This window comes from Ranitomeya variabilis, chromosome 7, assembly GCF_051348905.1.
Source record: "Ranitomeya variabilis isolate aRanVar5 chromosome 7, aRanVar5.hap1, whole genome shotgun sequence".
Lineage (NCBI taxonomy): Eukaryota > Metazoa > Chordata > Amphibia > Anura > Dendrobatidae > Ranitomeya > Ranitomeya variabilis.
The window spans coordinates 19,723,859-20,012,216 of NC_135238.1; the positions used below are offsets into that span (position 1 = coordinate 19,723,859).

General features: G+C 46.6%; 2 protein-coding genes and 1 long non-coding RNA gene across 8 annotated transcripts in view; 1 reads left to right on the top strand and 2 right to left on the bottom strand.

The window, feature by feature from the left end:
- CACNA1H (calcium voltage-gated channel subunit alpha1 H) overlaps positions 1-32,674 on the bottom strand; it is a 417,575-nt gene extending 384,901 nt beyond the window's left edge. For 4 of the 5 annotated variants that reach the window (XM_077274377.1, XM_077274373.1, XM_077274378.1 and 1 more), the window contains exon 1: positions 2,852-3,251. The gene's annotated coding sequence lies outside the window, so the exon portion shown is untranslated. Of the gene's footprint in view, positions 1-2,851; positions 3,252-32,465 lie in introns of those variants that run through there. The other variant, XM_077274375.1, reaches the window with a different exon arrangement.
- A 29,308-nt stretch (positions 32,675-61,982) lies between these two features.
- Positions 61,983-186,935, bottom strand: LOC143784544 (uncharacterized). The gene is made up of 3 exons (XR_013217811.1): positions 186,856-186,935; positions 136,197-136,269; positions 61,983-62,875 (listed from the first exon to the last, which is right to left on the bottom strand). It is a non-coding gene; the product is annotated as an uncharacterized LOC143784544 (long non-coding RNA).
- Positions 186,936-193,345: 6,410 nt separating this feature from the next.
- On the top strand, positions 193,346-284,540 carry LOC143785495 (tektin-4-like). 2 transcript variants are annotated; one of them, XM_077274393.1, is made up of 6 exons: positions 193,346-193,971; positions 196,198-196,268; positions 272,917-273,060; positions 277,410-277,632; positions 279,278-279,432; positions 284,273-284,540. In XM_077274393.1, the coding sequence occupies exons 1-6, from the start codon at positions 193,438-193,440 to the stop codon at positions 284,487-284,489; spliced, it is 1,344 nt and encodes a 447-aa protein (XP_077130508.1). In that variant the 5' UTR covers positions 193,346-193,437; the 3' UTR covers positions 284,490-284,540. The 2 variants fall into 2 exon arrangements, with proteins under 2 accessions (XP_077130508.1, XP_077130509.1); XM_077274394.1 differs by having other exon boundaries at positions 193,423-193,452.
- Positions 284,541-288,358: the final 3,818 nt, after the last annotated feature.

Consider the following 288,358-nt stretch of genomic DNA (forward strand, 5'->3'; position numbering starts at 1 on the left):
GGAAGGTGAAGACCATTTGAGGTCCTGTAAGAAGTCCATTTCTAAAGGTAGAGTTGCCCTTCAGGAGTAGACTACATACAGGACCTGTAAAGGCCTTCACCCAAGCTGATTTTAGGAAGGTGAAGACCATTTGAGATCCTGTAATAAGTCCATGACTAAAGGTAGATTTGCCCTTCAGGAGTAGACTACATATAGGACCTGTAAAGGCCTTCACCCAAGCTGATGATAGGAAGGTGAAGACCATTAGAGGTTCTGTAAGAAGTATATGACTAAAGGTAGGTTTGCTCTTCGGGAGCAGATTAGTTAGAGGACCTATAATGGTGTCTATGTTGATCTTCACTTAAGCTGATTTTGAGAAGGAAGAGGGTGAAAGCAAAGAAGAATTGAGGATTCCTTATTTTTATTGTATGATAAGAATTTCTTTAAGGTTCCTCATCAAGGTAGATTTGCCCTTCAGGAGTGGACTATGTACAGAACCTGTAATGGTCTTCACCCAAGCTGATGCTAGGAAGGTGAAGACCATTACAGTTCCTGCAAGTAGTTCATGACTAATGGTGGATTTGCCCTTCAGGAATGGACTACTTAGGGAGTCTAAACTAATCTTTATAATCAATAAGATGAAACGGCTGAAAGGAAAGAAGACTTAAGTATTCCATCTTTTTATTCTAGAGTAAGGTTCCTCATCTTTGGTTGAGGGACATCTTTGGTTGATGGACATTATGGCTGATGCATATTATGAGTGGAGAAAAGAGTAACTGACACCTTAAATCACGAGCCAAGCCAAGGTTTCTGAAAATTCTTGGTCCACCCTTCCCCATTGAGAAGGCTTCACCGTTCTACCAAGAAGAACCTGCAATTTCCTAAACTGTGTCCAAAATCAGCATTGACCAAGCATTAAAATCCAGTGAGAAGAATAAAGGAAGTAGAAAATGTCAAGAAAATATATATCAGTAATAAACAGATGGTACAAAGAAGAAAGAGGTGGTAGGGAGGACCATACATTTCAAGGAACATATCAAGACAAGGGCAGAAAGAAGACAATGGGAGAGATTATTGAGGGATCCCACAGATGAGACAGTACAATTGGGAGAAGTGCATGGAAGCCTGTAATGTAATAATCCATAAGGGTGGTATAATGGGGCTCCCTCCATAGGAGACATGTGCCATGCCCATCATGCTGTCCCCAAATTACTATTAATTCAAAGGGATTTTCTGCATCTGATCAATGAAAATGATTTCTGCATGGCAAAAAGAAAAGTATCTGAGGCTCTTTGTCTGGCAGCGGGCACTCCCTGATAGTCATGCCAATTCCTGCCTGGCAGGAACACCTTCCACTTTGGGAGGCTTAATTTCTATAGAAATGTAATCATTCCCTCTAACAAGCCTTGAGCATATGGTGCCCATCACAAGTGGTCCTTAAAGGGTACAGACATGTGGCCAATATACCGACCCCGTACCCTACTTAGAGGTTTCTAGGCTCAGAATATCTCATTGGCCACAGTATACAGCACCAAGGGATGTATATACAATCCCTCCCATATATTATCCAGTATCTTTGCCCAGACAGAGACAATGTGTAATGTATACAAAGAATATCGCTATGAAATATGAATATACAGCGCAGCATATACAATGTACACATGATGTATGGGCAGATGCGATGCAGAGTGTATACCTGTGTACATATTACGGTCATATATTTATAATGACCCTATAGATCATATAGCACATGCTGTCTGAACAGCGCTGAGTATGCACAGGCGAGCTATGTAATGTATACAGTTTACAGACGGCCAATGTACAGTAGACACATACTATACATACAATATATCCCAAGCTGCTTTTGGCCATTGCCCTGTTAGATGAAGGCTTATAATGATTGCCTGTGCCCAAATTAGGAAGAGATGTGTTTGTGAAAAGTGAAAAACAGGCTGAAGACTTGAGCAGGGCTGGGGAGAGGGAATTGGTTCCTGATGTGCCTTTGCTGGGGTACAACATATGTGCATGCTAAATAAGTTAACTTAAGGCTTACATAAAATCCCAGACCCTTTACTGGCAATGATGACGCTCTATTAACCAATTAATGACCTCCCTTCCCAATAACAGGATACAATGTATCATCTTCAACAAACCAACATTCTATCTCCTTCCACATTAGTATCGATTGCCATCTCCCCTGGTCATGCCATGGATCGAAAGGGTTAATGATCCATATCCAACCCTGAAACTTCAGGGTTCTTTCTGTAAAGGGTTAAAAAAAAGATACCCCCCAAAACTAGAGTTGCCCACCCAGGAGCACCTGTTAGGGACTTGAGACACCTTTTATGACCAGGTGCCATCAAGAGAACTTTACCCACCCTACCAGATCCACAGCTTTCCATGATGGTGGCAACCCAAAAACAAAGGTGCAACTCAGCACCCCTAGTGTTAAAAGACCTTACCCACCCTAGCTGATTGCCAGCTTTTGATAATGGTACCCCAAAAACACAAATCACATATACTACTACTATGGTCCCATAGTATTGGGTGATGGTAACTCAAACACAAGGGTTAAACGCTCGCACTCACCCAATCGTCCAATAGCACTTGATGATGATCCACTTAGGTGTCACACAGCAGTATAAGGGTTAAAAGTCCTAATCCACCCCAAAAGCTTGGTGCAAAATGGAACAGGTGCCACCTGGCACCATTGGAGTTAAAGGTACCCAGCCCTCCCTCTTAGTTCTATGGCTGATGGTAGCCCAAACACTGGGTGCCTGATCACCAAAAGAGAGTGGAACCTATGATAAAACCTCCAGGGAGTGACCCTACAGTGTGATGGGCACCCATCTAGTGCCAATGGTGTCCTTACCTTAATTTAACGGAATCCTGGCTTCCCAAAAGCATCGCTCACTTCCACTTTTACATGAAATCCCAAAGTAATAATAAGGGGGTGGAGGAAGGGGTAAGAAGTCCCCCCTCTGAGAGCCAATAAAGGTGTATATCCAAAGATGGTAGGGGGCTCCAGGTGGGATGTAAGTGGGCAGGGTGTGTGCCCTGATGAGTACAATCCAAGGGTTGGTAAATCCAGAACAATCCAAAAAAAGGTTCTTCTTCTTGATCCAGTGAGTTCAGGTGATGTTAGAGGTGGTGGTACTGGGGGGTCTTGGATCAGGATGGGGGGATGTGGGTAACTTGGAGTTTAAGCTCTTTGCAGTAGGGAAAGCATTCACTCCTCATCCCAGCAAAGCCTTAACAGAACTGAGCAGGAAACTTGTACTCATGTACCAGGAGGGAGGAGAGAAAGCACAACTAGGGATGAGGGAGGGAGGAGAGGAGGAGAGCTAGGGGAGGTGGGCACAGAGGAGGAGGAGGAGGAGGGGGATGCTGCTGCTGCTGGAGAGGTGCAGCTTTAAGAGCAGGACACCTCTGCATGGAGGGTAGAGTATTGGGGCACTAACCCCTCTCCAACCTCACCCTAAATCAGTCTGCCCTCCTCTCCCGCCCCCAGGGGGGCTCAGGTGAGAACATGTGTTCTCACATTGTCTCATCCCCTAAAGGTGAGGGCAGCTGGGGACTGTCACCATGCAGACACATGTGCCAGCCAGGAGTGCCATCCTCAGCCTATAGGATCCTGCATCGTCAGTGTTACTTTATTACTATTGTTCCCGTGTTTTCTGCTTTCTCATTATTTACCAGCATTTCCTATCATTTGCATTAGTTTTCATTATTCTTTTTCAATCGTTTATGTTTAGGCTTATGAATTATTTTCAATATTTATTATATATTTTTTATGTAATATTTTATTCTTGTTTGTATTTTTTTCTATAATGATGTAACTTTATTATTTATCTAATTGTATTTATTGTTATATATTTATTATTTAGTATTATTTATATTTAATATGTTGTCATTGTTTATCAAATATAAAATGACATTATTACTATTCTTATAAACATCGTCATGGACTAAAATGACAAAGTAAGCTGAAAAAAATTGGGGAATGATATAAGTGGCGTATTTTTCTGCTGCAGATTTGGCCGTAGTAGATTCTATGCAAAGGGTGAAACCCGCAGACCATATTTTGCCAAATCTGCCATGGAAAAATACCCTGGATGTTAATCTACTCATGGCCTGACCATATTTTATTATGTGGTGCCCATAGAATTAAATTCATGGCACACCCAGTCTTCCACGTACGATCTTTTGCAGAACCCCCATCACCCATCTAGTAAGTGGGGGTCTCACCTTTCCCCCTCTATCACATCCATATGCCGTAAAATTAAATATGGAGAGGTGTCACCCCGAGTGGCCAGCCCCACATTATTGTGGGGTCCCAATAAAATCTGATGTCCCTCAGTCATGGAGCTGATGTATAAGGTAGGGAGGATGTTGATGGACAGGTGAGGTTCTGCTGCAGCTGCAGCTCCGCTGACCTTAGTGATGAAGAAGTGACAGCGAGCCCACCCTCCCCACCTTCGGGGCAGCCTCATATTCTCCGAGGATAAACAAGGCAGGCTGGAATAATGACAGATCTCCCTGTGCACAAGGTCGGAAAGTCGCACAATTAGCCTGGCTCAGCACATGGCGGGGGAATTACACAACAACTGCTCATGTACAATGCAAAAGACCCCCTTAATCTATTAGACGGCCCTGCCCCCTCGTAGTCATCAGTCTCACTGATATCTGCTTCTGGGAAAACTGGGTGACAATCAATACGGCTTTTGTAGGAGATGTCAAAGAGGTGGCACCTCCATGGGGACAGTATGGTGACATGAGAACCCAAAAGGCCACTTTGTCCCATGAGACTAATGCTATAGCTGACATCACACTGGGGGTCTTCTATAGGGACTGCAGCTCCTAATTTATAATTTTAGCAATATGACTGATTGGCCTGCAGCCCCCACAGTCATCAGTCTGATTGATATATGTTTTTTTGGGAAAGCTGAGTGACAATCAATATGGCTTCTGGAAGAGATGTCAGAGAGGTGGCATCTCCATGGGGACAATACCGGGACCTGAAAACTCCAAAGGGCCACTTTGTCTCATATTGTCAATGCAGGTTCTGTAAGAGACAACAAAGAGGTGGCCCCTTCATGAGGACAATACCATGACCTGAGAACCCCAAAAGACTACATTGTCCCATATAATCAATACATGCTCTGTAGGACACGTCAAAGAGGTGGCACCTCCATGGTAACAATGCCAGGACCTGAGAACCTCAAAACATCACTTTGTTGCATATAATCAATACACGTTCTGTGGGACACATCAAAAAGGTGGCACCTCCATGGAGACAAAACCAGGACCTTGGAACCACAAAAGGCCACTTTTACCCATATAATCAACATAACTTCTGTAGGACACGTCAAAGAGGTGGCACCTCCATGGGGACAATACTAGGACCTGAGAACCCCAAAAGGCCACTTTGTCCCATATAATCAACATAGCTTCTGTAGGACACGTCAAAGAGGTGGCACCTCCATGGGCACAATACCAGGACCTGAGAACCCCAAAAGGCCACTTTGTCCCATATAATCAACATAGCTTCTGTAGGACACGTCAAAGAGGTGGCACCTCCATGGGCACAATACCAGGACCTGAGAACCCCAAAGGGCCACTTTGTCCAAAATAATCAATACATGTTCTGTAGGACACATCAAAGAGGTGGCACCTCCATGGAGACAATACCAAGACCTGAGAACCTCAAAAGGCCACTTTGTCCTTTATATTCAATACAGGTTCTGTAGGACACGTCAAAGAGGTGGCACCTCCATGGGGACAATACCTGGGCCTCAGAACCCCAAAGACCACTTTGTCCCACATGAGGAGACTTCTGCTATAATTGACATCATAGTTGGATCCTGCATCCCATGGTTCTTGCACCGTGGCTCATTGGCCGGCAGCCTGCAGGATAGTCCAGGATGAGGTTAATTCCTCATCCAGCAGCTGCAGCGCTCATTACCAGATCTCACATCTCCGCAGACTGAGGACAGCAGTGTGAAAGCAGCGGCAGCAGCATCCCGCTAAGCTCCTTACATTAACCCCTGCACTGCTCATCAGTGACATCTGGATGGGATTCGCTGAATGCACCTAATCCGCTAGCGAAGGGTTATTACACTGCTATCGGATGATGGGAGTCATCGAACGGAGGCTTAGACCGGAAAAGCTGGAAATTAGATTTTTAATGTACATTACAGACATAGTCTTGTGAAACTTCATGGACGGCGTAAATGAATTTTACAGGATATGCATGACTTAACCCTTTACCGCACCACTATAGCCAATAGCCATCAGCTCCTACTTAATCTTGGATTCGGGCATTTTCCACACTTTAAAATGTCTCAGTGAAATACGGTGGATTTGACAATTTTTTGTCCACTAGGTGGCTTCAATGCTGTCTGGGACTTGCTCGCTTTGTTAATATGCAGATTTTTTCCCATGGAGCATTGCCTGTAAGATTCCATCCAGTAACTTGCCCCCAGAACTCCAGTAAATGACTAATCAAAGTGTTAATGGGGGCATGATGATAGTGGGGGTTGAGATGTCCGTTACTGAAAGTCCAAAGTTAAAGGGGATCGAAAAGTTGAAAAAAAAGGCTATTAATATAAGTAGTTTTTTTCAGTGTTATTCTAACAGAATCAGTCTCCTTCCCCCTCTGGAAGCTAACACTATGGTTCTTTCTTATTTCCCCTACAGAAGGAGTCTTTTCAGCTATTCTACTATTATACTGCAGAGGCTCTCTCTGCTCCGGTCCTGACAAGCGGGCAGAAAACTATTCCTATTGACTGTCCTGCAGTAAATGAAAGATCACTGTGCAGAGAGCTGGCAGGAAGGAGAGTGACTGAGCATGTGTGACCACCAGCATTCACCTCTTCAGAGTTGTACACCAGGTGGCGCCTCAGTATGTAAGTAAATGGCATCATTCTTTCCGGTAGGCTTCTGCTCATTAGGCAGCAGCCAATCTAACCAGGCAGAGCTGCAGTGTAAAGCATGGATGTGGGACAGTGCAGCGGCTGATGAGACAAGCGGTAAGCATGAACTATAGATAAAAGGAATAAGCAGATCATGTCTGAATGAACAGAGCGTTCCGAGTCGCTCTATATTACAGTGGCACCGAGGCAACTACCACGTGGTCTCTATGTCAGGCACTAGCGGGTCTTGTGCACAGACACCATTGTACATACTGTACTGGCGTTCCTATATGCAGGTAATGGAGAAGTAGTTGGTACTATTATATGAGCACTGTGGTCGGTACTATTATATGGGCAATGTAGTTGGCACTATTATATGGGCACTATAGCTGGCACTGTTATATGGGCACTATAGCTGGCACTATTATATGTGCACTGTAGTCGCCACTATTATATGAGCACTGTAGTTGGCACTATTATATGGGCACTATAACTGGCACTGTTATATGGGTACTATAGCTGGCACTATTATATGTGCACTGTGGTCGGCACTATTATATGTGCACTGTAGTCGTCACTTATATGAGCACTGTAATTGGAACTGTTATATGGGCACTATAGCTGGCATTGTTATATGTGCACTATAGCTGGCACTGTTATATGGGCACTATAGCTGGCACTGTTATATGTGCACTGTAGTCGTCACTATTATATGAGCACTGTAGTTGGAACTATTATATGGGCACTATAGCTGGCACTGTTATATGGGCACTATAGCTGGCACTATTATATGTGCACTGTAGTCGTCACTATTATATGGGCACTGTAGTTGGAACTATTACGGTATATGGTCAATGTGGTCGGCACTACTATATGGGCACTATAGCTGGCACTATTATATAGGCACCGCGGTTGGCACTATTATATGGGCACTATAGTTGGCACTATTATATGGGCACTGTGGTTGGCACTATTATATGGGCAGTATAGTTGGCACTATTATATGGACACTGTGATCGGCACTATTATATGGGCAGTATAGTTGGCACTATTATATGGGCACTGTGGTCGGCACTATTATATGATCGCTATATCAGACATTATTTTAGGGGTCCCTATTGCTGGCAGTATCATACAGGACTGTCACTGGCATTATTATATGTTTGTCTTTCTAAACACTATGATAATTCCAGCCACAGTCCTATATACCGTGGCTTGTGAAAGTGTTCACCCCCTTTGCATTTTTCATGTATTGCTACATCACAAACTGGAATTTCACTTTTTTTTTAGGGTTTGCATCAGTCCATGTACAGAACATTCCTACAACTGTGAACATTTGGTTTTCTTTTTATTGTGAAGCAAACAATGAGTAGGACAAAAAACTGAAAACTTTAATGCGCATAAGTATTCACCCCCTCGCCCCCCCCCTAAAGTCAGTACTTTGTACTTTGTAGAGCCTCCTTTTGCAGCAATTACAGCTGCAAGACGCTTTGGCAAAAGTCTCTATGAGCTTTCCACATCTTGTCACTGGGATTTTTGCTAAAGGCTTTGAATCGGCCACTCCCAAATATTTACATGTTTCCCCTTACACCACTCAAGTGTTGCTTTGGGTCATTGTCTTGTTGGAAGGTGAACCTCCGTCCCAGTCTCAAATCATTGACAGTCTAGAAAAGGTTTTGCTCAAGCATATCCCTGAATTTCACACCAGCCATCTTCCCCTCAGCTCGAACCATTTTCCCTGCACCTGCTGCCAAAAAACATCCCCACAGCATGATGCTGCCCTCACCATGTTTCACTGTGGGGATGGTGTTCTTGGGGTGATGAGCTGTGTTGGTTTGGCACCAGACATAGCATTTACATTGACGGCCACAAAGTTCAATTTTGGTCTTATCTAACCACAGCACCTTCCGCCATACATTTGGGGAGTCTCCCACATTTTGGCAAACTCAAAACGAGCCTTACACCCAAAAATTGTAAGTAAATGTTTTTTTCTGCCCACTTGTGCACACGAGTAATGATGGCCCCTGGTCAGCGAGGTGTTTTCTGTGATCAGCTGAAGGGAAATAGAATTTGTATTTTATATCACAGTCACAAAGAGCGCTGCTCCGGAGGAGACGGATCATTGACAATTAGATTACTCTAGAGTATTACTAGAAAGTGAAGACTAAAATCACCCCAATGTATTATCGTATATGTGCCTCATCCTCTCCTGAACAAATCTGTTGTAACAAGAAAATACCTACAAAAATGCTGCCCCTATGTACAAGAATATAACTACTATAGTACTGCCCCATGTACAGGAATATAACTACTATAATACTGCCCCTATGTACAAGAATATAACTGCTATAATACTGCTCCTATGTACAAGAATATAACTACTATAATACTGCACCCTATGCACAAGAATATAACTACTATAATGCTGCCCCTATGTACAAGAATATAACTACTATAGTACTGCCCCATGTACAAGAATATAACTACTATAATACTGCTTGTTGTGAATTAGACTTTTTGGCTCCCTCTTGTGGTTACTAGTGATATGACTCTGGGATTGTCTTTCCTCAGTTTGGCACCCACCTGGGTCGTTAGTCCAGGGGAGTTGCTATATAAGCTTCCTGGATCCTTAGTCCAGTGCCTGGCATCGTTGTAATCAGATCCTTTCTGTTTGCTCCTGTCTGCTGGTCCGGGTTCGTGCAAAATTAAGCTAAGTCCTGCTTCTTTGTTTTTTGGTTATTTGCTTGCTCTCATTTTTGTCCAGCTTGTACTAAATGTGATTCCTGACCTTGCTGGAAGCTCTAGGGGGCTGGTGTTCTCCCCCCGGGCCGTTAGACGGTTCGGGGGTTCTTGAATATCCAGCGTGGATATTTTGATAGGGTTTTTGCTGACCATATAAGTCATCTTACTATATTCTGCTATTAGCTAGTGGGCCTCTCTTTGCTAAATACCTAGCTCATTCTTACGTTTGTCTTTTCCTCTTACCTCACCGTTATTATTTGTTGGGGGCTTGTATCCAACTTTTGGGGTCTTTTCTCTGGAGGCAAGAAAGGTCTTTCTTTTCCCTTCTAGGGTTAGTTAGTTCTCCGGCTGGCGCGAGACGTCTAGAACCAACGTAGGCACGTTCCCCGGCTGCTGCTATTTGTGGTGCTAGGATTAGATATATGGTCAGCTCAGTTACCACTGCCCTATGAGCTGTTTTTTTTGTGTTTGCAGACTTAGTAATTATTTCTGAGACCCTCTGCCATTGGGGTCATAACAGTATGCCAGGCCAACATTGAATGTTTATGCATTGCTGAAGTGGGATTATAAGAAAGGAAATTCTGAGTTGTTTTTTTTTTTTTTCCTCTCTTCCTCCCCTTTACCTCTGAGTGGCTTGTGCTTGCTGCAGACATGAATGTCAAGACCTTGATTACAAGTGTAGACCAGCTTGCTGCTCGTGTGCAGGGCATACAAGATTTTGTTACCAGTAGTCCTATGTCTGAACCTAAAATACCTATTCCTGAACTGTTTTCTGGAGACCGATTTAAGTTTAGGAATTTCAGGAATAATTGTAAATTGTTTCTATCTCTGAGACCCCGTTCATCTGGAGATTCAGCTCAGCAAGTTAAAATTGTTATCTCTTTTTTACGGGGCGACCCTCAGGATTGGGCTTTCTCGCTAGCGCCAGGAGATCCGGCATTGGCAAATATTGATGCGTTTTTTCTGGCGCTCGGATTGCTTTACGAGGAACCCAATATTGAAGTTCAGGCAGAAAAAGCCTTGCTGGCTATTTCTCAGGGCCAGGATGAAGCTGAAGTGTATTGCCAAAAATTTCGGAAATGGTCCGTGCTTACTCAGTGGAATGAGTGTGCTCTGGCCGCAAATTTCAGAAATGGCCTTTCTGAAGCCATTAAGAATGTGATGGTGGGTTTCCCCATTCCTACAAGTCTGAATGATTCCATGGCGCTGGCTATTCAAATTGACCGGCGTTTGCGGGAGCGCAAAACCGCTAATCCTCTGGTGGTGTTGTCTGAACAAACACCTGATTTAATGCAATGTGATAGAATTCAGACTAGAAATGAGCGGAAAAATCATAGACGTCTAGATGTGATGTATAGATGTGATTCTACACATGTTATATCAGCATGCTCTAAACGCCTTACAAGGGTTGTTAGTCCTGTCACCATTGGTAATTTGCAACCTAAATTTATTTTGTCTGTGACTTTAATTTGCTCATTGTCTTCTTACCCTGTTATGGCGTTTGTGGATTCAGGTGCTGCCCTGAGTCTTATGGATCTGTCATTTGCCAAGCGCTGTGGTTTTGTTCTTGAACCGTTGGTAAATCCTATTCCTCTTAGAGGTATTGATGCTACGCCATTGGCGGAAAATAAACCGCAGTTTTGGACGCAGGTAACCATGTGCATGACTCCTGAACTTCGGGAGGTGATTCGTTTTCTTGTTCTGCATAAAATGCATGATTTGGTCGTTTTGGGTCTGCCATGGTTACAGACCCACAATCCAGTCTTGGATTGGAAGGCAATGTCTGTGTCAAGTTGGGGCTGTCAGGGAATTCATGCTGATTCCCCGCCGGTGTCTATTGCTTCCTCTACTCCTTCGGAAGTTCCTGAGTATTTGTCTGATTATCAGGATGTATTCAGCGAGTCCAGGTCCAGTGCTCTGCCTCCTCATAGGGACTGTGACTGCGCCATAAATTTGATTCCAGGTAGTAAATTTCCTAAGGGAAGACTATTTAATCTGTCTGTACCTGAGCATGCCGCAATGCGTTCGTATATCAAGGAGTCTCTGGAGAAGGGGCATATCCGTCCATCCTCTTCCCCTCTTGGTGCGGGATTCTTTTTTGTGGCCAAGAAGGATGGATCTTTGAGACCTTGTATTGACTATCAGCTTCTGAATAAAATCACTGTTAAATTTCAGTATCCTTTGCCTCTGTTGTCGGACTTGTTTGCCCGGATTAAAGGTGCCAAGTGGTTCACCAAGATAGATCTTCGTGGTGCGTACAACCTTGTGCGCATTAAGCAAGGAGATGAATGGAAGACAGCATTTAATACGCCCGAAGGTCATTTTGAGTACTTGGTGATGCCTTTTGGGCTCTCTAATGCTCCCTCAGTGTTTCAGTCCTTTATGCATGATATTTTCCGGAAGTATCTGGATAAATTTATGATTGTTTATCTGGATGATATTCTGGTTTTCTCTGAAGATTGGGACTCACATGTGGAGCAGGTCAGGATGGTGTTTCAGGTTTTGTGTGAGAATGCTTTGTTTGTTAAGGGCTCAAAGTGTCTCTTTGGAGTACAGAAGGTTCCCTTTTTGGGGTTTATTTTTTCCCCTTCTGCTGTGGAGATGGACCCAGTCAAGGTCCGAGCTATTCATGATTGGACTCAACCCACGTCAGTTAAGAGTCTTCAGAAGTTCTTGGGTTTTGCTAACTTCTACCATCGTTTTATCGCTAATTTTTCTAGCGTTGTTAAACCTTTGACGGATATGACCAAGAAAGGTTCTGATGTTGCTAACTGGGCTCCTGCAGCCGTGGAGGCGTTCCAAGAGTTGAAGCGCAGGTTTACTTCGGCGCCTGTTTTGTGCCAGCCTGATGTCTCACTTCCCTTTCAGGTCGAAATGGATGCTTCTGAGATTGGGGCAGGGGCCGTTTTGTCGCAGAGAGGCCCTGGTTGCTCGGTAATGAGACCATGTGCTTTCTTCTCTAGGAAGTTTTCGCCTGCTGAGCGGAATTATGATGTTGGCAATCGGGAGTTGCTGGCCATGAAGTGGGCATTTGAGGAGTGGCGTCATTGGCTCGAGGGTGCTAAGCATCGTGTGGTGGTCTTGACTGATCACAAAAATTTGATGTATCTCGAGTCTGCTAAACGCCTGAATCCTAGACAGGCCCGCTGGTCATTGTTTTTCTCCCGTTTTGACTTTGTGGTCTCGTATTTACCAGGTTCAAAGAATGTGAAGGCTGATGCTCTTTCAAGGAGCTTTGTGCCTGACTCTCCTGGAGTCGCAGAACCAGTTGGTATTCTTAAAGAGGGAGTTATCTTGTCGGCCATTTCTCCCGATTTGCGACGTGTGTTGCAGAGATTTCAGGCTGGTAGACCTGACTCTTGTCCACCTGACAGACTGTTTGTTCCTGATAAGTGGACCAGCAGAGTCATTTCCGAGGTTCATTCCTCGGTGTTGGCAGGGCATCCGGGAATTTTTGGCACCAGAGATCTGGTGGCTAGGTCCTTTTGGTGGCCTTCCTTGTCACGGGATGTGCGGTCATTTGTGCAGTCCTGTGGGACTTGTGCTCGAGCTAAGCCTTGCTGTTCTCGTGCCAGCGGGTTGCTCTTGCCCTTGCCTGTCCCGAAGAGGCCTTGGACACACATTTCCATGGATTTCATTTCAGATCTCCCGGTGTCTCAGGGCATGTTTGTCATCTGGGTGGTGTGTGATCGCTTTTCTAAAATGGTCCATTTGGTGCCTTTCCCTAAGCTGCCTTCCTCTTCCGATCTGGTTCCTGTGTTCTTTCAGAATGTGGTTCGTTTACATGGCATTCCTGAGAATATTGTGTCTGACAGAGGATCCCAGTTTGTTTCCAGGTTCTGGCGATCCTTTTGTGCTAGGATGGGCATTGATTTGTCGTTTTCGTCTGCCTTTCATCCTCAGACTAATGGACAAACGGAGCGAACTAATCAGACTCTGGAGGCTTATTTGAGGTGTTTTGTTTCGGCAGATCAGGATGATTGGGTGACCTTCTTGCCATTGGCTGAGTTTGCCCTTAATAATCGGGCTAGTTCCGCTACTTTGGTTTCGCCATTTTTCTGCAACTCTGGTTTCCACCCTCGTTTTTCCTCGGGACATGTGGAGCCTTCTGACTGTCCTGGGGTAGATTCTGTGGTGGATAGGTTGCAGCAGATCTGGAATCATGTGGTGGACAACTTAAAGTTGTCACAGGAGAAGGCTCAGCGTTTTGCCAACCGCCGCCGCGGTGTGGGTCCCCGACTTCGTGTTGGGGATTTGGTATGGCTGTCTTCTCGATTTGTTCCGATGAAGGTCTCCTCTCCTAAATTTAAGCCTCGCTTCATCGGTCCTTACAAGATATTGGAAATCCTTAATCCTGTGTCCTTTCGCTTGGATCTTCCGGTGTCGTTTGCCATTCACAACGTGTTCCATAGGTCTTTGTTGCGGCGGTACGTTGTACCTGTGGTTCCTTCTGTTGAGCCTCCTGCTCCGGTGTTGGTTGAGGGCGAGTTGGAGTACGTGGTGGAGAAGATCTTGGATTCTCGTCTCTCCAGACGGAGGCTTCAGTATCTGGTCAAGTGGAAGGGCTATGGTCAGGAGGATAATTCCTGGGTGGTTGCCTCTGATGTGCATGCGGCCGATTTAGTTCGTGCCTTTCACGCTGCTCATCCTGATCGCCCTGGTGGTCTTGGTGAGGGTTCGGTGACCCCTCCTTAAGGGGAGGGGTACTGTTGTGAATTAGACTTTTTGGCTCCCTCTTGTGGTTACTAGTGATATGACTCTGGGATTGTCTTTCCTCAGTTTGGCACCCACCTGGGTCGTTAGTCCAGGGGAGTTGCTATATAAGCTTCCTGGATCCTTAGTCCAGTGCCTGGCATCGTTGTAATCAGATCCTTTCTGTTTGCTCCTGTCTGCTGGTCCGGGTTCGTGCAAAATTAAGCTAAGTCCTGCTTCTTTGTTTTTTGGTTATTTGCTTGCTCTCATTTTTGTCCAGCTTGTACTAAATGTGATTCCTGACCTTGCTGGAAGCTCTAGGGGGCTGGTGTTCTCCCCCCGGGCCGTTAGACGGTTCAGGGGGTTCTTGAATATCCAGCGTGGATATTTTGATAGGGTTTTTGCTGACCATATAAGTCATCTTACTATATTCTGCTATTAGCTAGTGGGCCTCTCTTTGCTAAATACCTAGCTCATTCTTACGTTTGTCTTTTCCTCTTACCTCACCGTTATTATTTGTTGGGGGCTTGTATCCAACTTTTGGGGTCTTTTCTCTGGAGGCAAGAAAGGTCTTTCTTTTCCCTTCTAGGGTTAGTTAGTTCTCCGGCTGGCGCGAGACGTCTAGAACCAACGTAGGCACGTTCCCCGGCTGCTGCTATTTGTGGTGCTAGGATTAGATATATGGTCAGCTCAGTTACCACTGCCCTATGAGCTGGTTTTTTGTGTTTGCAGACTTAGTAATTATTTCTGAGACCCTCTGCCATTGGGGTCATAACAACTGCCCCTATGTACAATATAACTACTATCATACTGTCCCTATGTACAAGAATATAACTACTATAATACTTCCCTCTATGTACAAGAATACAACTGCTATAATACTGCCCCTATGTACAAGAATATAACTACTATAATACTGCTCCTATGTACAAGAATATAACTACTATAATACTGCTCCTATGTACAAGAATATAACTACTATAATACTGCCCCTATGTACAAGAATTTAACTACTATAATACTGCTCCTATGTACAAGAATATAACTACTATAACACTGCCCTCTATGTACAAGAATATATCTACTATAATACTGCTCCTATATACAAGAATGTAACTACTATAATACTGCCCCTATGTACAAGACTTTAACTACTATAATACTGCTCCTATGTACAAGAATATAACTACTATAATACTGCCCCTATGTACAAGAATATAACTACTATAGTACTGCTCCTATGTCGAGAATATAACTACTATAATACTGCCCCCTATGTACAAGAATATAACTACTATAATACTGCTCCTATGTACAAAAATATAACTACTATAATACTGCCCCTATGTACAAGAATATAACTACTATAATACTGCTCCTATGCACAAAAATATAACTACTATAATATTGCTCCTATGTACAAGAATATAACTACTATAATACTGCCCCTATGTACAAGAATATAATTTCTATAATACTGCCCCCTATGTACAAGAATATAACTACTATAATGCTGCCCCTATGTACAAGAATATAACTACTATAGTACTGCCCCATGTACAAGAATATAACTACTATAATACTGCTCCTATGTACAAGAATATAACTACTATAATACTGCCCCCTATGTACAAGAATATAACTACTATAATGCTGCCCCTATGTACAAGAATATAACTACTATAGTACTGCCCCATGTACAAGAATATAACTACTATAATACTGCCCCTATGTACAAGAATATAACTACTATAATACTGCTCCTATGTACAAGAATATAACTACTATAATACTGCTCCTATGTACAAGAATATAACTACTATAACACTGCCCTCTATGTACAAGAATATAACTACTATAATACTGCTCCTATGTACAAGAATATAACTACTATAATACTGCCCCTATGTACAAGAATATAACTACTATAATACTGCTCCTATGTCAAGAATACAACTACTATAATACTGCCCCCTATGTACAAGAATATAACTACTATAATACTGCTCCTATGTACAAAAATATAACTACTATAATACTGCCCCTATGTACAAGAATATAACTACTATAATACTGCTCCAATGCACAAAAATATAACTACCATAATATTGCTCCTATGTACAAGAATATAACTACAATAATACTGCTCCTATGTACAAGAATATAACTACTATAATACTGCCCCTATGTACAAGAATATAACTACTATAATACTGCTCCTATGTGCAAGAATATAACTACTATAATACTGCTCCTATGTACAAGAATATAACTACTATAATACTGCCCCTATGTACAAGAATATAACTACTATAATACTGCTCCTATGTCAAGAATACAACTACTATAATACTGCCCCCTATGTACAAGAATATAACTACTATAATACTGCTCCTATGTACAAAAATATAACTAATATAATACTGCCCCTATGTACAAGAATATAACTACTATAATACTGCTGCAATGCACAAAAATATAACTACCATAATATTGCTCCTATGTACAAGAATATAACTACAATAATACTGCTCCTATGTACAAGAATATAACTACTATAATACTGCCCCTATGTACAAGAATATAACTACTATAATACTGCTCCTATGTGCAAGAATATAACTACTATAATACTGCTCCTATGCACAAAAATATAACTACTATAATATTGCTCCTATGTACAAGAATATAACTACTATAATACTGCCCCTATGTACAAGAATATAACTGCTATAATACTGCCCCCTATGTACAAGAATATAACTACTATAATACTGCTCATATGTACAAGAATATAACTACTATAATACAGCCCCTATGTACAAGAATATAACTACTATAATACTGCCCCTATGTACAAGAATATAACTACTATAATACTGCTCCTATGTACAAGAATATAACTACTATAATACTTCCCCTATGTACAAGAATATAACTGCTATAATACTGCCCCCTATGTACAAGAATATAACTACTATAATACTGCTCCTATGTACAAGAATATAACTACTATAATACTGCCCCTATGTACAAGAATATAACTACTATAATACTGCTCCTATGCACAAAAATATAACTACTATAATATTGCTCCTATGTACAAGAATATAACTACTATAATACTGCCCCTATGTACAAGAATATAACTGCTATAATACTGCCCCCTATGTACAAGAATATAACTACTATAATACTGCTCATATGTACAAGAATATAACTACTATAATACAGCCCCTATGTACAAGAATATAACTACTATAATACTGCCCCTATGTACAAGAATATAACTACTATAATACTGCTCCTATGTACAAGAATATAACTACTATAATACTTCCCCTATGTACAAGAATATAACTGCTATAATACTGCCCCCTATGTACAAGAATATAACTACTATAATACTGCCCCTATGTACAGGAATATAACTACTATAATGCTGCCCCTATGTACAGGAATATATCTACTATAATACTGCCTCCTATGTACAAGAATATAACTACTATAAAACTGCTCCTATGTACAAGAAAATAACTACTATAATACTGCTCCTATGTACAAGAATATAACTACTATAATACTGCTCCTATATACAAGAATATAACTAATATAATACTGCTCCTATATACAAGAATATAACTACTATAATACTGCCCCTATGTACAAGAATATAACTACTATAATACTGCCCCTATGTACAAGAATATAACTACTATAATACTTCTATGGACAAGAATATAACTACTATAATACTGCCCCTATATACAAGAATATAACTACTATAATACTGCCCCTATGTACAAGAATATAACTACTATAATACTGCCCCTATGTACAAGAATATAACTACTTTAATACTTCTATGGACAAGAATATAACTACTATAATACTGCCCCTATATACAAGAATATAACTACTATAATACTGCTCCTATGTACAAGAATATAACTACTATAATACTGCCCCTATGTACAAGAATATAACTACTATAATACTGCTCCTATGTCAAGAATACAACTACTATAATACTGCCCCCTATGTACAAGAATATAACTACTATAATACTGCTCCTATGTACAAAAATATAACTACTATAATACTGCCCCTATGTACAAGAATATAACTACTATAATACTGCTCCAATGCACAAAAATATAACTACCATAATATTGCTCCTATGTACAAGAATATAACTACAATAATACTGCTCCTATGTACAAGAATATAACTACTATAATACTGCCCCTATGTACAAGAATATAACTACTATAATACTGCTCCTATGTGCAAGAATATAACTACTATAATACTGCTCCTATGTACAAGAATATAACTACTATAATACTGCCCCTATGTACAAGAATATAACTACTATAATACTGCTCCTATGTCAAGAATACAACTACTATAATACTGCCCCCTATGTACAAGAATATAACTACTATAATACTGCTCCTATGTACAAAAATATAACTAATATAATACTGCCCCTATGTACAAGAATATAACTACTATAATACTGCTGCAATGCACAAAAATATAACTACCATAATATTGCTCCTATGTACAAGAATATAACTACAATAATACTGCTCCTATGTACAAGAATATAACTACTATAATACTGCCCCTATGTACAAGAATATAACTACTATAATACTGCTCCTATGTGCAAGAATATAACTACTATAATACTGCTCCTATGCACAAAAATATAACTACTATAATATTGCTCCTATGTACAAGAATATAACTACTATAATACTGCCCCTATGTACAAGAATATAACTGCTATAATACTGCCCCCTATGTACAAGAATATAACTACTATAATACTGCTCATATGTACAAGAATATAACTACTATAATACAGCCCCTATGTACAAGAATATAACTACTATAATACTGCCCCTATGTACAAGAATATAACTACTATAATACTGCTCCTATGTACAAGAATATAACTACTATAATACTTCCCCTATGTACAAGAATATAACTGCTATAATACTGCCCCCTATGTACAAGAATATAACTACTATAATACTGCTCCTATGTACAAGAATATAACTACTATAATACTGCCCCTATGTACAAGAATATAACTACTATAATACTGCTCCTATGCACAAAAATATAACTACTATAATATTGCTCCTATGTACAAGAATATAACTACTATAATACTGCCCCTATGTACAAGAATATAACTGCTATAATACTGCCCCCTATGTACAAGAATATAACTACTATAATACTGCTCATATGTACAAGAATATAACTACTATAATACAGCCCCTATGTACAAGAATATAACTACTATAATACTGCCCCTATGTACAAGAATATAACTACTATAATACTGCTCCTATGTACAAGAATATAACTACTATAATACTTCCCCTATGTACAAGAATATAACTGCTATAATACTGCCCCCTATGTACAAGAATATAACTACTATAATACTGCCCCTATGTACAGGAATATAACTACTATAATGCTGCCCCTATGTACAGGAATATATCTACTATAATACTGCCTCCTATGTACAAGAATATAACTACTATAAAACTGCTCCTATGTACAAGAAAATAACTACTATAATACTGCTCCTATGTACAAGAATATAACTACTATAATACTGCTCCTATATACAAGAATATAACTAATATAATACTGCTCCTATATACAAGAATATAACTACTATAATACTGCCCCTATGTACAAGAATATAACTACTATAATACTGCCCCTATGTACAAGAATATAACTACTATAATACTTCTATGGACAAGAATATAACTACTATAATACTGCCCCTATATACAAGAATATAACTACTATAATACTGCCCCTATGTACAAGAATATAACTACTATAATACTGCCCCTATGTACAAGAATATAACTACTTTAATACTTCTATGGACAAGAATATAACTACTATAATACTGCCCCTATATACAAGAATATAACTACTATAATACTGCTCCTATGTACAAGAATATAACTACTATAATACTGCCCCTATGTACAAGAATATAACTACTATAATACTGCTCCTATGTAGAAGAATATAACTACTATAATACTGCTCCTATGTACAAGCATATAACTACTATAATACTGCTCCTATGTACAAGAATATAACTACTATAATACTGCTCCTATATACAAGAATATAACTACTATAATACTGCTCCTATATACAAGAATATAACTACTATAATACTGCTCCTATGTACAAGCATATAACTACTATAATACTGCTCCTATGTACAAAGAATATAACTACTATAATACTGCTCCTATATACAAGAATATAACTACTATAATACTGCTCCTATATACAAGAATATAACTACTATAATACTGCTCCTATGTACAAGAATATAACTACTATGATACTGCTCCAATGTATGAGAATTGTTATTAAGATTATATTTGGTTACTCATGTTGCCGCATTTCCACAGTTGTATTAATAGCCTCATTCTCTATTGTGATTGTAGCATTGAGTTGTGTTTGCTCCGGCCCCTCGCTCTCAGTGGTGCAGTCTTGCTTCTCCTTTATTACATCTGCCATTTGATTTGGAGAATATGGACGAAATGTTTAAGAATTGGACAATACCAATTATCCTGATCACAGGAGATGCATCCGGAGCAGCGGGGACACTTTCTCTTTGTGATTAATTAGCCAGAAATCGATGAGGGACATTACACAGAAGACCCCTGCAGCTGAGACATTTCCCTTTAGCTCCCCCATTGTGTCCTGTCGTTATGTGTTATTTTTATTATTTATTTTATATGCCTATTATATTGCTTTATGCTAATTTTATTTTTAGATAATACATATAGATAGAAATTTTAAAATCAATCTATAGTATCTATTATCTATCTATCATCTATTATTATTTTTTATTATTATAGCGCCATTTATTCCATGGTGCTTTACATGTGAGGAAGGGTATACATAATAAAAACAAGTACAATAATCTTAAACAATACAAGTCATAACTGGTACAGGAGGAGAGAGGACCCTGCCCGCGAGGGCTCACAATCTACAAGGGATGGGTGAGAATACAGTAGGTGAGGGTAGAGCTGGTCGTGCAGTGGTTTGGTTGATCGGTGGTTACTGCAGGTTGTAGGCTTGTCGGAAGAGGTGGGTCTTCAGATTCTTTTTGAAGGTTTCGATGGTAGGCGAGAGTCTGATGTGTTGTGGTAGAGAGTCCCAGAGTAGGGAGGGATGCGCGAGAGAAATCTTGTATGCGATTGTGGGAAGAGGAGATAAGAGGGGAGTAGAGAAGGAGATCTTGTGAGGATCGGAGGTTGCGTGTAGGTAAGTCCCGGGAGACGAGGTCACAGATGTATGGAGGAGACAGGTTGTGGATGGCTTTGTATGTCATGGTTAGGGTTTTGTACTGGAGTCTCTGGGCAATGGGGAGCCAGTGAAGGGATTGACAGAGGGGAGAGGCCGGAGAATAGCGGGAGGACAGGTGGATTAGTCGGGCAGCAGAGTTTAGAATAGATTGGAGGGGTGCGAGAGTGTTCGAGGGGAGGCCACAGAGCAGGAGGTTACAGTAGTCGAGGCGGGAGATGATGAGGGCATGGACTAGGGTTTTTGCAGATTCTTGGTTTAGGAATGTATGGATCTGTGAAATATTTTTGAGTTGAAGGTGGCAGGAAGGGGAAAGGGCTTGGATATGTGGTTTGAAAGAGAGATCAGCGTCAAGGATTACCCCGAGGCAGCGAGCTTGTGGGACTGGGGAGAGTGGGCAGCCATTTACTGTAATGGATAGGTTCGTTGGGGGGGTCGCGTGAGATGTGGGAAAGACAATAAATTCTGTTTTGTCCATGTTAAGTTTCAGAAATCTAGCGGAGAAGAAGGATGAAATAGCGGACAGACATTGAGGGATTCTGGTTAGTAGGGAGGTGATATCTGGTCCAGAGATGTAGATCTGTGTGTCGTCAGCATAGAGGTGATACTGGAAGCCATGAGATTCTATGAGCTGTCCCAGGCCAAAGGTGTAAATGGAGAAGAGCAGGGGCCCAAGGACTGAACCTTGTGGGACTCCGACAGATAGGGGGCGAGGTGAGGAGGTGGTGTGTGAGTGGGAGACGCTGAATGTCCGGTCTGTTAGGTATGATGAGATCCAGGATAGGGCCAAGTCTGTGATGCCAAGGGATGAGAGGGTCTGTAATAATAGGGAATGGTCCACTGTGTCAAAGGCAGCCGACAGGTCGAGGAGGAGGATAGAGTAGTGTCGCTTGGTCTTGGCGGTTAATAGGTCATTGGTGACCTTAGTTTGGGCAGTTTCAGTGGAATAGTGTGAGCGGAAGCCAGATTGTAAGCGGTCGAAGAGGGAGCAAGAAGAGAGATGGGAGGACAGTTCAAGGTAGACGTGTTGTTCCAGTAGTTTGGAGGCATAAGGGAGAAGTGATATAGGGCGATAGCTAGATACAGAGGATGGATCAAGAGAGGGCTTTTTGAGGACAGGTGTGATGGTGGCATGTTTAAAGCTTGAGGGTAGAACACCAGTTGTTAGTGATAGGTTGAAGAAATGGGTTAGGGTTGGGATGAAGATTGTGGTGAGGTTTGGGATGAGGTGGGATGGGAGCGGGTCAAGTGCACAGGTGGTGAGATGTGATCTTGAGAGTAGAGTGGAGAGTCGATCTTCTGTAATGGTGGAGAAGTTGGTTTTGGAGGTGGAGGGCTGGGTAGTTGGGAGGAAGGGCTCTTGGGGTTGTTGACCAAAACTGTCTCTGATGTTAGCAATCTTCTGCTTGAAAAATGAGGCAAAGTCTTCAGCTGAGATGAGTGGGGAGGGAGGAGGTGCTGGGGGATGGAGGAGAGAATTGAAGGTGTTGAATAACTGTTTAGGGTTGTGAGACAGGGAGGATATGAGAGATGAGAAGTAGGTTTGTTTTGCTGTTGTGAGTGTGGTCTTGAAAGTAGTGAGGGACTGTTTGAATGCTATGAAGTGCTCGTTGGAGTGGGATCTTTTCCATCTGCGCTCAGCAGCCCTGGAAGCTCGCCTCAGTTCCTTGGTCAGGCTGGTGTGCCAGGGCTGTCTGTTGATTTTACGGCAGCAGATTCCAAAGCTACAGCTATTGTGGTGTTATATAGAGCATCAGCGGCATCCGCATTGTGTAAGGAACTTATGTCTGTAATCTATCTATTATCTATCTATCATCTATCTATTATCTATCATATATCTATCATCTATCGATTATGTTCTATCTATCATCTATCTATTATCTATCCATCTATCTATTATCTATCTATTTATCTACCTATTATCTATCTATTATCTATCTATCATATATCTATCATCTATCTATCTATCTATCTATTATCTATCTTCTATGTATTATCTATCTATTATCTATCTATTATCCATCTATCTATTATCTATCTATCATCTATGTATTATCTATCTATTATCTATTATTTACCTATTATCCATCTATCTATTATCTATCTATCTATCTATTTATCTATCTATCTATTATCTACCTATTATCCATCTATCTATTATCTATCTATCATCTATCTATTATCTATCTATTATCCATCTATCTATTATCTATCTATTATCCATCTATCTATTATCTATCTATCATCTATCTATTATCTATCTATTATCCATCTATCTATTATCTATTATCTATCTATTATCCATCTATCTATTATCTATCTATCATCTATCTATTATCTATCTACTATCTATCTATTATCCATCTATCTATTTATTATCTATCTATTGTCTCTCTGTCTATCACCTGCTGCCATGCTGTATAGTTATGTGCACCTGCGCTCCGGTGAGAACCCTCCTCTGTTACACAATGGGTATACAGCGCCTGTTAGAATATACTGTAAGTTAAATACACTGAATTACTGTAGACTGATTGTATTTATTATTTTTAACCATTTGGCCTCATAGTAAAAAAAGTCTGAATATTCCTCACTTTACTGTAAAGATAAAAGATAAATCTCTGCTTACCTGCAGCCACCACTAGATGGAGCTCATTGCCTATTGGTGTAGACATCTAATAGGCGCTATATAAACTTGCATGCAATGAGCTCCCCCTAGTGTAATTAAAGTAGCATTACCATTTCTGTCCCCTCTTTCTCTGATAATGGGTAAGTTGATGGTAATTTCAGAGTTGGGGTTTACTGAACTTGTGCTATGCTCTTGTGCGCTTACAGTGTCGCCCTCTAGTGCTGAGAAGTGCGCACTGTCAGTGTTTGCACCCAATGCTCCATGTTATGTAACCGTGAGGCGGCAGACGCTCTGGAGGACCCTGACTCTCCCGGAGGAATGTTTTCCTAGACCTGGCCGAGCGCAGTGTTTAGAGAAAACCGTACGGCTACAAATCAGATGTGAAAGGGGCCGTCTGTTCTTGTGTAAATAAAGCTTGATCATTGTGTAATGAAACGTCCCGCGGATTACTCATTTACATTGGATTGAGATTTCTCAGAACTTACAAGATCTCTGCTTCGTGTCAGTGAGTGAAACCATTCCTGCCAACATTCACAGACGATAACGCTTTGCGCCTTCTCCATCTTTCACGGCTGATGTTTGTTACAATGTGTCAGTTGCCAACTTCATTTTTTAACGTTTTTTCCAGACATTGCGGATTCGCTGGCAGCCAATATTTTTGACGGAATCATTGGAAAACCATAATAAACCATTACGAGTTTGAGTGATAGATGACGATGGCCCAAAATTCAGATACGACGACATCGGCAGCATTCACTGACAACTAGAACGGACGACGATTACTGGCGGGAGCGATCGTCTGCAGCCGGCGTCTGCATAATGTATGATAACGGTTATTACCGGCGGCAGCAGACGAGGAGCCGCAGATATGGCGGCTCATACCCCGGGTATGATACCCGGAGGATAGGATCGGAGTCAGATACCACAGATAGTTCAGCTGCCGGCCTGTAGGTGGCAGTATGGGAGTACAGAGGATTCCCTGCGTGTATGAAGTCAGTGTATTCACATAGTATCAGCAGCGTTACAGTGTGTCAGGACGGCAGCAGGAAAAGAAGCTAATACAGATATGCACAGGAAAGAAAATGTGTGTATGTACTGTATACATATATATGTGTGTATGTACTGCATGTATATATATATATATCTGTGTATGTACTGTATGTATATATATATATCTGTGTATGTACTGTATGTATATGTGTATGTACTGTATACATATATATGTATGTACTGTATATATATATATATATATATATATATATCTGTGTATGTACTGTATGTATATATATATATATATGTGTGTATGTACTGTATGTATATATATATATATATCTCTGTGTATGTACTGTATGTATATATATCTCTGTGTATGTACTGTATGTATATATATATATATCTGTGAATGTACTGTATGTACTGTATACATATATATGTGTGTATGTACTGCATGTATATATATATATATATATATATATCTGTGTATGTACTGTATGTATATATATATCTGTGTATGTACTGTATGTATATGTGTATGTACTGTATACATATATATGTGTGTATGTACTGTATATATATATATATATATATATCTGTGTATGTACTGTATGTATATATATATATGTGTGTATGTACTGTATGTATATATATATATATCTGTGTATGTAATCTGTGTATGTACTGTATGTATATATATATATATCTGTGTATGTACTGTATGTATATATATATCTGTGTATGTACTGTATGTATATATATATCTGTGTATGTACTGTATGTATATGTGTATGTACTGTATACATATATATGTGTGTATGTACTGTATATATATATATATATATATCTGTGTATGTACTGTATGTATATATATATATATATGTGTGTATGTACTGTATGTATATATATATATATCTGTGTATGTAATCTGTGTATGTACTGTATGTATATATATATATATATATATATCTGTGTATGTACTGTATGTATATATATATATATCTGTGTATGTAATCTGTGTATGTACTGTATGTATATATATATATCTGTGTATGTACTGTATGTACTGTATATATATATCTGTGTATGTACTGTATGTATATATATATATATATATATATATATATATATATATATATATCTGTGTATGTAATCTGTGTATGTACTGAATGTATATATATATATATATATATATATATATATATATATCTGTGTATGTAATCTGTGTATGTACTGTATGTATATATATATATATATATATCTGTGTATGTACTATATGTATATATGTGTATGTACTGTATATATATATATATATCTGTGTATGTACTGTATGTATACATATATATGTATGTACTGTATGCATATATGTGTGTATGTACTGTATATATATATATATATATATATATATATCTGTGTATGTACTGTATGTATATATGTCTCTATAGGTACTGTATGTATATATGTCTCTATAGGTACTGTATGTATATATGTGTATGTATGTACTGTGTGTATATATATATATCTGTGTATGTACTGTATGTATATGTGTATGTACTGTATACATATATATGTGTGTATGTACTGTATATATATATATATATATATATCTGTGTATGTACTGTATGTATATATATATATGTGTGTATGTACTGTATGTATATATATATATATATATCTGTGTATGTAATCTGTGTATGTACTGTATGTATATATATATATATATATATATATCTGTGTATGTACTGTATGTATATATATATATATCTGTGTATGTAATCTGTGTATGTACTGTATGTATATATATATATATATATATCTGTGTATGTACTGTATGTATATATATATATATATCTGTGTATGTAATCTGTGTATGTACTGTATGTATATATATATATCTGTGTATGTACTGTATGTACTGTATATATATATCTGTGTATGTACTGTATGTATATATATATATATATATATATATATATCTGTGTATGTACTGTATGTATATATATATATATATATATCTGTGTATGTAATCTGTGTATGTACTGAATGTATATATATATATATATATATATATATATATATCTGTGTATGTAATCTGTGTATGTACTGTATGTATATATATATATATATATATATATATATATATATATCTGTGTATGTACTATATGTATATATGTGTATGTACTGTATATATATATATATATATCTGTGTATGTACTGTATGTATACATATATATGTATGTACTGTATGCATATATGTGTGTATGTACTGTATATATATATATATATATATATATATATATATATATCTGTGTATGTACTGTATGTATATATGTCTCTATAGGTACTGTATGTATATATGTCTCTATAGGTACTGTATGTATATCTGTGTATGTACTGTATGTATATACGTGTGTATAGATACTCTTGACCTGCGGACTCTTTTCTTATTGGTTTTTGCATTGGTGTTTTTATGAAAAACTAAGTGGCATTTTTATACCCAGATCTGAACCAAGCATACAGGGGCTTCTCACAAAATTAGAATATCATCAAAAAGTTAATTTATTTCAGTTCTTCAATACAAAAAGTGAATCTAATATATTACATAGAGTCATTACACACAGAGTGATCTATTTAACGTGTCTATTTCTGTTAATGTTGGTGATTATGGCTTACAGCCAATGAAAACCCAAAAGTCATTATCTCAGTAAATTAAAATAATTAACAAAAAACACCTGCAAAGGCTCCTAAGTGTTTATAAGGGCTCCTTAGTCTGTTTCAGTAGCTCCACAATCATGGGGAAGACTGCTGACCTGACAGATGTCCAGAAGGCGTCACTGACACACTCCACAAGGAGGGGAAGCCACAAAAGGTCATTGCTAAAGAAGCCGGCTGTTCACACAGTGCTGTATCCAAGCATATTAATGGGAAGTGGAGTGGAAGGAAAAAGTGCGGTAGAAAAGGTGCACAAGCAACCAGGATAACCGCAGCCTTGAAAGGATTGTTAAGAAAAGGCCATTCAAGAATGTGGGGGAGATTTACAAGGAGCGGACTGCTGCTGGAGTCATTGCTTCACCACACACAGACGTATCCAGGACATGGACTACAAGTGTCACATTCCTTGTGTCAGCCACTCATGACCAACAGACAACGCCAGAAGCGTCTTACCTGGGCCAAGGAGAAAAGAACCGGACTGTTGTCAGTGGTCTAAGGTGTTTTCAGACGAAAGTAAATTTTGCATTTCATTTGGAAATCAAGGTCCCAGAGTCTGGAGGAAGAGTGGAGAAACCACAATCCAAGCTGCTGGAGGTCTAGTGTGAAGTCTCCACCATCAGTGATGGTTTGGGGAGCCATGTCATCTGCTGGTGTAGGTCCACTGTGTTTTATCAAGACCAAAGTCAGCGCAGCCGTCTACCAGGACATGTTAGAGCACTTCATGCTTCCCTCTGCCGACAAGCTTTTTGGAGATGGAAATGTCATTCTCCAGCAGGACTTGGCCCCTGTCCACACTGCAGAAAGTACCAATACCTGGTGTACAAACAACAGTATCACTGGGCTTGATTGGCAGCAAACTCGCCCGACCTTAACCCCATAGAGAATCTATGAAGGAAGATGAGAGACACCAGACCCAACAATGCAGACGAGCTGAAGGCTGCTATCAAAGCAACCTGGGCCTCCATAACCCCTCAGCAGCGCCTCAGGCTGATTGCCTCCATGCCACACCGCATTGATGCAGTAATTGATGCAAAAGGAGCCGCGACCAAGTATTGAGTGCATTTACTGAACATACATTTCAGTAGGACAACATTTCGGATTTTTAAATAATTTTTCAAGCTGGTGTTATAAAGTATTCTAATTTACTGAGATAATGACTTTTGGGTTTTCATTGGCTGTAAGCCATAATCATCAACATTAACAGAAATAAACACTTGGAATAGATCACTCTGTGTAATGACTCTATAGAATATATGAGATTCACTTTTTGTATTGAAGAACTGAAATAAATTCACTTTTTGATGATATTCTAATTTAGTGAGAGGCACCTGTATGTTTGTATAGGTATGTGTGTGCACTATGTATGTGTGTGTATGTATGTGTATGTGTGCGCACTATGTATGTGTGTATACAGTATATGTGTATGTGTGTGCACTATGTATGTGTGAGTATACAGTATATGTGTATATGTGTATGTGTGTGCACTATGTATGTGTACAGTATATGTGTATATGTGTGCACTATGTATGTGTGTATACAGTATATGTGTATGTGTGTGCACTATGTATGTGTGTGTATACAGTATATGTGTATATGTGTGCACTATGTTTGTGTACAGTATATGTGTATATGTGTGCACTATGTATGTGTGTGTATATGTGTATGTGTATGTGTGTGCACTATGTATGTGTGTGCACTATGTATGTGTGTGTACAGTATATGTGTATGTGTGCACTATGTATCTGTGTGTATATGTGTATGTGTGTGCACTATGTATGTGTGTGTACAGTATATGTGTATGTGTGTGCACTATGTATGTGTGTGTACAGTATATGTGTATATGTGTGCACTATGTATGTGTGTGTATATGTGTATATGTGTGCACTATGTATCTGTGTGTATATGTGTATGTGTGTGCACTATGTATGTGTGTGTACAGTATATGTGTATATGTGTGCACTATGTATGTGTGTGTATATGTGTATGTGTGTGCACTATGTATGTGTGTGCACTATGTATGTGTGTGTACAGTATATGTGTATGTGTGCACTATGTATCTGTGTGTATATGTGTATGTGTGTGCACTATGTATGTGTGTATACAGTATATGTGTATGTGTGCACTATGTATGTGTACAGTATATGTGTATATGTGTGCACTATGTATGTGCGTATACAGTATATGTGTATGTGTGTGCACTATGTATGTGTGTATACAATATGTGTGTGCACTATGTATGTGTGTGTACAGTATATGTGTATGTGTGCACTATGTATCTGTGTGTATGTGTATGTGTGTGCACTGTGTATGTGTGTATACAGTATATGTGTATGTGTGCACTATGTATGTGTACAGTATATGTGTATATGTGTGCACTATGTATGTGTGTATACAGTATATGTGTATGTGTGCACTATGTATGTGTACAGTATATGTGTATATGTGTGCACTATGTATGTGCGTATACAGTATATGTGTATGTGTGCACTATGTATCTGTGTGTATATGTGTATGTGTGTGCACTATGTATGTGTGTGTACAGTATATGTGTATATGTGTGCACTATGTATGTGTGTGTATATGTGTATGTGTGTGCACTATGTATGTGTGTGTACAGTATATGTGTATATGTGTGCACTATGTATGTGTGTGTATATGTGTATGTGTGTGCACTATGTATGTGTGTGCACTATGTATGTGTGTGTACAGTATATGTGTATGTGTGCACTATGTATCTGTGTGTATATGTGTATGTGTGTGCACTATGTATGTGTGTATACAGTATATGTGTATGTGTGCACTATGTATGTGTACAGTATATGTGTATATGTGTGCACTATGTATGTGTGTATACAGTATATGTGTATGTGTGCACTATGTATGTGTACAGTATATGTGTATATGTGTGCACTATGTATGTGCGTATACAGTATATGTGTATGTGTGCACTATGTATCTGTGTGTATATGTGTATGTGTGTGCACTATGTATGTGTGTGTACAGTATATGTGTATATGTGTGCACTATGTATGTGTGTATATGTGTATGTGTGTGCACTATGTATGTGTGTGTACAGTATATGTGTATATGTGTGCACTATGTATGTGTGTGTATATGTGTATGTGTGTGCACTATGTATGTGTGTGCACTATGTATGTGTGTGTACAGTATATGTGTATGTGTGCACTATGTATCTGTGTGTATATGTGTATGTGTGTGCACTATGTATGTGTGTATACAGTATATGTGTATGTGTGCACTATGTATGTGTACAGTATATGTGTATATGTGTGCACTATGTATGTGCGTATACAGTATATGTGTATATGTGTGCACTATGTATGTGTACAGTATATGTGTATATGTGTGCACAGTATATGTGTATGTGTGTGCACTATGTATGTGTGTATACAGTATGTGTGTGCACTATGTATGTGTGTGTACAGTATATGTGTATGTTTGTGCACTATATAACTGTGTGTCTGCTTGTGTACAGTGTGCGTGTGAATGTTATATGTATGATGTGTGAGTTGTGTGCGTGCTTGCATGTGTGTATACTGTATGTATGTGTGAATATATTGTGTCTGTATGATTGTATGTCACCTGCTGATTCTTTATGGCCGACTGACAAAATGGTGAAGCTATTCCGGCTGCCCCCACCCCCTCAGCTATGTTGCTCGCCCCACACCGTTACACCCCCATCCTCCCTATTCCTCTAGGTCATATTAATGAACATCCAGCACTCTATGGATTTATGGATTTTAGAGTTCGATGTATTTTCTGCTGTCTTGTCCTCACACACCACTCTCCTGATTAGACAGTCCCAGAAATCAGTCCTCATGGCTTCCCTATAGATCGTGTACACTCTATGTCATTCATCAGGGAGCCTGTTCTACGCATTGTTTGGATGCGACGTCTCATAACACAAGTGCTAAATATTGATCACATAATTTTTATTTTTCCAGTTCACAACATTTCTGGTGCCTTTTCCTGCAGATCTGACCTTAACATTGACTAACTGGAAAAAAAAAGGTCTTATTCCAGTAACCTCCTGTAAACTAGTAAATATCAGATTTCCTGACACAAGGCTCCAAATCTCCAGGTAAATTATAGAGTTCATACTTCCTGCAGCCACCACTAGAGGGAGCTCACTGCCTACTGTTTATACATAGGGATTAATCAGAAAGTATGCAGTGTGCTCCCTCTAGTGGTGGCTATGGGAAGTATGAATTTTATAATTAATGTCTATGCAGGAGGATTTGGAGCTGTGTACCAGAACAATTGAGCTCCGATTGCTATAAAGATATATTGTTAAATGAATTAGTAGATAATGCTGTACCTGGACATGACATGGTGTTTGAAGCGCACCTGTCATTTTAGGTGAATTTTCAGAATAAGCTGTTGTAAGTGTGTAAATGATGACTTACCGTACACTATTTTCAGACCATTATATGATTTGTATCCAGCATTTTTCACCAGTTGTCCCCTCTGAAGTCTCTGCTTCTAATTTTCAGTTGTCTCTGAGTTGGTGAGTGGAGAAAAGTTTCTATGATGCCTCCCATAACCAGCACACACAGACATGAGGAATTCCTGCTCTCTATGTAGCATATGTTGAAAAGCAGCAACAGCATGGAGGATATTACTCAGCAGTACTCAGCAGTGTAGCTGTGAATTTCAGCACTAAGATGAGATAAAACACTTATTAGAAAGCAGCAGCAGCATGGAGGACATTATACAGCAGTACTGAACAGTGTAGCTTTGGATTCAAATATAGGTTGAGATAAAACACTAGAAAGCAGCAACGGGATGCAGGATATTATACAGCAGTACTGAGTAGTGTATCTGTGGATCTAGCTCTAGAGGAAGATAAACTTACTAGAAAGCAGCAACAACATAGACGACATTATGTAGCAGTAATGAGTAGTATAGCTGTGAATCTAGCACTAAATTGAGCTATAACACTTACTATAAAAAAGGCATGGATGACATCATATAGCAACATTGAGTAGTGTAGCTGTGAATCTAGCACTAAGTTGTGCTAAAATACTGACCAGAAAGCAACAGTAAAGAGGACAGTATACAGCATGATTAAACATTATAGCTGTAATATCAGCTCTGGGATGAGATAAAACACTTATTAGTTATATCATTATACAGCAGTACTGAGCAGTTTATGTGAATCTAGCACTAAGTAAAGCTAAAACACTTACTAGAAAGCAGCAACAGCATGGAGGACATTATAAAGCAGGAATGAGCAGTGCAAATGTGATACCCGTTCTGGTGTGAGATAGAACACTTAATAGAAAGCAGCAGTGGCATAGAAGACAATATACAACAGTACTGAGTTGTGTATCTATGGATCTAGCTTTAGTAATGAGCATTGTAGATGTGAATCTAGCACTAAATTGAGCTAAACCACTTACTTACTAGAAAGCCACAGTATGAAGGATGTCTGTCATGATTCTCAATGGCGAGAGAACATAGCCCAGCATATATAAGAACTAGCTCTTGGAAGATGGAATCTAAACTGACCATGAACTAAACCTGCCGCACAATTAACAGTGGCCGGGTAGCGTGCCTACGTTTTATCCCTAGACGCCCAGCGCCAGCCGGAGGACTAACTAATCCTAGCAGAGGAAAATACAGTCCTGGCTCACCTCTAGAGAAATTTCCCCAAAAGGCAGACAGAGGCCCCCACATATATTGGCGGTGATTTTAGATGAAATGACAAACGTAGTATGAAAATAGGTTTAGCAAAATCGAGGTCCGCTTACTAGATAGCAGGAAGACAGAAAGGGCACTTTCATGGTCAGCTGAAAACCCTATCAAAACACCATCCAGAAATTACTTTAAGACTCTAGTATTAACTCATAACACCAGAGTGGCAATTTCAGATCACAAGAGCTTTCCAGACACAGTAACGAAACAGCAGCTGTGAACTGGAACAAAATGCAAAAACAAACTAGGACGAAAGTCCAACTTAGCTGGGAGTTGTCTAGTAGCAGGAACATGCAAAGAAAGGCTTCTGATTACATTGTTGACCGGCATGAAACTGACAGAGGAGCAAGGTTATATAGAGACTCCCACATCCTGATGGGAACAGGTGAACAGAGAGGATGATGCACACAAGTTCAATTCCACCAGTGGCCACCGGGGGAGCCCAGAATCCAATTTCACAACAGTACCCCCCCCTCAAGGAGGGGGCACCGAACCCTCACCAGAACCACCAGGGCGATCAGGATGAGCCCTATGAAAGGCACGGACAAGATCGGAGGCATGAACATCAGAGGCAGTCACCCAAGAATTATCCTCCTGACCGTATCCCTTCCATTTGACCAGATACTGGAGTTTCCGTCTGGAAACACGGGAGTCTAAGATCTTTTCCACAACGTACTCCAACTCACCCTCAACCAACACCGGAGCAGGAGGCTCAACGGAAGGCACAACCGGTACCTCATACCTGCGCAATAATAACCGATGAAAAACATTATGAATAGAAAAAGATGCAGGGAGGTCCAAACGGAAGGACACAGGGTTAAGAATCTCCAATATCTTGTACGGGCCGATGAACCGAGGCTTAAACTTAGGAGAAGAAACCCTCATAGGGACAAAACGAGAAGACAACCACACCAAGTCCCCAACACAAAGCCGAGGACCAACACGACGACGGCGGTTGGCAAAAAGCTGAGTCTTCTCCTGGGACAACTTCAAATTGTCCACTACCTGCCCCCAAATCTGATGCAACCTCTCCACCACAGCATCCACTCCAGGACAATCCGAAGATTCCACCTGACCGGAGGAAAATCGAGGATGAAACCCCGAATTACAGAAAAACGGGGACACCAAGGTGGCAGAGCTGGCCCAATTATTGAGGGCGAACTCCGCCAATGGCAAAAAAGCAACCCAATCATCCTGATCCGCAGACACAAAACACCTCAAATATGTCTCCAAGGTCTGATTAGTCCGCTCGGTCTGGCCATTAGTCTGAGGATGGAAAGCAGACGAAAAAGACAAATCTATGCCCATCCTAGCACAGAATGCCCGCCAAAATCTAGACACGAATTGGGTCCCTCTGTCAGAAACGATATTCTCCGGAATACCATGCAAACGAACAACATTTTGAAAAAACAGAGGAACCAACTCGGAAGAAGAAGGCAACTTAGGCAAGGGAACCAAATGGACCATCTTAGAGAAACGGTCACACACCACCCAGATGACAGACATCTTCTGAGAAACAGGCAGATCCGAAATAAAATCCATCGAGATGTGCGTCCAAGGCCTCTTCGGAATAGGCAAGGGCAACAACAATCCACTAGCCCGAGAACAACAAGGCTTGGCCCGAGCACAAACGTCACAAGACTGCACAAAGCCTCGCACATCTCGTGACAGGGAAGGCCACCAAAAGGACCTTGCCACCAAATCCCTGGTACCAAAGATTCCAGGATGACCTGCCAACGCAGAAGAATGAACCTCAGAGATGACTCTACTGGTCCAATCATCAGGAACAAACAGTCTACCAGGTGGGCAACGATCCGGTCTATCCGCCTGAAACTCCTGCAAGGCCCGCCGCAGGTCTGGAGAAACGGCAGACAATATCACTCCATCCTTAAGGATACCTGTGGGCTCAGAATTACCAGGGGAGTCAGGCTCAAAACTCCTAGAAAGGGCATCCGCCTTAACATTCTTAGAACCCGGTAGGTATGACACCACAAAATTAAACCGAGAGAAAAACAACGACCAGCGCGCCTGTCTAGGATTCAGGCGCCTGGCAGACTCAAGGTAAATTAAATTTTTGTGGTCAGTCAATACCACCACCTGATGTCTGGCCCCCTCAAGCCAGTGACGCCACTCCTCAAAAGCCCACTTCATGGCCAAAAGCTCCCGATTCCCAATATCATAATTCCGCTCGGCGGGCGAAAATTTACGGGAAAAAAAAGCACAAGGTCTCATCACGGGGCAGTCGGAACTTCTCTGCGACAACACCGCCCCAGCTCCGATTTCAGAAGCGTCGACCTCAACCTGAAAAGGAAGAGCAACATCAGGCTGACGCAACACAGGGGCGGAAGAAAAGCGGCGCTTAAGCTCCCGAAAGGCCTCCACAGCATCAGGGGACCAATCAGCAACATCAGCACCCTTCTTAGTCAAATCACTCAATGGTTTAACAACATCAGAAAAACCAGCAATAAATCGACGATAAAAGTTAGCAAAGCCCAAAAATTTCTGAAGACTCTTAAGAGAAGAGGGTTGCGTCCAATCACAAATAGCCTGAACCTTGACAGGATCCATTTTGATGGAAGAGGGGGAAAAAATGTATCCCAAGAAGGAAATCTTTTGAACCCCAAAAACGAACTTAGAACCCTTCACACACAAGGAATTAGACCGCAAAACCTGAAAAACCCTCCTGACCTGCTGGACATGAGAGTCCCAGTCATCCGAAAAAATCAGAATATCATCCAGATACACAATCATAAATTTATCCAAATAATCGCGGAAAATGTCATGCATAAAGGACTGGAAGACTGAAGGGGCATTTGAAAGACCAAAAGGCATCACCAAATACTCAAAGTGGCCCTTGGGCGTATTAAATGCGGTTTTCCACTCATCCCCCTGCTTGATTCGCACCAAATTATACGCCCCACGGAGATCAATCTTAGAGAACCACTTGGCCCCCTTTATACGAGCAAACAAATCAGTCAGCAGTGGTAACGGAAATTGATATTTAACCGTGATTTTATTCAAAAGCCGATAATCAATACACGGCCTCAAAGAGCCATCTTTCTTAGACACAAAGAAAAAACCGGCTCCTAAGGGAGATGACGAAGGACGAATATGTCCCTTTTCCAAGGACTCCTTTATATATTCTCGCATAGCAGCGTGTTCAGGCACAGACAGATTAAATAAACGACCCTTAGGGTATTTACTACCCGGGATCAAATCTATGGCACAATCGCACTCCCGGTGCGGAGGTAGTGAACCAAGCTTGGGTTCTTCAAAAACGTCACGATAGTCAGACAAGAATTCAGGAATCTCAGAGGGAATAGATGATGAAATGGAAACCAAAGGTACGTCCCCATGAGTCCCTTTACATCCCCAGCTTAACACAGACATAGCTCTCCAGTCGAGGACTGGGTTATGAGATTGCAGCCATGGCAATCCTAGCACCAAAACATCATGTAGATTATACAGCACCAGAAAGCGAATAATCTCCTGGTGATCCGGATTAATACGCATAGTTACTTGTGTCCAGTATTGTGGTTTATTACTAGCCAATGGGGTGGAGTCAATCCCCTTCAGAGGTATAGGAGCTTCCAAAGGCTCCAAATCATACCCACAGCGTTTGGCAAAGGACCAATCCATAAGACTCAAAGCGGCGCCAGAGTCGACATAGGCGTCCGCGGTAATAGATGATAAAGAACAAATCAGGGTCACAGATAGAATAAACTTAGACTGTAAAGTGCTAATTGAAACAGACTTGTCAAGCTTCTTAGTACGCTTAGAGCATGCTGATATAACATGAGTTGAATCACCACAATAGAAGCACAACCCATTTTTTCGTCTAAAATTCTGCCGCTCGCTTCTGGACAGAATTCTATCACATTGCATATTTTCTGGCGTCTTCTCAGTAGACACCGCCAAATGGTGCACAGGTTTGCGCTCCCGCAGACGCCTATCGATCTGAATAGCCATTGTCATGGACTCATTCAGACCCGCAGGCACAGGGAACCCCACCATAACATCCTTAATGGCATCAGAGAGACCTTCTCTGAAAATCGCCGCCAGGGCGCACTCATTCCACTGAGTAAGCACAGACCATTTACGGAATTTTTGGCAGTATATTTCAGCTTCATCTTGCCCCTGAGATAGGGACATCAAAGCTTTTTCCGCCTGAAGCTCTAAATGAGGTTCCTCATAAAGCAACCCCAAGGCCAGAAAAAACGCATCCACATTGAGCAACGCAGGATCCCCTGGTGTCAATGCAAAAGCCCAATCTTGAGGGTCGCCCCGGAGCAAGGAAATTACAATCCTGACCTGCTGTGCAGGATCTCCGGCAGAGCGAGACTTCAGGGACAAAAACAATTTGCAATTATTTTTAAAATTTTGAAAGCAAGATCTATTCCCTGAAAAAAATTCAGGCAAAGGAATTCTAGGTTCAGACATAGGTGCATGAACAACAAAATCTTGCAAATTTTGTACCTTCGTGGCGAGATTATTCAAACCTGTAGCTACACTCTGAAGATCCATTTCAAACAGGTGAACACAGAGCCATTCAAGGATTAGAAGGAGAGGAAGGCTGCAGTATAGGCAGACTAGCAAGTGATTCAATTATGAGCACACTCAGAACTAGAGAAAAAAAAAAAAAAATTTCAGCAGACTTCTTTTTTCTCTCCTTTCTCAGCCAATAATTTAACCCTTTTGGGCCGGTCAAACTGTCATGATTCTCAATGGCGAGAGAACATAGCCCAGCATATATAAGAACTAGCTCTTGGAAGATGGAATCTAAACTGACCATGAACTAAACCTGCCGCACAATTAACAGTGGCCGGGTAGCGTGCCTACGTTTTATCCCTAGACGCCCAGCGCCAGCCGGAGGACTAACTAATCCTAGCAGAGGAAAATACAGTCCTGGCTCACCTCTAGAGAAATTTCCCCAAAAGGCAGACAGAGGCCCCCACATATATTGGCGGTGATTTTAGATGAAATGACAAACGTAGTATGAAAATAGGTTTAGCAAAATCGAGGTCCGCTTACTAGATAGCAGGAAGACAGAAAGGGCACTTTCATGGTCAGCTGAAAACCCTATCAAAACACCATCCAGAAATTACTTTAAGACTCTAGTATTAACTCATAACACCAGAGTGGCAATTTCAGATCACAAGAGCTTTCCAGACACAGTAACGAAACAGCAGCTGTGAACTGGAACAAAATGCAAAAACAAACTAGGACGAAAGTCCAACTTAGCTGGGAGTTGTCTAGTAGCAGGAACATGCAAAGAAAGGCTTCTGATTACATTGTTGACCGGCATGAAACTGACAGAGGAGCAAGGTTATATAGAGACTCCCACATCCTGATGGGAACAGGTGAACAGAGAGGATGATGCACACAAGTTCAATTCCACCAGTGGCCACCGGGGGAGCCCAGAATCCAATTTCACAACAGATGTCACATAGCAGGATGTAATCAAGATACCAGCTGTTGGGAAATATAAAACACTTACTAGAAAGCAGCAATATAGAGGACATTATATAGCAGAACTGAGCAGTGTAGCTATGATATCAGATCTTGGGTGAGATAAAACACTTACTAGAAAGTAGCAGCAGCATGGAAGACGTTATAGAGTAGGATTCAGCAATGTAACTATGATACCAGCAGAATCATCGCAGACAATATAAAGCAGTACTGAGTAATGAATCTGGATCTAGCTTTAGTAATGAACAGTGTAGCTGTGAATCTAGCACTAAGTTGAGCCAAAACACTTACTAGAAAGTAACACTATGAAGCACATTACATAACAGGATTGACCAGTGTAGTTGAGATACCAGCTTTGGGGTGATATAAAACACTAGAAAGCAGAAATAGCATAAAGGACCTAATATATCAGGATTGAGCAGTGTAGCTGCGATATCAGCTCTCGGGTAAGATAAAATACTTACTAGAAAAGAGCAACAACATGGAGGACATTATATATTGAGCAGTGTACCTGAGATAGCAGCTCTGGGGTGACATAAAACACTTACTATAAAGTAGAGGCATGGTCTCTGCTTCTTTCTGCTCCTCCTTCCTCCTGGTCCCATTTCCATAACCTTGAATAGGCAGCTGTAATCTGATCCCTCAGCATATTTTTCCAATACATTACAAAGTCTCTTACATTCGCGCCTCCATGCCTGTCCATAGGGTGTATCTGATGTTACATCTCAGCTCCATAGAAGTGACTAGGACTGAGCTTCAATATCACACGCAACCTGTGGACAGGTGTGGCGCTGTTTTTTTTGGGAAAAAAAGAAAAAAGCTGTCCTAATCCTACAAGTGCAGGATTCAATAATAGAGAGAGTGTCCCCATTCACTGACAGCAAGCAGCATAGATCTTATAAATAGTGAAAACGAGAAATATAAAGTATATTAGAAAGTTGCTGCGCTTTTCTTTATAATCCGCTTTATCCGTAAAAAAAAAAACCCTGGAACATCCCTTTAAATATCGCCTGGGGTCCTGGCTGCTGACAGTCGTGGTGATGAGCTTACTAGATTACCAGAGCTCTGACAATGGGAAGAATGGAAGCGCTGCCCCCCGTGGGATCACGTATGAAGAGTGTAAAGCGTGAGTGTCACGGTGTGCGCGGCGCGAACCATTGTGTTATGGAGACGGCGCAGCAGAAATGGATTTTATTAAGACGTTTTACATATTGTTGAAATCTGAACAGGATGGGGGGGGTCTTACTTAGCGGAAAGTGGAACATCGCCCCGGGGGGCTCATGTGTTCCTCATTCATCCCCAGTGTTATATCTCACACACACCCTATCTCACATCGGCCATGAGAAGCGTCACACACGGGGTCGGGCGTGCGACATATGGGGGGATGGCGTACACTGCGGAATGGTTTCTGTAATATAGGGGGCCGTGTCCTTTAATCTGGCGCCCAACAGTCCAGAAAACTTGTGAATTTGGAGATAAAACAAAGAATGCTGTAATATATGGTGTTTATGGTCTGGGGTCTGAAATGCGGGTGGTGGTCTGGGGTGTATTTATTAGGGGGACTGGTCAGGGGTCTATGCTATTTTCAGGAGTTGGGGGTTCTGTTCTGGTCTAAGGTCTGTATACAAAGGAGGAAGGTCTGGTCTGTATACAGGGGCTTCTAGTCATGCCACTACTGTATACAGACCCCTGACCTGGGGTCTTTATACAGGTCGGCATTGTCTGGGGACTATTTACAGGGTTGTGTGGTCTGGGGTCTCTGTAGGGGGGATCTGGCTATGGTATTGTGCAGCGGTATTATTTGGCATTGTGTGACGGTATTATTAGCTGAGGTCCTAAAGTATCTCTCAGCATGGTCTGGAGGTATTATTTGGACAATGCATTAAAGTATTATTTGCATTGTGTGGCGGCATTATTTACCTAATTTACTGAAGTATTATTATTTGTCGTTGTGTGGTTCTATTTGATCATGTAATCTATTAACGTCATTTGGCATTATTTTGCAGCATAATTTGGCGAGTGTATTGAAGTATTACTTGGTATTATATGGTGGTATTATTTGGGCAATGTATTAAAGCATTTTTGGGCGTTGTATAATTTTGCAAGTCATTATATGGTTTTATTTTTGGCATTTGCATTGAAGTATTATTTGGCATTATGGGACTGTATACTGTGGCTTATGCATTATATATTAATCAGCATTATATGAAGGTATTATTTTGCTAAAATATTGAAATATTTTGGCAACGTATTAAATAATTATTTGGCATTATACAGTGGTGTTATTTGGTCAATATATAGAAATATAATTTTATAATTTGGCATTGTGTGGTGTTATTATTTGGGATGTATATTGAAGTAATATTGACATTGTTAAATGGTATTATTTTGGCTACTACGGTATATTATGGTGATCTTTAGCACTGGAGAGCAGTGGCTTTCTACTTGCAATCCTGCCATGTACACCTGTTGTGAATTCGGTTTGTGGGCTCCCCCGGTGGTCTGTTATGGTAGTGGCTCTTATGTGCCTTCCTCCATCTCTTATTACCTGTCGCCACCCTCTAGGGGAGTTTCCTATTTAAGGCTGCTTGGCTGTTAGTCACATGCCGGCCAACAATGTGCTAGTAGCATTCTGTTGCATTCACCTGCCTCAAGTTCCAGTTCAGCTAAGTTGAATTTAGTTTCTTGTTTTGCTATTTTTGTCCAGCTATCTGCAATGTGACTCTTCAGTGCTGGAAGCTCTTGTGGACAGAAAATTACTACTCCAGTGGCATGAGTTGTCACTGGAGTTTAAAGTAATTTCTGGATGGTGTTTTTGAATAGTGATTTTTAGGTCGACCGTGAAGTAACTCTTTCCTGTCCTTCTGCTATCTAGTAAGCGGACCTCACTGTGCTAAATCTGCTGTTCATCCTACGTATGTCATTTCCTCTGAACTCACCGTCAATATCTGTGGGGGCCTACTATCATCTTTTGGGGTTCCTCACTGGAGGTAAGGCAGGCCTGTATATTCCTCTTATAGGGGTAGTTAGATCTCCGGCTGGCGCGTGGTGTCTAGGGCATCGTAGGTACATCCCCCGGCTACTGTAAGTGTTGGGTCAGGTTCAGGTCACGGTCGACCTTAGTTTCCATCACCCGAGAGCTAGTCCGTTTTGTATTTTTGTTTCCCATGGTCATTGGGGTAACCATAACAGTTTGGCCGGCCAGTAAAAAATCTATGTGTTAAAATATGCACTAAAGTAGGAAGGAGAAGAAAAGGTTTTTTTTCTGTGTTTGAAAGTGCACTTTAGTTTGATCATTTGTATTTCTTGCTTAAACTGCAGTCTTCAGCCTTTTTTTTTTCTCCTCTCCTCTTAACCTCTGAATGCTTGGGTTACACCCATTTGAAACATGGATCCACAGAGTTTAGTTGCGGGTTTGAATAACCTTGCGACAAAAGTACAGAACCTACAAGATTTTGTTATACGTGCTCCAATGTCTGAACCTAAGATTCCTCTGCCTGAATACTTTACCGGAGACAGATCCCGGTTTTTGAGTTTCAGAGAAAATTGCAAATTGTTTTTGTCTCTGAGATCTCACTCTGCTGGTGATCATACTCAACAAGTTAAAATTGTTATCTCTCTACTGCGCGGCGACCCACAAAGTTGGGCATTTGCATTATCGCCAGGGGATCCTGCGTTGTTAAATGTAGATGCGTTTTTTCAGGCTTTGGGGTTGCTTTATGAAGAACCTAATTTGGAGATTTTGGCTGAGAAAGCCTTGATAGCTCTTTCCCAAGGGCAAGATGAAGCTGAGATATACTGCCAGAAATTCCGTAAATGGTCGGTGCTTACTAAATGGAATGAGTGCGCTTTAGCAGCTAATTTCAGAGAAGGTCTCTCTGATGCCGTGAAGGATGTCATGGTGGGGTTCCCTGTGCCTACAGGTCTGAATGATGCCATGAAATTGGCTATCCAGATTGATCGGCGTTTGCGGGAGCGCAAATCTGTGCACCATATGGCGGGGTCTTCTGAGGAAAAATCTGTGCACCATATGGCGGTATCTTCTGAGCAAAAACCTGTGCACCATATGGCGGTGTCTTCTGAGCAAAGACCTGTGCACCATTTGGCGGTGACCTCTGAAAAGGCATTAGAGCATATGCAATGCGATCGTGTTTTGTCTAGAGGCGAACGTCAAAATTACAGGCGCAAAAATGGATTGTGCTTCTACTGTGGAGATCCAGCTCATGTTATATCAGCATGCTCTAAACGTATAAATAAGGTTGATAAAAAGGTTGATAAATCTTTTTCTACAGGTACCTTGCAGTCAAAATTTCTTTTGTCCGTGACATTGATTTGTACCTTATCATCTGTGACTGTGAATGCTTATGTGGATTCTGGCGCCGCTCTGAGTCTCATGGATTGGTCCTTTGCCAAGCGTTGTGGGTTTGATTTGGAGCCGTTGGAAGTTTCTATTCCCCTGAAGGGTATTGATTCTACACCTTTGGCTAGCAATAAACCACAATATTGGACACAAGTGACTATGCGTCTTACCCCAGACCATCAGGAGATTATTCGTTTCCTTGTATTATATAACCTACATGATGTCTTAGTGCTTGGATTACCATGGTTACAGATTCATAATCCCGTCTTGGACTGGAAATCTATGTCTGTGTTGAGCTGGGGATGTCGGGGTATTCATGGGGATGCACCTTTGGTTCCTATTTCTTCATCTACTCCCTCTGAGATCCCAGCATTTCTGTCAGATGTTTATGATGTCTTTCAAGAGCCTAAAGTTGATTCTCTCCCTCCCCACAGAGAGTGTGACTGCGCTATTGAATTGATCCCCGGTAGTAAGTTTCCTAAGGGTCGCTTGTTTAATTTGTCTGTACCTGAACATACTGCTATGCGGGAGTATATCAGAGAATCCTTGGAAAAGGGTCATATTCGCCCCTCGTTGTCTCCACTAGGGGCAGGATTTTTCTTTGTAGGTAAAAAGGATGGTTCATTGAGACCTTGTATCGACTATCGACTTTTGAATAAGATTACAGTTAAATACCAGTACCCGTTACCTTTACTGACTGATCTGTTTGCTCGTATAAAGGGGGCTAAGTGGTTCACTAAGATCGATCTACGTGGTGCGTATAATTTGGTGCGGATTAAGCAGGGGGATGAGTGGAAGACCGCATTTAATACGCCTGAAGGCCATTTTGAGTATTTGGTAATGCCTTTCGGTCTTGCAAATGCCCCTTCCGTTTTTCAATCCTTTATGCACGATATTTTCCGTGAATATCTGGATAAGTTTATGATTGTGTATTTGGATGATATTCTTGTTTTTTCGGAGGACTGGGAATCTCACGTTCAACAGGTCAGGAGAGTTTTTCAGGTTTTGCGAGCTAATTCTCTTTTTGTAAAGGGCTCAAAGTGTAGTTTTGGAGTTCAGAGAATTTCCTTTTTGGGATATATTTTTTCCCCTTCATCTATGGAGATGGACCCTGTCAAGGTCCAGGCTATTTGTGATTGGATGCAACCTACTTCTTTGAAGAGTCTGCAAAAGTTCTTGGGTTTTGCTAATTTCTATCGCCGATTTATAGCGGGTTTTTCTGCCATTGCTAAACCTTTGACTGATTTGACCAAAAAGGGTGCTGATGTTGCTAATTGGTCCTCTGCGGCTGTGGAGGCCTTTCAAGAGCTTAAGCGCCGCTTTTCTTCCGCTCCTGTGTTGCGCCAACCTGATGTGTTACTTCCGTTCCAGGTTGAGGTGGATGCTTCGGAGATCGGAGCAGGTGCAGTTTTGTCGCAGAAAGATCCTGACTGCTCAGTAATGAGACCATGTGCGTTTTTCTCCCGAAAATTTTCGCCCGCTGAGCGAAATTATGATGTGGGAAATCGGGAACTTCTGGCCATGAAGTGGGCGTTTGAGGAGTGGCGTCATTGGCTTGAGGGTGCTAGACACCAGGTGGTGGTCCTCACTGACCACAAGAATCTAATTTATCTTGAGTCGGCCAGGCGTCTGAATCCTAGACAGGCGCGCTGGTCGTTGTTTTTCTCCCGATTTAACTTTGTGGTATCATATCTGCCTGGGTCCAAGAATGTGAAGGCGGATGCCCTCTCTAGGAGTTTTGAGCCTGACTCGCCTGGTGATTCCGAACCTACCGGCATCCTGAAGGATGGGGTGATATTGTCAGCTGTCTCCCCAGACCTGCGGCGTTCTTTGCAGGACTTTCAGGTGGATAGGCCTGATCGCTGTCCGCCTGGTAGACTGTTTGTCCCTGATGATTGGACCAGTAGAGTTATCTCGGAGGTTCATTCTTCCGCGTTGACAGGTCATCCTGGAATTTTTGGCACCAGGGATTTGGTGTCTAGGTCCTTCTGGTGGCCTTCTTTGTCTCGAGATGTGCGCATGTTTGTGCAGTCTTGTGATGTTTGTGCTCGGGCCAAGCCCTGCTGTTCTAGGGCCAGTGGGTTGTTGTTGCCCTTGCCTATTCCTAAGAGGCCTTGGACGCACATCTCTATGGACTTTATTTCTGACCTTCCGGTTTCTCGTAGGATGTCTGTCATCTGGGTGATTTGTGACCGTTTTTCCAAGATGGTTCATTTGGTACCTTTACCCAAATTGCCCTCTTCCTCTGAGTTGGTTCCTCTATTTTTTCAGAATGTGGTGCGTTTGCATGGTATTCCTGAGAATATAGTGTCTGACAGGGGTACTCAGTTTGTGTCTAGATTTTGGCGGACGTTCTGTGCCAGGATGGGTATCGATTTGTCTTTTTCGTCTGCATTCCATCCTCAGACTAATGGCCAGACTGAGCGTACTAATCAGACCTTGGAGACTTACTTGAGGTGTTTTGTGTCCGCTGATCAGGATGATTGGCTTGACTTTTTGCCATTGGCAGAGTTTGCCCTTAACAATCGGGCTAGTTCTGCCACTTTGGTTTCTCCATTTTTTTGTAATTCAGGGTTTCACCCTCGGTTTTCGTCCGGTCAATTGGAGTCTTCGGATTGTCCTGGAGTGGATGCTGTGGTTGATAGGATGCATCAGATTTGGGGACAGGTTGTGGACAATCTGAAGTTGTCCCAGGAGAAGACTCAACAGTTCACTAATCGTCATCGGCGTATTGGTCCTCGTCTTTGTGTTGGGGACCTGGTGTGGCTGTCTTCTCGATTTGTTCCTATGAAGGTCTCGTCTCCTAAGTTTAAGCCTCGGTTTATCGGCCCTTATAGGATTCTGGAGGTTCTTAATCCTGTGTCCTTTCGTTTGGACCTCCCAGCATCTTTTAATATCCATAATGTTTTCCATCGGTCATTATTGCGGAGGTATGAGGTACCGGTTGTTCCTTCTGCTGATCCACCTGCTCCTGTGTTGGTTGAGGGTGAATTGGAGTATGTGGTGGAAAAGATCTTGGACTCCCGTGTTTCCAGACGGAAACTTCAGTATCTGGTTAAGTGGAAAGGTTATGGCCAGGAGGATAATTCTTGGGTGACAGCATCCGATGTTCATGCTCCCGATTTGGTTCGTGCATTTCATAGTGCTCATCCAGGTCGCCCTGGTGGTTCTGGTGAGGGTTCGGTGCCCCCTCCTTAAGGGGGGGGTACTGTTGTGAATTCGGTTTGTGGGCTCCCCCGGTGGTCTGTTATGGTAGTGGCTCTTATGTGCCTTCCTCCATCTCTTATTACCTGTCGCCACCCTCTAGGGGAGTTTCCTATTTAAGGCTGCTTGGCTGTTAGTCACATGCCGGCCAACAATGTGCTAGTAGCATTCTGTTGCATTCACCTGCCTCAAGTTCCAGTTCAGCTAAGTTGAATTTAGTTTCTTGTTTTGCTATTTTTGTCCAGCTATCTGCAATGTGACTCTTCAGTGCTGGAAGCTCTTGTGGACAGAAAATTACTACTCCAGTGGCATGAGTTGTCACTGGAGTTTAAAGTAATTTCTGGATGGTGTTTTTGAATAGTGATTTTTAGGTCGACCGTGAAGTAACTCTTTCCTGTCCTTCTGCTATCTAGTAAGCGGACCTCACTGTGCTAAATCTGCTGTTCATCCTACGTATGTCATTTCCTCTGAACTCACCGTCAATATCTGTGGGGGCCTACTATCATCTTTTGGGGTTCCTCACTGGAGGTAAGGCAGGCCTGTATATTCCTCTTATAGGGGTAGTTAGATCTCCGGCTGGCGCGTGGTGTCTAGGGCATCGTAGGTACATCCCCCGGCTACTGTAAGTGTTGGGTCAGGTTCAGGTCACGGTCGACCTTAGTTTCCATCACCCGAGAGCTAGTCCGTTTTGTATTTTTGTTTCCCATGGTCATTGGGGTAACCATAACATACACCATTGTGCTGCAATATCCTTCTGATGGTGAAATCATGAACATTAGCTAATGTGATAAAAGGCCTTTAGTTGCTTAGATGTGACCTTGGGTTCCTTTGTGATCTCGTAGACTATTATACCTCTTGCTCTTGATGTATTGGTATATTAAAATTTGTATCTGTCTTCTTCTATATAGATTGCCATGCTTATCCTCCACCAGCTAAGAATAGAAAATGAGTGCATGTAATATGTCATAATATTTATAGGGGCCAGTGACAGGGACTCCATGTCCTCAGACAATCTCCTTCAAAGCAATTATTGAAAGTTCTGTTCTTTTTCCAGAGTTTTGTTTTATGGCACAATTGCAATCCGGACCCCATGGGAAGAAAGTTGTCAAGTGTCAGAGTGTGACAGACTTTGATTGGCAGTGTGACATCATGGCACATCTGGAGATAAATCAGAACTCGGATAAATCCAATATCCTACAATGTCCGGCATCAATCTGAAATGAAAAGCCTCAGAATCACTCCAGATATGAAAAACCGACACAGTAAAATCAACGTGACTTGTGGCAGATGGCGGATTATCAGATATAATGGATTATTGGAATCATATCATTATCAGGTTGTTTATAATATCAGATACAGTGATGCTTGAAAGGTTGTAAGTTCTTTAAAATTTTCCATACTTCTGCATAAAAGTGACCTAAACAAGTCCTGCCCATCGGATGGAGGAATTTTAGCCCATTTCTCCCTATAAAACAGCTTCACCTCTGTTATGTCAGTGGGTTTCTCCCATCAACTGCTCGCGAAAGCTCCTTCAACAATATTTCTATAGGATTAAGGTCAGGACATGACTTGACCATTCCAAAACTTTACTTTTCTTCTTTGCCAATTCATTTGTACAACAACTCGTGCCCTTTGGATAGTTATCTTGCTCCATGACCCACGTTCTCCTGAGATTCAGCTCATGGACAGATGTTCTGATATTTTCCTTTAGAATTTGTTGATACAATTCAGAATTCATTGCTCCATCAATGATGGCCTAGCTGCATCAGAACTGGCCCAAACCGAGATACTTCCACCATCGTGTGTCACAGATTGTATGAGTTTTAATACAACAATACAGTGTTTTTATTTCTCAAAATATAATGCTTCTTATTTCAACCACATCCATCCACAAAACATTGTTCTAGTAGCCTTCTGGATCATCAATGTGATCTTTAGCAAACTACAGATGGGCAGCAATTTTATTTTTGGAGAGCAGTGTCTTTCTCCTTGCAATCCTGCCATGCACACCATTGTTGTTTACTCTTGATGTGAACTCAAGAACATTAATATTAGCTAATGTGAGATAGGCCTTTAGTTGCTTAGTGATGACCTTGGGTTCCTTTGTGACCTCGCTGACTATTATACGCATTGATATTGGAGTACTCTTTGTTTAGCAATCACTCCTAGGGAGAGTAATAATGGTCTAGAATTTCCTCCATTTGTACTCAATCTGTCTGACATTGGGGAAGTGTAAACTCTTTACATATGGTTTTGTAACCTGATGAGCATCAACAAATCTTCCAAAGCCGTCATAAATTTCTTTTGTTCACAACATGTTTATGCAAGTATTTCATAGCTTGAGGATCAGACTTTGACAGATTCCTGTTCTTTACATAAAACAGTTTCCCCACTTACACCGGATTGTTATCTCATGGATTGAAAACACTAGACCGTAATTTCCCTAAAATTTCACATTATTTTGCAACTCACAGACATGTGTGTTGGATCATTTTCCTCAATACAAAAATGACAAAGTCTAATTGTTTTGACTCATTTGTTTGATTTGTTTCTTTATCAATCTTTCGGACTTGTACGAAAGCCTGATGTAGTTTTAGGACCGTTTTCTGCACAAATATGGAAACGTCTGAGGAGTTCACAAACGTTCACTACCACTGTCGTTATTATAATGGATAGAACACATCATATTCTTTTTTTTTTTTTTTCAATTTCACCCAGCTTTCCCAGGCACCTGAATGGTAAACCAGTCTAGTTATACAATGATACATCCTCGGCTCTTATATGAATGTTGTTTGGCATGCTAGAGTATGTGAGTGACACCTACTCTGCTACATCTTCTGGGACATCTAGGAAGTTTGCTACGTGTCCTCCTTCGGATTCCAGGACGTTTCCTGTCTGCCTGTGGCTTCCAAGACTTCTGCTATTTGTTCCTGGTCTTCTAGAACCTCTGCTATGTTTCCGCCTGCGGATTTCAGAACGTCTCCTGCTTGCGGATTCCAAGACCCCTGCTACCTGTTTCGACTCTTCCAGGACCACTGCTACATTTCTGACTGCAGCTTCCAGGATGTCTCCTGTCCGCCTGTGGTCTCCATGACCTGAATGGTAATGAACAGTTCCTGTATAACTGCCTTTCTAAAAGGTGGACTATTAGGATTTGCCCCACTTGAATCCTAAATCGGGAGAATGGAATTGCAGGTAAAAAATATTTTTTGGGAAAAACATCAGGGACGATCTGTAAGTGGTTCTGATGCAGGATTTGGTTAGGCGCGGCCATATTTCATTAGACGTGTTTGTTTTTTTCGTAATAACATTTCTCTGTCAGACTCTGATGATTTGTGATGCTATAAAAATCCGGATAATTACATTATATTATCTAAAGCGAGCCGTCCTGCATGGATCAATTGTACCATCAATGCCAGCACTGGTTATCAGGCCCCACGTGGTTGTTAGGTCGTGTTTAACCCATGTCCTGCCGCAGTGCACCCATAGCATGGTAGTACCTTATTGAAATTCTGATATTCTGGCATGTTCTGAACTACTGAGGTGTCTGATGGTCTAAAATACCTGTTTTTACAGTGAAATCCCTTTAACCTTGCAGGGACGTTAGAACACATGATAATCCAACCCAAATCTGCTAGATAACATTGCACCAGCAGACTGAGCAGATGACGGAATTATGAGCAGATGATGGCAAACATTTAGAGACCTGGTACATAGACTATAGCGCCATTTTGTATTAAATGACACTTTTGGGGGGTAGGTCCTGGGTAGCCCTCTATTTTTACAAATTATCTTGGGTAAGCTGTAGAATATTGCACCAATATGTGTCTGAAGGAAAAACTGGCGGCATAATACAACAGTTACAAGAAATGGCACAATTTTTGGTCAGTCATAAGACACGGCACCATTCTTGATCATTTGAAGGACACGTCACTGTTTTTTGTCAGATGCATGACACAATATCATTTATTGTCAGATGTAGGAGTTGGCACCATTTGTACTAAATTGTAGAACTTGGCACCATGGTTGTTCACTTTTGGAACTGGCGCTGTTATTGATTAGGTACCTTTGTTGATCAGTCATAGGACGTGGTCAGTCAAAGCACAGAGAACCATTTTTGGTCAGCTGTGAGACTTGACACCTTTGTTGATCATAGTACATGGCACTACAGTACTGTTGGTCAAAGAATATGGTGGTATTTTTGATCAGTTATAGGTCCGAGCACTAATTTTGGTCACTTTTAGGACTTGTTGATGAGTCATAGGAAATGGCACAGTTACTGGATAGTCATAGTACATGGTTCTATTTTTGCTCAGTTGTAAAACCTAGCACCATTTATGGTCAGTAGTTGGAACTGGTACTATTGTTGGTCAATCACAGAATATGGCATCATTTTTGATCAGTTGTAGAATGTGACACCATTATTGATAAGACATAGGACATTGCACTATGTTTGGTCAGCTGTAGGACCTGGAACCATTTTTAACCCTTTGGAACTGTTGTTGGCTAGTACCAATTTTGGGCACTTTTGGGACTTGCATCATAGTTGGTAATTTGTTAAAACTGGCGCTATTATTGGTCAGGTCCCCTTGTTGGTCAGTCATAGGACATGGTCGGTCAGGGTACATAGCGCAATTTTTGCTCAGTTGTAGGACTTAGCATTATTGTTGATCAGACAAAGTACATGTATTTTTGCTCAGTTGTAAGACCTAGCACCATTTTTGGTCAGTAGTTGGAACTGGTACTATGGTTGGTCAATCATAGAATATGGCATAATTTTTGATCAGCTGTAGAATGTGACACCATTGTTGATCAAACTTAGGACATGGCACTATTTTTGGTAGTTGACCAACCTACCAACCTTAGGACCTGGAACCATGGTTGGTCAGTTGTTGGAACTGGCGCTATCATTGGTCAGGCATCTCTGATGGTCAATCATAGGACATGACACTATTTTTGGTCAGCTGTAGGACCTGGAACCATGGTTGGTCAGTTGTTGGAACTGGCGGTATCATTGGTCAGGTATCTCTGATGGTCAATCACAGGACATTACACTATTTTTGGTCAGCTGTAGGACCTGGAACCATGGTTGGTCAGTTGTTGGAACTGGTGGTATCATTGGTCAGGTATCTCTGATGGTCAATCACAGGACATGACACTATTTTTGGTCAGCTGTAGGACCTGGAACCATGGTTGGTCAGTTATTGGAACTGGCGCTATAACTGGTAAGGTATCTCTGATGGTTAATCATAGGATATGGCACTATTATTGGTCAGCAGTACCACATAGCACCATTTTTTCACTTTTAGGACTTGGAACCATTGTTATTTAGTCTTAGGACATGGCACTTTGTTGGTCAGTCATAGGACATAGCACCATTTTTGTCCATTTTTGGCAGTTTTCTGGTAATCATGTAATCGGTTTGTTTTCCTGTCCCAGTAACAATCTGCAACTGATTCACAGTATTTCCAGAGAGTGATCCCCCCCATATAAATGCAGAGGGTCCTTGGACATCAAATGGAAACCAGTGTTATAAGCAAAGAGAAAGGTTAATAAAGGGTCAGAAAATAAGACCCCCTCTCTCAATGTCACAGACACCCACACAGCAGGGTTACGTTACTAAACGAGCCTTCCCTCCTAATGTCCTGATCTATCACCATCTACATCAATGTGCACGTATATTCACCTATATCCTTCCAAGTCAGGATGTAGACATTGATGTAGATGATGATTCACCTCAGTATACATTCTCCATGACAACACTGAGTGTAACACAGGGAGGACAACCAAGGAGGCCTCATTTATCAAAACTGTCCAACAACCATCTTTGTTGCCCCTAGAAACTTTGGCTTCCATTTCTTAAATTGCTCTAGAGAAATTAAAGCTGAGCTGGGTTGGTTGCTAGGGGCAACAAAGACAGGCCAGATTGTCTTGTGCAGCCTCGGGCTTCGGTCCTGCAATTTAAAAAACTTTAAGAGACATGTTTTCCATACATTTTTCCTCGAAATTCTCATTACACTTGATAGCCTCCTCAGTTTTAGTGTCATGGCAGCACCTTATCTTTTCTTGTTAGTCAGAAATGTGAACTTTCACTTAAAAATGAGGTAGGGGTACAAAAAAAGACCAAAAAAATCAGCTCTATACTGGCCAACTCTCCCAAAATGACCGTGAGGCTCACAGGAAAAAAAGTGTCTCCTTCTTGACTCCCAGGATTGTCGGTAAATCTGTCAGGTCCCAACAAAAACTTACGAAAATCAGAAATTCAAGAATATTTCCAGCAATTATCCAGTTTTCCTGTTCATCATTGCTGCCTGCAGTTGACCGTCTGTCTGCTGATAGCATAGAGCTCTGCCATTATCCATTTGCCTGCTGCAAGTCCTGAACTGACTTTACGTTTGCAATTCCTATGTACAGTATAACCACACTCCTCAATATATTCACATTTTCTGGTGCTCTGGTCCTCCCTTATCCACAGGCCACCCAGCAACTTCTTTCAATTGTGCCATCGCCTTCGATCCGTGTTACTACTCCTGACATATGGCTTAGAAAATCCATCTCGTTATATAAGCCTGTAAAACACAGGCAAAAACTGGGGGTGTTATCACGGAAGAACATTTATTCCAAAATTTTAAAACTTTTCATAGACAAATTTAGACAATGGCTATAAATCTAGCACTGCTTAAAGGAAGTGTCCTGTTTTATTAGCAGCGTCTTCAAATAATGGATTGATTGCTGCTGTGACCTTAAGTGATAAGTCAGAATCCATCAGAGGAACCTGCTCGAAGGTGTTCACTTTTTCTGCAATGCCCCCGCAGGTGAAATGAAGAATTACGCATTGAAATTAGTGAGTAGTCTGTGCGCTCCTGTTAGTCCTCGCTCATAAACCCTATAAAAAAAACTTCAGATGTATGAATCTAATATTAACTTCAAGTTTATGGAAAAGCTATGTGACGCCACTACGTTATGCAGTATATGCTGCTACATAAGTAGCCAACACCATTTTTCCCTAATTTTTGATACTTTTTTTTACAGATAAATCTACAAAAAGACCGAGGACGTGAATATTATCTCTCCAGCGACCTGGGGTGACTTGACGTCCTTGAGTCCGCTCCACGCCACCAACTCTGGTTAACCTGCCAACATAAGCTGCTGTGACCGTAGAGCTGAGCTTATTACGGCTCTATGTATGTTCCCAAAGCTAAAAATAGGCTTATTTAGAATGAAAGTCGCTCCAGCGGCCGTGTGACATCCAACATAATTACCAGACACACTTTTACATAAATTGCTGTGCAGGTAATGGCGGCACAGTCTACTTTTCGGATCATTTTTGGAATGCATTTTTCCAGACAATCAAATAAAACTCTTTCCAGGTCAATATCTCAAGGAGGAGAAGTTAGCTACTTCCTCCTACTGGAGAACCAACAAGATTTGCTCCAGTCCTATCAAAAATGAAGGAAACTAATTGTCATGTCAGCACGAGTTGTGTCAAATACCGACTCAGCTCTGCTACATATGAATCCCAGGACTTAATGCTCAAAGGACGGAACCCGGAGAGTAACATTCCATGTTATAGTCACCTATAAAGGAGCAAAAATGAAGAAGAGCGATGGGCGTTATCAATTCATATAACCACCCGTCCTCTCTGTATTCATGTGAGCGACAGCAAACAACACAGGAGTCACTGACAACAGCTGTCATCTCTGATGTTTACCCACAACGTCACATATCAACAAGTGAGCAATAAAGTGCAGGCGACAACCAACTACTGAGGCTCTGTAGCTACAGACCAAACAAGAGGTAGTTATATTCCTGCACATAGGAGCAGTATTATAGTAGTTATATTCTTGTACATAGGAGCAGTATTATAGTAGTTATATTCTTGAACATAGGGGCAGTATTATAGTAGTTATATTCTTGTACATAGGGGCAGTATTATAGTAGTTATATTCTTGTATATAGGGGCAGTATTATAGTAGTTATATTCTTGTACATAGGGGACAGTATTATAGTAGTTATATTCTTGTACATAGGAGCAGTATTATAGTAGTTATATTCTTGTACATAGGGGCAGTATTATAGTAGTTATATTCTTGTATATAGGGGCAGTATTATAGTAGTTATATTCTTGTATATAGGGGCAGTATTATAGTAATTATATTCTTGTACATAGGAGGCAGTATTATAGTAGTTATATTCTTGCACATAGGGGCAGTATTATAGTAGTTATATTCTTGTACATAGGAGCAGTATTATAGTAGTTATATTCTTGTACATAGGGGCAGTATTATAGTAGTTATATTCTTGTACATAGGGACAGTATTATAGTAGTTATATTCTTGTACATAGGGGCAGTATTATAGTTGTTATATTCTTGTACATAGGAGCAGTATTATAGTACTTATATTCTTGTACATAGGAACAGTATTATAGTAGTTATATTCTTGTACATAGGGGCAGTATTATAGTAGTTATATTCTTGTACATAGGAGCAGTATTATAGTACTTATATTCTTGTACATAGGGGCAGTATTATAGTAGTTATATTCTTGTACACAGGGGCAGTATTATAGTAGTTATATTCTTGTACATAGGAGGCAGTATTATAGTAGTTATATTCTTGTACATAGGAACAGTATTATAGTAGTTATATTCTTGTACATAGGAGCAGTATTATAGTAGTTATATTCTTGTACATAGGGGCAGTATTATAGTAGTTATATTCTTGTACACAGGGGCAGTATTATAGTAGTTATATTCTTGTACATAGGGGCAGTATTATAGTAGTTATATTCTTGTACATAGGGGCAGTATTATAGTAGTTATATTCTTGTACATAAGGGACAGTATTATAGTAGTTATATTCTTGTACATATGGGACAGTATTATATTAGTTATATTCTTGTACATAGGGGCAGTATTATAGTAGTTATATTCTTGTACATAGTGGCAGTATTATAGCAGGTGTACTGCACAGCTATCTTCTTCACTCATAATCTTCCATTCTCCATGTACTGGGTGTATTCGATACAGTTAGGAAATGTTAGTCCTTGTCATACAAGAAATAGAGAAAATCCTGATTTTGCATTACGCAGCAGGTGTTGGCAATTCTGTGGTGTCAGGATCTCAGCCAAAATAATATTCCTGCTCATTCCTTTCTTCCAATCACAGGGGTGACAGGCTGACTGTATAGCAGGTGTTTGGAATACCAGGTTCAGCAGTAGGAGAAAAAAAGATTTTATTCTATAAAGTGCTTAAGTCAGCAAGATTTGTGAAGAGCTGAGCATGTCTAATATGACATCTCCTGAGCTTCTCCTGGCTGAGGAACCTTGGAGATAGGGAGAATCCGAATCTAAAGGTTACATCCATTACATTTACTGATTATGCTTTGAGTGTAATTCAGTTTTCGACAGGCGCGGATCCCATTATATGGCAGGAATTCCTTTCTGTGCGATTGTAGAGTTTCAGCTTGTTTGTTGTATAGATTTCATTGTGTTGCAGATGTGAATGACTAAAACATACATTACAATGATGGGAACAGACGACGGATGAATATAACACAATAAAATCTCTTCAAAACAGTCCTAGCATTGTGTTGTCTGCAGACCCGGGGAGGAATTTCATAAGCTAATGTGTCCTGCAAATGACCTGAGAGGTCAGATCTTGATCGCCCTCAAACAATCCTCCAAAAAATGGCCACCATCAGCTTCAACAAAAACTAAGGAGAAGGTCCTCCTGAACTGGATGGAGAAGATCTGAATGTCAAGATACCAGGGCCACGTTGTAAAGTTAAAGTCTTCAAGCTTTCAAACATGATCATAATCTGATTGGTAGTTTGTGGCCGAGAGTTGAGAATTTTTCCCCCTCAAAATTGATATCTTTTGTTCTCAAGGAATCCTCCAAAAATGTCCACCATCAGCATCAATAAGAGTAAAGGAAAAGGTTCTCCTGAACTAGAAGGAGGAGATCGGGATCTCACCACACATGGATCTGTTCCAAAGTGCTAGTGCTCAACCATTTCGATATGGCCATAATCTGGAAGTTGGTGGCCAAGACTTGAGAATTCGTCCCACTCAAAACTGATGTTCTTCTGATGACCATGCCTGCTAAGAATTATAGGAGATCCAGCAAATTATTTAATAAGGGTAAAGCTCATTGGAAAAATATGTTTAGTCTGGATCTGGATTATTGGCCTGGATCATCTCTATGCTCCTTGACTAATTGGTCAACAACTTTCCCATTTCAAAAGATGAGGAGCGATATATGGGAGACATGGCAGTATTGATACCTACTTATCAGCGTCCTGAAGTGGTAGTTAGGGGACTGGAAATAGTTTGCCTTATATGCTACACCCCTACGTGAGGCATAGGCCAAGGCTCATATGGTCTCACTACAGTTCTGACTCTAAAGAGTCCTACTCATTAAGAGCCAATTGGCCAGAGCTTATGTCTACAGACCGAATGATTGGTATTACAGCGGCTATTTTCTGGGGTCAAAAATTCTGATCTGGTGCCAAGTGACTCTTAAGGTACCTTCACACTGAACAACTTAACAACGATAACGATAGTGATCCGTGACGTTGCAGCGTCCTGGATAGCGATATCGTGTTTGACACGCAGCAGCGATCAGGATCCTGCTGTGACATCGTTGGTCGGAGCTAGAAGGCCAGCACCTTATTTCGTCGCTGGATCACCCGCTGACATCGCTGAGTCGGCGTGTGTGACGCTGATTCTGACGCTTAGTAACCCGATATTTACCCTGGTTACCATTGCAAATGTAAAAAAAAACAAACACTACAAACTCACATTCCGGTATCTGTCGCGTCCCCCGGCGTCCGCTTCCCTGCACTGTGTCAGCGCCGGCCGGCCGTAAAGCAGAGCACAGCGGTGACGTCACCGCTCTGCTTTACGGCCGGCGCTTACACAGTGCAGGGAAGCGGACGCCGGGGAACACGACAGACACCGGAACGTGAGTATGTAGTGTTTGTTTTTTTTCCATTTACACTGGTAACCAGGGTAAACATCGGTTTACTAAGCGCGGCCCTGCGCTTAGTAACCGATGTTTACCCTGGTTACCCGGGGACTTCGGCATCGTTGGTCGCTGGAGAGCTGTCTATGTGACAGCTCTCCAGCGACCACACAACGATGAAACAGCGACGCTGCAGTGATCGGCATCGTTGTCTATATCGCTGTAGCGTTGCTTAATGTGACGGTACCTAAGGGTACCGTCTCACAGTGGCACTTTGGTCGCTACGACGGCACGATCTGTGACGTTCCAGCGATATACTTACGATCTCGCTGTGTCTGACACGCTACTGCGATCAGGGACCCCGCTGAGAATCCTACATCGTAGCAGATCGTTTGAAACTTTATTTCGTCGTCAGATCACCCGCTGTTATCACTGGATCGTCGTGTGTGATGCCGATCCAGCGATGTGTTCAGTTGTAACCAGGGTAAATATCGGGTTACTAAGCGCAGGGCCGCGCTTAGTAACCCGAGATTTACCCTGGTTACCATTGTAAAAGTAAAAAAAAAACCACTACATACTCACCTTCTGATGTCTGTCACGTCCCCCGGCGTCCACAGGGTTACGCGCTGCTGCCGAGAACTTCCTGCACTGACTGTGTCAGCACCGGCCGTAAAGCAGAGCACAGCGGTGACGTCAGAAGGTGAGTATGTAGTGGTTTTTTTTTTTAACTTTTACAATGGTAGCCAGGGTAAATATCGGGTTACTAAGCACGGCCCTGCACTTAGTAACCCGATGTTTACCCTGGTTACCCGGGTGCTGCAGGGGGACTTTGGCATCATTGAAGACAGTTTCAACGATGCCGAAGTCGTTCCCCTGATCGTTGGTCGCTGGAGAGAGCTGTCTGTGTGACAGCTCCGCAGAGACCACACAACGACTTACCAACGATCACGGCCAAGTCGTATCGCTGGTCGTGATCGATGGTAAGTCTTTTAGTGTAACGGTACCCTTATGTTCATTAATACTCAGTGGGACCCCAATATCAGGTTGCTGTAGGTGCGACTTGGACTAGCTCCAATAGTAGCCACTGGTAAACGATGGTTGATCATGGCGATTCTACGGATTACTCTTACAGGGTCCAAAGCTGTTGAAATTGAACTCAAGAAGAAAAAAAATTAAATAAATTAGTTAAAAAAAAGTCTCCATAATCCTAACTTTCTATACGCAAGGTCTTTTGGAGCCCATGGTGATCTAGGATCAGTAAGCTGGGACTGTCAGCATGTTTTGAAGTACAGAGTTACTTCTTCTTCAGGAAAGACCACATTTTATACATGTGGTCTTTCCTGAAGAAGTAACTCTGCACTTCGATTGCGTTGAAATAAGCTACCACCATACTTTACTATACTGGGATATACAGGACGTCTCAATCCTGTTTGCAGCGTGGAAATTGTCCACTAACTAATTTTTACCTTCTGATGTCTGATGGTCGCTTGCTGACCTGTGGATCCGCTGGAGCTGATTTTCTACATTATATGCTGTTTCTACAGATTAAACAGGTACGTTTAATCTGAGCGAAAAGCTCATTGTATATCTCAGATAAGACCCTATTTGCGCTGATCTCTCCTACAGCTTCTTGGTTGTGCCAATCTGTACATCAGCCGGATCAGTACGCACCTGCTAGTGACTATCTGTGTATCAGCTGTACCCATCTGCATCTGTGATACCTGTGATCCTGCCTGCATCTACTGTTCTTTCCTACAGGGCTGTTCCAGCTACCAGTTCCTTGGGGGTCAGCTGTCGTATGTTTGAGGTCTGTCCTGGAGTAGCATCTGGTGTTCATCAGGAGCCAAGCTGGTGATGTGATCAGGCCAAGCTGGTGATGTCATCGGGCCAAGCTTGTGAGGTCATCGGGTCAAGCTTGTGATGTCATCAGCCCTAGCTGGTGATGTCATGAGGCCAAATTGGTGATATCATTGGGCCAAACTGGTTTTGTCATCTGGCCAAGTTGGTGATGTTATCAGGCAAAGTCAGTGATATCATCGGGCCAAGTTGGTGATGTAATGGGGTCAAGCTGGTGATGTCATGGGGCCAAGCTGGTGATGTAATCGGGCCAAACTGGTGATGTCATGGGGCCAAGCTGGTGATGTCATCGGGCCAAACTGGTGATGTCATGGGGCCAAGCTGGTGATGTCATCGGGCCAAGCTGGTGTTGTCAAGAGGCCAAGCTGGTAATGTCATCGGGCCAAGTTGGTGATATCATCAGGCCAAGCTGGTGATGTCACGGGGCCAAGCTGGTGATGTCGTGGGGCCACGCTGGTGATGTCATGGGGCAACACTTGTTGACAATAGAACCAAATGTAGACAATGGTCGAAATAAGAGAGATACCATAGGGGAGCAAATAGGAGTACACTGGACCACAGCAAGGGGACTAACAGGCCCATGTAACCTGGCGCCAGCCCTTTTAAGAGCAGTATATTGCGGTTCGTATCGCAGTCTAAATATAGTAATGTGCACAATAGAAAACATAAAAGAATGATGACATGATTTCATCTATATTTACAGTAACCGTAACAAGCCTTTCTAAGCGGATGGTCCCAGCCGGAGGCTTTTTATAGATGGTCTACGAGTTGTGATCGGCCTCTGGACGTCTGTACAGGAACATTAGTGCATTTCAGGAACCAGGCCGGCATTCAGTTTCCATGTCCCACCAGTAATCTGCGGAGCCTGATGGCGGTACAGACCTATAAAGAGCAGTATATCACATAGTGAAATGCGCTGGGCAGAACTGAGTGACTCCTGGAGATATGAGGTGCGTTTAGCAATGAAAGGATAGGATCTTGTGTGGAGTTCTAATGGGGATGTTGTTTTTAAGGAGCCAAACTTACCCCCGTGTAATTCACCTTGATGACTTATACATAGGGCTGTGAAATAGCGCCACCACAGGGGACACCCAGCATTACATGATGCCTCTTCAGATCATTGGGCTGTGCGTACAATTTATATATGTGCTGGGTCCTTCAGAGAGAAACTGAAAATAGGAGAAATATACTCCATATTTTAGCCAACAATAGTCAGAGGAGGAGTTCCCCTTTAAATCATCATTGATAGTCAGAGGAGGAGTTCCCCTTTAAATCCTATACCTGTCACTAAGGGAAGCAAGACACAACAGTCTCTGTATCTCATCACAAATGAATATTTTTTGTTGCCGATCATGGGGGTTAATCTGAATTTCGCCTCTTCGGGAGGGCCGTGTAAACCATTCTGTAAAGGGGAAGCCTGTGCCAATCATCGCTCCGCGCGGCCCCCCGCTTTGCTTTATAGAAAGATCAAAATGCAAATGTGGGATTTACAGTGTAACTGTGCAGATAGGACGTCGTCTGTGAGGGGGCCGCCGCGCGAAAATAATTTTACATAAATACATAAAATTTAAAGGATCATTTATTGTGAGAGGCAGCAAGGCGGAATAAACAGGAGAGCGACGCGGGGGGAATTCTCGGCCACGTCGCCGGCAATTTGTCCTGTCTGCTTTAGTTAAAAGGAAACTGATTAACCCCTTAGTCTTCTGCCATATACCATCAGGGCTGGAAAGCGCTGCGCCATTGGCAAACCTGTGAATGGGCCCCATATATGATGACAGTAAGGGCGAGGGCACACTTGTGCAAAATAATAGATGGCGGCGATTGAGTCATCACATGCACTAAATTAATTCACATCTCAGATCAAATCCCAAGCTTTATTCAGAATCCTAAATTAAAGGGGCTGTCCATGAGTAAATTGAGCTCAGGGCCCTCCATACTCAGTACTGTGTCCTCCGGCACTTACCTAGCATCAACATCAGGCAGCTATGTCACATGACACTGTTTCTTCTGTTTAGACCAATGTAATGGCTGCAACTGCTGATTGGCTGCAGCGGTCACTTGACACCCCCAACAGATGCTGATGCTAGGGGACTAGCGGAGGACTCAGTGCTGTGTATGTAGGGGACTAGCGGAGGACTCAGTGCTGTGTATGTAGGGGACTAGCGGAGGACTCAGTGCTGAGTATGTAGGGGACTAGCGGAGGACTCAGTGGAGAGTATGTAGGGGACTAGCGGAGGACTCAGTGCAGAGTATGTAGGAGACTAGCGGAGGACTCAGTGCAGAGTATGTAGGAGACTAGCAGATGACTCAGTGCAGAGTATGTAAGAGACTAGCAGAGGACTCAGTGGAGAGTATGTAGGGGACTAACGGAGGACTAAGTGCTGAGTGTGTAGGGGACTAGCGGAGGACTAAGTGCTGAGTATGTAGAGGACTAGCGGAGGACTCAGTGCAGAGTATGTAGGGGACTAGCGGAGGACTAAGTGCTGAGTATGTAGGGGACTAGCCAAGGACTAAGTGTTGAGTATGTAGGGAACTAGCAGAGGACTCAGTGCTGAGTATGCCGAAGCTGCACTTGCCTGGAAAGTATATCATTTTTATACCACAGTAGGGCCATTAAGATGGGGTCATTAAATAGTGGACAATTCCTTTAATGAAGACCCCAGACCTGACCCTCATATAATTCAAATCCAGATCAGACTATTAAATAAATTCAGATCTCAGATGACACTTCTCCATTTTTCCTCCTGGCTTGTCTTGACTTTGGAGCCCCTTGTCTGGTTTGGCCAAACCTAGAACCTTCGAAGAGCTGCACTATAGGATCTATGTTCCTGTATGTTTGCACCTGTGGAGAGCTGAGGGGCTGGTTACATTTCTGCAGGCTTCAGAGCTGGAATCCGACATCCTTCCATACTTTTATCTGCAGAGAGCTTGGTAGCCTCATCTATACTTTTTTCACTGTACATGTAGAAGCCTAGCTGTAGACTTGCTGACTGTTTCCAGTAACCATTGTGACAGCAGCGACACCTCCAGTCCCCTGTGCAATGTCTGTTTCATGGCCAGAATGCAGGACAGAGGTGACAGTTCTGGGGGGGTGAACTATAAAGTCTCCTTCCTCAGCAATAGTAATAAAACCATAATATATAACGCTGGTTCAGATCCTGAAGCCTGGTGGAGGCGGCTGCTGAATATTTCATGCCATTCTCTTGCTTTTGAAGTTGATTTCACAGACCTCCGGAGCTACGCTCTTCTTTCTTCTCTTTGTATCTGTAAGTTTATTTTATATTGTTAGTTACTTTCCCCTAAAGCAAGGTCAGAGGGAAACTTGTCACTGGGGTAAACCCTTTAAATATAAAAGAATCTATTTAAAGGGTGTGGTCTTATGTAATCCATATACCCTAATAGGTATCTTCCATTGCACAGCCCCTTTCATCCAGTTTTAAAGGGTCTCTATTAAATTTTTGACATGTGGCAACCAGAGGGATCTGTGAGCTTCAACCCCAATCAATGGCGACAATGGTGAAGCACAAGCGATCAGTAAGCTCCGCCCCCGAGGAGCTGTTTCTCTTTCAGCTTTGATTGGTTAATCCCCTGAAAGCCAAGTGTACAGTGTATGGGCTCGCATACTTTCTATTGACCTGTACAATGCACACTTCGCTCTCCAAGGAATAGTTTAGGGACATAGCAATCTGTTGATCGCCTCTGCCTCTTCTCGTATTAAATAGTGGGAATCTCCATTTATTGATTTAATCAATCTTGTAAAGGGCCTTTGATGCAAAAATAATCAAATTATTAGTTACGGAATAGCATGGTGAAAAAAAAATCCCAAAAATATTATGTAGTCACAAAGTATAAAAACAAGTCCATAAAACGTAAAATATTATAAAGTGCATTTTAATGAGGAAGGACGTAGCTCACTACTCCCCCTACTGTTCACTATGGGTCATAGATCCTAACTAGTGATAATTCTAATCTCTCGAAAAACATTTTGGCTTCGGCAGGAGAAATTACAGATGCGCCATTTATAATACCCGTTGTACCTGCGCCTCGCACCTCCGCCAACCAATTTGCGTTCACATCCTAAATGACTAAATATCACTACATTTGCAGGAAAGTCCCAGCCCGATCACGGCCATGAATATAAATCTAATATTCGGGCTTCCATATTTTACTAATGCGCCTTTTAACCTATGACCTTTCCTCGGCTGAGGTTAGCCAGAGAGAGGAAGATCATTTTATTTTTGAGATTGCAAAGCAATTTGAAATTCATGAACCTTGCATTGATGGAAAGTGAAGCAAGGGCGGAGGAGCCGGGCCGGGCAGCCCAAATGGGATCGGGGACATTTCTATTTGATCGATAAGAGATAAAAGCTTCGGGGGGAGGATGGGAGTTTTGATCTTAATCCACATTTAATCCATCTCAAGAAAACATTTAAGGTTTTTCTAATTATTTGGTGTCGGATCAGTGGGGGTCCATCTCCCTGTTCCCCCTCGATCATCTGATTGAAGCTGCCAAAAGTGAGGAGAGAAAGTTGCAGTTCCATCCATGGCCACTACACAATGAATGGCACTGTGCAATTTTTTGTGAGCCACAGATCCTTCAATTAGGCTACTTTCACACTAGCGTCGTGCACTGCACGTCGCTATGCGTCGTTTTGTAGAAAAAACGCATCCTGCAAAAGTGCTTGCAGGATGCGTTTTTTCTCCATTGACTTGCATTAGCGACGCAGTGCGATGCATTGCCACACGTCGCAACCGTCATGCGACGGTTGCGTCGTGTTGTGTCGGACCGTGGCCACCAAAAAACTTTGCTTGTAACGTTTTTTGGTGCTTCGTGCCCGTCCCCGCCTCCCCGCACATCACAATGGGTCAGCGGATGTGTGGAAAAACAACATCCGCTGCCCCCGTTGTGCGGCGCTTCCACAGAATGCGTCGGTGCGCCGCAACGTCGCATTGCGACGTGCAGTGCACGACGCTAATGTGAAAGTAGCCTTAGTTGATCATGGTTGTGCCACCAATCTTATATTGACGACCTATTCTCCAGCCTTGTTTCATATTGTAGGCAGTGATGATCGAGTATACTCGTTGCTCGGGTTTTCCCGAGCACGCTCGGGTGATCTCCGAGTATTTGTAAGTGCTCCGAGATTTCGTTTTCGTCACCTCAGCTGAATGATTTACAGCTGCTACACAGCTTGAATACATGTAGGAATTCCCTAGCAACCAGGCATTCCTCACATGTATTCAGCCTGCCTAGAAGCTGTAAATCATGCAGCTACGTCAACAAAAACGAAATCTCCGAGCACTTACAAATACTCGGAGATCACCCGAGCGTGCTCGGGAAAACCCGAGCAACGAGTATACTTGCTCATCACTAATTGTAGGCTCACTGGGTCAGGTGGATCCTCTAAGTCCAAGGTCCAGGTGGGAACACATGCCGCAGGCAGTTGTGTCCTGAAAGACGCAGGCAGACACATAGACACGGCAAAATAAAAATCTTATTAAACTCCTGGAAGCTGCAAGCGGACAGGAGACGTCCTGGAAGCTGCAGGCGGACATGAATCAGGGTTACTGGAAGTCAAAGAGAAACAGGTGAATTCTTGAAGAACGCTGACAGGTAGCAGCAGGGTTACTGGAAGCCGCAACCGCAAACAAACAGGTGAAGTCCTGGAGATTACTGTTACTGGGGTTACTGGAAACCGCAGGCAGGCAGGAGACGTCTAGGAGACAGCAGACAGCCAGCAGAGCAGGTCAATGTGTGCCTACAAACTCAGAGTCTTAGGTGCACTGAAGTCTTAATACTAAGACCCAGGTGTGTGTCTTGGGGGCCTTATATAGGCCTGGGAAATACAATGCATGGTAGCTTGCCGGGCTACTTGCACAGCCCAAGGTGGGACACAAGGAAATTTAGCAGACCGGGGTGAGGGAAGCAGAGAACGGATCTGGGGCAGGTGTGTAACAAGACCATATTAAATTAAAAAGAAAACTTTAAGGACCTTCCATAGAATTTGTTTGTGGAATGCCTACATACAGGAAAAAGGGATACTGGCCCATCAGATTAAAAATACACTATTTTGGGGTGCCTGTGGATATGCCAGACCTGAGGTAGCAAAATTATGCAAATATAACCCTAGTTTGACATAGACAGGAGAGACATAAACATAGAGATGACAAAACCATCGCATACAGAATAGGGTGGTGGCACTGGTTATGCAGGCGCATTGCTGCTCCTTTGGACAAATAGAACTGAATGGAGTCATGGTCATACGAGAGCACTACTTCTATTTACACAAGTCTCGGATCCGGACTTTGCTTCTCTCACCCTGGTCTGCTGAACTCTATTGGGCTCTCCACTATGTGTCCGCCTTTGGCTTCCACGTCTCGTGTCTGCCTGCAGCTTCCAGTACTTCTGCTACCTGTTCCCAAACTTCTAGGACCTCTGCTACATGACCGCCTGTGGATTCCAGGATGTTTCCTCTCTGTCTGCAGCTTCCAAGATCTCTGCTACCTGTTCCTGGTCTTCTAGGACCTCTACCTTTCCGCCTGCAGATTCCAGGACCTCTCCTGTCTGCCTGCGTCTTCCAAGACCTCTGCTACCTGTTCCCGGTCTTCCAGGACCTATGCTACCTGTTCCTGGTCTTCCAGGACCACTGCTATCTGTCTGCGGTCTCCAGGACCTCTGCTACCTGTTTCGCTACTCTTGTCTGTCTACGGTTCCTGTCTTGTACTCCTGCCTGCCTACCTCTGCTACCTGTCTGTGGTCTCTAGGCTCTGTCCTACCTTTTCCCGGACTCCAGTCCGTGGTCTTATGTATCTAATTTCCATGTGCCTCAACTGCCTGCTGTACCGATGCCTGTGGTCCTTGTACCAACACCTGTGGCCCGTGTGCCCACATGAGAACTTGGGCTTTGAGGATCCACCTCACCTTGTGAGCCTAATACAGAGGACATTGGAAGCCCATTCTCCGGATAGGTGGGAAGATCAAATTGCTGGGACCCAAGATGATCCTGAAGGGTCCTGTGCTCCCTGTGTGAAGGGAGCATTAGTGCACAAGCATGCCCATGACTCCTTTCACATCTCTGGGTCCAATAGAGCCGCAGAAGACACCAATAAACCGTGAGTGCAATGGGTGCAATACCAGCACATGCACACAGTGGACACTGTATCACTGTTATTAGGATTGGAAGGTGTCCGATCACTCGGAGCCCTAATGGTCCTAAGAATGTGGGGTTTGGTGCCCCCTGTACGAATCGAACATGACCATGATTGTGATCATGACTCCATTCACTTCTATGGGTCTTAGAGATCAGCAGTGCGTATTGATGACTACGGATCCCATAGACTACAGTAGTTCTCAGTCATAATCAATAGGGGTACAATTGTTGGGACACCCACTGATCTTGAGAACTCTGGTCAAGTGCCTCACCCATGAATGTTGCGGCAGTGCGCATGTGTGATCACCACTACCTTGCATGCGCATTATCCCTCCATGTAAGTGGGAGATCCTAAATTGATATTTTTGAGATCCAGCAGCCTGACCCCCTACTATTGTGATATAGCCAGTGCCTTAATTTGATCAAAACTAGAGGAGGCACCAGACACTGGCGGTATGTTCCTGTAATGTTGTCACTGTGATATGCTGCCTAACCGTGAGAGCCTTCTGTATGTGAAGAGGCACGGTGTCATCGGGAAAGTCCAGCTTTCTCAGCCACAGCTCCTAATCTGCACTTACACTTCTATTTAGCCATTTAAAGTATCGCATTATCATATTCCGCCATATACTTTTCACTATTATATCGCCGCCGCTGAGTGTTTGTGCATGATAAAAAACCCAATGGACAGATGGGATCATAAAATTTTCTAGGTGAGTAATTCTTGTCCTTTATGCTGCTGTTACCTCCTGGAGTCAGCGCAGATGTTATCGTGCAATATTACAAAAAGCAATAGATGTAAGAAATAGAACACGTATAAGGTCCGCAGAGCGGTATTATATACATAGCAATAGGAAAAGGAGCCGATAACCCCAGACTATTAGCCACACAGTCACAGTCCCTATTGCATGGGCTGTAACATCAATGCCTTTGGCATAGTGCTATTAATTTTTTCTGTAGCACATGGAAATAGTATGTGTACATAGTATGGCACTATTAACTGTGCACCATATAGAAGTATTGTTTGAGGGTTGAATGTACAGCGGGTGAAATAAGTATTGAACACGTCACTAGTGTTGAGCATTCCAATACCGCAAGTATCGGGTATCGGCCGATACTTGCGGGTATCGGAATTCCGATACCGAGATCCGATACTTTTGTGATATCGGGAATCGGTATCGGGATTAATATCAAAGTGTAAAAGAAAGAATTAAAATAAAAAATAGGGATATACTCACCTCTCCGACGCAGCCTGGACTTTACCGCCGTAACCGGGAGCCGTTGTACCGAAGAATGCGCGCTTGAAGGGCCTTAGATGAGGTCACTGCGCTCTGATTGGTCCGAAGCGGTCGCGTGACCGCTACGCGACCAATCACAAAGCCGTGACGTCACCTAAGGTCTTTCAAGCGCTTGAAATACCTTAGAAGACGTCCGCAGCATCTGATTGGTCGCGTAGCGGTCGCGTGACCGCTACGCGACCAATCACAAAGCCGTGACGTCACCTAAGGTATTTCAAGCGCTTGAAAGACCTTAGGTGACATCACGGCTTTGTGATTGGTCGCGTAGCGGCCGATACTTTCCGATACCGATACTTTCAAGTATCGGACGGTATCGCTCTACACTACACGTCACCAATCTTAGGCCGGGGTCACACATGCGTGTTTTACGGACGTAAGAGCGCAGAAACTACGTCCGTAAAACTCGCATAACATACGGCACAATTATTCTCAATGGGGCTGCTCCTATCAGCCGTATATTACGGATCCGTAATATACGGCTTTCTACGGGCGTACAAAATCGCAGCATGCTGCGTTTGTCAGCGTATTGCGCAAAAAAATCGCCAATGAAAGTCTATGGGGGCGAGAAAAATATGGATTCCACACGGACCAGCAGTGTGACTTGCGAGAAATACGCAGCGGTGTTAGTGAAAAGTCGGTAATTCAATTGCCGGCTTTTCATTTCTCCTGCACAAACCCGACAGGATATGAGACATGGTTACATACAGTAAACCATCTCATATCCCCATTTTTTTGCATATTCCACACTACTAATGTTAGTAGTGTGTATGTGCAAAATTTCAGCGCTGTAGCTGCTGAAATAAAGGGTTAAATGGCGGAAAAAATTGGCGTGGGCTCCCGCGTAATTTTCTCCGCCAGAATGGTAAAGCCAGTGACTGAGGGCAGATATTAATAGCCAGGAGAGGGTCCATGGTTATTGGCCCCCCGTGGCTAAAAACATCTGCCCCCAGCCACCCCAGAAAAGGCACATTTGGAAGATGCTCCTATTCTGGCACTTGGCCACTCTCTTCCCACTCCCTGTAGCGGTGGGATATGGGGTAATGAAGGGTTAATGCCACCTTGCTATTGTAAGGTGACATTAAGCCAGATTAATAATGGAGAGGCGTCAATTATGACACCTATCCATTATTAATCCAATTGTTTGAAAGGGTTAAAAAACACACACACACATGATTAAAAAGGATTTTAATGAAATAAACACAGCGGTTGTTGTAATAATTTATTGCTCGCTCAATCCATTTCCAGGCCCTCGCTTGGCAAAACAATAAACACACAAGATACATACCTTCTGGTGAACCATCTCGTCCCACGAAGTAATCCATCTGAAGGGGTTAACTAATATTACAGGCACGAGCTGCGATAAACCACTCGCTCGTGCCTGTAATCCCCGGGTGCTGAAAGGAAAGCAGAGTGATCTATATTTACATTGAGTCGCGGTGATGCGCCCCTGCTGGATGTTCTCATGAACTGCAGCCTGGGAACTTTTTCCCACGCTCCAGGTCATATGAGGACATCCACCAGGAGGCGCATCACCGCGACTGAAGGAAATGTAGGTCAATGACCTACATTTCATTCATTCGCCGGGGAATTACAAGCACGAGCACAGCTGCATTAGCAGGGCTCCTGCCTGTAATATTAGTTAACCCCTTCAGATGGATTACTTCGTGGGACGAGACGGTTCACCAGAGGGTATGTATATTGTTGGTTTATTATTTTGCCAAGCGAGGGCCTGGAAATGGATTGAGCGAGCAATAAAATATTAAAACAACTGCTGTGTTTATTTCATTAAAATACTTTTAAATCATGTGTGTGTTTTTTAACCCTTTCAAACAATTGGATTAATAATGGATAGGTGTCATAATTGACGCCTCTCCATTATTAATCTGGCTTAATGTCACCTTACAATAGCAAGGTGGCATTAACCCTTCATTACCCCATATCCCACCGCTACAGGGAGTGGGAAGAGAGTGGCCAAGTGCCAGAATAGGCGCATCTTCCAGATGTGCCTTTTCTGGGGTGGCTGGGGGCAGATGTTTTTAGCCACGGGGGGCCAATAACCATGGACCCTCTCCTGGCTATTAATATCTGCCCTCAGTCACTGGCTTTACCACTCTGGCGGAGAAAATTGCGCGGGAGCCCACGCCAATTTTTTCCGCCATTTAACCCTTTATTTCAGCAGATACAGCGCTGAAATTTTGCACATACACACTACTAACATTAGTAGTGTGGAATATGCAAAAAAAAGGGGGATATGAGATAGTTTACTGTATGAAAACCATGTGTCATATCATGTCGGGTTTGTGCAGGAGAAATGAAAAGCCGGCAATTGAATTACCGGCTTTTCACAGATATCGCGCAGAATGAAATATAAATACAGAATATATACATATATATATATATATATATATATATATATATATACTGTATATATGTTTTCCCGAACATTTGAGCACATAAATCCATTAGATGTCGGTTTTGCAAGCCTGCGCAAAAATCTCGCAGTACGGATGCCATACGGATTACATATGGAGGATGCCATGTGCAAAATACGCTGACACACCGACTACGGATCAATATTTTGGGAACATTTCTCCGTATTACGGCCGTAGTACGGACGTATAATACGTGGCGTATTGTCTTACGCCAAGTGTGACTCCAGCCTTATAAGTAAAATTTCAACAGATGTCTATAACAGCCCATCCAATCCACACAGGCAAAGAAATCAAACCATAGATGTCCATTAATTATGTGTAATACTGAGAAATGACACAGGGGAAAAACTGTTGAACACATGAAGAAAGAGAGGTGCAAAAAGCCTTGGAATATCCTGACACCAGCTCAAATTATTAGTAATTAGAAAGCAATCCTGACACTTAGTGAAAAATAATGTCAGCGGCTTCAATTGATGGTCTATAAAAAGGATTCTTATGATGGATAAAACCAGTGAGCTTTCTCAAGACCTTTGCGACCTTATTGTTGTAAAATAAATTAATGGCATTGGTTACAGAAGAATTTCTATACTACTGAAGGGTCCAGTGAGCACTGTTGGAGTCATAATCTGGAAGTGGAAAGAACATCATTTCACCATAAACCGGCCACGATCAGGCACTCCCAGCAAGATTTCTGACAGAGGAGTGAAAAGAACTATCAGAAGAGTTGTCCAAGAGCCAAGGACCACCTGTGGAGAGCCACATGAAGACGTGGAATCAGCAGGTACAATTGTTTAAAAGAAAATAATAAGTAATGCATGCAACCTCCATGGCCTGTATGCACGCTCACCACACAACCTCCATGGCCTGTATGCATACTCAACACGCAAGACTCCATTGCTGAACAAAAAGCATGCTCAAGTGCGTTTACAGTTTGCTTAACAACATTTAGACAAGCGTGTGAAATACTGAGAGAATATAGTCTGGTCAGAGGAGACCAAAATTGAACTCATTGGATGCCATAATACCCACCATGTTTGGAGGCCAAAAGGCACTGCATATCACCCCAAAAACACCATACCAACAGGGAAGTTTGGAGGTGGGAACATCATGGTGTGGAGCTGTTTTTCAGCATACGGCACTGGAAAACCTCATATGGTTGAAGGAAGGGTGAATGGACAAATGTACCGAGACATTCTTGATAAAAATCTGCTGCATCTATCAGGATGATGAAGATGAAATGAGGGTGGACATTGCAGCAAGACATTGATCCCAAACACACAGCCAAGGAATCTCTCAACTGGTTTCAGAGAAAGAAGATAAAACTGTTAGAATGGATGAACCGATCACTGGACCTGAGCCCCAGAGAAAACGTGTGGATGGAACTAAAGCCCAGATATCATAGCAGGAGCCCACAGAAGCTTCAGGATGTGAACAGCGTTTTTGTGGAAGAATGGTCCAAAATCACACCTGAGCAATGCCTGCTACTAGTTTCTCCATACAAGAGACGTCCTGAAGCTTCATCACCAACAAAAGCCTTTGTAGCCCTGTGTCATTTCTCATTATTACACATAATTTCTGGACATCTATGCTGATTTCTTTGCCTATGTCAATTGGATGGGTCATTACCGACATCTGGTGAGAATTTCATGTCAAAAGCACTTTTAGAAATATATTTACTCACAAAATTTCACCGACTGTATGTATTGTTAAGCAGTATAGAGCACTATTATAACTGGCACAGTTACTTTTGTACAATGCATAGTGGTATTTGAGCACTATATGGTAGCCTTATTTGTAAACAATATCGAACAGTTATTTAGATAAGATACAGCTTCATCATTTTCTCACTGTATAACGGTAATATCCAGGAACTGTATTGAACTGTTGTTTGAATACAATGTGGTGGATTTGTTTGCACACCGTATAGCAGTATTATTTTTGGCATTGCTTCATGATCTATATAATCGTCTAAGGGTTACTTCCGTCTGTTTGTCTGTCTGTCTTTCTGTCTGTAATGGAAATCCCGCAACTTAGTCTGGCCGCGAATTGGCCCCTCCCTACTCTCCCCCAGTCAGTGCCAGTGTGTTGCCCCATCCCGGACCAACTTTTTACTATTGATGCTGCCTATGCAGCATCATTAGTAAAAAGATATAATGTTAAAAATAATAAAAAAAATAAAAAATGGTGCTATTCTCACCTTCCGTCGTCCACCGATGCACGCGATGCTGCCGCCATCTTCTGTTCCCAGTAATGCATTGCGAAATTACCCAGATGACTTAGCGGTCTTGCGAATGGGAGTGGACAACCCCTTTAAGCCAATATTCTCAGTCCGTCTCTACAGCAGATGGCTCTGCTCTCACACCGCTTCTCTCTAATTATCTATTCTGCCCGTACGCGGAGGCACCGCACGACCATAACTCATTCATCACTCCAGGTACATGACAAGTTATATTGAGGCCAGCGAAGATTAATGCCGGATCAAACCTGAGGACTCAACACGCGGCCGAGACCTAATAACAGGGAAATATCGAATTAATGTCACCGGGAATATGTCAGAACGCCCTTATACTTACCAGGGTGAGCCGCTTATCTCCACGGAAGTCTCCAGAAAAGATAACAACGTATTTATAGGTACAGAAAATATCATCAAATATAGAGCATCCAACTAACACGGAGAAAGGAATGACTGCACCAGCAGAATGGTGAGCGCAGCTCTGGAGTATAATACAGGATGTAACTCAGGATCGGTAATGTAATGTATGTACACAGTGACTGCACCAGCAGAATAGTGAGTGCAGCTCTGGAGTATCATACAGGATGTAACTCAGGATCAGTAATGTAATGTATGTACACAGTGACTGCACCAGCAGAATAGTGAGCGCAGCTCTGGAGTATAATACAGGAGGTAACTCAGGATCAGTAATGTAATGTATGTACACAGTGACTGCACCAGCAGAATAATGAGTGCAGCTCTGGGGTATAATACAGGATGTAACTCAGGATCAGTAATGTAATGTATGTACACAGTGACTGCACCAGCAGAATAGTGAGTGCAGCTCTGGGGTATAATACAGGATGTAACTCAGGATCAGTAATGTAATGTATGTACACAGTGACTGCACCAGCAGAATAGTGAGTGCAGCTCTGGGGTATAATACAGGATGTAACTCAGGATCAGTAATGTAATGTATGTACACAGTGACTGCACCAGCAGAATAGTGAGTGCAGCTCTGGAGTATAATACAGGATGTAACTCAGGATCAGTAATGTAATGTATGTACACAGTGACTGCACCAGCAGAATAGTGAGTGCAGCTCTGGGGTATAATACAGGAGGTAACTCAGGATCAGTAATGTAATGTATGTACACAGTGACTGCACCAGCAGAATAGTGAGTGCAGCTCTGGGGTATAATACAGGATGCAACTCAGAATCAGTACAGGATCAGTAACCCTGGTTAGCTGGGTGAGAACCAATATAGGCATCACTCCAGTTTCCTTAGATGTTAATCATCCAGCTTTCCTAGACTCCTGACTGGCAGTATATAGCTGTAGTAATGTATCGCTGCTTCCACACTAATGTGTGACGAGGTAGATTTCCTTTTCAGGGGTTAGGAAAGCTGGGTGTCTTCTCCTTTTGGAGCTATGATGCACACGTATTGGTTATCACCCAGCTTTTCTCTCCATGGATCCTACATATTATAATAAAAGGTGGAGGAGGATTTTCCTTTTTTTCCGCAGAACGAGATGACTAAAACAGGAGAAACGTGCAAAGAGAAGATAAGGAACAAAGAAAAGAGCAAAATTAGAGCAGGAAGAAGCGTCAGTAAAGAGAGAGCGAGAGCAGAGAACGGAGAGAAGAGAAGATAAAAATGAGGGAAGCTTGAAAAGAATGTCGGCGGCGAGAGGAGCGGCCGGCTTCCTGTCATGGAGACACATAATTAGCCTTGGAGGAAATCACTGCCTTTATCAGTGCATTAATACGAGATGCCGGGGCCAAGTTATTACATCATGGAGCCAAATTTCCCGTCTTCCTCCTGGTGACTCCGCAGACCCTCACCAGAGGCAGAAGGCCGAACATCGGTTTTATATTTTATGGTCTACCTACATTTGTGGAAAATACTCCTGTCTTGTATGTATAAGGGGCCCTGCAACCTGAGATTGGCCCCAGGGCCCCTCTACTGGACATGAAGACTCCGGTAGTATACTTGCACATGGCCAAGAGGGGGGGCACAGGGATAGATTGGGCATCAGACCTTCAAAGTCTGCCACCAGATTTCACAATAACAAATGCATATGTTGTTTAACAGATACTAGACCTGGCAAGGCTGGTGTACTTACTTTGAAAATTCATGTCAGAATGGTTGAATAATCCTTTTTGAGCGTTTAATCTCCCTCTGCATAGCCTGATTGACTTTCCTCAGTGTCCCTCCTCCCTGCTGCTGAATCTCTACACACCAAGCCTGACTGTCAGCTCCTCCTTGCTGTTAAATCTAAACACACCACTCCTAGTCGACAGATCATCAGTCCTTCTCCCTGTTACTGAATCTCTACACACCAAGCCTGATTGACTTTTCTCAGTGTCCTCCTCCCTGTTGCTGTTGAATCTCTACATAACAAGCCTGATTGACTTTCCTCAGTGTCCCTCCTCCCTGCTGCTGATTCTCTACACACAAAGTTTGATCGACTTTCCTCAGTGTCCTTCCTCCCTGCTGCTGAATCTCTACATAATAAGCCTGATTGACTTTCCTCAGTGGCCCTCCTCCCTGTTGCTGCTGAATCTCTACACACCAAGCCTGATTGACTTTCCTCAGTGTCCCTCCTCCCTGCTGCTGATTTTCTACACACCAAGCCTGACTGTCAGCTCCTCAGTATCCCTCCTCCTTGCTGCTAAATCTACATGCACCTAGCCTGACTGACAGCTCCTCAGTGTCACTCTTCCCTGCTGCTAAGTCTCCACACACCAAGCCTGATTTTCAGTTCCTCAATGTCCCTCCTCCCTGCTGCTAAATCTGCACACACATAGCCTGATTGTCAGCTCTGCAGTGTGTTCCCTCCTTGCTGTTAAATCCACTGTCCACTAAAATAATTGTCAGGTCCTCAGTGTCCCTCCTCCTTGTTGCTGTTGAATTTCTGTGCACATAGCCTGGATGTCAGCTTCTTACTGTCTCTCCTCCCTGCTGCTGAATCTCCAGATTCACCGGTCCTCAGTCTCACTCCTACTTGTTGAATCTCCACCCATAGAGCCTGATTGATAGTTCCTTAGTGTCTCCTATCTGCTGCTGCTCAATCTCCACCCATCGAGCCTGATTGACAGCTCCTTAGTGTATCATATCTGCTGCTGAATCTCCACCCATCAAGCCTGACTGACAGCTCCTTAGTGTCTCCTATCTGCTGCTGCTGAATCTCCACCCATCGAGCCTGACTGACAGCTCCTTAGTGTATCCTATCTGCTGCTGCTGAATCTCCACCCATCGAGCCTGATTGATAGCTCCTTAGTGTATCCTATCTGCTGCTGCTGAATCTCCACCCATCATGCCTGATTGACAGCTCCTTAGTGTATCCTATCTGCTGCTGAATCTCCACCCATCGAGCCTGATTGATAGCTCTTTAGTGTATCATATCTGCTGCTGAATCTCCACCCATCATGCCTGATTGACAGCTCCTTAGTGTCTCCTATCTGCTGCTGCTGAATCTGCGCTAACCAGGGCTGACTGGTAGTGTCACAGGGTCTTACTCCGGTACCACACAATCAACAGAGCAAGAGAATAGTGAAAAGATCCGAGAACCTTTATTTAGGCAAAGACACAAAAGGTCCATATATACGATCCACCACACTGAGGATACAATAGTCCAGACACGAATGCAGTTCAGTAACAGGATAAAAGTCCAACAATCCAGCAGAAAGGATAGCATAGTCCATATACTCTTCTTTCTCTCTGATATCCTCTTCACATCATTCCACACCAGACTGATCTGTGTCTCACCTCCCTGATATTTACAAGTCTCCCTCCTCATTCACAGGTCAGGAGGGGGAAGGTCTCAGGGGCTCATGGTTTCAACAATCTAGGTCAACATGTAATTAGCATATTAGCAAACAACATTATTCACTGACCCTGTGGAGAGATAACAATACAGAACTGTGGGGAGAATATCAGATGGCAAATAACAACTCATCCTACAAGAGAACACCATGATAATCAGTAAAATATAAATATACACAAAAATGATACCCACATAGCATATCACACCATCACAACCTCTCCCCCCTCATAATAAGTGAGCACGCCATTAGGTCTACACAGACCTCTGACCTGCTCACTTTAGTCCACTTTGCTCCACTGTTTATAGTTCCTTGTACAGTGGCAGGGGTTGCAATAATCATGAGCACTTGTCCATAAATTCCCGGGTCCTGGCTTTATGGTCATACCAGGCTTTTTGACTGGACTGGGCCATTCGCTGATGTTCATTAGCCAAGGTAGCTAGCTGGGTGAGACAGTCTCTGAACTCTAGAACGTAGGGAATGATGGGCGTTCCAGTATCTGCGATATCTCCCTCCAATTGTTCTTTCAGAAGAGTGAGAGGCCCACGGACCTTCTGCTCCCACAAAATGACTTTGTAACTCCCCAATGTCATTTCCAAGGAGGATATCTGCAGGAAGTCCTCCCATAATGCCAATCCAACACAGTTTTTCTCCAAAACCATAATCCAAACATACCAAAGCTCTCTGTATATATTTGCGGACACCCACCGCCAGGACAATGGGAATTTCCGGGCCCTGGTGAATTGCCTTGGGTCGAACCACACGGGGGTCAGCGATAGTCAGGAATGCCCCCGTGTCTCTAAATCCCAACACTTTGTATCCATCAATTAAGACATCCTGCAGGTGGCAATGCCGCTGCTCTGTATTTCTGATGGACAAAGGCCGGAGTCCGTACACTCCAGCAGGGGTATCTATGGTGCCGTGGTTGGTGGTCCACTCTGGTGGGGGGGGGTAGCTCTTCCTCAGGCGGGATGTAGTGCACAAGATGTACTGGATGAGGTGGGGCTCCCTCCGAATACTTGAGGGATAGCCAGACTGCAAATGTCCAGGTTGCCCATACCCATAACATCTCCTCTCTGTGATACCCCCAGGTCATGGTCGGAACTGTTGGGGCCCCGGATTGTGAGCTGTGATTGTCATCGGCCTGTGGCTAGGTGGAAGGGCAGATATAATCAGAGGGGGACGGGGGCGCGGGAGAAGGCCGTGGTTCATTGTCCAGAACCTCCTCCATTGTGGCCGGGTAGTAAGGGCTTCATCGGCCAGGGCTGCAGCTATATCCATGGTGCACGGCGTGCTCTCCCGGACCCATTCCCGTACCTCTGCGGGGCACTTGGCAAGAAATTGTACTATAAGGAACGACTGTATAACATCTTCCACAGCAAAGGCGTTTTCTGCTTCCAGCCATCTCCGACATGCCTGGGACATCTTATGTGCATACATCCTAAACGATCCTCCCGTAGTGCATGGGAGGTCTCGGAACTTGGCCCTATATGAGTCTGGGGTGATAGCATGGTAATCCAGGATAGTCTGCTTTACAACATTATAATCCCGATTCCGCTGTGAGTCAATGGTTCGGTAAGCCTCCGCCAGGCTACCGTTCAGGAGTCCCAATAACAAACACATCCAGCCAGAGTGGGGCACCTCCATCACAGCACACTGCTGCTCAAAGTCCTTGAGGAACCCCTCCACATCTCCGGAAACCTCATCAAATGGCTTAAACTCTGTCCGGGTGATCCGTACAGGCTCCCGGATCGTTGGGTTTACATTCCACATTGCGTTACTCTCTCTTTCAAGCTCCATTGCTTCTTGTCTCCGCTGTGCCCGGCAGGCAGCCTCCTCCTTGTACTCCTGAGAGACGCCTGGGCCCAGAACTGCCATCTCTTCTTCGTACCACACCACCCACTGGCTTTTTGGGGTGGGGGTCCTCGTCTCCAGTGCTCGTCCTTCAGACATATGGGGGGAGGTGGTCGGGCTGGCACCCACCAGTAGGTCAATTAAGGCCTCTTTAGTCAGTCCCTGGTAGTTCAGGCCCAAGTCTCTGGCTCTCTCCTGTAAACTGGATACAGTCCAATTTCTGTACTCACTCTGTGTGTGGTTCTCCATTAGGTTACGCTCTTTTGATCCCGCTGCTTGCCACCAGTTGACACAGGGTCCTACTCCGGTACCACACAATCAACAGAGCAAAAGAATAGTGAAAAGATCCAAGAACCTTTATTTAGGCAAAAACACAAAAGGTCCATATATACGATCCACCACACTGAGGATACAATAGTCCAGAAAACGAATGCAGTTCAGTAACAGGATAAAAGTCCAACAATCCAGCAGACAGAGGATAGCATAGTCCATATACTCTTCTTTCTCTCTGATATCCTCTTCACATCATTCCACACCAGACTGATCTGTGTCTCACCTCCCTGATATTTACAAGTCTCCCTCCTCATTCACAGGTCAGGAGGGGGAAGGTCTCAGGGGCTCATTGTTTCAACAAGCTAGGTCAACATGTCATTAGCATATTAGCAAACATCATTATTCACTGACCCTGTGGAGAGATAATAATACAGAACTGTGGGGAGAATATCAGATGGCAAATAACAACTCATCCTACAAGAGAACACCATGATAATCAGTAAAATATAAATATACACAAAAATGATACCCACATAGCATATCACACCATCACAACCAGCTCCTCATTAATGCTCTTTCTTGCTGGGCCTGCTCAGTCTGTACCCACCAAGCTTGACTGGCATCTTCTCAGTGAACCTCCTAACTGCTGCTGTTAAATGTCTGTCCTCTGGTTACCTGAGTATCTTTTAACACTGCAGCCCATCAGCAACCGCTGATGGGCTGCAGCTGTCACATGACACACCGGGGCCAAAGTCATTGGATTGCATTGGCTTCGATCCAGCAGTTGAGTATATGTTTTTATTTAATTTAGACACTTTATTGTTTAAGTAGCAGTTGTCCTGTAGTGGAAAAACCCCTTTAAGAAAATTATGTTCTCCTTCTGACAATAGCAAAACCAAATACGTGTACGTTATGTGTGACATCTACATTTTGGTGGGTGAATTTTTTTATTTAGATTTTTTTAAATTTATTTTTTTAGACTGGTTTCTTGCCATCAGAGTTGTAACTTGAAGCTCATGGGGCTCATCACAGCATTGTAGCCTGGGAAAGCATCACTAATAATATTTTTTAATTGCAAATTAATGTCTTTAGTAGCAAAATTATGTATTTAGTCAATTCCGTATGTATATTTATAGCAGTTGTAGCCCCATATTTCGGATTCGGAACTCCAATGCCCTGCATAGACGAATAAATAAAGGACACAATTGTAACTACCTGCAGCCACCACTAGAGGGAGTATTGCTCAATAATAATAAGGCCACGTAGTATGCAGTTAGCTCCAGAGCCTCATCTAGTGGTGACTGCAGAGAGTAAGAATTCTATTGCTTATTTTTACATTTCTGCAGAGGATTTGGACCTGTGTTTCAGAAAACTGGAGCAGATTGCAAAAAAAGATACAGCGAGAAAAAAATCAGCACAATATTTTGAACCTACTTATAGTACTTTTAAATATGATAATCTGTACTTTAATTGTAAACATTAACATTTGATGAGCGCATTTCATATAAAATGCAAAAACCGACTTCTCCAGCTACAAAGGGAAGACTTCACCGAGGGAAGATTATGGGGAATTCTAACTATGTGCCAATTGATTGAGGGAATTAAACTTGCTGTACAGATAAGAGAAAGCAATCATCCAGAAATAAGCCCTGATTACTGCGAGCGATAGAAGGAGACACAAGATCCAAACTCCAGCGCTGACTACGGAGGAACCAAAACCACAGGAAACGTAGCAATGGCATTAGAATATTCTGGAGCGTAATCTGCTACAATCTGATATACATCCCAACAATATCACGTATACAGCACTGCAGGTGACAGAACATGCAACCTGTATATGACGGTGCATTATATTCTTATACAAAGGGGCAGTATAATCTACATATATAATTGTCTAGTCTAAGGGGTACTTCCGTCTGTCCTTCTGTCTGTCTGTCTGTCACGGATATTCATTGGTCGCGGCCTCTGTCTGTCATGGAATCCAAGTCGCTGATTGGTCTCGCCATCTGCCTGTCATGGCTGCCGCGACCAATCAGCAATGGCCACAGTCCGATAAGTCCCTCCCTACTCCCCTGCAGTCAGTGCCCGGCGCCCGCTCCATACTCCCCGCAGTCACCGCTCACACAGGGTTAATGCCAGCGGTAACGGACCGCATTATGCCGCGGGTAACTCACTCCGTTACCGCCGCTATTAACCCTGTGTGACCAAGTTTTTACTATTGATGCTGTCTATGCAGCGTCAACAGTAAAAACATCTAATGTTAAAAAAAATAAATAAATAAATCATTATATACTCACCTACCGCCGCCTTTCCCGCTCCTTGCGACGTTCCGGTGCCAAGGATGGTATGCGAGAAGGACCTTCCATGACGTCACGGTCATGTGACCGCGACGTCATCACAGGCCCTGCGCGAGAAGGAGCTGCCATGACGTCACGGTCATGTGACTGCGACGTCATCACACCCTGGGACCGGAAACTGCCGCCTGCACTGCACACAGGCGACAGAACTACAAGGGTACCCTCGGAAGGTGAGTATATGTTTATTTTTTAACCTGTGACATACGTGGCTGGGCAATATACTATGTGACTGGCCAATATACTACGTGGCTGAGCAATATACTACATCACTGGGTAATATACTACGTGGCTCTGTGCTGTATACTACGTCACTGGGCAATATACTACGTCACTGGGCAATATACTACGTAACTGGGCAATATACTATGTGGCTGGGCAATATACTATGTGGCTGGGCAATATACTATGTCACTGGGCAATATACTACGTCACTGGGCAATATGCCACGTCACTGGGCAATATACTACGTAACTGGGCAATATACTACGTAACTGGGCAATATACTACGTGGCTGGGCAATATACTACGTAACTGGGCAATATACTACGTAACTGGGCAATATACTACGTAACTGGGCAATATACTACGTGGCTGGGCAATATACTACGTAACTGGGCAATATACTACGTCACTGGGCAATATACTACGTCACTGGGCAATATACTACGTAACTGGGCAATATACTATGGGGCTGGGCAATATACTACGTGGACATGCATATTCTAGAATACCTGATGCGTTAGAATCGGGCCACCATCTAGTAGTAGTTATATTCTTGTACATAGGGGCAGTATTATAGTAGTTATATTCCTGTACATAGGGGCAGTATTATAGTAGTTATATTCTTGTACATAGGAGCAGTATTATAGCAGTTATATTCCTGTACATAGGAGCAGTACTATAGTAGTTATATTCTTGTATATAGGAGCAGTATTATAGTAGTTATATTCCTGTACATAGGGGCAGTATTATAGTAGTTATATTCTTGTACATAGGAGCAGTATTATAGTAGTTATATTCCTGTACATAGGGGCAGTACTATAGTAGTTATATTCTTGTATATAGGAGCAGTATTATAGTAGTTATATTCCTGTACATAGGGGCAGTATTATAGTAGTTATATTCTTGTACATAGGGGCAGTATTATAGTAGTTATATTCCTGTACATAGGGGCAGTACTATAGTAGTTATATTCTTGTACATAGGGGCAGTATTATAGTAGTTATATTCCTGTACATAGGGGCAGTATTATAGTAGTTATATTCTTGTATATAGGAGCAGTATTATAGTAGTCATATTCTTGTACATAGGGGCAGTATTATAGTAGTTATATTCCTGTACATAGGGGCAGTACTATAGTAGTTATATTCTTGTATATAGGAGCAGTATTATAGTAGTTATATTCCTGTACATAGGGGCAGTATTATAGTAGTTATATTCTTGTACATAGGAGCAGTATTATAGTAGTTATTTCTTGTACATAGGGGCAGTATTATAGTAGTTATATTCTTGTACATAGGGGCAGTATTATAGTAGTTATATTCTTGTACATAGGGGCAGTATTATGGTAGTTATATTCTTGTAAATAGGGGCAGTATTATAGTAGTTATATTCTTGTACATAGGAGCAGTATTATAGTAGTTATATTCTTGTAAATAGGGGCAGTATTATAGTAGTTATATTCTTGTAAATAGGAGCAGCATTATAGTAGTTATATTCCTGTACATAGGGGCAGTATTATAGTAGTTATATTCTTGTATATAGGGGGCAGTATAATAGTAGTTATATTCTTGCACATAGGAGCAGTATTATAGTAGTTATATTCGTGTACATAGCAGCAGTATTATAGTAGTTATATTCTTGTACATAGGGGCAGTATTATAGTAGTTATATTCTTGTAAATAGGGGCAGTATTATAGTAGTTATATTCTTGTACATAGGGGGCAGTATTATAGTAGCTATATTCCTGTACATAGGGGCAGTATTATAGTAGTTATATTCTTGTATATAGGGGGCAGTATATTAGTAGTTATATTCTTGCACATAGGAGCAGTATTATAGTAGTTATATTCTTGTACATAGCAGCAGTATTATAGTAGTTATATTCTTGTACATAGGGGCAGTATTATAGTAGTTATATTCTTGTAAATAGGGGCAGTATTATAGTAGTTATATTCTTGTACATAGGGGGCAGTATTATAGTAGCTATATTCCTGTACATAGGGGCAGTATTATAGTAGTTATATTCTTGTATATAGGAGCAGTATTATATTAGTTACAACATATTTTTGTACATAGGAGCAGTATTATAGTAGTTATATTCTTGTACATAGGAGCAGTATTATAGTAGTTATATTCTTGCACATAGGGGAGAGTATTATAGTAGTTATATTCTTGTACATAGGGAGCAGTATTATAGTAGTTATATTCTTGTACATAGGAGCAGTATTATAGTAGTTATATTCTTGTACGTAGGAGCAGTATTATAGTAGTTATATTCTTGTGTATAGGGGCAGTATTATAGTAGTTATATTCTTGTACATAAGGGCAGTATTATAGTAGTTATATTCTTGTTCATAGGGGCAGTATTATAGTAGTTATATTCTTGTACATAGGGGGCAGTATTATAGTAGTTATATTCCTGTACATAGGGGCAGTATTATAGTAGTTATATTCTTGTACATAGGAGCAGTATTATAGTAGTTATTTCTTGTACATAGGGGCAGTATTATAGTAGTTATATTCTTGTACATAGGGGCAGTATTATAGTAGTTATATTCTTGTTCATAGGGGCAGTATTATAGTAGTTATATTCTTGTACATAGGGGCAGTATTATGGTAGTTATATTCTTGTACATAGGAGCAGTATTATAGTAGTTATATTCTTGTACATAGGAGCAGTATTATAGTAGTTATATTCTTGTAAATAGGGGCAGTATTATAGTAGTTACATTCTTGTACATAGGAGCAGCATTATAGTAGTTATATTCCTGTACATAGGGGCAGTATTATAGTAGTTATATTCTTGTATATAGGGGGCAGTATAATAGTAGTTATATTCTTGCACATAGGAGCAGTATTATAGTAGTTATATTCTTGTACATAGCAGCAGTATTATAGTAGTTATATTCTTGTACATAGGGGCAGTATTATAGTAGTTATATTCTTGTAAATAGGGGCAGTATTATAGTAGTTATATTCTTGTACATAGGGGGCAGTATTATAGTAGCTATATTCCTGTACATAGGGGCAGTATTATAGTAGTTATATTCTTGTATATAGGGGGCAGTATAATAGTAGTTATATTCTTGCACATAGGAGCAGTATTATAGTAGTTATATTCTTGTACATAGCAGCAGTATTATAGTAGTTATATTCTTGTACATAGGGGCAGTATTATAGTAGTTATATTCTTGTAAATAGGGGCAGTATTATAGTAGTTATATTCTTGTACATAGGGGGCAGTATTATAGTAGCTATATTCCTGTACATAGGGGCAGTATTATAGTAGTTATATTCTTGTATATAGGAGCAGTATTATAGTAGTTACAACATATTTTTGTACATAGGAGCAGTATTATAGTAGTTATATTCTTGTACATAGGAGCAGTATTATAGTAGTTATATTCTTGCACATAGGGGAGAGTATTATAGTAGTTATATTCTTGTACATAGGGAGCAGTATTATAGTAGTTATATTCTTGTACATAGGGGCAGTATTATAGTAGATATATTCCTGTACATACGGGCAGTATTATAGTAGTTATATTCTTGTACATAGGGGCAGTATTATAGTAGATATATTCCTGTACATAGGGGCAGTATTATAGTAGTTATATTCTTGCACATAGGAGCAGTATTATAGTAGTTATATTCTTGCACATAGGAGCAGTATTATAGTAGTTATATTCTTGTACATAGGAGCAGTATTATAGTAGTTATATTCTTGTACGTAGGAGCAGTATTATAGTAGTTATATTCCTGTACATAGGGGCAGTATTATAGTAGTTATATTCTTGTACATAGGAGCAGTATTATAGTAGTTATTTCTTGTACATAGGGGCAGTATTATAGTAGTTATATTCTTGTACATAGGGGCAGTATTATAGTAGTTATATTCTTGTTCATAGGGGCAGTATTATAGTAGTTATATTCTTGTACATAGGGGCAGTATTATGGTAGTTATATTCTTGTACATAGGAGCAGTATTATAGTAGTTATATTCTTGTACATAGGAGCAGTATTATAGTAGTTATATTCTTGTAAATAGGGGCAGTATTATAGTAGTTATATTCTTGTACATAGGAGCAGCATTATAGTAGTTATATTCCTGTACATAGGGGCAGTATTATAGTAGTTATATTCTTGTATATAGGGGGCAGTATAATAGTAGTTATATTCTTGCACATAGGAGCAGTATTATAGTAGTTATATTCTTGTACATAGCAGCAGTATTATAGTAGTTATATTCTTGTACATAGGGGCAGTATTATAGTAGTTATATTCTTGTAAATAGGGGCAGTATTATAGTAGTTATATTCTTGTACATAGGGGGCAGTATTATAGTAGCTATATTCCTGTACATAGGGGCAGTATTATAGTAGTTATATTCTTGTATATAGGGGGCAGTATATTAGTAGTTATATTCTTGCACATAGGAGCAGTATTATAGTAGTTATATTCTTGTACATAGCAGCAGTATTATAGTAGTTATATTCTTGTACATAGGGGCAGTATTATAGTAGTTATATTCTTGTAAATAGGGGCAGTATTATAGTAGTTATATTCTTGTACATAGGGGGCAGTATTATAGTAGCTATATTCCTGTACATAGGGGCAGTATTATAGTAGTTATATTCTTGTATATAGGAGCAGTATTATAGTAGTTACAACATATTTTTGTACATAGGAGCAGTATTATAGTAGTTATATTCTTGTACATAGGAGCAGTATTATAGTAGTTATATTCTTGCACATAGGGGAGAGTATTATAGTAGTTATATTCTTGTACATAGGGAGCAGTATTATAGTAGTTATATTCTTGTACATAGGAGCAGTATTATAGTAGTTATATTCTTGTACGTAGGAGCAGTATTATAGTAGTTATATTCTTGTGTATAGGGGCAGTATTATAGTAGTTATATTCTTGTACATAAGGGCAGTATTATAGTAGTTATATTCTTGTTCATAGGGGCAGTATTATAGTAGTTATATTCTTGTACATAGGGGGCAGTATTATAGTAGTTATATTCCTGTACATAGGGGCAGTATTATAGTAGTTATATTCTTGTACATAGGGGCAGTATTATAGTAGTTATATTCTTGTACATAGGAGCAGTATTATAGTAGTTATATTCTTGTACGTAGGAGCAGTATTATAGTAGTTATATTCCTGTACATAGGGGCAGTATTATAGTAGTTATATTCTTGTACATAGGAGCAGTATTATAGTAGTTATTTCTTGTACATAGGGGCAGTATTATAGTAGTTATATTCTTGTACATAGGGGCAGTATTATAGTAGTTATATTCTTGTTCATAGGGGCAGTATTATAGTAGTTATATTCTTGTACATAGGGGCAGTATTATGGTAGTTATATTCTTGTACATAGGAGCAGTATTATAGTAGTTATATTCTTGTACATAGGAGCAGTATTATAGTAGTTATATTCTTGTAAATAGGGGCAGTATTATAGTAGTTATATTCTTGTATATAGGGGGCAGTATAATAGTAGTTATATTCTTGCACATAGGAGCAGTATTATAGTAGTTATATTCTTGTACATAGCAGCAGTATTATAGTAGTTATATTCTTGTACATAGGGGCAGTATTATAGTAGTTATATTCTTGTAAATAGGGGCAGTATTATAGTAGTTATATTCTTGTACATAGGGGGCAGTATTATAGTAGCTATATTCCTGTACATAGGGGCAGTATTATAGTAGTTATATTCTTGTATATAGGGGGCAGTATAATAGTAGTTATATTCTTGCACATAGGAGCAGTATTATAGTAGTTATATTCTTGTACATAGCAGCAGTATTATAGTAGTTATATTCTTGTACATAGGGGCAGTATTATAGTAGTTATATTCTTGTAAATAGGGGCAGTATTATAGTAGTTATATTCTTGTACATAGGGGGCAGTATTATAGTAGCTATATTCCTGTACATAGGGGCAGTATTATAGTAGTTATATTCTTGTATATAGGAGCAGTATTATAGTAGTTACAACATATTTTTGTACATAGGAGCAGTATTATAGTAGTTATATTCTTGTACATAGGAGCAGTATTATAGTAGTTATATTCTTGCACATAGGGGAGAGTATTATAGTAGTTATATTCTTGTACATAGGGAGCAGTATTATAGTAGTTATATTCTTGTACATAGGGGCAGTATTATAGTAGATATATTCCTGTACATACGGGCAGTATTATAGTAGTTATATTCTTGTACATAGGGGCAGTATTATAGTAGATATATTCCTGTACATAGGGGCAGTATTATAGTAGTTATATTCTTGCACATAGGAGCAGTATTATAGTAGTTATATTCTTGCACATAGGAGCAGTATTATAGTAGTTATATTCCTGTACATAGGGGCAGTATTATAGTAGTTATATTCTTGTACATAGGAGCAGTATTATAGTAGTTATATTCTTGTACATAGGGGCAGTATTATAGTAGATATATTCCTGTACATAGGGGCAGTATTATAGTAGTTATATTCTTGTACATAGGGGCAGTATTATAGTAGATATATTCCTGTACATAGGGGCAGTATTATAGTAGTTATATTCTTGTACATAGGGGCAGTATTATAGTAGTTATATTCTTGTACATAGGGGCAGTATTATAGTAGCTATATTCCTGTACATAGGGGCAGTATTATAGTAGTTATATTCTTGTATATAGGAGCAGTATTATAGTAGTTACAACATATTTTTGTACATAGGAGCAGTATTATATTAGTTATATTCTTGTACATAGGGGCAGTATTATAGTAGTTATATTCTTGCACATAGGGGAGAGTATTATAGTAGTTATATTCTTGTACATAGGGAGCAGTATTATAGTAGTTATATTCTTGTACATAGGAGCAGTATTATAGTAGTTATATTCTTGTACGTAGCAGCAGTATTATAGTAGTTATATTCTTGTGTATAGGGGCAGTATTATAGTAGTTATATTCTTGTACATAGAGACAGTTTTATAGTAGTTATATTCTTGTACATAGGGGCAGTATTATAGCAGTTATATTCTTGTCTTGTACATAGGGGCAGTATTAGAGTAGTTATATTCTTGCACATAGGAGCAGTATTATAGTAGTTATATTCTTGTACATAGGGGCAGTATTATAGTAGATATATTCCTGTACATAGGGGCAGTATTATAGTAGTTATATTCTTGTACATAGGGGCAGTATTATAGTAGATATATTCCTGTACATACGGGCAGTATTATAGTAGTAATATTCTTGTACATAGGGGCAGTATTATAGTAGATATATTCCTGTACATAGGGGCAGTATTATAGTAGTTATATTCTTGCACATAGGAGCGGTATTATAGTAGTTATATTCTTGCACATAGGAGCAGTATTATAGTAGTTATATTCCTGTACATAGGGGCAGTATTATAGTAGTTATATTCTTGTACATAGGAGCAGTATTATAGTAGTTATATTCTTGTACATTGGAGCAGTATTATAGTAGTTATATTCTTTTACATAGGGGCAGTATTATAGTAGTTATATTCTTGTACATGGGGCAGTATTATAGTAGTTATATTCTTGTACATAGGGGCAGTATTATAGTAGATATATTCCTGTACATAGGGGCAGTATTATAGTAGTTATATTCTTGCACATAGGAGCAGTATTATAGTAGTTATATTCTTGCACATAGGAGCAGTATTATAGTAGTTATATTCCTGTACATGTTGTGGAGTGAGCAGACAAAGCTTCTATATAATTAATCTTCTGTATTATTCAGGCTATTGGTAATGAGGCTCTCGGCTGACTTCCCGCATGGCTTTAGGATGTGACATCTTGGACTCTACATTAGGATTTTAAATGTCACTTTGTTCATTAATTAATGTTGTCCAGGAGGCGCCTGTGAGGAGTCTCCACATCCTACGCATTCAGTAATAGTTCATTTGTGGCTTAAAGGTGTAAGGGAAGCAGCGTTGCTGGCAGTGAGATGGTTAATTATGCCGGTTGTCTGTGGTCTCTGTGTATCTGGAGGACCCTCTATTGTGATGCCATGGTAATGAGTGCACAGCGTTATCAGAGGGGTCCCTATGACAGTCCCTCCTGGGTGGTCCTATGACCCCATAATGTGACCAGTAAATACACCGGTCACAGGCCGCAGGTCGCCGTGTTAACACCAAGTCTCCAGATAGCGCTGTGCGAGTAACATAATAGAACTATAACCTGGAAGGACAGTTGCCTAGCAACCAGCGCTGCGCTGCCATTGATGGCACCTGACCTGATTTCCCAGAAGGCCGAGGGAAGTCGCCGTGGTCTAGAAGTCCTCGACTACAGATAAGTGTTGTTATGGCTGAGAGGAAGGACGGCCGGGCGAGAAAGAAAGTAAAAGTCCATCATACGGTGTCTACGATCTATGTATCAGATATTAATCCATCCATCTATCTATCTATCTATTATCTATCTATCTATCTATCATCTATCTATTATCTGTCTATCCATTATTATCTATCTATCTATCTATCTATCTATCTATCTATCTATCTATCTATCTATCTATCTATCTATCTATCTATCCGAGTGCCCAGAAATTGAAGGAGATAAAAAGGGAACAAAGGAATCTCAGGAATCTCTGCGCAGTTGCCGCCATCCTCGTGTCTCGCGGCCCGGTCTCTTCTCCTACTTTCGCCCGGTTTGAGGCCTGGGACCGCGCAGAGTCTGATCAGATAAGACTTTTTCTGCATGTGCCACCATCCTCGCTAGTTCCCGGTGTTTTCATTATTATTATGTCGGCCGCCCCTCCCCCGACACCTTTTGTTTTTCACGCTTACGACTTCTTTTTTCCGTGACTTTTTCCCATTACTGTCTGGCATTCGGCGGTTTGGCCGCTTCTCTCTGTCTGCGCCGGTGGATACAAGGAGATGCTTGCAGGAGGTCAGATGAAGGCCGACTCGCAGCTTATTAAATCTATAAATAAAACAAGATTCAGGTTGCCGAAAATGGCCGATGCTTCTCACCGGCACGGACTTGTCAGAAAAAGAGGGAAAGTGAAAATGAAATAATGATATCTGGAGATGGGATTATTACTTTCCTCCATGACACAGGGGTCGGGTTTCGCTTTATTCCTCTGCTGCCCACGACATCAAAACAAAGTTCACCTTTAGGCCATTGATGTTGTGTTAAGGATGTGAGAAAATCCGAATTTACTCCAAAAATGTGAATCAGATTCTAGGGGGCAAATGCCCTAATCCTCAGGGCCAGACTATAGGGGGCTTTGTTGCCCAATACCCATGGGTCCTCCGCCATCTAAAACATTTCTAAACACCACTGATAATTTGTGCTCAAAAGTGGATTTTATGCAATAATTCTGATATAATGCTCAGAATTCGATTTTAAGAAGGGACCTAAGAAAGGGGAAAATGTCCCTTGGGGTCTCCACCACCTGGTCCGTTCTTCGTTGCTTTAATGGTTGGGTTCTGGGAGAATCTGAATTCACCGGTCACAGTTTTGTTATAATCTTCAGGGCTGAAATAAATTTGATATTGGAGGGGCAAATGCCCCTTGGGGTCACTACACCCAGATCCCCCAATCCTTCATCGTTTAAAGGGAACCTGTCACCTTGTTTTTGGCTATTAAACGCCCCAGTGTGGTGTTAGTGATGCAATGTGCGTCACTAACATGTCTGTGTCAAAGAAAATCTCCCAGTATTAGGTTTACAGAACCCTTTTTATCATTAGAGGATCCCCTCACAGACCTGTTATTTCAGTCATGGGGGCGGTGACTTTATCTTTTCCGTAACGGATCAGTCAGTGCACTTTTGACATTACTCCCACAGGACTGTATGTGAATGCCGTGACCGGCCCAACGTCACAGCAACCTCATATCACATCCCGTGTGTGCGCACTGACTCTGGGTGTGCGCTCCAGCTTCATGTCACATGTGCGTATGTGGGGGTATTCTGCATACAGTATTATTTATAGGGGCACTCTGCATACAGTATTATTTATGGGGGCACTATGCTGACAGCATTATTTATGGGAGCACTCTGCAGACAGTATTATTTATAGGGACACTCTGCAGACAATATTATTTATAGGGACACTATGCTGACAGCATTATTTATGGGAGCACTCTGCAGACAGTATTATTTATAGGGACACTCTGCAGACAGTATTATATATAGGGACACTATGCTGACAGCATTATTTATGGGAGCACTCTGCGACAGTATTGCAGCGCCCCAGGATCCTCGTCGTTGCATTAATGTCATTCTTCCACCAGGGGGAGTGATGTTACATTTGAAGGCAATAAAGGAGATCACTTTACCAGGTATCACAAACCACACAACACACTTCACACTCCAGTCCACCAGGGGGAGCTATGCTCCTATTTATTAGGGCACTCCTCACAATTACGTAAAACTGGTGGCCTGGATAGGAAGTTAGGCAGAAGCTGGCATAGCAAAAGGAGAGGAAACCAGAAGGAGTTCTGCCCTGCAAAAGGCTGCCTCCTTCTGAGGCGCAGGATCCGGTAGCCAGAACACCGAGGGAGCAATCATCTCCATGCCATGCTCCAGAGACCGGCAGGACAGCTAATTCCACATTACCTGCCCGACCTATACCCAGGAGGCACGGTGGCAACTTTTGGGGGCCGGGGCATGCTAGAGTCCCTGTAAAAAGCCTCAGGCCATCAGTCATACGGGTTTGTCCTATCCTTACCATCAGGGGGACAGAGAGAGACATAACATCTAGAACATCTACAACAGTTGTGAGGACCTTATGAGAGGCTTAGCAGTAAGGTATTACAACACCCAGGCGCTAGAGGAAGGCTACTGATTTCCACCTGGATAAGGGGACTCTGGTTTTGCCTTCGGACCGGCCGGACTCTGCCTGCCCTGTGATCTGGTGCTCTGGACTGAGGATGCTGAAGCCTTCAGTAAAAAGGTAAAGAGACTACAACCTTGTGTCCTCGTTCTTCACTGCGCCTCTCACCATCCACCATCCACACACTGGGAAGCCCTGGGGACATACTTCACTTGTGGGAAGGTACACCATCTAGCTGCCATAACATCACCCCAACGGACCCCTAAGCAGCGTCGGTCATCCTGACCGAATACCACAGGTGGCGTCATGAACATTTCCCCTTTGAAGACCTTTCCCTTATTACAACGGACCTCCCGAGGGCCACGGACCGGGTCAGCCACTGTGACATCCCCCTTGAGACCCGAAGGGCCCGGTACCGAGTACCCCACTGCCCTACGGGGGCGCTCCAGTATTATTTATGGGAGCACTCTGCAGACAGTATTATTTATGGGGGCACTCTGCAGGCAGTATGGGATGACAAAGTTACGGTTAGGTGGATTCATAATTGACTCAGTGATCGTACTCAAAGAGTGGTGATAAATGGTTACACATCCAGTTGGAAAAGTGTTTCAAGTGGGGTACCACAAGGTTCTGTTTGACACTTTTAGAAATGATCTAGATAAGGGAACTGAAGGTGAACTAATCACATTTGCATATGATGCAAAGTTAGGAGGGATAGCTAGCACTAGAGAAGGCAAAGAATGGATTCAGAAGGATCTAGATAAGCTTGAACAATGGGCAGCAATTACTAGAATCGTATTTAACAGGAAAAAATGCAAGATTTTACATCTGGGCAAGAAAAATTAAAATTACACCTACAGAGTGGGAGGAATAGAACTGAGCAACAGCACGTGTGAAAAAGACTTGGGTATACTAATAGATCACATACTACACATGAGTCAGCAGTGTGATGCATCAGCAAAAGAGGCAAACACAGTTCTAGGATGTATTAAGAGAAGCACAGAGTCTAGATCACCTGAAGTAATTATCCTCCTCTACTCCTCCTTGGTCAGACCTCAACTGGAATATTGTGTCCACTTCTGGGCACCACATTTTGCAAAAAGACTTTGAAAAACTGGATCAAGTTCAGAGAAGAGCTACCAGGATGGTGAGCGGACTGCAAACTATGCCCTACGAGGAACGGTTAAAGGATCTGGGAATGTTTAACTTGTGGAGTGCCCCCATGGGGCCGTGGGGTACTCGGTACCGGGTCCTTCGGTTCACAGGAGGATGTCACCGTGGCTGACCCGGTCCGTGGCCCTGGGATGTCCGTGTTAAAAGGGAAAGGTCTTTAAAGGGGAAATGTTCATTTGTGGTATTCGGTCAGGGTGACCGACGCTGCTTTAAGGGGTCCACTGGGGTGATGTTATGGCAGCTAGATGGAGTACCTTCCCACAGGTGAAGTGTATCCCCAGGGCTTCCCAGTGTGTAGATGGTGGATGGTGAGAGGCGCAGTGAAGAACGAGGACATAAGGTTGCAGTCTCTTTACCTTTACTGAAGACTGCAGCATCCACAGTCCAGAGCACAGACCACAGGGCAGGCAGAGACCGGCCGGTTTGGAGGCAAATCCAGAGTCCCCTTGTCCAGGTAGAAATCAGTAGCCTTCCTCTAGCGCCGTAGTGTTGTAGTACCTTACTGCTAAGCTTCTCATAAGGTCCTCACAGATGTTATAGAAGTTATGTCTCTCTCTCTGTCCCCCGGATGGATAGGACAAACCCGTATGACCGGTGACTTGAGGCGTTTTACAGGGACTCTATCATGCCCCAGCCTCTAAGGGATGCCATCTTGCCTCCTGGGTGTAGGGGCGGACAGGTAACATGAAATTAGCTGTCCTGCCGGTCTCTGGAGTAAGGCATAAAGGACTGTTGCTCCCTCGGTGTTCCAGCTATCGGGATCCTGCGCCTCAGAAGGAGGCAGCCTGTGTAGGGCTGGTCCCCTCCTGGTATCCACTCCTTTGCTATGACTTCTTCACCCTCTCTACAATACAGTTCTCCTTCAGTGTCTCTTTCTAGAAGCTGCAGCTCTCAGGGCAGGCACAGCTCCGTGTCCTTCTGTCTCGATCTCTGACAGGATCCCACCCCTGCCAGGGACCAACTACCTGAGCGAAGCTCAGCCAGCAACTAACTAACTTCCTCCCCAGGCAACCAGTTTTACCTAAGTGTGAGCAGTGCCCTAATAAATAGGAGCATAGCTCCCCCTGGTGGCCTGGAGTGCGAAATGTGTTGAATGTTTGTGATACCTGGATTCAGTTGTCCTTCTTTGCCTCCAAACGTAACATCACTCCCCCCTAGAGGAAAATGACATTACTGCAACAACCAGGACCCTGGGGCACTGCACTTGCAAAAAAGAAGGCTAAGAGGAGACTTAATAGCGGTCTACAAATATCTGAAGGGCTGTCAGTGTAAAGGGATCATTATTCTCATTAGCACATGGGAACGCGAGAAGCAATGGAATGAAACTGAAAGGGAAAAGATTCAGATTAGATATTAGAAAAAACTTTTTGACAGTGAGAATGATCAATGAGTGGAACAGGCAGCCATGAGATGTAGTGAGTTCTCTTTCAATGGGAGTCTTCAAACAGAGGATGGACAGACATCTATCTGAGATGGTTTAGTGAATCCTGCATTGAGCAGGGGATTGGACACGAGGACCCTGGAGGTCCCTTCTAACTCTAACTAAGATCTTTTCAGTTAGCCATTAAAAGGTATCAACCACTGAGGACTCTCAATTCTAAATATTTTTCTATCCACTGGCTAACACGGTACCAAGATATATATCTTTCCTGTACCTTCTAACTCTAAAATTCTAGGAGTCTATGATTATTTATTTGGGCACACTGCTGACAGCATTATTTATTGGAGCACTTTTCCGAAAGTATTTTTTTGGGGACATTCTGCTGAAAATATTATTTGTGGGAATTCTCTTCTTCCAGTATTATTTATTTGGGCACTCTACTGACAGAACTGTTTTTTTGTGGGTACTCTGGTGACCATTATTGTTTATTGGGGTACTCTGTTGTCAGTATTATTTAGGCAGGTACTCTAATGACAGTATTATTTATGGGGGTTTTCGGTTGACCGTACTGTTTATGGGGGCAGTCGGTTAAAAGTACTGTTTATGGGGGCAATCTTTTACTAATTGTGAAAAGTTATACAATTTTGTACAATGATTTTATCATGTGAGATTTCTGCTTTCTGTCATTCCAAAGCCATCGCTGTCTGTTTTACTTAGTGATGTGATGGATCACAAGAGCAGGAGATATTTGACAATTTATTAAGATGCCCTGTTAATTGACAGCAAGCAGAGGTTTTGAAAACCAAAAGAATGTAAAATGTTTGTTAGAGAATTGAAAAGAGCTCCCCTTATGTTCTAAACCCACCGTTATACTGCTTTAATGCAGGCACTATAATTAGGCGGGTGTGGCCTGTAAGCAGGGGCAGTGTCTACAAAAGAAAAAATGCAAGACTTTCCAAAATAAATACCTAAAAGTAGACAGATCTTATCAGAGGGTGCTAATACTTATGCATTTCCCTAAAAATACACTAACAAATTACTGATTTTCTAAGTTTGTGACATTTATAACCCCACCCATGAGGGCTCAGAAGACCTCCCAGTAGGGCGCCGTTTTAGGTAAGTTCCACCCCTTAAAGGGGAAGTTAGAAAATTAGGAGACATGTTTAACCCATTCACTGTCAGAAATCCGAAAATAACACAAATATTATAAAGTAAAGAGTTTATAAGAAAGCAGCTGAGGAAGTGCATAAATCGCGGCGGTGGGGTCTCTTTGGGGAGTGTTATAATTGACCCATTGGTTTTTGCAGTCACTTTTCTTCTTTGCTTTCTTTCTGAACATTTCTACAATTTTTTCCTCCAGTTGAAGACTGGAATTTTTATTTTCTGAAGTCTCATCGGTTTGTTTTGCTCCCAGGAGGTGCTGACATTTTGCATTAAGAGGGGATATTTATCAAGCTTGCTGCAGCACAGCACCGGCCTGACCGGCGAGAATGTCACCAAATGCAAGAATCAAAAAGTCATTCAGCTTTACGCAAAATTGGATCTTAACGGTATCTAATAGCCCAGAAGCGGTTGTGCGGACAGACGGGGAACATTCGCCATGTGCTGATGTAGCAGAGCTGAATCTGTCATTGAACTGTGCTGTCGTTACAATTTTTCATTAAGCACATAAAGCTTTGGGCTCGATTCATCATTCATTGCATTTGTGCTTGTTTTTTGCTGAGTTTTTGTTGTTTTGCACCTTTTTACCTTTGTGTGATATGGTGTGTTGGGTATCTTTCTGTCTAGATTCATATTTTTACTGATTTTAGGAGCGTTGTCTTGTTGCTCTGTACCATTCTGTATATTTCCTGTCTTCTCTACAGTCTGAATTACCTTACAAAAGGTCCAATAATTGAATTAGCTCGGCATCTGCAGCCTGAATGTGCCCATGCCTCTTGATGAACCCCTGCTGACTTTTCCTGCCTGTCCATCCATGATCCCTCTGCTCTCCAAATGCCACAAATCACTCTCTGTAGTGCCTTGATCTCTGAGGCACCGTTCCCAGGTCTGGGGGACATGAAAGCCCTCCAACCTTTCTGCCTAGCCCTAGATGGGGACCTGAGGAGGACTTGACACCAGAAAGATAGATCCTTTGTGGAATGATGATGCTTAGGGCCAGCACCCCAGAAAGACTTGGAGAAACCCTGATTACCCTGGAAAATGCGGCTGGAGGAGCCCTATACGGTGATGTATCGGAAGCCATACTGTCATATCAATCTTAGCGGAGGATTATGACTCCCATCTCCAGGGGCATTTATCGCGTTACTGGACTGTATCTGTATTTCTGGACTACTTTATCCTCTTTGAGGTGGATTGTTCTATGGACTTTTCGGTTTGCTTGTAATAAAGGTTCTTGGGACTGTTCACCCATCTCCCGCTCTCTTGATTGTGTGATACCGGAGTAGGACCCCGTGACAGTTTGCACCTGATTCATCTTTGTATTTGCGCCTTTTTTTTTAAGTCTATTTTATAGACGATCGCTCATTTTTGTGTTTTTATTACTTTTTTTTTTCTTAGTTCACCACTGCGAGCGGAGATGGAGGTTCCAAATGCTTTTGGCTTATTCATCATTTGACACTTTTTAAAAGTTTAAAAATTTGTCGCAAATTTCCCACCAGTTTTTACCCCCCTGGAGTGATTCTATGTACACCAATATTTTTTTTTTCCTTAAAACATTTTGCAAAACACACAACTTTTATGGGCTGAGAACCTGCAAAAACGGTTAAAGATAGAAAAAAAGAGACCTTTTTTTATTTTGCATAAAATTCATCACTGAATATTAAAAAAAAAAACATCCCACAAAGACAAATGAGAAAAGTGAGTTTAAAAAACAAAAACGCAAATAATGAATCAGGACCTTAATTTATTTATTTTTAACTTTTATTGGCAACTTTTTTTTTATAGCAAACAAAGTTACAAGTTTCCACTATAATGTTGCAATTTTTTTTTAAAAAATAAACAAATAAATAAAAACAAATTAATAGATAAAAATAAATAAATAGATAACTATAAAATAAATGAATGAAAATCACATGTAAAGCGCCATGGAATAAATAGTGCTAGAAAATGTATAATAATACTACAAATAATAATAATGAAAATAAATATAAATAAATATATATCAATAGATACAAAATAAACAAATTAAAATAAATAAATAAATAGATAGATAAATAAATATACATCATATGTACGTAAAATGGGGGAGTGAACTACATGTACACAATAGTTGAACAACTTTTTAAAAACTCGCAATTGATGAATCAGCTGAACACATCTGGGATCCCCAAATCTCTTTCAACAATAAACCCGGCGAATATATAAAATAGACATAAAAAAAGGTGTTAATTAAAAGAAGAATAAAGAGCAAATGAAAAACAGACTTAAAACACCAAAAACTAGACAAAAAAAGGCACAAATGCAACAATAAATCGTCCCTAAAGTATAATAGAAAGTTGCAGAACCTTTCATCACAGGCTCTATGGGCTTATTGTAAGGATTTCCTCCGGGGCAGGTAAGGGTTAATCTAAACTGAAAAATGCTCTTCTTGTCCTTCCCTTGCTCTAAGGATATTGCAAATTAATAGTGATGGAAGTGCAGGTAGCTGGCGTTATCGATCGCACCGTGCCAGTCTGAGAGGCTTCATGCATATTACTTAATGCCCATCAGTCCTAAATCTCACTTTATGACTCGTATCACTTAGCTATACATTTCTATGGAGCGAGGAGCGAGCGGCCCCCTTCCCGGACTATAACCACCATCGGAATCTTTTTCGTACTGGTGAGATGACATCGATCAGAAGCAAACATTACTGCTGCTGCCCTCCTCTAACCCCAGAGACTCATTCAGCTTCATCTGTATCCAGAAGGATAAAAACCATTTACTGACATATCTGAATATTGTCCACCTCGATATCCTGCGATAAATCACCGGAGCATTATAGTCATATAATATCTTCTACCGTGACCCCCAATAACCAGCCTAAATCTTCACTGATGGCTCCGATGACAAGTAATCAATAGTGGTTTTCCAGTAAAATATAACTGTTTATATTAGTAATCTGCACTTAATGTCACCACATGTATCCCTAGTATTATAGTATTTATCTTCCTGTATATAGGGGCAGTATTATAGTAGTTATATTCTTGTACATAGGGGCAGTATTATAGTAGTTATATTCTTGTACATAGGAGCAGTATTATAATAGTTATATTCTTGAACATAGGGGCAGTATTATAGTAGTTATATTCTTGTACATAGGAGCAGTATTATAGTAGTTATATTCTTGTACACAGGGGCAGTATTATAGTAGTTATATTCTTGTACATAGGAGCAGTATTATAGTAGTTATATTCTTGTACATAGGAGCAGTATTATAGTAGTTATATTCTTGTACATAGGAGCAGTATTATAGTAGTTATATTCTTGTACATAGCGGCAGTATTATAGTAGTTATATTCTTGTACATAGGGGCAGTATTATAGTAGTTATATTCTTGTACATAGGGGCAGTATTATAGTAGTTATATTCTTGTACATAGGGGGCAGTATTATAGTAGTTATATTTTTGTACATAGGGGGCAGTATTATAGTAGTTATATTCTTGTACATAGGGGCAGTATTATAGTAGTTAAATTCTTGTACATAGGAGGAAGTATTATAGTAGTTATATTCTTGTACATAGGATGAAGTATTATAGTAGTTATATTCTTGTACATAGGGGGCAGTATTATAGTAGTTATATTCTTGTACATAGGGGCAGTATTATCTACTAAAAAATTGTCTAAGGGTCACTTCCATCTGTCTGTCCTTCTGTCTGTCTGTCACGGATATTTATTGGTCGCGGCTAGGGTAGAGTGAAACAGATCGTTCATTTTCATAAGTCGCCGACTTTTGGCAAAGTCGGCGTCTCATGAAACCCGACCCGATCCCTGTGTGGGGTTGGCCATGCGGTACTCGATCTTGGCGCCAAAGTCGCGTTTCGCATGGGCTGTGCTATATACTACATGGGCAGTGTGATATACTGCGTGGGCTGTGCTATATACTACATGGGCAGTGTTATATACTACGTGGGCTATGTGATATACTGCGGGGGCTGCGCTATATACTACATGGGCTGTGTTATATACTACGTGGGCTCTGCTATATACTGCATGGGCAGTGTTATATACTGCGTGGCCTGTTATATACTACGTCCCCTGTGTTATATACTGCGTGGCTGCTATATACTGCGTGGGCTGTGTTATATAGTATGTGGGCTGTGCTATATACTACATGGGCAGTGTTATATACTGCGTGGGCTGTGTTATATACTGGGTGGGCTGTGCTATATACTACGTGCCCTGTGTTATATACTGCGTGGCCTGTGTTATATACTGCGTGGCTGCTATATACTGCGTATACATAGGAGCAGGATTATAGAAGTTATATTCTTGTACATAGGAGCACTATTATAGTAGTTATATTCTTGTACATAGGAGTATTATAGTAGTTATATTCTTGTACATAGGAGCAGTATTATAGTAGTTATATTCTTGTACATAGGAGAAGTGTTAGAGTAGTTATATTCTTGTTTATAGGAGCAGTATAATATTAGTTATATTCTTGTACATAGGGGCAGTATTAGAGTAGTTATATTCTTGTTTATAGGAGCAGTATAATAGTAGTTATATTCTTGTACATAGGGGCAGTATTATAGTAGTTATGTTCTTGTACATAGGAGCAGTATTATAGTGTTTATATTCTTGCTCATAGGAGCTGTATTATAGTAGTTATGTTCTTGTACATAGGAGCAGTATTATAGTGTTTATATTCTTGTTCATAGCAGTATTATAGTAGTTATATTCTTGTACATAGGAGCACTATTATAGTAGTTATATTCTTGTACATAGGAGCAGTATTATAGTAGTTATATTCTTGTACATAGGGGCAGTATTAATAGTGTTTATATTCTTGTACATAGGGGCAGTATTACAGTAGTTATATTCTTGTACATAGAGGGCAGTATTATAGTAGTCATATTCTTGTACATAGGAGCAGTATTATAGTAGTTATATTCTTGTACATAGGGGCAGTATTATAGTAGTTATATTCATGTACATAGGAGCAGTATTATAGTAGTTATGTTCTTGTACATAGGAGCAGTATTATAGTAGTTGTATTCTTGTACATAGGGGCAGTATTATAGTAGTTATGTTCTTGTACATAGGAGCAGTATTATAGTAGTTATATTCTTGTACATAGGAGCAGTATTATAGTAGTTATATTCTTGTACATAGGGGCAGTATTATAGTAGTTATGTTCTTGTACATAAGAGCAGTATTATAGTGTTTATATTCTTGTACATAGGGGGCAGTATTATAGTAGTTATATTCTTGTACATAGGAGCAGTATTGTAGTAGTTATATTCTTGTACATAGGGGCAGTATTATAGTAGTTATATTCTTGTACATAGGGGCAGTATTATAGTAGTTATGTTCTTTTACATAGGAGCAGTATTATAGTGTTTATATTCTTGTAAATAGGAGCAGTATTATAGTAGTTATATTCTTGTACATTGGGGTAATATTATAGTAGTTATATTCTTGTACATAGAGGCAGTATTATAGTAGTTATATTCTTGTATATAGGGACAGTATTAGGGCTTGTGCACACGCTGCGGATTCCATTGCGGAATTTTCCGCAGCGGATTTGATAAATCCGCAGTGCAAAACCGCTGTTATCGCGGTTTCTATTGCGGTTTCCTCTGCGGGTTTTTACCCGCAGATTTCTATTGGAGCAGGTGTAAACCCGCAGCGGAATCCGCACAAAGAATTGACGTGCTGCGAAATATAAACCACTGCGTTGCCACGTGTTTTTTTCCGCAGCATGTGCACTGTGGATTTCGTTTCCCATAGGTTTACATTGTACTGTAAACTCATGGGAAACCGCTGCGGAAACGCTGTGGTTCCGCAGCAAAATCCGCAGCGTGTGCACATACCCTTATAGTAGTTATGTTCTTGTACATAGGAGCAGTATTATAGTGTTTATATTCTTGTACATTGGGGCAGTATTATAGTGTTTATATTTTTGTATATAGGAGCAGTTTTATAGTAGTTATATTCTTGTACATAGGAGCAGTATTATAGTAGTTATATTCTTGTACATAGGGGGCAGTATTATAGTAGTTATATTCTTGTCCATAGGAGCAGTATTATAGTAGTTATTTTCTGGTACATAGGGGCAGTATTATAGTAGTTGTTATATATAGAGGGCGATACTATAGTTTTGCTATTACACAGGGCAGATTAGGAGATGTTTAGATGTAGGATCTCTCTTACCCTGGTGTCTTTTCTAGATTTACATTACATTATAACCTTATTGCAGTAAAGTTCATTGTGTCTCTTCCCTCCTGACAGTCATAGATTCCGGTTAATTCATTTAGCAAACATTTTGGGATCCCTTTTCCTGGGGCTGGTGATAACTGTGCTGTCCGTGGGTTGCGATATCCCTGGAGAACGCTTTATGTAGGTCACATTTACCATCTGATGAGTGGCTGCTGGATGGAGGAGTGAGGTCTGGAACAACATATTTTTTTAAGATAGAGATCTTTTTTTTTGGGGGGGGCTTTCTGTCTAAATCAGGGATTTTCTACTTTGGCACACAAGTAGTCAATATCTGTGCAAAGCTGGAAATACCCCCGTGTCGCTCCATCCCATAAATCGTCATAGAATACCCCACTAACAGCTGCACAGACCTTAGTAGCAGCCACAGTTCCCTTAGCATGAGCTACTGTTCCCATAGCACGAAAGTGCTCTCCAGCATGAACCACAATGTTCTCTATTTGTGCCCCCATTACCAACCCAGTGCCAGACATAGCACCACCTTAACCCATCTGTGCCCCCTTAAGTATCAAGCGCAGAACCCCCGTTCCTTATAGGTGTCCCAGGGAAGGCAAAAAAGGCCCCCTGTACCTTCTACAGTGCCCTCAGCACCAGCCATAGCACCATCCTAAGTACCCAGTGTTCTCAGTACTAACCACAGCGTCTACCAGTACAGTCACAATATCCCAGTACCAGCTAATGTGCCCTGTTGTCAACTACAATGCCCCCTGTACCAACTACAATGCTCAAAATGTAAGCTGCAGGGCACAAGATAGCTGCCACATCAACATCCTAAGTACCAGCTCAGTGCCCTCCAATTACCAGCCAGTGACTACAAGTACCTGCTCGGTGCCCACCAAGTACCAGCCAGTGGCTACAAGTAACAGCTGCAGTCCCCACAAGTATCAGCCGGTGCCCACATTCAACAGCTGCAGTGCCCGTAGTACCAAAGTGCCCTCTATTTCAAGTCTCAATGCCCCCCACTACTAACCATGTGCCAGCCACAGCAACACCTGAAATACCAGGGTAGTGTTATGTTGAAGTACCAACCACAGTGTCCACAAGTAACTGCCACACTGCCCACTGGCAGCCAAGGTGTGAGTGAAGCAAATAAAAAGTCCCTATACAAGCTACAGTGCACTCAGTACCATCCTAAGTGTCCCCCCAAGTACTAGCCACAGAGTCCACCAGTACAGCCACAGTGCCCCATTACAATCAAATATACCTCCTGAAACAGTGCTCCCAGTGCCCGCCAATATGCACCCAGTATAAGGCACAGTACTGTCCTAAATACCAGTTATGTGTCCCCTACAAGAACAAGCCAGTGTGCCCACTATTACTAGCCACAGTGCCCAAACATACGAGACACAGTTTTCCAGGACCAGCCCCAGTGCCCACGAGTACCAGCCACAGTTCTCCAGGACTAGCCCCAATGCCCACAACTATCAGCCGCAGTTCTCCAGGACTAGCCCCAGTGCCCACAAGTACCAGCCACAGTTCTCCAGAACTAGACCCAGTGCCCACAAGTACCAGCCACAGTTCTCCAGAACTAGCCCCAGTGCCCACAAGTTCCAGGGCAGTTCTCCAGGACCAGCCCCAGTGCCCACAAGTACCAGCCACAGTTCTCTAGGACTAGCCCCATTGCCCACAAGTACCAGCCAGTTTCCAGAACTAGCCCCAGTGCCCACAAGTACCAGCCACAGATCTCCAGGACTAGCCCCAGTGCTCACAATTACCAGCCACAGATCTCCAGAACTAGCCCCAGTGCCCACAAGTACCAGCCACAGTTCTCCAGAACTAGCCCCAGTGCCCACAAGTACCAGCCACAGTTCTCCAGGACTAGTCCCAGTGCCCACAAGTACTGTCACGATTTAGTTTTGGATTCGTGGCAGCTCTGGTTCTGCTATAATTTAAACGTAGCTTTTTTCCTTTCAGGCCAGAAGAGGTTAATGTCAGTTTCCTTGCTGGCAGCTGCTGTATTGCTGGTCAGTTGATGTGGGTGGCGACCACTCCCACCATCCTTTAGTCACCTGACGCATCAGCTGACCGTTGGTGATAGAGGTTTTCTCTGGAGACCAGCCAATGAGTGAGGAGTTCTCTGGTGCCAGCGTGTATCAGCTGCTTGAGGTCCAGGTTTGGTATCCTCTGGTGTGTGGAGCTTGCAGCAGAAGCTTGAAAGCTAAGTTTTCTTTTTCCTTGTCTTTGTCTGTCTTGTGCTTGTCACTGCCCCCTGTGTTTACACCATCTGCAATGGTGAGGCTAGCATCCTTGCCGGCCAGTGCACTAGCCAGGGTATAGTGAGGTGAAAGCTAGGCACGTGATGGCGGCAGGGGAAGGACCCACATAAGGCGTTAAGGGAGCTTAAGGATAAGCACAGGCTGTGTTAGGAGGTGCCCCAACCCTCCTTCCCTATTGCTAGGACCTTCCTCTCCCTTGTTCCATCCCCGTTGTTGGTGTTTGTTGTGCCGTCTGCTGGACCGACCCTTGTGGGTCGTGACAAGTAAAAGCCACATTTCTCCAGGACTAGCCACAGTGCCCACAAGTACCGGCAAAGTTCTCCAGGACTAGCCAGAGTGCTGACAAGTACCAGCCACAGTTCTCCAGGACTAGCCACAGTGCCCACAAGTACCAGCCATAGTGCCCCAGGACTAGCCCCAGTGCTGACAAGTACCAGCCACAGTTCTCCAGGACTAGCCCCAGTACCCCAGTAAGAAGCAAGTTGACGTGCGCCACCCCCTGTACCAGCCTTAGTGCCCCAAGTAATAAATACCATACGAGAATGACATCCAAAAGAAAGAAAATGCTCTAAGTAAGTTTATCCAGACTTGTCTGCCGCATCATTACTGCTAATATCATCTGTGATTGGAGTTGCCCTTTAAAAGAATGGTGTATCATTAAATTCAGAGCAATCAGAGCTATGTGATGCCACGCTACTGTGATAATGGGAACAGACAAAAGAGCATGTGATGCCAGCTGAGGCCAAGGCCGGGGGTCTAACTATCAGGTCTCTACATTTGGGCAGAGAACAGGAAAAGTTTTATTAGAATAGAAGAATCTCTGCTGCCCTCTAGGGAGAGTTGCTGGTACTACATTACTGATTCATAACTACTGCAGCACTGAATGTTTTTGCGACTTTTTGACCGATAGAGGTAAAGACATTCCTTATCCCCACTTCTATTGTCAGTCTCTATCCTGTACATTACCTAGGGGCAGAGGCGTAGCTAGGGTTTTGGTTCAGGGTGGGCGAAACTTCTGAGTGGGCCCCTAACCAGGTAACCTTGATTACAACTCGGTGACACACCTTAATAGTGTAGGAGAACCTCAGCAGATGACCGCACTGTTACTGAAAATAATCTCTATATAAAGACCAATATGGATATTACCGCCATATGGTCAGTGGTAGATACCAGCCCTGCAGAACATGTAAGAGATCACTGCACAGTTACAGATAATCTCTTACCGCTGACGTCCTTTCTGATAGAATCGTTCATTTTTCCCGTCTTTTCCATTTGGCCCAGACCGACATGACAACTTCTTCCAGCTACAGCTCGTCTGCAGAGAATACAACAAAGACACATTTCACTTCTCACATTCCAGCCCCATCACCATCTATTCCCAACCTGCACAAACTCCTCATCCTGCTGATACCCCAATACTGAGCCGCTGCTTCCGTATGTGTCCCTATTACTGCCCCTGATACCCCAATACTGAGCCGCTGCTGCCGTATGTGTCCCTATTACTGCCCCTGATGCCCCAATACTGAGCCGCTGCTGCGTATGTGTCCCTATTACTGCCCCTGATACCCCAATACTGAGCCGCTGCTGCCGTATGTGACCCTATTACTGACCCTGATACCCCAATACTGAGCCGCTGCTGCCGTATGTGTCCCTATTACTGCACCTGATACCCCAATACTGAGCTGCTGCTGCCATATGTGTCCCTATTACTGCTCCTGATACCCCAATACTGAGCCGCTGCCGTATGTGTCCCTATTACTGCACCTGATACCCCAATACTGAGCCGCTGCTGCTGTATGTGTCCCTATTACTGCACCTAATACCCCAATACTGAGCCTCTGCTGCCGTATGTGTCCCTATTACTGCACCTGATACCCCAATACTGAGCCTCTGCTGCTGTATGTGTCCCTATTACTGCCCCTGATACCCCAATACTGAGCCACTGCTGCCGTATGTGTCCCTATTACTGCACCTGATACCCCAATACTGAGCCGCTGCTGCTGTATGTGTCCCTATTACTGCACCTAATACCCCAATACTGAGCCTCTGCTGCCGTATGTGTCCCTATTACTGCCCCTGATACCCCAATACTGAGCCGCTGCTGCCGTATGTGTCCCTATTACTGCACCTGATACCCCAATACTGAGCCGCTGCTGCCGTATGTGTCCCTATTACTGCACCTGATACCCCAATACTGAGCCGCTGCTGCCGTATGTGACCCTATTACTGCCCCTGATACCCCAATACTGAGCCGCTGCTGCCGTATGTGTCCCTATTACTGCACCTGATGCCCCAATACTGAGCCGCTGCTGCTGTATGTGTCCCTATTACTGCCCCTGATACCCCAATACTGAGCCGCTGCTGCCGTATGCGTCCCTATTACTGCACCTGATACCCCAATACTGAGCCGCTGCTGCCGTATGTGTCCCTATTACTGCACCTGATGCCCCAATACTGAGCCGCTGCTGCCGTATGTGTCCCTATTACTGCACCTGATGCCCCAATACTGAGCCGCTGCTGCCGTATGTGTCCCTATTACTGCCCCTGATGCCCCAATACTGAGCCTCTGCTGCCGTATGTGACCCTATTACTGACCCTGATACCCCAATACTGAGCCTCTGCTGCCGTATGTGTCCCTATTACTGCACCTGATACCCCAATACTGAGCCTCTGCTGCCGTATGTGTCCCTATTACTGCACCTGATGCCCCAATACTGAGCCGCTGCTGCCGTATGTGTCCCTATTACTGCCCCTGATGCCCCAATACTGAGCCTCTGCTGCCGTATGTGACCCTATTACTGACCCTGATACCCCAATACTGAGCTGCTGCTGCCGTATGTGTCCCTATTACTGCCCCTGATACCCCAATACTGAGCCACTGCTGCCGTACAGTATGTCCCTATTACTGCCCTTGATACCCCAATACTGAGCCGCTGCTGCCGTATGTGTCCCTATTACTGCCCTTGATACCCCAATACTGAGCCGCTGCTGCCGTATGTGTCCCTATTACTGCCCCTGATACCCCAATACTGAGCCACTGCTGCCGTATGTGTCCCTATTACTGCACCTGATGCCCCAATACTGAGCCGCTGCTGCCGTATGTGTCCCTATTACTGCCCCTGAAGCCCCAATACTGAGCCTCTGCTGCCGTATGTGACCCTATTACTGACCCTGATACCCCAATACTGAGCCTCTGCTGCCGTATGTGTCCCTATTACTGCACCTGATACCCCAATACTGAGCCTCTGCTGCCGTATGTGTCCCTATTACTGCACCTGATGCCCCAATACTGAGCCGCTGCTGCTGTATGTGTCCCTATTACTGCCCCTGATGCCCCAATACTGAGCCTCTGCTGCCGTATGTGACCCTATTACTGACCCTGATACCCCAATACTGAGCCGCTGCTGCCGTATGTGTCCCTATTACTGCACCTGATACCCCAATACTGAGCCTCTACTGCCGTATGTGTCCCTATTACTGCACCTGATACCCCAATACTGAGCCGCTGCTGCCGTATGTGACCCTATTACTGCACCTGATACCCCAATACTGAGCTGCTGCTGCCGTATGTGTCCCTATTACTGCCCCTGATACCCCAATACTGAGCCACTGCTGCCGTACAGTATGTCCCTATTACTGCCCCTGATACCCCAATACTGAGCCGCTGCTGCCGTATGTGCCCCTATTACTGCACCTGATACCCCAATACTGAGCTGCTGCTGCCGTATGTTTCCCTATTACTGCCCCTGATACCCCAATACTGAGCCACTGCTGCCGTACAGTATGTCCCTATTACTGCCCTTGATACCCCAATACTGAGCCGCTGCTGCCGTATGTGTCCCTATTACTGCCCTTGATACCCCAATACTGAGCCGCTGCTGCCGTACAGTATGTCCCTATTACTGCCCCTGATACCCCAATACTGAGCCGCTGCTGCCATATGTGTCCCTATTACTGCCCCTGATACCCCAATACTGAGCCGCTGCTGCCATATGTGTCCCTATTACTGCCCCTGATACCCCAATACTGAGCCCCTGCTGCCATATGTGTCCCTATTACTGCCCCTGATACCCCAATACTGAGCCGCTGCTGCCGTATGTGTCCCTATTACTGCACCTGATACCCCAATACTGAGCTGCTGCTGCCGTATGTGTCCCTATTACTGCCCCTGATACCCCAATACTGAGCCACTGCTGCCGTATGTGTCCCTATTACTGCACCTGATGCCCCAATACTGAGCCGCTGCTGCCGTATGTGTCCCTATTACTGCCCCTGATACCCCAATACTGAGCCGCTGCTGCCGTACAGTATGTCCCTATTACTGCCCCTGATACCCCAATACTGAGCCGCTGCTGCCGTATGTGCCCCTATTACTGCCCTTGATACCCCAATACTGTGCCGCTGCTGCCGTATGTGTCCCTATTACTGTCTCTGTTACCCCAATACTGAGCCGCTGCTGCCGTATGTGACCCTATTACTGCACCTGACACCCCAAAACTGAGCCGCTGCTGCCGTATGTGCCCCTGTTACTGCCCCTGATACCCCAATACTGAGCCTCTGCTGCGTATGTGTCCCTATTACTGCACCTGATACCCCAATACTGAGCCGCTGCTGCCGTATGTGTCCCTATTACTGCACCTGATACCCCAATACTGAGCCGCTGCTGCCGTATGTGACCCTATTACTGACCCTGATACCCCAATACTGAGCCGCTGCGGCCGTATGTGTCCCTATTACTGCACCTGATACCCCAATACTGAGCCGCAGCTGCCGTATGTGTCCCTATTACTGCACCTGATACCCCAATACTGAGCCGCTGCTGCCGTATGTGTCCCTATTACTGCACCTGATACCCCAATACTGAGCCGCTGCTGCCGTATGTGTCCCTACTACTGTCTCTGTTACCCCAATACTGAGCCGCTGCTGCCGTATGTGACCCTATTACTGTACCTGACACCCCAAAACTGAGCCGCTGCTGCCGTATGTGCCCGTTACTGCCCCTGATACCCCAATACTGAGCCGCTGCTGCCGTATGTGTCCCTATTACTGCCCCTGATACCCCACTACTGAGCCGCTGCTGCCGTATGTGTCCCTATTACTGCCCCTGATACCCCAATACTGAGCCGCTGCTGCCATATGTGTCCCTATTACTGCCCTTGATACCCCAATACTGAGCCGCTGCTGCCGTATGTGTCCCTATTACTGCCCCTGATACCCCAATACTGAGCCGCTGCTGCCGTACAGTATGTCCCTATTACTGCCCCTGATACTCCAATACTGAGCCGCTGCTGCCGTATGTGTCCCTATTACTGCACCTGATACCCCAATACTGAGCTGCTGCTGCCGTATGTGTCCCTATTACTGCCCCTGATACCCCAATACTGAGCCACTGCTGCCGTATGTGTCCCTATTACTGCACCTGATGCCCCAATACTGAGCCGCTGCTGCCGTATGTGTCCCTATTACTGCCCCTGATACCCCAATACTGAGCCGCTGCTGCCGTACAGTATGTCCCTATTACTGCCCCTGATACCCCAATACTGAGCCGCTGCTGCTGTATGTGCCCCTATTACTGCCCTTGATACCCCAATACTGTGCCGCTGCTGCCGTATGTGTCCCTATTACTGTCTCTGTTACCCCAATACTGAGCCGCTGCTGCCGTATGTGACCCTATTACTGCACCTGACACCCCAAAACTGAGCCGCTGCTGCCGTATGTGCCCCTGTTACTGCCCCTGATACCCCAATACTGAGCCTCTGCTGCGTATGTGTCCCTATTACTGCACCTGATACCCCAATACTGAGCCGCTGCTGCCGTATGTGTCCCTATTACTGCACCTGATACCCCAATACTGAGCCGCTGCTGCCGTATGTGACCCTATTACTGACCCTGATACCCCAATACTGAGCCGCTGCGGCCGTATGTGTCCCTATTACTGCACCTGATACCCCAATACTGAGCCGCAGCTGCCGTATGTGTCCCTATTACTGCACCTGATACCCCAATACTGAGCCGCTGCTGCCGTATGTGTCCCTATTACTGCACCTGATAACCCAATACTGAGCCGCTGCTGCCGTATGTGTCCTTATTACTGCACCTGATACCCCAATACTGAGCCGCTGCTGCCGTATGTGTCCCTATTACTCCACCTGATACCCCAATACTGAGCCGCTGCTGCCGTATGTGACCCTATTACTGACCCTGATACCCCAATACTGAGCCGCTGCGGCCGTATGTGTCCCTATTACTGCACCTGATACCCCAATACTGAGCCGCAGCTGCCGTATGTGTCCCTATTACTGCACCTGATACCCCAATACTGAGCCGCTGCTGCCGTATGTGTCCCTATTACTGCACCTGATAACCCAATACTGAGCCGCTGCTGCCGTATGTGTCCTTATTACTGCACCTGATACCCCAATACTGAGCCGCTGCTGCCGTATGTGTCCCTACTACTGTCTGTTACCCCAATACTGAGCCGCTGCTGCCGTATGTGACCCTATTACTGCACCTGACACCCCAAAACTGAGCCGCTGCTGCCGTATGTGCCCGTTACTGCCCCTGATACCCCAATACTGAGCCGCTGCTGCCGTATGTGTCCCTATTACTGCCCCTGATACCCCACTACTGAGCCGCTGCTGCCGTATGTGTCCCTATTACTGCCCCTGATACCCCAATACTGAGCCGCTGCTGCCATATGTGTCCCTATTACTGCCCCTGATACCCCAATACTGAGCCGCTGCTGCTGTATGTGTCCCTATTACTGAACCTGATACCCCAATACTGACCCGCTGCTGCCGTATGTGCCCCTGTTACTGCCCCTGATACCCCAATACTGAGCCGCTGCTGCCGTATGTGTCCCTATTACTGCACCTGATACCCCAATACTGAGCCGCTGCTGCCGTATGTGACCCTATTACTGCACCTGATACCTCAATACTGAGCCGCTGCTGCCGTATGTGACCCTATTACTGCACCTGATACCCCAATACTGAGCCTCTGCTGCCGTATGTGACCCTATTACTGCACCTGATACCCCAATACTGAGCCACTGCTGCCGTATGTGTCCCTATTACTGCCCCTGATACCCCAATACTGAGCCGCTGCTGCCGTATGTGCCCCTATTACTGCACCTGCTGTGTGGTTCTCTGTGCTCTCTAAATTCTAAAGCACCCCTCTATAATATAGTAATGCCGGGTGCAAGTGCCCTAGAAAACAGTGCACATATTTTGCCCCCTAGAAAGTAATATTGCCCTGTGTGCCCCTTTGATAGCCACAGAAACCCGAGTTCCCCTATAACAATAAGTTCCCACTTTTCATTTAATAATGTCCCGAGTCTCCCCCCTGTACAGCTCCCCTATACACAACATGGTGCTCTCTTATACACAGTATAATGCCCCCTCACTGTATAGTACCACCCACACAGTATACTGACCCCTAAGTAGCCCCCAAACTGTTTGATGGCTCCAACAATGTATAATGACCCCCACACTGTAATCTCCATACTGTATGATGGCCCCCTAGATAGCCTCCATATACAGTAGCATAATGCACCAAATAGTCCACAATATAGTATAATGCACTCCCCATAGGCAGACTCTATAGCATAAGGCAGCCCCCATAGGCAGACACTGTAATAAGGCAGCACCCCATAGTCAGACCCTGTAATAAGGCAGCACCCCATAGTCAGACCCTGTAATAAGGCAGCACCCCATAGTCAGACCCTGTAATAAGGCAGCACCCCATAGTCAGACCCTGTAATAAGGCAGCCCCCATAGTCAGACCCTGTAATAAGGCAGCAACCCCATAGTCAGACCCTGTAATAAGGCAGCACCCCATAGTCAGACCCTGTAATAAGGCAGCATCCCATAGTCAGACCCTGTAATAAGGCAGCCCCCATAGTTAGACCCTATAATAAGGCAGCACCCCATAGTCAGACCCTGTAATAAGGCAGCACCCCTATAGGCAGACCCTGTAATAAGGCAGCACCCCTATAGTCAGACCCTGTAATAAGGCAGCACCCCATAGTCAGACCCTGTAATAAGGCAGCACCCCATAGTCAGACCATGTAATAAGGCAGCACCCCATAGCCAGACCCTGTAATAAGGCAGCCCCCATAGTCAGACCCTGTAATAAGGCAGCCCCATAGTCAGATCCTGTAATAAGGCAGCACCCCATAGTCAGACCATGTAATAAGGCAGCACCCCATAGTCAGACCATGTAATAAGGCAGCACCCCATATTCAGACCCTGTAATAAGGCAGCCCCCATAATCAGACCCTGAAATAAGGCAGCACCCCCATAGTCAGACCCTGTAATAAGGCAGCCCCCATAGTTAGACCCTATAATAAGGCAGCACCCCATAGTCAGATCCTATAATAAGGCAGTACCCCTATAGTCAGACCCCGCAATAAGGCAGCACCCCATAGTCAGACCCTGTAATAAGGCAGCCACCATAGTCAGACCCTGTAATAAGGCAGCCCCCCATAGTCAGACCCTGTAATAAGGCAGCCCCCATAGTCAGACCCTATAATAAGGCAGCACCCCATAGTCAGACCCTGTAATAAGGCAGCCCCCATAGTCAGACCCTGTAATAAGGCAGCCCCCTATAGGCAGACCCTGTAATAAGGCAGCACCACCATAGTCAGACCCTGTAATAAGGCAGCCCCCATAGTCAGACCCTGTAATAAGGCAGCCCCCATAGTCAGACCCTGTAATAAGGTAGCCCCCATAGTCAGTCCCTGTAATAAGGCAGCATCCGCATAGTCAGACCCTGTAATAAGGCAGCACCCCATAGTCAGATCCTGTAATAAGGCAGCCCCCATAGTTAGACCCTATAATAAGGCAGCACCCCATAGTCAGATCCTATAATAAGGCAGCACCCCTATAGTCAGACCCTGCAATAAGGCAGCACCCCATAGTCAGACCCTGTAATAAGGCAGCCCCCATAGTTAGACTCTATAATAAGGCAGCACCCCATAGTCAGATCCTATAATAAGGCAGCACCCCTATAGTCAGACCCTGCAATAAGGCAGCCCCCATAGTCAGACCCTGTAATAAGGCAGCCCCCCATAGTCAGACCCTGTAATAAAGCTGCACCCCCATAGTCAGACCCTGTAATAAGGCAGCACCCCATAGTCAGACCCTGTAATAAGGCAGCACCCCATAGTCAGACCCTGTAATAAGGCAGCACCCCATAGTCAGACCATGTTATAAGGCAGCACCCCATAGTCTTGACCCATCCTCTGTATCTAGCTATCGCCCTATATCACTTCTCCCTTATGCCTCCAAACTACTGGAACAACACGTTTACCTTGAACTGTCCTCCCATCTCTCTTCTTGCTCCCTCTTTGACCGCTTACAATCTGGCTTCCGGTCACACCACTCCACTGAAACTGCCCTAACTAAGGTCACCAATGATCTCTTAAGCACCAAGAGCAAGCGACACTACTCTGTTCTCCTCCTCCTCGACCTGTCGGCTGCCTTTGACACAGTGGACCATTCCCTATTATTACAGACCCTCTCATCCCTTGGCATCACAGACTTGGCCCTATCCATGATCTCATCATACCTAACAGACCGGACATTCAGCGTCTCCCACGCACACACCACCTCCTCACCTCGCACCCTATCTGTCGGAGTCCCGCAAGGTTCAGTCCTTGGGCCCCTGCTCTTCTCCATTTACACCTTTGGCCTGGGACAACTCATAGAATCTCATGGCTTTCAGTATCACCTCTATGCTGATGACACACAGATCTACATCTCTGGACCAGATATCACCTCCCTACTAACCAGAATCCCTCAATGTCTGTCCACTATTTCATCCTTCTTCTCCGCTAGATTTCTGAAACTTAACATGGACAAAACAGAATTCATCATCTTTCCCCCATCTCACGCGACCCCCCCAACGAACCTAACCATTACAGTAAATGGCTGCCCACTCTCCCCAGTCCCACAAGCTCGCTGCCTCGGGGTAATCCTTGACGCTGATCTCTCCTTCAAACCACATATCCAAGCCCTTTCCACTTCCTGCCGACTTCAGCTCAAAAATATTTCACGAATCCGTTCATTCCTCAACCAAGAATCTGCAAAAACCCTAGTCCATGCCCTCATCATCTCTCGCCTTGACTACTGCAACCTCCTGCTCTGTGGCCTCCCCTCGAACACTCTCGCACCCCTCCAATCTATTCTAAACTCTGCTGCCCGACTAATCCACCTGCCCCCCGCTATTCCCCGGCCTCTCCCCTCTGTCGATCCCTCCACTGGCTCCCCATTGCCCAGAGACTCAAGTACAAAACCCTAACCATGACGTACAAAGCCATCCACAACCTGTGTCCTCCATACATCTGTGACCTCGTCTCCCGGTACTTACCTACACCAACCTCCGATCCTCACAAGATCTCCTTCTCTACTCTCCTCTTATCTCCTCTTCCCACAATCGTATAAAAGATTTCTCTCACGTATCACCCCTACTCTAGAACCCTCTACCACAACACATCAGACTCTCACCTACCATCGAAACCTTCAAAAAGAACCTGAAGACCCACCTCTTCCGTCAAGCCTACAACCTGCAGTAACCACCGATCAAACAAACCGCTGCATGACCAGCTCTATCCTCACCTACTGTATTCTCACCCATCCCTTGTAGATTGTGAGCCTTCGTGGGCAGGGTCCTCACTCCTCCTGTACCAGTTATGACTTGTATTGTTTACGATTATTGTACTTGTTTTTATTATGTATACCCCTCCCCACATGTAAAGCGCCATGGAATAAATGGCGCTATAACAATAAATAATAATAATAATAATAGTCAGACCCTGTAATAAGGCAGCCCCCATTGTCAGACCCTGTAATAAGGCAGCCCCCATAGTCAGACCCTGCAATAAGGCAGCCCCCATAGTCAGACCCTGTAATAAGGCAGCCCCCATAGTCAGACCCTGTTATAAGGCAGCCCCCATAGTCAGACCCTGCAATAAGGCAGCCCCCATAGTCAGACCCTGTAATAAGGCAGCCCCCATAGTCAGACCCTGTTATAAGGCAGCCCCCATAGTCAGACCCTGCAATAAGGCAGCCCCCATAGTCAGACCCTGTAATAAGGCAGCCCCCATAGTCAGACCCTGTTATAAGGCAGCCCCCGTAGTCAGACCCTATAATAAGGCAGCACCCCCATAGTCAGACCCTGTAATAAGGCAGCACGCCATGGTCAGACCATGTAATAAGGCAGCCCCCATAGTCAGACCCTGTAATAAGGCAGCACGCCATGGTCAGACCATGTAATAAGGCAGCCCCATAGTCAGACCCTATAATAAGGCAGCACCCCCATAGTCAGACCCTGTAATAAGGCAGCCCCCCATAGTCAGACCCTGTAATAAGGCAGCACCCCCATAGTCAGACCCTGTAATAAGGCAGCACCCCATAGTCAGACCCTATAATAAGGCAGCACCCCCATAGTCAGACCCTGTAATAAGGCAGCCCCCCATAGTCAGACCCTGTAATAAGGCAGCACCCCCATAGTCAGACCCTGTAATAAGGCAGCACCCCATAGTCAAACCCTGTAATAAGGCAGCCCCCATAGTCAGACCCTGTAATAAGGCAGCACCCCATAGTCAGACCCTGTAATAAGGCAGCACCCCATAGTCAGACCCTGTAATAAAGCAGCACCCCATAGTCAGACACTGTAATAAGGCAGCCACCATAGTCAGACCCTGTAATAAAGCAGCCCCCTATAGGCAGACCCTGTAATAAGGCAGCACCCCATAGTCAGACCCTGCAATAAGGCAGCCCCCATAGTCAGACCCTGTAATAAGGCAGCCCCCATAGTCAGACCCTGTTATAAGGCAGCCCCCATAGTCAGACCCTGTAATAAGGCAGCCCCCATAGTCAGACCCTGTAATAAGGCAGCCCCCTATAGGCAGACCCTGTAATAAGGCAGCCCCCATAGTCAGACCCTGTAATAAGGCAGCCCCCATAGTCAGACCCTGTAATAAGGCAGCCCCCATAGTCAGACCCTGTAATAAGGCAGCCCCCTATAGGCAGACCCTGTAATAAGGCAGCACCCCCATAGTCAGACCCTGAAATAAGGCAGCACCCCATAGTCAGACCCTGTAATAAGGCAGCACCCCCATAGTCAGACCCTGTAATAAGGCAGCACCCATAGTCAAACCCTGTAATAAGGCAGCACCCCCAGAGTCAGACCCTGTAATAAGGCAGCACCCCCATAGTCAGACCCTATAATAAGGCAGCACCCCCATAGTCAGACCCTGTAATAAGGCAGCACCCCATAGTCAGACCCTGTAATAAGGCAGCACCCCATAGTCAGACCCTGTAATAAGGCAGCCCCCATAGTCAGACCCTGTAATAAGGCAGCACACCATAGTCAGACCCTGTAATAAGGCAGCCACCATAGTCAGACCCTGTAATAAGGCAGCCCCCTATAGGCAGACTCCGTAATAAGGCAGCACCCCATAGTCAGACCCTGTAATAAGGTAGCACCCCATAGTCAGACCCTGTAATAAGGCAGCCCCCATAGTCAGACCCTGTAATAAGGCAGCACCCCATAGTCAGACCATGTAATAAGGCAGCCCCCATAGTCAGACCCTATAATAAGGCAGCACCCCCATAGTCAGACCCTGTAATAAGGCAGCCCCCCATAGTCAGACCCTGTAATAAGGCAGCACCCCATAGTCAGACCCTGTAATAAGGCAGTCCCCATAGTCAGACCCTGTAATAAGGCAGTACCCCATAGTCAGACCCTGTAATAAGGCAGCCCCCATAGTCAGATGGTGTAATAAGACAGCACCCATAGTCAGACCCTGTAATAAGGCAGCCCCCATAGTCAGACCCTGTAATAAGGCAGCCCCCATTGTCAGACCATGTAATAAGGCAGCCCCCATAGTCAGACCCTATAATAAGGCAGCACCCCCATAGTCAGACCCTGTAATAAGGCAGCCCCCCATAGTCAGACCCTGTAATAAGGCAGCACCCCCATAGTCAGACCCTGTAATAAGGCAGCACCCCATAGTCAGACCCTGTAATAAGGCAGCCCCCATAGTCAGACCCTGTAATAAGGCAGTACCCCATAGTCAGACCCTGTAATAAGGCAGCCCCCATAGTCAGATGGTGTAATAAGACAGCACCCATAGTCAGACCCTGTAATAAGGCAGCCCCCATAGTCAGACCCTGTAATAAGGCAGCACCCCCAGAGTCAGACCCTGTAATAAGGCAGCACCCCATAGTCAGACCCTGTAATAAGGCAGCCCCCCTAAGTCAGACCCTGCAATAAGCCAGCACCCCATAGTCAGACCCTGTAATAAGGCAGTACCCCATAGTCAGACCCTGTAATAAGGCAGCCCCCCTAAGTCAGACCCTGCAATAAGCCAGCACCCCATAGTCAGACCCTGTAATAAGGCAGTACCCCATAGTCAGACCCTGTAATAAGGCAGCACCCCATAGTCAGACCATGTAATAAGGCATCCCCCATAGTCAGACCCTATAATAAGGCAGCACCCCCATAGTCAGACCCTGTAATAAGGCAGCCCCCTATAGTCAGACCCTGTAATAAGGCAGCACCCCCATAGTCAGACCCTGTAATAAGGCAGCACCCCATAGTCAGACCCTGTAATAAGGCAGCCCCCATAGTCAGACCCTGTAATAAGGCAGTACCCCATAGTCAGACCCTGTAATAAGGCAGCCCCCATAGTCAGATGGTGTAATAAGACAGCACCCATAGTCAGACCCTGTAATAAGGCAGCCCCCATAGTCAGACCCTGTAATAAGGCAGCCCCCATAGTCAGACCCTGTAATAAGGCAGCACCCCCAGAGTCAGACCCTGTAATAAGGCAGCACCCCATAGTCAGACCCTGTAATAAGGCAGCCCCCCTAAGTCAGACCCTGTAATAAGCCAGCACCCCATAGTCAGACCCTGTAATAAGGCAGCCCCCATAGTCAGACGGTGTAATAAGACAGCATCCATAGTCAGACCCTGTAATAAGGCAGCCCCCCCATAGGCAGACCCCGTAATAAGGCGGCAGCACCCATAAGTAATAAATACTCACCTCTCTTCTTCCTGGTTCCTGCGCTGCTCCCGCTGATCTCCTGACAGCGAGCGCCGGGCAGTGACATCATTGCGCCTGCTGTCAGTGTTGGCGACGTCAGACGCCGACACTGACAGGGGGATGATGGGAGAAGGAGCGTAATGCTCCTTCTCCCATCAATGCGATCAGCTGTATCGGCTAAATGCCGGTACAGCTGATCTTCCGATGATGGCGGGGTTGCCCACTGCTGGCACCGGGCCCCTCCGCCTGCTCAGGGGCCCCATAACGGCAGAGCAGGGAGATCGATTCTCCCTGCTTTGCTGCAGAATGTAACTGTATCGGAACAGTTACAGTAGCGTAGCTCCGGGTGGGCTCCCTCAGAGCACCGGGGGCCCGGGCGCCCGCACCCTCTGCCCCCCGGTAGCTACGCTACTCTAGGGGGTGACACTGTGCAAAGGGGACAGCTTTTTGTAAGTTGAATAGGATACTTACATAGTTGCCAACATTTCTGGGGGCGTTTAAGTCTGACCCGGGAGCACCCCCGACTCACCGTGAAATGTCTAATTTTAGGTAATGTTTGCATAAACCCCACTACCTTGTGGCCCAATATAGAGACAGCTATGATTTAGTGGGTGGTCCTTGCACTTTTGATCCCTACTTACAAGGGCAAATTTACAATAAAGGGTAATGTGGGGCCCAGATGAGACTGGGTCCTACAAACAAGGAATGAAAAATAACCCTAGTGTTAGTGTTAGTGTCCTAACAAAGACATGGGTCAAATAGGCACCAAACCCTCCAGACCAGGTGGCTAGGGGTGTGATAGTATTCTTCAGCCCCAGTAGAGGCCCCATTTTAATTTTTGTGTTCCTACAACCCTGTCTTCCTCATTTTTTACTAACAATTTGTTTTACGGTTACAAGGAAGAGGAGGAGCTTTGAGTAGGTTAGACCCGCCCATGAGTAAGATTGCCCGCCCCCGCCCACAGACTGCTTAAATGCTTGAATCTCAATTCCAAGCAGTTTTCTCTTTGCTCAGACAGTGGTAAGACAAGACAGGGCATGATGGAAGATGGAAATCAGAGAGAAGCCGCCTCATTAAAGTGTCATGTATTTACTGTCTCCTTATAATCACCGATCCCGAAATCTGCATAAATCTGTTCTGTATAATTAGTATGCAAATAGATCCCGCTCGCACCGATCAGACGCAGCATTCATTTCTGTCTCATCATCTTACCTTCCAAGTTCTCTGCTCTTCCGGAAGAAGTTGGGTCACTTCTGTGTGGGTAAGAATCCTAAAAAGCGGTCCTATTCACACAGCTGAAGGTTTGTTACCATGTGTCACTGAAGTCAATCTCCTGTGAGATAACTATTACTCGCATCAATCATTTTTTGCCTATTTTTCATTTGTGCCATATTATTTTATTTTGCGCCTTTTTTTTATAAACTGTTTTATATGTGTTTACTCTATTTTATTATGTTCATCACTGTAGACGGGGCTTGGAGTTTTCAGATTTTTTTCGGCTGACTCACCATTTGCAACTTTTTAAAAACTTGCACAACTTTTGTGCAAATGTCATCCAGTCTCCCTCCCCTTCCCCGCCCTCGAGGAGGGATTTTATGTATATGATGAATTTTGGAGGCAAATTTTACAACATGTTAGCGGAAGACGTGACTTTTTTGGGATAAAAAGGTACAAAAAAAATAGTTAATGACTTAAAAAATTTGCAATTTTTCATTTTGGGAAAAATTCATTTTGAAAAATTTGGCGCCAACAAAATCAGCGAAAACCACAATAACAAAAAAGTGGCTTAAAAAGAAAATGATAAATCGGGCCTATTTTTCATCTGAACTGCCAAAGGTGAAAATGGACAGACCATGCCACTGTTACCCTTTTTTTCACAAACAGCCCTCTGCTGCCCCCTATTGTCAGAGGACAATTACACGATTGACTGACGATTAACGAATGAGACTGTGACTGTTAGCACTAATAGGCCAGTGATTGGAGAACTAACAGTGAACGTATGGTATATACACCTCCGATTCCAACTCATGGAGTACATATATACCCCGGAACAGTGACTAACTCCATGAAAACAAAAGAACTACTTGCTGCCACCACCAATTGTTTTTTACAGGCCGATCGGACACCTGGTTCTGGTAGTGTATGATTTCAGGGGTGCGGTTTACAGAACAAGAGGAACAGAACTATTACATTTTATATTTAATCCAGAATGATAGGCAGTGATTTAAAAAAAATATACAACAGATTTTACAAAGCGGACAAAACAATACAGCATATTACAGTTACATAAAATAAAAAGAGACGCAAAATAACCTTACTACGCTGGTCACAGAGATGGTCAGCTAGCAAAGGAGAGCATTTTGATTAGAAACATCCAGTGAACTGGAATCATGCATACACTGATGTGTATCTCTCTGCAGGAACCCAGATCAATATGTCTTCAGTTTCAGAAAATTACGAGATTTCCAATTTCCAGGATATTTCCGCCCCTGGAGATCACAGGCGGGACATATTACCTTCATATTTTTTATCATGATTTTACCGTTACCCAGAGACCAAACATGACCCGGTTCACATCATCTATCAGGCAGTTATTTAATTGGAGGGATTCTAGGGAACCCACAGAAAAGTGAATGAGTGTGTCATGTCCATACCCTTGTTATGACACTGAATATCTATATATATCATAAATATCGGGTCGATACAAAACCCCAATATTTCTATCTGGAACCCAGAGCCGAGCTGGCTGCAAGCTGTTTTGATGAAAGGAAGCTCATCCTGGAGACCACAATAGACATCCTGTTTTAATGACCTGTTCACGCAGGGACTCCTGGCTTCAAAGGGAACTTGAATGGTTAGCTCTTCCTATCTTAGTTTCCTCACCTCCTAACTATTTACTCCCTTTCCAAATGTTAAACATGTGCTCCTATTACCAAAAGACATTTCTAGATTGTAAGTTCTTTCTCCTACTGCAAATTTTGTGTATGTGTGTGGAGGGGTTGAGTGCCCCCTCACTGGAGTTGTGTAGCTTAATATTTTCTATGACATGGACTACTACTCCCATCAGACCTCATCTCATTGTCACCCCTGCTAAGAAATTGCTGGCAGGTCATGTTACAGTTTTGGAAGCCCAATTCTAGGTTCCTGTGAGTCTAAACATCTCTAGTGCCCTCTGTTACCTTTCATTACCCCGATACTGCCCCCTATGAGTTTAAGTGAGACATACGTCAAGAGTGGAGGAGAAGGGGTGACATTTGGTGGATTAAATTGATCGGAGCTGCAAAACCAGACATGACATATAGAGCAGGGTGTTGTTCTTTCTTGAAAAAAATCCATAGAAAGCCATGTGACTTTTTTTAATCACATTTGCTGTATGCAAATGCCACACCTCAGCATTGCAAAATGCATGGAGTGGCCCTTTAAGGATTGCATGATTAAATTGGAAGGGTTAAGCCTCAGAGGAGAGCTAGAAATGCCATTATTCCTTTTAAAACTCATATTAGAGAGAAACATTCGGAGGGAGAAGAGAGAAGATCAAACATTTATCCTGCACCGAGAATTCTCCTCTGAAGTTGGGAATTAAAAATTCATAGCTGGGGTGGCACTGTCATGTTCATTACTGTCACCATGGGAAATGTTTGTACCACGATACCGCAGAGAGGTCATGTTAACTTATTGTCTCCTCGACTGCCAAATTCACAGTTATTACCATTTGCCTAAACAGCAAAAAATGCCACTGTAAATACCGCCCTACTTATAGAACTAAAATATACAGTATACTGTACATAGGCTTATTACATAGGGGGCAGTGTAATAGTAGTTATATTCTTGTACATAGGGGCAGTATTATAGTAGTTATATTCTTGTACATAGGGGCAGTATTATAGTAGTTATATTCCTGTACATAGGAGCAGTATTATAGTAGTTATGTTCTTGTACATAGCAGCAGTATTATAGTAGTTATATTCTTGTACATATGGGCAGTATTATAGTAGTTATATTCTTGTACATAGAGGGCAGTATTATAGTAGTTATATTCTTGTACATAGGAGCAGTATTATAGTAGTTATATTCTTGTACATAGGAGCAGTATTATAGTAGTTATATTCTTGTACATAGAGGGCAGTATTATAGTAGTTATGTTCTTGTACATAGCAGCAGTATTATTTTAGTTATATTCTTGTACATAGGAGCAGTATTATAGTAGTTATATTCTTGTGTATAGGGGCCGTATTATAGTAGTTATATTCTTGTACATAGGAGCAGTATTATAGTAGTTATATTCTTGTACATAGGGGGCAGTATTATAGTAGTTATATTCTTGTACATAGGGGCAGTATTATAGTAGTTATATATTGTTGTACATAGGGGCAGTATTATAGTAGTTATATTCTTGTACATAGGGGGCAGTATTATAGTAGTTATATTCTTGTACATAGGGGACAGTATTATAGTAGTTATATTCTTGTACATATGTGCAGTATTATAGTAGTTATATTCTTGTAAATAGGTTATTATAGTAGTTATATTCTTGTACATAGGGGCAGTATTATAGTAGTTATATTCTTGTACATAGGGGGCAGTATTATAGTAGTTATATTCTTGTGCCTAGAGGCAGTATTATAGTAGTTATATTCCTGTACATAGGGCAGTATTATAGTAGTTATATTCCTGTACATAGGAGCAGTATTATAGTAGTTATATTCTTGTACATAGGGAGCAGTATTATAGTAGTTATATTCTTGTACATAGGAGCAGTATTATAGTAGTTATATATTGTTGTACATAGGGGCAGTATTATAGTAGTTATATTCTTGTACATAGGGGGCAGTATTATAGTAGTTATATTCTTGTACATAGGGGACAGTATTATAGTAGTTATATTCTTGTACATATGTGCAGTATTATAGTAGTTATATTCTTGTAAATAGGTTATTATAGTAGTTATATTCTTGTACATAGGGGCAGTATTATAGTAGTTATATTCTTGTACATAGGGGGCAGTATTATAGTAGTTATATTCTTGTGCCTAGAGGCAGTATTATAGTAGTTATATTCCTGTACATAGGGCAGTATTAAAGTAGTTATATTCCTGTACATAGGAGCAGTATTATAGTAGTTATATTCTTGTACATAGGGAGCAGTATTATAGTAGTTATATTCTTGTACATAGGAGCAGTATTATAGTAGTTATATTCTTGTACATAGAAGGCAGTATTATAGTAGTTATATTCTTGTACATAGGGGCAGTATTATAGTAGTTATATATTGTTGTACATAGGGGCAGTATTATAGTAGTTATATTCTTGTACATAGGGGGCAGTATTATAGTAGTTATATTCTTGTACATAGGGGACAGTATTATAGTAGTTATATTCTTGTACATATGTGCAGTATTATAGTAGTTATATTCTTGTAAATAGGTTATTATAGTAGTTATATTCTTGTACATAGGGGACAGTATTATAGCAGTTATATTCTTGTACATAGGGGGCAGTATTATAGTAGTTATATTCTTGTACATAGGGGACAGTATTATAGTAGTTATATTCTTGTACATAGGGGCAGTATTATAGTAGTTATATTCTTGTACATAGGGGGCAGTATTATAGTAGTTATATTCTTGTGCCTAGAGGCAGTATTATAGTAGTTATATTCCTGTACATAGGGCAGTATTAAAGTAGTTATATTCCTGTACATAGGAGCAGTATTATAGTAGTTATATTCTTGTACATAGGGAGCAGTATTATAGTAGTTATATTCTTGTACATAGGAGCAGTATTATAGTAGTTATATTCTTGTACATAGAAGGCAGTATTATAGTAGTTATATTCTTGTACATAGGGGCAGTATTATAGTAGTTATATATTGTTGTACATAGGGGCAGTATTATAGTAGTTATATTCTTGTACATAGGGGGCAGTATTATAGTAGTTATATTCTTGTACATAGGGGACAGTATTATAGTAGTTATATTCTTGTACATATGTGCAGTATTATAGTAGTTATATTCTTGTAAATAGGTTATTATAGTAGTTATATTCTTGTACATAGGGGACAGTATTATAGCAGTTATATTCTTGTACATAGGGGGCAGTATTATAGTAGTTATATTCTTGTACATAGGGGACAGTATTATAGTAGTTATATTCTTGTACATAGGGGCAGTATTATAGTAGTTATATTCTTGTACATAGGGGGCAGTATTATAGTAGTTATATTCTTGTGCCTAGAGGCAGTATTATAGTAGTTATATTCCTGTACATAGGGCAGTATTATAGTAGTTATATTCCTGTACATAGGAGCAGTATTATAGTAGTTATATTCTTGTACATAGGGAGCAGTATTATAGTAGTTATATTCTTGTACATAGGAGCAGTATTATAGTAGTTATATTCTTGTACATAGAAGGCAGTATTATAGTAGTTATATTCTTGTACATAGGGGCAGTATTATAGTAGTTATATATTGTTGTACATAGGGGCAGTATTATAGTAGTTATATTCTTGTACATAGGGGGCAGTATTATAGTAGTTATATTCTTGTACATAGGGGACAGTATTATAGTAGTTATATTCTTGTACATATGTGCAGTATTATAGTAGTTATATTCTTGTAAATAGGTTATTATAGTAGTTATATTCTTGTACATAGGGGACAGTATTATAGCAGTTATATTCTTGTACATAGGGGTAGTATTATACAGTTGTGGCCAAAAGTATTGACACCATGCAATTCTGTCAGATAATACTCAGTTTCTTCAAGAAAATGATTGCAAACACAAATTCTTTGTTATTATTATCTTAAAGGGAACCTGTCACCCCGTTTTTTCAGTATGAGATAAAAATACCATTAAATAGGGCCTGAGCTGTGCTGGACAATAGTGTATTTTGTGTACCCTGGTTCCCCACCTATACTGCCGAAATACCTTACCAAAGTTGTCGTTTTCGCCTGTCAATCAAGGTGGTCTGGTCAAATGGGCGTGGTGAAATCGCTTCTTCTCCCCCAGATCTTGCTTATCTTTCCGTTGGTGGTGTAGTGGTTTGCGCATGCCCAACAGCGGAATGCACTGCGCAGGTGAAGAAAAAGAGCGCGATCTGCGCTATTCTCCGTTTTTTCGCTGGTGGCGGCCATGTTCCTGAGGCCGCGCGTGCGCAGATGGAGCGCTCTGCTGCCCGGGGCTTCAGGAAAATGGCCGCGGGATGCCGCGCGTGCGCAGATGGAGATCGCAGCGGCCATTTTCCTGAAGCCGAGTTCGCATCTCGGCTTCAGGAAAATGGCCGCCGCGATCCCCATCTGCGCATGCCCGGCATCCCGCGGCCATTTTCCTGAAGCCCCGGGCAGCAGAGCGCTCCATTTGCGCACGCGCGGCCTCAGGAAGATGGCCGCCGCCAGCGAAAAAGTGGAGAATAGCGCAGATCGCGCTCTTTTTCTTCACCTGCGCAGTGCATTCCGCTGTTGGGCATGCGCAAACCACTACGCCACCAACGGAAAGATAAGCAAGATCTGGGGGAGAAGAAGCGATTTCACCACGCCCATTTGACCAGACGACCTTGATTGACAGGCGAAAACGGCGACTTTGGTAAGGTATTTCGGCAGCATAGGTGGGGAATCAGGGTACACAAAATACACTATTGTCCAGCACAGCTCAGGCCCTATTTAATGGTATTTTTATCTCATACTGAAAAAACGGGGTGACAGGTTCCCTTTAATTTAATTTGTCTTAAATGAAAAAACACAAAAGAGAATGAAGCAAAAAGCAAAACATTGATCATTTCACACAAAACTCCAAAAATGGGCCAGACAAAAGTATTGGCACCCTCAGCTTAATACTTGGTTGCACAACCTTTAGCCAAAATAACTGCGACCAACCGCTTCCGGTAACCATCAATGAGTTTCTTACAATGCTCTGCTGGAATTTTAGACCATTCTTCTTAGGCAAACTGCTCCAGGTCCCTGATATTTGAAGGGTGCCTTCTCCAAACTGCCATTTTAAGATCTCTCCACATGTGTTCTATGGGATTCAGATCTGGATTCATTGCTGGCCACCTTAGAGGTCTCCAGTGCTTTCTCTCAAACCATTTTCTAGTGCTTTTTGAAGTGTGCTTTGGGTCATTGTCCTGCTGGAAGACCCATGACCTCTGAGGGAGACCCAGCTTTCTCACACTGGGCCCTACATTATGCTGCAAAATTTGTTGGTAGTCTTCAGACTTCATAAAGCCATGCACACGGTCAAGCAGTCCAGCGCCAGAGGCAGCAAAGCAACCCCAAAACATCAGGGAACCTCAGCCATGTTTGACTGTAGGGACCATGTTCTTTTCTTTGAGTGCCTCTTTTTTTCTCCTGTAAACTCTATGTTGATGCCTTTGCCTAAAAAGCTCTACTTTTGTCTTATCTGACCAGAAAACATTCTTCCAAAATGTTTTAGGCTTTTTCAGGTAAGTTTTGGCAAACTCCAGCCTGGCTTTTTTATGTCTCGGGGTAAGAAGTGGGGTCTTCCTGGGTCTCCTACCATACAGTCCCTTTTCATTCAGACGCCGACGGATAGTACGGGTTGACATGTTGTACCCTCGGACTGCAGGGCAGCTTGAACTTGTTTGGATGTTAGTCGAGGTTCTTTATCCAACATCCGCACAATCTTGCGTTGAAATCTCTTGTCAATTTTTTCTTTTCCGTTCACATCTAGGGAGGTTAGCCACAGTGCCATGGGCTTTACACTTCTTGATGACAGTGCGCACGGTAGACACAGGAACATTCAGGTCTTTGGAGATGGACTTGTAGCCTTGAGATTGCTCATGCTTCCTCACAATTTGGTTTCTCAAGTCCTCAGACAGTTCTTTGGTCTTCTTTCTTTTCTCCATGCTCAATGTGGTACACACAAGGACACAGGACAGAGGTTGAGTCAACTTTAATCCATGTCAACTGGCTGCAAGTGTGATTTAGTTATTGCCAACACCTGTTAGGTGCCACAGGTAAGTTACAGGTGCTGTTAATTACACAATTTAGAGAAGCATCACATATTTCGAACAGTGCCAATACTTTTGTCCACCCCTTTTTTATGTTTGGTGTGGAATTATATCCAATTTGGCTTTATGACAATTCTTTTTGTGTTTTTTTCATTTAAGACAAATTAAATGAAGATAATAATACCAAAGAATTTGTGTTTGCAATCATTTTCAGGAAGAAACTGAGTATTATCTGACAGAATTGCAGGGGTGTCAATACTTTTGGCCACAACTGTAGTAGTTATATTATTGTACATAGGGACAGTATTATAGTACTTATATTCTGGTACATAGGAGCGGTATTATAGTAGTTATATTCTTGTACAGAGGGGCAGTATTATAGTAGTTATATTCTGGTACATAGAAGCAGTATTATAGTAGTTATATTCTGGTACATAGGAGCGGTATTATAGTAGTTATATTCTTGTACGTAGGGGCAGTATTATAGTAGTTATATTCTTGTACATAGGGGACAGTATTATAGTAGTTATATTCTGGTACATAGGGGCAGTATTATAGTACTTATATTCTGTTACATAGGAGCAGTATTATAGTAGTTATATTCTTGTACATAGGGGGCAGTATTATAGTAGTTATATTCTTGTACATAGGGGGCAGTATTATAGTAGTTATATTCTTGTACATAGGGGCAGTATTATGGTAGTTATATTCTTGTACATTGGGGTAGTATTATAGTAGTTATATTCTTGTATATAGGGGCAGTATTATAGTAGTTGTATTCTTGTACATAGGGGCAGTATTATAGTAGTTATATTCTTGTACATAGGAGCAGTATTATAGTAGTTATATTCTTGTACATAGGGGGCAGTATTATAGTAGTTATATTCTTGTACATAGGGGCAGTATTATAGTAGTTATATTCTTGTACATAAGGGGCAGTATTATGGTAGTTATATTCTTGTACATAAGGGGCAGTATTATAGTAGTTATATTCTTGTACATAAGGGGCAGTATTATGGTAGTTATATTCTTGTACATTGGGGTAAACCACCAGTAACTCAGGGTTGATTCCTCTACTATACTGTGTGTATACATTTGCACACACTTTTGCTGTATTATCTTTATGCAGCCCATGGCGGTATTATGGAGCCATGTTGCCCAGACTCATCTCTCGCAGACCCTCAGAATAGACAGATCGCACTCCAGACCTGAGATAAGGGTGGAATTCGGGATGTCTATGGGAAGTAACACTTGAGGCCTCAGTTCACGCGTCAGGCACCTGCTCAGACAATGTGTCCTGAGGCCGCCATGTAAGGACTCTTAACCCAAGTGACTTCCATCTTCTGCCCCTCAGGTCATCAAACACTTGAGATGTTCTTAGGGGCCCAGCTGGAAATGGAAAATCGCTTGGTGATAGGGGCTGCCGGGACTTTGAAAAGCTTTTGTTTGTCTTCTTTTATCTTCTATGCAACCATAGCAATGAGAAACCTGCAGCACAAATGTAAAGATAAGCGGCGCACAATGGTGTGGTTGGGATAATCTTTCCGCTCGGGTTTTTGCTGTTGATTTAGTGCTTTGTAGTGATTAAGAACCATTTTTATTGAAATGTGTTACATGTAAAGAGGATTTAATACATTCAAATATAAACTTCCTACCAACAACAATGGAGCATGTTCCCTCCATGATGATAAGCATGATTCCCCGTAAAATTCAATCAATCCCCAATAAATATACGACTTTTGTAAATATTCTCCTCCGTGATTCAGAGTTCTGTATACTTAAAGCTCCTGAGCCCCAACTACCATGTGCCCATTATAATGCTGGGGACTGTTTGTGGGATAGAGGAGTTATAGTGGCCCCTAAAGGTACCGTCACACTAAACGATATCGCTAGCGATCCGTGACGTTGCAGCATCCTGGCTAGCGATATCGTTTCGTTTGACACGCAGCAGCGATCAGGATCCTGCTGTGATGTCGCTGGTCGCTGAATAAAGTCCAGAACTTTATTTGGTCGTCCGATCGCCGTGTATCGTTGTGTTTGAAAGCAAAAGCAACGATACCAGCGATATTTTACACTGGTAACCAGGGTAAACATCGGGTTGCTAAGCGCAGGGCCGCGCTTAGTAACCCGATGTTTACCCTGGTTACCAGCGTAAAAGTAAAAAAAACAAACAGTACATGCTCACCTGCGCGTCCCCCAGCATCTGCTTCCTGCTCTGACTGAGCTCCGGCCCTAAAGTGAAAGTGAAAGCACAGCGGTGACGTCACCGCTCTGCTGTTAGGGTACCGTCACACCGTGCAATTACGATCGCTACGACGGCACGATCCGTGACGTCGCAGCGTCGTATGAGTATCGCTCCAGCGTCGTAGACTGCGGTCACACTTTGCAATCACGGCGCTGGAGCGATGCCGAGGTTCGCTGGTAACCAGGGTAAACATCGGGTTACTAAGCGCAGGGCCGCGCTTAGTAACCCGATGTTTACCGTGGTTACCAGCGTAAAAGTAAAAAAAAACAAACCGTACATACTGACCATCTGATGTCCGTCAGGTCCCTTGCAGTCTGCTTCCTGCTCTGACAGTGCCGGCCGTACACTGAGAGCAGAGCGCAGCGGTGACGCCACCGCTGTGATCTGCTCTCACTTTCCGGCCGGCGCTCACAGTCAGAGCGGGAAGCAGACTGCAAGGGACCTGACGGACATCAGATGGTCAGTATGTACGGTTTTTTTTTTTTTACTTTTACGCTGGTAACCACGGTTACCATGTTTACCCTGGTTACCAGCGAACGCATCGCTGGATCGCTGTCACACACAACGATCCAGCGATGACAGCGGGAGATCCAGCGACGAAAGAAAGTTTCAAACGATCTGCTACGACGTACGATTCTCAGCAGGGTCCCTGATCGCTGCTGCGTGTCAGACACTGCGATATCGTAACGATATCGCTAGAACGTCACGAATCGTACAGTCGTAGCGTTCAAAATTGCACTGTGTGACGGTACCCTTAGGGCCGGAGCTCAGTCAGTGTCAGGAAGCAAACGCTGGGGGACGCGCAGGTGAGTATGTACTGTTTGTTTTTTTTACTTTTACGCTGGTAACCAGGGTAAACATCGGGTTACTAAGCGCGGCCCTGCGCTTAGCAACCCGATGTTTACCCTGGTTATCCGGGGACCTCGGCATCGTTGATCGCTGGAGAGCTGTCTGTGTGACAGCTCTCCAGCGATCAAACAGCGACGCTGCAGCGATCGGCATCGTTGTCGCTATCGCTGCAGCGTCGCTTCGTGTGAAGGTACCTTTAGGCACGGGGTATGACCGCTACCTCCACTCCTCCTCAAGGATCCTTCCACCTGCTACGGAGACCCTGGAGAGAAAACCAAATCACAGAGGAGGAGAGGATTCAGCACAATAAAACAGGGGATGAGGTTTCCACTACAGGAGGCAGTATTATAGCGGGAAGATTAATGTACATAGGGGCAGTATTATAGTTGTTATATCTTGTACATAGGGGCAGTATTATAGTAGTTATATTCTTGTACATAGGAGCAGTATTATAGGAGTTATATTCTTGTGTGCATAGGAGCAGTAATAATAATAATCTTTATTTTTATATAGCGCTAACATATTCCGCAGCGCTTTACAGGTTGCACACATTATCGTCGCTGTCCCCGTTGGGGCTCACAATCTAAATTCCCTATCAGTATGTCTTTGGAATGTGGGAGGAAACCAGAGTACCCGGAGGAAACCCACGCAAACACGGAGAGAACATACAAACTCTTTGCAGATGTTGTCCTTAGTGGGGCTGTGAACCCAGGACTCCAGCGCTGCAAGGCTGCTGTGCTATCCTCTGCGCCACCGTGCTGCCCAGTATTATCATAGTTATATTCTTGTACATAGGGAGCAGTATTATAGTAGTTATATTCTTGTACATAGGGGCAGTGTTATAGGAGTTATATTCTTGTGCATAGGGGCAGTATTATAGTAGTTATATTCTTGTACATAGGGGGCAGTATTATAGTAGTTATATTTTTGTACATAGGGACAGTATTATAGTAGTTATATTCTTGTACATAGGAGCAGTATTATAGTAGTTAAATTCTTGTGCATAGGGGCAGTATTATAGTAGTTATACTCTTATACATAGGGGCAGTATTATAGAAGTTATATTCTTGTGCATAGGGGCAGTATTATAGTAGTTATATTCTTGTGCATAAGGGCAGTATTATAGTAGTTATGTTCTTGTACATAGGGGCAGTATTATAGTAGTTATATTCTTGTACATAGGAGCTGTATTATAGTAGTTCTATTCTTGTACATAGGAGCAGTATTATAGTAGTTATATTCTTGTGCATATGGGCAGTATTATAGTAGTTATATTCTTGTACATAGGGGCAGTATTATAAGTATTATAGAAGTTATATTCTTGTGCATAGGGGCAGTATTATAGTAGTTATATTCTTGTACATAGGGGCAGTATTATAGAAGTTATATTCTTGTGCATAGGGGCAGTATTATAGTAGTTATATTCTTGTGCATAGGTGCAGTATTATAGTAGTTATATTCTTGTGCGTAGGGGCAGTATTATAGTAGTTATATTCTTGTACATAGGAGCAGTATTATAGTAGTTATATTCTTGTACATAGGTGCAGTATTATAGTAGTTATATTCTTGTACATAGGTGCAGTATTATAGTAGTTATATTCTTGTACATAGGAGCAGTATTATAGTAGTTATATTCTTGTACATAGGTGCAGTATTATAGTAGTTATATTCTTGTACATAGGGGCAGTATTATAGTAGTTATATTCTTGTACATAGGAGCAGTATTATAGTAGTTATATTCTTGTACATAGGTGCAGTATTATAGTAGTTATATTCTTGTACATAGGGGCAGTATTATAGAAGTTATATTCTTGTGCATAGGGGCAGTATTATAGTAGTTATATTCTTGTGCATAGGGGCAGTATTATAGTAGTTATGTTCTTGTACATATGGGCAGTATTATAGTAGTTATATTCTTGTACATAGGAGCTGTATTATAGTAGTTATATTCCTGTACATAAGGGCAGTATTATAGTAGTTATATTCTTGTACATAAGGGCAGTATTATAGTAGGTATATTCTTGTACATAGGTGCAGTATTATAGTAGTTATATTCTTGTACATAGGGAGCAGTATTATAGTAGTTATATTCTTGTACATAGGAGCAGTATTATAGTAGTTATATTCTTGTACATTGGGACCAGTATTGTAATAGTTATATTCTTGTACACATGGGCAGTATTATTTTATTTTTCATGTGCGCTTAGAGTCCTTTTCTTGTTTTTTGTTGTCTCAAACAGTTTTAATTATTCCATTCCGTAGATCAGATGCTTCTTATGCCCTATAGGAGTCAAGTCATTATGGAATAAAACATTCCTAAAATAAAGAATCTCATTATCAACCTTGCACATTCCAGTAACGTCTGAGTCATATGAACACAGGACTCTGCTGTGTCTGCTCTTCACACAGACGATGAGGATGACGTCTTTGGTCGAGGTGATAGGACGTTTGCACACACAATGCGAAAATTAGATTAATTTTTAATGATACAAGTTTAAAAGTCATGAAGATTTTAAGCAATCGCTTACATACTATATAATATCTCATGCCGCTGTTGTGGGGACCCTGGAGGGCGGGGGACAGGTCTGTTTGGATTTATCTTTTTTATTATAAGCACTCTGAATCCTAGACTGAAATATAGGAAGTGTAAAAGGGGAAAATCCAGAGACCCCCACTGAGGTTCACCTGATCCTTTACTGTCACAATGGCCTAAACTCGCCCCATTACAGGGATTTATGTTAATGTATAATAAATATACATTGCTCTTCAATGATGATTATATTATCCCTGGTGTCTAGTGGATTATTAATACGTCAATGCAGTCACAAATTTGGTAAAAATGAATAGTCTTGGTCAATGGTGTAAATAGCGTCCTATGGGCTCTGGTGCAAAATTTGGACCTGGGCACCTAACATCATGTTGGTCAGATGTGCTTGCCCCTTTAATAATGTCGCCTGTCCTGGCCTCAATCTTGTAATAATGTCCCCCATACTGTAATAATAGCCCAATCCAGTTATAATGTCCCCCTCCAGTAACAATGTCCTCCGTCTTGTAATAATATCCCTCATCCTGGACCAGTACTGAATTCTGTCCCCTGTACTGGTCCATTCCTGTAATAAAGTACCCTATCCTAGCCCCTTTCTGTTATAACCTAACTACATTCTGTAATAATGGCCCCCATCATGTAATAATGGCCCCCTTCCTGGAACCATCCTGTAATAATGTCTCCCCTTTTGTAATAACGGCCTTGAATCTTTTAATAATGTCTCCCCATTCTGGGAACCTAACCTTTAATAATTTCCCTCATCTTGGCCCCTAGCCTGTATTTATATCCGCCGTTCTGTAATAATGCCTCCTGCCCTGGCCCCTTCCTGTAATAATGTCCTTCATCCTGGTACCATCCTGTAACAATGTCCTCCATCCTAGCCATTTCCTATAATAATCTCCATCATCCTGTAATCATGGCCCCCGTCATGTAATAATGGCTCCCATCTTGGATCCTATCCAGTAATAATGTCCCCTGTTTTGTAATAATGGAGCCCATCCTGTAATAATATCCCCCATCCTGGGCCCCTTACGTTTAATAATTTCCCTTATCTTGGCCACATTATGTAATAAGGTCCCCTGTCCTGGCCCCTAACTTTTAATATCTCCTGACTTGTAATAATGTCCTCTTCTCTGGCTCCTTCCTGTAATAATGTCCCAGGATCATTACAGAATGGGCCAGGATAGCGGACATTATTGAAGGATGGGGCCAGGGCGGGGATATTATTACAGAATGGGGCCAAGATAGCGAACATTAGTGAAGGATGAGGTCAGGGCGGGGGATATTATTACAGAATGGGGCCAAGATAGGGGACATTATTGAACGATGGGGTCAGGGAAGGGGATATTATTACAGAATGGAGCCAGGAAAGGGGACATTATTGAACAATGGGATCTGGGAGGGGGATATTATTACAGAATGGGGCCAGAATAGGAGACATTATTGAACGATGGGGCCAGGGCGGGGGATGTTATTACAGAATGGGGCCAAGATAGTGAACATTATTGAAGGATGAGGTCAAGGAGGGGGATATTATTACAGAATGGAGCCAGGATAGTGGTCATTATTGAAGGATGTGGTCAGGGTGGGGGACATTATTACAAAATGGGGCCAGGATAGGGGACATTATTGAAGGATGGTGCCAGGGCGGGGGATATTATTACAGAATGGAGCCAGGATAGGGGACATTATTGAACAATGGGGTCTGGGAGGGGGATATTATTACAGAATGGGGCCAGGATAGGGGACATTATTGAAAGATGGGGTCAGGGCGGGGGATATTATTACAGAATGGGGCCAGGATAGGAGACATTATTGAACGTTGGGGCCAGGGCGGGGGATGTTATTACAGAATGGGGCCAAGATAGTGAACATTATTAAAGGATGAGGTCAGGATGGGGGATTTTATTACAGAATGGAGCCAGGATAGTGGTCATTATTGAAGGATGTGGTCAGGGTGGGGGACATTATTACAAAATGGGGCCAGGATAGGGGACATTATTGAAGGATGGGGTCAGGGAGGGGGATATTATTACAGAATGGGGCCGGGTAAGAATGGGGCCGGGATAGGAAACATTATTGAAGGATTGGGCCGATACAGAGGACATTACTACGGGTGCGGTCCCTTTAATAGATGGCTTCATTACAGTAACTGTGGACTTGTCTTAATGAGAATATTCCGCTGCTGCTATTAGATGCATAGAAATCTCCTAATCACGGTGAAAGCTTCCGAGTCTGCTTCTATCCACATTAAGATCACAATCTTCTGTGCCCCTTTTTCTAACCACATCCCCAGCCCCTAATAGCTTGCATCATACATCCCATCCCGAGTGGATCAGGTTTCTTGTCTGCGGCGCCACTTAGGAAGATGGTAAACAAGTGAGAGGAATCGGGACAATGAACCCAGAGCGTGACATCACCACAACCTCTCTACATCGTGGATCAAACATCTTGAATCCCTATCACTCATCTTGGTAGCAATGCCACAACTCTCCATTGACTATATAGGTATGGTCGCACTCATTGACTAGTCCTCAATCCTCAAAAATGTCAACATTTTGTATAAAGTTTTAGAATGGCTTTCCAGCAGATATCTTATTTTTCGATGTCCTACTGCTTTGATCACCAGCAATCTGCTATAATTTACAAGTATTTAATTTCCCTGCAGTGCCCCCACAGGAGACATGAAGAATTACACTTTTTGGGTCCTCCACAGCTCTGTACTCTACTTGATGGGTCTTAAATTGGGGACGCCTTTCTGTAACCTTTGATTAACTTAATAGGATAATTCAGATTTATTTTTTTTAAATAGATCAACTCCTTTAATATTTTGTATCAGTATGAACTGGTCGCTTAATTCAACGGCTAATGGCCTTAGTGAAGCCGGGTGAAAATGGGGGACACAAGCTCCCCGTTACTGATCTAGCTTCCTATGGGGGTCCTAAAAGTGTGAGTCAAATGGTAAGCCTCTAACTGGGACATGTAAAGTGTGCGGTACTTGGGGGGGAGACATCATTTTGGGCAACAATTGGATCTACTGAAAGTCCCTGTTGCTGCCATCTGCCAACTACAGGCTGCGATTAATAGAAGATCATCATTTTCATTATATACTGCCATACTGCTGCCTTGCGGTACATAGAATAAGCCATCAAACGGTCACAGGTTCAAGTCCCCTAAGGGGACCATAAAAAAAAAAATTAAAAAAATATAATTAAAAAAAAAAGAAATTTAAAAAATTAACATATTTGTTATCACCACATCCATAAATGTTCGATCTATCAAAATATAAATTTTTTTCTTACCTCTACGATAAACTCTGTAAAGAGGAAAGAGATTGCAATGCCAGAATTGCTATTTTTCAGACACCAAACCTCCCTAAAAAAATTTTAAAAAAACAGATCAAAATATCATACGTACCCCAAAATGGTATCAGTAAAAAGTACAACTGGCCACCCAGCCAAAAAAAACCCCACCCAGCACCATCATACAATAAATAAAGGAAATTACGGATGTCAGAAAATGTCGGCACAAAAGGAAATTTTTTATTTACAAAATTCAGAATATTTTTTTAAGGCAAAAAATCGAAAAATAAAGTACACAACTTTGGTATCTCCGTAATTGAATCGACCCGGAGAATAACATCGTCAGGTAATTTTTACCGCACGATGAACGCCATAAAAACCAAACTCTACAAAACAAAGGCGGAATTGATTTTTTTTTCCTATTTCGCTTCAAGTGGAATTCTTTTTTATGTTTTTTTTTTCAGAACATTATACGATAAAATGAATGACATCATTTGATACAACGGCTCGTTCCAGGACCTTCCCCATTGTGATTTTGGGTGGGAGAACTTTAGGGGAAGTCTCCCGAAAAAGGAACTGGATGATCTACAAGTAAGACTTGGGATATGGGTCAAAACATCATGGAAACAAAACACCATAAAAATTTGCACTTAATAAAAAGTCACAAATGTTTGATGTAAAAAGAAAAAAAAAGCGGAATACTCAGAGGAGCAGAGGGAATAAAACTGGAGCAAACACCGGCCATTTTGAAATGATCCCTTTAAGAAACGAATTGGTCCAGGATTTTGGAACCTTTTTTTAGTGCTCCATGTTGGAGACTCCTTACCATTCTCTGCATGGAGTAGATAATGGGCAGCACTTCCCACGTGATCAGTTCACTCCCAGCATGGCTGCCAGGGACATTGTGTCCTGCACAGTCCGTCCCCAGGATTCATAAAATGGTTTTCGGGCCGGAAGCAGCGACATCACCGGTTTGTACTTGGGAAGACGTGAAGGTCTTGGCGTTTGTCATTTTCTCGCCCCCCTCCCCCGCCGCTCCCACTAAAAGCCGTGCGATCAAAATAAATAAAACATAATATTAATATTCTTAAAAGCTTTCCGGGCCCCCGTGTCTGACACGTCCGCATTAGTTGACGAGTCTTCTGCATATACGGTGCCCGGCCATTTTAATAAATGATTTTTTTGTGTGTTTTTTTTTCCCAAATCAACCTCATTTGCATTTTTTTTTTGGCTTTATAATTTAAGATTTAGGACGGAGGAAGGAGAAGCGGATCCGGGCGGAATTGTAATTGTGATCCAAATTCATTTATTACCGCTAAGCACAAGTCCAAGAATACGTTCCGCACCCGTCATCACCGTCGCCGCGCCAGATCTGTTAATAACTTTGATTATGTCGCTCTTTGCCCTTTTCGGGAGATACGCTGTTCCAAGTTCCATGGCTTAAAGTGGCGGTAATAGATTAGAAAAGAATGGCTGCTGTTTTCTGCACTCTTCGATGAGTTCGGTCTGATACTCAAGCTCAAACCCATTCAAATAAATGGAGCTAGGCTGCAATACCAGCCGCAACCTGTAAACAGGTGTGGCGCTGTTTCCCTATGAAATAAAAAGTGATCTGGAAATATAATTGTGGCGTTTTCCTTTATTAGTCTCTTCATCTGTTTCTGGGTGAACTTTTTCATGACCCGGTGATTATTTTTGGGAGAAATTTGCCAATTTTTCTGGAACGTCTTTTTTTCTAAGAGGGATGGCAAGTATGATCTTTGATATATCCTCAAGTTCTCTTTGGGAAGTGACCTTCACTCCCTTTATACAGAAGGAAGGGAAATCCATCTTGTCTTAGGCAACCGGAGGGGCGGTTTCTGTGGTACACAAGATAGAAAGACTATTTGGAATAGTGCGTCATTGAATCTTAGTTTATCCTTCATCCCCACTTCCCCTTGTGTATATCATCTGCCCCCTTGCTCTCCCGGTGTATAACATCTGGCCCCTCATTCCTGCAGTGTATAAGAACCGGCCCCTCGCTTCCCCGGTGTATAACATCTGGCCCCTCGCTCCCCTAGTGTATAACAACTTGACCCATTTCCCCCAGTGTATAAGAACTGGCCCCTCGCTCCCCTGGTGTATAACATCTGGCCCCTCGCTCCCCCGGTGTACAACATCTGGCCCCTTGCTCCCCCGGTGTATAACATCTGGCCCCTTGCTCCCCCAGTGTATAACATCTGGCCCCTCGATCCCCTGGTGTATAACATCTGGCCCCTCATTCCCCCGGTGTCTAACAACTTGCCCCATTTACCCCGGTGTATAAGAACCGGCCCCTCGCTCCCCTGGTGTATAACATCTGGCCCCTAACTCCCCCAGTGTATAACAACTTGCCCCATTTCCCCCAGTGTATAAGAACCGGGCCATGCTCCCCCGGCAACATCTGGCCCCTCGATCCCCTGGTGTATAACATCTGGCCCCTCATTCCCCCGGTGTCTAACAACTTGCCCCATTTACCCCGGTGTATAAGAACCGGCCCCTCGATCCCCTGGTGTATAACCTCTGGCCCCTCACTCCCCCAATGTATAACATTCGACCCCATTTACCCTGGTGTATAAGAACTGGACCCATTTTCCCTGGTCTATAACATCTGGCCCCTCGCTTCCCTGGTGTATAACATCTGGCGCCATTTACCCCGATGTATAACATCCAGACCCTCCCTCACTGTGTAACATCTGGGCCCTCTCTCTCTCGATGTATAACATCTGGCCCCTCGCTCCCCAAGTGTATAATATTCTGCCCCTTTTCCACTGATGTATAAGAACCGGCCCCATTTCCCCCCATATATAACATCTGGCCCCTCGCTCCCCAAGTGTATAATATTCTGCCCCTTTTCCACTGATGTATAAGAACCGGCCCCATTTCCCCTGGTGCATAACATCTGGTCCCTCAGTATAATGCACCTGGCCCTTCGCTCATTCGGTGTATAGCATTCAGCCCCTCACTTCCTCAGTGCATAACATCCGGCCCCCCGCACCCCAATGTATAACATCTGGCCCCTCGCTCCCCCAGTGTATAACATCTGTCCCTTCGCTCCCCCGCTGTATAAAGTCTGGCCCCTCGCTCCCCCGCTGTATAACATTTATCCCCTCGCCCCCGGTCTATAACATCCGACCGGCCCCATTTCCCCCACTGTATAAGAACCGGCCCCATTTTCCCCAGTGTATAACATCCGGCCCCTCACTCCCCGCTATGTAACATCGGGCCTCATCGTCCCTGGTGTATGACATCCGTCCCTCTGCCCCCTTTGTATAATCTCCGGTCACCCGCCGTCTGCCTATACTAATATGTGACAGATCGGCCGGTGATGCAGAGCTCACAGATACCAGCGCGGTCCTGTAATAGGAGCCACCGGGGTAACAAGTCCAATCATGACATTTCTTCCTCTTAAATCTTCCCCCATCACCTGTGAGTGATATTACTGAGAAGTGGAAGGAACTGCAGCAACTCCGAGACCCTGGAACTTTACAGAATGGGGGCCGAGTGCTGAGGAGTAAAGGGCAGAAGAGTCACTACCACCACTCTTCTCCTGACCCCATAACGGCAAGGTCCAGACGTCCTCTGGTATAACATCAGCACAAACACTGCGCCCCCACCGGGTGCTTCATGACCGAGCAGCTGCATGCAGCCGTACATCACCAACCACAATGGTGAGCGATGGATGGAGTGGTGTAAAGCTGCCAGCACTGGACTCTGGAGGAAACATGTTCTGTGCAGTGATGGATCCCACTTCTGTATCTGGAGTCTGGGTTTGGTGATTCCAAGAGGACGTTACCCCCTGACTGCATTGTGCTCCCTGTACAGATGGTGGAGGAGGATAATGCTATGGGCTCTTATCAGGGGGCGGCCTCGGCACCAGCACAAGACATTGTGGACAACTGTAGCTTTAGCTTTGTGGCAACAGTTTGATGAAGACTCTTTTCTGTTCCCCATCATGGTGTCCAATGCTGAAGGACCATAAAGACATGGAGGGGGGTTTGGTTACCGCACGCACAGAGCCCGGACCTCAGCCCCATCCTAGACCGGAGATTATGAGCTTGGCCTCCCCCCAACATCAAGTTCTGACCTCACATATGCTCCTCTGGATGAAGGGGCGAACATTCCCACAGACTCCTACAAAATCTTGTAGCAATCCTTCCCAGAAGAGCGGGAGCCGTTATATCTACAGAGGGGCGACTCCATATTACTGTCTATGTATATAGGATGAAGGTGAGGAAAGATCCTGTAGGTGAATGTGGTGGGGGCACATACTATTCTCCATATAGTGTATTCTCCCTTGTATAAGCGCCATCCCTGTACAGAACTGCAGCTTATGTTACTGCCATAGAATAATATCTTGTAATATGACACTGCCGATAACTGAGTGACGGAGCAGGAAGTCTACCGTTCTCGGTAATCAGATTATCCGGAGTGAATCTGATTGTTGTAGTACCGCCATCTTCTGTATTTGTGAACAATGGCAGCGTAATTAACTTAATATTAATCACCAGATTTCCCGGTGGGAGAACGAGTCGTCTCTGCTCACTAGTCATTGAGTAGACGGCCTGGAGCTCCCGGAGGAGCCGCACTTACACAGTGTACAGCTTAACAAACCTCCATGCTTTCAAAGTAGTTAACTCACGTCATCCTTCCATCGTACGCACATGGGAATCCGATTAAGGAAGTCATTGCTGTTGGCCAGTGAGACCAGAGAGGCCATTACTTCATGACTGTGCGATCATGCTTGGCTCATCTGCTGGGGAAAATAGAATTAGACTAGGGATAGTTATGCAGGCTACAGATTTTGCCAGGAGGGGCCGACCATCTCCTGACTCTTTCCTGACCAGTGATGTCTGGAAAAAGAAGGACTGACCATGTTGAACTTCGAATTCCGATCTTTTTGTTCCAAGGGTTGGTTTTCTCCCCATTTCTTGCTGAGAACAGAAGCACACAAGGCTGCATGCAATGTGCAAAAGATTCAGGACAGGGTTAAAAACAAATAGTACTCAACTTTTCCTGGCCCTCACCTGTCCCTCTTGTAGGTGCCTGTGGTCTCCTTCTTTCTTCACTGGTCTTCGGTGCCTACAGCTTTGACTAGATCTTGTGATCTCATGATGTTGCGAGGCCCAGTCAATGCTGGAGGCGTTGAAGACTACACTGAAGATAGAAGAGGACCAAAGGCACCTAGAAGAGGACCAAAAGCACCCAGAAGAGGACAAAAGGCACCTAGAAGAGGACTAAATAAAGGCACTTAAAAGAGGACTGAAGGCACCCAGAAGATTATCGAGGGCACCTAAAAGATGACCAAAGTTATCCAGAAGATGACCAACGGCACTTAGATGAAGACCAAAGTCACCTAGATGAGGACTATAGGTATCTAAAAGAGGACAAAAGATATTCAGAAAATTATCGAAGGCATCCAAGAAGAGGGCCAAAGGCATCTAGAAGAGCACCCAATGAACTTAGAAGATGACTGAAGGCACCTAGAAGAGGTTCAGTGGTACCTAGAAGAAGACCAAGGACACCCAGATGATGACTCAAGACACCTATAATAGACCCAGCAACACTGGGAAGAGGACCAAAGGCACCCAGATAAGGGTCCAGCACACCCAGAAGATACCTAAACCATGTAAAAGAGGATCAGAAGCACCTAGAAGAGGACCAAATGCACCCTCAAAATTACTCAAAGTACATAGAAAAGGACCAGAGGCACTTAGAAGAGGACAAGGGGCACCCAGAAGAGGACCAAAGGCACCCAGAAAGTCACTGAAGGATCATAGAAGATGACCTCAGGCACCTAGAAGAGCACTGGAGGCATTTAGAAGAAGACCAAAAAAACTGAGAAGAAGACTGAAGGCTCTCAGAGTACAGAATGCATCTAAAAGTGGACTGAAGATACCCACAATAGGAACAAAGGACTAGGTAGGTGGCTGGGTCAGCAGGAGGATGAGGGCCTGAGAGAAGTGGGTATAATTGAAAAAAAAAAGAAAACAAAGTTTGGGCAGACACCCCGCAGCAAAAGAGGCAAATACTTGGTTCTTAGTGAAAGTCATAGACAAGTTCATCAGTTGGGACCAACTGGAGCTACGATCAACTATAGACATGAGATAGGAAATTAAAAGTATTTCGGTCAGATTATTTGTTGGATGCGACTACAGCTATAGCTTTAATGCATGGGGATATATATTATTGTCTACAGGGAGCTCCCTGTTATGACCCCAGTGGACAGGGTCTCAGAGGAACGTGTAAGTCTGCAAGATACAAAAATCCAGCTCATAGGGCTGTGGTAACTGGGTTGACCAAATAGCTACTCCTAACGCCAACACTAGAAGTAGCCGGGGATCATGCCTACGGTGATCGCTAGATGACTCGCGCCAGCCGGAGAATCTAACTACCCCTAGGAGAAGAAAACAAAGACCTCTCTTGCCTCCAGAGAAAGGGACCCCAAAGCAAGATACAAGCCCCCCACAAATAATAACGGTGAGGTAAGAGGAAATGACAAACACAGAAATGAACCAGGTTCAGCAAAGAGAGGCCAGCTTACTAATAGCAGAATATAGCAAGATAACTTATCTGGTCAACAAAAACCCTATAAAAATCCACGCTGGAGATTCAAGAACCCCCGAACCGTCTAACGGTCCGGGGGGAGAACACCAGCCCCCTAGAGCTTCCAGCAAAGGTCAGGATACAGATAGGAACAAGCTGGACAAAAATACCAAACAAAACAAAAGCAAAAAGCAAGGAAGCAGACTTAGCTTGAAAAACAGGAACCAGGATCAGAGGACAAGAGCACAACAGATTAGCTCTGATTTCAACGATGCCAGGCATTGAACTGAAGGTCCAGGGAGCTTATATAGCAACGCCCCTGAACTAACGGCCCAGGTGAGGATATAGGAAAAGACAGACGCTCCAGAGTCAAATCACTAATGACCACTAGAGGGAGCAAAAAGCAAAATCACAACAGTACCCCCCCCTTAGTGAGGGGTCACCGAACCCTCACCACGACCACCAGGGCGATCAGGATGAGCGGCGTGAAAGGCACGAACTAAATCGGCCGCATGAACATCAGAGGCGACCACCCAGGAATTATCTTCCTGACCATAGCCCTTCCACTTGACCAGGTACTGAAGCCTCCGCCTGGAGAGACGAGAATCCAAGATCTTCTCCACCACGTACTCCAACTCGCCCTCAACCAACACCGGAGCAGGAGGCTCAGCAGAAGGAACCACAGGCACAACGTACCGCCGCAACAAGGACCTATGAAACACGTTGTGGATAGCAAACGACACAGGAAGATCCAGGCGAAAGGATACAGGATTAAGAATTTCCAATATCTTGTAAGGACCAATAAAACGAGGTTTAAATTTGGGAGAGGAAACCTTCATAGGAACAAAGCGGGAAGAAAGCCACACCAAATCCCCAACACGTAGTCGGGGACCCACACCGCGGCGGCGGTTGGCAAAGCGCTGAGCCCTCTCCTGTGACAACTTCAAGTTGTCCACCACAAGATTCCAGATCCGCTGCAACCTATCCACCACAGAATCCACCCCAGGGCAGTCAGAAGGTTCCACATGACCCGAAGAAAAACGAGGGTGGAAACCAGAGTTGCAGAAAAACGGCGAAACCAAGGTGGCGGAACTAGCCCGATTATTAAGGGCAAACTCAGCTAACGGCAAGAAGGTCACCCAATCGTCCTGATCAGCAGAGACAAAACACCTCAAATAAGCCTCCAAAGTCTGATTAGTTCGCTCCGTCTGTCCATTAGTCTGAGGATGGAAAGCAGACGAAAACGACAAGTCAATGCCCATCCTACTACAAAAGGATCGCCAGAATCTGGAAACGAACTGGGATCCTCTGTCTGACACAATATTCTCAGGGATGCCGTGCAAACGAACCACGTTCTGGAAAAACACAGGAACCAGATCGGAAGAGGAAGGCAGTTTAGGCAAAGGAACCAAATGGACCATCTTGGAGAAGCGATCACATATCACCCAGATAACAGACATGCCCTGAGACACCGGAAGATCAGAAATGAAATCCATGGAGATATGTGTCCAAGGTCTCTTAGGGACAGGCAAGGGCAAGAGCAACCCGCTGGCACGAGAACAGCAAGGCTTAGCTCGAGCACAAGTCCCACAGGACTGTACAAATGACCGCACATCCCTAGACAAGGAAGGCCACCAAAAGGATCTGGCCACCAGATCTCTGGTGCCAAAAATTCCTGGGTGACCTGCCAACACCGAGGAATGAACCTCGGAAATGACTCTGCTGGTCCACTTATCAGGCACAAACAGTCTGTCAGGTGGACAAGAATCAGGCCTATCAGCCTGAAATCTCTGCAACACACGTCGCAGATCTGGAGAAATAGCTGACAAGATAATACCATCCTTAAGAATACCAACAGGTTCAGCGACTCCAGGAGCATCAGGCACAAAGCTCCTGGAAAGAGCATCGGCCTTCACATTCTTTGAACCTGGTAAATACGAGACAACAAAGTCAAAACGGGAGAAAAACAATGACCAGCGGGCCTGTCTAGGATTCAGGCGTTTAGCAGACTCGAGATACATCAAATTTTTGTGATCAGTCAAGACCACCACACGATGCTTAGCACCCTCGAGCCAATGACGCCACTCCTCAAATGCCCATTTCATGGCCAACAACTCCCGATTGCCCACATCATAATTTCGCTCCGCAGGCGAAAACTTCCTAGAGAAAAAGGCGCAAGGTCTCATAACAGAGCAACCAGGGCCTCTCTGCGACAAAACGGCCCCTGCTCCAATCTCTGAAGCATCCACCTCAACTTGAAAGGGAAGCGAGACATCAGGCTGGCACAAAACAGGCGCCGAAGTAAACCGACGTTTCAACTCCTGGAAAGCCTCCACGGCAGCAGGAGCCCAATTAACCACATCGGAGCCCTTCTTGGTCATATCCGTCAAAGGTTTCACAATGCTAGAAAAGTTAGCGATAAAACGACGGTAGAAGTTAGCGAAACCCAAGAACTTCTGAAGACTCTTAACTGACGAGGGCTGAGTCCAATCAAGAATAGCTCGGACCTTGACTGGGTCCATCTCCACAGCAGAAGGGGAAAAAATGAACCCCAATAAGGGAACCTTCTGTACACCAAAAAGACACTTTGAGCCCTTGACAAACAAAGAATTTTCACGCAAAATTTTAAAGACCATCCTGACCTGCTCCACATGCGAGTCCCAATTATCAGAAAAAACCAGAATATCATCCAGATAAACGATCAGAAATTTATCCAGATAGTTCCGGAAAATGTCATGCATAAAGGACTGAAAAACTGAAGGGGCATTAGAGAGCCCAAAAGGCATCACCAAGTACTCAAAATGACCTTCGGGCGTATTGAATGCGGTTTTCCATTCATCGCCCTGCCTAATGCGCACAAGGTTGTACGCACCACGAAGGTCTATCTTGGTAAACCACTTGGCACCTTTAATCCGGGCAAACAAGTCAGACAACAGCGGCAAAGGATACTGAAATTTGACAGTGATCTTATTTAAAAGCCGATAGTCAATACAAGGCCTCAAAGATCCGTCCTTTTTAGCCACAAAAAAGAATCCCGCACCAAGAGGGGAAGAAGACGGACGGATGTGTCCTTTCTCCAGAGACTCCTTGATATATGAACGCATAGCGGTATGTTCAGGTATCGACAGATTAAACAGTCTTCCCTTAGGAAATTTACTGCCTGGAATCAAATCTATTGCACAGTCACATTCCCTATGAGGAGGCAATGCACTGGACCTGGACTCGCTAAAGACATCCTGATAATCAGACAAGTACTCCGGAACTTCCGAAGGCGTAGAAGAAGCAATAGACACAGGCAGGGAATCCTCATGAATACCACGACAGCCCCAACTAGACACTGACATAGCCTTCCAGTCAAGGACTGGATTATGGGTCTGTAACCATGGCAGCCCCAAAACAACCAAATCATGCATTTTATGTAGAACGAGAAAACGTATCACCTCGCGGTGTTCAGGAGTCATGCACATGGTAACCTGTGTCCAATACTGCGGCTTATTTTCTGCCAATGGCGTAGCATCAATACCCCTAAGAGGGATAGGATTTTCTAATGGTTCAAGAATAAAACCACAGCGCTTAGCAAATGAGAGATCCATAAGACTCAGGGCAGCACCTGAATCTACAAACGCCATGACAGGATAAGATGACAGTGAGCAAATCAAAGTTACAGACAGAATAAACTTAGGATGCAAATTACCAACGGTGACAGGACTAACAACCTTAGATATACGTTTAGAGCATGCTGAGATAACATGTGTAGAATCACCACAGTAGTAGCACAAGCCATTCCGGCGTCTATGAATTTTCCTCTCATTTCTAGTCAGGATTCTATCACATTGCATCAAATCAGGTGTCCGTTCAGACAACACCATGAGGGAATTTGCGGTTTTTCTATCACATTGCATCACATCAGGTGTCTGTTCAGACAACAACATGAGGGAATTTGCGGTTTTGCGCTCCCGCAACCGCCGGTCAATTTGAATAGCCAGGGACATGGTATCATTCAGACCTGTGGGAATGGGAAAACCCACCATAACATTCTTAATGGCCTCAGAAAGGCCATTTCTAAAATTAGCGGCCAGTGCACACTCGTTCCAATGTGTCAGCACGGACCATTTCCGAAATTTTTGGCAATACACCTCAGCCTCGTCCTGGCCCTGAGACATAGCCAGCAAGGCTTTCTCTGCCTGAATCTCAAGATTGGGTTCCTCATAAAGTAAACCGAGCGCCAGAAAAAACGCATCAATATCAGCCAATGCCGGATCTCCTGGCGCCAACGAAAAAGCCCAATCCTGAGGGTCACCCCGTAAGAATGAAATAACAATTTTTACTTGTTGAGCAGAGTCTCCAGACGAACAAGGTTTCAGGGACAAAAATAATTTACAATTATTCCTGAAATTCCTAAACTTAAATCGGTCTCCTGAAAACAGTTCAGGAATCGGAATCTTGGGTTCAGACCTAGGATTTCTGGTAACATAATCTTGTATACCCTGCACACGAGCGGCAAGCTGGTCCACACTTGTAATCAAGGTCTGGACATTCATGTCTGCAGCAAGCTTAAGCCACTCTGAGGTAAAGGGGAAAAGAAAAAAAAAAAAATGAGAGAGGAAAAAAAAACCTCAAAATTTTCTTTCTTATAATCCCACTTCTGCAATGCATTAAACATTTAATACTGGCCTGGCATACTGTTATGACCCCAGTGGACAGGGTCTCAGAGGAACGTGTAAGTCTGCAAGATACAAAAATCCAGCTCATAGGGCTGTGGTAACTGGGTTGACCAAATAGCTACTCCTAACGCCAACACTAGAAGTAGCCGGGGATCATGCCTACGGTGATCGCTAGATGACTCGCGCCAGCCGGAGAATCTAACTACCCCTAGGAGAAGAAAACAAAGACCTCTCTTGCCTCCAGAGAAAGGGACCCCAAAGCAAGATACAAGCCCCCCACAAATAATAACGGTGAGGTAAGAGGAAATGACAAACACAGAAATGAACCAGGTTCAGCAAAGAGAGGCCAGCTTACTAATAGCAGAATATAGCAAGATAACTTATCTGGTCAACAAAAACCCTATAAAAATCCACGCTGGAGATTCAAGAACCCCCGAACCGTCTAACGGTCCGGGGGGAGAACACCAGCCCCCTAGAGCTTCCAGCAAAGGTCAGGATACAGATAGGAACAAGCTGGACAAAAATACCAAACAAAACAAAAGCAAAAAGCAAGGAAGCAGACTTAGCTTGAAAAACAGGAACCAGGATCAGAGGACAAGAGCACAACAGATTAGCTCTGATTTCAACGATGCCAGGCATTGAACTGAAGGTCCAGGGAGCTTATATAGCAACGCCCCTGAACTAACGGCCCAGGTGAGGATATAGGAAAAGACAGACGCTCCAGAGTCAAATCACTAATGACCACTAGAGGGAGCAAAAAGCAAAATCACAACAGCTCCCCCTAGTGGTGGCTGAAGGCAGACAGTATTTTATCCTTTTTCTCCTTAGCTGTATGCAGAAGATTTGGAGCTATGTATCAGAAAATTAAAGTTCCGAAAACTATAAAGATTTATACGATGAAATAAAGTAGACAGAATTGTTAATACATTTATATTTAAATTCATTTTAATCACATTTTTCCAAGACAGGCTGCCTCCTCCTGGTGCTGTTTTCATCTTAGGCGTTACTCTTGTGCCAGTACCACCCTCTTCTAATTGGCACCATTGTGTTAGGTAGGTTAATTACCATGGGAATCTGGTATGTAATCTGTTTTCCTGATTGAGCGCAACGCCAGAACATCATCATCTGTGTCTATTCCTTCAATTACCCGCGCAGGTTATTGCTATATTGGGCTCATAGGCGGACCCGATCTTGATTAAAAAGTATGGCTTCTTATTGCTCGCCCCTCCTCGTACCATGCCGTCTAAGTTTTTACAACTTCGCTTTTAACCCTTTAATTGACTTTCCTTGACGTGGAGACGTCGGGATGCCTGTGCCCCATTTTTTCCATGTTCCAGACACAAAAAAAGCTAAGTCTGGTAGAAATGAAAAATCCTTAGTAATCACATTATCTAACAAGTCGGTGGGTTTAATAGCCCGGTATGGTATCCTTATAGCTTCAGGAGAATCGATAATTTAATTGTGCAGACGCAGGAAGACAAATTCACTCCACCGGCTCCGAAAGCCGAAAATCCTCCGCTATTCATAGACTGTACGGGAGCCTAGAAATATGGCGAGAATGTCATTTTAATCTGCATAAATTAATATTTGATTTGCATAAATTATGCGTGAAATGTAGGATGCTTAAAACGTCTCGCTTCTTTTTCTTTTGCGGGTGATATAATTACAACCATCGTTCGTCTTCATTATTTAAGAATTATTTGTTTTTGCTTTTTTTACAAAAATTTTTTTAAATATTTTTTTAAATTCCCATCCCCCGCCTTCACTTTTTTTTTTCTTGATAGCTCAAATTCCCCATGGTATCGCAGCTCGGGAATAAAGTAGTGTAACCCTATTACAATGGAGTTGGGCAGGAATCCGAGAAGACGTTCGAGGTCCTTGTCTTCTCTCAGAATATATAACACTAATGTGTTGGCTGCGAGGGCGGGAGAGGGAGGAGGCGGAGGTGGCGGAGCACAGGGGTATATATTTGTATTAGACCATGAAGGGATTTAGTGTTACAGCTGTTCAGCTTGTTAGCCAAAAGCCTGGAACCTCTCAGTGAGGAGGTGAATCTTTTTATCGGGCTCCATTTGATTCAGGATTTTCGTGTTTGCAGCTCCTCGGCACACGACTCTGTTGTGCAAAAAAGATCCCCGCTGCCCCAGATTTAGGGCTTGCACACCATTCCTGGATCAAGGAGCTCAACTCTATCACGTGAGAAGAAAAAAATTAATACATAAGAATATTTTTTTCCTCTTCCGTAGATTGGCCGGGTTACATAGAGATACAAAAAGAGCAATTGCACGCCCCAACAAGGTCAAAATGGGATATGGCACCAGTATCTGATTGGTGGGGTGCAATTATCAGCAAGAACACTCATCTAATAGACTACAAGTAGACAGGGCAGCATTGTAGATCCTCTTCGAGAGAGATGTGGTGTGGGGGAAAAAATCCTTCTACTTGTTCTAACCCTGGACCAAATTCTATCACCAGCATCGGTCCCTATGCCAGTACTAAACCTAGACCCTACCCTAACCCCAGCACCAGTCCTACTATTAGCCCTAACCCTAGACCCAACCCAAACACCAGCCCCAGTCCTACTACTAATCCATACCCCAATCTTGCTACTAGTCCTTACCATAGATTCAGCCCTAATGACAGACCCAGTCCTACTACTAATCCTAACCCTGGATGAAGCCTTGAAATCAGCCCTAGTTCTTCTACTAGTCCTAGCCCTAGACCCAACTGTAACACAAGTGCCACTCCTACCATTAGTCCTAACCCTAGACTCAATACTAACACCAGCCCAATTCCTACTACTAGTCCTAATCCTAGACCCAACGCTAACACCAGCCCCAGTCCTACTACTAATCCATGCCATACATCCAATCCCAATGCCAGCCCCAATCTTGCTAATAGTCCTTACCATAGATCGAGCCCTAACATTAGTCCCAGTCCTACTATTAATCCTAACCCCAAATCTAGCCTTGATATCAGCCCTAGCTCTTCCACTAGTTCTAATCCTAGACCCAACTTTTAACACCAGTGCCAGTCCTACAATTAATCCTAACCGTAGACCCGAACCTAACGTCAACTTGAGTCCTAACTCTAAACTCAGCCTTAACAGTAGCCACAGTCCTGCACCACTTAACATCAGCTCTAACACAAGCCCCAGTCTTAATAGCTCCCAGTTGTAACCCTAGACCCAGCCCTAACAGCAGCCAGAATTCTCCACTAGTTAACACCAGCTCTAACACTAGCTCCAGTCATAATACCTGTTCTAACCCTAGACCCAGCCCTAACACCAGCCTTAGTCCTACCAGTAGTCTTAACCTTAGACCCAACCTTAACATTAGCCCCAGTACTACTACTATTCCGAACCCTAGACCCAGCCTTAACACCGGCCCCTGAACTACTACAAATCCTAACCCTTGACCCAGCCACAATTCTAACCCTATATATAAGACAAGCCCAGTTCTTAATCCTAACCTTTGACCTAACCCTAGCCCAGTCTTGGTCTTAGTCCCAGCCAAGGCCTTGATCTTATCCCCTACCCTTTTCCCAATCATAGTTTCAAACCTACCGTAGTCTCATCTCTAGACTCAACCCTAACCCTAGGACTAACCAAAGCCTTAACCTCAACCCTAGCCCCAGTTATAGACTCAACTCTAGCCCAAAACCTAACGCAAGCCAAAAATCATAGCATTCATCCCAAACTTAGACCAAGTTACAACCTCATCCCTAACCTGAGGCATAGTCTGTACCACAACCATAGCCCTAGGTATAGCCTCATTTCTAGACCCAACCCTAAACCTAGTGTCAACTTTAGCTTAAACGTAAACCCCACCCTAAACATAGCCTGAAACATTGCCCCATTCCCAACCATAGACTCGGACATAATTCTAGCCCCAAACTTAACCTAAAGTCTTACCCCAGCCCAAGTCTACAATATGAACCCCTTTCTGTTCTTTATTTCATCTGACCCTCCAAAATACCAGGGAACAGTCATCACTCTTTTGCACCTAGAAGACTTTCCAGTGAAATGCTCCTCCAACATTTATCAAGAACCGCAGGCATTTTATCATTCATGCAAAAATAATAACAGCACATCCACTGTGATATGAGGCAATTAACGGCAATAAATATTAGAGGATCCATAATCAGCGCCGGCGCATTGTACTAGCGCGGCTTGTAATGTTGTGTTTTATTGACTTTCATACCGGTGATGTAATCTGCCAGTCTATTACAGAGCGCTGGATAGAGCGATTGATTGGAGCAGGCAGCTGGAGATAAAAGCCTGTGTCAATCATTAGTTCTGCTAATTTACAGACAGGACCCGAAACACAAAGCAAATTATTCCGCTCTAGAAGAAATCAAGGAACGTGATAATGGAAAGAGGAAGAAATGGATACGTTCGGTTAAGTAACGTGGTCTAGTTCATATTTCATGGTCATCCATTAGCGAATATTTATTTTCCCGTATGTGTCGTCTTCTCTGTTTACCTTGTAACTGAATATAATCTGTTGTTCCCTGTTGTCAGCCCATTTCAGGTTTAATGACCAACATAGAGCATGGAGGTGAAGTGTACGAGTATAAGTGTCACAATAGTTTTGGTGGCGGGTGGCAAGACTATGGGCTAAAACTAAATATTTCCTTCATCTACAGTCAGGCTCATCTTCCAGTCCAACAGTTACAACGGTGCTAGCACGCTGTGCCAGCCATTGATCCGGATGCCAATCTACTATAGAATACAATGTAAACTTATCACTTTCTCTCAAAAAGCTCTCCAAAGTGCTGCACCACCCTGTTTTACCTCCCTCACCTCCTTCTCTGTCTCAGTGCTCTGCGTTCTGACAACGATCTGACTAACTATACCCCTTAAATCCCCATTTCCAAGGCTTCTCTCATGCTGCATCAGTTGTCTGGAATGCACTAACCAGGGAAATCAGATTAATTTTCAACTATTACAATAACTGTCTGGCTCATGCAGTTTTCTGTAGATATTTTTTTTTAATAGTGATGACTTCTATCTTCACATTTTTAACTGTTGCAAAATTACCACTCAAAGAATGATGGGCGTTTTAATCTTAGAATTGCATGTATTGTACATAGTGCATGTTCTTGTTTCCTGCCCCCCTCAAATGGTGGGAGATTTGCATTCAGCTGATTCCTTAATGTTGTGTCAAGGCACAGGAGTAACATACATTGCAGAAAAGTCACTTCAATTAAATGCATCCATGCCTAATAAGATTCTGTTAGCCTATAGTCACTAGGGGGTATACAGAGATACATGATACGATTCTGTCTGCAGCCACCATTAGGTGGAGCTCCCTGTATACAGAGATACATGATAAGATCCTGTCTGCAGTCACCACTAGGGGGAGCTCCCTGTATACAGAGATACATGATAAGATTCTGTCTGCAGTCACCACTAGGGGGAGCTCCCTGTATACAGAGATACATGATAAGATTCTGTCTGCAGCCACCACTAGGGGGAGCTCCCTGTATACAGAGATACATGATAAGATTCTGTCTGCAGCCACCACTAGGGGGAGCTCCCTGTATACAGAGATACATAAGATTCTGTCTTTAGTCACCACTAGGGGGAGCTCCCTGTATACACAGATACATGATAAGATTCTGTCTTTAGTCACCACTAGGGGGAGCTCCCTGTATACAGAGATACATGATAAGATCCTGTCTGCGGTCACCACTAGGGGGAGCTCCCTGTATACAGAGATACATAAGATTCTGCCTGCAGCCACCACTAGGGGGAGCTCCCTGTATACAGAGATACATGATAACATCTTGTCTGCAGCCACCACTAGGGGGAGCTCCCTGTATACAGCGATACATGATAAGATCCTGTCCGTCTACAGTCACCACCAGGGGGAGCTCCCTGTATACAGAGATACATGATAAGATTCTGTCTGCAGCCTCCAGTAGGGGGAGCTCCCTGTATGCAGAGATACATAAGATTCTGCCTGCAGCCACCACTAGGGGGAGCTCCCTGTATACAGAGATACATGATAAGATCCTGTCTGCAGCCACCACTAGGGGGAGCTCCCTCTGGTGGTGATTGCCAGGGTGTCAAGTTAATCCCAAAATTCACAAAATCTTCAATCAGTAACTGTAGGGTTAATATTACTTTGTGGATCATAATCTAATGTGTTAATCAGACTAAAAACTTTTTTTTTGTCTAGGTGCTGTAAAAAATAACAAGTCATGGCGCAGCTGGACTGAAAAATATAATTAAATGTGTTGCAAATGACAGGTTAAGCAATCAAAGGCTTCTCTGGGAAAGAAGCGGCTCTGAAAGCAAAAAAGAACAAAATAAAGAATAGCGAGTTTTCTCCCATGTTGCTAAGACGCCAGTGAGTCACAACAAAGAACTTATTAATTATATGGAGAAGGGGAAATATTTACTGTGCTAATAGTTTTACTATGGACGATGAATGAAAACAAGTGCGAAACAAGGGGGATCCGGCGAGGTGGAAGTCTGTGCCTTAATTGAATTTCTCTAACAAAAATTTTGGGAAGGAACAAAGTACTGAGTACAATAATCATATTACTCCACCATTAGTGCCCCCTATAACAGCAGTCTGGATGTGTGGTCTGTAGCCCCCCCCCCATATCTGCAGTATGGAGCCCCCCTATAACAGCAGTCTAGCTGTGTGGTGTGTAGCCCCCCATATCTGCAGTCTGGAGCCCCATTATAACAGCAGTCTGGCTGTGTGGTCTGTAGCCCCCTATATCTGCAGTCTGGATGTATAGTCTGGAGCCCCCCTATAACAGCAGTCTGGCGGTGTGGTCTGTAGCCCCCCCATATCTGCAGTATGGAGCCCCCCTATAACAGCAGTCTAGCTGTGTGGTATGTAACCCCCCATATCTGCATTCTGGAGCCCCCTTATAACAGCAGTCTGTGTGGTCTATAGTCCCCTATAACAGCAGTCTGGCTGTGTGGTCTGTAGCCCCCTATATCTGCAGTCTGGAGCCCACCTATAACAGCAGTCTGGATGTATAGTCTGGATGTGTGGTCTGTAGCCCCCATATCTGCAGTCTTGAGCCCCCCTATATCAGCAGTATGTAGCCCCCTATAAAACCAGACTGGCTGTGTGGTATGAAGCCCCCTATAACAGCAGTTTGGAGCCCCCCTATAACAGCAGTCTGGCTGTGTGGTCTGTATCCCGCTATATCAGCAGTGTGGAGCCCCCCTATAACAGCAGTATGGAGCCCCCCTATATCAGCGGTGTGGCTGTGTGGTCTGTAGCCCCCTATATCAGCAGTATGTAGCCCCCTATAACAGCAGTCTGGATGTGTGGTCTGTAGCCCCCTATATCAGCAGTATGGAGCCCCCTATATCAGCGGTGTGGCTGTGTGGTCTGTAGCCCCCTATATCAGCAATATGGAGCCCCCCTATATCAGCGGTGTGGCTGTGTGGTCTGGAGCTCCCCTATATCAGCAGTATGTAGCCCCCCCTATATTAGCAGTCTGGCTGTGTGGTCTGGAGCCCCCCTATATCAGCAGTATGGAGCCCCCTATATCAGCAGTATGGAGCCCCCCTATATTAGCAGTCTTGCTGTGTGGTCTGGTGGCTGCAGATGTGCGGACGTCATATCATTATCTAAGACTCACAGGTATTTAGGAATAAATGATGGGAGCGAGATCTTTCCCAGATGAGGACACTGAATAATCCTCTCATTATGCAGATTGGGAATTAATGAGTGAATTATGGATGTGTCCAACAATAATTATATCAGAAGGTTATTCCCCCTCCCCCTGACCTTTCATTCTCGCTCTTCTCTTTGTATTGGATTTTCTATGGACTCCCCTGAACATTTCCTGAACTATTACGCAGTTGAATACTGTGAAAACAAATCAGATTGGCGCAATCAGAATCTGACAAAATTTCAACCTGGGAATAGGCGCACCATGAATAGAGATAGCCGTCTATATTGCAAGCGGATCACTTCCAGCCTATATCCTGTATCCTGAATGGGCCCTAATTTAAGAGAACAGAGATGGTGCCCAAGCCAACAACCAAAGCACTGAAACTCTGAATTAGGTTCTGAACTACACCTAGATTTTAATCCTGATATTAATGGTCACCCCCCAGTGATTTGCCTCAACTCTGATCAGTAACTGTCAAGCTCCTTGCCTAAGCTCTCATGTGTAACCTCCAAGAATTGAGCTTTTACTCGATGTGTTATCATCACAGTCTGGGCCTTAACTCTGATGTCTAACCTCCAAGCTCTGAGCTTTTTCTCGATGTGTTACTATCACAGTCTGAGCCTCAACTCTGATGTGTAACCTCCAAGCTCTGAGCTTTTTCTAGATGTGTTATCATCACAGTCTGGGCCTTAACACTGATATGTAACCACCAAGTTCTGAGCTTTTTCTTGATGTGTTACCGTCACAGTCTGGGCCTTAACTCTGATATGTAACCTCCAAGCTCAGAGCTTTTACTCGATGTGTTATCATCACAGTCTGGGCCTTAACTCTGATGTGTAACCTCCAAGCTCAGAGCTTTTAATTGATGTGTTACCATCACAGTCTAGGCCTTAACTCTGATGTGTATCCTCCAAGCTCAGAGCTTTTACTCAATGTGTTATCATCACAGTCTGAGCCTTAACTCTGATGTGTATCCTCCAAGCTCAGAGCTTTTACTCGATGGGTTACCATCACAGTTTGAGCCCTAACTCCGATGTGTAACCTCCAAGCTCTGAGTTTTTAATGGATGTGTTACCATCACAGTCTGAGCCTTAACTCTGATGTGTATCCTCCAAGCTCAGAGCTTTTACTCGATGGGTTACCATCACAGTTTGAGCCCTAACTCCGATGTGTAACCTCCAAGCTCTGAGTTTTTAATGGATGTGTTACCATCACAGTCTGAGCCTTAACTCTGATGTGGAAACATCAAGCTTTGAGCCTAAACTGTGATAAGTAACGTTCAAGCTCTGCATCTCAGTTCTGTTTTGTTTCTGCCATGCTCTGTGCCTCAATTCTGACACGTAACCACCAAATTTAAGAGGACAGAGATAGTGACTGACCCAGTAACCTACACACGGAGAATCTTTCAGTGAGATTCTGAGCTATGCCAAAAGACTGCTCCTGTTATTAATGATATGCTCCAACTATGATCAGTAACTGCCAAGCTCATTGCCTCAGTTCTGATGTGAAACCTCCAAACTTTGTACTTTTACTCTAATGTGTTACGATCACAGCATGGGTCTTAACTTTGTCAGTGTAATTTGTAACCTGAATCTCTGTGCCTCAATCTCATGTATTACTACAACTAAGCTCTTTGCCTCATCTATGATGTGTTACAACAATGGACTCAAAGCGAATATTACCGTCAAGCTCTGTGCCATCTAGGATGTGTAACTGTCAATTACTGAGCTTAGATTCTGATGTGTTGCCGTCAATCTCTGTGCCTTAATTCTGATGTGAAACCACCAACCTATGTGTCTCCACTATGATCGTTAACCGCCAAGATGTTTCCCTCATCTTTGATGTATAACATATATGTTTTATACATTACCTCTGATGTGTAATCACCAAACTCAACTCTGTGCTTCAACTTTGATGTGTAACCACCAAGCTCTGTGCCTCAACTCTCAAGAATAGCTATTAAACTCTTTGTCTCATGTCTGTTGTGCTACCTGCAAGGGCAGTGCCGCATCGATCATGTGAAACTTTCAATCACTCTGCCTCAACTCCGATGGGTTACTCTCAAGATTTGTGCCTTAACTCTGATGTCCAACCATGAAGCGTCGTACAATATTGATGTGTAACCACCAAGATTTGTGCCCCCACTCTGATGTGAAACCACCAAGCTTTGAGTCTCAGCTTTAATATATAGCTGCTAAGCATTGTACTTCAGCACTGATGTGTAAACACCAAGTTCTCTGCCTCTTGTCTGACTTCTTACCATCAAGCTCCTGTTATTAATTATATGCTCCAACTATGATCAGTAACTGCCAAGCTCATTGCCTCAGTTCTGATGTGAAACCTCCAAACTTTGTACTTTTACTCTAATGTGTTACGATCACAGCATGGGTCTTAACATAGTAACATAGTTATTAAGGTTGAAGGAAGACTTTAAGTCCATCTAGTTCAACCCATAGACTAACCTAACATGCCCTAACATGTTAATCCAGAGGAAGGCAAAAAAAAACCATGTGGCAAAGAGTAAGCTCCACCTGGGGAAAAAAATTCCTTCCCGACTCCACATACGGCAATCAGACTAGTTCCCTAGATCAACGCCCTATCAAGGAATCTAATATATATACCCTGTAACATTATACTTTTCAAGAAATGTATCCAGTCCCCTCTTAAATGTAAGTCATGAATCACTCATTACAACATCATACGGCAGAGAGTTCCATTGTCTCACTGCTCTTACAGTAAAGAACCCGCGTCTGTTATTATGCTTAAACCTTCTTTCCTCCAGACGTAGAGGATGCCCCCTTGTCCCTGTCACCGGTCTATGATTAAAAAGATCATCAGAAAGGTCTTTGTACTGTCCCTTCATATATTTATACATTAAAGTAAGATCACCCCTTAGCCTTCGTTTTTCCAAACTAAATAGCCCCAAGTGTAATAACCTATCTTGGTATGGCAGACCCCCCAGTCCTCTAATAACCTTGGTCGCTCTTCTCTGCACCCGCTCCAGTTCAGCTATGTCTTTCTTATACACCGGAGACCAGAACTGTGCACAGTATTCTAAGTATGGTCGAACTAGTGACTTGTATAGAGGTAAAATTATGTTCTCCTCATGAGCATCTATGCCTCTTTTAATGCATCCCATTATTTTATTTGCCTTTGTAGCAGCTGCCTGACACTGGCCACTAAATATGAGTTTGTCATCCACCCATACAACCAGGTCTTTTTCATTGACGGTTTTGCCCAGAGTTTTAGAATTAAGCACATAGTTATACATCTTATTACTTCTACCCAAGTGCATGACCTTACATTTATCCCCATTAAAGCTCATTTGCCATTTATCAGCCCAAGCTTCTAGTTTACATAAATCATCCTGTAATCTAAAATTGGCCTCCTCTGTATTGATTACCCTGCAGAGTTTAGTGTCATCTGCAAATATTGAAATTCTCTGTATGCCCCCTACAAGATCATTAATAAATATGTTAAAAAGAAGAGGGCCCAATACTGACCCCTGTGGTACCCCACTGCTAACCGTGTCCCAGCCCGAGTGTGCTCCATTAATAACCACCCTTTGTTTCCTATCCCTGAGCCAGCTCTTAACCCACTTACACATATTTTCCCCTATCCCCATTATTCTCATTTTATGTATCAACCTTTTGTGTGGCACCGTATCAAAAGCGTTTGAAAAGTCCATATACACTACGTCCACTGGGTTCCCTTGGTCCAGTCCAGAACTTACCTCTTCATAGAAATTGATCAGATTAGTCTGACAGGAACGGTCCCTAGTAAACCCGTGCTGATACTGGGTCATGAGGTTATTCCTCTAAAGATACCCCAGTATAACATCCCTTAGAATGCCCTCCAGGATTTTACCCACAGTAGAGGTGAAGCTTACTGGCCTATAATTACCGAGTTCAGTTTTTGTCCCCTTTTTGAATATTGGCACTACATTTGCTATACACCAGTCCTGTAGTACAGACCCTGTTATTATGGAGTCTTTAAAAATTAAAAATAACGGTCTATCAATGACTGTACTTAGTTCCTGCAGTACTTGGGGGTGGATCCCATCCGGGCCCGGAGATTTGTCAATTTTAGTGATTTTTAGACGCCGCCGTACTTCCTGCTGGGTTAAGCTGGTGACATTTAAAGGGGAATTTTTGTTATCACTGATCATATTGTCTGCCATGGAATTTTCTTGTGTAAATACTGATGAAAAAAAGTCATTTAGCATATTCACTTTTTCCTCATCCTCATCCACCATTTCACCCAGACTATTTTCAAGGGGGCCAACACTATCATTTTTTAGTTTCTTACTAATTACGTAGTTAAAGATTATTTTGGGATTATTTTTACTCTCTCTGGCAATGAGTCTTTCTGTCTCAATCTTTGCTGCCTTGATTTGCTTTTTACAGAATATTATTTAATTTTCTGTATTTATTTAATGCCTCATCACTACCTACTTCCTTTAATTCTCTAAATGCTTTCTTTTTGTCACTTATTGCGCCCCTTACAGCTCTATTTAGCCGTATTGGTTTCCTCCTATTTCTAGTATGTTTATTCCCATACGGTATATACTGTGCACAGGTCCTATCCAGGAGGCTAATAAACGTCTCCCATTTTCTTTGTGTAGTTTTATATCTCAGGATATCATCCCAGTTAGTTGCACCAAGATCATCTCTCATCCGTTGTAAATTTGCCCTCCTGAAGTTTGATGTCCTTGTCACCCCTCTACTACACACCTTATTAAAGGATACGTGAAAACGTATTATTTTGTGATCACTATTCCCCAAGTGAAAGGTAATGAGGCAAGGTGCACCGCCACAATACAGATGATTCTATAAATGATATCTAGTATCATACGGGGTGCAAGCGAGTGATAAAACAACTATGTTAAATGAACAAGGAAACCAGTATCACTCCAATTATGCACACCACGTAGTCACAATAAAGCATAATGTTTAGAAAAAACACAGGATTTTATTGAAACACACTAATAAAATATATTTAAAAACAGACAAAAGACCCCGTCCATGCCAGAAAAAAGGTAAACAGTAAATACAATGATATGTACATACAAAGTATTATACCCCTGCCTGCATATAAAGGACTAAGTGGAAATCATAAATGGTAATTATGGAGAAACACCAAGCTAACCAGCATGGGGCAAGTAGCCACCTGAACGGTACCCAATGCATATATGGCTCATGGGACGCTAGTATAAATGCAATATAGATTAACCCAAGGGTGAAATCCCAAGGCACAGGAGGTGGACGGAGGGCAAAAAGCCCAAAAGTCACACCACCAACAAACACCCAGAATATACTAGAGCAGGGGTTACCGCAGAGCGAGGTGAACTCCAATATGAAGTCCGTGGAGAGGCAGGCAGGCAGGCACAAACAGGTAGGAGAGGGGCCAATGCAGCCCCACGCGTAACGCCCTTTGAAAGAGGGCTTCGTCAGGGGAAGTGCACTCCTGCCTGTTTGTGCCTGCCTGCCTCTCCACGGACTTTATGTCATTATGCTTTATTGTGACTACGTGGTGTGCATAATTGGAGTGATACTGGTTTCCTTGTTCATTTAACACTATTCCCCAAGTGACCCCAACCCTTATATTTGATATGCGGTCTGGCCTGTTGGTTAATATTAGGTCTAGCAGTGCCCCCTTTCTTGTTGGGTCCTGAACCAGTTGTGAAAGTTTTGTAACCACCAAGCTCTGAGCTTTTGCTGGATGTGTTATCATCACAGTCTGAGCCTTAACTCCAATGTGTAACCACCAAGCTCTGAGCTTTTAATGGATGTGTTACCATCACAATCTAGGCCTTAACTCTGATGTGCAAACATCAAGCTTTTAGCCTAAACTGTGATAAGTAACTATCAAGCTCTGCATCTCAGTTCTGTTTTATTTCTGCCATGCTCTGTGCCTCAATTCTGACACGTAACCACCAAGTTTAAGAGAACGGAGATAGTGACTGACCCAGTAACCTTACACACGGAGAATCTTTCAGTGAGATTCTTAGCTATGCCAAAAGACTGCTCCTGTTATTAATGATGTGCTCCAGCTATGATCAGTAACTGGCAAGCTTATTGCCTCAGTTCTGATGTGAAACCTCCAAACTTTGTACTTTTACACTAATGTGTTTTGGTCACAGCATGGGTCTTAACTTTGTCAGTGTAATTTCTAACCTGAATCTCTGTGCCTCAATCTCAAATATTACTACAACTAAGCTCTTTGCCTCATCTATGATGTGTTACAACAATGGACTCAAAGCGAATATTACCGTCAAGCTCTGTGCCATCTAGGATGTGTAACTGTCAATTACTGAGCTTAGATTCTGATGTGTTGCCGTCAATCTCTGTGCCTTAATTCTGATGTGAAACCACCAACCTATGTGTCTCCACTATGATCGTTAACCGCCAAGATGTTTCCCTCATCTTTGATGTATAACATATATGTTTTATACATTACCTCTGATGTGTAATCACCAAACTCAACTCTGTGCTTCAACTTTGATGTGTAACCACCAAGCTCTGTGCCTCAACTCTCAAGAATAGCTATTAAACTCTTTGTCTAATGTCTGTTGTGCTACCTGCAAGGGCAGTGCCGCATCGATCATGTGAAACTTTCAATCACTCTGCCTCAACTCCGATGGGTTACTCTCAAAATTTGTGCCTTAACCCTGATGTCCAACCATGAAGCGTCGTACAATATTGATGTGTAACCACCAAGATTTGTGCCCCCACTCTGATGTGAAACCACCAAGCTTTGAGTCTCAGCTTTAATATATAGCTGCTAAGCATTGTACTTCAGCACTGATGTGTACCCACCAAGTTCTCTGCCTCTTGTCTGACTTCTTACCATCAAGCTCTGTACCTCAACTCTATTTTGTAACCACTGTGCCTCAACTCTGATGTGAAAAGGTAAGTTCTGTGACTCAGATATCTGTCATTGCCTAGGTCGTGCCCTCTTTGAGAGACTAGCTCTTATTCACTGCACTGGAGACAATAAGCAAATGACCATGTCGCTAGCTTATTATCTCACTAGCTAATTATCATTGGACAGCATTGAAGCTTGCAACTAGTAAATATGATATATATATATATACACTCACTGGCCACTTTATATTAGGTACACCTGTCCAACTTCTTGTTAACACTTAATTTCTAATCAGCCAATCACATGGCGGCAACTCAGTGCATTTAGGCATGTAGACATGGTCAAGACAATCTCCTGCAGTTCAAACCGAGCATCAGTATGGGGAAGAAAGGTGATTTGAGTGCCTTTGAACGTGGCATGGTTGTTGGTGCCAGAAGGGCTGGTCTGAGTATTTCAGAAACTGCTGATCTACTGGGATTTTCACGCACAACCATCTCTAGGGTTTACAGAGAATGGTCCGAAAAAGAAAAAAAATCCAGTGAGCGGCAGTTCTGTGGGCGGAAATGCCTTGTTGATGCCAGAGGTCAGAGGAGAATGGGCAGACTGGTTCGAGCTGATAGAAAGGCAACAGTGACTCAAATCGCCACCCGTTACAACCAAGGTAGGCCTAAGAGCATCTCTGAACGCACAGTGCGTCGAACTTTGAGGCAGATGGGCTACAGCAGCAGAAGACCACACCGGGTACCACTCCTTTCAGCTAACAACAGGAAACTGAGGCTACAATTTGTACAAGCTCATCGAAATTGGACAGTAGAAGATTGGAAAAACGTTGCTTGGTCTGATGAGTCTCGATTTCTGCTGCGACATTCGGATGGTAGGGTCAGAATTTGGCGTAAACAACATGAAAGCATGGATCCATCCTGCCTTGTATGGAGCATCTTTGGGATGTGCAGCCGACAAATCTGCGGCAACTGTGTGATGCCATCATGTCAATATGGACCAAAATCTCTGAGGAATGCTTCCAGCACCTTGTTGAATCTATGCCACGAAGAATTGAGGCAGTTCTGAAGGCAAAAGGGGTCCAACCCGTTACTAGCATGGTGTACCTAATAAAGTGGCCGGTGAGTGTATATATATATATATATATATATATATATATATATATATATATATATATATATATATATATATATATATATATATATATATATATATATACTAATGTAACAGATAGTCTTACACTATCTTACAGCCAAGCTACCAACAGCAACCAAAGTAGGATGTCCCCTTTGAAATTATGAGAGCTCTCAGTCTTTTTGTGTCAAAGTCTGTCGGTGCAGTACTTCAAGAATTGTCGATCTTTGACCCCTCTTCCTTGAAGTAGCTCCACATCTATTAGATCATGAGGGCATCTCCTGTGTACAGCGCCCTCTTCAGGTCACTTACAGATTGTCACTTGGATCAGGTCTTGCCTCGAGCGGGGCCTTTCCAAAGCTGTGATCTTCTTCTGTAGAAGCCATTCTTTTGCTGGTTTGGAGGTATGCTTAGGGTCACTGTTATACTAAAAGATAAAATTCTTCTTCATCTTCAGGTTTATAGCAGAGGCCTGAAGTTTTTGTTGCAAAATGGATTGATATTTGGAACTGTTCATAATTCCTTCTACCTTGACTAAAGCTCCAGTTGCAGCTGCCGAAAAGCATCCCCAAAACACAACGCTGAATCCACCATACCTCACTGTGGGCATGGTGATCTTCTATTGGCTTTGCACCTTTTCAAATTATGGCCAAAAAGTTCACTCTTTGTCTCATCAGATATAACACATTCACCACATACTTTTTACAGACTTGATGGAGGTTTTGGCAAAACACAGATTGGCTTGGATGTTTTGTTTTGTAAGAATTAGCCTACATCTTGCCTCTTTAGCCCACAGGTCAGACATATGAAAAATATGAGATGTTGTTGTCACATGCAGGACACAACCAGTACTTGGTCGATATTCCTGCAGCTCCTTTAGGCCATGTTCACACAATGCGTTTTTTACCGCGGAACCGCAGCGATTTTGCCGCTGCGGGTCCGCAGCTGTTTTCCATGCAGGGTACAGTACAATGTAACCCTATGGAAAACAGGAAACGCTGTGCACATGATCCTGAAATTCACTAAAAAAGCCGCGCTGAATAGCTGCGGTAAAAAAGAAGGACCATGTCACTTCTTTGTGCGGAACTGCAGCGGTTCTGCACCCATAGACCTCCATTGTGAGGTCAAACCCGCAGTAAAACCCGCAGATCAAAAATATATCTGCGGGTTTTATTGCGGTTATGGGTGGAGAAACCGCTGCAGCAGGAAGTGCGGGGAAGCGGGCGGAAGTGCGTGGGCGGAAGTGCGTGGGCGGAGTGTGTTCCGAAGTGACGGAGGCATACCGTCGCATGGGGATCGATGTCGGCTGTTTGATAGATTTGGTATGTATGTGTGTGTGTATATGTGTGTGTGTGTGTGTGTGTGTATGTATGTATGTGTGTGAGTGTGTGTGTGTGTCCCCATGCGACGCTAGCGCCACCACTGTGCTAAGTCGCCGTATGGGACTACTACTCCCATCCGGTATTAGGATGGGAGAGTTGTCCCTGTGTCCGGCGACTTAGCACAGTTGTAAAGTTACACAAAACACACACAATACACATACATGACACACAGTACATACAACATATAACACAGAGTATATACTCACCAACAGCACACTGGTAGGCGAAGCCCTCGATCCCCTAGAAAAAAATCCCAAAATAAAAAATCAAATTCATACTCCCTGTCCGCAGAATCCATAAAACGAGTGTCCCACGCCGATCAGCTGCTCTCCGGCGATACACTGCCAGGAGCGAAGCTCCTAGGAGTGTATCGCGCACTGTTCCGGAGTTTAATGGCTCCGGCGTCTCGGTTAACGGCAGTACAGCTGCGTTGAACTTTCCCACGCAGCACTGCCGTTAAGCGAGAGTGCCGGGGTCAATGACCGCCGGTAAACTCGCTCGCGCATGCGCAGTGACACACCGACAGGAACTATGGCTCCTGTCAGTGTGTTGCTGCAGCCGTGGAGAGCAGACATATCTCTGGATGTGTCTGTTCTCCATGGAAGATCTTCGTGGGACCCTCGATGGATTTCTGCGGACAGGGCCAGGGAGTATGAATTTGTTTTTTTATTTTGCGTCTTTTTCAGGTCGAGGGTCTTCAGGACGGATTGAGCGTACAATAAAATATGGTCAAAAAGTGGGTGTCTTTATTTCATTAAAATATTTTTTTTCTAGTGTTTGTGGTTTTTTTTAACTCTTTCATAGGATTAATAATGGATAGGCGTCTTATTGACGCCTCTCCATTATTAACCGGGCTTAATGCCACCTTACAATAGCAAGGTGGCATTAACCCCTCATTACCCCATATCCCACCGCTACAGGGAGTGGGAAGAGAGGGGCTAAGTGCCGGAATTGGCACATCATTTTGATGCGCCTTTTCTGGGGCGGCTGCGGGCTTAAATTTTTTTTTTTTTTGGCAAGAGGGGGGGGGGGGGGGGGGGGTAGGGGGGGGCAAATATCCATGGCCCCTTTCCTAGGCTATGAATATAAGCCCACGGCTGTCTGCGTAGCCTTTCTGGCCTAAAAATATAGGGGGACCCCAACACTTTTTTTTTTGGGGGGGGGCTCTCCCTTTATTTCTGAGCCAGAAAGGCTACGCAGACAGCTGTGGGCTTCATATTCATGGCCTGGGAACAGCCATGGGTATTTTAACCCCTTCCCAGGCCACAAATATTGGCCCGCAGCAGTCTGCCTAGCCTTTCTGGCCTAAAAATATAGGGGGACCCTATGTCATTTTTTTTTTTTTTTTTTGGGGGGGGGTCCCCCTATATTTTTTTTGATCACTTTAATAGCATTAATAATGGATAGGCGTCTTATTGACGCCTCTCCATTATTAACCGGGATTAATGCCACCTTACAATAGCAAAAATACATGCAACTGAAATACGTGGCACTTAAATACGTGATACGTGGCACTTAAATACGTGGCACTGAAATACGTCATACGTGGCACTTAAATACGTGATACGTGGCACTTAAATACGTGATACGTGGCACTTAAATACGTGGCACTGAAATACGTGGCACTGAAATACGTGGCACTGAAATACGTGATACGTGGCACTTAAATACGTGATACGTGGCACTGAAATACGTGGCACTGAAATACGTGGCACTAAAATACGTGGCACTGAATACGTGATACGTGGCACTTAAATACGTGGCACTTAAATACAGTTCAATGGCTCCGGCGTCTCAGTTAACGGCAGTACAGCTGCGTTGAACTTTCCCACGCAGCACTGCCGTTAAGCGAGAGTGCCGGGGTCAATGACCGCCGGTAAACTCGCTCGCGCATGCGCAGTGACACACCGACAGGAACTATGGCTCCTGTCAGTGTGTTGCTGCAGCCGTGGAGAGCAGACATATCTCTGGATGTGTCTGTTCTCCATGGAAGATCTTCGTGGGACCCTCGATGGATTTCTGCGGACAGGGCCAGGGAGTATGAATTTGTTTTTTTATTTTGCGTCTTTTTCAGGTCGAGGGTCTTCAGGACGGATTGAGCGTACAATAAAATATGGTCAAAAAGTGGGTGTCTTTATTTCATTAAAATATTTTTTTTCTAGTGTTTGTGGTTTTTTTTTAACCCTTTCATAGGATTAATAATGGATAGGCGTCTTATTGACGCCTCTCCATTATTAACCGGGCTTAATGCCACCTTACAATAGCAAGGTGGCATTAACCCCTCATTACCCCATATCCCACCGCTACAGGGAGTGGGAAGAGAGGGGCTAAGTGCCGGAATTGGCACATCATTTTGATGCGCCTTTTCTGGGGCGGCTGCGGGCTTATATTTGTAGCCGGGGGGGGGGGGGGGGGGGGCAAATATCCATGGCCCCTTTCCTAGGCTATGAATATAAGCCCACGGCTGTCTGCGTAGCCTTTCTGGCCTAAAAATATAGGGGGACCCCAACACTTTTTTTTGGGGGGGGGCTCTCCCTTTATTTCTGAGCCAGAAAGGCTACGCAGACAGCTGTGGGCTTCATATTCATGGCCTGGGAACAGCCATGGGTATTTTAACCCCTTCCCAGGCCACAAATATTGGCCCGCAGCAGTCTGCCTAGCCTTTCTGGCCTAAAAATATAGGGGGACCCTATGTCATTTTTTTTTTTTTGGGGGGGGGTCCCCCTATATTTTTTTTGATCATTTTAATAGCATTAATAATGGATAGGCGTCTTATTGACGCCTCTCCATTATTAACCGGGATTAATGCCACCTTACAATAGCAAAAATACGTGCAACTGAAATACGTGGCACTTAAATACGTGATACGTGGCACTTAAATACGTGGCACTGAAATACGTGGCACTGAAATACGTCATACATGGCACTTAAATACGTGATACGTGGCACTTAAATACGTGATACGTGGCACTTAAATACGTGGCACTGAAATACGTGGCACTGAAATACGTGGCACTGAAATACGTGATACGTGGCACTTAAATACGTGATACGTGGCACTGAAATACGTGGCACTGAAATACATGGCACTGAAATACGTGGCACTGAATACGTGATACGTGGCACTTAAATACGTGGCACTTAAATACAGTTCAATGGCTCCGGCGTCTCAGTTAACGGCAGTACAGCTGCGTTGAACTTTCCCACGCAGCACTGCCGTTAAGCGAGAGTGCCGGGGTCAATGACCGCCGGTAAACTCGCTCGCGCATGCGCAGTGACACACCGACAGGAACTATGGCTCCTGTCAGTGTGTTGCTGCAGCCGTGGAGAGCAGACATATCTCTGGATGTGTCTGTTCTCCATGGAAGATCTTCGTGGGACCCTCGATGGATTTCTGCGGACAGGGCCAGGGAGTATGAATTTGTTTTTTTATTTTGCGTCTTTTTCAGGTCGAGGGTCTTCAGGACGGATTGAGCGTACAATAAAATATGGTCAAAAAGTGGGTGTCTTTATTTCATTAAAATATTTTTTTTCTAGTGTTTGTGTTTTTTTTTTAACCCTTTCATAGGATTAATAATGGATAGGCGTCTTATTGACGCCTCTCCATTATTAACCGGGCTTAATGCCACCTTACAATAGCAAGGTGGCATTAACCCCTCATTACCCCATATCCCACCGCTACAGGGAGTGGGAAGAGAGGGGCTAAGTGCCGGAATTGGCACATCATTTTGATGCGCCTTTTCTGGGGCGGCTGCGGGCTTATATTTGTAGCCAGGGGGGGGGGGGGGGCAAATATCCATGGCCCCTTTCCTAGGCTATGAATATAAGCCCACGGCTGTCTGCGTAGCCTTTCTGGCCTAAAAATATAGGGGGACCCCAACACTTTTTTTTGGGGGGGGCTCTCCCTTTATTTCTGAGCCAGAAAGGCTACGCAGACAGCTGTGGGCTTCATATTCATGGCCTGGGAACAGCCATGGGTATTTTAACCCCTTCCCAGGCCACAAATATTGGCCCGCAGCAGTCTGCCTAGCCTTTCTGGCCTAAAAATATAGGGGGACCCTATGTCATTTTTTTTTTTTTGGGGGGGGGGGGGTCCCCCTATATATTTTTTGATCATTTTAATAGCATTAATAATGGATAGGCGTCTTATTGACGCCTCTCCATTATTAACCGGGATTAATGCCACCTTACAATAGCAAAAATACGTGCAACTGAAATACGTGGCACTTAAATACGTGATACGTGGCACTTAAATACGTGGCACTGAAATACGTGGCACTGAAATACGTGATACGTGGCACTTAAATACGTGATACGTGGCACTTAAATACGTGATACGTGGCACTTAAATACGTGGCACTGAAATACGTGGCACTGAAATACGTGATACGTGGCACTTAAATACGTGGCACTGAAATACGTGGCACTAAAATACGTGGCACTGAATACGTGATACGTGGCACTTAAATACGTGGCACTGAAATACGTGATACGTGGCACTGAAATACGTGATACATGGCACTGAAATACGTGGCACTGAAATAAGTGGCACTGAAATAAATACGTGGCACTGAAATATGTGGCACTGAAATACGTGGCACTGAAATACGTGGCACTGAAATACGTGATACGTGGCACTTAAATACGTGGCACTTAAATACGTGGCACTGAAATTCGTGATACGTGGCACTTAAATACGTGATACGTGGCACTTAAATACGTGGCACTGAAATACGTGGCAGTGAAATACGTGGCACTGAAATACGTGATACGTGGCACTTAAATACGTTGCACTTAAATACGTGGCACTGAAATACGTGATATGTGGCACTAAGTCTACGTTCACATTTGCGGTCTGCGCCGCAGCGTTGGGCGCCGCAGCGTCGCCGCATGCGTCATGCGCCCCTATATTTAACATGGGGGCGCATGGACATGAGTTGCACTTGCGTTTTGCGACGCATGCGTCACTGCGGCGCACGCGTCCGGGCGCAGAGGACGCAGCAAGTTGCATTTTTGCTGCGTCCAAAATCAACCAAAAAAAGGACGCATGCGTCGCAAAACGCAGCGTTGTGCATGCGTTTTGCTGCGTTTTTGTTTGCGTTGTGCGTTGCGTCGGCGACGCTGCGGCGCACAACGCAAATGTGAACGTAGCCTTAAATACGTGGCACTTAAATAGCTGGATAGAGCTGGATCTGCGGGCTGTGATCTGGCCTACGCTCACCACTCTGCGGAGCGCTGTCATTCAAAACACGTCCACTCATTTTGGTGTTTAGTCCCAAAATGGAGGATGGAAGAAGAAAAGGGTTGGACAAGGAAATGACATCATTTCTTTTTTTTTTTTCCCCACTGCAGTTAAAGCTTTATTTGTGTCAAACACAGACAATCTGCAGAGAAAACTGCATAAAAAACCGCACTAAAAACCGCATCAAAAAACGCACCAAAAACGCACCAAAAACCGCACCTGCGTTTTCTGCCAAGAGCTGCGGTTTTTAGTGCAGAAAAACAGCAGGGAAATCAGGAACGTGTGAACATGGCCTTAATGTTGCTGTCTGCCTCTTGTCAGCCTCCCGGACCAATTTTCTTGTTTTTTAAATTTTTGAGGCATGTCCAGTTTTAGGTCATGACACTGTTGTACCAAATTTAAGCCACTTCTTCATTGATCCATGGTAGATCTAATGCCTTGGACATTTTTTGTACCCTTTTCCTGACTGATAATTTTCCACAATGAGATCCCTTTGCTGTTTTGTCAGCTGTTTACATACCATGGATTTTGCTAGAAAATGCAATTAAGAAAATGTCAGATAAGGTGGAAAGAGTTCTGAAATGACTCTTCTTGGTGAAATTAATTTTACTCAGGATAATAGAATATCAAAAATATTTACTAAAAATCTTAAATGTTGTGGTGTCACTGACGTAGCACCAATGAAAATAATGGTACTTGGCTCTTATGCCAGAGACATGTCCAGAACCTCAAGTGTCTCGCTGTCTGCACAAGAGGCTGGAACAGAAGGATCCTCTGCTGTAAATGCCGCATGCACCATAAAAGTACCGACCCCATAAGTAACATCACTGACATGAGTGCATCTCCAAAGAATACAATTCGCTTTATCTACATTTCTTCTTGATTTAAACACATTTTGCTAATCCTTGTCTGTGTCTTAATTTAATCTCCTGAAATAAATTATGCTAATACTGTTTGCTGAACAAAAAATTCAAGAAAAACAAAGATGGAGAGCGGCAAATCTGGCATAAAGGAAAGATTGCAAACAAGGTGACTCTTAAATAAGAGATGTGTACAGTAATTAGGATGTGAAATGGAACAGAATCATATCTACAGAAGACAGCAATCATGGTATATTCCTGTACATAGGGGGCAGTATTACAGTAGTTATATTCTTGTACATAGGAGCAGTATTATAGTAGTTATATTCTTGTACATAGGAGCAGTATTACAGTAGTTATATTCTTGTACATAGGAGCAGTATTATAGTAGTTATATTCTTGTACATAGGAGCAGTATTATAGTAGTTATATTCTTGTACATAGGAGCAGTAATACAGTAGTTATATTCTTGTACATAGGAGCATTATTATAGTAGTTATATTCTTGTACATTGGGGCAGTATTATAGTAGTTATATTCTGGTACATAGGAGCAGTATTATAGTAGTTATATTCTTGTACATAGGAGCAGTATTATAGTAGTTATATTCTTGTACATAGGGGCAGTATTATAGTAGTTATATTCTTGTACATAGGAGCATTATTACAGTAGTTATATTCTTGTACATAGGAGCAGTATTATAGTAGTTATATTCTGGTACATAGGAGCAGTATTATAGTAGTTATATTCTTGTACATAGGAGCAGTATTATAGTAGTTATATTCTTGTACATAGGGGCAGTATTATAGTAGTTATATTCTTGTACATAGGAGCATTATTACAGTAGTTATATTCTTGTACATTGGGGCAGTATTATAGTAGTTATATTCTTGTACATAAGAGCAGTATTATAGTAGTTATATTCTGGTACATAGGAGCAGTATTATAGTAGTTATATTCTTGTACATAGGGGCAGTATTATAGTAGTTATATTCTTGTACATAGCGGCAGTATTATAGTAGTCATATTCTTGTACATAGGAGCAGTATTATAGTAGTTATATTATTGTACATAGGGGCAGTATTATAGTAGTTATATTCTTGTACATAGGAGCAGTATTATAGTAGTTATATTCTTGTATATAGGGGCAGTATTATAGTAGTTATACTCTTGTACATAGGAGCAGTATTATAGTAGTTATATTCTTGTACATAGGAGCAGTATTATAGTAGTTATATTCTTGTACATAGGAGCAGTATTATAGTAGTTATATTCTTGTACATAGGGGCAGTATTATAGTAGTTATATTCTTGTACATAGCGGCAGTATTATAGTAGTCATATTCTTGTACATAGGAGCAGTATTATAGTAGTTATATTATTGTACATAGGGGCAGTATTATAGTAGTTATATTCTTGTACATAGCGGCAGTATTATAGTAGTTATATTCTTGTACATTGGAGCAGTATTATAGTAGTTATATTCTTGTACATAGGGGCAGTATTATAGTAGTTATATTATTGTACATAGGAGCAGTATTATAGTAGTTATATTCTTCTACATAGCGGCAGTATTATAGTAGTTATATTCTTGTACATAGGAGCAGTATTATAGTAGTGATATTCTTGTACATAGGAGCAGCATTATAGTAGTTATATTCTTGTACATAGGAGCAGTATTATAGTAGTTATATTCTTGTACATAGGGGCAGTATTATAGTAGTTATAGTTTCTCCACTAGCAATTGACAACGTCTTTTGGGGACAAACACTAAAAGGGGAGGTTTGTTGTAGAAATATAGAAAACCCCTTTAAGTCAGTATTTTCCTGTGTTCTGAGCGTGTCTTTAGACTTGATCCCTGTGAATATAATGAAGTCACTGAGAGAAGATTCAACGACCGAGTCTGAGTAACTTTCACCGCGTCCCATTAGATGCCTTTGATGTGAGAATGCTTCTCTTACAGGAGGATTGTGCATTTCCCCACAGCCCGCAGTGAAGTGCGCGCCTAATTGCAATCACGCAACGCCTGGAGAAGAAAACCATTAATAATTCATTGGTGAAATCACAGACTCGGCTTTTTGAACATGACTTCCCTTTGCTGTCGGTGTATTTTGCATGGAGGGGTTTGAGGGATATGGAACTGTATGGCGGATTTCAGCGTTTCGGGGTTTTTTTTTGGGCAGAGGGGACACTGATCAAATTTGGCTAATCAATCACAAGTGTTTGCTGAGATAAAGACACGAGGAATTGCTCGCTGATTGGGTTTGATGGCGCTGGCACTGATAATCCCGGATCAGGTGGCATCAAAGCAGCCAGTACATGAGTCCATAATCAGTGCCAAGCAGAAGACCGGCAAAGACGCCCCGTACTGTTCATACATAAAGGCGGATACCAGTCAGCATATCTTTGTGTGACTGGACGAGATACAACCCTTGTGATTCCGGCGATCATCAGTAGACTGATCTGCAGAGCTTCAGCAGTGTCATTGCTTATCATAGCGCCAACTATGTAACTGAATGTGGGTGGATGGCCGCCTACTTTTCACAAAACTCCCCTTTTTGAGGGATTAGAATTGGAAAAACAAATCTATCCACCATTAGCCATCACTAGGGGGAGCTCACTGTATTTGGGACTATGTAATATTACAGTAAAAGTGTGCTGAGCTCCCTCTAGTGGTGGATAAAGGCAGCCACAGTTTTATCATTTAGGTCCTGTTCACACCGCATTTTAAGCCTTCCGTAAGAGGTATATACATTGAGAAGGCTCTTGATGTTTACCCATGCCTCCTCAAGTGTGATGCCCGTCACAGGCAGCATGACACAAACATGAAGCCCCAGTCCCCCCCAACATACAGAATGATACCTCTAACTCATGCATATTATTAGTCACCCAAAGTGCTCCCTCACACTAGGCAAGCAGGATACCCCCACAGTGCTTTCTCAGCACTGTATAATGCATCCACAGTGCCCCCCCCCCCATACACAGAGTATGATACCCCCACAATGATTCCTCCCTTACAGTATGGCACCCACACAGTGTAATACACCCGCAGTGCCCCCATACACAGAGTATGATACCCCCACATTGATTCCTCCCTTACAGTATGGCACCCACACAGTGTAATACACCCACAGTGCCCCCCATACACAGAGTATGATGCCCCCACATTGATTCTCCCTTATAGTATGGCACCCACACAGTGTAATACACCCACGGTGACCTCCATACACAGAGTATGATGCCCCCACATTGATTCCCCATTACAGTATGGCGCCCACACAGTGTAATACACCCACAGTGCCCCCCATACACAAGAGTATGATGCCTCCACATCGATTCACTCTTACAGTATGGCGCCCACACAGTGTAATACACCCACAGTGCCCCCCATACACAGAGTATGATGCCCCCACATCGATTCACTCTTACAGTATGGCACCCACACAAACTAATACAACCACAGTGCCCCCCATACACAGAGTATGATGCCTCCACATCGATTCACTCTTACAGTATGGCGCCCACACAGTGTAATACACCCACAGTGCCCCCCATACACAGAGTATGATGCCTCCACATCAATTCACTCTTACAGTATGGCGCCCACACAGTGTAATACACCCACAGTGCCCCCCATACACAGAGTATGATGCCCCACATTGATTCTCCCTTACAGTATGGCGCCCAGAGTGCCCCCTACGTACCTCATATGTTGCCCCTGTATTACATTCCCCCTATAGTAGGATTACACTGCAGATCCCCTGAGACTTCAGATACAGTTGAAGTCAGGACAGCCCCCACTAGCCGGGGCAGCGGGGCAGCTCCCCAAATCCAGAAATGTCCCATTGGATCTGGAGGACAGAAGACTGCCTCACCATACAGGTCCCTCCAGCACTTCGCAGCAATGCCCTGAGATACGACAGCTTAGGGTGCTATGGTAAAGGTGCCCAGGGGTCCTCCAGGCCCAGCAGGAGGGGGCATGGGGCAATAATAGCCCCTATGGTGCTGTTTAGTTTGGATTAGGTCTGACCACGATGGAACCTGATTTTCTGAAACCAAAGTCCAACTTTTTGGGTGACAAATATTTCCATCTTCCTGTTAGAGCTGGAGCGGGACACATGAGCGCTGCTGATCAGCTGATACGTGGTATGCGGTCAGATGGGTCCCGTGTTCCTAGGGTAATCGGACCGTCTCTTCTGTTATTTCCCGGCCTGCTGATTTATACACAGGGAAATGTAAAGTGAAAAGCATAAAACAAGATGATCTGATGCCAAATAATCCAGCTCCACAAAGAGTGGAGAGATTCGGATGAAAAGACTGGGCCACAGAGTGTATTGTCCAAGAGATGGCACAATTATCAAAGCGGAGAATTACAAGGAGCCGGGGAATCACTCACTGACTGGTGGTGACATAACGGACACCGGACTATTGTACAGGACGCCAGCGCCCCCTAAAGACCAAGGAGGCCCATGAAGGCAGAAGTTGTGGGACTAAAAAGAAAAAGCGACGCATTTCAACCATTTCATTTTACCACTCACTTTTATGGAAAATGGGAAAAGTGGGATGAAATGGTGAAAATAATTCTGTCATTGCTTTTTAAAAAAAAATTTTTATTTGGGGGGTGAGGTGTTTTTTTTTGCAGTTGTAGAATAAAAAATGACCTGGAAACGTGACTCTTCAAATCAGGACAATTGCATCAAAAAACTATACGCTTGTTATTTTTTTGTTCATTTAAGTGGTAAAAGAAGCTGAAATTTATAACAAAAAAAAGTGTTTTTAGTGTCGCCATTTTCTGAGTCCATTTTCCCATTGATGGAGCTGGGGACGGCCTGTTTTGTGCGTGGTGAGATGACACGTCATGGATACCTGTATTAGGGTACATACGTTTAGATGTTTTTTCTTTGCACTTTTAGAGCTGTGTGGCAAGTAAAATTAAAACCGCAATTCTGGTGTTTTGATTTTTGTGTTTTACGGTGTTTAGTCCACAGGCTAATATTATATTTCGGTAGATTGGAGTTTTTCATACGCAGCAATACATGTTGGGGGACTGATAAAGGAGGACAATGCAGGGCTAATAAGGGAGGCCAATGCAGGACTAATAAGGGAGGACAAAGCAGGTGTAAGAAGAGAGGACAATGCAGGTGTAATAAATAAGGAAAGACAATGTGGGACTAATAAGGGAGGATAATGTGGGTGTAATAAGGGAGGACAATGCAGGGCTAAAAAGGGAGGACAAAGCAGGTGTAAGAAGAGAGGACAATGCAGGTGTAATAAATAAGGAAAGACAATGAGTGACTAATAAGGGAGGATAATGCAGATGTGGTAAGGGAGGACAATGTGGGACTAATAAGGGAGGATAATGCAGATGTGGTAAGGGAGGACAATGTGGGACTAATAAGGGAGGATAATGCAGGACTAATAAGGGAGGACGATGAGAGACTAATAAGGGAGGACAATGCTGGTATAATAAGGGAGAGCAATGAGGGTGTAATGAGGAAGGACAATGCAGGTGTAATAAAGGAGGACAATAAGGGACTAATAAGGGAGGGCAATACGGGTGTAATAAAGGAGAAAAATGTGGGTATAATAAGGGAGGAGAATGCAGGCGTAATAAAGAAGGATAATGTGAGTGTGGTAAAGGAGGACAATTTGTAACAAAAAAGGACAATGGGTGTAATAACAGAGGACAATGTGGGACTAAAACAGGAGGACAATGCGGGTGTAATAAAGGAGAACAGTGTGGGTATAATAAGGGAGGACAATGTGGAACTAATAAGGGAGGACAATGAGGGTATAATAACGAAAGACAATGTGGGTGTAACAAGGGAGGACAATCAGAGTTTATTGGTGATTTCCTGATTTTGGTAGAATGTCCTGTAATTCTGATCATGGACTGTAAGGGTACCGTCACATTAAGCGACGCTGCAGCGATAGCGACAGCAATGCCGATCGCTGCAGCGTCGCTGTGTGGTCGCTGGAGAGCTGTCACACAGACCGCTCTCCAGCGACCAGCGATGCCGAGGTCCCCGGATAACCAGGGTAAACATCGGGTTGCTAAGCGCAGGGCCGCGCTTAGTAACCCGATGTTTACCCTGGTTACCAGCGTAAAAGTTAAAAAAACAAACAGTACATGCTCACCTGCGCGTCCCCCAGCCTCTGCATCCTGACGCTGACTGAGCTCCGGCCCTAACAGCACAGCGGTGACGTCACCGCTGTGCTTTCACTTTCAGTTTAGGGCCGGCGCTTTAGTGTCAGGAAGCAGACGCGGGGGGACGTGCAGGTGAGCATGTACTGTTTGTTTTTTTAACTTTTACGCTGGTAACCAGGGTAAACATCGGGTTACTAAGCGCGGCCCTGCGCTTAGTAACCCGATGTTTACCCTGGTTACCAGTGTAAAATATCGCTGGTATCGTCGCTTTTGCTGTCAAACACGGCGATACACGGCGACCTAGCGACCAAATAATGTGCAGACCTTCTAGCAGCGACCAGCAATTTCACAGCGGGATCCAGATCGCTGCTGCGTGTCAAATACAGCGATATCGCCATCCAGGTCGCTGCAACGTCACGGATTGCTGGCGATATCGCCTAGTGTGACGGTACCTTAAGTAGCAAGACTTTATATTTCCCTTCTTCTGCCTTGTGCTCGATTGTCTAATTTCCATCTCGTAGATTATGGTGGATGATATAGGAATATTTACAGTAAACCTGACAATAAGATGCATTCTGCCATTACAGCAGATATCGATATTGGATGTGATTTATCTGCACATGATGCAGAACTAATAATGGGGGAGATAGAGGCACAGGCTGGGGGGTCCGCACCACTGTCAGTCCCCCCTCATTTATCCTGGATATAATAATCTGTAACGACACAATCTACATGAAATATTCTAAATAATATAGAATGATTAATGGGGGCAGCGTTAGAGGGATCAATATCAGCTAATGGGGTGAGGGGATATATCAGTTGTCATATTCCATGTAAATATACATCCAGTCATTATTGACGGTCAAAATGAAAGTTGATCATAGTGCTGGCATTTTGAATCCATGAACAAGGAGCCACAGGATGAACACTATTTAAAGGATTTGTCCTCAGTGTTTCAAACTTGAACTACAATCCTTGGGGAAAAAATGAATGGGTGTGGAACAAGGTGTATATATACTACTGTGTGTGTGTATATATATATATATATATATATATATATATATATAATGCCTTAAAAAATTATTCATACTCTGTGAACTTTTTCACAATACACCCACAAACGTAAATGTAGTGTTTTGGTATTTGTGAGGTATTTAAGAAATGATACAGGGTTTTATAATTATTTTATTAATATAATCTAAAAATTATGACGTGAGTTTGTATTCAGCCCCCTAAGTCAGTACTTTGTAGGACCACCTTCGGCTGCCATTACATCACATCTAGAGGTGACATTTTTGCCCCTTCTTCTTTCCACACTCGCTCTCGCTCAGTGAGATTGGATGGAGACATCAGTGATCAGCAATTTTCACATCTTCCCTCAGATTCTGTGGGATTTAGGTCTGGATTGGGACTGGTCCATTCACAAACAGGAATATGCTCTGATCTAAACCATCAATTGTGGCTCTGGCAGGATGTTTAGGGTCGTTGTCCTGCATGAAGGTTAACCTACGCCTGTATTTAGCTCCATCCGTCCACCCATCACCTCTGACCAGCTTCCCTGCCCCTGCTGAAGAAAAGCCTCCCCACAGCAGGATGCTGCCACCACGTGTGACAGTGGGGATGGTGTTTTCAGTGTGATGTGTTTCCCCCACACATGGCGTTTTGCATTCAGCCCATACTGTTCTCCTTTGGTCTCATCTGACCAGGGCCCCCTCTTCTACACGTAGGGGGCACAGTGATTGTTGTCAGTTCGCTCTCATAAATAGAAGAACTTTTACAGTTTGCTGCTTAGAATTTTCAGCCTTTCTTAAGATATTAAGACTTTTGTTTACAGCTTGTTGCCTTGGAGACCAACCACCGCTACTGTGTAGCTTGTAAGCACTGTGCTGAAGCCACCCGGGGTCGGGTCAGAGGTGACGGCGCTGTAAAAAATATTTATAACCCCCCCCATTCCTCTCTTTCTACCACATTGGGCCTCTTCTATATATATAATTGTCTAAGGGGTACTTCCGTCTTTCTGTCCGCAACTTACGTAACGGAAATCCCGCGTCGCTGATTGGTCTCGCCAGCTGCCTGTCATGGCTGCCGCGACCAATCAGCAATGGGCACAGTCTGATTAGTCCCTCCCCACTCCCCTGCAGTCAGTGCCCGGCGCCCCCATACTCCCCTCCAGTCACCGCTAACACAGGGTTAATGCCAGCGGTAACGGACCGCGTTATACCGCGGGTAACGCACTCCGTTATCGCTGCTATTAACCCTGTGTCCCCAAGATCTAATGTTAAAAATAAAAAAACAAAAAACCTGCTATTCTCACCGTCTGTAGTCCGCCGAGCCGCACGCGGCTGCCGCCATCTTCCGTTCCCAGAGATGCATTGCGAAATTACCCAGAAGACTTAGCGGTCTCGCGAGACCGCTAAGTCATGGGGATAATTTCGCAATGCATCCTGGGAACGGAAGATGGCGGCAGCCGCGCGCGCATCGCGAGAGCTTCGCTGGATCCCAGCGGGTGAGTATATAACTATTTTTTATTTTAATTATTTTTTTAAACAGGGATATGGTTCCCACACTGCTGTATACTACGTGGGCTGTGTTATATACTGCGTGGTTGCTATATACTACGTGGCCAGTGTTAGATACTATGTGGGCTGTGTTTTGTACTGCGTGGGCTGTGCTATATATTACGTGACCAGTGTTATATACTACGTAACCTGTGTTATATACTGCGTGGCTGCTATATACTGCGTGGGCTGCGTTATAAAGTGCGTGGCTGTGCTATATATACAGGTCCTTCTCAAAAAATTAGTATATAGTGTAAAATTTCATTATTTACCATAATGTAATGATTACAATTAAACTTTCATATATTATAGATTCATTATCCACCAACTGAAATTTGTCAGGTCTTTTATTGTTTTAATACTGATGATTTTGGCATACAACTCCTGATAACCCAAAAAACCTGTCTCAATAAATTAGCATATTTCACCCGTCCAATCAAATAAAAGTGTTTTTTAATAACAAACAAAAAAACCATCAAATAATAATGTTCAGTTATGCACTCAATACTTGGTCGGGAATCCTTTGGCAGAAATGACTGCTTCAATGCGGCGTGGCATGGAGGCAATCAGCCTGTGACACTGCTGAGATGTTATGGAGGCCCAGGATGCTTCAATAGCGGCCTTAAGCTCATCCAGAGTGTTGGGTCTTGCGTCTCTCAACTTTCTCTTCACCATATCCCACAGATTCTCTATGGGGTTCAGGTCAGGAGAGTTGGCAGGCCAATTGAGCACAGTAATACCATGGTCAGTAAACCATTTACCAGTGGTTTTGGCACTGTGAGCAGGTGCCAGGTCGTGCTGAAAAATGAAATCTTCATCTCCATAAAGCATTTCAGCCGATGGAAGCATGAAGTGCTCCAAAATCTCCTGATAGCTAGCTGCATTGACCCTGCCCTTGATGAAACACAGTGGACCAACACCAGCAGCTGACATGGCACCCCACAACACCATCACTGACTGTGGGTACTTGACACTGGACTTCAGGCATTTTGGCATTTCCTTCTCCCCAGTCTTCCTCCAGACTCTGGCACCTTGATTTCCGAATGACATGCAAAATTTGCTTTCATCAGAAAAAAGTACTTGGGACCACTTAGCAACAGTCCAGTGCTGCTTCTCTGTAGCCCAGGTCAGGCGCTTCTGCCGCTGTTTATGGTTCAAAAGTGGCTTTACCTGGGGAATGCGGCACCTGTAGCCCATTTCCTGCACACGCCTGTGCACGGTGGCTCTGGATGTTTCCACACCAGACTCAGTCCACTGCTTCCTCAGGTTCCCCAAGGTCTGGAATCGGTCCTTCTCCACAATCTTCCTCAGGGTCCGGTCACCTCTTCTCGTTGTACAGCGTTTTCTGCCACATTGTTTCCTTCCAACAGACTTACCATTGAGGTGCCTTGATACAGCACTCTGGGAACAGCCTATTTGTTGAGAAATTTCTTTCTGGGTCTTACCCTCCTCTTGCTTGAGGGTGTCAATGATGGCCTTCTTGACATCTGTCAGGTCGCTAGTCTTACCCATGATGGGGGTTTTGAGTAATGAACCAGGCAGGGAGTTTTTAAAAGCCTCAGGTATCTTTTGCATGTGTTTAGAGTTAATTAGTTGATTCAGAAGATTAGGGTAATAGGTCGTTTAGAGAACCTTTTCTTGATATGCTAATTTATTGAGACAGGTTTTTTGGGTTATCAGGAGTTGTATGCCAAAATCATCAGTATTAAAACAATAAAAGACCTGACAAATTTCAGTTGGTGGATAATGAATCTATAATATATGAAAGTTTAATTGTAATCATTACATTATGGTAAATAATGAAATTTTACACTATATGCTAATTTTTTGAGAAGGACCTGTATATACTATGTGCCCTGTGTTATATACTGCATGGCCTGTGCTATATACTACGTCGCCTGTGTGCCTGTGTTATATACTGCGTGGCTGCTATATACTGCGTGGGCTGTGTTATATAGTACGTGGGCTGTGTTATATACTGTTTGGGCTGTGTTATATACTGCGTGGCCACTGTTATATATTGTGTGGCCTGTATTAACGCATCGGCTATTCTACAATATGTATGTAGGTATGTATATAGCAGCCACATAGTATATAGCACAGGCCTCGTAGTATTTGTCTGCTATATACTACATGGCTCCAATATACTACGTGGCCTGTGCTATATACTATGTGGCTGCTATATATATATATATATATATATATATATATATATATATATATATATACATACATATATATTCTAGAATACCCGATGCGTTAGACTCGGGCCACCATCTAGTATCTAATAAAATCCCAGAATGACAAACACTGGGAAAATAAAACACCAGAATTGCAGTTTTTTGGTCACCGGTCTCCAAAAAGATGGAATAAAAAGAGAACAAAAACTCAGACGAACCCCGAAATGGTACAAAAACCCCCACCGATGGCTCCTGCTGCAAAAATCGCACATATATAAGCATCTTTCATTGTACAACTGGTGGTACTACAACCCCCAGCATGCTCTGCCTCCAGTGAGTTGCCCTAATATGTAATTTGAGACCTATCTATGGGTTTTGTTGTTGCATAGCAACAGAGGACACAGGAAGTGAGCTGCCTCAGCTTGGAATGCTGGGTAATAATGAGAAGGCAATTTTCTGTTAAATATTCATGAGCTCAGCCCTGCCCCTTCTCGTTATTAAATATTCATAAGGACAGTCTGTGATTGGCTGCTTGTCACTAGGAAACTTAGCAACAGGATGCAGAAGTTATTGATAGTGTCACCAGGGGTGAACCCGACCTAGCCTCTCTGCTGCCGGAGGCAAACTGCAAAGGGTGCAGGGAAAAGGGTTTATAGGGTAAGGGGTCATGAGTAAGACTGCTCAGTGCAGCCGAAACGCCTCGACTGGGTCATGTTGACCATGTACATTTTTCTTTTGTATGCACTATAATTTCTTTGGAAAGAGAAAAAGAAAAGGAAAATCCAGTCCTTTTGAGCCGGGCTCCAATTATTTCTATTATCCAGTATATTTTGTATACATATATGTGTAAAAGGGTTGCATGCACATTATATGCATACAAATATATATATATATATATATATATATATATATATATATACATACACATATATATACATACCTATATATATATATATATATATATATATACACACACATTCAGGGTGGGCCATTTATATGGATACACCTAAATAAAATGGGAATGGTTGGTGATATCAACTTCCTGTTTGTGGCGCGTTAGTATATGGCAGAGAGAAAACTGTGTGCGATATACAGCATATGTAGTGTATATATAGATATATATATATAGATATATATATATATATAGATATATATATATATATATATATATATATATATATATATATATATATATATATATATATATTACATTGCTAGCTGAAGAGCCCGGGCATAGTACCTAACTCTGGTTAGTTAGTTATAACAAATGATAATGATTATTTTGCACATAAAAACATTTCACATCATATATTCAACCCTACAGATCTGCAACAGAAATTAACTAAATGATTACCCAACTATTGATAGTATTTTATTTTCAACTCATTCAAGAGCCTTTTGATAAACAACATTTTTGGTTTTTCCTTTCGGTGCAAAGATGAACACTGCGTATTAAAGGGAATCTGTCACCCCATTTTAGGCCTATAAGCTAAGGCCACTGGCATCAGGGGCTTATCTACAGCATTCTGTAATGCATTCTGTAATGCTGTAGATAAGCCCCCGATGTAATCTGAAAGATGAGAAAAACAGGTTAATTATACTCACCCAGGGGCGGTCCCGCTGCGGTCCGATGGGCGTCGCGGTCCGGCGCCTCCCATCTTCATACTAAGACGTCCTCTTCTTTGCTTCCTGCCGTGGCTCCTGCGCAGGCGTACTTTATCTGCGCTGTTGAGGGCAGCATAAAGTACTACACTGCGCAGGCGCCGGGCCTCTCTGACCTTTCCCAGCACTCCTCTCATTTTCCCCTCACACCTGTTATTTTCCCCACACCTCTCATTTTCCCCTCACTCCTCTCATTTCCCCCCTCTCCTTTCATTTTCCCCTCACTCCTCTCATTTTCCCCACACCTCTCATTTTCCCCCCTCACTGCTCTCCTTTTCCCCTCCCACCTCTCATTTTCCCCTCACTCCTCTCATTTTCCCCTTTACTCTCAATTTTCCCCACACCTCACATTTTCCCCCCTCACTGCTCTCATTTCCCCCTCACACCTCTCATTTTCCCCTCACTCCTCTCATTTTCCCCCTCACTGCTCTTATTTTCCCCTCACTGCTCTCTTTTCCCCTCACTCTCATTTTCCCCCTCACTGCTCTCATTTTCCCCTCACTCCTCTCATTTTCCCTCACTCCTCTCATTTCCCCTCACTGCTTTCATTTTCCCCTCACTCCTCTCATTTCCCCCCTCTCCTTTCATTTTCCCCCTCACTCCTCTCATTTTCCCCTTTACTCTCAATTTTCCCCACACCTCTCATTTTCCCCCCTCACTGCTCTCATTTTCCCCTCCCACCTCTCATTTTCTCCTCACTCCTCTCATTTTCCCCTTTACTCTCAATTTTCCCCACACCTCTCATTTCCCCCTCACACCTCTCATTTTCCCCTCACTCCTCTCATTTTCCCCCTCACTGCTCTTATTTTCCCCTCACTGCTCTTTTCCCCTCACTCCTCTCATTTTCCCCCTCACTGCTCTCATTTTCCCCTCACTCCTCTCATTTTCCCTCACTCCTCTCATTTCCCCTCACTGCTTTCATTTTCCCCTCACTCCTCTTATTTTCCCCCTCACTCTTCATTTTCCCCCTCACTGCTCTGTTTCCCCTCACTCCTCATTTTCACCCCTCACACCTCTCATTTTCCCCCCACTCCTCTCATTTTCCCCATCACTCTTCTCATTTTCTCCCTTACTGCTCTCATTTCCCCCTCACTCCTCTCATTTTCCCCCTCACTCCTCTCATTTCCCCCCCTCACTGCTCTCATTTTCCCCTCCCACCTCTCATTTTCCCCTCACTCCTCTCATTTTCCCCCTCACCCCTCTCATTTCCCTCCTCACTGCTCTCATTTCCCCCTCACACCTCATTTTCCCCTCACTCCTCTCATTTTCCCCTCACTCCTCTCATTTTCCCCCTCACTCTTCTCATTTTCCCCCTCACTGCTCTCATTTTCCCCTCACTCCTCTCATTTTCCCCCTCTGCTCATTTTCCCCTCACTCCTCTTTCATTTTCCCTCTCACTCCTCTCATTTCCCCCCTCACTGCTTTCATTTTCCCCTCACTCCTCTCATTTTCCCCCTCACTCTTCTCATTTTCCCCTCCCACCTCTCATTTTCCCCTCACTCCTCTCATTTCCCCCCTCACTGCTCTCATTTCCCTCACTGCTCTCATTTTCCCCTCACTGCTCTCATTTTCCCCTCCTCTCATTTCCCCTCACTCATTTCCCCCCTCACTGCTTTAATTTTCCCCTCACTCCTCTCATTTTCCCCCACTCTTCTCATTTTCCCCTCACTGCTCATTTTCCCCTCACTCCTCTAATTTTCCCTCACTCCTCTCATTTCCCCCCTCACTGCTCTCATTTTCCCCACTCCTCTCATTTTCCCTCACTCCTCTCATTTTCCCCCACTGCTCTCATTTTCCCCTCCTCTCATTTCCCCTCACTGCTCTCATTTTCCCCTCACTCCTCTAATTTTCCCTCACTCCTCTCATTCCCCCCTCACTGCTCTCATTTTCCCCTCACTCCTCTCATTTTCCCTCTCACTCCTCTCATTTCCCCCCTCACTCCTCTCATTTTCCCCTCCTCTCATTTTCCCCCTCACTCCTCTCATTTCCCCCTCACTCCTCTCACTTTCCCCCTCACTCCTCTCATTTTCCCCTCACTCCTCTCATTTTCCCCTCACTCCTCTCATTTTCCCCTCACTCCTCTCATTTTCCCCCTCACTCCTCTCACTTTCCCCCTCACTCCTCTCATTTTCCCCCCTCACTGCTCTCATTTTCCCCTCCCACCTCTCATTTTCCCCCTCACTCCTCTCATTTTCCCCCTCACTCCTCTCATTTTCCCCCTCACTCCTCTCATTTTCCCCCTCACTCCTCTCATTTCCCCCCCTCACTGCTCTCATTTTCCCCTCCCACCTCTCATTTTCTTCCCCTCACTCCTCTCATTTTCCCCCTCACCCCTCTCATTTCCCTCCTCACTGCTCTCATTTTCCCCTCCCACCTCTCATTTTCCCCTCACTCCTCTCATTTTCCCCCTCACCCCTCTCATTTCCCTCCTCACTGCTCTCATTTCCCCCTCACACCTCTCATTTTCCCCTCACTCCTCTCATTTTCCCCTCACTCCTCTCATTTTCCCCCTCACTCTTCTCATTTTCCCCCTCACTGCTCTCATTTTCCCCTCACTCCTCTCATTTTCCCCCTCTGCTCATTTTCCCCTCACTCCTCTTTCATTTTCCCTCTCACTCCTCTCATTTCCCCCCTCACTGCTTTCATTTTCCCCTCACTCCTCTCATTTTCCCCCTCACTCTTCTCATTTTCCCCTCCCACCTCTCATTTTCCCCTCACTCCTCTCATTTCCCCCCTCACTGCTCTCATTTCCCTCACTGCTCTCATTTTCCCCTCACTGCTCTCATTTTCCCCTCCTCTCATTTCCCCTCACTCATTTCCCCCCTCACTGCTTTAATTTTCCCCTCACTCCTCTCATTTTCCCCCACTCTTCTCATTTTCCCCTCACTGCTCATTTTCCCCTCACTCCTCTAATTTTCCCTCACTCCTCTCATTTCCCCCCTCACTGCTCTCATTTTCCCCACTCCTCTCATTTTCCCTCACTCCTCTCATTTTCCCCCACTGCTCTCATTTTCCCCTCCTCTCATTTCCCCTCACTGCTCTCATTTTCCCCTCACTCCTCTAATTTTCCCTCACTCCTCTCATTCCCCCCTCACTGCTCTCATTTTCCCCTCACTCCTCTCATTTTCCCCTCACTCCTCTCATTCTCCCCCTCACTCCTCTCACTTTCCCCCTCACTCCTCTCATTTTCCCCACTCCTCTCATTTTCCCCTCACTGGTTGGAATTCACCTGACACTGGACTGGAATGGCTGTCAGACATGTAGAGAAGCTGATTTTTATAAAACTGTGCAGTGGGCTCTTAATTTTTGACAGAGCTGTAGATGATGTTTCAGGTCTCAGAAAGTGACGACTTTTTTTTAACCACAAAAAAAAATTAAATTTGTTATCGCCATAATTGTACCAGAGAATCCTGTCACCAGGTCATTTTTAGCACAGAATTAATGTCATAAATAGGAAAAAAAAAAATAAATTTTAAATCATTTCACTGCACTGAGAATTATTTTTCCATTTTTTTCAGCTTTTATGGTAAAGTGAACAAAAATTAAAAATGGCTGCATTGGGAAGGGGTTAATGGGAGCGCTCCAGCATTTGGGGCTGTTGGAAGCATTTATGGGGGGCTTTTACCACAAGATGTCACTCAGCCGCCCACCAGACAGGGAAACACCTCACAGCACAGGTGATATTAGTTGTGTTTTCACATTTCAAGGCAGATTACGCGAATAAAGACCAATAACGGTGACATTTACCTCAGAAACCATTAATATCAGCACCATTCGCCACAAGGAGAGAATCACCTGTGTCATCATTCCCCTCAGGAGCATTTCCCACCTAGAACTGTACAGCATCTGAGGAGAATCGGCAGTTTTCACAATGATTGCTGGGAGTCGTAGTTTAATGATCACTTCTGCGCATTAGATAACAGCAGACGTGAACTACAATACCCAGAAACCCATGCGCCACAAATGGATTCTGGGAACTGTTGTCCAGAGAATTCAGTAACAAACGCTAGACAGGGACAATTACACTACAAATCCCAGAAATCATTGCGGGATCAGTTCTAGGCGCGAAATAGAGGTTGTTGATGAGGAGGAGAGCTCTCTTACATGAGAGGAGGGTGGAGCGCATAATGAGTGACTGCTGGGGCTTGTAGTTCCCCTGTAGCTAAGAAGCCATTCTCCTCAGAAGAGAGATGATGTTAGTCAGCTTTCAGCATCTGCACACAGTGCTCTGCTGACACACGCCTGGCTCTGCACACAGCGCTCTGCTGACACGCCGGGCTCTGCACACAGTGCTCTGCTGAAATACGCCGGGATCTGCACACAGCGCTCTGCTGACACACTCTGGGCTCTGCACACAGCACACCACTGACACACTCTGGGCTCTGCTGACACACGCCGGGCTCTGCACACAGCGCTCCGCTGACACACCGCGGGCTCTGCACACATAGCTTTGCTGACACACGCCAGGCTCTGCACACAGCGCTCCGCTGACACATGCCAGGCTCTGCACACATAGCTCTGCTGACACACGCCGGGCTCTGCACACAGCGCTCCGCTGACACACGCCAGGCTCTGCACACGTAGCTCTGCTGACACACGCCGGGCTCTGCACACATAGCTCTGCTGACACACGCCGGGCTCTGCACACAGCGCTCTGCTGACACACGCCAGGCTCTGCACACATAGCTCTGCTGACACACGCCGGGCTCTGCACACAGCGCTCCGCTGACACACGCCAGGCTCTGCACACGTAGCTCTGCTGACACACGCCGGGCTCTGCACACAGCGCTCTGCTGACACACGCCGGGCTCTGCACACAGTGCTCTGCTGACACACCGCGGGCTCTGCACACAGTACTCTGCTGACACACTCCGGGCTCTGCTGACACACGCCGGGCTCTGCACACATAGCTCTGCTGACACACGCCGGGCTCTGCACACATAGCTCTGCTGACACACGCCGGGCTCTGCACACATCGCTCTGCTGACACACGCCGGGCTCTGCACACAGTGCTCTGCTGACACACCGCGGGCTCTGCACACAGTGCTCTGCTGACACACTCCGGGCTCTGCACACATAGCTCTGCTGACACACGCCGGGCTCTGCACACAGTGCTCTGCTGACACACCGCGGGCTCTGCACACAGTACTCTGCTGACACACTCCGGGCTCTGCTGACACACGCCGGGCTCTGCACACATAGCTCTGCTGACACACGCCGGGCTCTGCACACATAGCTCTGCTGACACACGCCGGGCTCTGCACACATCGCTCTGCTGACACACGCCGGGCTCTGCACACAGTGCTCTGCTGACACACCGCGGGCTCTGCACACAGTGCTCTGCTGACACACGCCGGGCTCTGCACACATAGCTCTGCTGACACACGCCGGGCTCTGCACACAGTGCTCTGCTGACACACGCCGGGCTCTGCACACAGTGCTCTGCTGACACACCGCGGGCTCTGCACACAGTGCTCTGCTGACACACGCCGGGCTCGGCACACATAGCTCTGCTGACACACGCCGGGCTCTGCACACATAGCTCTGCTGACACACGCCGGGCTCTGCACACAGCGCTCTGCTGACACACGCCGGGCTCTGCACACAGTGCTCTGTTGACACACGCCGGGCTCTGCACACATAGCTCTGCTGACACACGCCGGGCTCTGCACACAGGCTCTGCTGACACACGCCGGGCTCTGCACACAGTGCTCTGCTGACACACCGCGGGCTCTGCACACAGTGCTCTGCTGACACACTCCGGGCTCTGCTGACACACGCCGGGCTCTGCACACATAGCTCTGCTGACACACGCCGGGCTCTGCACACATAGCTCTGCTGACACACGCCGGGCTCTGCACACAGCGCTCTGCTGACATACGCCGGGCTCTGCACACAGTGCTCTGCTGACACACCGCGGGCTCTGCACACAGTGCTCTGCTGACACACTCCGGGCTCTGCTGACACACGCCGGGCTCTGCACACATAGCTCTGCTGACACACGCCGGGCTCTGCACACATAGCTCTGCTGACACACGCCGGGCTCTGCACACAGCGCTCTGCTGACACACGCCGGGCTCTGCACACAGTGCTCTGCTGACACACGCCGGGCTCTGCACACAGTGCTCTGCTGACACACCGCGGGCTCTGCACACAGTGCTCTGCTGACACACGCCGGGCTCTGCACACACAGCTCTGCTGACACACGCCGGGCTCTGCACACAGTGCTCTGCTGACACACGCCGGGCTCTGCACACAGTGCTCTGCTGACACACCGCGGGCTCTGCACACAGTGCTCTGCTGACACACGCCGGGCTCTGCACACATAGCTCTGCTGACACACGCCGGGCTCTGCACACAGTGCTCTGCTGACACACGCCGGGCTCTGCACACAGTGCTCTGCTGACACACCGCGGGCTCTGCACACAGTGCTCTGCTGACACACTCCGGGCTCTGCTGACACACGCCGGGCTTTGCACACATAGCTCTGCTGACACACGCCGGGCTCTGCACACATAGCTCTGCTGACACACGCCGGGCTCTGCACACATAGCTCTGCTGACACACGCCGGGCTCTGCACACATAGCTCTGCTGACACACGCCGGGCTCTGCACACAGCGCTCTGCTGACACACGCCGGGCTCTGCACACAGTGCTCTGCTGACACACGCCGGGCTCTGCACACATAGCTCTGCTGACACACGCCGGGCTCTGCACACAGTGCTCTGCTGACACACGCCGGGCTCTGCACACAGTGCTCTGCTGACACACCGCGGGCTCTGCACACAGTGCTCTGCTGACACACTCCGGGCTCTGCTGACACACGCCGGGCTCTGCACACATAGCTCTGCTGACACACGCCGGGCTCTGCACACAGCGCTCTGCTGACATACGCCGGGCTCTGCACACAGTGCTCTGCTGACACACCGCGGGCTCTGCACACAGTGCTCTGCTGACACACGCCGGGCTCTGCACACATAGCTCTGCTGACACACGCCGGGCTCTGCACACATAGCTCTGCTGACACACGCCGGGCTCTGCACACAGCGCTCTGCTGACACACGCCGGGCTCTGCACACAGTGCTCTGCTGACACACGCCGGGCTCTGCACACAGTGCTCTGCTGACACACGCCGGGCTCTGCACACAGTGCTCTGCTGACACACCGCGGGCTCTGCACACAGTGCTCTGCTGACACACGCCGGGCTCTGCACACACAGCTCTGCTGACACACGCCGGGCTCTGCACACAGTGCTCGGCTGACACACGCCGGGCTCTGCACACAGTGCTCTGCTGACACACCGCGGGCTCTGCACACAGTGCTCTGCTGACACACGCCGGGCTCTGCACACATAGCTCTGCTGACACACGCCGGGCTCTGCACACAGTGCTCTGCTGACACACGCCGGGCTCTGCACACAGTGCTCTGCTGACACACCGCGGGCTCTGCACACAGTGCTCTGCTGACACACTCCGGGCTCTGCTGACACACGCCGGGCTTTGCACACATAGCTCTGCTGACACACGCCGGGCTCTGCACACATAGCTCTGCTGACACGCCGGGCTCTGCACACAGCGCTCTGCTGACACACGCCGGGCTCTGCACACAGTGCTCTGCTGACACACGCCGGGCTCTGCACACATAGCTCTGCTGACACACGCCGGGCTCTGCACACAGTGCTCTGCTGACACACGCCGGGCTCTGCACACAGTGCTCTGCTGACACACCGCGGGCTCTGCACACAGTGCTCTGCTGACACACTCCGGGCTCTGCTGACACACGCCGGGCTCTGCACACATAGCTCTGCTGACACACGCCGGGCTCTGCACACATAGCTCTGCTGACACACGCCGGGCTCTGCACACAGCGCTCTGCTGACACACGCCGGGCTCTGCACACAGTGCTCTGCTGACACACCGCGGGCTCTGCACACAGTGCTCTGCTGACACACTCCGGGCTCTGCTGACACACGCCGGGCTCTGCACACATAGCTCTGCTGACACACGCCGGGCTCTGCACACATAGCTCTGCTGACACACGCCGGGCTCTGCACACAGTGCTCTGCTGACACACGCCGGGGTCTGCACACAGTGCTCTGCTGACACACCGCGGGCTCTGCACACATAGCTCTGCTGACACACGCCGGGCTCTGCACATATAGCTCTGCTGACACACGCCGGGCTCTGCACACAGCGCTCTGCTGACACACGCCGGGCTCTGCACACAGTGCTCTGCTGACACACCGCGGGCTCTGCACACAGTGCTCTGCTGACACACTCCGGGCTCTGCTGACACACGCCGGGCTCTGCACACATAGCTCTGCTGACACACGCCGGGCTCTGCACACATAGCTCTGCTGACACACGCCGGGCTCTGCACACAGTGCTCTGCTGACACACCCGGGCTCTGCACACAGGGCTCTGCACACAGTGCTCTGCTGACACACCGCGGGCTCTGCACACAGTGCTCTGCTGACACACGCCGGGCTCTGCACACATAGCTCTGCTGACACACGCCGGGCTCTGCACACAGTGCTCTGCTGACACACGCCGGGCTCTGCACACAGTGCTCTGCTGACACACGCCGGGCTCTGCACACAGTGCTCTGCTGACACACTCCGGGCTCTGCTGACACACGCCGGGCTCTGCACACATAGCTCTGCTGACACACGCCGGGCTCTGCACACATAGCTCTGCTGCCACACGCCGGGCTCTGCACACAGTGCTCTGCTGACAAACCGCGGGCTCTGCACACAGTGCTCTGCTGACACACTCCGGGCTCTGCTGACACACGCCGGGCTCTGCACACATAGCTCTGCTGACACACGCCGGGCTCTGCACACAGTGCTCTGCTGACACACGCCGGGCTCTGCACACAGTGCTCTGCTGACACACCGCGGGCTCTGCACACAGTGCTCTGCTGACACACGCCGGGCTCTGCACACAGTGCTCTGCTGACACACGCCGGGCTCTGCACACAGTGCTCTGCTGACACACGCCGGGCTCTGCACACACAGCTCTGCTGACACACGCCGGGCTCTGCACACAGTGCTCTGCTGACACACCGCGGGCTCTGCACACAGTGCTCTGCTGACACACTCCGGGCTCTGCTGACACACGCCGGGCTCTGCACACATAGCTCTGCTGACACACGCCGGGCTCTGCACACATAGCTCTGCTGACACACGCCGGGCTCTGCACACAGTGCTCTGCTGACACACCCGGGCTCTGCACACAGGGCTCTGCACACAGTGCTCTGCTGACACACCGCGGGCTCTGCACACAGTGCTCTGCTGACACACGCCGGGCTCTGCACACATAGCTCTGCTGACACACGCCGGGCTCTGCACACAGTGCTCTGCTGACACACGCCGGGCTCTGCACACAGTGCTCTGCTGACACACGCCGGGCTCTGCACACAGTGCTCTGCTGACACACTCCGGGCTCTGCTGACACACGCCGGGCTCTGCACACATAGCTCTGCTGACACACGCCGGGCTCTGCACACATAGCTCTGCTGCCACACGCCGGGCTCTGCACACAGTGCTCTGCTGACAAACCGCGGGCTCTGCACACAGTGCTCTGCTGACACACTCCGGGCTCTGCTGACACACGCCGGGCTCTGCACACATAGCTCTGCTGACACACGCCGGGCTCTGCACACAGTGCTCTGCTGACACACCGCGGGCTCTGCACACAGCGCTCTGCTGACACACGCCGGGCTCTGCACACAGTGCTCTGCTGACACACGCCGGGCTCTGCACACAGTGCTCTGCTGACACACGCCGGGCTCTGCACACAGTGCTCTGCTGACACACGCCGGGCTCTGCACACAGTGCTCTGCTGACACACGCCGGGCTCTGCACACACAGCTCTGCTGACACACGCCGGGCTCTGCACACAGTGCTCTGCTGACACACCGCGGGCTCTGCACACATAGCTCTGCTGACACACGCCGGGCTCTGCACACAGTGCTCTGCTGACACACCGCGGGCTCTGCACACAGTGCTCTGCTGACACACGCCGGCTTCTATGTGCTCAGCTGTGTGTGCTAAGTGTCGGCACCACGTGATCTGACTGCAGGGGGCGCTGTTGCGCTGTCAGTGCCGCCGGAGGAGATGTGATCACCTTGCCTCATTATAGGTGCGCCCGAGTGTCACCATAGTAACAGGTGCAGCCACGCCTTTCTCTTTGTGAGTGGCTGCCTCTTCCTAGGTCACCTGACGCAGCCTCGCTTTGAATGTTAATCTCCTAGCAACAGGACGCCGCGCTCCCCGATAGTTTACAGCGTTACCATAGCGACTGAGCCTGACTGAAGCGTCCGGTCGCCATGTCGGCCGCTCAGGTGCTCGTCTCTCGCCCCCCGGCCCCGCAGAGCGTCCCCGCGGAGAGCCTGCCCGTGCACACGGTGGAGCCGGCCTACAACACCGGGCAGCACTCGTCCTCCGGGCTGGCCACCTCCGGCTTCCGCACCGCCAAGTACCTGCTGGAGGAGTGGACGCAGGGCGGGTACACGGCCGCCTACCGGGCGCTGTCTGACCGGGACAGCTCGGAGAGGCTGCGCCATGAGGCCAAGCAGCTAGCGGCGGAGTGCGAGGCCCGGGCGCAGCGGAGCCAGGCGGACGCCACCCGGGGGCTGGGGCAGCGGCTGCTGGAGCTGCACTACTGGCGGGCGGAGCTGGAGCGGGAGGTGCGGGAGGTGGCGGCCGAGACCGAGCTGCTCCTCCGGGAGAAGGGCCGCCTGCAGAGGGCGCTGGACGCCACCGAGATCCCGTACAGCATCGCCCGGGACAACCTGCAGTGCCGGGAGCGGAGGACGGGGGCCGAGCTGGTGCGGGACGGCGCGGAGCGGGAGCTGCTCACGGTAACGGGGCCGCGGCGGCTCCAGCATCATCATCATCATCATCACCCCCATCATCACCAGTACTGTCAGCCCCATCATCATCATCACCATCATCATCATCACCATCATCACCATCATCACCAGTACTGTCAGCCCCATCATCATCATCACCATCATCATCATCACCATCATCATCACCCCCATCATCATCACCCCCATCATCACCATCACCAGTACTGTCACCCCCATCACCATCATCACCACTACTGTCACCATCATTATCACCACCATCATCATCATCATCATCATCATCACCATCACCATCATTATCACCACCACCATCACCAGTACTGTCAGCCCCATCATCATCATCACCATCATCATCATCACCATCATCACCATCATCACCAGTACTGTCAGCCCCATCATCATCATCACCATCACCAGTACTGTCACCCCCATCACCATCATCACCACTACTGTCACCATCATTATCACCACCATCATCATCATCATCACCCCATCACCATCATCACCACTACTGTCACCATCATTATCACCATCATCACCACTACTGTCACCATCATTATCACCATCATCATCATCATCATCACCCCATCACCATCATCATCACCAGTACTATCACCATCATTATCACCACCATCATCATCATCATCACCCCCATCACCATCATCACCAGTACTATCACCCCATCATCATCATCACCAGTACTGTCACCCCATCATCCCCAGCATCATCACCAGTACTACCATCATCATCATCACCACTACTGTCATCCCCATCATCATCACCAGTACTATCACCCCCATCATCACCATCATCACCAGTACTGTCACCCCATCATCATCATCACCCCCATCATCATCACCCCCATCACCATCATCACCATCATCACCAGTACTGTCAGCCCCATCATCATCATCATCACCAGTACTGTCACCATCATTATCATCACCAGTACTGTCACCATCATTATCATCACCAGTACTATCACCCCATCATCATCATCACCCCCATCACCATCATCACCAGTACTGTCACCATCATTATCACCACCATCATCATCATCACCAGTACTATCACCCCATCATCCCCAGCATCATCACCAGTACTATCACCCCCATCATCACCATCATCACCAGTACTGTCACCCCATCATCATCATCACCAGTACTGTCACCCCCATCATCCCCAGCATCATCACCAGTACTACCATCATCATCATCACCACTACTGTCATCCCCATCATCATCACCAGTACTATCACCCCCATCATCACCATCATCACCAGTACTGTCACCCCCATCATCATCATCAACCAAATCATCATCATCCCCACCATTAGCATCATCATCATCATCACCTTCACCAGTACTATCACCCCCATCATCATCACTCCTATTATCATCACCAGGACCCCCATCATCCACAGTACTATTACCTCAACCATCATCGCCATCATCACCAGTACTATCATCTCCAGCACTCCCATCATCATCACCCCCAATATCGTCATCACCCGTACCCCTATCATTCCCATCATGATTTTCCATCATGACCAGTTCTATCATCTACACCATCCACCAGCACCTCCATCATCATTATCATCACAACTACCATCATCACCCCATCATCATCAGCCTCTTCATTACTTCTGGCATCATCACCCTCACAATCGCCTCCATTATCATCATTATCATCACATCCACCATCATCATCCTTAGTAGTTATCACCTGCATCATACTCCATTATCAACTCATTCATCTCTTCCATAATCATCACCCCCATCATCCTCCATCATCATCAATCCCTTCATCACCTATACTATCACCATCATCATCGTCATAACCTCCATCATCATCATCTCCACATGTGCCATTAACCCCTCATCACCTACACTATCAACACCTTTATTGTCACCACCTCCATCTTCATCACCTCTACCTTCACAACATCACCCCCATCATCATCACCCATGACATCACCACCATCCAGTGACATATCTTGAATCTTTTGGGGCCTTAATGCAAATTCTGACTCGGCCCCCGACTATGGGAGGTGTTAATAGTAAGTCTTCTCCTCAGAGCCCCCCAGTCTCCAGGGCCCGGGTGGTGTTGCAGCCCCTGCACCTGTTGTAGTTACACCCCGGCCACCATCATCCTCCCTACATGTGTCCCCTTCATTTGCTGATGTCACTTCTGATGATTTCTGTTATTTCCTTTTAGGAGGTAGAGCTGATTAGAAACGTCCAAGATCTCCTGCGCAGGACCCTGGAGCAGAGCGTGCAGCAGATCAGGTAATGGTGGGGTCCGGGGTCTGCGCCGTCGCCCCCCTCTGTATGCAGTATATACTATATACTCCTCTGCTGTCAGGTCTTGTCCTGCGCTGCCACCTGGTGGCCACATCTTGTATGACATGAATTCCTCTCTACTGACTTACGTTGGGATTTTCCATCTGTTCTTGTTAAAGTAATAGTACATTTTACATTAATTAAGTAAAGACCCTCACAGCCGACCTCCTTGAAATTGGGCAGTGCTCTGGTGTCAGACCCTCACCTTGGTTGGCCCCCCTGAATAGTTACCGTACCCCTATAACAAGCTATTCATTACACCCCTCATATAATTGTAGGCTATGACTGTGGCTATAGGGGCTCCGTACAGATCCATATTTGTACAGGGTGGTCTCACAATCAGCAGATCACCCCCAAAGAGGCAGATTACCAGCGCGCTACCCCTTTAAGCAGCCTGCAATAGAGCGTCAGAGTGGTTTTAAAATATCCTGCATTAAAATTGAATGGCGCTGATAACCCTCAGGATCATAAACCCTATCCATACAGCCGAGAGGTGGAAACGCAGGATCTGACGAGAGATAAGCATCGCAGGTCATCTTTTCTGTCCGTTTCACCATCTGGTTTCTTAAGACTCTGCTTAATCATTAACTGTAATAGGTTAGAATCATTGATAAGTAATGTGATGTGATTGATGCGTCCCCGTTGGCTGCACGTACAGACGGGTCACAGCGTGAGAGCAGAGGTCTGGGTGTCACATACCTTGTCAAAAGTAATAATGGAAGAATTAAAAAAATGCAGTACTGCTCATCACCAGCAGATGGCAATAAATGCAGAAATGATCTAATGCTGCAATCTGTCTCCACCTGCTGGTTGCAGACAGTACTGCAGGTGCAGCATCACTTTTATTTCTTACAATATACTTTCCTAGTTAGAGGGGAAATCTGCCTATCGTCACTGTGTAGAATATACTGAGACCCAGCAGTGACCAGTCACATGATCACTGGGACAACTGTCACTGTCTCTACCTTATACGCAGAACACAGATGAAAATCGCTTTTTACTTTTCTCCAGTGTCCCTGGCAGCCTCTATCTGCCAATCCCCCAACATTAAGTTGTGCTAGTATGTAGAGAGCAGCACGAAACCTGAGTCCTGTATATAAGATGTTCAGCTTTTAAGGATCTGGATCACCTACCATTATTTCCTCTCTATATCAGAGTCATAAGTTTCTCCTCTTTGCTCCCCTCTCACAGTGCACAGTGTCATAGATGGAGAAACTGCAGCTGGATCCCCCTCCTCCCTCTCTATGCTGGAGAATCTGCAGCTGCATCCCTCTCCTCCCTCTCTACACTCGAGAAACTGCAGTTGCATCTCCCTCCTCCCTCTCTAAGCTGGAGAATCTGCAGTTGCATCCCCCTCCTCCCTCTCTGTGCTGGAGAACCTGCAGCTGCATCCCCCTTCTCTCTATACTTGAGAATCTGCAGCTGCATATCCCTCTCTATGCTGCAGAATCTGCAGCTGCATCTCCCTCCCTATGCTGGAGAATCTGCAGCTGCATCCCCCTCCTCCCTCTCTAAGCTGGAGAATCTGCTACTGCATCCCCCTCCTCCCTCTCTATGCTGGAGAATCTGCAGCTGCATCCCCCTCCTCCCTCTCTAAGGTGGAGAATCTGCAGCTGCATCCCCCTCCTCCATCTCTAGGCTAGAGAATCTGCAGCTGCATCCCCTCCTCCCTCTCTAAGCTGGAGAATCTGCAGCTGCATCCCCCTCCTCCCTCTCTATGCTGGAGAATGTGCAGCTGCATCTCCCTCTCTCTGCTGGAGAATCTGCAGCTGCATCCCCCTCCTCCCCCTCTAAGCTACAGAATCTGCAGCTGCATCCCCCTCCTCCCCCTCTAAGCTGGAGAATCTGCAGCTGCATATCCCTCTCTATGCTGGAGAATCTGCAGCTGCATCCCCCACCTCCCTCTCTATGCTGGAGAATCTGCAGCTGCATATCCCTCTCTATGCTGGAGAATCTGCAGCTGCATCCCCCTCCTCCCCCTCTAAGCTGGAGAATCTGCAGCTGCATATCCCTCTCTATGCTGGAGAATCTGCAGCTGCATCCCCCTCTAAGCTGGAGAATCTGCAGCTGCTTCCTTCTCCTCCCCCTCTAAGCTGGAGAATCTGCAGCTGCATATCCCTCTCTATGCTGGAGAATCTGCAGCTGCATCCCCCTCCTCCCCCTCTAAGCTGGAGAATCTGCAGCTGCATCCCCCTCCTCCCTCTCTAAGCTGGAGAATCTGCAGCTGCATCCCCCTCCTCCCTCTCTAAGCTGGAGAATCTGCAGCTGCATCCCCCTCCTCCCTCTCTAAGCTGGAGAATCTGCAGCTGCATCCCCCTCCTCCCTTTCTATGCTGGAGAATCTGCAGCTGCTTCCTTCTCCTCCCCCTCTAAGCTGGAGAATCTGCAGCTGCATATCCCACTCTATGCTGGAGAATCTGCAGCTGCATCCCCCTCCTCCCCCTCTAAGCTGGAGAATCTGCAGCTACTTCCCCCTCCTCCCCCTCTAAGCTGGAGAATCTGCAGCTGCATCTCCCTCCTCCCCCTCTAAGCTGGAGAATCTGCAGCTGCATCCCCCTCCTCCCTCTCTAAGCTGGAGAATCTGCAGCTGCATCCCCCTCCTCCCTCTCTAAGCTGGAGAATCTGTAGCTGCATCCCCCTCCTCCCTCTCTAAGCTGGAGAATCTGCAGCTGCATCCCCTCCTCCCTCTCTATGCTGGAGAATCTGCAGCTGCATCTCCCTCTCTATGCTGGAGAAACTGCAGCTACATCCCCCTCCTCCCCCTCTAAGCTGGAGAATCTGCAGCTGCATCCCCCTCCTCCCCCTCTAAGCTGGAAAATCTGCAGCTGCATCCCCCTCCTCCCTCTTTATGCTGGAGAATCTGCAGGTGCATCCCCCTCCTCCCTCTCCATGCTAGAGAATCTGCAGCTGCATCTCCCTCTCTTTGCTGGAGAATCTGCAGCTGCATCCCCCTCCTCCCCCTCTAAGCTGGAGAATCTGCAGCTGCATCTCCCTCCTCCCCCTCTAAGGTGGAGAATCTGCAGCTGCATCCCCCTCCTCCCTCTCTACAGTCGAGAAACTGCAGTTGCATCTCCCTCCTCCCTCTCTAAGCTGGAGAATCTGCAGTTGCATCCCCCTCCTCCCTCTCTATGCTGGAGAACCTTCAGCTGCATCCCCTTCTCTGTATACTTGAGAAACTGCATCCCCCTTCTCTCTCTCTATACTTGAGAGACTGCAGCTGCATCTCCCTCTTTATGCTGGAGAATCTGCAGTTGCATCTCCCTCCCTCTCTACGCTGGAGAAACTGCAGCTGCATCCTCCTCCTCCCTCTCTATACTTGAGAAATTACAGCTGCATCTCCCTCTCTGTGCTGGAGAATCTACAGCTGCATATCCCTCTCTATGCTGGAGAATCTGCAGCTGCATCCCCCTCCTCCCTCTCTATGCTGCAGAAACTGCAGCTGCATTTCCCTCTCTATGCTGGAGAATCTGCAGCTGCATCCCCCTCCTCCCCCTCTAAGCTGGAGAATCTGCAGCTGCTTCCCCCTCTAAGCTGGAGAATCTGCAGCTGCATCCCCCTCCTCCCCCTCTAAGCTGGAGAATCTGTAGCTGCATCCCCCTCCTCCCTCTCTAAGCTAGAGAATCTGCAGCTGCATCCCCTCCTCCCTCTCTAAGCTGGAGAATCTGCAGCTGCATCCCCCTCCTCCCTCTCTATGCTGGAGAATCTGCAGCTGCATCTCCCTCTCTATGCTGGAGAATCTGCAGCTGCATCCCCCTCCTCCCCCTCTAAGCTGGAGAATCTGCAGCTGCTTCCCCCTCTAAGCTGGAGAATCTGCAGCTGCATCCCCCTCCTCCCCCTCTAAGCTGGAGAATCTGCAGCTGCATCCCCCTTCTCCCCCTCTAAGCTGGAGAATCTGCAGCTGCATTCCCCTCCTCCCTCTCTAAGCTGGAGAATCTGCAGCTGCATCCCCCTCCTCCCTCTCTATGCTGGAGAATCTGCAGCTGCATATCCCTCTCTATGCTGGAGAATCTGCAGCTGCTTCCTTCTCCTCCCCCTCTAAGCTGGAGAATCTGCAGCTGCATCCCCCTCCTCACTCTCTAAGCTGGAGAATCTGCAGCTGCATATCCCTCCTCCCTCTCTATGCTGGAGAATCTGCAGCTGCATATCCCTCTCTATGCTGTAGAATCTGCAGCTGCATCTCCCTCCTCCCGCTCTAAGCTGGAGAATCTGCAGCTGCATCCCCCTCCTCCCTCTAAGCTGGAGAATCTGCAGTTGCATCCCCCTCCTCCCTCTCTGTGCTGGAGAACCTGCAGCTGCATCCCCCTTCTCTCTATACTTGAGAATCTGCAGCTGCATATCCCTCTCTATGCTGCAGAATCTGCAGCTGCATCTCCCTCCCTATGCTGGAGAATCTGCAGCTGCATCCCCCTCCTCCCTCTCTAAGCTGGAGAATCTGCTACTGCATCCCCCTCCTCCCTCTCTATGCTGGAGAATCTGCAGCTGCATCCCCCTCCTCCCTCTCTAAGGTGGAGAATCTGCAGCTGCATCCCCCTCCTCCATCTCTAGGCTAGAGAATCTGCAGCTGCATCCCCTCCTCCCTCTCTAAGCTGGAGAATCTGCAGCTGCATCCCCCTCCTCCCTCTCTATGCTGGAGAATGTGCAGCTGCATCTCCCTCTCTCTGCTGGAGAATCTGCAGCTGCATCCCCCTCCTCCTCCTCTAAGCTAGAGAATCTGCAGCTGCATCCCCCTCCTCCCCCTCTAAGCTGGAGAATCTGCAGCTGCATCCCCCTCCTCCCCCTCTAAGCTGGAGAATCTGCAGCTGCATCCCCCTCCTCCCCCTCTAAGCTGGAGAATCTGCAGCTGCATTCCCCTCCTCCCTCTCTAAGCTGGAGAATCTGCAGCTGCATTCCCCTCCTCCCTCTCTAAGCTGGAGAATCTGCAGCTGCATCCCCCTCCTCCCTCTCTAAGCTGGAGAATCTGCAGCTGCATCCCCCTCCTCCCTCTCTATGCTGGAGAATCTGCAGCTGCATCCCCCTCTAAGCTGGAGAATCTTCAGCTGCTTCCTTCTCCCCCTCTAAGCTGGAGAATTTGCAGCTGCATATCCCTCTCTATGCTGGAGAATCTGCAGCTGCATCCCCCTCCTCCCCCTCTAAGCTGGAGAATCTGCAGCTGCATCCCCATCTGTCATGGTTCCCAATGGCAAGGGAACGTCAGAGAACTTAAACAACAGACTAGCTCTTGGGTGATGGAATCTCGAGCTGACCGTGAGCTAAACCTACCACACAACTAACAGTGGCCGGGTGGCGTACCTACGTTTTATCCCTAGACGCCTAGCGCCAGCCGGAGGACTAACTAACCCTAATAGAGGAAAAGACAGACCTGGCTTACCTCTAGGGAAATTCCCCCAAAAAGGAGACAGAAGCCCCCCACATATATTGACGGTGTGTTCAGAGGAAAAGACATACGCAGTATGAAGGTAGGTTCAGCAAAGCGAGGTCCGCTTACTAGATAGCAAGAAGATACAATAGGGAACTTCACGGTCAGCTGAAAACCCTATTAAAATACCATCCCGAAATTACTTTAAGACTCATGTGTCAACTCATGACACCGGAGTGGCAATTTCGGCCCACAAGAGCTTCCAGCTACAGAAAAATAACATAACTGTGAACTGGAACAAAAATGCAAAACAAACTCAGGACTAAGAGTCCAACTTAGCTGATAGTAGTCTAGAAGCAGGAACATGCAACAGAAAGGCTCTGGTTACATTGATGGCCGGCACTAGAATAACTGAGCAGCAAGGCTAAATAGGATACACCCATATCCTGATGGAAACAGGTGAACAGAGAAAGTGAAGCACACAAGTCCAGTACCACCAGTGACCACCGGGGGAGCCCAAAAACCAAATTCACAACACCCATCCTCCCTCTCTAAGCTGGAAAATCTGCAGCTGCATCCCCCACCTCCCTCTCTATGCTGGAGAATCTGCAGCTGCATATCCCTCTCTATGCTGGAGAATCTGCAGCTGCATCCCCCTCCTCCCCCTCTAAGCTGGAGAATCTGCAGCTGCATATCCCTCTCTATGCTGGAGAATCTGCAGCTGCATCCCCTTCTAAGCTGGAGAATCTGCAGCTGCTTCCTTCTCTAAGCTGGAGAATCTGCAGCTGCATCCCCCTCCTCCCCCTCTAAGCTGGAGAATCTGCAGCTGCATCTCCCTCCTTCCCCTCTAAGCTGGAAAATCTGCAGCTGCATCCACCTCCTCCCTCTCTAAGCTGGAGGATCTGCAGCTGCATCCCCCTCTAAGCTGGAGAATCTGCAGCTGCATATCCCTCCTTTCCCTCTAAGCTGGAGAATCTGCAGCTGCATCCCCCTCCTCCCTCTCTAGGCTGGAGAATCTGCAGCTGTATCACCCTCCTCCCTCTCTAAGCTGGAGAATCTGCAGCTGCATCCCCCTCCTCCCTCTCTAAGCTGGAGAATCTGCAGCTGCATCCCCCTCCTCCCTCTATGCTGGAGAATCTGCATCTGCATCTCCCTCCTCCCCCTCTAAGCTGGAGAATCTGCAGCTGCATCCCCCTCCTCCCTCTCTATGCTGTAGAATCTGCAGCTGCATATCCCTCTCTATGCTGGAGAATCTGCAGCTGCATCCCCCTCTAAGCTGGAGAATCTGCAGCTGCTTCCTTTTCCTTCCCCTCTAAGCTGGAGAATCTGCAGCTGCATATCCCTCTCTATGCTGGAGAATCTGCAGCTGCATCCCCCTCCTCCCCCTCTAAGCAGGAGAATCTGCAGGTGCATCCCCGTCCTCCCTGTCTATGCTGGAGAATCTGGAGATGCATATCCCTCCTCCCTCTCTATGCTGTAGAATCTGCAGCTGCATATCCCTCTCTATGCTGGAGAATCTGCAGCTGCATCCCCCTCTAAGCTGGAGAATCTGCAGCTGCTTCCTTTTCCTTCCCCTCTAAGCTGGAGAATCTGCAGCTGCATATCCCTCTCTATGCTGGAGAATCTGCAGCTGCATCCCCCTCCTCCCCCTCTAAGCAGGAGAATCTGCAGCTGCATCCCCCTCCTCCCTCTCTAAGCTGGAGAATCATCTGCAGCTGCATCCCCCTCCTCCCTGTCTATGCTGGAGAATCTGGAGATGCATATCCCTCTCTATGCTGGAGAATCTGCAGCTGCTTCCTTCTCCTTCTCTAAGCTGGAGAATCTGCAGCTGCATCCCCCTCCTCCCCCTCTAAGCTGGAGAATCTGCAGCTGCATCTCCCTCCTTCCCCTCTAAGCTGGAAAATCTGCAGCTGCATCCACCTCCTCCCTCTCTAAGCTGGAGGATCTGCAGCTGCATCCCCCTCTAAGCTGGAGAATCTGCAGCTGCATATCCCTCCTTTCCCTCTAAGCTGGAGAATCTGCAGCTGCATCCCCCTCCTCCCTCTCTAGGCTGGAGAATCTGCAGCTGTATCACCCTCCTCCCTCTCTAAGCTGGAGAATCTGCAGCTGCATCCCCCTCCTCCCTCTCTAAGCTGGAGAATCTGCAGCTGCATCCCCCTCCTCCCTCTATGCTGGAGAATCTGCATCTGCATCTCCCTCCTCCCCCTCTAAGCTGGAGAATCTGCAGCTGCATCCCCCTCCTCCCTCTCTATGCTGTAGAATCTGCAGCTGCATATCCCTCTCTATGCTGGAGAATCTGCAGCTGCATCCCCCTCTAAGCTGGAGAATCTGCAGCTGCTTCCTTTTCCTTCCCCTCTAAGCTGGAGAATCTGCAGCTGCATATCCCTCTCTATGCTGGAGAATCTGCAGCTGCATCCCCCTCCTCCCCCTCTAAGCAGGAGAATCTGCAGGTGCATCCCCGTCCTCCCTCTCTAAGCTGGAGAATCTGCAGCTGCATCCCCCTCCTCCCTCTCTATGCTGGAGAATCTGCAGCTGCATATCCCTGTCTATGCTGGAGAATTTGCAGCTGCATCCCCCTCCTCCCACTCTAAGCTGGAGAACCTGCAGCTGCATCCCCCTCCTCCCCCTCTAAGCTGGAGAATCTGCAGCTACTTCCCCCTCCTCCCCCTCTAAGCTGGAGAATTTGCAGCTGCATCCCCCTCCTCCCTCTGTAAGCTGGAGAATCTGCAGCTGCATCCCCCTCCTCCCTCTGTAAGCTGGAGAATCTGCAGCTGCATCCCCCTCCTTCCTCTCTTTGCTCGAGAATCTGCAGCTGCATCTCCCTCCTCCCCCTCTAAGCTGGAGAATCTGCAGCTGCATCCCCCTCCTCCCTCTCTAAGCTGAAGAATCTGCAGCTGCATCCCCCTCCTCCCTCTCTACACGAGAAACTGCAGTTGCATCTCCCTCCCTCTCTAAGCTGGAGAATCTGCAGTTGCATCCCCTTCCTCCCTCTCTATGCTGGAGAACCTGCAGCTGCATCCCCCTTCTCTCTATACTTGAGAAATTGCGACTGCATCCTCCTTCTCTCTCTCTCTACTTGAGAAACTGCAGCTGCATCTCCCTCTTTATGCTGGAGAATCTGCAGCTGCATATCCCTCTATATGCTGCAGAATCTGCAGCTGCATCTCCCTCCCTATGCTGGAGAATCTGCAGCTGCATCCCCCTCCTCCCTCTCTAAGCTGAAGAATCTGCAGCTGCATCCCCCTCCTCCCTCTCTACACGAGAAACTGCAGTTGCATCTCCCTCCCTCTCTAAGCTGGAGAATCTGCAGTTGCATCCCCTTCCTCCCTCTCTATGCTGGAGAACCTGCAGCTGCATCCCCCTTCTCTCTATACTTGAGAAATTGCGACTGCATCCTCCTTCTCTCTCTCTCTACTTGAGAAACTGCAGCTGCATCTCCCTCTTTATGCTGGAGAATCTGCAGCTGCATATCCCTCTATATGCTGCAGAATCTGCAGCTGCATCTCCCTCCCTATGCTGGAGAATCTGCAGCTGCATCCCCCTCCTCCCTCTCTAAGCTGGAGAATCTGCAGCTACATCCCCCTCCTCCCTCTCTATGCTGGAGAATCTGCAGCTGCATCCCCCTCCTCCATCCCTAAGCTAGAGAATCTGCAGCTGCATCCCCTCTTCCCTCTCTAAGCTGGAGAATCTGCAGCTGCATCCTTCTCCTCCCTCTCTATGCTGGAGAATCTGCAGCTGCATCTCCCTCTCTATGCTGGAGAATCTGCAGCTGCATCCCCCTTCTCCCCCTCTAAGCTGGAGAATCTGCAGCTGCTTCCCCCTCTAAGCTGGAGAATCTGCAGCTGCATCCCCCTCCTCCCCCTCTAAGCTGGAGAATCTGCAGCTGCATTCCCCTCCTCCCTCTCTAAGCTGGAGAATCTGCAGCTGCATCCCCCTCCTCCCTCTCTATGCTGGAGAATCTGCAGCTGCATATCCCTCTCTATGCTGGAGAATCTGTAGCTGCATCCCCCTGCTCCCTCTCTAAGCTGGAGAATCTGCAGCTGCATTCCCTCCTCCCTCTCTATGCTGGAGAATTTGCAGCTGCATCTCCCTCTCTATGCTGGAGAAACTGCAGCTACATCCCCCTCCTCCCCCTCTAAGCTGGAGAATCTGCAGCTGCATCCCCCTCCTCCCCCTCTAAGCTGGAGAATCTGCAGCTGCATCCCCCTCCTCCCCCTCTAAGCTGGAATATCTGCAGCTGCATCCACCTCCTCCCTCTCTAAGCTGGAGAATATGCAGCTGCATCCCCCTCTAAGCTGGAGAATCTGCAGCTGCATCCCCCTCCTCCCCCTCTAAGCTGGAGAATCTGCAGCTGCATCTCCCTCCTTTCCCTCTAAGCTGGAGAATCTGCAGCTGCATCCCCCTCCTCCCTCTAAGCTGGAGAATCTGCAGCTGATCCCCCTCCTCCCTCTCTATGCTGGAGAATCTGCAGCTGCATATCCCTCTCTATGCTGGAGAATCTGCAGCTGCATCCTTCTCCTCCCCTTCTAAGCTGGAGAATCTGCAGCTGCATCTCCCTCCTTCCCCTCTAAGCTGGAAAATCTGCAGCTGCATCCACCTCCTCCCTCTCTAAGCTGGAGGATCTGCAGCTGCATCCCCCTCTAAGCTGGAGAATCTGCAGCTGCGTCCTTCTCCTTCCCCTCTAAGCTGGAGAAACTGCAGCTGCATCCCCCTCCTCCCCCTCTAAGCTGGAGAATCTGCTGCTGCAGCTCCCTCCTTCCCCTCTAAGCTGGAAAATCTGCAGCTGCATCCACCTCCTCCCTCTCTAAGCTGGAGAATATGCAGCTGCATCCCCCTCTAAGCTGGAGAATCTGCAGCTGCTTCCTTCTCCTCCCCCTCTAAGCTGGAGAATCTGCAGCTGCATCCGCCTCCTCCCCCTCTAAGCTGGAGAATCTGCAGCTGCATATCCCTCCTTTCCCTCTAAGCTGGAGAATCTGCAGCTGCATCCCCCTCCTCCCTCTCTAGGCTGGAGAATCTGCAGCTGTATCACCCTCCTCCCTCTCTAAGCTGGAGAATCTGCAGCTGCATCCCCCTCCTCCCCCTCTAAGCTGGAGAATCTGCAGCTGCATCCCCCTCCTCCCCCTCTAAGCTGGAAAATCTGCAGCTGCATCCCCCTCCTCCCTCTATGCTGGAGAATCTGCAGCTGTATCACCCTCCTCCCTCTCTAAGCTGGAGAATCTGCAGCTGCATCCCCCTCCTCCCCCTCTAAGCTGGAGAATCTGCAGCTGCATCCCCCTCCTCCCCCTCTAAGCTGGAGAATCTGCAGCTGCATCCCCCTCCTCCCCCTCTAAGCTGGAGAATCTGCAGCTGCATCCCCCTCCTCCCTCTATGCTGGAGAATCTGCAGCTGTATCCCCCTCCTCCCCCTCTAAGCTGGAGAATCTGCAGCTGCATTCCCCTCCTCCCTCTCTAAGCTGGAGAATCTGCAGCTGCATCCCCCTCCTCCCTGTCTATGCTGGAGAATCTTCAGCTGCATATCCCTCTCTATGCTGGAGAATCTGCAGCTATATCCCCCTCCTCCCCCTCTATTCTGGAGAATCTGCAGCTGTATCCCCTCCTCCCTCTCTAAGCTGGAGAATCTGCAGCTGCATCCCCCTCCTCCCTCTCTAAGCTGGAGAATCTGCAGCTGCATCCCCCTCCTCCCTCTCTATGCTGGAGAATCTGCAGCTGCATCTCCCTCCTCCCCCTCTAAGCTGAAGAATCTGCAGCTGCATCCCCCTCCTCCCTCTCTAAGCTGGAGAATCTGCAGCTGCATCCCCCTCCTCCCCCTCTAAGCTGGAGAATCTGCAGCTGCATTCCCCTCCTCCCTCTCTAAGCTGGAGAATCTGCAGCTGCATCCCCCTACTCCCTCTCTATGCTGGAGAATCTGCAGCTGCATATCCCTCTCTATGCTGGAGAATCTGCAGCTGCATCCCCCTCTAAGCTGGAGAATCTGCAGCTGCTTCCTTTTCCTCCCCCTCTAAGCTGGAGAATCTGCAGCTGCATGTCCCTCTCTATGCTGGAGAATCTGCAGCTGCATCCCCCTCTAAGCAGGAGAATCTGCAGCTGCATCCCCCTCCTCCCACTCTAATCTGGAGAACCTGCAGCTGCATCCCCCTCCTCCCCCTCTAAGCTGGAGAATCTGCAGCTACTTCCCCCTCCTCCCCCTCTAAGCTGGAGAATCTGCAGCTGCATCCCCCTCCTCCCCCTCTAAGCTGGAGAATCTGCAGCTGCATCCCCCTCCTCCCTCTCTAAGCTGGAGAATCTGTAGCTGCATCCCCCTCCTTCCTCTCTATGCTGGAGAATCTGCAGCTGCATCCCCCTCCTCCCTCTCTAAGCTGGAGAATCTGCAGCTGCATCCCCCTCCTCCCTCTCTAAGCTGGAGAATCTGCAGCTGCATCCCCCTCCTCCCTCTCTAAGCTGGAGAATCTGTAGCTGCATCCCCCTCCTCCCTCTCTAATCTGGAGAATCTGCAGCTGTATCCCCTCCTTCCTCTCTATGCTGGAGAATCTGCAGCTGCATCTCCCTCTCTATGCTGGAGAAACTGCAGCTACATCCCCCTCCTCCCCCTCTAAGCTGGAGAATCTGCAGCTGCATCCCCCTCCTCCCCCTCTAAGATGGAAAATCTGCAGCTGCATTCCCATCCTCCCTCTCTATGCTGGAGAATCTGCAGCTGCATCCCCCTCCTCCCTCTCTAAGCTGGAGAATCTGCAGCTGCATCCCCCTCCTCCCTCTCTATGCTAGAGAATCTGCAGCTGCATCTCCCTCTCTTTGCTGGAGAATCTGCAGCTGCATCCCCCTCTAAGCTGGAGAATCTGCAGCTGCATCCCCCTCCTCCCTCTCTACACTCGAGAATCTGCAGTTGCATCCCCCTCCTCCTACTCTAAGCTGGAGAATCTGCAGCTGCATCCCCCTCCTCCCTCTCTAAGCTGGAGAATCTGCAGCTGCATTCCCCTCCTCCCTCTCTAAGCTGGAGAATCTGCAGCTGCATTTCCCTCCTCCCCCTCTAAGCTGGAGAATCTGCAGCTGCATCCCCCTCCTCCCTCTCTACACTCGAGAATCTGCAGTTGCATCCCCCTCCTCCTACTCTAAGCTGGAGAATCTGCAGCTGCATCCCCCTCCTCCCTCTCTAAGCTGGAGAATCTGCAGCTGCATTCCCCTCCTCCCTCTCTAAGCTGGAGAATCTGCAGCTGCATCCCCCTCCTCCATCTCTAAGCTACAGAATCTGCAGCTGCATTCCCTCCTCCATCTCTAAGCTGGAGAATCTGCAGCTGCATCCCCTTCCTCCCTCTCTAAGCTGGAGGATCTGCAGCTGCATCCCCCTCTAAGCTGGAGAATCTGCAGCTGCGTCCTTCTCCTTCCCCTCTAAGCTGGAGAATCTGCAGCTGCATCCCCCTCCTCCCCCTCTAAGCTGGAGAATCTGCTGCTGCAGCTCCCTCCTTCCCCTCTAAGCTGGAAAATCTGCAGCTGCATCCACCTCCTCCCTCTCTAAGCTGGAGAATATGCAGCTGCATCCCCCTCTAAGCTGGAGAATCTGCAGCTGCTTCCTTCTCCTCCCCCTCTAAGCTGGAGAATCTGCAGCTGCATCCCCTCCTCCCTCTCTAAGCTGGAGAATCTGCAGCTGCATCCCCCTCCTCCCTCTCTATGCTGGAGAATGTGCAGCTGCATCTCCCTCTCTCTGCTGGAGAATCTGCAGCTGCATCCCCCTCCTCCTCCTCTAAGCTAGAGAATCTGCAGCTGCATCCCCCTCCTCCCCCTCTAAGCTGGAGAATCTGCAGCTGCATCCCCCTCCTCCCCCTCTAAGCTGGAGAATCTGCAGCTGCATCCCCCTCCTCCCCCTCTAAGCTGGAGAATCTGCAGCTGCATTCCCCTCCTCCCTCTCTAAGCTGGAGAATCTGCAGCTGCATTCCCCTCCTCCCTCTCTAAGCTGGAGAATCTGCAGCTGCATCCCCCTCCTCCCTCTCTAAGCTGGAGAATCTGCAGCTGCATCCCCCTCCTCCCTCTCTATGCTGGAGAATCTGCAGCTGCATCCCCCTCTAAGCTGGAGAATCTTCAGCTGCTTCCTTCTCCCCCTCTAAGCTGGAGAATTTGCAGCTGCATATCCCTCTCTATGCTGGAGAATCTGCAGCTGCATCCCCCTCCTCCCCCTCTAAGCTGGAGAATCTGCAGCTGCATCCCCATCTGTCATGGTTCCCAATGGCAAGGGAACGTCAGAGAACTTAAACAACAGACTAGCTCTTGGGTGATGGAATCTCGAGCTGACCGTGAGCTAAACCTACCACACAACTAACAGTGGCCGGGTGGCGTACCTACGTTTTATCCCTAGACGCCTAGCGCCAGCCGGAGGACTAACTAACCCTAATAGAGGAAAAGACAGACCTGGCTTACCTCTAGGGAAATTCCCCCAAAAAGGAGACAGAAGCCCCCCACATATATTGACGGTGAGTTCAGAGGAAAAGACATACGCAGTATGAAGGTAGGTTCAGCAAAGCGAGGTCCGCTTACTAGATAGCAAGAAGATACAATAGGGAACTTCACGGTCAGCTGAAAACCCTATTAAAATACCATCCCGAAATTACTTTAAGACTCATGTGTCAACTCATGACACCGGAGTGGCAATTTCGGCCCACAAGAGCTTCCAGCTACAGAAAAATAACATAACTGTGAACTGGAACAAAAATGCAAAACAAACTCAGGACTAAGAGTCCAACTTAGCTGATAGTAGTCTAGAAGCAGGAACATGCAACAGAAAGGCTCTGGTTACATTGATGGCCGGCACTAGAATAACTGAGCAGCAAGGCTAAATAGGATACACCCATATCCTGATGGAAACAGGTGAACAGAGAAAGTGAAGCACACAAGTCCAGTACCACCAGTGACCACCGGGGGAGCCCAAAAACCAAATTCACAACACCCATCCTCCCTCTCTAAGCTGGAAAATCTGCAGCTGCATCCCCCACCTCCCTCTCTATGCTGGAGAATCTGCAGCTGCATATCCCTCTCTATGCTGGAGAATCTGCAGCTGCATCCCCCTCCTCCCCCTCTAAGCTGGAGAATCTGCAGCTGCATATCCCTCTCTATGCTGGAGAATCTGCAGCTGCATCCCCCTCTAAGCTGGAGAATCTGCAGCTGCTTCCTTCTCCTTCTCTAAGCTGGAGAATCTGCAGCTGCATCCCCCTCCTCCCCCTCTAAGCTGGAGAATCTGCAGCTGCATCTCCCTCCTTCCCCTCTAAGCTGGAAAATCTGCAGCTGCATCCACCTCCTCCCTCTCTAAGCTGGAGGATCTGCAGCTGCATCCCCCTCTAAGCTGGAGAATCTGCAGCTGCATATCCCTCCTTTCCCTCTAAGCTGGAGAATCTGCAGCTGCATCCCCCTCCTCCCTCTCTAGGCTGGAGAATCTGCAGCTGTATCACCCTCCTCCCTCTCTAAGCTGGAGAATCTGCAGCTGCATCCCCCTCCTCCCTCTCTAAGCTGGAGAATCTGCAGCTGCATCCCCCTCCTCCCTCTATGCTGGAGAATCTGCATCTGCATCTCCCTCCTCCCCCTCTAAGCTGGAGAATCTGCAGCTGCATCCCCCTCCTCCCTCTCTATGCTGTAGAATCTGCAGCTGCATATCCCTCTCTATGCTGGAGAATCTGCAGCTGCATCCCCCTCTAAGCTGGAGAATCTGCAGCTGCTTCCTTTTCCTTCCCCTCTAAGCTGGAGAATCTGCAGCTGCATATCCCTCTCTATGCTGGAGAATCTGCAGCTGCATCCCCCTCCTCCCCCTCTAAGCAGGAGAATCTGCAGGTGCATCCCCGTCCTCCCTGTCTATGCTGGAGAATCTGGAGATGCATATCCCTCCTCCCTCTCTATGCTGTAGAATCTGCAGCTGCATATCCCTCTCTATGCTGGAGAATCTGCAGCTGCATCCCCCTCTAAGCTGGAGAATCTGCAGCTGCTTCCTTTTCCTTCCCCTCTAAGCTGGAGAATCTGCAGCTGCATATCCCTCTCTATGCTGGAGAATCTGCAGCTGCATCCCCCTCCTCCCCCTCTAAGCTGGAGAATCTGCAGCTGCATTCCCCTCCTCCCTCTCTAAGCTGGAGAATCTGCAGCTGCATTCCCCTCCTCCCTCTCTAAGCTGGAGAATCTGCAGCTGCATCCCCCTCCTCCCTCTCTAAGCTGGAGAATCTGCAGCTGCATCCCCCTCCTCCCTCTCTATGCTGGAGAATCTGCAGCTGCATCCCCCTCTAAGCTGGAGAATCTTCAGCTGCTTCCTTCTCCCCCTCTAAGCTGGAGAATTTGCAGCTGCATATCCCTCTCTATGCTGGAGAATCTGCAGCTGCATCCCCCTCCTCCCCCTCTAAGCTGGAGAATCTGCAGCTGCATCCCCATCTGTCATGGTTCCCAATGGCAAGGGAACGTCAGAGAACTTAAACAACAGACTAGCTCTTGGGTGATGGAATCTCGAGCTGACCGTGAGCTAAACCTACCACACAACTAACAGTGGCCGGGTGGCGTACCTACGTTTTATCCCTAGACGCCTAGCGCCAGCCGGAGGACTAACTAACCCTAATAGAGGAAAAGACAGACCTGGCTTACCTCTAGGGAAATTCCCCCAAAAAGGAGACAGAAGCCCCCCACATATATTGACGGTGAGTTCAGAGGAAAAGACATACGCAGTATGAAGGTAGGTTCAGCAAAGCGAGGTCCGCTTACTAGATAGCAAGAAGATACAATAGGGAACTTCACGGTCAGCTGAAAACCCTATTAAAATACCATCCCGAAATTACTTTAAGACTCATGTGTCAACTCATGACACCGGAGTGGCAATTTCGGCCCACAAGAGCTTCCAGCTACAGAAAAATAACATAACTGTGAACTGGAACAAAAATGCAAAACAAACTCAGGACTAAGAGTCCAACTTAGCTGATAGTAGTCTAGAAGCAGGAACATGCAACAGAAAGGCTCTGGTTACATTGATGGCCGGCACTAGAATAACTGAGCAGCAAGGCTAAATAGGATACACCCATATCCTGATGGAAACAGGTGAACAGAGAAAGTGAAGCACACAAGTCCAGTACCACCAGTGACCACCGGGGGAGCCCAAAAACCAAATTCACAACACCCATCCTCCCTCTCTAAGCTGGAAAATCTGCAGCTGCATCCCCCACCTCCCTCTCTATGCTGGAGAATCTGCAGCTGCATATCCCTCTCTATGCTGGAGAATCTGCAGCTGCATCCCCCTCCTCCCCCTCTAAGCTGGAGAATCTGCAGCTGCATATCCCTCTCTATGCTGGAGAATCTGCAGCTGCATCCCCCTCTAAGCTGGAGAATCTGCAGCTGCTTCCTTCTCCTTCTCTAAGCTGGAGAATCTGCAGCTGCATCCCCCTCCTCCCCCTCTAAGCTGGAGAATCTGCAGCTGCATCTCCCTCCTTCCCCTCTAAGCTGGAAAATCTGCAGCTGCATCCACCTCCTCCCTCTCTAAGCTGGAGGATCTGCAGCTGCATCCCCCTCTAAGCTGGAGAATCTGCAGCTGCATATCCCTCCTTTCCCTCTAAGCTGGAGAATCTGCAGCTGCATCCCCCTCCTCCCTCTCTAGGCTGGAGAATCTGCAGCTGTATCACCCTCCTCCCTCTCTAAGCTGGAGAATCTGCAGCTGCATCCCCCTCCTCCCTCTCTAAGCTGGAGAATCTGCAGCTGCATCCCCCTCCTCCCTCTATGCTGGAGAATCTGCATCTGCATCTCCCTCCTCCCCCTCTAAGCTGGAGAATCTGCAGCTGCATCCCCCTCCTCCCTCTCTATGCTGTAGAATCTGCAGCTGCATATCCCTCTCTATGCTGGAGAATCTGCAGCTGCATCCCCCTCTAAGCTGGAGAATCTGCAGCTGCTTCCTTTTCCTTCCCCTCTAAGCTGGAGAATCTGCAGCTGCATATCCCTCTCTATGCTGGAGAATCTGCAGCTGCATCCCCCTCCTCCCCCTCTAAGCAGGAGAATCTGCAGGTGCATCCCCGTCCTCCCTGTCTATGCTGGAGAATCTGGAGATGCATATCCCTCCTCCCTCTCTATGCTGTAGAATCTGCAGCTGCATATCCCTCTCTATGCTGGAGAATCTGCAGCTGCATCCCCCTCTAAGCTGGAGAATCTGCAGCTGCTTCCTTTTCCTTCCCCTCTAAGCTGGAGAATCTGCAGCTGCATATCCCTCTCTATGCTGGAGAATCTGCAGCTGCATCCCCCTCCTCCCCCTCTAAGCAGGAGAATCTGCAGCTACATCCCCCTCCTCCCTCTCTAAGCTGGAGAATCATCTGCAGCTGCATCCCCCTCCTCCCTGTCTATGCTGGAGAATCTGGAGATGCATATCCCTCTCTATGCTGGAGAATCTGCAGCTGCTTCCTTCTCCTTCTCTAAGCTGGAGAATCTGCAGCTGCATCCCCCTCCTCCCCCTCTAAGCTGGAGAATCTGCAGCTGCATCTCCCTCCTTCCCCTCTAAGCTGGAAAATCTGCAGCTGCATCCACCTCCTCCCTCTCTAAGCTGGAGGATCTGCAGCTGCATCCCCCTCTAAGCTGGAGAATCTGCAGCTGCATATCCCTCCTTTCCCTCTAAGCTGGAGAATCTGCAGCTGCATCCCCCTCCTCCCTCTCTAGGCTGGAGAATCTGCAGCTGTATCACCCTCCTCCCTCTCTAAGCTGGAGAATCTGCAGCTGCATCCCCCTCCTCCCTCTCTAAGCTGGAGAATCTGCAGCTGCATCCCCCTCCTCCCTCTATGCTGGAGAATCTGCATCTGCATCTCCCTCCTCCCCCTCTAAGCTGGAGAATCTGCAGCTGCATCCCCCTCCTCCCTCTCTATGCTGTAGAATCTGCAGCTGCATATCCCTCTCTATGCTGGAGAATCTGCAGCTGCATCCCCCTCTAAGCTGGAGAATCTGCAGCTGCTTCCTTTTCCTTCCCCTCTAAGCTGGAGAATCTGCAGCTGCATATCCCTCTCTATGCTGGAGAATCTGCAGCTGCATCCCCCTCCTCCCCCTCTAAGCAGGAGAATCTGCAGGTGCATCCCCGTCCTCCCTCTCTAAGCTGGAGAATCTGCAGCTGCATCCCCCTCCTCCCTCTCTATGCTGGAGAATCTGCAGCTGCATATCCCTGTCTATGCTGGAGAATTTGCAGCTGCATCCCCCTCCTCCCACTCTAAGCTGGAGAACCTGCAGCTGCATCCCCCTCCTCCCCCTCTAAGCTGGAGAATCTGCAGCTACTTCCCCCTCCTCCCCCTCTAAGCTGGAGAATTTGCAGCTGCATCCCCCTCCTCCCTCTGTAAGCTGGAGAATCTGCAGCTGCATCCCCCTCCTCCCTCTGTAAGCTGGAGAATCTGCAGCTGCATCCCCCTCCTTCCTCTCTTTGCTCGAGAATCTGCAGCTGCATCTCCCTCCTCCCCCTCTAAGCTGGAGAATCTGCAGCTGCATCCCCCTCCTCCCTCTCTAAGCTGAAGAATCTGCAGCTGCATCCCCCTCCTCCCTCTCTACACGAGAAACTGCAGTTGCATCTCCCTCCCTCTCTAAGCTGGAGAATCTGCAGTTGCATCCCCTTCCTCCCTCTCTATGCTGGAGAACCTGCAGCTGCATCCCCCTTCTCTCTATACTTGAGAAATTGCGACTGCATCCTCCTTCTCTCTCTCTCTACTTGAGAAACTGCAGCTGCATCTCCCTCTTTATGCTGGAGAATCTGCAGCTGCATATCCCTCTATATGCTGCAGAATCTGCAGCTGCATCTCCCTCCCTATGCTGGAGAATCTGCAGCTGCATCCCCCTCCTCCATCCCTAAGCTAGAGAATCTGCAGCTGCATCCCCTCTTCCCTCTCTAAGCTGGAGAATCTGCAGCTGCATCCTTCTCCTCCCTCTCTATGCTGGAGAATCTGCAGCTGCATCTCCCTCTCTATGCTGGAGAATCTGCAGCTGCATCCCCCTTCTCCCCCTCTAAGCTGGAGAATCTGCAGCTGCTTCCCCCTCTAAGCTGGAGAATCTGCAGCTGCATCCCCCTCCTCCCCCTCTAAGCTGGAGAATCTGCAGCTGCATTCCCCTCCTCCCTCTCTAAGCTGGAGAATCTGCAGCTGCATCCCCCTCCTCCCTCTCTATGCTGGAGAATCTGCAGCTGCATATCCCTCTCTATGCTGGAGAATCTGTAGCTGCATCCCCCTGCTCCCTCTCTAAGCTGGAGAATCTGCAGCTGCATTCCCTCCTCCCTCTCTATGCTGGAGAATTTGCAGCTGCATCTCCCTCTCTATGCTGGAGAAACTGCAGCTACATCCCCCTCCTCCCCCTCTAAGCTGGAGAATCTGCAGCTGCATCCCCCTCCTCCCCCTCTAAGCTGGAATATCTGCAGCTGCATCCCCCTATAAGCTGGAGAATCTGCAGCTGCTTCCTTCTCCTCCCCCTCTAAGCTGGAGAATCTGCAGCTGCATCTCCCTCCTTCCCCTCTAAGCTGGAAAATCTGCAGCTGCATCCACCTCCTCCCTCTCTAAGCTGGAGAATATGCAGCTGCATCCCCCTCTAAGCTGGAGAATCTGCAGCTGCATCCCCCTCCTCCCCCTCTAAGCTGGAGAATCTGCAGCTGCATCTCCCTCCTTTCCCTCTAAGCTGGAGAATCTGCAGCTGCATCCCCCTCCTCCCTCTAAGCTGGAGAATCTGCAGCTGATCCCCCTCCTCCCTCTCTATGCTGGAGAATCTGCAGCTGCATATCCCTCTCTATGCTGGAGAATCTGCAGCTGCATCCTTCTCCTCCCCTTCTAAGCTGGAGAATCTGCAGCTGCATCTCCCTCCTTCCCCTCTAAGCTGGAAAATCTGCAGCTGCATCCACCTCCTCCCTCTCTAAGCTGGAGGATCTGCAGCTGCATCCCCCTCTAAGCTGGAGAATCTGCAGCTGCGTCCTTCTCCTTCCCCTCTAAGCTGGAGAAACTGCAGCTGCATCCTTCTCCTCCCCTTCTAAGCTGGAGAATCTGCAGCTGCATCTCCCTCCTTCCCCTCTAAGCTGGAAAATCTGCAGCTGCATCCACCTCCTCCCTCTCTAAGCTGGAGGATCTGCAGCTGCATCCCCCTCTAAGCTGGAGAATCTGCAGCTGCTTCCTTCTCCTCCCCCTCTAAGCTGGAGAATCTGCAGCTGCGTCCGCCTCCTCCCCCTCTAAGCTGGAGAATCTGCAGCTGCATATCCCTCCTTTCCCTCTAAGCTGGAGAATCTGCAGCTGCATCCCCCTCCTCCCTCTCTAGGCTGGAGAATCTGCAGCTGTATCACCCTCCTCCCTCTCTAAGCTGGAGAATCTGCAGCTGCATCCCCCTCCTCCCCCTCTAAGCTGGAGAATCTGCAGCTGCATCCCCCTCCTCCCCCTCTAAGCTGGAAAATCTGCAGCTGCATCCCCCTCCTCCCTCTATGCTGGAGAATCTGCAGCTGTATCACCCTCCTCCCTCTCTAAGCTGGAGAATCTGCAGCTGCATCCCCCTCCTCCCCCTCTAAGCTGGAGAATCTGCAGCTGCATCCCCCTCCTCCCCCTCTAAGCTGGAGAATCTGCAGCTGCATCCCCCTCCTCCCCCTCTAAGCTGGAAAATCTGCAGCTGCATCCCCCTCCTCCCTCTATGCTGGAGAATCTGCAGCTGTATCCCCCTCCTCCCCCTCTAAGCTGGAGAATCTGCAGCTGCATTCCCCTCCTCCCTCTCTAAGCTGGAGAATCTGCAGCTGCATCCCCCTCCTCCCTGTCTATGCTGGAGAATCTTCAGCTGCATATCCCTCTCTATGCTGGAGAATCTGCAGCTATATCCCCCTCCTCCCCCTCTATTCTGGAGAATCTGCAGCTGTATCCCCTCCTCCCTCTCTAAGCTGGAGAATCTGCAGCTGCATCCCCCTCCTCCCTCTCTAAGCTGGAGAATCTGCAGCTGCATCCCCCTCCTCCCTCTCTATGCTGGAGAATCTGCAGCTGCATCTCCCTCCTCCCCCTCTAAGCTGAAGAATCTGCAGCTGCATCCCCCTCCTCCCTCTCTAAGCTGGAGAATCTGCAGCTGCATCCCCCTCCTCCCCCTCTAAGCTGGAGAATCTGCAGCTGCATTCCCCTCCTCCCTCTCTAAGCTGGAGAATCTGCAGCTGCATCCCCCTACTCCCTCTCTATGCTGGAGAATCTGCAGCTGCATATCCCTCTCTATGCTGGAGAATCTGCAGCTGCATCCCCCTCTAAGCTGGAGAATCTGCAGCTGCTTCCTTTTCCTCCCCCTCTAAGCTGGAGAATCTGCAGCTGCATGTCCCTCTCTATGCTGGAGAATCTGCAGCTGCATCCCCCTCTAAGCAGGAGAATCTGCAGCTGCATCCCCCTCCTCCCACTCTAATCTGGAGAACCTGCAGCTGCATCCCCCTCCTCCCCCTCTAAGCTGGAGAATCTGCAGCTACTTCCCCCTCCTCCCCCTCTAAGCTGGAGAATCTGCAGCTGCATCCCCCTCCTCCCCCTCTAAGCTGGAGAATCTGCAGCTGCATCCCCCTCCTCCCTCTCTAAGCTGGAGAATCTGTAGCTGCATCCCCCTCCTTCCTCTCTATGCTGGAGAATCTGCAGCTGCATCCCCCTCCTCCCTCTCTAAGCTGGAGAATCTGCAGCTGCATCCCCCTCCTCCCTCTCTAAGCTGGAGAATCTGCAGCTGCATCCCCCTCCTCCCTCTCTAAGCTGGAGAATCTGTAGCTGCATCCCCCTCCTCCCTCTCTAATCTGGAGAATCTGCAGCTGTATCCCCTCCTTCCTCTCTATGCTGGAGAATCTGCAGCTGCATCTCCCTCTCTATGCTGGAGAAACTGCAGCTACATCCCCCTCCTCCCCCTCTAAGCTGGAGAATCTGCAGCTGCATCCCCCTCCTCCCCCTCTAAGATGGAAAATCTGCAGCTGCATTCCCATCCTCCCTCTCTATGCTGGAGAATCTGCAGCTGCATCCCCCTCCTCCCTCTCTAAGCTGGAGAATCTGCAGCTGCATCCCCCTCCTCCCTCTCTATGCTAGAGAATCTGCAGCTGCATCTCCCTCTCTTTGCTGGAGAATCTGCAGCTGCATCCCCCTCTAAGCTGGAGAATCTGCAGCTGCATCCCCCTCCTCCCTCTCTACACTCGAGAATCTGCAGTTGCATCCCCCTCCTCCTACTCTAAGCTGGAGAATCTGCAGCTGCATCCCCCTCCTCCCTCTCTAAGCTGGAGAATCTGCAGCTGCATTCCCCTCCTCCCTCTCTAAGCTGGAGAATCTGCAGCTGCATTTCCCTCCTCCCCCTCTAAGCTGGAGAATCTGCAGCTGCATCCCCCTCCTCCCTCTCTACACTCGAGAATCTGCAGTTGCATCCCCCTCCTCCTACTCTAAGCTGGAGAATCTGCAGCTGCATCCCCCTCCTCCCTCTCTAAGCTGGAGAATCTGCAGCTGCATTCCCCTCCTCCCTCTCTAAGCTGGAGAATCTGCAGCTGCATCCCCCTCCTCCATCTCTAAGCTACAGAATCTGCAGCTGCATTCCCTCCTCCATCTCTAAGCTGGAGAATCTGCAGCTGCATCCCCTTCCTCCCTCTCTAAGCTGGAGGATCTGCAGCTGCATCCCCCTCTAAGCTGGAGAATCTGCAGCTGCGTCCTTCTCCTTCCCCTCTAAGCTGGAGAATCTGCAGCTGCATCCCCCTCCTCCCCCTCTAAGCTGGAGAATCTGCTGCTGCAGCTCCCTCCTTCCCCTCTAAGCTGGAAAATCTACAGCTGCATCCATCTCCTCCCTCTCTAAGCTGGAGAATATGCAGCTGCATCCCCCTCTAAGCTGGAGAATCTGCAGCTGCTTCCTTCTCCTCCCCCTCTAAGCTGGAGAATCTGCAGCTGCATCCGCCTCCTCCCCCTCTAAGCTGGAGAATCTGCAGCTGCATATCCCTCCTTTCCCTCTAAGCTGGAGAATCTGCAGCTGCATCCCCCTCCTCCCTCTAAGCTGGAGAATCTGCAGCTGCATCCCCCTCCTCCCTCTCTATGCTGGAGAATCTGCAGCTGCATATCCCTCTCTATGCTGGAGAATCTGCAGCTGCATCCCCCTCCTCCCCCTCTAGGCTGGAGAATCTGCAGCTGTATCACCCTCCTCCCTCTCTAAGCTGGAGAATCTGCAGCTGCATCCCCCTCCTCCCCCTCTAAGCTGGAGAATCTGCAGCTGCATCCCCCTCCTCCCCCTCTAAGCTGGAAAATCTGCAGCTGCATCCCCCTCCTCCCTCTATGCTGGAGAATCTGCAGCTGTATCCCCCTCCTCCCCCTCTAAGCTGGAGAATCTGCAGCTGCATTCCCCTCCTCCCTCTCTAAGCTGGAGAATCTGCAGCTGCATTCCCCTCCTCCCTCTCTAAGCTGGAGAATCTGTAGCTGCATCCCCCTCCTCCCTCTCTAAGCTGGAGAATCTGCAGCTGCATCCCCCTCCTCCCTCTCTATGCTGGAGAATCTGCAGCTGCATCCCCCTCTAAGCTGGAGAATCTTCAGCTGCTTCCTTCTCCCCCTCTATGCTGGAGAATCTGCAGCTGCATCCCCCTCCTCCCCCTCTAAGCTGGAGAATCTGCAGCTGCATCCCCATCTGTCATGGTTCCCAATGGCAAGGGAACGTCAGAGAACTTAAACAACAGACTAGCTCTTGGGTGATGGAATCTCGAGCTGACCGTGAGCTAAACCTACCACACAACTAACAGTGGCCGGGTGGCGTACCTACGTTTTATCCCTAGACGCCTAGCGCCAGCCGGAGGACTAACTAACCCTAATAGAGGAAAAGACAGACCTGGCTTACCTCTAGGGAAATTCCCCCAAAAAGGAGACAGAAGCCCCCCACATATATTGACGGTGAGTTCAGAGGAAAAGACATACGCAGTATGAAGGTAGGTTCAGCAAAGCGAGGTCCGCTTACTAGATAGCAAGAAGATACAATAGGGAACTTCACGGTCAGCTGAAAACCCTATTAAAATACCATCCCGAAATTACTTTAAGACTCATGTGTCAACTCATGACACCGGAGTGGCAATTTCGGCCCACAAGAGCTTCCAGCTACAGAAAAATAACATAACTGTGAACTGGAACAAAAATGCAAAACAAACTCAGGACTAAGAGTCCAACTTAGCTGATAGTAGTCTAGAAGCAGGAACATGCAACAGAAAGGCTCTGGTTACATTGATGGCCGGCACTAGAATAACTGAGCAGCAAGGCTAAATAGGATACACCCATATCCTGATGGAAACAGGTGAACAGAGAAAGTGAAGCACACAAGTCCAGTACCACCAGTGACCACCGGGGGAGCCCAAAAACCAAATTCACAACACCCATCCTCCCTCTCTAAGCTGGAAAATCTGCAGCTGCATCCCCCACCTCCCTCTCTATGCTGGAGAATCTGCAGCTGCATATCCCTCTCTATGCTGGAGAATCTGCAGCTGCATCCCCCTCCTCCCCCTCTAAGCTGGAGAATCTGCAGCTGCATATCCCTCTCTATGCTGGAGAATCTGCAGCTGCATCCCCCTCTAAGCTGGAGAATCTGCAGCTGCTTCCTTCTCCTTCTCTAAGCTGGAGAATCTGCAGCTGCATCCCCCTCCTCCCCCTCTAAGCTGGAGAATCTGCAGCTGCATCTCCCTCCTTCCCCTCTAAGCTGGAAAATCTGCAGCTGCATCCACCTCCTCCCTCTCTAAGCTGGAGGATCTGCAGCTGCATCCCCCTCTAAGCTGGAGAATCTGCAGCTGCATATCCCTCCTTTCCCTCTAAGCTGGAGAATCTGCAGCTGTATCACCCTCCTCCCTCTCTAAGCTGGAGAATCTGCAGCTGCATCCCCCTCCTCCCTCTCTAAGCTGGAGAATCTGCAGCTGCATCCCCCTCCTCCCTCTATGCTGGAGAATCTGCATCTGCATCTCCCTCCTCCCCCTCTAAGCTGGAGAATCTGCAGCTGCATCCCCCTCCTCCCTCTCTATGCTGTAGAATCTGCAGCTGCATATCCCTCTCTATGCTGGAGAATCTGCAGCTGCATCCCCCTCTAAGCTGGAGAATCTGCAGCTGCTTCCTTTTCCTTCCCCTCTAAGCTGGAGAATCTGCAGCTGCATATCCCTCTCTATGCTGGAGAATCTGCAGCTGCATCCCCCTCCCCCTCTAAGCAGGAGAATCTGCAGGTGCATCCCCGTCCTCCCTCTCTAAGCTGGAGAATCTGCAGCTGCATCCCCCTCCTCCCTCTCTATGCTGGAGAATCTGCAGCTGCATATCCCTGTCTATGCTGGAGAATTTGCAGCTGCATCCCCCTCCTCCCACTCTAAGCTGGAGAACCTGCAGCTGCATCCCCCTCCTCCCCCTCTAAGCTGGAGAATCTGCAGCTACTTCCCCCTCCTCCCCCTCTAAGCTGGAGAATTTGCAGCTGCATCCCCCTCCTCCCTCTGTAAGCTGGAGAATCTGCAGCTGCATCCCCCTCCTCCCTCTGTAAGCTGGAGAATCTGCAGCTGCATCCCCCTCCTTCCTCTCTTTGCTCGAGAATCTGCAGCTGCATCTCCCTCCTCCCCCTCTAAGCTGGAGAATCTGCAGCTGCATCCCCCTCCTCCCTCTCTAAGCTGAAGAATCTGCAGCTGCATCCCCCTCCTCCCTCTCTACACGAGAAACTGCAGTTGCATCTCCCTCCCTCTCTAAGCTGGAGAATCTGCAGTTGCATCCCCTTCCTCCCTCTCTATGCTGGAGAACCTGCAGCTGCATCCCCCTTCTCTCTATACTTGAGAAATTGCGACTGCATCCTCCTTCTCTCTCTCTCTACTTGAGAAACTGCAGCTGCATCTCCCTCTTTATGCTGGAGAATCTGCAGCTGCATATCCCTCTATATGCTGCAGAATCTGCAGCTGCATCTCCCTCCCTATGCTGGAGAATCTGCAGCTGCATCCCCCTCCTCCTTCTCTAAGCTGGAGAATCTGCAGCTACATCCCCCTCCTCCCTCTCTATGCTGGAGAATCTGCAGCTGCATCCCCCTCCTCCATCCCTAAGCTAGAGAATCTGCAGCTGCATCCCCTCTTCCCTCTCTAAGCTGGAGAATCTGCAGCTGCATCCTTCTCCTCCCTCTCTATGCTGGAGAATCTGCAGCTGCATCTCCCTCTCTATGCTGGAGAATCTGCAGCTGCATCCCCCTTCTCCCCCTCTAAGCTGGAGAATCTGCAGCTGCTTCCCCCTCTAAGCTGGAGAATCTGCAGCTGCATCCCCCTCCTCCCCCTCTAAGCTGGAGAATCTGCAGCTGCATTCCCCTCCTCCCTCTCTAAGCTGGAGAATCTGCAGCTGCATCCCCCTCCTCCCTCTCTATGCTGGAGAATCTGCTGCTGCATATCCCTCTCTATGCTGGAGAATCTGTAGCTGCATCCCCCTGCTCCCTCTCTAAGCTGGAGAATCTGCAGCTGCATTCCCTCCTCCCTCTCTATGCTGGAGAATTTGCAGCTGCATCTCCCTCTCTATGCTGGAGAAACTGCAGCTACATCCCCCTCCTCCCCCTCTAAGCTGGAGAATCTGCAGCTGCATCCCCCTCCTCCCCCTCTAAGCTGGAATATCTGCAGCTGCATCCCCCTATAAGCTGGAGAATCTGCAGCTGCTTCCTTCTCCTCCCCCTCTAAGCTGGAGAATCTGCAGCTGCATCTCCCTCCTTCCCCTCTAAGCTGGAAAATCTGCAGCTGCATCCACCTCCTCCCTCTAAGCTGGAGAATATGCAGCTGCATCCCCCTCTAAGCTGGAGAATCTGCAGCTGCATCCCCCTCCTCCCCCTCTAAGCTGGAGAATCTGCAGCTGCATCTCCCTCCTTTCCCTCTAAGCTGGAGAATCTGCAGCTGCATCCCCCTCCTCCCTCTAAGCTGGAGAATCTGCAGCTGATCCCCCTCCTCCCTCTCTATGCTGGAGAATCTGCAGCTGCATATCCCTCTCTATGCTGGAGAATCTGCAGCTGCATCCTTCTCCTCCCCTTCTAAGCTGGAGAATCTGCAGCTGCATCTCCCTCCTTCCCCTCTAAGCTGGAGAATCTGCAGCTGCTTCCTTCTCCTCCCCCTCTAAGCTGGAGAATCTGCAGCTGCATCCGCCTCCTCCCCCTCTAAGCTGGAGAATCTGCAGCTGCATATCCCTCCTTTCCCTCTAAGCTGGAGAATCTGCAGCTGCATCCCCCTCCTCCCTCTCTAGGCTGGAGAATCTGCAGCTGTATCACCCTCCTCCCTCTCTAAGCTGGAGAATCTGCAGCTGCATCCCCCTCCTCCCCCTCTAAGCTGGAGAATCTGCAGCTGCATCCCCCTCCTCCCCCTCTAAGCTGGAAAATCTGCAGCTGCATCCCCCTCCTCCCTCTATGCTGGAGAATCTGCAGCTGTATCACCCTCCTCCCTCTCTAAGCTGGAGAATCTGCAGCTGCATCCCCCTCCTCCCCCTCTAAGCTGGAGAATCTGCAGCTGCATCCCCCTCCTCCCCCTCTAAGCTGGAGAATCTGCAGCTGCATCCCCCTCCTCCCCCTCTAAGCTGGAAAATCTGCAGCTGCATCCCCCTCCTCCCTCTATGCTGGAGAATCTGCAGCTGTATCCCCCTCCTCCCCCTCTAAGCTGGAGAATCTGCAGCTGCATTCCCCTCCTCCCTCTCTAAGCTGGAGAATCTGCAGCTGCATCCCCCTCCTCCCTGTCTATGCTGGAGAATCTTCAGCTGCATATCCCTCTCTATGCTGGAGAATCTGCAGCTATATCCCCCTCCTCCCCCTCTATTCTGGAGAATCTGCAGCTGTATCCCCTCCTCCCTCTCTAAGCTGGAGAATCTGCAGCTGCATCCCCCTCCTCCCTCTCTAAGCTGGAGAATCTGCAGCTGCATCCCCCTCCTCCCTCTCTATGCTGGAGAATCTGCAGCTGCATCTCCCTCCTCCCCCTCTAAGCTGAAGAATCTGCAGCTGCATCCCCCTCCTCCCTCTCTAAGCTGGAGAATCTGCAGCTGCATCCCCCTCCTCCCCCTCTAAGCTGGAGAATCTGCAGCTGCATTCCCCTACTCCCTCTCTAAGCTGGAGAATCTGCAGCTGCATCCCCCTACTCCCTCTCTATGCTGGAGAATCTGCAGCTGCATATCCCTCTCTATGCTGGAGAATCTGCAGCTGCATCCCCCTCTAAGCTGGAGAATCTGCAGCTGCTTCCTTTTCCTCCCCCTCTAAGCTGGAGAATCTGCAGCTGCATGTCCCTCTCTATGCTGGAGAATCTGCAGCTGCATCCCCCTCTAAGCAGGAGAATCTGCAGCTGCATCCCCCTCCTCCCACTCTAATCTGGAGAACCTGCAGCTGCATCCCCCTCCTCCCCCTCTAAGCTGGAGAATCTGCAGCTACTTCCCCCTCCTCCCCCTCTAAGCTGGAGAATCTGCAGCTGCATCCCCCTCCTCCCCCTCTAAGCTGGAGAATCTGCAGCTGCATCCCCCTCCTCCCTCTCTAAGCTGGAGAATCTGTAGCTGCATCCCCCTCCTTCCTCTCTATGCTGGAGAATCTGCAGCTGCATCCCCCTCCTCCCTCTCTAAGCTGGAGAATCTGCAGCTGCATCCCCCTCCTCCCTCTCTAAGCTGGAGAATCTGCAGCTGCATCCCCCTCCTCCCTCTCTAAGCTGGAGAATCTGTAGCTGCATCCCCCTCCTCCCTCTCTAATCTGGAGAATCTGCAGCTGTATCCCCTCCTTCCTCTCTATGCTGGAGAATCTGCAGCTGCATCTCCCTCTCTATGCTGGAGAAACTGCAGCTACATCCCCCTCCTCCCCCTCTAAGCTGGAGAATCTGCAGCTGCATCCCCCTCCTCCCCCTCTAAGATGGAAAATCTGCAGCTGCATTCCCATCCTCCCTCTCTATGCTGGAGAATCTGCAGCTGCATCCCCCTCCTCCCTCTCTAAGCTGGAGAATCTGCAGCTGCATCCCCCTCCTCCCTCTCTATGCTAGAGAATCTGCAGCTGCATCTCCCTCTCTTTGCTGGAGAATCTGCAGCTGCATCCCCCTCTAAGCTGGAGAATCTGCAGCTGCATCCCCCTCCTCCCTCTCTACACTCGAGAATCTGCAGTTGCATCCCCCTCCTCCTACTCTAAGCTGGAGAATCTGCAGCTGCATCCCCCTCCTCCCTCTCTAAGCTGGAGAATCTGCAGCTGCATTCCCCTCCTCCCTCTCTAAGCTGGAGAATCTGCAGCTGCATTTCCCTCCTCCCCCTCTAAGCTGGAGAATCTGCAGCTGCATCCCCCTCCTCCCTCTCTACACTCGAGAATCTGCAGTTGCATCCCCCTCCTCCTACTCTAAGCTGGAGAATCTGCAGCTGCATCCCCCTCCTCCCTCTCTAAGCTGGAGAATCTGCAGCTGCATTCCCCTCCTCCCTCTCTAAGCTGGAGAATCTGCAGCTGCATCCCCCTCCTCCATCTCTAAGCTACAGAATCTGCAGCTGCATTCCCTCCTCCATCTCTAAGCTGGAGAATCTGCAGCTGCATCCCCTTCCTCCCTCTCTAAGCTGGAGGATCTGCAGCTGCATCCCCCTCTAAGCTGGAGAATCTGCAGCTGCGTCCTTCTCCTTCCCCTCTAAGCTGGAGAATCTGCAGCTGCATCCCCCTCCTCCCCCTCTAAGCTGGAGAATCTGCTGCTGCAGCTCCCTCCTTCCCCTCTAAGCTGGAAAATCTGCAGCTGCATCCACCTCCTCCCTCTCTAAGCTGGAGAATATGCAGCTGCATCCCCCTCTAAGCTGGAGAATCTGCAGCTGCTTCCTTCTCCTCCCCCTCTAAGCTGGAGAATCTGCAGCTGCATCCGCCTCCTCCCCCTCTAAGCTGGAGAATCTGCAGCTGCATATCCCTCCTTTCCCTCTAAGCTGGAGAATCTGCAGCTGCATCCCCCTCCTCCCTCTAAGCTGGAGAATCTGCAGCTGCATCCCCCTCCTCCCTGTCTATGCTGGAGAATCTTCAGCTGCATATCCCTCTCTATGCTGGAGAATCTGCAGCTGCATCCCCCTCCTCCCCCTCTAGGCTGGAGAATCTGCAGCTGTATCACCCTCCTCCCTCTCTAAGCTGGAGAATCTGCAGCTGCATCCCCCTCCTCCCCCTCTAAGCTGGAGAATCTGCAGCTGCATCCCCCTCCTCCCCCTCTAAGCTGGAAAATCTGCAGCTGCATCCCCCTCCTCCCTCTATGCTGGAGAATCTGCAGCTGTATCCCCCTCCTCCCCCTCTAAGCTGGAGAATCTGCAGCTGCATTCCCCTCCTCCCTCTCTAAGCTGGAGAATCTGCAGCTGCATCCCCCTCCTCCCTGTCTATGCTGGAGAATCTTCAGCTGCATATCCCTCTCTATGCTGGAGAATCTGCAGCTATATCCCCCTCCTCCCTCTCTAAGCTGGAGAATCTGCAGCTGCATCCCCCTCCTCCCTCTCTAAGCTGGAGAATCTGCAGCTGCATCCCCCTCCTCCCCCTCTAAGCTGGGGAATCTGCAGCTGCATTCCCCTCCTCCCTCTCTAAGCTGGAGAATCTGCAGCTGCATCCCCCTCCTCCCTCTCTATGCTGGAGAATCTGCAGCTGCATATCCCTCTCTATGCTGGAGAATCTGCAGCTGCATCCCCCTCTAAGCTGGAGAATCTGCAGCTGCTTCCTTTTCCTCCCCCTCTAAGCTGGAGAATCTGCAGCTGCATGTCCCTCTCTATGCTGGAGAATCTGCAGCTGCATCCCCCTCTAAGCAGGAGAATCTGCAGCTGCATCCCCCTCCTCCCACTCTAATCTGGAGAACCTGCAGCTGCATCCCCCTCCTCCCCCTCTAAGCTGGAGAATCTGCAGCTACTTCCCCCTCCTCCCCCTCTAAGCTGGAGAATCTGCAGCTGCATCCCCCTCCTCCCCCTCTAAGCTGGAGAATCTGCAGCTGCATCCCCCTCCTCCCTCTCTAAGCTGGAGAATCTGTAGCTGCATCCCCCTCCTTCCTCTCTATGCTGGAGAATCTGCAGCTGCATCTCCCTCCTCCCCCTCTAAGCTGGAGAATCTGCAGCTACATCCCCCTCCTCCCTCTCTAAGCTGGAGAATCTGCAGCTGCATCCCCCTCCTCCCTCTCTAAGCTGGAGAATCTGCAGCTGTATCCCCTCCTCCCTCTCTATGCTGGAGAATCCGCAGCTGCATCTCCCTCTCTATGCTGGAGAAACTGCAGCTACATCCCCCTCCTCCCCCTCTAAGCTGGAGAATCTGCAGCTGCATCCCCCTCCTCCCCCTCTAAGATGGAAAATCTGCAGCTGCATTCCCATCCTCCCTCTCTATGCTGGAGAATCTGCAGCTGCATCCCCCTCCTCCCTCTCTAAGCTGGAGAATCTGCAGCTGCATCCCCCTCCTCCCTCTCTATGCTAGAGAATCTGCAGCTGCATCTCCCTCTCTTTGCTGGAGAATCTGCAGCTGCATCCCCCTCTAAGCTGGAGAATCTGCAGCTGCATTTCCCTCCTCCCCCTCTAAGCTGGAGAATCTGCAGCTGCATCCCCCTCCTCCCTCTCTACACTCGAGAATCTGCAGTTGCATCCCCCTCCTCCCACTCTAAGCTGGAGAATCTGCAGCTGCATCCCCCTCCTCCCTCTCTAAGCTGGAGAATCTGCAGCTGCATTCCCCTCCTCCCTCTCTAAGCTGGAGAATCTGCAGCTGCATCCCCCTCCTCCATCTCTAAGCTACAGAATCTGCAGCTGCATTCCCTCCTCCATCTCTAAGCTGGAGAATCTGCAGCTGCATCCCCTTCCTCCCCCTCTAAGCTGGAGAATCTGCAGCTGCATCTCCCTCCTCCCCCTCTAAGCTGGAGAATCTGCAGCTGCATTCCCTTCCTCCCTCTCTAAGCTGGAGAATCTGCAGCTCCATCCCCCTCCTCCCTCTCTATGCTGGAGAAACTGCAGCTGCATATCCCTTTCTATGCTGGAGAATCTGCAGCTGCATCCCCCTCTAAGCTGGAGAATCTGCAGCTGCTTCCTTCTCCTCCCCCTCTAAGCTGGAAAATCTGCAGCTGCATCCCCCTCCTCCCCCTCTATGCTGGAGAATCTGCAGCTGCATCCCCCTCCTCCCCCTCTAAGCTGGAGAGTCTGCAGCTACTTCCCCCTCCTCCCCCTCTAAGCTGGAGAATCTGCATCTGCATCTCCCTTCTCCCCCTCTAAGCTGGAGAATCTGCAGCTGCATCCCCCTCCTCCCTCTATGCTGGAGAATCTGCAGCTGCATCTCTCTCCTCCCTCTCTAAGCTGGAGAATCTGCAACTGCATCCCCCTCCTCCCTCTCTATGCTGGAGAATCTGCAGCTGCATCTCCCTCCTCCCCCTCTAAGCTTGAGAATCTGCAGCTGCATCCCCCTCCTCCCTCTCTAAGCTGGAGAATCTGCAGCTGCATTCCCCTCCTCCCTCTCTATGCTGGAGAATCTGCAGCTGCATATCCCTCTCTATGCTGGAGAATCTCCAGCTGCATCCCCCTCCTCCCCCTCTAAGCTGGAGAACCTGCAGCTGCATCCCCCTCCTCCACTAAGCTGGAGAATCTGCAGCTACTTCCCCCTCCTCCCCCTCTAAGCTAGAGAATCTGCATCTGCATCTCCCTCCTCCCCCTCTAAGCTGGAGAATCTGCAGCTGCATCCCCCTCTAAGCTGGAGAATCTGCAGCTGCTTCCTTCTCCTCCCCCTCTAAGCTGGAGAATCTGCAGCTGCATCCCCCTCCTCCCTCTCTATGCTGGAGAATCTGCAGCTGCATCTCTCTCCTCCCTCTCTAAGCTGGAGAATCTGCAGCTGCATCCCCCTCCTCCCTCTCTAAGCTGGAGAATCTGCAACTGCATCCCCCTCCTCCCTCTCTATGCTGGAGAATCTGCAGCTGCATCTCCCTCCTCCCCCTCTAAGCTTGAGAATCTGCAGCTGCATCCCCCTCCTCCCTCTCTAAGCTGGAGTATCTGCAGCTGCATTCCCCTCCTCCCTCTCTAAGCTGGAGAATCTGCAGCTGCATCCCCCTCCTCCCTCTCTATGCTGGAGAATCTGCAGCTGCATATCCCTCTCTATGCTGGAGAATCTGCAGCTGCATCCCCCTCCTCCCCCTCTAAGCTGGAGAACCTGCAGCTGCATCCCCCTCCTCCACTAAGCTGGAGAATCTGCAGCTACTTCCCCCTCCTCCCCCTCTAAGCTAGAGAATCTGCATCTGCATCTCCCTCCTCCCCCTCTAAGCTGGAGAATCTGCAGCTGCATCCCCCTCTAAGCTGGAGAATCTGCAGCTGCTTCCTTCTCCTCCCCCTCTAAGCTGGAGAATCTGCAGCTGCATCCCCCTCCTCCCTCTCTATGCTGGAGAATCTGCAGCTGCATCTCTCTCCTCCCTCTCTAAGCTGGAGAATCTGCAGCTGCATCCCCCTCCTCCCTCTCTAAGCTGGAGAATCTGCAACTGCATCCCCCTCCTCCCTCTCTATGCTGGAGAATCTGCAGCTGCATCTCCCTCCTCCCCCTCTAAGCTTGAGAATCTGCAGCTGCATCCCCCTCCTCCCTCTCTAAGCTGGAGTATCTGCAGCTGCATTCCCCTCCTCCCTCTCTAAGCTGGAGAATCTGCAGCTGCATCCCCCTCCTCCCTCTCTATGCTGGAGAATCTGCAGCTGCATATCCCTCTCTATGCTGGAGAATCTGCAGCTGCATCCCCCTCCTCCCCCTCTAAGCTGGAGAACCTGCAGCTGCATCCCCCTCCCCCACTAAGCTGGAGAATCTGCAGCTACTTCCCCCTCCTCCCCCTCTAAGCTAGAGAATCTGCATCTCCCTCCTCCCCCTCTAAGCTGGAGAATCTGCAGCTGCATCCCCCTCTAAGCTGGAGAATCTGCAGCTGCTTCCTTCTCCTCACCCTCTAAGCTGGAGAATCTGCAGCTGCATATCCCTCCTCCCCCTCTAAGCTGGAGAACCTGCAGCTGCATCCCCCTCCTCCACTAAGCTGGAGAATCTGCAGCTACTTCCCCCTCCTCCCCCTCTAAGCTAGAGAATCTGCATCTCCCTCCTCCCCCTCTAAGCTGGAGAATCTGCAGCTGCATCCCCCTCTAAGCTGGAGAATCTGCAGCTGCTTCCTTCTCCTCCCCCTCTAAGCTGGAGAATCTGCAGCTGCATCCCCCTCCTCCCTCTCTATGCTAGAGAATCTGCAGCTGCATCTCTCTCCTCCCTCTCTAAGCTGGAGAATCTGCAGCTGCATCCCCCTCCTCCCTCTCTAAGCTGGAGAATCTGCAACTGCATCCCCCTCCTCCCTCTCTATGCTGGAGAATCTGCAGCTGCATCTCCCTCCTCCCCCTCTAAGCTTGAGAATCTGCAGCTGCATCCCCCTCCTCCCTCTCTAAGCTGGAGTATCTGCAGCTGCATTCCCCTCCTCCCTCTCTAAGCTGGAGAATCTGCAGCTGCATCTCCCTCCTCCCCCTCTAAGCTTGAGAATCTGCAGCTGCATCCCCCTCCTCCCTCTCTAAGCTGGAGTATCTGCAGCTGCATTCCCCTCCTCCCTCTCTAAGCTGGAGAATCTGCAGCTGCATCCCCCTCCTCCCTCTCTATGCTGGAGAATCTGCAGCTGCATATCCCTCTCTATGCTGGAGATTCTGCAGCTGCATCCCCCTCCTCCCCCTCTAAGCTGGAGAACCTGCAGCTACTTCCCCCTCCTCCCCCTCTAAGCTAGAGAATCTGCATCTCCCTCCTCCCCCTCTAAGCTGGAGAATCTGCAGCTGCATCCCCCTCTAAGCTGGAGAATCTGCAGCTGCTTCCTTCTCCTCACCCTCTAAGCTGGAGAATCTGCAGCTGCATATCCCTCCTCCCCCTCTAAGCTGGAGAACCTGCAGCTGCATCCCCCTCCTCCACTAAGCTGGAGAATCTGCAGCTACTTCCCCCTCCTCCCCCTCTAAGCTAGAGAATCTGCATCTCCCTCCTCCCCCTCTAAGCTGGAGAATCTGCAGCTGCATCCCCCTCTAAGCTGGAGAATCTGCAGCTGCTTCCTTCTCCTCCCCCTCTAAGCTGGAGAATCTGCAGCTGCATCCCCCTCCTCCCTCTCTATGCTAGAGAATCTGCAGCTGCATCTCTCTCCTCCCTCTCTAAGCTGGAGAATCTGCAGCTGCATCCCCCTCCTCCCTCTCTAAGCTGGAGAATCTGCAACTGCATCCCCCTCCTCCCTCTCTATGCTGGAGAATCTGCAGCTGCATCTCCCTCCTCCCCCTCTAAGCTTGAGAATCTGCAGCTGCATCCCCCTCCTCCCTCTCTAAGCTGGAGTATCTGCAGCTGCATTCCCCTCCTCCCTCTCTAAGCTGGAGAATCTGCAGCTGCATCTCCCTCCTCCCCCTCTAAGCTTGAGAATCTGCAGCTGCATCCCCCTCCTCCCTCTCTAAGCTGGAGTATCTGCAGCTGCATTCCCCTCCTCCCTCTCTAAGCTGGAGAATCTGCAGCTGCATCCCCCTCCTCCCTCTCTATGCTGGAGAATCTGCAGCTGCATATCCCTCTCTATGCTGGAGATTCTGCAGCTGCATCCCCCTCCTCCCCCTCTAAGCTGGAGAACCTGCAGCTGCATCCCCCTCCCCCACTAAGCTGGAGAATCTGCAGCTACTTCCCCCTCCTCCCCCTCTAAGCTAGAGAATCTGCATCCCCCTCCTCCCCCTCTAAGCTGGAGAACCTGCAGCTGCATCCCCCTCCTCCACTAAGCTGGAGAATCTGCAGCTACTTCCCCCTCCTCCCCCTCTAAGCTAGAGAATCTGCATCTGCATCTCCCTCCTCCCCCTCTAAGCTGGAGAATCTGCAGCTGCATCCCCCTCTAAGCTGGAGAATCTGCAGCTGCTTCCTTCTCCTCCCCCTCTAAGCTGGAGATTCTGCAGCTGCATATCGCTCTCTATGCTGGAGAATCTGCAGCTGCATCCCCCTCCTCCCCCTCTAAGCTGGAGAATCTGCAGCTGCATCCCCCTCCTCCCTCTTTAAGCTGGAGAATCTGTAGCTGCATCCCCCTCCTCCCTCTCTATGCTGGAGAATCTGCAGCTGCATATCCCTCTCTATGCTGGAGAATCTGCAGCTGCATCCCCCTCCTCCCCCTCTAAGCTGGAGAACCTGCAGCTGCATCCCCCTCCCCCACTAAGCTGGAGAATCTGCAGCTACTTCCCCCTCCTCCCCCTCTAAGCTAGAGAATCTGCATCTCCCTCCTCCCTGTTATGACCCCAGTGGACAGGGTCTCAGAGGAACGTGTAAGTCTGCAAGATACAAAAATCCAGCTCATAGGGCTGTGGTAACTGGGTTGACCAAATAGCTACTCCTAACGCCAACACTAGAAGTAGCCGGGGATCATGCCTACGGTGATCGCTAGATGACTCGCGCCAGCCGGAGAATCTAACTACCCCTAGGAGAAGAAAACAAAGACCTCTCTTGCCTCCAGAGAAAGGGACCCCAAAGCAAGATACAAGCCCCCCACAAATAATAACGGTGAGGTAAGAGGAAATGACAAACACAGAAATGAACCAGGTTCAGCAAAGAGAGGCCAGCTTACTAATAGCAGAATATAGCAAGATAACTTATCTGGTCAACAAAAACCCTATAAAAATCCACGCTGGAGATTCAAGAACCCCCGAACCGTCTAACGGTCCGGGGGGAGAACACCAGCCCCCTAGAGCTTCCAGCAAAGGTCAGGATACAGATAGGAACAAGCTGGACAAAAATACCAAACAAAACAAAAGCAAAAAGCAAAGAAGCAGACTTAGCTTGAAAAACAGGAACCAGGATCAGAGGACAAGAGCACAACAGATTAGCTCTGATTTCAACGATGCCAGGCATTGAACTGAAGGTCCAGGGAGCTTATATAGCAACGCCCCTGAACTAACGGCCCAGGTGAGGATATAGGAAAAGACAGACGCTCCAGAGTCAAATCACTAATGACCACTAGAGGGAGCAAAAAGCAAAATCACAACAGTACCCCCCCCTTAGTGAGGGGTCACCGAACCCTCACCACGACCACCAGGGCGATCAGGATGAGCGGCGTGAAAGGCACGAACTAAATCGGCCGCATGAACATCAGAGGCGACCACCCAGGAATTATCTTCCTGACCATAGCCCTTCCACTTGACCAGGTACTGAAGCCTCCGCCTGGAGAGACGAGAATCCAAGATCTTCTCCACCACGTACTCCAACTCGCCCTCAACCAACACCGGAGCAGGAGGCTCAGCAGAAGGAACCACAGGCACAACGTACCGCCGCAACAAGGACCTATGAAACACGTTGTGGATAGCAAACGACACAGGTAGATCCAGGCGAAAGGATACAGGATTAAGAATTTCCAATATCTTGTAAGGACCAATAAAACGAGGTTTAAATTTGGGAGAGGAAACCTTCATAGGAACAAAGCGGGAAGAAAGCCACACCAAATCCCCAACACGTAGTCGGGGACCCACACCGCGGCGGCGGTTGGGAAAGCGCTGAGCCCTCTCCTGTGACAACTTCAAGTTGTCCACCACAAGATTCCAGATCCGCTGCAACCTATCCACCACAGAATCCACCCCAGGGCAGTCAGAAGGTTCCACATGACCCGAAGAAAAACGAGGGTGGAAACCAGAGTTGCAGAAAAACGGCGAAACCAAGGTGGCGGAACTAGCCCGATTATTAAGGGCAAACTCAGCTAACGGCAAGAAGGTCACCCAATCGTCCTGATCAGCAGAGACAAAACACCTCAAATAAGCCTCCAAAGTCTGATTAGTTCGCTCCGTCTGTCCATTAGTCTGAGGATGGAAAGCAGACGAAAACGACAAGTCAATGCCCATCCTACTACAAAAGGATCGCCAGAATCTGGAAACGAACTGGGATCCTCTGTCTGACACAATATTCTCAGGGATGCCGTGCAAACGAACCACGTTCTGGAAAAACACAGGAACCAGATCGGAAGAGGAAGGCAGTTTAGGCAAAGGAACCAAATGGACCATCTTGGAGAAGCGATCACATATCACCCAGATAACAGACATGCCCTGAGACACCGGAAGATCAGAAATGAAATCCATGGAGATATGTGTCCAAGGTCTCTTAGGGACAGGCAAGGGCAAGAGCAACCCGCTGGCACGAGAACAGCAAGGCTTAGCTCGAGCACAAGTCCCACAGGACTGTACAAATGACCGCACATCCCTAGACAAGGAAGGCCACCAAAAGGATCTGTCCACCAGATCTCTGGTGCCAAAAATTCCTGGGTGACCTGCCAACACCGAGGAATGAACCTCGGAAATGACTCTGCTGGTCCACTTATCAGGCACAAACAGTCTGTCAGGTGGACAAGAATCAGGCCTATCAGCCTGAAATCTCTGCAACACACGTCGCAGATCAGGAGAAATAGCTGACAAGATAATACCATCCTTAAGAATACCAACAGGTTCAGCGACTCCAGGAGCATCAGGCACAAAGCTCCTGGAAAGAGCATCGGCCTTCACATTCTTTGAACCTGGTAAATACGAGACAACAAAGTCAAATCGGGAGAAAAACAATGACCAGCGGGCCTGTCTAGGATTCAGGCGTTTAGCAGACTCGAGATACATCAGATTTTTGTGATCAGTCAAGACCACCACACGATGCTTAGCACCCTCGAGCCAATGACGCCACTCCTCAAATGCCCATTTCATGGCCAACAACTCCCGATTGCCCACATCATAATTTCGCTCCGCAGGCGAAAACTTCCTAGAGAAAAAGGCGCAAGGTCTCATAACAGAGCAACCAGGGCCTCTCTGCGACAAAACGGCCCCTGCTCCAATCTCTGAAGCATCCACCTCAACTTGAAAGGGAAGCGAGACATCAGGCTGGCACAAAACAGGCGCCGAAGTAAACCGACGTTTCAACTCCTGGAAAGCCTCCACGGCAGCAGGAGCCCAATTAACCACATCGGAGCCCTTCTTGGTCATATCCGTCAAAGGTTTCACAATGCTAGAAAAGTTAGCGATAAAACGACGGTAGAAGTTAGCGAAACCCAAGAACTTCTGAAGACTCTTAACTGACGAGGGCTGAGTCCAATCAAGAATAGCTCGGACCTTGACCGGGTCCATCTCCACAGCAGAAGGGGAAAAAATGAACCCCAAAAAGGGAACCTTCTGTACACCAAAAAGACACTTTGAGCCCTTGACAAACAAAGAATTTTCACGCAAAATTTTAAAGACCATCCTGACCTGCTCCACATGCGAGTCCCAATTATCAGAAAAAAACAGAATATCATCCAGATAAACGATCAGAAATTTATCCAGATAGTTCCGGAAAATGTCATGCATAAAGGACTGAAAAACTGAAGGGGCATTAGAGAGCCCAAAAGGCATCACCAAGTACTCAAAATGACCTTCGGGCGTATTGAAGGCGGTTTTCCATTCATCCCCTTGCTTAATGCGCACAAGGTTGTACGCACCACGAAGGTCTATCTTGGTAAACCACTTGGCACCTTTAATCCGGGCAAACAAGTCAGACAACAGCGGCAAAGGATACTGAAATTTGACAGTGATCTTATTTAAAAGCCGATAGTCAATACAAGGCCTCAAAGATCCGTCCTTTTTAGCCACAAAAAAGAATCCCGCACCAAGAGGGGAAGAAGACGGACGGATGTGTCCTTTCTCCAGAGACTCCTTGATATATGAACGCATAGCGGTATGTTCAGGTATCGACAGATTAAACAGTCTTCCCTTAGGAAATTTACTGCCTGGAATCAAATCTATTGCACAGTCACATTCCCTATGAGGAGGCAATGCACTGGGCCTGGACTCGCTAAAGACATCCTGATAATCAGACAAGTACTCCGGAACTTCCGAAGGCGTAGAAGAAGCAATAGACACAGGCAGGGAATCCTCATGAATACCACGACAGCCCCAACTAGACACTGACATAGCCTTCCAGTCAAGGACTGGATTATGGGTCTGTAACCATGGCAGCCCCAAAACAACCAAATCATGCATTTTATGTAGAACGAGAAAACGTATCACCTCGCGGTGTTCAGGAGTCATGCACATGGTAACCTGTGTCCAATACTGCGGCTTATTTTCTGCCAATGGCGTAGCATCAATACCCCTAAGAGGGATAGGATTTTCTAATGGTTCAAGAATAAAACCACAGCGCTTAGCAAATGAGAGATCCATAAGACTCAGGGCAGCACCCGAATCTACAAACGCCATGACAGGATAAGATGACAGTGAGCAAATCAAAGTTACAGACAGAATAAACTTAGGATGCAAATTACCAACGGTGACAGGACTAACAACCTTAGATATACGTTTAGAGCATGCTGAGATAACATGTGTAGAATCACCACAGTAGTAGCACAAGCCATTCCGGCGTCTATGAATTTTCCTCTCATTTCTAGTCAGGATTCTATCACATTGCATCAAATCAGGTGTCCGTTCAGACAACACCATGAGGGAATTTGCGGTTTTTCTATCACATTGCATCACATCAGGTGTCTGTTCAGACAACAACATGAGGGAATTTGCGGTTTTGCGCTCCCGCAACCGCCGGTCAATTTGAATAGCCAGGGACATGGTATCATTCAGACCTGTGGGAATGGGAAAACCCACCATAACATTCTTAATGGCCTCAGAAAGGCCATTTCTAAAATTAGCGGCCAGTGCACACTCGTTCCAATGTGTCAGCACGGACCATTTCCGAAATTTTTGGCAATACACCTCAGCCTCGTCCTGGCCCTGAGACATAGCCAGCAAGGCTTTCTCTGCCTGAATCTCAAGATTGGGTTCCTCATAAAGTAAACCGAGCGCCAGAAAAAACGCATCAATATCAGCCAATGCCGGATCTCCTGGTGCCAACGAAAAAGCCCAATCCTGAGGGTCACCCCGTAAGAATGAAATAACAATTTTTACTTGTTGAGCAGAGTCTCCAGACGAACAAGGTTTCAGGGACAAAAATAATTTACAATTATTCCTGAAATTCCTAAACTTAAATCGGTCTCCTGAAAACAGTTCAGGAATCGGAATCTTGGGTTCAGACCTAGGATTTCTGGTAACATAATCTTGTATACCCTGCACACAAGCGGCAAGCTGGTCCACACTTGTAATCAAGGTCTGGACATTCATGTCTGCAGCAAGCTTAAGCCACTCTGAGGTAAAGGGGAAAAGAAAAAAAAAATGAGAGAGGGAAAAAAAAAACTCAAAATTTTCTTTCTTATAATCCCACTTCTGCAATGCATTAAACATTTAATACTGGCCTGGCATACTGTTATGACCCCAGTGGACAGGGTCTCAGAGGAACGTGTAAGTCTGCAAGATACAAAAATCCAGCTCATAGGGCTGTGGTAACTGGGTTGACCAAATAGCTACTCCTAACGCCAACACTAGAAGTAGCCGGGGATCATGCCTACGGTGATCGCTAGATGACTCGCGCCAGCCGGAGAATCTAACTACCCCTAGGAGAAGAAAACAAAGACCTCTCTTGCCTCCAGAGAAAGGGACCCCAAAGCAAGATACAAGCCCCCCACAAATAATAACGGTGAGGTAAGAGGAAATGACAAACACAGAAATGAACCAGGTTCAGCAAAGAGAGGCCAGCTTACTAATAGCAGAATATAGCAAGATAACTTATCTGGTCAACAAAAACCCTATAAAAATCCACGCTGGAGATTCAAGAACCCCCGAACCGTCTAACGGTCCGGGGGGAGAACACCAGCCCCCTAGAGCTTCCAGCAAAGGTCAGGATACAGATAGGAACAAGCTGGACAAAAATACCAAACAAAACAAAAGCAAAAAGCAAAGAAGAAGACTTAGCTTGAAAAACAGGAACCAGGATCAGAGGACAAGAGCACAACAGATTAGCTCTGATTTCAACGATGCCAGGCATTGAACTGAAGGTCCAGGGAGCTTATATAGCAACGCCCCTGAACTAACGGCCCAGGTGAGGATATAGGAAAAGACAGACGCTCCAGATTCAAATCACTAATGACCACTAGAGGGAGCAAAAAGCAAAATCACAACACCTCCCCCTCTAAGCTGGAGAATCTGCAGCTGCATCCCCCTCTAAGCTGGAGAATCTGCAGCTGCTTCCTTCTCCTCCCCCTCTAAGCTGGAGAATCTGCAGCTGCATATCCCTCTCTATACATATCCAATGTCCAAAAAATGATGAGAACACTCTCCTAATCAATATAGCTAATCAAAATCCCCCATATACATAATAAAGAGGAATTGAGAGGAAACAAAGAATAACGTGATAAAAATTATATCTTTTAATTCTATAAATATTTAAAATATACATACAAGGGATAATCATCAATACATGAGGGTAACACAACCACCCGGAACAAAATAAATAATTAGAGTAATTATACAAATAAATAGCACACTTGATCCATTGCACATATCTCAATTGCAGATATTAAACAGTGAAGCAGGCTTACACATAAAAAACCTTTACTCCCCACTGCCCACAATAAGAATAGAGCAACAAAAGTGCCTGGTGCAAGTAAGGTGCCTTAGTATAATAACCACCATATGCCCCCTATCGAGGAAGCCACAACGGCGAAACGGCGCTGTCGGGGTTTTTGAGGGTATCACCACCGGGACATTAGCTTTGTAAGTATTTATACTTGTTTACATCCGGACTTTTTTATACTAAGGCACCTTTCTTGCATTATGCACTTTTTTGCCCCAGTCTCATTGCGGGCAGTGGGGAGAAAGGTTTTTTATAAGCCTGCCTCACTGTCTTAATACTTGCAATTGAGATATATATAAAGGATTGAGTGTGTTATTTATATTTCTAACTTGTCCGAATTACTATTTATTTGGTTATTATACTAAGGCACCTTACTTGCACCAGGCACTTTTGTTGCTCTATTCTTATTGTGGGCAGTGGGGAGTAAAGGTTTTTTATGTGTAAGCCTGCTTCACTATTTAATATCTGCAATTGAGATATGTGCAATGGATCAAGTGTGCTATTTATTTGTATAATTACTCTAATTATTTATTTTGTTCCGGGTGGTTGTGTTACCCTCATGTATTGATGATTATCCCTTGTATGTATATTTTAAATATTTATAGAATTAAAAGATATAATTTTTATCACGTTATTCTTTGTTTCCTCTCAATTCCTCTTTATTATGTATATGGGGGATTTTGATTAGCTATATCCCTCTCTATGCTGGAGAATCTGCAGCTGCATCCCCCTCCTACCTCTCTATGCTGGAGAATCTGCAGCTGCATCCCCCTCTATGCTGGAGAATCTGCAGCTGCATCTCCCTCCTCCCCCTCTAAGCTGGAGAATCTGCAGCTACTTCCCCCTCCTCCACCTCTAAGCTGGAGAATCTGCAGGTGCATCTCCCTCCTCCCTCTCTAAGCTGGAGAATCTGCAGCTGCATCCCCCTCTAAGCTGGAGAATCTGCAGCTGCTTCCTTCTCCCCCTCTAAGCTGGAGAATCTGCAGCTGCATATCGCTCTCTATGCTGGAGAATCTGCAGCTGCATCCCCCTCCTCCCCCTCTAAGCTGGAGAATCTGCAGCTGCATCCCCCTCCTCCCTCTTTAAGCTGGAGAATCTGTAGCTGCATCTCCCTCTCTATGCTGGAGAATCTGCAGCTGCATCCCCCTCCCCCCCTCTAAGCTGGAGAATCTGCAGCTGCATCCCCCTCCTCCCTTTCTAAGCTTGAGAATCTGCAGCTGCATCCCCCTCCTCCCTCTCTAAGCTGGAGAATCTGCAGCTGCATCCCCCTCCTCCCTCTGTAAGCTGGAGAATCTGTAGCTACTTCCCCCTCCTCCCCCTCTAAGCTGGAGAATCTGCAGCTGCATCGCCCCCCTCCCTTTCTAAGCTGGAGAATCTGCAGCTGCATCCCCCTCCTCCCTCTCAAAGCTGGAGAATCTGCAGCTGCATCCCCCTCCTCCCTCTCAAAGCTGGAGAATCTGCAGCTGCATCCCCCTCCTCCCCCTCTAAGCTGGAGAATCTGCAGCTGCATCTCCCTCCTCCCCCTCTAAGCTGGAGAATCTGCAGCTGCATCCCCCTCCTCCCTCTCTACACTCGATAAACTGCAGCTGCATCCCCCTCCTCCCTCTCTAAGCTGGAGAATCTGCTGCTGCATCCCCCTCCTCCCTCTGTAAGCTGGAGAATCTGCAGCTGCATCGCCCTCCTCCCTTTCTAAGCTGGAGAATCTGCAGCTGCATCACCCTCCTCCCTCTCTAAGCTGGATAATCTGTAGCTGCATCCCCCTCCTCCCTCTCTAAGCTGGAGAATCTGCAGCTGCATCCCCTCCTCCCTTTCTATGCTGAAGAATCTGCAGCTGCATCTCCCTCTCTATGCTGGAGAAACCAGCTACATCCCCCTCCTCCCCCTCTAAGCTGGAGAATCTGCAGCTGTATCCCCCTCCTCCCCCTCTAAGCGGGAAAATCTGCTGCTGCATCCCCCTCATCCCTCTCTATGCTGGAGAATCTGCAGCTGCATCTCCCTCCTCCCTCTCTAAGCTGGAGAATCTGCAGCTGTATCCCCCTCCTCCCCCTCTAAGCGGGAAAATCTGCTGCTGCATCCCCCTCCTCCCTCTCTAAGCTGGAGAATCTGCAGTTGCGTCCCCCTCCTCCCTCTCTAAGCTGGAGAATCTGTAGCTGCATCCCTCTCTATGCTAGAGAATCTGCAGCTGCATCTCCCTCTCTTTGCTGGAGAACCTGCAGCTGCATCCCCCTTCTCTCTATATTTGAGAAATTGCGGCTGCATCCCTCTTCTCTCTCTACTTGAGAAACTGCAGCTGCATCTCCCTCTTTATGCTGGAGAATCTGCAGTTGCATCTTCCTCCTCCCTCTCTACACTGGAGAATCTGCAGCTGCATCCTCCTCCTCCCTCTCTATACTTGAGAAATTGCAGCTGCATCTCCCTCTCTGTGCTGGAGAATCTGCAGCTGCATATCCCTCTCTATGCTGCAGATCTGCAGCTGCATCTCCCTCCCTATGCTGGAGAATCTGCAGCTGCATCCCCCTCCTCCCTCTCTAAGCTGGAGTATCTGCAGCTGCATCCCCCTCCTCCGTCTCTATGCTGGAGAATCTGCAGCTGCATCTCCCTCCTCCCCCTCTAAGCTGGAGAATCTGCAGCTGCATCTCCCTCCTCCCTCTCTAAGGTGGAGAATCTGCAGCTGCATGCCCCTCCTCCATCCCTAAGCTAGAGAATCTGCAGCTGCATCCCCTACTCCCTCTCTAAGCTGGAGAATCTGCAGCTGCATCCCCCTCCTCCATCTCTATGCTGGAGAATCTGCAGCTGCATCTCCCTCTCTATGCTGGAGAATCTGCAGCTGCATCCCCCTCCTCCCCCTCTAAGCTGGAGAATCTACAGCTGCATCCCCCTCCTCCCTCTCTAAGCTGGAGAATCTGCAGCTGCATTCCCCTCCTGCCTCTCTAAGCTGGAGAATCTGCAGTTGCATTCCCCCTCCTCCCTCTCTATGCTGGAGAACCTGCAGCTGCATCCCCCTCCTCCCTCTATGCTGGAGAATCTGCAGCTGTATCCCCCTCCTCCCCCTCTAAGCTGGAGAATCTGCAGCTGCATTCCCCTCCTCCCTCTCTAAGCTGGAGAATCTGCAGCTGCATCCCCCTCCTCCCTGTCTATGCTGGAGAATCTTCAGCTGCATATCCCTCTCTATGCTGGAGAATCTGCAGCTATATCCCCCTCCTCCCCCTCTATGCTGGAGAATCTGCAGCTGTATCCCCTCCTCCCTCTCTAAGCTGGAGAATCTGCAGCTGCATCCCCCTCCTCCCTCTCTAAGCTGGAGAATCTGCAGCTGCATCCCCCTCCTCCCTCTCTATGCTGGAGAATCTGCAGCTGCATCTCCCTCCTCCCCCTCTAAGCTGAAGAATCTGCAGCTGCATCCCCCTCCTCCCTCTCTAAGCTGGAGAATCTGCAGCTGCATCCCCCTCCTCCCCCTCTAAGCTGGAGAATCTGCAGCTGCATTCCCCTCCTCCCTCTCTAAGCTGGAGAATCTGCAGCTGCATCCCCCTCCTCCCTCTCTATGCTGGAGAATCTGCAGCTGCATATCCCTCTCTATGCTGGAGAATCTGCAGCTGCATCCCCCTCTAAGCTGGAGAATCTGCAGCTGCTTCCTTTTCCTCCCCCTCTAAGCTGGAGAATCTGCAGCTGCATGTCCCTCTCTATGCTGGAGAATCTGCAGCTGCATCCCCCTCTAAGCAGGAGAATCTGCAGCTGCATCCCCCTCCTCCCACTCTAATCTGGAGAACCTGCAGCTGCATCCCCCTCCTCCCCCTCTAAGCTGGAGAATCTACAGCTACTTCCCCCTCCTCCCCCTCTAAGCTGGAGAATCTGCAGCTGCATCCCCCTCCTCCCCCTCTAAGCTGGAGAATCTGCAGCTGCATCCCCCTCCTCCCTCTCTAAGCTGGAGAATCTGTAGCTGCATCCCCCTCCTTCCTCTCTATGCTGGAGAATCTGCAGCTGCATCTCCCTCCTCCCCCTCTAAGCTGGAGAATCTGCAGCTACATCCCCCTCCTCCCTCTCTAAGCTGGAGAATCTGCAGCTGCATCCCCCTCCTCCCTCTCTAAGCTGGAGAATCTGCAGCTGTATCCCCTCCTCCCTCTCTATGCTGGAGAATCTGCAGCTGCATCTCCCTCTCTATGCTGGAGAAACTGCAGCTACATCCCCCTCCTCCCCCTCTAAGCTGGAGAATCTGCAGCTGCATCCCCCTCCTCCCCCTCTAAGATGGAAAATCTGCAGCTGCATTCCCATCCTCCCTCTCTATGCTGGAGAATCTGCAGCTGCATCCCCCTCCTCCCTCTCTAAGCTGGAGAATCTGCAGCTGCATCCCCCTCCTCCCTCTCTATGCTAGAGAATCTGCAGCTGCATCTCCCTCTCTTTGCTGGAGAATCTGCAGCTGCATCCCCCTCTAAGCTGGAGAATCTGCAGCTGCATTTCCCTCCTCCCCCTCTAAGCTGGAGAATCTGCAGCTGCATCCCCCTCCTCCCTCTCTACACTCGAGAATCTGCAGTTGCATCCCCCTCCTCCCACTCTAAGCTGGAGAATCTGCAGCTGCATCCCCCTCCTCCCTCTCTAAGCTGGAGAATCTGCAGCTGCATCCCCCTCCTCCATCTCTAAGCTACAGAATCTGCAGCTGCATTCCCTCCTCCATCTCTAAGCTGGAGAATCTGCAGCTGCATCCCCTTCCTCCCCCTCTAAGCTGGAGAATCTGCAGCTGCATCTCCCCCCTCCCCCTCTAAGCTGGAGAATCTGCAGCTGCATCCCCCTCCTCCCCCTCTAAGCTGGAGAATCTGCAGCTGCATCCCCCTCCTCCCTTTCTATGCTAGAGAATCTGCAGCTGCATCTCCCTCTCTTTGCTGGAGAATCTGCAGCTGCGTCCCCCTCTAAGCTGGAGAATCTGCAGCTGCATTTCCCTCCTCCCCCTCTAAGCTGGAGAATCTGCAGCTGCATCCCCCTCCTCCCTCTCTACACTCGAGAATCTGCAGTTGCATCCCCCTCCTCCCACTCTAAGCTGGAGAATCTGCAGCTGCATCCCCCTCCTCCCTCTCTAAGCTGGAGAATCTGCAGCTGCATTCCCTTCCTCCCTCTCTAAGCTGGAGAATCTGCAGCTCCATCCCCCTCCTCCCTCTCTATGCTGGAGAAACTGCAGCTGCATATCCCTTTCTATGCTGGAGAATCTGCAGCTGCATCCCCCTCTAAGCTGGAGAATCTGCAGCTGCTTCCTTCTCCTCCCCCTCTAAGCTGGAAAATCTGCAGCTGCATCCCCCTCCTCCCCCTCTAAGCTGGAGAATCTGCAGCTACTTCCCCCTCCTCCCCCTCTAAGCTGGAGAATCTGCATCTGCATCTCCCTCCTCCCCCTCTAAGCTGGAGAATCTGCAGCTGCATCCCCCTCCTCTGTTATGACCCCAATGGCGAGGGTCTCAGAGGAACGTGGAAGTCTGCAGAATACAAAAATCCAGCTCATAGGGCAGTGGTAGCTGGGTTGACCATATATCTACTCCTAACGCCAACACTAGAAGTAGCCGGGGATCATTCCTACGTTGATTCTAGATGACACGCTCCAGCCGGAGAATCTAGCTACCCCTAGTAGAGGAAAACAAAAGACCTTTCTTGCCTCCAGAGAAGGGGACCCCAAAGCTGGATAGAAGCCCCCCACAAATAATAACGGTGAGGTAAGAGGAAATGACAAACACAGAAATGAACCAGGTTTATCCGCTTACTGATAGCAGAATAAAGAAAGGTAACTTATATGGTCAACAAAAACCCTATCAAAATCCACACTGGAAATTCAAGAACCCCCGAACCGTCTAACGGTCCGGGGGGAGAACACCAGCCCCCTAGAGCTTCCAGCAAAGGTCAGGATATATATTTGGAACAAGCTGGACAAAAATACAAAACCAAAACAAAATAGCAAAAAGCAAAAAGCGGACTTAGCTGATATAACTGGAACCAGGATCAGTAGACAAGAGCACAGCAGACTAGCTCTGATAACTACGTTGCCAGGCATTGAACTGAAGGTCCAGGGAGCTTAAATAGCAACACCCTAACTAACGACCCAGGTGCGGATAAAAGGAATGACAGAAAAACCAGAGTCAAAAAACTAGTAACCACTAGAGGGAGCAAAAAGTAAATTCACAACAGTACCCCCCCCTTAGTGAGGGGTCACCGAACCCTCACCACGACCACCAGGGCGATCAGGATGAGCGGCATGAAAGGCACGAACTAAATCGGCCGCATGAACATCAGAGGCGACCACCCAGGAATTATCCTCCTGACCATAGCCCTTCCACTTGACCAGGTACTGAAGCCTCCGCCTGGAGAGACGAGAATCCAAGATCTTCTCCACCACGTACTCCAACTCGCCCTCAACCAACACCGGAGCAGGAGGCTCAGCAGAAGGAACTATAGGCACAATGTACCGCCGCAACAAGGACCTATGAAATACATTGTGAATAGCAAACGACACAGGAAGATCCAGACGAAAAGATACAGGATTAAGGATTTCCAATATCTTGTAAGGCCCAATAAAACGAGGTTTAAATTTGGGAGAGGAGACCTTCATAGGAACAAAGCGGGAAGAAAGCCATACCAAATCCCCAACGCGTAGTCGGGGACCCACACCGCGGCGGCGGTTGGCAAAGCGCTGAGCCCTCTCCTGTGACAACTTCAAGTTGTCCACCACATGATTCCAGATCCGCTGCAACCTATCCACCACAGAATCCACCCCAGGACAGTCAGAAGGCTCCACATGACCCGAAGAAAAGCGAGGATGGAAACCAGAGTTGCAGAAAAAAGGCGAAACCAAGGTGGCGGAACTAGCCCGATTATTAAGGGCAAACTCAGCCAACGGCAAGAATGTCACCCAATCGTCCTGATCAGCAGAGACAAAACACCTCAAATAAGCCTCCAAAGTCTGATTTGTTCGCTCCGTCTGTCCATTAGTCTGAGGATGGAAAGCAGACGAAAACGACAAATCAATGCCCATCCTACTACAAAAGGATCGCCAGAATCTGGAAACGAACTGGGATCCTCTGTCTGACACAATATTCTCAGGGATGCCGTGCAAACGAACCACGTTCTGGAAAAACACAGGAACCAGATCGGAAGAGGAAGGCAGCTTAGGCAAAGGAACCAAATGGACCATCTTTGAGAAGCGATCACATATCACCCAGATAACGGACATGCCCTGGGATAGCGGAAGATCAGAAATGAAATCCATGGAGATATGTGTCCAAGGTCTCTTCGGGACAGGCAAGGGCAAGAGCAAACCGCTGGCACGAGAACAGCAAGGCTTAGCTCGAGCACAAGTCCCACAGGACTGCACAAATGACCGCACATCCCTTGACAAGGAAGGCCACCAAAAGGACCTGGCCACCAGATCTCTGGTGCCAAAAATTCCCGGGTGACCTGCCAACACCGAGGAATGAACCTCGGAAATGACTCTGCTGGTCCACTTATCCGGGACAAACAGTCTGTCAGGTGGACAAGACTCAGGCCTATCAGCCTGAAATCTCTGCAACACACGTCGCAGATCCGGAGAAATAGCTGACAAGATAACTCCATCTTTAAGAATACCAACAGGATCAGCGACTCCAGGAGCATCAGGCACAAAGCTCCTAGAAAGAGCATCGGCCTTCACATTCTTTGAACCTGGTAAATACGAGACAACAAAATCAAAGCGGGAGAAAAACAATGACCAGCGGGCCTGTCTCGGATTAAGGCGTTTAGCAGACTCGAGATACATCAGATTTTTGTGATCAGTCAAGACCACCACACGATGCTTAGCACCCTCGAGCCAATGACGCCACTCCTCAAATGCCCATTTCATGGCCAACAACTCCCGATTGCCCACATCATAATTTCGCTCGGCAGGCGAAAACTTCCTAGAGAAAAAGGCACAAGGTTTCATAACAGAGCAACCAGGGCCTCTCTGCGACAAAACGGCCCCTGCTCCAATCTCTGAAGCATCCACCTCAACCTGAAAGGGAAGTGAGACATCGGGCTGGCACAAAACAGGCGCCGAAGTAAACCGGCGTTTCAACTCCTGGAAAGCCTCCACGGCAGCAGGAGCCCAGTTAGCTACATCGGAGCCCTTCTTGGTCATATCCGTCAAAGGTTTCACAATGCTAGAAAAATTAGCGATAAAACGACGGTAGAAGTTAGCGAAACCCAAGAACTTCTGTAGACTCTTAACTGACGAGGGCTGAGTCCAATCAAGAATAGCTCGGACCTTGACTGGGTCCATCTCCACAGCAGAAGGGGAAAAAATGAACCCCAAAAAGGGAACCTTCTGTACACCAAAGAGACACTTTGAGCCCTTGACAAACAAAGAATTTTCACGCAAAATTTTAAAGACCAACCTGACCTGCTCCACATGCGAATCCCAATTATCAGAAAAAACCAAAATATCATCCAGATAAACAATCAAAAATTTATCCAGATACTTCCGGAAAATGTCATGCATAAAGGACTGAAAAACTGAAGGCGCATTGGAGAGCCCAAAAGGCATCACCAAGTACTCAAAATGACCTTCGGGCGTATTGAATGCGGTTTTCCATTCATCACCTTGCTTAATGCGCACAAGGTTGTACGCACCACGAAGATCTATCTTGGTGAACCACTTGGCACCTTTAATCCGGGCAAACAAGTCAGACAACAGCGGTAAAGGATACTGAAATTTGACAGTGATCTTATTTAAAAGCCGATAATCAATACAAGGTCTCAAAGATCCGTCCTTTTTTGCCACAAAAAAGAATCCCGCACCAAGAGGGGAAGAAGACGGACGAATATGTCCTTTCTCTAGAGACTCCTTGATATATGAACGCATAGCGGTATGTTCAGGTACCGACAGATTAAACAGTCTTCCCTTAGGAAATTTACTGCCTGGGATCAAATCTATAGCACAGTCACAGTCCCTATGAGGAGGCAGTGCACTGGACTCAGACTCACTGAAGACATCCTGATAATCAGACAAATACTCCGGAACTTCCGAAGGCGTAGAAGAAGCAATAGACACAGGCAGGGAATCCCCATGAATACCACGACAGCCCCAACTTGAGACTGACATAGCCTTCCAGTCCAGGACTGGATTATGGGTCTGTAACCATGGCAGCCCTAAAACAACCAAATCATGCATTTTATGTAAAACCAGGAAACGTATCACCTCGCGGTGTTCAGGAGTCATGCACATGGTAACCTGTGTCCAATACTGCGGTTTATTTGCTGCCAATGGCGTAGCATCAATACCCCTAAGAGGAATAGGATTTTCTAATGGTTCAAGAGTAAAACCACAGTGCTTAGCAAATGACAGATCCATAAGACTCAGGGCAGCACCTGAATCTACAAACGCCATGACAGGAAAAGACGACAGTGAGCAAATCAAAGTTACAGACAGAATAAATTTAGGTTGCAAATTACCAACGGTGACAGGACTAACAACCTTAGCTATACGTTTAGAGCATGCTGAGATAATATGTGTAGAATCACCACAGTAGTAGCACAAGCCATTCCGGCGTCTATGAATTTTCCGCTCATTTCTAGTCAGGATTCTATCACATTGCATTAAATCAGGTGTCTGTTCAGACAACACCATGAGGGAATTTGCGATTTTTCTATCACATTGCACCGAATTAGGTGTCTGTTCAGACAACACCATGAGGGAATTTGCGGTTTTGCGCTCCCGCAACCGCCGGTCAATTTGAATAGCCAGTGCCATAGTATCATTCAGACCTGTGGGAATAGGAAAACCCACCATAACATTCTTAATGGCTTCAGAAAGGCCATTTCTAAAATTAGCGGCCAGTGCACACTCGTTCCAATGTGTCAGCACGGACCATTTCCGAAATTTTTGGCAGTACACTTCAGCCTCGTCCTGCCCCTGAGACATAGCCAGCAAGGCCTTTTCTGCCTGAATCTCAAGATTGGGTTCCTCATAAAGTAAACCGAGCGCCAGAAAAAACGCATTAATATCAGCCAATGCCGGATCTCCTGGCGCCAGCGAAAAAGCCCAATCCTGAGGGTCGCCCCGTAAGAACGAAATAACAATTTTTACTTGCTGAGCAGAGTCTCCAGATGAACAGGGTCTCAGGGACAAAAACAATTTACAATTATTCACAAAATTCCTAAACTTAAACCTGTCTCCGGAAAACAGTTCAGGAATCGGTATTTTAGGTTCTGACCTAGGATTACTGATAACATAGTCTTGTATGCCCTGCACACGAGTAGCCAGCTGGTCCACACTTGTAATCAAGGTCTGGACATTCATGTCTGCAGCAAGCATAGCCACTCTGAGGTAAAGGGGAAGAAGAAAAAAAAAAAAAACTCAGAATCTTCTTTCTTATAATCCCTCTTCTGCAATGCATTAAACATTTAATACTGGCCTGGCAAACTGTTATGACCCCAATGGCGAGGGTCTCAGAGGAACGTGGAAGTCTGCAGAATACAAAAATCCAGCTCATAGGGCAGTGGTAGCTGGGTTGACCATATATCTACTCCTAACGCCAACACTAGAAGTAGCCGGGGATCATTCCTACGTTGATTCTAGATGACACGCTCCAGCCGGAGAATCTAGCTACCCCTAGTAGAGGAAAACAAAAGACCTTTCTTGCCTCCAGAGAAGGGGACCCCAAAGCTGGATAGAAGCCCCCCACAAATAATAACGGTGAGGTAAGAGGAAATGACAAACACAGAAATGAACCAGGTTTAGCACAGAGAGGCCCGCTTACTGATAGCAGAATAAAGAAAGGTAACTTATATGGTCAACAAAAACCCTATCAAAATCCACACTGGAAATTCAAGAACCCCCGAACCGTCTAACGGTCCGGGGGGAGAACACCAGCCCCCTAGAGCTTCCAGCAAAGGTCAGGATATATATTTGGAACAAGCTGGACAAAAATACAAAACCAAAACAAAATAGCAAAAAGCAAAAAGCGGACTTAGCTGATATAACTGGAACCAGGATCAGTAGACAAGAGCACAGCAGACTAGCTCTGATAACTACGTTGCCAGGCATTGAACTGAAGGTCCAGGGAGCTTAAATAGCAACACCCTAACTAACGACCCAGGTGCGGATAAAAGGAATGACAGAAAAACCAGAGTCAAAAAACTAGTAACCACTAGAGGGAGCAAAAAGTAAATTCACAACACTCCTCCCTCTCTAAGCTGGAGAATCTGCTGCTGCATCCCCCTCCTCCCTCTCTAAGCTGGAGAATCTGCAGCTGCATCCCCCTCCTCCCTCTCTAAGCTGGAGAATCTGCAGCTGCATCCGCCTCCTCCCTCTCTATGCTGGAGAATCTGCAGCTGCATCTCTCTCCTCCCTCTCTAAGCTGGAGAATCTGCAGCTGCATCCCCCTCCTCCCTCTCTAAGCTGGAGAATCTGCAACTGCATCCCCCTCCTCCCTCTCTATGCTGGAGAATCTGCAGCTGCATCTCCCTCCTCCCCCTCTAAGCTTGAGAATCTGCAGCTGCATCCCCCTCCTCCCTCTCTAAGCTGGAGAATCTGCAGCTGCATTCCCCTCCTCCCTCTCTAAGCTGGAGAATCTGCCGCTGCATATCCCTCTCTATGCTGGAGAACCTGCAGCTGCATCCCCCTCCTCCACTAAGCTGGAGAATCTGCAGCTACTTCCCCCTCCTCCCCCTCTAAGCTAGAGAATCTGCATCTGCATCTCCCTCCTCCCCCTCTAAGCTGGAGAATCTGCAGCTGCATCCCCCTCTAAGCTGGAGAATCTGCAGCTGCTTCCTTCTCCTCCCCCTCTAAGCTGGAGAATCTGCAGCTGCATCCCCCTCCTCCCTCTCTATGCTGGAGAATCTGCAGCTGCATCTCTCTCCTCCCTCTCTAAGCTGGAGAATCTGCAGCTGCATCCCCCTCCTCCCTCTCTAAGCTGGAGAATCTGCAACTGCATCCCCCTCCTCCCTCTCTAAGCTGGAGAATCTGCAGCTGCATCCCCCTCCTCCCTCTCTATGCTGGAGAATCTGCAGCTGCATATCCCTCTCTATGCTGGAGAATCTGCAGCTGCATCCCCCTCCTCCCCCTCTAAGCTGGAGAACCTGCAGCTGCATCCCCCTCCCCCACTAAGCTGGAGAATCTGCAGCTACTTCCCCCTCCTCCCCCTCTAAGCTAGAGAATCTGCATCTCCCTCCTCCCCCTCTAAGCTGGAGAATCTGCAGCTGCATCCCCCTCTAAGCTGGAGAATCTGCAGCTGCTTCCTTCTCCTCCCCCTCTAAGCTGGAGAATCTGCAGCTGCATATCCCTCTCTATGCTGGAGAATCTGCAGCTGCATCCCCCTCCTACCTCTCTATGCTGGAGAATCTGCAGCTGCATCCCCCTCCCCCTCTATGCTGGAGAATCTGCAGCTGCATCTCCCTCCTCCCCCTCTAAGCTGGAGAATCTGCAGCTACTTCCCCCTCCTCCACCTCTAAGCTGGAGAATCTGCAGCTGCATCCCCCTCTAAGCTGGAGAATCTGCAGCTGCTTCCTTCTCCCCCTCTAAGCTGGAGAATCTGCAGCTGCATATCGCTCTCTATGCTGGAGAATCTGCAGCTGCATCCCCCTCCTCCCCCTCTAAGCTGGAGAATCTGCAGCTGCATCCCCCTCCTCCCTCTTTAAGCTGGAGAATCTGTAGCTGCATCTCCCTCTCTATGCTGGAGAATCTGCAGCTGCATCCCCCTCCCCCCCTCTAAGCTGGAGAATCTGCAGCTGCATCCCCCTCCTCCCTTTCTAAGCTTGAGAATCTGCAGCTGCATCCCCCTCCTCCCTCTCTAAGCTGGAGAATCTGCAGCTGCATCCCCCTCCTCCCTCTGTAAGCTGGAGAATCTGTAGCTACTTCCCCCTCCTCCCCCTCTAAGCTGGAGAATCTGCAGCTGCATCGCCCCCCTCCCTTTCTAAGCTGGAGAATCTGCAGCTGCATCCCCCTCCTCCCTCTCAAAGCTGGAGAATCTGCAGCTGCATCCCCCTCCTCCCTCTCAAAGCTGGAGAATCTGCAGCTGCATCCCCCTCCTCCCCCTCTAAGCTGGAGAATCTGCAGCTGCATCTCCCTCCTCCCCCTCTAAGCTGGAGAATCTGCAGCTGCATCCCCCTCCTCCCTCTCTACACTCGATAAACTGCAGCTGCATCCCCCTCCTCCCTCTCTAAGCTGGAGAATCTGCTGCTGCATCCCCCTCCTCCCTCTGTAAGCTGGAGAATCTGTAGCTACTTCCCCCTCCTCCCCCTCTAAGCTGGAGAATCTGCAGCTGCATCGCCCTCCTCCCTTTCTAAGCTGGAGAATCTGCAGCTGCATCACCCTCCTCCCTCTCTAAGCTGGAGAATCTGCAGCTGCATCCCCCTCCTCCCTCTCTAAGCTGGATAATCTGTAGCTGCATCCCCCTCCTCCCTCTCTAAGCTGGAGAATCTGCAGCTGCATCCCCTCCTCCCTTTCTATGCTGAAGAATCTGCAGCTGCATCTCCCTCTCTATGCTGGAGAAACCAGCTACAACCCCCCTCCTCCCCCTCTAAGCTGGAGAATCTGCAGCTGTATCCCCCTCCTCCCCCTCTAAGCGGGAAAATCTGCTGCTGCATCCCCCTCCTCCCTCTCTATGCTGGAGAATCTGCAGCTGCATCTCCCTCCTCCCTCTCTAAGCTGGAGAATCTGCAGCTGCATCCCTCTCCTCCCTCTCTATGCTAGAGAATCTGCAGCTGCATCTCCCTCTCTTTGCTGGAGAATCTGCAGCTGCATCCCCCTCCCCCTCTAAGCTGGAGAATCTGCAGTTGCGTCCCCCTCCTCCGTCTCTATGCTGGAGAACCTGCAGCTGCATCCCCCTTCTCTCTATATTTGAGAAATTGCGGCTGCATCCCCCTTCTCTCTATATTTGAGAAACTGCAGCTGCATCTCCCTCTTTATGCTGGAGAATCTGCAGTTGCATCTTCCTCCTCCCTCTCTACACTGGAGAATCTGCAGCTGCATCCTCCTCCTCCCTCTCTATACTTGAGAAATTGCAGCTGCATCTCCCTCTCTGTGCTGGAGAATCTGCAGCTGCATATCCCTCTCTATGCTGCAGATCTGCAGCTGCATCTCCCTCCCTATGCTGGAGAATCTGCAGCTGCATCCCCCTCCTCCCTCTCTAAGCTGGAGTATCTGCAGCTGCATCCCCCTCCTCCGTCTCTATGCTGGAGAATCTGCAGCTGCATCTCCCTCCTCCCCCTCTAAGCTGGAGAATCTGCAGCTGCATGCCCCTCCTCCATCCCTAAGCTAGAGAATCTGCAGCTGCATCCCCTACTCCCTCTCTAAGCTGGAGAATCTGCAGCTGCATCTCCCTCTCTATGCTGGAGAATCTGCAGCTGCATCCCCCTCCTCCCCCTCTAAGCTGGAGAATCTACAGCTGCATCCCCCTCCTCCCTCTCTAAGCTGGAGAATCTGCAGCTGCATTCCCCTCCTGCCTCTCTAAGCTGGAGAATCTGCAGTTGCATTCCCCCTCCTCCCTCTCTATGCTGGAGAACCTGCATCTGCATCCCCCTTCTCTCTATACTTGAGAAACTTCGGCTGCATCCCCCTTCTCTCTCTCTCTATACTTGAGAAACTGCAGCTGCATCTCCCTCTTTATGCTGGAGTATCTGCAGTTGCATCTCCCTCCTCCCTCTCTACGCTGGAGAAACTGCAGCTGCATCCTCTTCCTCCCTCTCTATACTTGAGAAATTGCAGCTGCATCTCCCTCTCTGTGCTGGAGAATCTGCAGCTGCATATTCCTCTCTATGCTGCAGAATCTGCAGCTGCATCTCCCTCCGTATGCTGGAGAATCTGCAGCTGCATCCCCTCCTCCCTCTCTAAGCTGCAGAATCTGCAGCTGCATCCCCCTCCTCCCTCTCTATGCTGGAGAATCTGCAACTGCATCTCCCTCTCTATGCTGGAGAATCTGCAGCTGCATCCCCCTCCTCCCCCTCTAAGCTGGAGAATCTGCAGCTGCATCCCCCTCCTCCCTCTCTAAGCTGGAGAATCTGCAGCTGCATCCCCCTCCTCTCTCTATGCTGGAGAATCTGCAGCTGCATCACCCTCCTCCCTCTCTTAGCTGGAGAATCTGCAGCTGCATCCCCCTCCTCCCTCTCTATGCTAGAGAATCTGCAGCTGCATCTCGCTCTCTTTGCTGGAGAATCTGCAGCTGCATCCCCCTCCTCCCCCTCTAAGCTTGAGAATCTGCAGCTGCATCCCCCTCCTCCCCCTCTAAGCTGGAGAATCTGCAGCTACTTCCCCCTCCTCCCCCTCTAAGCTGGAGAACCTGCAGCTGCATCCCCCTCCTCCCCCTCTAAGCTGGAGAATCTGCAGCTGCATCCCCCTCCTCCCCCTCTAAGCTGGAGAATCTGCAGCTACTTCCCCCTCCTCCCCCTCTAAGCTGGAGAACCTGCAGCTGCATCTCCCTCCTCCCCCTCTAAGCTGGAGAATCTGCACCTGCATCCCCCTCCCTGTCTAAGCTGGAGAATCTGCAGCTGCATCCCCCTCCTCCCTCTCTAAGCTGGAGATTCTGCAGCTTCATCCTCCTCCCTCTCTATGCTGGAGAATCTGCAGCTGCATCTCCCTCCTCCCCCTCTAAGCTGGAGAATCTGCAGCTGCATCCCCCTCCTCCCCCTCTAAGCTGGAGAATCTGCAGCTGCATCCCCCTCCTCCCCCTCTAAGCTGGAGAATCTGCAGCTGCATCCCCCTCCTCCCTCTCTAAGCTGGAGAATCTGCAGCTGCATCCCCCTCCTCTCTCTATGCTGGAGAATCTGCAGCTGCATCACCCTCCTCCCTCTCTTAGCTGGAGAATCTGCAGCTGCATCCCCCTCCTCCCTCTCTATGCTAGAGAATCTGCAGCTGCATCTCGCTCTCTTTGCTGGAGAATCTGCAGCTGCTTCCCCTTCTAAGCTGGAGAATCTGCAGCTGCATCCCCCTCCTCCCCCTCTAAGCTGGAGAATCTGCAGCTGCATCCCCCTCCTCCCTCTCTAAGCTGGAGAATCTGCAGCTGCATCCCCCTCCTCTCTCTATGCTGGAGAATCTGCAGCTGCATCACCCTCCTCCCTCTCTTAGCTGGAGAATCTGCAGCTGCATCCCCCTCCTCCCTCTCTATGCTAGAGAATCTGCAGCTGCATCTCGCTCTCTTTGCTGGAGAATCTGCAGCTGCATCCCCCTCCTCCCCCTCTAAGCTTGAGAATCTGCAGCTGCATCCCCCTCCTCCCCCTCTAAGCTGGAGAATCTGCAGCTACTTCCCCCTCCTCCCCCTCTAAGCTGGAGAACCTGCAGCTGCATCCCCCTCCTCCCCCTCTAAGCTGGAGAATCTGCAGCTGCATCCCCCTCCTCCCCCTCTAAGCTGGAGAATCTGCAGCTACTTCCCCCTCCTCCCCCTCTAAGCTGGAGAACCTGCAGCTGCATCTCCCTCCTCCCCCTCTAAGCTGGAGAATCTGCACCTGCATCCCCCTCCCTGTCTAAGCTGGAGAATCTGCAGCTGCATCCCCCTCCTCCCTCTCTAAGCTGGAGATTCTGCAGCTTCATCCTCCTCCCTCTCTATGCTGGAGAATCTGCAGCTGCATCTCCCTCCTCCCCCTCTAAGCTGGAGAATCTGCAGCTGCATCCCCCTCCTCCCCCTCTAAGCTGGAGAATCTGCAGCTGCATCCCCCTCCTCCCCCTCTAAGCTGGAGAATCTGCAGCTGCATCCCCCTCCTCCTTCTCTAAGCTGGAGAATCTGTAGCTGCATCCCCCTCCTCCCTCTCTATGCTGGAGAATCTGCAGCTGCATCCCCCTCCTCCCTATGCTAGAGAATCTGCAGCTGCATCTCCCTCTCTTTGCTGGAGAATCTGCAGCTGCATCCCCCTCCTCCCTCTCTAAGCTGGAGAATCTGCAGCTGCATCCCCCTCCTCCCTCTTTAAGCTGGAGAATCTGCAGCTGCATCCCCCTCCTCCTTCTCTATGCTAGAGAATCTGCAGCTGCATCTCCCTCTCTTTGCTGGAGAATCTGCAGCTGCATCCCCCTCCTCCCCCTCTAAGCTGGAGAAACTGCAGCTGCATCCCCCTCCTCCCTCTCTAAGCTGGAGAATCTGCAGCTGCATCCCCCTCCTCCCTCTCTAAGCAGGAGAATCTGCAGCTACATCCCCTCCTCCCTCTCTAAGCTGGAGAATCTGCAGCTGCATCCCCCTCCTCTGTCATGAATCCCAATGGCTAGGGATAGCACAGGACAAGCAAAGTACAAATATATTACGGACGAGCTCTAGGGTGATGGAACCTGGGCTGACCGCTGCCCTACGCCTGACAAACGCAACTAGAGATAGCCAGGGAGCGTGCCTACGTTGGTTCTAGACGCCACGCACCAGCCTAAGAGCTAACTAGCACTGCAGAGAAAATAAAGACCTCACTTGCCTCCAGCGGAATGAACCCCAAAAGATATAGTTGCCCCCCACATGTATTGACGGTGAAATGAGAGGGAGGCACACACATAGAGATGATATATATAGTTTTAGCAAATTGAGGCCCGCTGTAAACTAGAAAGCAGAACGATACAAAAGGGGACTGAGCGGTCAGCAAAAAACCCTAATCAAAAAAACCATCCTGAGATTACAAGAACCCATGTGCCAACTCATGGCACATGGGGAGAACCTCAGTCCACTAGAGCTACCAGCTAGCATAGAGACATAATAAGCAAGCTGGACAAAAAACCAAACAACTGAAAATCAGCACTTAGCTTATCCTGAAAGATCTGGGAGCAGGTAGGCAGGAACCAAACAGAGCACATCTGAATACATTGATAGCCGGCAAGGGAAATGACAGAAAGGCCAGGTAAAATAGGAAACACCCAGCCACTGATGGACAGGTGTAAACCAAAGGCCGCAACCCACCAAAGTCACCCAGTACCAGCAGTAACCACCAGAGGGAGCCCACAAACAGAATCCACAACAGTACCCCCCCCTTGAGGAGGGGTCACCGAACCCTCACGAGAACCCCCAGGGCGATCAGGGTGAGCTCTATGGAAGGCGCGGACCAAATCAGTCGCATGAACATCGGAGGCGACCACCCAGGAATTATCCTCCTGACCATAACCCTTCCACTTAACCAAATACTGGAGTTTGCGTCTGGAAACACGAGAATCCAAGATCTTCTCAACAACATACTCCAATTCTCCCTCCACCAGCACCGGAGCAGGAGGCTCAACCGAAGGAACAACGGGCACCTCATACCTCCGCAACAACGACCGATGGAACACATTATGAATAGCAAACGATGCTGGGAGATCCAAACGAAAAGATACAGGGTTAAGAATCTCCGAGATCCTATAAGGACCGATGAACCGAGGCTTGAACTTAGGAGAAGAGACCTTCATAGGGACAAAACAAGAAGACAACCACACCAAATCCCCAACAAGAAGTCGGGGACCCACGCGGCGACGGCGATTAGCAAACTGCTGAGTCTTCTCCTGAGATAACTTCAAATTGTCCACCACCTGATTCCAAATCTGATGTAGCCTGTCCACCACCACGTCCACTCCAGGACAATCCGAAGGCTCCACCTGACCAGAGGAAAAACGAGGATGAAACCCCGAATTACAAAAAAAAGGAGAGACCAACGTGGCCGAACTAGCCCGATTATTAAGAGCAAATTCGGCCAGTGGCAAAAAAGCAACCCAGTCATCTTGATCAGCAGAAACAAAACACCTCAAATAAGTTTCCAAGGTCTGATTAGTTCGCTCCGTTTGGCCATTCGTCTGAGGATGGAATGCAGACGAGAAAGACAAATCAATGCCCATCTTGGCACAAAACGTCCGCCAAAATCTAGACACAAACTGGGATCCCCTGTCAGAAACGATATTCTCCGGAATCCCATGCAAACGAACCACGTTCTGAAAAAATAAAGGGACCAACTCAGAGGAGGAAGGCAACTTAGGCAAGGGCACCAAATGAACCATCTTAGAAAAGCGGTCACACACAACCCAGATAACGGACATTTTCTGTGAAACCGGGAGATCAGAAATAAAATCCATGGAAATGTGCGTCCAAGGCCTCTTCGGGATGGGCAAGGATAACAACAACCCACTGGCCCGAGAACAGCAAGGCTTAGCTCGAGCACACACTTCACAAGACTGCACAAAGGTACGCACATCCCTAGACAAGGAAGGCCACCAAAAAGACCTGGCCACCAAGTCTCTAGTACCAAATATTCCAGGATGACCAGCCAACACAGAAGAATGGACCTCGGAGATGACTCTACTGGTCCAATCATCCGGAACAAACAGTCTTTCTGGTGGACAACGATCCGGTTTATCCACCTGAAACTCCTGCAATGCACGTCGCAAGTCTGGGGATACGGCGGACAATATTACCCCATCCCTAAGGATACCAGTAGGCCCAGAGTCTCCAGGAGAGTCAGGCACAAAACTCCTGGAAAGAGCATCTGCCTTCACATTCTTTGAACCTGGCAGGTATGAAACCACGAAATTGAAACGAGAAAAAAACAACGACCAACGAGCCTGTCTAGGATTCAAACGCCTGGCAGACTCAAGGTAAATGAGATTCTTGTGATCAGTCAAGACCACCACACGATGTTTAGCACCCTCAAGCCAATGACGCCACTCCTCAAATGCCCACTTCATGGCCAAAAGCTCCCGATTACCCACATCATAATTGCGCTCGGCGGGCGAGAATTTTCTAGAGAAGAATGCACATGGCTTCATCACCGAGCCATTAGAACTTCTCTGTGACAAAACCGCCCCCGCTCCAATCTCGGAAGCATCAACCTCAACCTGAAAAGGAAGTGAAACATCTGGTTGACACAACACAGGAGCAGAAGAAAACCGGCGCTTAAGTTCCCGAAAGGCCTCCACGGCCGCAGGAGACCAATCAGCAACATCAGCACCCTTTTTAGTCAAATCAGTCAAAGGTTTAACAATACTGGAAAAATTAGCAATGAACCGACGATAAAAATTAGCAAACCCCAAGAACTTCTGAAGGCTCTTAACAGATGTAGGTTGTGTCCAGTCACAAATCACCTGAACCTTGACGGGATCCATCTCAATAGTAGAAGGAGAAAAAATGTACCCCAAAAAAGAAATCTTCTGGACTCCGAAGAGACACTTTGAGCCCTTCACAAACAGAGAATTGGCCCGCAGAACCTGAAACACCTTCCTGACCTGTAGAACATGAGACTCCCAGTCATCAGAAAACACCAAAATATCATCCAAATACACAATCATAAACTTATCCAGATATTCACGGAAAATATTGTGCATAAAGGACTGAAAGACTGACGGAGCATTGGAGAGTCCAAAAGGCATTACCAAATACTCAAAATGGCCCTCAGGCGTATTAAATGCGGTTTTCCACTCATCACCCTGTTTTATCCGCACCAGATTATACGCACCGCGAAGATCTATCTTAGTGAACCACCTAGCCCCCTTAATGCGAGCAAACAAATCAGTCAATAATGGCAATGGATACTGATACTTGACTGTAATCTTATTCAGAAGGCGATAATCTATACAAGGCCTCAGGGAACCATCTTTTTTTGCCACAAAAAAAAAACCTGCTCCCAGAGGGGACGAAGATGGACGAATATGTCCCTTTTCCAAGGACTCCTTAATATAATTCCGCATAGCAGTATGCTCTGGCAGTGACAGATTAAATAAACGACCCTTAGGGAACTTACTGCCAGGAATCAATTCTATAGCACAGTCACAATCTCTATGCGGAGGGAGCGAATTGAGCTTAGGCTCCTCAAAAACATCCCTATAGTCAGACAAAAACGCAGGGATCTCAGAAGGAGTAGATGAAGCGATTGAAATCGGAGGTGCATCATCATGAACCCCCTGACATCCCCAGCTTAACACAGACATTGTTTTCCAGTCCAGGACAGGATTATGAGTTTGTAACCATGGCAGACCAAGCACTAGTACATCATGTAAATTATAAAGTACAAGGAAGCGAATCACCTCCTGATGAACGGGAGTCATGCGCATGGTCACTTGTGTCCAATACTGCGGTTTATTCATAGCCAATGGTGTAGAGTCAATTCCCTTCAGAGGAATAGGAACTTCCAGAGGCTCCAGACTAAAACCGCAGCGTTTAGCAAATGACCAATCCATAAGACTCAGGGCAGCGCCCGAATCCACATAGGCATCGACGGAAATGGAAGACAGTGAAAAAATCAGAGTCACAGACAAAATGAACTTAGGCTGCAGAGTACCAATGGCAAAAGATTTATCAACCCTTTTTGTGCGTTTAGAGCATGCTGATATAACATGAGCTGAATCACCACAATAGAAACACAATCCATTTTTCCGCCTATAATTTTGCCGTTCACTTCTGGACTGAATTCTATCACATTGCATAGTCTCAGGTGCCTGTTCAGAAGACAACCACACAAAGTCACCCAGTACCAGCAGTAACCACCAGAGGGAGCCCAAAAACAGAATCCACAACATTCCTCCCTCTCTATGCTGGAGAATCTGCAGCTGCATCTCCCTCCTCCCTCTCTAAGCTGGAGAATCTGCAGCTGCATCCCTCTCCTCCCTCTCTATTCTAGAGAATCTGCAGCTGCATCTCCCTCTCTTTGCTGGAGAATCTGCAGCTGCATCCCCCTCCTCCCTCTCTTAGCTGGAGAATCTGCAGCTGCATCCCCCTCCTCCCTCTCTAAGCAGGAGAATCTGCAGCTGCATCCCCTCCTCCCTCTCTAAGCTGGAGAATCTGCAGCTGCATCCCCCTCCTCCCTCTCTATGCTGGAGAATCTGCAGCTGCATCTCCCTCCTCCCTCTCTAAGCTGGAGAATCTGCAGCTGCATCCCTCTCCTCCCTCTCTATGCTAGAGAATCTGCAGCTGCATCTCCCTCTCTTTGCTGGAGAATCTGCAGCTGCATCCCCCTCCTCCCCCTCTAAGCTGGAGAATCTGCAGCTGCATCTCCCTCCTCCCCCTCTAAGCTGGAGAATCTGCAGCTGCATCCCCCTCCTCCATCTTTACACTCGATAAACTGCAGCTGCATCCCCCTCCTCCCTCTCTAAGCTGGAGAATCTGCTGCTGCATCCCCCTCCTCCCTCTGTAAGCTGGAGAATCTGTAGCTACTTCCCCCTCCTCCCCCTCTAAGCTGGAGAATCTGCAGCTGCATCGCCCTCCTCCCTTTCTATGCTGGAGAATCTGCAGCTGCATCCCCCTCCTCCCTCTCTAAGCTGGAGAATCTGCAGCTGCATCCCCCTCCTCCCTCTCTAAGCTGGATAATCTGTAGCTGCATCCCCCTCCTCCCTCTCTAAGCTGGAGAATCTGCAGCTGCATCTCCCTCTCTATGCTGGAGAATCTACAGCTGCATCCCCCTCCTCCCCCTCTAAGCTGGGGAATCTGCAGCTGCATTCCCCTCCTGCCTCTCTAAGCTGGAGAATCTGCAGTTGCATTCCCCCTCCTCCCTCTCTATGCTGGAGAACCTGCATCTGCATCCCCCTTCTCTCTATACTTGAGAAACTTCGGCTGCATCCCCCTTCTCTCTCTCTATACTTGAGAAACTGCAGCTACATCTCCCTCTTTATGCTGGAGTATCTGCAGTTGCATCCCCCTCCTCCCCCTCTAAGCTGGAGAATCTGCAGCTGCATCCCCCTCCTCCCTCTCTAAGTTGGAGAATCTGCAGCTGCATCCCGCTCCTCCCTCTCTATGCTAGAGAATCTGCAGCTGCATCTCCCTCTCTTTGCTGGAGAATCTGCATCTGCATCCCCCTCCTCCCCCTCTAAGCTGGAGAATCTGCAGCTGCATCCCCCTCCTCCCTCTCTAAGCTGGAGAATCTGCAGCTGCATCCCCCTCCTCCTTCTCTAAGCGGGAGAATCTGCAGCTGCATCCCCCTGCTCCCTCTCTATGCTGGAGAATCTGCAGCTGCATCCCCCTCCTCCCTCTCTAAGCAGGAGAATCTGCAGCTGCATCCCCTCCTCACTCTCTATGCTGGAGAATCTGCAGCTGCATCTCCCTCTCTATGCTGGAGAAACTGCAGCTACATCCCCCTCCTCCCCCTCTAAGCTGGAGAATCTGCAGCTGCATCCCCCTCCTCCCTCGCTAAGCTGGAGAATCTGCAGCTGCATCCCCCTCCTCCCTCTCTAAGCTGAAGAATCTGCAGCTGCATCCCCCTCCTCCCTCTCTAAGCTGGAGAATCTGCAGCTGCATCCCCTCCTCCCTCTCTATGCTGGAGAACCTGCAGCTGCATTTACCTCTCTATGCTATAGAAACTGCAGCTATATCCCCCTCCTCCCCCTCTAAGCTGGAGAATCTGCAGCTGCATCCCCCTCCTCCCCCTCTAAGCTGGAGAATCTGCAGCTGCATCCCCCTCCTCCCTCTCTAAGCTGGAGATTCTGCAGCTTCATCCCCTCTTCCCTCTCTATGCTGGAGAATCTGCAGCTGCATCTCCCTCTATGCTGGAGAAACTGCAGCTACATCCCCCTCCTCCCCCTCTAAGCTGGAGAATCTGCAGCTGCATCCCCCTCCTCCCCCTCTAAGCTGGAAAATCTGCAGCTGCATCCCCCTCCTCTCTCTCTATGCTGGAGAATCTGCAGCTGCATCACCCTCCTCCCTCTCTTAGCTGGAGAATCTGCAGCTGCATCCCCCTCCTCCCTCTCTATGCTAGAGAATCTGCAGCTGCATCTCGCTCTCTTTACTGGAGAATCTGCAGCTGCATCCCCCTCCTCCCCCTCTAAGCTGGAGAATCTCCAGCTGCATCTCCCTCCTCCCCCTCTAAGCTGGAGAATCTGCAGCTGCATCCCCCTCTTCCATCTCTAAGCTAGAGAATCTGCAGCTGCATCCCCTCCTCCCTCTCTAAGCTGGAGAATCTGCAGCTGCATTTCCCTCTCTATGTCTCTATGCTGGAGAATCTGCAGCTGCATCCCCCTCCTCCCTCTCTATGCTGGAGAATCTGCAGCTGCATCCCCATCTAAGCTGGAGAATCTGCAGCTGCTTCCCCTTTCTCCCCCTCTAAGCTGGAGAATCTGCAGCTGCATCTCCCTCCTTCCCCTCTAAGCTGGAGAATCTGCAGCTGCATCCCGCTCCTCCCTCTCTATGCTGGAGAATCTGCAGCTGCATCCCCGTCTAGCTGGAGAATCTGCAGCTGCTTCCCCCTTCTCCCCCTCTAAGCTGGAGAATCTGCAGCTGCATCTCCCTCCTTCCCCTCTAAGCTGGAGAATCTGCAGCTGCATCCCCCTCCTCCCTCTCTATGCTGGAGAATCTGCAGCGGCATATCCCTCTCTATGCTGGAGAATCTGCAGCTGCATCCCCCTCCTCCCCTTCTAAGCTGGAGAATCTGCAGCTGCATCCCCCTCCTCCCCCTCTAAGCTGGAGAATCTGCAGCTACTTCCCCCTCCTCCCCCTCTAAGCTGGAGAACCTGCAGCTGCATCTCCCTCCTCCCCCTCTAAGCTGGAGAATCTGCAGCTGCATCCCCCTCCCTGTCTAAGCTGGAGAATCTGCAGCTGCATCCCCCTCCTCCCTCTCTAAGCTGGAGATTCTGCAGCTTCATCCCCCTCCTCCCTCTCTATGCTGGAGAATCTGCAGCTGCATCTCCCTCCTCCCCCTCTAAGCTGGAGAATCTGCAGCTGCATCCCCCTCCTCCCCCTCTAAGCTGGAGAATCTGCAGCTGCATCCCGCTCCTCCCTCTCTATGCTGGAGAATCTGCAGCTGCATCCCCGTCTAAGCTGGAGAATCTGCAGCTGCTTCCCCCTTCTCCCCCTCTAAGCTGGAGAATCTGCAGCTGCATCTCCCTCCTTCCCCTCTAAGCTGGAGAATCTGCAGCTGCATCCCCCTCCTCCCTCTCTATGCTGGAGAATCTGCAGCTGCATATCCCTCTCTATGCTGGAGAATCTGCAGCTGCATCCCCCTCCTCCCCCTCTAAGCTGGAGAATCTGCAGCTGCATCCCCCTCCTCCCCCTCTAAGCTGGAGAATCTGCAGCTACTTCCCCCTCCTCCCCCTCTAAGCTGGAGAACCTGCAGCTGCATCTCCCTCCTCCCCCTCTAAGCTGGAGAATCTGCAGCTGCATCCCCCTCCCTGTCTAAGCTGGAGAATCTGCAGCTGCATCCCCCTCCTCCCTCTCTAAGCTGGAGATTCTGCAGCTTCATCCCCCTCCTCCCTCTCTATGCTGGAGAATCTGCAGCTGCATCCCCCTCCTCCCCCTCTAAGCTGGAGAATCTGCAGCTGCATCCCCCTCCTCCTTCTCTAAGCTGGAGAATCTGCAGCTGCATCCCCCTCCTCCTTCTCTAAGCTGGAGAATCTGCAGCTGCATCCCCCTCCTCCCTCTCTATGCTGGAGAATCTGCAGCTGCATCCTCCTCCTCCCTATGCTAGAGAATCTGCAGCTGCATCTCCCTCTCTTTGCTGGAGAATCTGCAGCTGCATCCCCCTCCTCCCCCTCTAAGCTGGAGAATCTGCAGCTACATCCCCCTCCTCCCTCTCTAAGCTGGAGAGTCTGCAGCTGCATCCCCCTCCTCCTTCTCTATGCTAGAGAATCTGCAGCTGCATCTCCCTCTCTTTGCTGGAGAATCTGCAGCTGCATCCCCCTCCTCCCCCTCTAAGCTGGAGAATCTGCAGCTGCATCCCCCTCCTCCCTCTCTAAGCTGGAGAATCTGCAGCTGCATCCCCCTCCTCCCTCTCTAAGCGGGAGAATCTGCAGCTGCATCCCCCTGCTCCCTCTCTATGCTGGAGAATCTACAGCTGCATCTCCCTCCTCCCCCTCTAAGCTGGAGAATCTGCAGCTGCATCCCCCTCCTCCCTCTCTAAGCTGGAGAATCTGCAGCTGCATCCCCCTCCTCCCTCTCTAAGCTGGAGAATCTGCAGCTGCATCCCCCTCCTCCCTCTCTAAGCAGGAGAATCTGCAGCTGCATCCCCTCCTCCCTCTCTAAGCTGGAGAATCTGCAACTGCATCCTCCTCCTCCCTCTCTAAGCTGGAGAATCTGCAGCTGCATCCCCCTCCTCCCTCTCTATGCTGGAGAATCTGCAGCTGCATCTCTCTCCTCCCTTTCTAAGCTGGAGAATCTGCAGCTGCATCCCCCTCCTCCCTCTCTAAGCTGGAGAATCTGCAACTGCATCCCCCTCCTCCCTCTCTATGCTGGAGAATCTGCAGCTGCATCTCCCTCCTCCCCCTCTAAGCTTGAGAATCTGCAGCTGCATCCCCCTCCTCCCTCTCTATGCTGGAGAATCTGCAGCTGCATCTCTCTCCTCCCTTTCTAAGCTGGAGAATCTGCAGCTGCATCCCCCTCCTCCCTCTCTAAGCTGGAGAATCTGCAACTGCATCCCCCTCCTCCCTCTCTATGCTGGAGAATCTGCAGCTGCATCTCCCTCCTCCCCCTCTAAGCTTGAGAATCTGCAGCTGCATCCCCCTCCTCCCCCTCTAAGCTTGAGAATCTGCAGCTGCATCCCCCTCCCTGTCTAAGCTGGAGAATCTGCAGCTGCATCCCCCTCCTCCCTCTCTATGCTGGAAAATCTGCAGCTGCATCTCCCTCCTCCCCCTCTAAGCTGGAGAATCTGCAGCTGCATCCCCCTCCTCCCCCTCTAAGCTGGAGAATCTGCAGCTGCATCCCCCTCCTCCCCCTCTAAGCTGGAGAATCTGCAGCTGCATCCCCCTCCTCCTTCTCTAAGCTGGAGAATCTGCAGCTGCATCCCCCTCCTCCTTCTCTAAGCTGGAGAATCTGCAGCTGCATCCCCCTCCTCCCTCTCTATGCTGGAGAATCTGCAGCTGCATCCCCCTCCTCCCTATGCTAGAGAATCTGCAGCTGCATCTCCCTCTCTTTGCTGGAGAATCTGCAGCTGCATCCCCCTCCTCCCCCTCTAAGCTGGAGAATCTGCAGCTACATCCCCCTCCTCCCTCTCTAAGCTGGAGAATCTGCAGCTGCATCCCCCTCCTCCTTCTCTACGCTAGAGAATCTGCAGCTGCATCTCCCTCTCTTTGCTGGAGAATCTGCAGCTGCATCCCCCTCCTCCCCCTCTAAGCTGGAGAATCTGCAGCTGCATCCCCCTCCTCCCTTTCTAAGCTGGAGAATCTGCAGCTGCATCCCCCTCCTCCCTCTCTAAGCGGGAGAATCTGCAGCTGCATCCCCCTGCTCCCTCTCTATGCTGGAGAATCTACAGCTGCATCTCCCTCCTCCCCCTCTAGGCGGGAGAATCTGCAGCTGCATCCCCCTCCTCCCTCTCTAAGCTGGAGAATCTGCAGCTGCATCCCCCTCCTCCCTCTCTAAGCTGGAGAATCTGCAGCTGCATCCCCCTCCTCCCTCTCTAAGCAGGAGAATCTGCAGCTGCATCCCCTCCTCCCTCTCTAAGCTGGAGAATCTGCAGCTGCATCCCCCTCCTCCCTCTCTAAGCTGGAGAATCTGCAGCTGCATCCCCCTCCTCCCTCTCTATGCTGGAGAATCTGCAGCTGCATCTCTCTCCTCCCTTTCTAAGCTGGAGAATCTGCAGCTGCATCCCCCTCCTCCCTCTCTAAGCTGGAGAATCTGCAACTGCATCCCCCTCCTCCCTCTCTATGCTGGAGAATCTGCAGCTGCATCTCCCTCCTCCCCCTCTAAGCTTGAGAATCTGCAGCTGCATTCCCCTCCTCCCTCTCTAAGCTGGAGAATCTGCAGCTGCATCCCCCTCCTCCTTCTCTATGCTGGAGAATCTGCAGCTGCATATCCCTCTCTATGCTGGAGAATCTGCAGCTGCATCCCCCTCCTCCCCCTCTAAGCTGGAGAATCTGCAGCTGCATCCCCCTCTAAGCTGGAGAATCTGCAGCTGCTTCCTTCTCCTCCCCCTCTAAGCTGGAGAATCTGCAGCTGCATATCCCTCTCTATGCTGGAGAATCTGCAGCTGCATCCCCCTCCTACCTCTCTATGCTGGAGAATCTGCAGCTGCATATCCCTCTCTATGCTGGAGAATCTGCAGTTGCATCCCCCTCCCCCTCTATGCTGGAGAATCTGCAGCTGCATCTCCCTCCTCCCCCTCTAAGCTGGAGAATCTGCAGCTGCATATCGCTCTCTATGCTGGAGAATCTGCAGCTGCATCCCCCTTTTCCCTCTCTAAGCTGGAGAATCTGCAGCTGCATCCCCCTCCTCCCTCTTTAAGCTGGAGAATCTGTAGCTGCATCTCCCTCTCTATGCTGGAGAATCTGCAGCTGCATCCCCCTCCTCCCCCTCTAAGCTGGAGAATCTGCAGCTGCATCCCCCTCCTCCCCCTCTAAGCTGGAGAATCTGCAGCTACTTCCCCCTCCTCCCCCTCTAAGCTGGAGAATCTGCAGCTGCATCCCCCTCCTCCCTTTCTAAGCTTGAGAATCTGCAGCTGCATCCCCCTCCTCCCTCTCTAAGCTGGAGAATCTGCAGCTGCATCCCCCTCCTCCCTCTGTAAGCTGGAGAATCTGTAGCTACTTCCCCCTCCTCCCCCTCTAAGCTGGAGAATCTGCAGCTGCATCGCCCTCCTCCCTTTCTAAGCTGGAAAATCTGCAGCTGCATCCCCCTCCTCCCTCTCTAAGCTGGAGAATCTGCAGCTGCATCCCCCTCCTCCCTCTCTAAGCTGGATAATCTGTAGCTGCATCCCCCTCCCCCCTCTCTAAGCTGGAGAATCTGCAGCTGCATCCCCTCCTCCCTCTCTATGCTGAAGAATCTGCAGCTGCATCTCCCTCTCTATGCTGGAGAAACCAGCTACATCCCCCTCCTCCCCCTCTAAGCTGGAGAATCTGCAGCTGCATCCCCCTCCTCCCCCTCTATGCGGGAAAATCTGCTGCTGCATCCCCCTCCTCCCTCTCTATGCTGGAGAATCTGCAGCTGCATCTCCCTCCTCCCTCTCTAAGCTGGAGAATCTGCAGCTGCATCCCTCTCCTCCCTCTCTATGCTAGAGAATCTGCAGCTGCATCTCCCTCTCTTTGCTGGAGAATCTGCAGCTGCATCCCCCTCCTCCCCCTCTAAGCTGGAGAATCTGCAGCTGCATCTCCCTCCTCCCTCTCTAAGCTGGAGAATCTGCAGCTGCATCCCCCTCCTCCCTCTCTACACTCGATAAACTGCAGTTGCATCTCCCTCCTCCCTTTCTAAGCTGGAGAATCTGCAGTTGCGTCCCCCTCCTCCGTCTCTATGCTGGAGAACCTGCAACTGCATCCCCCTTCTCTCTATATTTGAGAAATTGCGGCTGCATCCCCCTTCTCTCTCTCTCTACTTGAGAAACTGCAGCTGCATCTCCCTCTTTATGCTGGAGAATCTGCAGTTGCATCTTCCTCCTCCCTCTCTACACTGGAGAATCTGCAGCTGCATCCTCCTCCTCCCTCTCTATACTTGAGAAATTGCAGCTGCATCTCCCTCTCTGTGCTGGAGAATCTGCAGCTGCATATCCCTCTCTATGCTGCAGATCTGCAGCTGCATCTCCCTCCCTATGCTGGAGAATCTGCAGCTGCATCCCCCTCCTCCCTCTCTAAGCTGGAGTATCTGCAGCTGCATCCCCCTCCTCCGTCTCTATGCTGGAGAATCTGCAGCTGCATCTCCCTCCTCCCCCTCTAAGCTGGAGAATCTGCAGCTGCATCTCCCTCCTCCCTCTCTAAGGTGGAGAATCTGCAGCTGCATCCCCCTCCTCCATCCCTAAGCTAGAGAATCTGCAGCTGCATCCCCTACTCCCTCTCTAAGCTGGAGAATCTTCAGCTGCATCCCCCTCCTCCCTCTCTATGCTGGAGAATCTGCAGCTGCATCTCCCTCTCTATGCTGGAGAATCTGCAGCTGCATCCCCCTCCTCCCCCTCTAAGCTGGAGAATCTACAGCTGCATCCCCCTCCCCCTCTAAGCTGGAGAATCTGCAGTTGCATTCCCCCTCCTCCCTCTATGCTGGAGAACCTGCATCTGCATCCCCCTTCTCTCTATACTTGAGAAACTTCGGCTGCATCCCCCTTCTCTCTCTCTCTATACTTGAGAAACTGCAGCTGCATCCCCCTCCTCCGTCTCTATGCTGGAGTATCTGCAGTTGCATCTCCCTCCTCCCTCTCTGTGCTGGAGAATCTGCAGCTGCATATTCCTCTCTATGCTGCAGAATCTGCAGCGGCATCTCCCTCCGTATGCTGGAGAATCTGCAGCTGCATCCCCTGCTCCCTCTCTAAGCTGGAGAATCTGCAGCTGCATCCCCCTCCTCCCTCTCTATGCTGGAGAATCTGCAACTGCATCTCCCTCTCTATGCTGGAGAATCTGCAGCTGCATCCCCCTCCTCCCCCTCTAAGCTGGAGAATCTGCAGCTGCTTCCCCTTCTAAGCTGGAGAATCTGCAGCTGCATCCCCCTCCTGCCCCTCTAAGCTGGAGAATCTGCAGCTGCATCCCCCTCCTCTCTCTCTATGCTGGAGAATCTGCAGCTGCATCACCCTCCTCCCTCTCTTAGCTGGAGAATCTGCAGCTGCATCCCCCTCCTCCCTCTCTATGCTAGAGAATCTGCAGCTGCATCTCGCTCTCTTTGCTGGAGAATCTGCAGCTGCATCCCCCTCCTCCCCCCCTCTAAGCTGGAGAATCTCCAGCTGCATCTCCCTCCTCCCCCTCTAAGCTTGAGAATCTGCAGCTGCATCCCCCTCTTTCATCTCTAAGCTAGAGAATCTGCAGCTGCATCCCCTCCTCCCTCTCTAAGCTGGAGAATCTGCAGCTGCATTTCCCTCTCTATGCTGGAGAATCTGCAGCTGCATCCCCCTCCTCCCCCTCTAAGCTGGAGAATCTGCATCCCCCTCCTCCCCCTCTAAGCTGGAGAATCTGCAGCTGCATCCCCTCCTCCCTCTCTATGCTGGAGAACCTGCAGCTGCATTTCCCTCTCTATGCTGGAGAAACTGCAGCTATATCCCCCTCCTCCCCCTCTAAGCTGGATAATCTGCAGCTGCATCCCCCTCCTCCCCCTCTAAGCTGGAGAATCTGCAGCTGCATCCCCCTCCTCCCTCTCTAAGCTGGAGATTCTGCAGCTTCATCCCCTCTTCCCTCTCTATGCTGGAGAATCTGCAGCTGCATCTCCCTCTATGCTGGAGAAACTGCAGCTACATCCCCCTCCTCCCCCTCTAAGCTGGAGAATCTGCAGCTGCATCCCCCTCCTCCCCCTCTAAGCTGCATCCCCCTCCTCTCTCTTTATGCTGGACAATCTGCAGCTGCATCACCCTCCTCCCTCTCTTAGCTGGAGAATCTGCAGCTGCATCCCCCTCCTCCCTCTGTATGCTAGAGAATCTGCAGCTGCATCTCGCTCTCTTTGCTGGAGAATCTGCAGCTGCATCCCCCTCCACCCCCTCTAAGCTGGAGAATCTCCAGCTGCATCTCCCTCCTCCCCCTCTAAGCTGGAGAATCTGCAGCTGCATCCCCCTCTTCCATCTCTAAGCTAGAGAATCTGCAGCTGCATCCCCTCCTCCCTCTCTAAGCTGGAGAATCTGCAGCTGCATTTCCCTCTCTATGCTGGAGAATCTGCAGCTGCATCCCCCTCCTCCCTCTCTATGCTGGAGAATCTGCAGCTGCATCCCCATCTAAGCTGGAGAATCTGCAGCTGCTTCCCCTTTCTCCCCCTCTAAGCTGGAGAATCTGCAGCTGCATCTCCCTCCTTCCCCTCTAAGCTGGAGAATCTGCAGCTGCATCCCGCTCCTCCCTCTCTATGCTGGAGAATCTGCAGCTGCATCCCTGTCTAAGCTGGAGAATCTGCAGCTGCATCTCCCTCCTCCCCCTCTAAGCTGGAGAATCTGCAGCTGCATCTCCCTCCTTCCCCTCTAAGCTGGAGAATCTGCAGCTGCATCCCCCTCCTCCCTCTCTATGCTGGAGAATCTGCAACTGCATATCCCTCTCTATGCTGGAGAATCTGCAGCTGCATCCCCCTCCTCCCCCTCTAAGCTGGAGAATCTGCAGCTACTTCCCCCTCCTCCCCTCTAAGCTGGAGAACCTGCAGCTGCATCTCCCTCCTCCCCCTCTAAGCTGGAGAATCTGCAGCTGCATCCCCCTCCCTGTCTAAGCTGGAGAATCTGCAGCTGCATCCCCCTCCTCCCTCTCTAAGCTGGAGATTCTGCAGCTTCATCCCCCTCCTCCCTCTCTATGCTGGAGAATCTGCAGCTGCATCTCCCTCCTCCCCCTCTAAGCTGGAGAATCTGCAGCTGCATCCCCCTCCCCCCCCTCTAAGCTGGAGAATCTGCAGCTGCATCCCCCTCCTCCCCCTCTAAGCTGGAGAATCTGCAGCTGCATCCCCCTCCTCCTTCTCTAAGCTGGAGAATCTGCAGCTGCATCCCCCTCCTCCCTCTCTATGCTGGAGAATCTGCAGCTGCATCCCCCTCCTCCCTCTCTAAGCTGGAGAATCTGCAGCTGCATCCCCCTCCTCCCTATGCTAGAGAATCTGCAGCTGTATCTCCCTCTCTTTGCTGGAGAATCTGCAGCTGCATCCCCCTCCTCCCCCTCTAAGCTGGAGAATCTGCAGCTACTTCCCCCTCCTCCCCTCTAAGCTGGAGAACCTGCAGCTGCATCTCCCTCCTCCCCCTCTAAGCTGGAGAATCTGCAGCTGCATCCCCCTCCCTGTCTAAGCTGGAGAATCTGCAGCTGCATCTCCCTCCTCCCCCTCTAAGCTGGAGAATCTGCAGCTGCATCCCCCTCCCCCCCCTCTAAGCTGGAGAATCTGCAGCTGCATCCCCCTCCTCCCCCTCTAAGCTGGAGAATCTGCAGCTGCATCCCCCTCCTCCCTCTCTAAGCGGGAGAATCTGCAGCTGCATCCCCCTGCTCCCTCTCTATGCTGGAGAATCTACAGCTGCATCTCCCTCCTCCCCCTCTAAGCTGGAGAATCTGCAGCTGCATCCCCCTCCTCCCTCTCTAAGCTGGAGAATCTGCAGCTGCATCCCCCTCCTCCCTCTCTAAGCTGGGGAATCTGCAGCTGCATCCCCCTCCTCCCGCTCTAAGCAGGAGAATCCGCAGCTGCATCCCCTCCTCCCTCTCTATGCTGGAGAATCTGCAGCTGCATCTCCCTCTCTATGCTGGAGAAACTGCAGCTACATCCCCCTCCTCCCGCTCTAAGCTGGAGAATCTGCAGCTGCATCCCCCTCCTCCCCCTCTAAGCTGGAGAATCTGCAGCTGCATCCCCCTCCTCCCTCTCTAAGCTGGAGAATCTGCAGCTGCATCCCCCTCCTCCCTCTCTATACAAGAGAATCTGCAGCTGCATCTCCCTCTTTGCTGGAGAATCTGCAGCTGCATCCCCCTCCTCCCCCTCTAAGCTGGAGAATCTGCAGCTGCATCCCTCTCTAAGCTGGAGAATCTGCAGCTGCATCCCCCTCTTCCCTCTCTATGCTAGAGAATCTGCAGCTGCATCTCCCTCTCTTTGCTGGAGAATCTGCAGCTGCATCCCCCTCCTCCCCCTCTAAACAGTCCAGCATTGTGGCTGTCCGGGGACCCTGTAATGTACAGTCCGGCGCTGTGACAGTCCGGGGTCCCTGTAATGTGCAGTCCGGCACTGTGACAGTCCGGGGTCCCTGTATTGTACAGTTCGGCGCTGTGACAGTCCGGGGTCCCTGTAATGTACAGTCCGGCACTGTGACAGTCCAGGAACCCTGTAATGTACAGTCCGGTGCTGTGACAGTCCGGGGTCCCTGTAAGTTGTAGCAGTTGTAATACACAAACAAAATGATACAGCTATTTTAAGCCCCTCCCCTGAGGAGCACTGATATAACGCCTCCCCTGAGGAGCACTGACATAACGCCTCCCCTGAGGAGCGCTGACATAACGCCTCCCCTGAGGAACATCAACACATTATTACCTAAGATTTCTTACATTTCTCCAAAGAACTGGAGCAATGGAATGGGAAAAGAACCCATCTGACAGTCAGGACTGGATTCTTTTTCACTTTTGGAAATCCCATCGCCCTCTGTAAACTGGTTTCCATTTTCATACAGTTGAAGCATTTTTAAGAAGAGCCCTGATAGGATCCTCCCCATTACTCACATGTGGACGGACACTTTAAAATGGATTTGAATCCTTTTGTTTTCTTTCCCTTCAGGCAGAACCGGGACGCGAAAGAGAAGCTGGAGATGGACTGGTCCGACAAGGTGGAGGCGTACGACATCGACAACCAGTGCGGGAGGTACAACAACCAGAGCACCGACGTCCAGCTCCATCACAGCTCAGCCAAGTATGAGGACAAGTAAGTCCACAAATATCAGCGGTTCTCCCCGGTATTACAGTCATCAGGGTCTGGGGAGATACCAGGGGCTGTGTGTCCGTGTCCTCACATTACAAGTCCAATATTTAGGGAATGACGATCACCGGCGCTGATGATTTTGCCCTGAGGCTTTTTTTTCTGCGGAAGTATCTGATGGACTAATGGCTCTTATCTTTGTTGAGTCCCTCCAGCGCGCGGATCGTCATCCCCCCCTCTGCGGGTCTACGAGGTGCAAATACTAAACCGTGGCGGGTAATGCAGAATCAATTATTTCCCAGCATCGAAGCAGCACAGTCCTATTACATCTGTCCTGTCATCTGGAAAAGACTTCACTAAATACATCTCTGAATATTCATAGACTGCGGTAATAAGAAATGTCATCCTACAAATATACAGGTCCTTCTCAAAAAATTAGCATATAGTGTTAAATTTCATTATTTACCATAATGTAATGATTACAATTAAACTTTCATATATTATAGATTCATTATCCACCAACTGAAATTTGTCAGGTCTTTTATTGTTTTAATACTGATGATTTTGGCCTACAACTCCTGATAACCCAAAAAACCTGTCTCAATAAATTAGCATATTTCACCCGTCCAATCAAATAAAAGTGTTTTTTAATAACAAACAAAAAAACCATCAAATAATAATGTTCAGTTATGCACTCAATACTTGGTCGGGAATCCTTTGGCAGAAATGACTGCTTCAATGCGGCGTGGCATGGAGGCAATCAGCCTGTGACACTGCTGAGATGTTATGGAGGCCCAGGATGCTTCAATAGCGGCCTTAAGCTCATCCAGAGTGTTGGGTCTTGCGTCTCTCAACTTTCTCTTCACAATATCCCACAGATTCTCTATGGGGTTCAGGTCAAGAGAGTTGGCTGGCCAATTGAGCACAGTAATACCATGGTCAGTAAACCATTTACCAGTGGTTTTGGCACTGTGAGCAGGTGCCAGGTCGTGCTGAAAAATGAAATCTTCATCTCCATAAAGCATTTCAGCCGATGGAAGCATGAAGTGCTCCAAAATCTCCTGATAGCTAGCTGCATTGACCCTGCCCTTGATGAAACACAGTGGACCAACACCAGCAGCTGACATGGCACCCCACACCATCACTGACTGTGGGTACTTGACACTGGACTTCAGGCATTTTGGCATTTCCTTCTCCCCAGTCTTCCTCCAGACTCTGGCACCTTGATTTCCGAATGACATGCAAAATTTGCTTTCATCAGAAAAAAGTACTTGGGACCACTTAGCAACAGTCCAGTGCTGCTTCTCTGTAGCCCAGGTCAGGCGCTTCTGCCGCTGTTTATGGTTCAAAAGTGGCTTTACCTGGGGAATGCGGCACCTGTAGCCCATTTCCTGCACACGCCTGTGCACGGTGGCTCTGGATGTTTCCACACCAGACTCAGTCCACTGCTTCCTCAGGTTCCCCAAGGTCTGGAATCGGTCCTTCTCCACAATCTTCCTCAGGGTCCGGTCACCTCTTCTCGTTGTACAGCGTTTTCTGCCACATTGTTTCCTTCCAACAGACTTACCATTGAGGTGCCTTGATACAGCACTCTGGGAACAGCCTATTTGTTGAGAAATTTCTTTCTGGGTCTTACCCTCTTGCTTGAGGGTGTCAATGATGGCCTTCTTGACATCTGTCAGGTCGCTAGTCTTACCCATGATGGGGGTTTTGAGTAATGAACCAGGCAGGGAGTTTTTAAAAGCCTCAGGTATCTTTTGCATGTGTTTAGAGTTAATTAGTTGATTCAGAAGATTAGGGTAATAGGTCGTTTAGAGAACCTTTTCTTGATATGCTAATTTATTGAGACAGGTTTTTTGGGTTATCAGGAGTTGTAGGCCAAAATCATCAGTATTAAAACAATAAAAGACCTGACAAATTTCAGTTGGTGGATAATGAATCTATAATATATGAAAGTTTAATTGTAATCATTACATTATGGTAAATAATGAAATTTAACACTATATGCTAATTTTTTGAGAAGGACCTGTACATCCATATGTACGTCTGATAGTACTTGTATCCTGGTACATAGGGGCAGTATTATAGTAGTTATATTCTTGTACATAGGAGCAGTATTATAGTAGTTATATTCTTGTACATAGGGGGCAGTATTATAGTAGTTATATTCTTGTACATAGGGGCAGTATTATAGTAGTTATATTCTTGTACATAGGGGTGGGCAGTATTATAGTAGTTATATTCTTGTACATAGGGGCAGTATTATAGTAGTTATATTCTTGTACATAGGAGCAGTATTATAGTAGTTGTATTCTTGTACATAGGAGCAGTATTATAGTAGTTATATTCTTGTACATAGGAGCAGTATTATAGTAGTTATATTCTTGTACATAGGGGGCAGTATTATAGTAGTTATATTCTTGTACATAGGGGTGGGCAGTATTATAGTAGTTATATTCTTGTACATGGGGGCAGTATTATAGTAGTTATATTCTTGTACATAGGAGCAGTATTATAGTAGTTGTATTCTTGTACATAGGAGCAGTATTATAGTAGTTATATTCTTGTACATAGGAGCAGTATTATAGTAGTTATATTCTTGTACATAGGAGCAGTATTATAGTAGTTATATTCTTGTACGTAGGAGCAGTATTATAGTAGTTATATTCTTGTACATAGGGACAGTATTATAGCAGTAGATGCTCTAGGGTAGTAGCGGGGTCATTTTTTTACTATTGGTCCTGAGAAGTGCTTGGATTTACTGTCGCCTTCCATGCAGTTTGTGGTCATGTGTATGTTGTGTCATCTCCTCTGCAGCGAGGGCCGGAGGCTGCACTTTGGGTGGCCCTGGAAGATTTAGCAAATAGCAGAGCTGTGTTTGTCAGGGCCGTAAAGCAGTGCTTGTGTGATGTAGCAGAGCTGTGTTTGTGAGAGGCAGTAGAGGAGAAGTGTCTGAGGTCATGGCCGTGTGTGACGAGAGTTGATGTTTGTATAGGACCCACTGTGGCAGCTCCTAGACTAAAATAAACTTTTTTTTAATAATTTCCAGCTACTGTTGCTCCCCCAGCGTCTGATGCGAGCTGTGCCCTCGGCGGTGCCTCCCTGTGCTTGCCCTTGTCCTGGCCCTGCTCACTACAATGGCAGGCCTATCATATGGTGCATGGCACCACCAGGTCGAGCTCGGAGAGGAACCTACTAGGAGCCGGGGTCTGTCACATATCGGGGTTTTTTTTGCAGCTCTGTAAGGGGGGGAAGGAGACAACATGAATCCATGAACAATATCAGACCAGAATCTTCACTTCTTACGTTTTACGTTACGTTTGCATTTTCACAATTTTTTACCTTTTGTGAAGTGACCACTAGATGGCGGCAGACCCCATGTGGATCGGCACTTTTAGGATCGGACCCATTTATGGTAGAGAGTATTTGGCTAAATGATGTCTTGGGGGGGTCTTAGATTATCCCATATAGGACCCCACAACATGGGACCTTCTCTGTCCCTCCCTCGGCTCCTTCCTTCTCAGGACTATTAGCCAACGGCGCTGATAACCTGATGAGTTTGGCACCGATGTATTATGTATTTGTGGCACATTAGTATTAGTCTGGCCGGATCCCACTTTAGGGGGACGCAGGACTCCTCTCTATTAAATGAGAAGCCGTCAGGTCTCCGAACGTCAGATCTCGGCGGATGTAATAAACGCTCGTTCATCACCCGGAGCGGTAATTAAACCGTTCTTTACAGGCACCGTCTTTCCTAGATTTAAATAGGTCGTTTATTATACTTTCCTGTCCCGTATCAGACGCAGCAATTTAATAAATGGAATTAACCCTAAGTGGGAAATCTGTAAAAAAATAATAAAAAAAAAAAATACTGCAATATATTTCTGGCCACTAGTGGCCGCCATCTCTAGCGCTGAGTGTTGATCGCGGCTGGTTTCCTGTTATGCTGGCGATTGGGGGGGTCTATACTTTTGCTTCCAGTGTGTAGAGACCGAAGACGCAGGATGTCCCCGTAGGCCTTACTTGTCAAGTTTGGACATTCCAAGGGGCTCAGAAAAACAGGGTGACATCCCATTGAAAGTGGATCAATTCCCAATATTTAATGAAACCCAATTGCAAAAATTATGTTTAGTCCCAAATACATTCATTTATGTAAAAAAAAAAAGGTGATCGGCTTATTTAACATTCTTGACTAATCTGATGAGCGAGGAGCTTTTCCTGCACCGTCCTGACACAGAGTTATGTGTCAATCACACCCCAGCCCCGCCAACATCCGGCATCACTGGACACTTTGGGGTTACTCTTACTGTTTCGCTCAGCCCCATTAAGAAAGTCGCCCCCTTTTGTGCTTCCAGCACTTCCACGCCGGAGTCTTGGGCTCAGTACAGCCACGAGAACATCTACAAGGCTGAGAGAGAGCGGATGGCCTCCATCAACCTGCGCTCCCTGATCGAGCACATCCTGCAGGACACGGCCGAGGACCTGCGAGCCCAGTGCGACACCGTCAACAGCGCCCTCGCCGATCGCTGCCAGGAGGTGGAGGACGTGAAAAGGAAGCTGGAGGACCACCTGAAGAAGGTACGTCTGATGCCTCCTCCCCTGCAGCCGTGGTTATTACCATGTGGCTCCACTATAAGTCCCAGCATGCCCTGAGAACAGCCGGCGGATATCTCCTGCTAAAGAGATAGATCTGTCATTGTATAGATACAGGGGAACCAAGGCCCAAACATTCAACCACAGTACTGTCCAATGTGAACAGTAGAGGGCGCCACAACCCCACCAGGAGGCAGCTGTGTCTCATATACGGCAGATGGAGGCCGAACATAGAGATGAGGCTCAGAATCTGTGTATCCATCTATCCATCCATCCTTCTATCCATCCATCTACCCATCCATCACCCATCCTTCTATCAACCATCCATCCTTCTATCTATCCATCCATCTACCCATCCATCATCCATCCTTTTATCCACCATCCATCCTTCTATCTATCCATCCATCTATCTATCCATCCTTCTATCCATCTATTATCCATCCATCCTTCTTGCCATCTATCTATTATCCATCCTTCTATTCATCCTTCGATCCATCCATTTATCTATCCATCTATTATCCATTCATCCATCCATCCTTCTATCCATCTATTATCCATCCTTCTATTCATCCTTCCATCATCTATCTATCTGTCCATCCATCCGTGTGACCCGCTTTCCTCCTTCTGACCCCTCGCTGTGTCGGACCCCCGTCTGTCTTGTGATTATTTTGCCCCGGTATTCCCGTCGCCCCCTCTCTCCTCTCGCCCCGGGTCGCGCTTCCCTTCGGTTTCCATGACAACGTTCCCAGTAAACAGTCGTCTGACAGATGATTAGACCCTGAGCGCCGCTGTTTGTTTCAGTTGCTTGTTTTGCGCTCTCTGGTCGCGCGGCTCGCCCGGCCGCTGACACTCGTTCATTAGGGCGACCCGGCGGTGTCCTGTGCGGCTCGTGGGGCGGCTCGTGGGGCGGCTCGTGTCTCCCTGATGTGTAGATCCTTATCAGCTAATTATGTGTACGCAGGAGGTCAGGAGGACGTCTCATACCTCGGCAGAGGGCCCCACACGCAGGGGCCCCACACGGAGGGGACACACCAGTCTATAGGGCTTATAAGCAACGGGGGGAGAATTTGTTGGGGATTTTTACCTTATAAAGTGCTGGTAGATCACTGCGGTCTGTGGCCGCCTCATGTGGGATCGATCACTGAGCACCCAGCTGATAATCTCTGCTCCACAGGGGTCCGAGATACCCCTAGATTTCTCTCTGGAAAGCCCGAGATACCTATGCATTATAAAGACAGTCCTTTCAGTTCAATATGAAATGTGTACTACTTAATTTCGCCTTTGGGGGCACTGCAGGAAGACTAAACACTTTTGATCGATGCGCGCAGGATATCCATCGATCAGAGGACAACTTCTAACGAAAAGTGGACAATCCCTTTAAGTCCATCCTTCTATACAGTGTTATGGCGGGACCTTTAGCAGCGGTGATCTGTTTTGCACATGATCCCTGTATAAATCCACTCGGATATTCAGGGCTCGACCTTCTGGCAATACACGATGATATCCTCACAAATATTTGATCACCTGCGGAGGCTCCAGAGCGCGGTTATTGCGGAGATGAGATCTGTCCAGGTTCTGCGTACGACCGGCGCGTCATTATGTAGATGTATTGTCATTTCTCTCTGCGCAGACCCTGAAGGAGATCGGAGACCAGGAGAACAACATGGCGGCTCTGAAGCAGGCTATAAAGGATAAGGAGGCGCCCATGAAAGTCGCCCAGACTCGGCTCTACCAGAGGTCCTACAGGCCCAACGTGGAGCTCTGCAGGGATCCCGTACAATTCCGGTAAGTGTAGATGGTAGGCAATATCACTCCGACATCTGTTTATGAGATTCCCTCTAGGGTTGTAACCAGATGGAGTCATCATTAGGATCTTCTCCTTGTCATGGCTCCTAATTTGCCATCATTGGGATCTTCTCCTGGTCCTAATTTGGTGCTGACTAGATGACGGGTCTGAAAATTGACTATTTAGAGAACGCAATAACTTAGCAGGTGAGTCCCAATAAATGTAGGGAATATCACTCCGAGCTCTCCATTTCTGAGATTCCCTCTGGGATTGACACTAGATGGAGTCTTCATATTGACCTTCTCCTGGTCATGGCTCCTAACTGGGTGCCTACTGAATGAAGGGTCTAATAATTGACTTTGAAAATAACCCCCCCAAAAACGTAAGCAGATGAATTCCCATAAATGTAGGGATGCGGACGATCACTCCGAGTTCTCTGTTTCTGAACTGCACTCTGAGATTGACACTAGATGGAGTCATCACGATGATCATGTCCAGGTTATGGTACTCAATTGGGTGGCGACTGGACAATCAAAGTTCTAAAAATTTACTATGGAGAGAACCCAAAAACGTAGCAGGTGAGTTCGGATAAGTGTAGGGAATATCAGTCCGAGCTTTGTTTCTGGGATTGACACTAGATGGAGTCATCATCAGGATCTTCTCCTGGTCATGGCACCTACATGGGTACGGACTAGATGAAGGGTCGATGATTTATCGCAGCAGGTTATAGACCGATCTATTAAACGTGGATCATTGATCGCTGGGGATTCGATCACTGGGACTCCATTATTTCCATCAGTCCCGTTTAGACTATGAGTGGAGCAGTGCTACTCCATTAGGGACCATAGCTCCATTCAATAGGGGCAATGCCGAGCCGCCATCTCGGGATCGGTGGTCCCAGTTATCTCCCACTGGTATGATGAGACAATCTTTTTAACCCTTCCAAGGAGATGCCAACTGCTGAACAACTGCAGCCGATCAGCAGCCGTTGATCGTCTGCAGCCTTTTAGTATCACCGCATAATTTGACAGCTGACGTCTCTGTAAAAGGCATTATATTATGTGCTCGGCCGTCGTCAGGTTACTATAAGGATGGAGATCACTCCCAGCCCTCCAGGCACAGCGCCACCCTTGTCCACGGGTTGTGTCTGGTATTGCAGCTAAGCCTCATTGAGGTGAATGGCAGGTCTATGACTCCACTTCTGTGACGTGGCATGCTTGGACCTGTAGTACCTCGAGTTGTCAGTTAAGGTCTGGCCAGCAGAGCTGCCTGTGCCGCGGCCGTGTCTTCCTACGTTGTGCTTTATATATAGAGAAAAACACGTGTGCACAACTGCTGATGGTGCAAAAGGTAGGTTCCCACACCTTGTAGTATATAAAGAAAAACCTTGCACTCAACTTAAATGCTCTTGGTGAATTTAATGTAGTACAACAAAACGTTTCGGTCCAACAATACCGGACCTTCATCAGTTACGTACTGTGAGGGACATAGAAGAGACAATGGTGTCTCTAGGCACACTGGACATAGTGTCCTGTTATAGGAATGCTGAGCCCGGGAAAATCCCACTGGTATTAGTGAAGGAGAAACGTGCCAGAATGCAGACGCAGAATCCTCTGCTCGCTGAGACGAGCAGAGGATTCTGCGTCTGCATTCTGGCACGTTTCTCCTTCACTAATACCAGTGGGATTTTCCCGGGCTCAGCATTCCTATAACAGGACACTATGTCCAGTGTGCCTAGAGACACCATTGTCTCTTCTATGTCCCTCACAGTACGTAACTGATGAAGGTCCGGTATTGTTGGACCGAAACGTTTTGTTGTACTACATTAAATTCACCAAGAGCATTTAAGTTGAGTGCAAGGTTTTTCTTTATTTCCTACGTTGTGCTGGCAGTCGTTGATCCCTCGGTGATCTTCCAACCATTTCATTGTTGGCCGAGTGTTTGAAGAGCGATGAGGCCGCTCTTAATAATCTGCCTCGGCCCATTCAGATCAGACCCCACTTCTGAGGCTCGGAGGAGCCGTGAGTCACTTATCAGCGCCGGCGTCGTGCCCACCGAGATCACTTCACGAAGCTGCTGCCTTTGATCACAGAGGAAAAAAATGAAGTCTTGTCACTAAGATGGAGCCGGAGAACGCATCAGTATGACGGCAAAGCGCTAAATCATCCGACACGAGGAAGCCGCTAATAAGGGGAATGTAGACATGAAAGCCGCCCACTGGCCGGCATGTAAATGAGGATTATCATCAGTCCATTCCCATGTAAGCTCTTACCTGGAGGACAGAGAAGCCGGATATCTCCGAATATCGGAGGGCGAGATCCCGCCAGAAAAGTCATACTCCCACTGGAGAAGAGAGGCAAGAAATGGTCCCAGAAATAACAGGGTTAATGCACAGAAAGTGAAGACAAAGTCACCATGACGGTGAAGAACAATCATCCATTTTCTGTGACTAATAAGGACACATAGGTTGCATTCTTTTTATGCTTTGAAGGGGTTAATAACAGCTTTCCTGGTGGGCTAGGGTAGTAAAGGGGTTATTTCCAATAATCATATGGGTCTATTATATTGTATTACACAGTACAATGAAGGGGTAGATGCCGGTATCCCTGGTGGTCTATAGTGATGAAGGGGTAGATGCCGGTATCCCTGGTGGTCTATAGTGATGAAGGGGTAGATGCCGGTATCCCTGGTGGTCTATAGTAATGAAGGGGTTGATGCCGGTATCCCTGGTGGTCTATACTGATGAAGGGGTTGATGCCGGTATCCCTGGTGGTCTATAGTGATGAAGGGGATGATGCCGGTATCCCTGGTGGTCTATAGTGATGAAGAGGTTGATGCCGGTATCCCTGGTGGTCTATAGTGATGAAGGGGTAGATGCCGGTATCCCTGGTGGTCTATACTGATGAAGGGGTTGATGCCGGTATCCCGGGTGGTCTATAGTGATGAAGGGGTAGATGCCGGTATCCCTGGTGGTCTATACTGATGAAGGGGTTGATGCCGGTATCCCTGGTGGTCTATAGTGATGAAGGGGATGATGCCGGTATCCCTGGTGGTCTATAGTGATGAAGAGGTTGATGCCGGTATCCCTGGTGGTCTATAGTGATGAAGGGGTTGATGCCGGTATCCCTGGTGGTCTATAGTGATGAAGGGGATGATGCCGGTATCCCGGGTGGTCTATAGTGATGAAGGGGTTGATGCCGGTATCCCTGGTGGTCTGTAGTGATGAAGGGGTTGATGCCGGTATCCCTGGTGGTCTGTAGTGATGAAGGGGTAGATGCTGGTATCCCTGGTGGTCTATAGTGATGAAGGGGATGATGCCGGTATCCCTGGTGGTCTGTAGTGATGAAGGGGTAGATGCTGGTATCCCTGGTGGTCTATAGTGATGAAGGGGTAGATGCCAGTATCTCTGGTGGTCTATACTGATGAAGGGGTTGATGCCGGTATCCCTGGTGGTCTATAGTGATGAAGGGGATGATGCCGGTATCCCTGGTGGTCTATACTGATGAAGGGGTTTATGCCGGTATCCCTGGTCGTCTATACTGATGAAGGGGTTGATGCCGGTATCCCGGGTGGTCTATAGTGATCAAGGGGATGATGCCGGTATCCCTGGTGGTCTATACTGATGAAGGGGTTTATGCCGGTATCCCTGGTCGTCTATACTGATGAAGGGGTTGATGCCGGTATCCCTGGTGGTCTATAGTGATGAAGGGGTTGATGCCGGTATCCCTGGTGGTCTATAGTGATGAAGGGGTTGATGCCGGTATCCCGGGTGGTCTATAGTGATGAAGGGGTTGATGCCGGTATCCCTGGTGGTCTATAGTGATGAAGGGGTTGATGCCGGTATCCCTGGTGGTCTATAGTGATGAAGGGGTTGATGCCGGTATCCCGGGTGGTCTATAGTGATGAAGGGGTTGATGCCGGTATCTCTGGTGGTCTATACTGATGAAGGGGTTGATGCCGGTATCCCGGGTGGTCTATAGTGATGAAGGGGTTGATGCCGGTATCTCTGGTGGTCTATACTGATGAAGGGGTTGATGCCGGTATCCCTGGTGGTCTATAGTGATGAAGGGGTTGATGCCGGTATCCCGGGTGGTCTATAGTGATGAAGGGGTTGATGCCGGTATCCCTGGTGGTCTATAGTGATGAAGGGGTTGATGCCGGTATCCCGGGTGGTCTATAGTGATGAAGGGGTTGATGCCGGTATCTCTGGTGGTCTATATTGATGAAGGGGTTGATGCCGGTGTCCCTGGTGGTCTATAGTGATGAAGGAGATAATGCGGTATTCCATTGTGGTCTATAGTCATGAAGAGGTTGATGCCGGTATCCCTGGTGGTCTATAGTGATGAAGGGGTTGATGCCGGTATCCCGGGTGGCCTATATTGATGAAGGGGTTGATGCCGGTGTCCCTGGTGGTCTATAGTGATGAAGGAGATAATGCGGTATTCCATTGTGGTCTATAGTGATGAAGGGGATGATGCTGGTATCCCTGGTGGTCTATAGTGATGAAGGAGTTGATGGCGGTATCCCTGGTGGTCTATAGTGGTGACCTGCTGTATACAGGGAACACCCCACAAGACCTACGTGGAGCACAGTACATGGTACTTGCTTATAAGAGGGGTCATGTTATTCTAATTTTTTTATATAGTCCCAGCCAATTTTCACTGTCTGGGGCCATGAAGGGGCGTGGCATATGTAATCTCCTCCCATTGTTGGTCATTCCATTGTAGGTTGGGGTGTTCCTCGGAGGCGGGACTTGTGCATCCCCTTCCCCCAGCACTGGTGTTGGTGAGTCTGTATCTGTGGACCATGTAGTAATCCTCTGGCCGCTTCTTCCTCCAGGTTGGTCAGTGAGGTCGGGGAGCTGACGGAGTCGGTGGAGTTCCTGAAGCAGAAGCTGGAGGAGGCAGAGCAGTCACTGAGGAACCTGGAGGACACCAGGATGTCTCTGGAGAAGGACATCGCCAACAAGGCCAACACTCTCTTCATTGATAGGGAGAAGTGCATGACCCACCGCACCCGCTACCCCGTGGTCATGAAGCTCTCCGGCTATCAGTAGAGTCAGCGGAGAAGATATTTTGTGTGAATTAATAAAGAGTGAGGAATCAGTCTTCATGTTTGATGGCGGTGTCTCTGTCTTTGAATTGTACCATATAGTGGGAAGATATGTGCACTGTATGGTAGTAAAGGACAATGAATGGTGGAACAATATCTTGCCTATACGACAGTTTAAATAAGTGCCCCAAATTGTGTCATAATAGCTGCACTGTATTGCATTATCTTATGGGCACCATATGGCGATATTATATCTACACTGTATGGCAGTATGTTAGGAGCATCATATGGCAGTTTTATATCTGCACTTTATAACAGTATTTTATGGGCATCATATGGCAGTATTATATACTAGACTGTGGCCCGATTCTAATGCATCGGGTATTCTAGAATATGCATGTCCACGTAGTATATGGACAATGATGATTCCAGAATTCGCGACAGACTGTGCCCGTCGCTGATTGGTCGAGGCAACCTTTATCACATCATCGTTGCCATGGCAACCATTATGACATCTACGTCGATACTGTGCCCGTCGCTGATTGGTCGAGGCCTAGCGGCCTCGACCAATCAGAGACGTGGGATTTCCATTATGACATCATCGTCGCCATGCTGTGCCCGTCTCTGATTGGTCGAGGCCGCCAGGCCAGGATTTCCAGGACAGACAGACAGACAGACGGAAAAACCCTTAGACAATTATATATATACTAGACTGTGGCCCGATTCTAATGCATCGGGTATTCTAGAATATGCATGTCCCCGTAGTATGTGATTCGCGGCAGACTGTGCCCGTCGCTGATTGGTCGAGGCAACCTTTATGACATCATCGTCGCCATGGCAACCATTATGACATCATCGTCGCCATGCTGTGCCCATCTCTGATTGGTCGAGGCCGCCCGACAAACCGTCGACCACTCCATATAAGGTATGGTCTACAAACCGCCAACCACTCCATATAAGGTATGGTCTACAAACCGCCGACCACTCCATATAAGGTATGGTCTACAAACCGCCGACCACTCCATATAAGGTATGGTCTACAAACCGCCGACCACTCCATATAAGGTATCCTGTTTGTAGACCATACCTTATATGGAGTGATTTCCAGGACAGACAGACAGACAGACAGACAGACAGACAGAAAGACAGACAGACAGACAGACAGACAGACAGACAGACAGACGGAAAAACCCTTAGACAATTATATATATAGATGCACTGTATGGAAGTATGTTTGGGGCACCATATAGCAGTATTATATCCGCACTGTATGGCAGTATGTTTGGGGCACCATATGGCAGTATTATACAGTACTAGACTGTGGCCCGATTCTAACGCATCGGGTATTCTAGAATATGCATGTCCCCGTAGTATATGGACAATGATGATTCCAGAATTCGCGACAGACTGTGCCCGTCGCTGATTGGTTGAGGCAACCTTTATGACATCATCGTTGCCATGGCAACCATTATGACATCTACGTCGATACTGTGCCCGTCGCTGAATCAGAGACGGGGGATGTCTACGTCCTTTATGACATCATCGTCGCCATGCTATGCCCGTCGCTGATTGGTCGAGGCCTGGCGGCCTCGACCAATCAGAGACTCGGGATTTCCAGGACAGACAGACAGACAGACAGACAGACAGACAGACAGACAGAAAGACAGACAGACAGACAGACAGACAGAAAAACCCTTAGACAATTATATATATAGATATGCACTGTATGGCAGTATGTTTGGGGCACCATATGGCAGTATTATATCTGCACTGTATGGCAGTATGTTAGGGACATCATATGGCAGTATTATATCTGCACTATATAACAGTATTTAATGGGAATCATATGGCAGTATTATATATGCACTGTATTGCAGTATGCTAGAGGCACTATATGGCGGTATTATATCACTGTATGGCAGCATTTTATGGGCACCATATGGCAGTATTATATCTGCACTGTATGGCAGTATTTTATGGGCACCATATGGCTGTATTATATCTGCACTGTATGGCAGTATTTTATGGGCACCATATGGCTGTAATATATCTGCACTGTATGGCAGTATTTTATGGGCACCATATGGCTGTAATATATCTGCACTGTATGGCAGTATTTTATGGGCACCATATGGCTGTAATATATCTGCACTGTATGGCAGTATTTTATGGGCACCATATGGCAGTATTATATCTGCACTGTATGGAAGTATTTTATGGGCACCATATGGCGGTATTATATCTCCACTGGCAGTATTTTATGGGCACCATATGGCGGTATTATATCTGCACTGTATGTTGTCATTTGTGCACAGTAAGGACCCCCACAGACTTTGCATACTGTACAGAGTGCAGAGAGGGGCAGCTAAATACTTCAGGAGGGACAGAAGGTCTCGGGATGATGAGTAAAGGCTGTAACATTGGTTTTCTTTCCCCTGGAGAAGATGAAGGAGATTAATCGTCCATTCTCTGCATGTGCTGTAAGGGTCTGTGGATGAAGCTCTCTGACAATCTCCTCGGCTTCATAATAAGAGAAGCTGTAGATCCAGTAACGGGAAGGTCACAGGTACTGACACTGGGGTGGAGGCTGCGGTTTTCCCAAAATTTCACGTATGGGCTGTGGGAAATGTGAATATTTATCGTGTCGGACATCTTTCTGTCAGTAGGGGGCAGACTGCACCATTGCTGGGTGGCCGGGAATTAAATTAAAAGGGATTGTACATGTTCAGGAAAGTGGAGCACTAAGGGTAAGTTCACACACGGCGTTTTTGCTGCTTTTTTTTTCTGCAGCAAAACCTGATCTTGGCAGGAAAGAAGCTGCGTCAAAAACGCAGGTTTAGGTGCGTTTTTGGTACTTTTTTTTTCTCTTTGTCCATGCTAATGTCCTTGAATTTTCAGCAGCAAAAACGCAGCAAATAATGAAATACCTGCGTTTTTGCTGCGTTTTTTCAAGACCCATTCAAGTCAATGGGTGAAAAAAGCTGAATAAACGCAGCAAAAAGCTGAAAGAAGCGACATGCTCTATGTCCAAAAAACGCAGCAAAGCACAAAATACTGATCACACAAAAACCCAATGTGTGCATGAGATTTCTGAAATCTCATAGGCTTTGCTGGTATTGTAAAAAGCAGCTGAAAATTAGCATAAGCAAAATGCAGCAAAAACGCCCTGTGTGAACTTACCCTAATACCTGAAAGAACAAATACAAGGACCCCTCCCCACGTCACCGCTGCGGCTAAACACCAAGCTCGGTGGTTGGCAACGTTTCCTTTGGTACAGCTGCTGAGCTCAGAGATTGGCTGCAGTGGTGATGTGAGCTGTCGATGTGACGTCCAAGACACTGAAAGTTTGATCCTGTTGGTCCAGGCACAGGCTCTGTCACTGAGACATGGGGTACGGGAGAATGACACTGACACTTGGGGTACAGGATAATGACACACACTCGGGGTACAGGATAATGACACTGACACTCGGGGTACAGGATAATGACACTGACACTCGGGGTGCAGGATAATGATACTGACACTCGGGGTACAGGATAATGACACTGACACTCGGGGTGCAGGATAATGACACTGACACTCGGGGTGCAGGATAATGACACTGACACTCGGGGTGCAGGATAATGACACTGATACTGGGGGTACAGGATAATGACACTGACACTCGGGGTACAGGATAATGACACTGACACTGGGGGTACAGGATAATGACACTGACACTCGGGGTACAGGATAATGACACTGACACCCGGGGTACAGGATAATGACACTGACACTGGGGGTACAGGATAATGACACTGACACTCGGGGTACAGGATAATGACGCTGACACTCGGGGTACAGGATAATGACACTGACACTCGGGGTGCAGGA

Coding starts and splice junctions, on each gene's coding strand:
- LOC143785495 (XM_077274393.1), top strand. CDS start 193,438: ATGTCGGCCGCTCAGGTGCTCGTCTCTCGCCCCCCGGCCCCGCAGAGC. Junction 196,269..272,916: donor CAGAGCGTGCAGCAGATCAG/GTAATGGTGGGG, acceptor CTTTCCCTTCAG/GCAGAACCGGGACGCGAAAG. Junction 277,633..279,277: donor TGGAGGACCACCTGAAGAAG/GTACGTCTGATG, acceptor CTCTCTGCGCAG/ACCCTGAAGGAGATCGGAGA.